Source organism: Cibotium barometz, chromosome 1 (assembly GCF_041138505.1).
Source record: "Cibotium barometz isolate CiBa-2024 chromosome 1, ASM4113850v1, whole genome shotgun sequence".
NCBI lineage: Eukaryota > Viridiplantae > Streptophyta > Polypodiopsida > Cyatheales > Cibotiaceae > Cibotium > Cibotium barometz.
In genome coordinates, this window is record NC_141046.1 from 42506530 (window position 1) to 42794887 (window position 288358).

At 38.9% G+C, this 288358-nt stretch overlaps 1 protein-coding gene and 1 long non-coding RNA gene across 2 annotated transcripts; both read left to right on the forward strand.

Moving 5' to 3' along the window:
- The first annotated feature begins 11598 nt into the window (after positions 1–11598).
- Positions 11599–12536, forward strand: LOC147642022 (uncharacterized). Its single transcript, XM_086823584.1, has 3 exons — positions 11599–11732; positions 11942–12146; positions 12316–12536. The coding sequence occupies exons 1-3, from the start codon at positions 11712–11714 to the stop codon at positions 12393–12395; spliced, it is 306 nt and encodes a 101-aa protein (XP_086679710.1). The 5' UTR covers positions 11599–11711; the 3' UTR covers positions 12396–12536.
- A 6474-nt stretch (positions 12537–19010) lies between these two features.
- Positions 19011–19551, forward strand: LOC147642023 (uncharacterized). The gene is made up of 3 exons (XR_015269728.1): positions 19011–19150; positions 19246–19343; positions 19425–19551. It is a non-coding gene; the product is annotated as an uncharacterized LOC147642023 (long non-coding RNA).
- Positions 19552–288358: the final 268807 nt, after the last annotated feature.

The window sequence follows — 288358 nt, forward strand, 5'->3', positions numbered from 1 at the left end:
ATGGGGTAAGCTGGCTAGCATAAGGGAATCTAAGAAAAAGAAGAAGAGGGATAATGGGACTCCTATGGTTCAGAAGGTGGATATTGATGTAGGAGATGATGTGCCTGTGATTGATGTCATCATTGAGGGGCAAACAATTTCTAATGCATACATTGATGGAGGTGCGTCAATCAATGCCATGAGTGAAAAAACAATAAAAGATGCTGATTTAAAGTTGTCTTCTACTAACTCTCCCTATCGCATCAAACTTGTTGATAATACTAGGGTGAAAACCTTAGGAATTGTCAGGAATTTGGGAGTGGATGTATGTGGTATTTCTGTGCCTACAACTTTTCAGGTCATTCCTACAAAGCCTGATGCTAGGGCTTACCCATTGATATTGGGTAGGCCATGGCTTCGCCAAGTGAAGGCAATTCAAAAGTGGGAGACAGGTGATCTTATTCTACAAGGTGAGAATAAGAAGGTCCACTACAACATCAAGAGTCGTCGCAAGAAAGTGGTAAGAGGTGAACCTTCGACTTCCGAAAGTTCAGAGTCAGAGTCATCCGATGAAGAAGAGACAAGTGGTAGCTCCGAGGATTCCATCTTAGAAGGGGAGGTGGAGGGAGTTGCATTCGGCCTTTCCCTGGGAAGGGATCGAGGGGATACTAAAGACAATGGAGCCTTGGAAGGGGAAGCTTCTTCAACCATGTGCAAGAAAGGAGATGTGGACCTCACTAGTCTTCACCAACAGAATGAACTTCTTCATAGCAGGTACTGAAAGGGAGAATTACTTAAAAATGTTGGATGGATTTCCTAACCTGTTTGCAAACAGCTACTCACAAGTACGCCAAGTTACCCTAGTAGAGCACAAGATTGATCTCAAGCCCCAAAGTAAGCCAGTGGTGCAGTGGCTAAGGCGTTTGGGAGTGGTGCAAGTAGAGGTGCTTAAGAAGGAGGTAACTAATTTGCTTGAAGCTGGATTTATTTTTCCAGTAGAAAATTCAGAGTGGATTTTCCCAGTTGTAGTCACTCCCAAAAAGGGTGGAAAATGGCGTGTGTGTGTGGACTTTCGCCCTTTGAATGCATGCACAAAGAGGGATTATTATCCTCTACCCTTTCAGAATGAGATTTTGGATCAAGTTGCAGGTCATGAATTGTATTTAGTGTGTGATGGATACTCTAGATACTTTCAAATCTGGATTTGTGAAGTAGATCAAAGGAAAACCTCGTTTATCACCCCTTGGGGAGTGTATGCCTATAGGGTGATGCCATTTGGCTTGATCAATGCACCAGTAACTTTTCAACGCTTCATGAGTCAGGTATTTGCACCTTACTTGGGAAAGTTTATAAGGGTCTTTCTGGATGATTTTTGCATTTATTCAAGCCGCATGGATCACTTGGAAAAGTTGAGGTTGGCCTTGCAAAGTATTGATGATGCAAAAGGGTGTCTTAATCCTGGAAAATGTCGCTTGGCACGAAGGAAGGTGGTTCTCTTGGGACATGTTATCTCAGAAGAAGGCATAGAGATGGATCTTGAGAAGGTGCAGACAATTGTGGCCCTCCCACCACCTACCAATGTACGGGAGGTAAGGAGGATTTTGGGTAAAACGAAGTATTACCAACGCTTTGTTGACATGTTCTCTGAAAAGATGTATTCTATAAATCTGTTGACAAAGAAGAATGTTTCTTTCCAATGGGGGCCTGATCAAATTCAATCTTTTTGTTTGCTCAAGGAATGCATGAGTCAAAGTCCAATTGTTCAGCCTCCTAGGTGGGGGGAGGACTTTTATGTGAACCCAAGTGTCTCATCACATTCAGTGGGTGCTATACTCTTGCAAAAGGGAGAGCAAGGGCGTATGCAACCAGTGTATTATGCAAGCCGACAACTCACTGATGCCGAGGAGAGGTATGGTGAAATGGAGAAAGGTGGTTTGTCTCTTGTTTTTGCAGTAAAGAAGTTCAGGTCATACTTGTTACCTTGCCCTTTTTTCTTCCTCACATCTCAACCTTATTTACAATTCTTGGTCCGCAAACCCAATCCTGCAGGAGGATTGTTTGCAAAGTGGATTTGTGAGCTTCAAGAATTCTCTTTCACTTTTATTACAGAAAACACCACTAGGGCCTCTCTTGCAGATTTGCTTACAAGGAAGGAAGAGGAAGAAGGAACAGGAGCAAAGGAAGAAGTATATGAAGATTTGGAAACGCCACCAACTACTTTCACTATGCATTTTGATGGAGCCTTTAGCCCTTCCAGCCAATGTGGGGCTGGGGGGATAGTTTTATTCGATCCAGAAGGAAAAGAGGTATGGGCCAAGGGTAGGGAATTTCCAAAGGCTTTATCAAATAATGTGGCTGAGTACAATGCATTAATTTGGGGATTAGAAGATTGCATAAAAGATGAAATTAAAGAGGTAGAGGTTAAAGGGGATTCACAATTGGTCATCCGACAAATGAAAGGAGAATATAAGGCAAGGAGTCCTAATCTCCAAGAATTGTATAAAAGGGCAATGGAGTTAAAAGAAGCTTTTGGGTTTTGTAAATTTGTGCATGTTAACAGGAAGGATAATCAAAAGGCTGATGAATTGGCTACTAAAACCTTGACTTCTTTCAAAGTAGCTACTCTTGCATTAATGGATACAGGTTGGCCTGAGCTCCAAGATGTTCAATACTATTTAGATACAGGATACTTCCCTCCTGGATTTAATCCTCAACAAAAGCAAAGGCTTACCAGGAAAGCTCATCCTTACACAATTCTAGGGGATGTTCTTTACAAGCAAGGTAAGGATAAGATTCTTAGGAGGGTAGTGAGCCTGGAAGAATCTAAAAGGATTATGGAATTATGTCATGAATGTTCAGGTCACTTTGCCTCAGCCAGCACAACTCAGAGGATCCTTAACACAGGGTATTATTGGCCTCGACTCAGCAAAGATGTCTATGAGTGGTGCAGAAGCTGTGAAGTATGCCAGGCATATGGGCATAAGCAATTGGTTCCCGGACCCTTAAACCCTATCCCAGCATATGGTCTATTTGAAAGGTGGGGATTAGATTTTGTGGGCCCACTTCCTCGTTCTTCACATGGGAAGTATTACATATTGGTGGCCACAGATTATGCAACAAGGTGGGCAGAAGCAAAGGCAATGGTCAATAATAAAGCAGTGGCTGTGGCATCCTTTCTCAGGGAATACATATGTGCCCGATTTGGGTGTCCATTAGAAATCCTTATGGATGGGGGGAGGTCTTTCAGGAATGACTTGATTGAAGCTTTGGTGCAGAAATTAAAAATAAAGCATGCTATGTCAACTCCCTATTATCCCCAATGTAATGGTTTAGTAGAAAAAACTAATGGACTGCTTTGTGGATCTTTGTCTAAGCTAGTGGATACTATGAAGAGAAAGTGGGATGTGCATTTGCCAGAGGTCCTATGGGCCTATAGGACAACTCACAAACTCTCTCTTGGTTTCACACCTTTTCTGTTAGTTTATGGAATGGAGGCTATTTTGCCAATAGAATTGGAAATCACAAGCCTTCACACATCTTTTGCACGCTTGAATAATGAAGAAGAAACACATGCCCAACGCCTAGCACAATTGGAGATCTTGGATGAGAGGCGACTTCAGGCACTTCAAAATTTGGAGATTGCACAACAAAGACGCAAGGCAAGGCATGACACTCTCACGAGGAAGAAGAAGAAGCCAGAACTCAAGCAAGGAAGCTTAGTCATGAGGTATGATGGCCGCGTGGAGAAACGACTAGATAAGAAGCTTCTTCGACGATGGGAAGGCCTCTTCAGGATAAAGCAAAAGTTCAAAAATAACACCTATCTTCTAGAGGATACAAGTGGCCAGGAGGTTCCCGGACGTGCCAATGAGTACCGGCTAAAGATATTCTACCCTCGAGCACCATGGCCAGCAAACCCCCCAGACAAGCATGGAGGATCTGCTGGGGGGGAAAGATGTGACGTGAAAAATTGATATCTTTCATTGTCAATTTTGTGCATATTTTGATGGTTTCTCAATGGTAATAAGGTGGAAGCTTGTCCAAGAAGATTGCGGCGCCCACAATGGAATAACGGCGTGGTGATGCGGCGGCTTGGCGGCTACCCCGATAACGACATTCTATCTTCAAATATAATGGTTTTACTTGATTTAGGATGCACACATTGTAAATGCCACAAGTATGCTTGATAAATACTTTGGTATGGTAGATAGGCTAGTGATGTGAAAAATAAAAGTGGGCCTTCATGCTCACATGGATTTTAATTGTATTATTAATATGGTATTCACCATAAGGCTACAAGTTGGGGAGTGTGGAAGGCATGTGGAGGAGTGTGTGTAGGTGCATAATTGGGAAAGATTCTTCTAGAATGCCTACATGGAAGAGGAGAATTCCACCATGTGTAAGTGGGGTCTCCACCTACATGCCACTTAGGCTTGGCTATTATCTCATCACACTCTCAAAGTCAAAAAGTCTTCAATTTAATAATCAATAGAAGACTTAGCCTAAGAGGACAATTGATGGTGACATCTACCCTTGTGTCACTGAAGGGTTGAAGATTTTTATGTTGTAATTTGTAACAATGGAAGAGAGGGTGATTCTCCACCTATAAAAGGAGCCCTCCTCTCCCTTTCAAATCAAGGAATGAGCCTCCTCAATTGAGCATTTTGTGTCATTGCCATTCTCTTATCTTTCAAACCCCTATTCAAACACTCTCTTTACATGTGAATGTCTCATTTAGCATTAGCTCCTCATGCTTAACCCAATTTTGGACCTCTTTGATGATTCATGATAAGTGGGATAAGGAGTTATTATCTTGGTGGGCTTGTGACTTCTCAAGGTAGTCCTTGCCTTATTGCCGCCCTCCTTTGGAGGTACCAATGGTTTTAGCGGTAATGAGCATGCGGAAAGACTTTGGGGACCATAGGTAAATCTTTACGATTGTCTGCTGTGAGCAATGTTAACCCTTACCCTCTAGCTTGAATCATGAAGGAGATAAAAGGCAAGAGGCTATGTGAAAATTGAGGTTTCATGCAAAGAGAGGGAAGTGCAGTTTTTGTGGTCCAATACCCAATTTTCAACCGGTAATTACTCATCACTCGGGTGTTGGTTTCTTAAATTGATCATATGGCTAGGAAGCTCTTTATATGCTCTTTCCACTCATGTAACTAATTTCTTAATCCCTCACTTCATTGATGATCAGAATTTCTCCCAAAGTTGCTAACTTTTAGGCGAATTTTATAGTCTTGTAGTAAAATGCTCATAACTTTTCGCTTGGTTGTCCGTTTTTGAAAGTTTTTATATGGGCACGAAGCTCTCTTCAAGCTCTACGCATGTATCTAATCCTATCTTGTACAGCCTATATGGATTGAAAACTGCAATTCTCTGTGTATCTCTGTTTTTATAGAATTTTGGCAGTTTTATAGTCTTGTAGTAAAATGCTTGATAACTTTTCGCTTGGTTGCCCGTTTTTGAAAGTTTTTATATAGACATGAAGCTCTTTTCAAGATCTACACATCTATATAATCCTCTCTTGCACAGCCTTTATGGATTTAAAACTGTAATTCCCTGTGTATCTCTGTTTTTATAGACTTTTGGCCATTCTTTCTTCTTAATCATGATTAATTCCTCCTAATCTCTTATCAAAAGGTAAACCCCATGTGTCTTATCCTCTTGTAAGTGATTGTTATATTCATTTTCTTTAATATGTTCTGCCCACATCGTTCAATTCGAACGGATGAACCTTACCAATATTCCCCGTATGTTTCCGTTCACATAATCTTGAGTCGGAAGATTTTCTTCCAACAAAGAATCGCCCTCTTGTTTGGAGCTGCAAGACTGGCAGAAATTCTTGCTTCTCCGGAGCCTTTCATCTTCCCTTTCATGAATTATGATCTCACCTTTGATGTGTATATCTTTATCTTAACCTAGGGAGAGAAAGGGAGGTGAGGAGGCTGTGAGGTTTCATACAAGTGTGTTTTGATTCTAAGAAGTGACCGAAGTCTAAACCCCAACTTCGTGTCACAGTGTGATAGCCCCCGCCACCTGTCCTCACTCCATTGTCATGTAGGAATGCTCCATCATGCCAATGGGAGGTGAAGAGAAAGCTCTAAACCCCTAGATGGAGGGAGAAGAAGAGATCTCTACACAAATGGCTACTCAAGATATGGAAGCGCTAGTAGCAAAGAGGAAGCCTATAATCACACCCTAATCAAGCGTGCAACTATCAATAGCAAGCATGAAAAGAAAAGAACCATATAAAGCAAGAAAGAGGGAGAAGAAGAGACCTCACAAGAATTCTATTACTGAGGGGAATGATTATGTCTATTTCTTATTTACAAATTCACTTATATACAATAACTAGTGTCCACAATACTAGGCCAGCCAAACTTTAAAATTGGTCTAAGGCCACTAGTCTAGTCTAAGCAACTATGTACATGAAGTCATTTATACCTCCCATGTTTTCTTAGGGTAAGTCTTCTTCATAAGTTTCAGCGCCTCCTTACTCACACACATCTCATTCAGCTAGTTAGCTATGTACCACAACTGGTTAACTGGCTTAGTTGGTCTTTACATTACATGGGTTTTCAAAGTGCGAGTAAGTGGCAAAGCATCTTATGGATGCCGAAATTGCAAGTCATGTTGACCAGACGGCCAGATGGCTAGATGGTTAACAATAGAAATCCTTGCTAATCTAGCTGCAACTCCTATTGTACCAAGATCTCTAGCATCAATTGGCCCTCTTATTGCCACTTGTACCAAATGTAGAGTCACACATATTTTCAAAGAGTGTCATGCACTCTAGAATTGCTCTAGATGACACTTTTCTAGGGAACTCACTACTTGCAAAATTCTTTAAGCAGGACTATGGAGCTAATGCTATTCAAAGTTGCAGAATTTGTGAAAGGTTGTGAATGAATTCCAACATTTTACCATGGTACAAAATAAAGATAGAATGCCTCTTACGCCCATTATATCATTGTAGGCATTTGAGAAATAGGAGATAGATTTCATTGGGACTATAAGCCCAATAGCATGAGGAATGCAAAATGGGCGAAAGAAAAAGCTACATGAAAGGTTGACACCAAATCTATTTCCAAGTCCTTGTATGAAAATGTCTTCACACAGTTTGGTTGTCCACTTAACTTGGTAAGTGACCGTAGCACACACTTCATCAATCAAACTATAGATGTCTTGTTCGTTGAATTCATTGTTGTATATTGGAAGTCCACACCTTTACTACCCACAAGACAATGGATAGTTTGAAATCACAAATAAAACACTGTGTACAATCCTAAACAAAGATTGTTGAAGCCAAGAGGAATGATTGGGAGCAAAATCTTCCATTTCCCTCTGGGCTTATCGTATTGCCTATAAAGTGGCCGTTGATAGCACTCACATATGGCCACACATGGAAATCACTTAGTTGCCCCGATCTTGTGTCTACTTAATGATGCAAGAATTACTGGAATCAATGATCAAAGCATGTTGGCCATAGGAATATTTGATCCTAAATATGCCATCTCCCCTACATATCATCAACATCGCCTGCTTCCACCAAATGATCACTTCTTATACCTAAAATTCTAGTCTCAACCTGCCATACCCCCACATCCATTCTCAAGCATATCTAACACCTCACCACCACCCTTGACAAATGAAGAGCATGAGGTATCAATTGAGCCCCATTACTTCACTCAAAGATGGGTACCCAAAATAGTCCTTCAAACCCAAGGCAGGTATAACCTGATCTCACCAAACAATGATTTCATAAAGCCCATTGACACTCCCATCAAATTCACCAACATAGAACCTCTCAACTAGTCATCCCCCAACCACACTCTCACAAGATCCCTCAACTTTCTTGGATACCCACAAAACTTCTTACCTCTCAAGGATTTTATCAAGATAACCACGAAATTCATATTCCCAAACTAAATCACCTCTTACAACTCCCCCAGATCTTCAACCCATAGCTTCTCACTCTACAATTCAAAGAGAATGGAGGATCAAGAATTCAACACAAGTGGTCACTAGTGTAAGTCAATCTAGGGAGGTCGAAAAAGGAAATATACTTTGGGGATCCACAGAAGATCACTTTGACCAAGCTCTGGAAGCAACACGATATCAGGCAACTTGCTCCAACTCTAGAACCAAATGAATCATTCCCACAAGGAACTATCATCGACAAGGGAAAGCAATCCTTTAACCATGCTCTCGATGAATGGGATATGACAACAATCCTTCAATCACAACCTTCCAACTAGCATGCCAAGGCACTTCCTACTTCATCTATCAAGGCATCCCACATGGCAACTAAGGTTTCATCATGGCTATCAAGATGGTGTGCTACCTTTTCTCAAATATGTCTTCTAGAATGTGAGAATCAAATGCACATAGTGTAACGTATCATCATTTACAACCCGTGTACAAAGTGTAATGTAGCATTTCTAACCAAGTGTATATAATATATACTTAGGGGAGCTCAAAAAAGCAAAAATAAATAAATTAAAAAGTAAAAAAAAACAAAAATAAAACCAAAGTGTCATCACATGTTATCGAAAGTAGTTGCAAAAGACCCATCTCTTAAAATCCCTTGTTTTAAATGTCAAATAAAGCAGTCTATTTTGATAGGTTCCTTATAGAGATGATTAAAATCAAACACTTCAACGAGTGAAGCTAATTTGTAGTCCTACCATCTAATTCTGTCATCAAACATCTATCTCAACTAACATTCCAAAATCCTATCCAACAAAGCATCTAGGCCATTAAGGTTTCTCTTCAGCATCAAGTTTGAGCTCAATGTCTCTTAGAAGCTTATTCTTTTCTCTTTGATGATCCCATCTCATCACTCACCACATATGAGCATAGCAACAAACATTAATGCAAGCAGCACTATACCCATTATCTCACATGGTCACAATCCTTTTATCTCATGGACAGCCTCAACATCAAGTTTTCCCTTAAAGTGTAATCAATTTTTCTCCCCAATCATGTGGCTAATGATTCTAAAATATCAAATAGATTCTCTTAGAAAGGGGTGAAAAAACCTCACCACCAGGTGCCCTCCTTGTAAGACCACCCCTCACCACCAAGTGCCCTCCTTGTTGCTGATGAAGACCATCCCTCACCATCAACCAATTCTTGAAGGAAACCTCCACTTTTCGAAACCCTCTGAAAACCTATTCGTCAAATCTCAACGCTCCCAACTCAACCACACAACCCTCTTCATCAAAAACCCCTCACAAAAGTATCCCTTTGTCCTGGTCAACCTCAACAACATTCAACCCATCTTAAATTAACAAAGGTAAATCCATGGTAGAAACCTCAACATCGACAATCACTTTGTCAAAGACCCCACCCTTTCCATCGGCATTGATCAAATGACAAAGTCTACAATGCTATAAAGCATAACATAATCAAAGGGTACAAAGTCTACAATGCTGTAAAGCATAACATAATCAAAGGCTACTATGAATGTGTCAATCCAATTTGGCTACCTCGAATACCTTTATGGCCTCACCCTCTCGATGCCTACAAACTCCTCTTCTCCACAAACCACAAGGTCCCCAATCCTAGCCTTGCAAGATAACATTTTCTCATCAAAGATATGTGCCTCAAGAATAGATCCAAGCACAAGAATTTATGAGGTGAACTCTTCTCTCTAGTCACCCAAACACACTACAATACCTTGCCCTCAGAAAGCTCTTAGAAGGAAGCAACCAAAAAAGCAGTAAAGAGTCAAAGAAATTAGAAGTGTTGGAGAATAAGTCCTTACCCTCATAGGAGATTTCATAATTTGGTCTCAAATGCTCTACACCACAAGCCTCACGTTGAATCATACCTCCTCTGCTTTCTCATCACGATCAAGGTTGTAGCAGGCTACAATGATGCAATGATAACAATCATTTAAGAGAAAATAGAAAATTGAAGATGCATTTCATTGTATTTTATTTGCCAACAAGCTAATGACTTGGCACCATCGTGATCATCGCTACTCTATGAAGATATGACGAAGGGAGCAAGTGTTTCACTTTGTGGGTTGTACCTTCAAAATTTCCCCTTGCCTCTTCCTCACTAACAACTCCTCATCCCCTAACAAGTATGTCTGACTAACTTTTCATAAAGTATGAATGCTAGTGATTGAGTATTAAATCTAGTTTTTTCTTGTACCAATTCCTTCAAAAAAAAAAGAGTGCAAATCTCAAGACAAGGATTGGGAAAAATGATCAAATGTTCAAATCACAAGGCCTAGAAATCAAGAGAATAATCTGTATGGCCATCTAGACTAGATACTACTTGATCACTGGTGCTTCTTTAACCCCTTTTCATCACACTAACATCCCCACCCCATCTTTTCCAGAGGCATAATGGGTCCCACCCATGCAACAACTATCCCTTACACTGGTCTCCACTTCCCGTGCAAGTTATGTTTCATGACATGAGATGGCAGATTATGCTTCACGTCCTGAAATGCAGTGTGTTTCACACCGTGAAATGTTTCACTACACTTTTACAAGATAAGAATTTTCTGTTTCCTTGTGTCAGCAATCATGTTAGGATAAGACGCACTAACTTTAGTAAGGTAATCCCCCAAAATTTTTGGCGCTTATGGGGGGTAGTGTTTCACGTTGTGAAATGCAATGCATTTCACATCCTGAAATACTTTCCTACACTGTAAGAGTATATATACAAGTAACCATCCCGTTTCCAAACCCTAGCTTTTTCCATGACCCTTGCCACACAAAGGACCAATGAATCCTGTCACATAGGCTTTCTCCAAATCAAGCTGAAGCATAATGCAGTTTTGATCCGTCTTCTAGGCCACTTCTCTACCCAGCATGGCAACAAAGATGTTATCTTAGATAGATCTCCCTTTAATAAAACCACATTGTTTTTTTTGGATATTACCTCCTGTAGAATTGGAGAGATCCTCAAAGCAACAACTTTGGCCAGTAGCAATGACATTGCTACTTGATGCATTTAATTTGAAATGTGGTTGTGCATTCTCGTGTCACCCTTTTTTCTATTACTATAAAATACTGCATGCCCTTCCATGATGAAGAGGATGATGTATTTTATGTTTCTTTTAATAAGGGACATGTGACAAAGGACATTTGATGTCAAAAGATGGACTTTCAACTTTTTTTATAATGCAAGTTTTATATTAATGAAAGAGGGAAAAAAAAGAAGAAGAGAAAAATGCAAGGGTTGCCAAAAGACAAGAGAACATCAAACCACCACCTGTACAATGTTTCTAGAGAGGATTACACCTAGTGTGGGGTTTTTCAAGGACTTTCAACTTTGATATATATATATATTTTTTTAAAGGGTGGGGACTGGGGAGTGGATAGAGTGCTCATACTCTGTCACATGTGCCAGTTTAATACTGGCCCGTACCCGGTAACTAAAGGGTTAATATCAAATTGTAGCAAACAAAAACAAAATTTAGTGCGGCTTATGTTTCTTGTAAGGGCCATGTGACAAATGAATGTCCTGTCATGTGTTATGTTTCTTGTAAGGGCCATGTGACAAATGACCTGTCATGTGGCAGAAATTTTATCGTGACTAGTAGTTACTGCAGGCCATAGAACGTAAAGGGTGGCTCCTCGTCGTCACAAGGAAGGCGTGCAATTGGATCGCATTAAGGACAGGAAGGAGAGACATTGGAAGAGTATTTGGAGTCTGCTATAATATTACTATAAAAGGGGGGAGACAACAGTGTTGAGAGTAAAATGGCTGGGAATCCATCTCAGGTATTTTTTGCCCTGCAAACTTCTAATACACAACGTATTAGATAAAATTGAGTTTTGTAGATTACATTCTATTGCTGTAGCCGTAGTTAGATAAATTAGTTTTTCCTTTCTTATTGCCTGTCATATATATATATATATATATATATTTTTAAATCATGAAATTCCAAACTTGATTGATTTAATTTTTCTTTTCTTTTGAGCATGGACAGTTGATGCTGCCGGCTCTCCCCATGATGCTGCTGCTGCTGCTGCTGCTCGCGTCCATCCCCGTCCAGGCCCAGGAGGACGAGGGCACTTGCAAGTGCCTTGCCACCCCGGCCGCGCCTACTTGCGCCAGCGTATTCGACAGCTGCACTGAAGGCTATGCTCCCCAGTGCATCACGCGCCCCGAACGGATTTTCCCCCCTAATTGTGGTTTGTGCCCTAGTATTCATTTACCTGCCCCAACCTTAATTAGTTATAATTTAACGTTTGGTCGATCGTATCAGTAATATGACATGTGAGTACTCTAGCCAAAAAAAAAACAAAAAAAAAACAAAAGAACCTCATGGTTCTGAAAAACTACCTCTGTGTCTTTCTGCAGATTGCAGGTGCCAGCCAAGTGCAGAGGCCACTCTCGGCGACGTCGGTCCTCGCAAATATATTCGTGAGGTTGGGATGTAATCAATCAATCAAAATGCATCTTTTGCATTGACTTTGCAACGTGTGCGATAGCCAGCATGGCCTCCTGTGAGCTTATATAAGAACCTAGTGTTCTAAGGCTTTTTGGGTCATCAATAATAATAATAAGCAACTTTTAAGCAATATCTTGTTTTGATATTTGATTTGTTTGCTGCATCATGTGGCATGTATTTTTGCAACACATATCAATTTTTGCAACACATCACTTTCTGCCGTTTGAGCTCCAATATCATAGAAACCCTCCTCCTTCAGCAGCACCACTCGACTTCAGTTTATACAACGCTATGACTTCAACCTTAACACAACACAACACAAGGAAGCACACAATTAGCTCTAAACTACGCTCAAATACACTATTTTCTTCTAATTATCCTAAAAAATAAGACAAATCAACAATAATTTTCTTCTACTTATTCTCGAAATAAGTTAATTTAACACTTAACTCTAACTTATGCTTCCATTGCTATCACGTTTTTTTTATTTTTAAAATGAGTGTATACATGTGATTTTCCAAAAGGACCTAAAAAGAGAATGTTACTAAAATAATGTAAGCTTCACCAACGAGATTAAGATGTGATAGCGACAAATGAAGGTTACATAATCAGGCTTTGTCTAAATAAGATTAATGCCCATCAACATGATTAAGGTGGTAGTAACTCAAAAAACATTACATACATAACTAGCTTCAATTGTTCACTGGCATAATAATTTACTATCTTCCATTTAGCATGTCAACATATAGTTGGACAATTAGGTCCACCATATGGCAACGGCCACCAATGGGTTTAGATGCACGTGGGAGCTTCTACATCCATAGAGGAAGGCAGAGTGTACATACAAAGGTCTTCGTATAGATGTGGAATGTAATAAATGTTGTACACTACCCCATCACACAACCAAGGGCTAGCTCGTGTGGAGGTCCAGGGTGAGGAGGACATGCAAGTAGAGATAAACACAACTAAACCGTTTCCCTTTGATTATCTTTCATTTTGGGCCTTTGTTATCTTCCATTTTTGTATGAAGTTATTTTCTTCTTTTGTCTTATGTGTCATTCAAACAACATCTATACATTTTGGTATTTTATTCATATGTTTGTTTTTGTATATGTCACAAATGTGAGTGAATGGTATGATATATCACGATAGACTATTAAAATCACTACAAGCCATTGGGGGGTCTAGCGAGGGGGTTTAAATTATCTAGCATTGCTTATACGATGACGAATACGTCGCTTAAGCGACGTCTAAAGTTTTTTTTTAAAAAAAAAACTCGTCGCCTATACGACGATTTGGGAGCCGTCGTTTAAGCGAACATCTAAAACGACTGTTTTAGCGACGTTTGCATATATATGCATCGCTTAAGAGACGGCTAAAAATTTATATCCCCGGCCCAGCCGAGAGAGATTTGTTTATTCGACCTGTGAAAATAGTTATGGCCAGGCAACTTCAAAACCGTCCAAGCTGCTGTGAATAGCATCCCCAAAACCAACAAAAAGCGTGTCATCATCTACATCAAGCAGGTATCCACAGGTGAGTGAATTATATACAATGCATTTTCCTTCTAGTCGACTGGTTTTTCCTTCTAGCCGACTGGTCCTCCTTTTTGCGCTTGTTGCTGCTACCCCTGTCCTCTGGTTTAGCCGACCACCTCAGCCTTGTGTGTAGCCAGCAACCCTTTTCCTTGCAGAGCCGACAACCATCTGACCTTCAGCTTGCTCTCCACGCCTGTCTCCAGTCTACACTGCCTAAAGTGCTCTGTGCCTGGACATGTGGACCCAGCATGTGTACCCATGTGATTATCATGTGATGACTGACATGTGGACAAGACTGGAAGTCTATATATGTAACAATTTGTTCATGGAATGATAACTCAATTTCCCATCTTCTTGACAATATGCTTCTACCATTCCAACCTCCTTGAATCCCCACCATGTTTACAGTTCCTTCAGTCATTAGTAGTTAGTAACTCAATGCTAACACTACTAACTACTGATGCTTCTTAGATACTATTAGTTGCAAGTCCTACTAGATACTAGTACTATGAGACACTGTTAGTACTAGCAATAGTAATTGGATACTACTAACTAGTAGTACTTCTAGATACTGCTATCTACTACTACCACTAGATACTACTAGTATTGGTAACTAGATATTACTAGCTGGAAACAACAACAATGCTACTAACTAGATCTACATACTAAGTGGTAGACCTAGACATAACTAGAGACCAGATTCTAGCCAGTAGATCTATTGTTCTAATGATCCACTATTCTAACTGCTAGAACAATTAGATACTAACTATATACATACTTTTTTTTTTGGCAAAAAGTAGTGTTGACTATATTACTTTGAAGACGAGAATACAAGAAGGCCTTATAGCTGGCGGGCTGCTGTCACAAAATGGATGCAGCCCGAGAGAAACCCAAAAATAGATATACAAGCCTCTCAAGGCGTAATCAGCTATGTGTGGACAAACAGCCACAGCGGGGGCGAATATCGCCACTAAAGACTCTGAGCGGAGTGCTGGAAGAAGAGCTCCTGATGATCCAGTCGCGAAGGAAACGATGTCTCTTTTCCTTCCCTGCCCGATCCCACTGACCCTTGAGCATGTGAATGATCGTGCTGGAAGAAGAGCTCCTGATGATCCAGTCGCGAAGGAAACGATGTCTCTTTTCCTTCCCTGCCCGATCCCACTGACCCTTGAGCATGTGAATGATCGTGCTCTAGGTGTCAGCAAAGATCTGAGTCGCAGATGGTGCCTGGTCTCCTAGAATTTGTGAACATCGGGAGGTCCAAACGTGCCAGCCCACAATGCTCCCAATGATCTCCCAAACTGGGTGCCGGGTCATCGCACCTGCATTTGTCTCTATCAGCTGCCACGAAAAGCTCTCCATGTATGCCCATGTACCCTAGGTAATGAGGAAAACTGGGTCTTGTGGCGAAGACTCGTAGGCCAGGTGATGCCCCACCTCTATGTTGCACCAACAGAAGGCCCCCCCCGGTGATCGGTCCTAGCTCAGGTGCAGCCCATGCTAGGATCCCCATTGCACCGTTCCACACTGGCGACCTATCTGGCACTGCCCGTCCCGTCCCATCTGAAGCAGCCAACTCCCCACCGTTTATGGGCCACCATCCAGAGGAAGTAGGATATCTTCCTTACAGCTAGCCCAAAGGGTCTTCCAAAAAGCGCAAAGAAAAACCTGTGAGACCCACTGAGCATACCATCTGTGTGCCTGGGTGGGTGGCCGACGCTGTAGAGCCCCAAGTACATGCCTGCCAATGCGTGCACTGTAGGAAAAGAAAGGAACTGACCTCTCCCGGAGACCAATGCCACTCCCCTGGATCCCACTCCACCTCTGTGACCCTCCCATATCCAAAGTCTCCAGTACTGGGCCTACTCCACAAGGGGGTCTATATGCCATTCTTTCATGTGCAGCTCTACAACTCGAATGCACTGCCAGGAGAGAAGGGGGTCAATCAGGGCGCCATCCCTCTGAAGACGGCTACCATCTGTGAGGACTGAGAAGAAAAGTATTGAGAGTCGGAGGCCTGACCAGCGACTACCAGTGGAATGCCTCTTGGAGTAAGCTGTCCCAACCACCTCTCGTCGCCCAAAAAATGCTGACTGGTGACCGAGGCAATCATCCATCCTACAGGGATGGTGCCATCTATCTCCGCTCTCCGAGCCTGGGTCCCCCGTGTCGTACCTGCTGTTGCTGCTAGCTTCGTTGTGTCCAGCTGACTGAAGATGTCCCTCCAAACCCTGAGCGAGCGCGCTAGTGCCCAGTTTGCCCATAGGATATGGGATAGCTCTCCAAGCTGCTGTCCTATACCATCTGTCACCAAGCTACTCCAGATCAATGGTTGTCGGTCGATCTCCTCCTGGCAACTAGGGGGTATCTGTGAGAGGCTGTGTTGCAACCTCCTCCTCCAGACTGTGAGGAGACTGCAGAGGAAAGGGGAGCGAGGCTGAGTCAATGGGGCTATCGTGAAGATCCACCTGGTAGAGAGTTGCCAATCTCCTCCTCTCCGGGGGGTGCAGGTGGTGAGACCCTGCTGAAGCAAGAGTTTCCATGTCTGCCCTCCTAGGGTCAGCCCACAGATGACCAGCTTGCCTAGCAGAGCTTGACTCTGAAGCTATGGGTCGATGATGCCGAGACCACCCTCTGCCTGTGGGAGAATAACTCTCTACCAGGATACCTTGGCTCTGGTGGCACTGAAGCCATCTAAGCCGGACCAAACAAAGTTCCGCACAAGTCGCCTCAACTGTGCTACACATGAGCGAGAGAAGCACCAACATGAGGCTACATACCATGCGGTGGCAAGAAGGACCTGATTGACCACGAGGGCTGTGCCTGCAAGAGATAGTCGTGCCGTGCTCCAAAAGGCTAGCTTCCATCGAATGGAAGGTAGGACAAGTAGTAAGAGGGGGCGGATGCGGCCACTGATAATCTTGGCGAGGATTTTGTAGGTTGTGGGGAGGTGGGTGATGGGACGCCACTGTCGGTCTCCCCCTTTGGGGAGGAGACAAATTAGTCCTGACGCGAGGCACTCTTGCATCTGCCTATTGGAAAAGATCTACTAAAAGGCTGCGAGGAGGGCCTGGTGGACTTGCTCCCAGAATGTGGTGAAGAATGCTCTGGACAGCCTGTCCTCACCTGGCATTTTTGCCCATCTATGTCCCTCACTGCCTCCTGCATCTCTATGACTGTGAACGGGGCGAGATACGCTTCCTGCGTAGATACACTTTAGAGCTTCTTCTCGAAGATACTTCTCGTTGTTATTAGGAATATCGCTCGCACTATTATTTTGATACCAATCCTTAATAAAATCAGACATGCCATCGTCGTTATCAAAGATATCATCACGCTCATTAAAGTCCTGAGAATATTGTTTCTTTAGTCTTGCATACGCATTAGGATCACTCCTGCGTAGGATCCTCATGCACTCTATTGACATGTGAGATATGTCATGTGAACGTTGATTTGTGATATTGTCGATGTCATAATCCAGAATCTACATATTTGAAGCCAAAGAAGATTGTATCAATAGCATGCTTCTATATAAAAGAAAAGAGAGATGTGCATGGAATTCAATAATTATCATAGATACAAAATAGTTAGAGACAATAAAAGACGATTATCAAATTAAATTAGAGACAGTAGAGAACGTGGTGCAAATTAAAGTGTAGAATTAGGGTACAAGAGGTCAAAATAACATTGGGAATTGTATACAATGAAGCTCTCAACCCTCATCTGTTAAGGGTGCTCGTGGAGGTCTACGCTATCCATGATTGATCAGCAATTCGTCACGAGCACGTAATGATCTAATAGCATTGACAACTATGTATCTTTCTACATCCCTACTCATATGTCCTGGTTCATGACTATTCTCACACTCCACAAACGTGCAATTGGTTCTTGAACTCATCCCTTGACTACTATTGATTAAACCTGCTATGTTTCCTTGAGAGTAAGGTCTTCCGTCAACAGAGAGTCTTTGTCCTTCTGCATGTGTAATCCCTCTATCAGAAAGAGAGGCTGCATTGAGACATAACCCATAAGTACTCATGCTCTGAATGTAGCGAGTAAGCTGATGCCATGGACCCCATCTATATATAGGTCCACAAAAAGACATAAGGGTGACCTCTGAACGAGGGGGCACATGGAAATCCTATGCAATAAAGAGGCCTCGTCCTGCTCCACTGATGGTAGATGGAGCAATCATGTAGCGATTGTCCCAGAAGCTAAAAACCACTCCATCTAAAGGAAGTGATCCTCTCTGCCATCCTCCGTATCATCTTCGATCATACGTCTATACTAGAGAATGCAAACGAGTAGGCAACGGATGATCTCCACCTGTCTCAGCCTCCAAAGCAAGAGGTAGAGGATGTCGAGAAACCTCGAGCTGACTAACAAATGACTTGTCCAAGTCGTGTGCGAGGGACATGTGCACCACTCATAGTGAAGTCATCCTCGTCATCAAGTGAATACACCTACATATATAATATGGTTGCATTATATATGAGCCTTTGATTTATAAAATAACCAATAATAAAACTAAGGGAGAACAGTCACATACTGGCATAGGTCGATGTTGCTCCTCAGGTGGTGGTGCTCGCTCAAAAGTACCATGAGTCATCTCATGTGAAAAGCACTCCCGTCGTGGCCTCCGATATGTGCCACGACAACGAGCGCACCAGCATATAATAGACTCATCGTAGTAGAAATCAACGTAAATGGGTTCATGTGCAGTATTGGAACTCTGTGCACCCCAACCACCACCAGTAGGAGGTGGCCGTGTACCCTCTGATTGGTCCGAATCTGATTTTCAAGTACCATAAAAACATGAGTCATTTATCAAATGATCGAAGTTAAAAAATCAATAAAAGAAACAAAACATTGAAATCTAACAACTTCTATGGTATATTCTTAGGCTTATTGTAATATGAAAAATAAATAGACGCTACTGTATGGTGGAGACAAACAAGAGGAGGGCTGATATGTGCATGGAGACATGGCAATACTTCCACAAGGAGAGATGCCTACGCATCACTTTTCCTCAGCAGAAGGTGTGTGCCTTTGCTAACGTATATTAGAATTAATATGAACTTTGCTAGATTGATTCTAACTATTCTCTAATCTATGTTATTTTGTTTAATCAAATTTACATACACGGCAACACGAAAGAGACTGCAAGCTGGTCACACATTGACGAGATGGATTTGTGGTCACATTTGTGAGTATAGATCGTTCAAATTTTAACTTTCAAAGGTAATATTATTGAATGAAGAAATCAATAAGTCTTTGGTTCTGTCTTGATGCAAACCAAAGACTATGGTCATGCACCTACCGCGCAGGAGATGGAGTACGCCACATACTACGGCTACCGCGCTTTGCAAGCGACACTTGTTAACAGGCCAAATCCACTTGTGGGTATCACTGTTTTGTTTTGTAGTTTATTTTCATGTTAACTGTAATATGTTCTTATTTGATTTCACTAACTAATGCAGGAGCAATATGGCGAGGACAACATGACAGAGGTGGCTCGACAGGAGGCCGAGGGGTGATGCCGAGAGGCTAAGAGGAGCAGTGGCATGATCGCGGGTGGGGGCACGGGTGGTGGCCCTGGTGATGGTGGTGTTGCGGGTGGGGGCACGGGTGGTGGTAGTGGTGATGGTGATGGTGATCACGAGTCTGATACTAGCGACTCGTATAGTGATGGCTCATGTAGTGATCATACTTAGGGATCTGTTTTGTATATGTGAGGATTGATCACCACACACTCTAGACACATGTACATATATTTGTTGATGATATATATTGACGTATGTTCGTTGCATCACTGAATTTGTCTATTGTCAAACAACGGTAAGTTAATTAGCCTAAGTATCTGCAAGAACGTTATTTATTTATCTTTACGTTAAAAAAAAAACCCTAAACAAGGAAAGAGGCGAGGCCATGTTATAACACATCAAAAGAAGCAAAAGATTGGCAAGCATCAACAATTTCTCAAAAGCTCTTGGAGAGCTAGATAGAGACAAATCAGAATCTTTATCGCAGTTCCAGTGACTGTTTTTCTATGTTAGGCTCTAATATTAACAAGCTTTTGATTTTCATAATTTTTGCAGAGGTCCCACATTCTACGCTACGTATCAACTCAAGCTAACTTTCAAGCTTAAAGATCCGAACCATGAAGTTTCAAAGCACGTGATTTCAAAGTATCAAGCTCAACATAAGCTATTACGATTACAATACCATGTATCATGCACCAATTTATGTACCATATGTACCATGTACCATGTAACATGTACCAATTTATGTACCATGTACCATGTATCATGTACCAATTGCAAGTACGAGGTTTCAACATGATACCAAATCAAGTACCAAGTACCAAGTACCAAATCTAACCATGTACCAATTTATGTACCATGTACCATGTATCATGTACCAATTGCAAGTATGACGTTTCAACATGATACCAAATCAAGTACCAAGTACCAAAGCTAACCCTCTCTCCTTGTTGATACCCACGGGCTTCAAGCTCTACCTACCGACTATCACCTGGCAGCTATAGCTATGGAGTTTAATGGCCCTCCTTATATACAGGAAAGCATGCATGTAGGCCGACCAGCCAGACAGTCGTGTGGAAAGAAAAAATGTGATAGGGAAAAAGTGTGTGCATATGTGGTACAATGGGCAATGCCCACCAGGACTGTAACTCTAACACGAAATAGTACTGCTTGAGTCTAGAAGGGCTTCATGAGAACTAGACGCTATTTGAACAGGCAATAGACTCTGGAGCTCATGGTAGGCTACCTTCAAAATTTCCAAGGGGGTCCCTCCCCTCACAAGCTCCTAATAAAAACGAAGAGAGAGAGTGTGCACTGTGCGTGTGTGTATGATATATATATATATATATATATATATATATATATATATATAATATGTCTATATGTGTGTCGGGGAGAGAGAGTGTGAGTGAAAGGTATATAGAGTCTAATTTTCATTTAATTTAAAGTTTCAATTTCAAAAATTAACAATAAAAGAGAGCTAGATAGTGATGTTTACCATAATTCATGTTCGTTTTACGCACCGGTTTGACTAATCTCCACAAAAACAATGACAGCACCGAGTACAATCACAATTGCAAAAAGGAAGCAAGCGGCAAAGAGAGAGAGCAATACTAGATAGAGCTAGAGAAAGAGAGAGAGAGAGGCGCTAATAAGAACATATAATCCCGTTTTTTATCGGTATAAATTTATCGACTAGCTGTTTTTCCCCGTTGCGTGGGCGTCGCATAAGCGACGCATTGCTTATACGACGAAATTATCATCGCTTATGCGATGATTAAGTAAAATTTTAAAAATAAACGCTTATACGATGCCAATCGTCGCTACAATATTCGCTAACAGAGTCGTATAAATGACATACCACAGCAATGCCAGTAGCGACTCTAAATAGCATCGCTTAAGCGACGAAAAAGAGTCGCTGTACACCCAATGGCTGGTAGTGAATCGTATCATATTTTCTTGAAGTGCTATTTTGAATTGCAAATAACTTCAATTCTGCCAACTTTAAATTGGAACACACGTGCCACTTCAAAAATTTAGAATATATGTATAAGATACCCTCTTAAATTAGCACTCCATTGGCAACCCTTGAGTCAAGGCATTCCAACATGTGTTGAGTAGACTAACTCATAATTGGGAAAAATTGGGCCATCATGGTTTTGGACAGGTAGAAGGTACATATCTTTTATTTTTTCAAGCCGAGGTCTAACATGGCTCTAGGGTGTTTCCCTTAGAATCAAACAAAGAAAATGCTTTTGTCATTAGCTTTGTTGCTCCCATTAGACAAGAATGGTTTTGCTACCCATGGCACATTTCTACTATACGACAAATCTAGACACATCTGCACATGATTTGTTCAAAATAGCCCTCCTTTTCGAGGTTGGGCATAGCACTTGATTACCCCACGACCTTCTCTTCTAAGTCTTAAACCATCTTCATCTTCTCCTTCTACAACATACTCCATGCTTTCACCTCTAGTCCTTTATTTTGAATCATGTTCTCCCTCCTTATAGATTTTTGCTAGCTCCTCTAATCTCTTAATACGTGGATTTCCTTCCCTTCCGTCCTTAAGCCTCAACACTAACATCATTTTATAATTCTCATGATCCTTTCCTCCGCATGCATGTTTTGGGAAAAACTCTCTTGAATCCCCAAGGTGTATCTTTCTCATCTGTAGTAGGATGTTCTCATATGAAGTCATGGGGTTGACCTCTAAAATCAAACTTTTCTCTCAATCTTTATCTATACCATCATGCCAACACTCACACTCACAACGCTGACATTTGACTCACATGTAGATTGTGACTCTCACACATGGATTGTGACTATACACTCAATATGTAGACAACGTCTATTTTTTTCATCCTGACTCTGGTTATTATATTTTCCAGAACTCCAACAAGTGAAGAACTTGAGTTAGATGTTCATTACTTGAAATGACCTCCTTTTATAGAAGAAAGTACATGGGCTTAGGCTCCCCTTGAGGTAGATTTATGGGATAATTTGACTGGATGCTAGGCTTTAATACCTCTACTCACTCCCTATCTCCTTGGTGTGCACAAAGGCACCAACTTTCTCAACACACCCCTTGGTGCCAGGATGTTTTAGACTACTACAAGAAGGTGGTTGAATGCAAGGATTGCAACAACATATGTTGCACTTCATAGGGTGTTTTTTTATTAGGAACTTCTAATCAAGAAATATAGGCAGTTACAAAATGCGTTTTTCTTGGTTTGTGAGTGATCTTGAAATACAACTCTTACAAAAACATCATCCGCCTCATCAATCAACCTTATATCATTATCTTGTTTATCAAGTATAACAATGTGATTATCTATATAGAAATGAAAAAAATTCTCAAATAGATAGTGTCTAAATTTCCAAATAGTAAAACATTATTGCCAATGCCTCTTGCTCGATTGTGGTATAAGCCTTCCCTATTTGTGAAAATTCAAAGCTTGCAAAATACATTGGTAAAGCCATTGCGTCATTTAGTTATTCCAAGATGCTCTTGATGGCTATGCTTGATTGTTATGCCTAATGCATCAACATATGCATGGAAAATGACATTTCACTAAGGTTTCCATATGATCTAGGTGTTGATAACCTTTGCCTTTAGGATTTGGAATGATTCTTATTCCTTAAAGCCCCACTTTAACTTAGCTTCCATTTTTTTGAGCTTCTATAATGGTGTAGAAATCTAACCAAACTCATGGATAAACCTTTTATAGAAGTTGATATATCACACAAAAGATCTTACTTGAGTAGTGTGACTCCTTGTTGGTGAGGTCATATTCATGATCACCTTGATCTTTGCTTAGCAGGGATATGTTGATTCCTTCCTAGGAGATAATATATATAAGAAGTTCTCCCACTTAGGTACATAAAAGACACATTTGAAAGGATTTAGGAAAATTCTCTTTTCCTACACCTTTAAAATATATATCGTAGGTAATCAAGATGCTTCTTTATCTTTGAAAATACTACAAAATCATCTCGAAATGTATCATGAAATTATGCAAGAAGTCAATAAAAACTCTCCATTATACACCCTAAAATGTGGTTAGAGAATTACATAATCCAATTAAATCTACACATGCCATGCTTGGGTACTTTATCTGATATGGTGTCAATTAAGGGAAAAGAAAAAGAGTCATTTAGCACTACTATTATAGAGAGAGATCCACTTTTGTGGCTTTTAGAGACTTTTGTATTAAAATTTATACTCTCTAGAATAAGGATATAGAAATAATCCTTCCAACACCCAATAGGAGTTGAAAAAAATAGCAAGAGTAAAAAAAAGTTGAATATCTCTATCTTTTGATATTCAATGTTAACACTATTCTTATAGAGAAAGCCACTTGTTAACCCCATTTATGGTAGTTAACTAGGCGAATGACTCTGATGGGCCTCACAAACAAAATTTTTATGTAGTTAGAGTATTTACAAGTGCTTAGCATCAGTAATTTATCTATTTAACATCACTTTGTAAATTAGCCTACCCAAGTGGTTCTTTAGCACTTAATGTATATTTATTAATGTTTACACTTAAATGAGCTCACAATGATGAGATGATACGTTTGGGTTCTCAATCTTGCATGCAGTGTGCTTAGTTCTAGCCATCCATTGACTTACACGAGTGAATGAATGTGAAAATGTACTTTTAAAACTGACTTTTACAGGTTTATATAGTTTTTGAAAAAACTTATTGATAAAAAAATATCTCTAGAAATTAAAAAAAAGCTTTGACTTAAAAAAGGATACAATTTTTTTAATATGGAACCCATTTTCGACCGATACACCTACGTGCACCGAACCAGTCACGCATCCCATGCATGGCACTTGATGCTCGCCATGCAATTGCTCACCATACAATTGCTCGTTGTAGATTGACATTTTTTACAACCTTTCGTAGTAATGACACCTGCCCTTTTGGTTTCTGTCAGCGTCGACCTCCCAAACTGCGATAAAACCAATTAAACATCTCATGCAAGGCATTACTTTTTTCCTTACCACCTCCACCATGTCGCGTGTTCTTAAAGTATGTTGCCTTAGCTTGATAATGAGAGCGCTCTATTCCTTGGGTGCTCCAAATTGCCATTGGACCATATTGGTCGAGAAAAAACTGTGCGTGGGTAAATATAATGTGCTGCAACAAAGATCATATCAAAATTTTACTATTTGACAATTAATATCAGTAAATAGATAGAAAGGTAAATACCATATAGTGGGTGATATGTGTTTCTCCCCATGCATCAACCATTTGCTGAGTAAATGTATGTATTGCAGTCTTTAACTTTGTAATCTCCTCAGCAACAAGTGGAGCCTTTTCTAGCAATTGAATCATTTTATCAAGTGACTCCCACAGTCTTGCACGCTTGAGACCAAGCTCTGCATTATTCCCACGATAAGTGGTGCATTCACAAATGGCCTTCCATATGTCATATTTTGTGTGACTATTGTACCCCTCGTAATTTGAGAGAAGGTGTCTAGCTTTGGACCCACCCATGCATATTTTGTTTTGATTATCCTGACCCGGCCCTGACTTTTTAGTATCCTTAGTTAACTTTACAGCACCACCATGAAGCTCCACGCTTGAAAGGACATCGTCTAGCTTACTGATGCATTTGTGTTGCGAAGATGTTCAGGCTCTATATTCCATGCATAATTGATATGTAACTTCAGTAATTTGTCCATTATGCGTAACCTAGCATGAAGCGTGCAAATATGAACACGAGAAAGTGGAATCTCTAATATAGGGCTCCATGAGATATCTTCTTGATCGCGATTAGGCGGACAATTGGTATTACAACTCATAATGCCATTAACCCACTGCATAGGTTTCTTTGGATCTTTGTTTTGCATTGTACTCATTGAAGGTGGTTGTACATTTTTCTTGCCCTTTGCATGAGATTTGGTTGTCTTGGTGGCTGCAACCTTGCCTGAAGCTTTGTCGCATTCAATATACTCTGATTTTGAATGGCATCAATGAATACATGGAAAAAAAGTATTTGCTCCTAGCTTGCATCCTAGCACACTTCAATGTCTTTAAATCCCTTGCCATGTGCCATTCAGCTGTAAATGTTTCTACATCTTCCACATGCAAAGTCTCTCCTTTTGATTGCAATGATATGACGTTTGGGATGCCTGTTCGGGTAAGGTACCATCGCAATGTATCATTCGTCTCCTGTGAAAGCTCAAATGCTGACAACCACCATATATTCACTCCATAGTAATCTTTTCCCTGAGATTGCCTTCCCATGTTGGAATTTGAGGCTTGTGCACTACAGTCAAGAAGATTATCATCCTGTTCTGGATTTCCTTTGATAGCCCTGTTCATAAGTGTTAGGCTGACTCTTTCTAATTTTTGTCCTTTTACAATTTGACACTCATCAAGCTTTAACACAAACACAGCCTGACCTTGGCACTCCTCAATGCTTAGACCATAATAAGAAATCATAGCTCTTTGAAGGGTCCTTAAATTAATAAAGACATTGTTGTACTTGTTGTATTCAAATACCTTAGAAGTACATATAGGCAGAGCATCCTCCACATGACGGTAGCCACCTAACATGTTCGCAATGTCTGAGTTTGCACTTTTTCTTGCCATGGTTACATTGTATGGAGTTGGTAGCATGGGTCGTAGAAGTCCTTTAGCATGATGACCTAGTGTAAACACCCTGTAAATGGCTTCATATCCCTTCCTACTGACACCAGCACTATCACATGCATCCATAATCTGTATGGGGCTTACCATATTTTGCAGCTCTCCATAAATTTTGTTTAGCTATTTTGCATGTGGGATCTTCTAGCAGCTTTGATATTTCTGATAACTTAACAACATGTTTCAATATGCCTGCTCTACATTCCTCAGCACCACCTTCATATCCCATCATATCCCCAGCAATATCTCTACATGGAACCTAAATACAAAATAACATTAATATGTTTCACAAAACAGAATGGCCTGCAAAACAATGGCAAGAATAGAAGTTACCTTGTTGCTCGTACACGTCGTTTTCTTGCTCCACTTAGGGTTGCCAAGGTTTCTAGGGACTGACGCTTTCTCTTTCGTTGTCGAAAGCCTACTGGAAGCTTATTTAGGCTTGCAAGGTGTCGTTGCTTGTTTCATGCATCTTGTTTGGCTGCATTCATCTTGTCCCGTTCAATATCAAAGGCCTACTTAAGCAACAAGTTGTTCTTCTGGAGCTCCTGATTCTGAGTTTTCAAGTTGTTCACCACTTCTTCAAGCCTATCAATGTCCTTCTTGTGTTGCTGCTGCAACTCATGCCATAAGCCTTGAAAATGCACTCTTGAATGCGATTCCTGAGCTGCAATAAAAGAAAGCCTCCTACAATAGCCAAATAGACCATTAGCTCCATCACCTACATACGTATGAAATGTAGTGATATTAACAAATGAGGTGGAGCATTGGTGAGCCGGTCAATAGGGTATATGAATCCATTCGTCCAGAGGTCAATACATTTTTGCCCTTGTGATCGAAGAGTACCCAATGGCACATTGGTCACACCACTTGTTTTTGAGCTACGGGGCAGATGGTAGCATACTCAGCAGCCAAATCTACATGTAACCTGAACTTTGGTGATCTGTTAGATATATCTTCAAGTGGCATTTTCTTTAGGGTTAGGCAATGCTGAAAAGTGCTTCTTGTAGAACACAATGCGAGAACACAATGTGAGAGTGAGGATAGGGTATTCTGAGGAGAGTGCAGTGAAGTTTTGCTGTAAAAAATATTAGAAGATCATAGATGGATAGTGATTAGGTAATAGGAGAAAGGACAAAGAAGACGGCAAGAGGCATAGAAGATGGTAGATTGAGGTTTTGTAGCATAATACAGTAGAGAGAGAGAGAGAGAGAGAGAGAGAGAGAGAGAGAGAGAGAGAGAGAGAGAGATGTAGAATGTAGACAAAAGTAGGGGATATGTATGCTAAAAATGCAAGAATGGAAAGTGGTAAGCTTTGAAGCTATGGAGGTTGACAGAGGGATTTCTGCACTTCAATGTGGGAAAGACATGAGAGAGAGAGAGAGAGAGAGAGAGAGAGAGAGAGAGAGAGAGAGAGAGTAGAAAACGATAAAAAGATGAGGCGTGAAGGATGAGAGAGTGTGAGATATCAGCATTTGGAAGTGCAGAGGTTATGGAAGATTACTAATCAGAGCTGCTTGGCCATGGCATGCCCAAATGTGAGAAAGGGGAAGAGAGAGAGTTTTAGTGAGATGAGGGCATCTTAGAGAGAGAATGTAGAGAAAGAAAGTGGTGGGGGTCCTAAAAGTGGAGGGAAGAGAGGAGGGAAGGCTTTTCAGCCATTTTGAATTTGGTGAAACCAAAAAGTTACCCCCAATTTAGCTCAAGCAAATATATATTTGAAAAAATAGAAATTCAAATAATGATTGCATAAAGATCCCCTTTTCAGGCCTAGTCAAAGTACTTAAAGTTTGCTTAGAGTCCTTAAGCAAAAGTACTTAAAAACATAGTATGGCAGCTTAAAGGGCCCCCATAAACCTCAACCTTCCTCTAATGATTCACCCATCATCAACTAATGGGCCCCAATGTGCTGGATCCACCATGCCCAAACTAGCCCCAATAGTGCCAGGCCCATCTAGTTTTTTTGGAAACCATAGAATTGGATTAGATTTAGGAATGTTAGATTACTTGAATAAATATATGACAAATGTTCCCAAATAAATGTCCAAACTACAAACAATCATAAGGAAAAAAAGATGTGGCATGTTCTTAGAGGACAAAGTCCCAGAAGAATTGAGGAGCTAGCAAGAACCAATATAGGAAGAACTGCACAATCTTGAGGAGAGCATAAGCCAATCAAGTGGAAAACCTACAAAGGCAGCAAGAGAGATCCTAGAGGCCAAGAAAGGGCTAGGACAAGAGGCACATACATACATACATGTATGTATGTACACACACACACACTACATGTATGTGTGTATACATATACACACACACACACACATATACATGTATATAGATATACATATAATTAATTAATTAATTACATACATGTATATAGACATACATGTATGTGTGTGTGTGTGTGTGTGTGTGTGGGTAATTCCAACACTGCTTACACCAAGATTTTGAAGAAGAAAGAGGCAAGATTCATGTAGCCATTGAGCATCAGGATTAAAGTCAGTAATTTTCCATGTTTCAGAAACCCCAACCAATTACCAAGGTAAGACACTAATGGCTCTCATGTTCATGATGGATACTCCTTTTAGTATGTTGCACATGTAAAGCCTATCTTTACTTATAATTACACTTCATCTCTCTCTCTCTCTCTCTCTCTCTCTCTCTCTCTCTCTCTCTCCACCCTCCATCATAGTCGCACATAGCCGCCTCCAACATAGCTTCCGGCTCCACCTCCAGCGCCGCCGCGGGCTCTCAAAGTGCCACCTCCATGCCTCCCTTGCCCCCGTTGCTCCGGCCTCTCCAGGCCCCCGGCTTTGCCGGGGGCCTGGAGAGGCCGGAGAAGTAGGGGCAAGGCATGGATGACCGGGGCCATCTTCTCCACCGCCGCCACCTCCAACATAGCCACCGGCTCCGCCTCCCCAGACCTCCTCCACCTCCACCTTCATAAGCACACTCCCTCACCATCTTCTCCACCGCCGCCCTCCACCTCCGTGTCTGTCATCAACACCCGGGCCATCTTCTCCACCGCCGCCACCTCCAACATAGCCGTCGGCTCCGCCTCCAGCGCCACCTCCTCCACCTCCACCTTCATAAGCACACTCCCTCACCATCTTCTCCACTGCCGCCCTCCACCTCCGTGTCTGTCGACACCCGGGCCATCTTCTCCACCACCGCCACCTCCAACATAGAAGTTGGCTCCGCCTCTAGTGCCACCGCCTTTGCCTCCAGCGTCACCGCGGGCTCTCAAAGTGCCACCTCCATGCCTCCTTGCCCCCGTTGCTTCGGCCTCTCGAAGCCCCTGGCAGAGCCGGGGGATGGTCTGCGCGCCAGACCATCCCCCGGCTCTGCGAGGGGCCTGGAGAGGTCGGAGCAATGGGGGCAAGGGAGGCATGGATGACCGGGGCCATCTTCTCCACCGCCGCCACCTCCAACATAACCGCCGGCTCCGCCTCCACAGTGCCACCTCCTTCACCTCCACCTTCATAAGCACACTCCCTCACCATCTTCTCTACCGCCGCCCTCCACCTCCTCTGTGTCTGTCTCGTCGACACCACCCGGGCCATCTTCTCCACCGCCGCCACCTCCATTATAGCCACCGCCGCTGGCTCTAAATTTAACAAAAAAGAACAGCAGAGAGAAATGAAATGAAAAAGAACATACCTCTTCACAGATGCGTTCGCCTGCTGAGTTGAGAGTATCCACACCCTCCTAACCTCTTTTCCTTCACAACAAAATACAAAAATGAAATGAAATACATGTACCCTAAAATATGTGTATCATATATGTGTGTGTGGCCTAAAATATATATAGCCTAAAGATAGATACATACATACACACACATATATATGGCTAAAAATGTATTATGCTATATGTATTTTATCACACACACACACACACACACACACACACACACACACACACAATTTCAATAACATAAATAATAGAAAAGTTTTAAAAAAGTATGCCACACATATTGAACCATTGAAAAACAATTTCAATAACATAAATAATAGAAAAGTTTTAAAAAAGTATGCCACACATATTGAACCATTGAAAAATGTGTGTGTGTGTGTGTGTGTGTGAGAGAGAGAGAGAGAGAGAGAGAGAGAGAGAGAGAGAGAGAGAATATGTGATGTATAACAAAGAGAAAACTCATGCTCTTTTAAAACTTTTTTTAAACATTTAGGCTCAAAAGAGAGAGAGAATATAGTTTAGGCTATGTATATATGTACATATATATATATTGATGTGCACACATATTAAGCTATATGTATTTTAATAAATGTGTGTGTGTAGATCCTAATAGATATATAGTCTAATATATCTATATATCCTAAAATAGATAAAAGGCTAGTCTCTTTGTAAATACACACACGCACACACTAAAATACATATATCCTAATAGATTCTTAGCCTAAAATATATACAACATAAAATATAAATATAGACATCACTAAAATACATATATCCTAATAGATTCTTAGCCTAAAATATATACAACATAAAATATAAATATAGACATGTGTGTGTGTGTGTGTGTGTGTGTGTGTGTATTTACAAAGAGACTAGCCTTTTATAAAAATAATACTTAGAACCAATAAATGTATACATTTATATATATATATTTTTTATATATTTGTAGATACATATATATTTGTATATTTTTTATTAAAACAAATTTATCGTGACCATTCTCAATCGTGATTGCTCCACCTTGTTTAATCATTTCAACTGCCTTCATTCTCAATCGTGATTGCTCCACCTGTTCCTTCGTTTTTATATTTTCATTTCACATTTTTGTCTCTCTTGTCCTTTTTGCATCTTTGTATTGCCTTCCCTATGGAGCACACTGTCACCTTTGAGTGGAAGCTTGATGGCTGCAGCAAAAAATCTCAAACTTAAATACTTCTCCACCAGACCACGCTTGTCATGGATATCTACAAGGGTTTTTGCCTTCATCACACACCGTGAAAGCTACTAGGACCAATGGAAGCCTACAGGAAATCATCGCTCATTATGATATGGAGGGCAATAAAAACTACCTCGTAGATATCGAAGTAAAACATATATGCTACAATGTAGTCCTCTCTGTGCTGCTGATAGTCTTGATTCTAGTGCTAATGACATTGCCCAAGATGTCCGACATTTGGAGACTTCAGTGGAGAAAGAATTAGGGACACCAAACACCCATGTTCATATCTCGAGCTCCTCCTCTGAGAGTGACTTGAATGGCTCAGCAAACTGCTTTGCAACCAGGTGAAGGCACAAGCAATCCAAAAGGTTCAAAGCACAATATCTCTGAAGATGAATGTATTACTTTCAGAGGGTATACTTTTAGTTCTTCGTAAGAAGGAGCAACCTTCTCTTCTACGTTCATTGTTGGAAAAAGTTACTCGAGTCATCCAAGTCTAGGAGGTGCCAAGACATTATGATGGTGATTCCATCCTAGAGTTTCCACCAACATATGGCAAAATAGGAAATATGGATGGAATGGAGCAAAAATATGATGGTCACCTTTGGACACGTCCAGTAACATCAAACATGTCTGTAAGTTGTACCGTGCGTATTAGCTATTGTGTTGGTACTTTGGAGTGCCATAGGCTCAGCTGTCCTTTTTACTTGAACATTACTTAAACAATAAAAGGTATAACAACACCTTCTTTCATGGACATCTGACAAAAAAGATTGCAGTTGGACTTCTGACAGAGGATGAGAAAACTAAAATAGTTTGTCACTTTTGTCGCAAAACTGCACACTGCGTGCAAGTGTGTAGATGTGTTGTGTATTATGTAATGCCTCATGACACAACTATTACAAGAATGATGCTCCACACTGGGCTGCATGAACATCCAGCTCAGCCAGGAACTTCAAGGTCAATGTTGGAGCGTGTGAAAATGTTTGTTTCTCAAGTGTTGAAAGCCCAGAGAAGTGCAGGCCCTCGAAAAATACAGATGGATATTGTGAAGGATATGTTGTTTTCCTCCATGATGAATCAAAATGATGAGCTACCTACAAGTATTGGGGATCATGAGCTTTGCAATTTTTTGGAGGAGTTGAGTCCTCTTGTGGAAAACCAAAGGTGAGTATTCATTCTGTAACTTAATTATATTTGGATTTATTTTTCTACATTCGGTCCTCTCTTTATTGTGAAATTATGTTTTTTTAGGTTTAGACGCATTGTATCCCAGGAGAAAAGAAAATTGATGCCGGTAGGAGAGGGCTTTGATAGCATCCTTCTTATACAGAGAAGATCTCGCTATTCATTTATACAAGGTAGCCGTTTCCCAGGACAAGGTGGCCCTGATGACAAATGTTATGTCTTTCAGATGTCTTTGCGAGGACCAGCATCAGGCGTGGACTTGGTGAATCGCATGCGGTGTGATAGTGGAGGTGACTTGTCAAAGTCCTGGGTTTTGTTTGATCACACTCATCGAGTTTTTGGTTGGTCAACAATGGCTTGTCATGTTTACAATCTAAGGTGAGACTATGTACTTCAATTTTTTCCTTTCTTTCATTTACCTTGAATGATAGCTGATTGAAAAAAATTATCTCCAAAATCCTATAGTGTTCAAGAGCTGTTGACAATTGCCACATGCAAAATGAAGGAGGAGGATACAAAAAGCCAAGTACTATTTTGGGAAATGCTGAATAGCACAATGGAGCAATGAGGTTATACACCCGCACACTTCTATGGGTTTATGTGGCTGATGAAGCAGGGTCAAATTGGTGTGCAGCTAGGATCGTTTTCAATGGGGGTCCGCACAACATTATGGAGGACAGGGAGCGAACGTGCTTATTCCATTGGAAACAAAGTTTGATGAAGCATGCTAAACAATGCGTGAAGGCAGAAAGTCGACAACACCATATTGACTTGTGTGAAGAATGGAGATTGGCAACTAATAAGGAGTCAGCTTTCTTAAAAAGTAAAGAGATTTGTGAGTGGTGGAAAAATGAACATGTTCATGAGGGAAAACTATCAGTGATGATGGATACGTGGATGAGTTGGATGCATTGGAGTCAATTTTGTGAATTCATGTATGAAACCTCTTGTGTGCAGGTGGTCTTAAGCTCGGTGGATTTAGCACAAACCCCTCGAACAAACTTATCTGAAAGTGTACATGGGAGTTGGCTTGCTGGTGAAGGATACAAGGAAAAGGTTAGCTTGTATGATGCGTGCATTTTAGATATGGCAAACGCTTTACTACAAAGTGCAAAGCAATATGCATATCAGATGGGGAAGCACAAAGGTGAGGGACCAAGCTTGAGCAAGTTGCTGGACAGGGTGGCAGCAAGGTCAAGACCGACACCACCACAAGTGGCTCGCATGGTCCATGAAACAATAGCTAATACTCCTATGTATGAAGAATCAAGGTCGAATCAAGGCCTCTACATGGAGATAAGGAGACTATTCAATGGCGGAAGAGGGTGAGGACAACGAAAGTAAGCCAATGCTCACATTGTCCAGGTTATGTCATGCAAAGCAGACATCGTCAAAACCGGGGAACAACAAGAAGAGTAAGTTTTGGAGATAGATCTAGAACAAACAGTGCAGCAAGTCACGCTTCAAGGGGAGGACCAAAAAGTCCAATGACTGGAGGAAACAAGATGTCGGCGGACATGAAGAGCCTAAACAACATTATGGCACAATGAGCGGAGGACAAATGCATGTAAAGGAAGAGGCCGTTGGATGCACAATGTGGGCCATTAGACGAACCCCATTGAACTCAAAAGTCAAATGTTTGGGAGGTATTGATGGAAGACTTAAGTGCAACTCATACATACAGGGAAGCTCTGTTGGAGTTGTTGCCCCTAGCTTCTACTTAGAGCGACGACATCCTAGTCCAAGATGGCCAAAGGCTCAAATGATGTGGTTTTGTCCTTCAGATGTTTCACACACATGGCATGTAGATCCAAACATAATATATAAGCCATCATACCTAGATATGTGGAAAGTGGATGTTGGGACCAACATAACCAGCCAAGAGGTAGAGAAATTAGTAAAGGCAGGGTTCAGGTTAGATGTTACTCATGAAGAACCTTTTGTGTTAAGGGTGGGAGAAACGTCCACACAAGCAGCGGGCAACAAAGAAAGTGACAAGAGGCCACATGATGCTACACAGAATACAAAGAGATCAACCAAGTGGAGGCATTGGATTTCCAAAGAAGCAGAAAAGAGGATTGGTAGTGCCAAGACCATGACAGCGACAGTCCTTAATGAGAGTGCAATGCAGCCATCCCCCTACTCTATTTTTCATTTGGCATGTGAGAGTGGAGAGGACTATTTTATACACATCAAGGTACAACCTTGGTGTACATTTCCTGATTTCATGCAAAGAGAATCTAGAGGAAAGTCTTACGTTGCATGTAAGCATATCTATTTTGTCTTCTTGCGAGTTTTGGGATTACATAAGAATGAGGATATGGTAATGCATCAACCGACACTATCACCAGAGGAAGTGGGCAATATACTATCACGTCCTCGAAGCAAGGATGTTTGTGCCTATACTTAAGCTTTAATTAGGCCTCTCATGTTTGTGCCTGCTTAAGCTTTAATCAAGCCTCTCATGTTTGTGCCTACTTAAGCTGGAAATGTGAAGTCAATCTTTTTGTAAGAAAATTTGAACCAATATTTTTGTCTTGCTTTGGGATGGAGTATACTGTCACGTACTCTAAAGTCTTATTGTAGGTAGCTTGCGATGCTATGGTAAAGGAGTTGTACCAACCATATATCTTCTTGCAAGGAAATGTGAACTCAATCTTTTTGTAAGAAAATATGAGCCAGGTATACTTGTTTTTACTTGTGTTGGAATAAATATTGGAAGAAAGGTACATAGATAGGTATGTTTGTGCCTATATTTAAGTTTCTTTGACATAAAATGTGTGTTTATATGTAGGAAGGTAGGTAGGTAGGTAGGTATGTAGGTATGCATGCATGTATATGTTTGGGAGTATGCATGTATGTATGTATGTATGTATTGTACAAATGTGTGTATATATGTATGTATGTATGTATGTAGGAAGGTAGGTAGGTAGGTAGGTAGGTAGGTGTGTTTGAGAATATACATGTATATATGTATGTATGTATGTGAATGTATATTTCTCTTTCATAAATTCTTACTATATAAAAGCTCACCAAAATGTATCATTTTTCTTACAAGCTCGCATAAAACTATCTTATCTCCAAAAAGCTCGCCAAATAAAGCTTGCAAAAAAATCAAACCCCATACTAAGGATCTCCACGACAAAAGGTAAGCTCTTCTTTCCTCTTTATTGTGCAACATTCTCCCCACACGACCTTTAAATTTGTGTAAGAATAAGGTGAAAAATTGGCAAAGTTGCCATGGAGGCATGATAATCTTAGCCCTTGTGATAGTTTGAATGTTGCTTCAAGCTCTATTTTCCATTTTCTAGCATTAAAATTGTGAATGAAAAGAAAAGTGAGTAAATAAGGGTGTCTCATCCATGGATTTGTTGATGTTTTTGTCTTTATCATTTGACTTGAGTGGTTTTTTGTGAGAGATTTAAGTTGGTAAGGTTGGATTGCTATTTAGGCTAAGGATTTAGGAGTCATTAGGCTTAATTTTTTCTTTCAAAGAAGTTTTTAACTCTCTACTATAAAGAGTTTGCAAGATTTTTAATTAAGGATTAATTGGGTCGATTACTCATGATTTAGATTGACTAGTTAATTAATTATATTTATCCTTTCATTATTAAGACATTAGATGCATTAATTAGGTATTTTAGCACTTACATTAATTATTTTACTTTATTAAAGAAAAAACTAAAAAAGCGTGTATTGTTGCAAAGAGATCTTATTTTGCTCAGCTCATATCACCTCCTACTATGTTCCAAATCAAAATCTAAAAATACCATAATGATTAGGAGGTCAAGATTGACATATTACTAATCATTAATTTATTATCTTGTAAATTTATCGATTTTTGACTAATTGATTAGTGATTTGTTGCTAACCCTAGTTAGATAAAGTTTTTCCTTACAAGAAGCTTGATTTTTCTATGAATTTACATTAATTTTTGTAAATTTCTTAAGCTATTGCAAGAAAATCCAGGCAAGAGCTACTTGACTAGTTTATCTTGGCATAGTGGTAAAGTAAAGGTAAAACTTTTAGCCTACTCTTTTATTACATATTTTCATCTTGGAGGTTATTCTAATAATTCAAGAAGGCATGAAGCATTGATGCCTGCATGAATGATGTAGATGAGTGTTGCTACGATTTTGGACATTTCACTTTGATGCTTTTTGCTAGTCTTTTGTGTAGATCTAGCTTTCCATACCCAATATGATATCCATATGAAAATAATTTTAAGAATGTTAGCCCAAGCTCTCTTTCACTTTAGAATGAATAAATATGAATTTTCATAACATAAAACAAGCATAAATAAACTAATCCTCATTTTAATTAGATTAAAAATCATAAAAATTCTTAATCTCTATCTCTAGCTTGTTAGGTCTAGAGATTTGGTTAAGAAAATGAGATTAGGGCTAAGATCTATCCTTCCAAGAAGGATTAATCCATCAAGGTGAGTATTCTTACGAAAAGAGAGATTTAGAAATCAAAACATTACTTTTAAGCATAAAAGATTAGCATTAATCCATTTTAATAATATAATTAAAAAAATATGGTTTTAAAGAAGAAACCATAGATTAAAATGCTTCCCAAGCATTAGAGGGGTTGGGAAGAAGATTATCATTTAGAAGAGAGAAAAACACCATTGTTTAGGCTTACCCTTGGTTTTTGGCTTCATTCTTTAGGGAAATGTGAAGCCCTCAAAGAAGAATCTTGGCCACCAAGCAAAAGGGGGTAATCTCCAAGAGAAGAAGGGATTAGTGAAGCCCCAAAGCTTCACAATGGAGAGTCAAGGTAGAGAGATAATAGAAAAATACTAAACTGAAAATTACAGTAGCATAGAGTTACTCCAATATGAAAATACGAAGGACTGGGGGTCTATTTATAGGAGAGGGAGGCCACCAACCATCCAACTAGAATCTAGAGGCTTCCAGCTCTAGTTTGATCCATTTTGGACAAGTTTTAGACTAGTTTGGCTCACTTTTTGATTTGGTTTGAAGGAGGAGAGATGAAAATATCTCAATTTTTTAATTAAAAATGCCCCCTTGATGTAGGCACCTCCTTCATGATCCCTTTTTTCCATTTCGAGGTGTCAAAAATTCTATTTTTTAACTAAAAAATCTCATTTTTTTACTAATAAACCTAGTACTAGTCAACTCTTCATCTTATGTGAGAATTTACTCATTTTTTGGGAGATTTTCTTTTATTCTTTGCCTTTTTCTTATTCCAACACTGAGGACCTCACATAAAAACTAAATGCCCTAATGAAGCATATAAGGATGCCATGATAGTGGTCAATCCTACTCCTTTAGAATAGATCTCCTATCAATATCATAATGATACAATCATAGGCTAAGGATGCTTGAGTAAAAGGGGAAAAAGGTCCTCTCAATTTGGATGCTTCTACTTTAAACAGTGCAAAGCACCAAACGAATGAGCAGAAAAGGAAGGTAGTCATAGTTAGTGAGGGAACAAACAGGATAAGTATTAAACACGGGTTAAGCTCATATTCTTCTATTGTCATAATTGGTGAGGGAATGGACAAGATAAAGATTAAATATGGATCTGACTCATCTTCTTCTAATACCTTCCATCTTAGCTAATGTAGCATTACACTATACTCGTAAATCTTGAAAGTAGCCTAGAAGTAAATCTCAAAGAAGTTGGCTTAGTATCTCAACCCAATTGAAGATAAAAAATGTATTCTTATAGCTCAAGAACTAATAATGAAAGTAGCCTAGAAGTAAATCTAAAGAAGTTGGCTTAGTATCTCAACCCAATTGAGGATAAAAAATGTATTCTTATAGCTCAAGAACTAATAATACCAACCTAGAAACCATTTAGCATAGTTTCTTGAGTTGAGAGAGAGAGAGAGAGCCCTTCTTGTGCCCCCTCCTGCTACCAGAGCCCTCAGCCCCACTTCCCCCCCCATGCCCCCTTCTCCTCCCTCTTCTCCTTCCTTCCTTGCACAAATCCCACCCTTTTTTTTCTGTTCTCTACTATTTTCAGCCCCTCCACCTTCTTTGAGTATTGCTGCAAGAGTGCCATGGACTTTGAGGATAATTTCAAGGGAACACGTTCTCGAGAACTCCATGAGGGAATGTATGAGGCTTCCTTCAAAACAACTAGTACAAGATTTGACGGGAAAAGAAAGGAGTTCACCTCAGGATAAAGTGTTGAATAGCTGACCCCACAACATGAATACAGCAAATGACCCAGCATTGGAGAACTGGCCAAGGCCGAAATTGAGCTGGCCAACCCCATCTTTACCTCAAGTGGGAACTAGTGTGGTGCCCGATTTGTCGAGCTAACTATACTAGCATAGAGTGTCCACATTTGAGACCCCATATCTCTCTCTATTGCACTTATTGCCAAAGATGAGGAAATCATGAAATTCCAAATTGCTACCTCTGGCTCAAGCCTTGCCCAAACCCTAGAAAACCATTGGCCTTGCCATAACCTGCACTGCAACCAAACCATGAAGTGGCCAAAGAGAGGAATTCTTACGGTACCAAAAATTCCCTTACCACCCCCTATACTTCCTCCACAACCCCCATTACCTCTCGAATCACCCCTGTTTGTCAGCCTTGATAGAAATTGTTGAAAAAGGTGATGAGGGGGAAGCTGCCGAAGGGACCACCTTTGAGCCCTTTGAAATCGAATAGTCCACCCTCCTAGATTCTAAGCCACTATGTGATGGAGGGAGACCAGATGTACCTTATATACCTAGCCTCCCTAAGCCCTCGAGGAAGGGACTTGAACACCATGGCTAAGAGTCCACCTATGCAATGTTATCATTGTGCAAGACATCATAGAGTAGCTGAGTGTATGATTAAAAAAGGAATAGCAAGTAACCTTTTGAGTGCTTCCACCTTAAACCTTTCATGCATTGGGTGCGGAATTGACCATACGTAGACGAGGACTATCCGCTAAGAGCAGGCTCAATAGGAAAAGTCCATGAACCCAATCCTAGCATCAACATTAACCTTCTAAGTGTAAGAGATGGCTTCATCCACACGGTCCCTCTTAATCTAGTTATTTTGGTGGATTTTATTGGATGGTTTCCAAGTTTTATATGGACTCATTAGGTTCTACCTAGATCACTTGTGTCTAGGAGTTTTTAATGAGTGCTACACATGTGTTTCACTTTCTTACTTTGGAGTTTTGCTTGAACAACAACACGTTCATACACTCCAGATTAATGAGTTGGCTACCAATTTTAATTCTTCTTTTGGCATGATTAATGACCATTAGATGGCATGCATTGAATTTTATAATCAACTATGGTTTTCATGGATACGAGGTGCTTCTATGCTTCTATCCATGGTTTTATATAAGGATCTTTTGATCTTTTGGATTTGGATAATATTATGTGCTTTGAAGGTAGCATTTGCCTTCGTTTTTACATATAATTTTGGACTATGTTCCTTGTACTCTTGTACATATTCCAACTTAGATACCTAGTTGCTTATGTATCTAGGTGAATTGTTATTTTTCTACCCCAACTTTATTGTGTTTATTGGATAGTTATCATTAGAAAGGTGCCAATAATTCAAATTGTTTTCTAATGATGTACTCCGAAAGAGCTATTCCTTGATGTGATATCAAGTATATAGAGACAGGTTTTAGTATGCGAAAGTATGGGATAAGGCCATTGCATTCCTTTTATGCAAGATTTTGTTCATATTTCCTAGACGGCATACTAGGGAGTTCCAAATTGGTAAGGTATATATGGGTGGTATCATGGTGGTATGGGATGATAGTGATCCCTCACATATGTTATCCTATTGGGGATAATTTGGGCTTAGGATTTTTGCCTTTCTTACATCTCTTGGCATGTTGACCCCAACATTCAAAGACAATCTCATTTTTTGAATTCACTTGAAGTTGTAGTGTAGGCATTCTCTAGATAAACTTATTTTATATATAGCCTGCATGTTTTGATGACTGTAATCTTGTCGTCATTTTCACTTGTTGAAATCTCTTTCTTTAGAGTTCAACAAGTTTATCTTTTTGTGTTCGGACTAGGAGTTTTGGATTCTTTCTTTGTTGGCATTTCTTTCTCTAGTTCCATCCTTTAGGTGATTTCCACCTGATGGTTTACGGATGTACATATGTGACTCATCGAGACATTTATGACTCCCTATGTTGATATGGGTAACTCGGGATGCCGATAATTCCCTGTGCAGATATGGGTACGTCGGTGGGCCGCCGATGGATCCCTGGTTCTTGCCATTAATTCCATGTCTTTCTACTTTATTCCGAATGGTTTACAAGAAATCAGAAACTAATTTGAGCATGAGTTCCTCCCACAGTTTGATCGGCAAACAAACAGAGCGTGTGAATCATATTTTAGAGGATATGCTTAGTGCGTATATCTCTAGAAAACCATTGAGTTGGGAAAAGTATCTTCCAATGATGGAATTTGCCTATAACAGTTCTAAGCATTCGGCTACTGGTTAAAGTCCGTTCATGCTTATGTATGGGTCTTTACTTCCATAAGCTCATGAGAAACCATGGTTAAGATTGCTTTGTAATGCCTAATCTCACTAGTGGATGTTCTCATTAATGTGTGTGGTAAATCTACTCATTGATGTGGATGCTACCAAGTTGAATTACCTTGCAAATCAGTAGTGGATATGGTTGTATGTAAGATTCTTTCACATTAGGGAAACTGGTCATCATAGTTCGCCTTCTGCTATTGTAAATGGTAGACACTGCCGAGTACCTCTGCATAGATGGGGACTTTGGTAAGACCCCCTACTCATCATGGCACACGATGAAATCATCAATTTTAGTGGTATTGGATTCCACACATGGTAGTCAAAAATCATGTATGCACTCATGAAGAAAAATCTGTAGGGGATAATTCAAGGGAGGGACACTCAAGCAAGCCTAGGAACTTTATGGAATGAGAAGAATGAGAGAGCCCTTGGACTCATAGCACTTGCATTGGTGATGAGGTCATTCATCATATCATTGGGATTTAGAAGGCCAAGGATGCATGGGAAGAGTTAAACAGTTGTTTGGTACACAAGTAAAACACTCCAAAGTTCATTTACTCATGCAATTGTATCAACTCAACCTAGGTACTAGCCATGACCTAACAAGCCACATCAACAAGTATGAAAGCATTAAGCAACAGCTTGCCACCATTGGTAAGGTACTTGATGATGATGAATCTAAGGCTATCTTGCTTGCTAGCTATGAAAGGAAAGAAGAGTATGGTAACATAGTTGAAATCTTGTCTATCAACTCTACTCTATCCTTGAATGATGTACAAGCTTCATTGCCTGAACATGAGCAAAAGATGAAGAGCAAGTATGAAAATGGAGCATTTTTGTCAAAGAAATTGGCACTTTATGTTGGTAAAAGGGAATTCAAGCCTAGATACAATCATTGTGGCAAGTTAGGCCACACATTCAACACATGCAAATTCAAAGATAAACCAAAGCTTGAATGTACGGTGTGTGGGAAACTCGGACACATGCACATAGGCAATGATTTGTAAGGGTTTTAAAAAAAATTAAAGTGAAGCTAGTCTTAGCTTTATGTGAAAGCAAGCTATAGATGTTCAAGAAGAACTAAAATCTTCCCTAGCCAAAATTTCTAGAGAAAACACTAGAAAAATTGGATCTAGACTTAGATCGAATGCAAGTGGAGGATGAAAGGGATGTCATAACTAAAGCAGTGAATTTGGAGGTTGTCACTAAAGAAATAGATCGGGTCGTGAGGGCTAAGGTTCACTAATTGGAGGAGCTAAATGCGGTACAAAAAGTTTATCTAACCCTCATGGTGTCCAAGAACATCAAAGAGATCCAAATAAAATACACTCAAGCATACCCACATGTAGCTAACCCTCATGGGGTGGCCAAGAACATCAAAGGGATCCAAATAAAATACACTCAAGCATACCCACATGTAGCTATGAGATCCATTCAAACTTCACAAGAGGGGGGAATATACACTCCCAAGAACATCAAAGGGATCCAAATAAAATACACTCAAGCATACCCACATGTAGCTATGAGATCCGTTCAAACTTCACAAGAGGGAGGAATATACACTAATATAAGTTTATTATATAGGAACTTATAGAAGAGATTCAAAAAGACTTGGTGAAATTATTAGAAGTCACATGGTAGAATCCCAATGAAAACCTGTTAGAAAATTTCAAGAGTGTAAAAGCTACTATCATAGTGAATGATGATACCAACAAAATAGTGAAGGGGAAAGTAAGGAAGACACTGAAGAAGAAGAAGACAGTGCGGAGGATTGTGTTGATGATGATGAGATGATGGTCACGATGGAGAAAAAGGCCTAGGGGAGCTCCTAGCCACAAGGTCAGAACCCACCTGAAGCATCAACATCTTCAAGATCTTATGTATAGGTTGACCACAATCACAGAAAAACCAATCCTACAGAGGGGGCACAAATTTCTGTGATTCTCAGTGATTTGGGGGTAGATTTTCAACCTTGGGCCTTCAATCTCATCAAGGACAACCAAATGGTATCATAAACCACATTGGTAAGCCTAATTGAGCCCTCTAAGATCCTATCTCACTAATCACAATTTTAGTGACTTCATCACTTCATTAATAGTGGATTAATAAAAAGTATAATTATGCTTCAAAATTAAAGATTGTGGGTTGTTCCTTGCTTAAAAGAACCTCCATTTGCACTTTAATCCTCATCTAATCCTTCCCATTGCACTTCATTGCATTTTTACCTCTTGTTCACTAATTTCCAATTAAGCACCATTAGCAAGTCTCATTAACTCTACTCTTCCTAATCAAATTGTTGTTTTTCATCATCAGTTATTTTGAGTCCTTTCATGTTCATTTAAGTCATCAAAAACCCCAAAAACATTTGTATTTAGCATCATAGCTTATTTTTGTACTACATTGCTTGAAATTACAAATCAAAGTCATCGCACTTTGAAATCACTGATTGACAAATCTTGTAAGAGGCATAAACACTACCGAGAGTAGTACTCTGGTAAGACCACCTCAATATGGCAAAAAAAAACATGGCATTTAGCATGGAGAACTTACTTGAGGAAGGGTTTGATCCTTGGGAAAGCATTAATGGGTACATACATGTGCATACACATACAAAACACATCAAAGATGCATTCACATCAAGCCTAGGCATGCCTAAAGCTAAGGTAGCCACATCACAAAACATAGCACGCACATAGCACGCACATACAATGCATCTAGGGCACATACAATGCATCTAGGGCACATAATGAAGATAGCATGAAGTACCGACCATCATCTATAAATGGAAACAAGTATATAATCCACATCAAAGAAGCTGTCAATAAGCCAAGCATCAAGTCAAGAAGCAGCCAACCAAAGAAAGGACGGGACACCAAGCTAGGATGACATCAACAACAACAGACACAAAAAATAAGCATGAAGTCAGCCCCAAGGAGGAGAGATAAAAAGAAAACAAAGCAATCTAAATCTACCACTAACCAAGCCATGTTTTTTGAATTCATCATCCCAACTATTTTGTAAGGCCATCAAATGAGTAGGCCACAGTCATTAAAATCTAGCCTAGGATAGACAAACGCACTCAACCACCTAGTAGTAACATTGTTGCACCTACGAGGAGTGTAAGAAGATTTGTTCTATCACCACATACCACCACCTTAAGTAGCAATGTGGGCACTAAGTGGAGGTGTAGGCAATCACACCTTACTACATAGTAGCAATGATAGCATAGGTCATGGTGATAGTAGAGGAGAGGAGTGGATGGATACAAGAGCACTATACACATTGCAAAACTGATTTACAACTATCAATGCATATCAAGTTACAACTACCATTGCAACTCGTTTACAAAGTCACCATATTATGATCTTAAACTTCCATTTTATATTCCCTGGCAAACTTAAAAGGCCACATCATTACATGACAAACACCTACGACATCATACGATCATTTGTACTTCTCTACAAAGATACCATATGATAGCATTTTTGGCCTCAACTATCATCTTCACCTTTTCCATCTACCCTAACTTGCGAATGAAGGTGGCAACTTCATCTTTATAGGATCCTCCTTTGCCTTTCAATGATGCCGAAGGCTCTCCATATCCTAATGGCTGAAGATGCTTTCACCTCTAGCATATTCCTTTCTGCTGTAAGGTCTACCACTTGGCATGTTTTCAGCTTCTTATAGAGCTCATTTACTACAGAAGTTGTTGTCCATGTCTCCAAAATAGCATCCGATCTAGGTTCCTTTTCTTTGAGGTGCATGAAAGATTGAAGAGCTTTACTTAATATGGTTGCAAACATAGTAGTATTAGAAGGATTACTAAATGAAGCCATAACCATAGAGTTCACATATAAGGGGAGAGTAGTGTGGGATGTGTCTAGAAGAAGAGTGTTGGAACATGGTAATCTCTACTGTTTTTATAACTTCAAAAAAGGAACAAAAATTTACTTTTTCGAGCACTAGAATTCTTATTTTAAGCATTAGAAAAACTACTTTAAGCATAATTGTTATTATTTTAATGTCTCGATCATACACACTCTCTCTCTTTCACTCACTCACTCACTCACTCACTCTCTCTCTCTCTCTCTCTCTCTCTCTCTCTCTCTCTCTCTCGTGTTGTTGAGATCTCACTCCAATTGCATCATCTCTATCAAAAATCTATGCCATGGAAGAAGCAAAAAACAAAGCCATTGCCACAATATGAGTGAACAACAATAATGTCTAAAACCAATATATTTTGGGCATTACAAGCTACTCAAATACATCAGTACAGATGCGCACTCCCCAGTGGAAGAAGGAAGGTGGTATGCGGTAGGGACCTCTACCAAATGGTACAAGTGCAAGTGGAAAAAGAGGCCTTGCACGATCATGCCCTGGTGCCCATGAGGGAATTGAAAATGAACCTTCGGTAAGATGGCTATTCTTTTAGAGAGAGAGAGAGATTTACTTAAAGAAATAATTATAAATAAGCATAAAGATTAACTTTCTCTCATTAAGCATTAAGACTTTAAGGAAAAACTTGATTTGAATCAAAACAATTATTTAGAAAGCTTCTCAAGCTTGAGAAGGATTGAGAAGAAGAAAGTCATTGAGATAAATTAGAAAAAACCATAAAAATTGATTTTACCTCCAAGTTTGGCTTGATTCTCTATTAGCAGTGAAGCCCTCGACCAATGAATTGGTCCACCAAGAGGAGAAGACCAACTCCAAGAGTTGTTGTAGAGAGAGAGAGCTCCAAGCTCCCAAGAGAGAGGAAAATTTAAGGGATAATAGAAAATATGATTATTTTAATATAATACTGGCATAGTATAGCTCTAATATTTTTTTACAAATGACTGAGGGTTTATTTATAGGTGAGGGAGGCCACTAACCAAGTCTAACTAGGTTCTTGAATTTTCTAGGTTCAGTTTAACTCAATTTGGACAAGATTTGGACCAGTTCGGCTCCCTTTTTTATTTGGTTTGATCAAGAAGAGAGGAGAGATAAAAATATCACAGTTTTTTTGAATTAAAAACCCTTCCATACATGTGAAAAAGGTGGATACCTGAAGAGTCCCCCTCTCCTTACCTAGGTGTCAAAAATGCATAATTATTCTAAAATATCTCATTTTTTTAGTAATATCTCATAATGTTTAACTAATAGACCTTGTAGTCAGGCAACTCTTCATTTTATGTGAGCATTTAATCATTTTTGGGTATTTTCTTTTATTCTTTTGGATTTATCTCATCCCAACACTTGGATTAATCCAATTGGCCCATTGGAACCTTAATTAGACCATAATCCAATTTTTTTTGAAAATATAGACCCTTGGATTTATCTCATTCCAACACTTGGATTAATCCAATTGGCCCATTAGAACCTTAATTAGACCATAATCCAAAAATTTCTAAAAATGTAGACCCTTAGGCTGTCCCTTATACAATTTTCAAGTAGTTCAATGCGTGTACTTGGTCAATTGGAACCAGTACACATGACAATGGATCCACATGAAGAAGGCTCTATCGGATGGCAAAATCTATGCATCTCTCACAACAACAAACTCGCCACCAGCCAATATGATGTCAAGCAGCCTACATTTACTGCATTGTAAACAAGCATTAGGTTTCTAATTACTTTTAAAAAAATGTAATGAATCAAGAGAGCTAGAGATCTTACTCTTCATTTGAAACATGTGCTCGAGCAATCTCGGCTAGCTTCGGCGTAGTGAATTTCCTAGTCTTTTCACCCCACCCTTGGTATGAGATCACTTTTTTAAAGAACTCTTTTCCACAGTTAGGGTTGGCAATTTGTGCCAGCTCATGTCCCCTTTTCATGAAAAGTGACTTTGTCTCCTTTAGGGCATCCCTATAGTTCTTGTCGAACATTTTTGCATCCATCATGTATTGTCTACTGCCTCACTTAGGCAAGACACTGATCTTGGCCTCCTGGAATGTGGCATCAAAGTCCAACTACAATGCATTTATATTTATTAAAGAAACATACTTTGAAATGAAAACATTAAGAAATATAATTCGAAATCAAAACATACTATAATGCGCATCCACCTTGAAAACTAATTGTGTGACAAGAGTGCCATGGGAAGCTTTAACCACTTATATTGTTGGGCCCCCGATGAGTAAGCACTTTCTGGGCCCATGCATGATCAGCATCTGTGACAATAACGATTTTTGGATCAGCAAGACCCCATGCTGCATCATAAATATATCATGTGCTGTTGTGTTCGGCACATGAATGGTAGTGACCCTTAAAAATTTGCATGCATTTTAAACAAGGCAAAAGATGACATACACATTGTACAATGCACTTACTTGTTGATCATGTGCAGCACCAACAAGAACTCCACCTCCTCTTCCTTAAGGAGCCTAGACCACTCTACAATTCACCTTGGGAATTGTAAGATTCCTCCCCCAACCCTTTTTTGATGTCTAGTATCTTCCCCTGTAATCAATCTCTCTTCAGAAATATAAAGACCTTGTTTCTAACTGTTTTAACCTAGAGAGAGAGAAAATTATTCTAGAGAGAGAATATTCAGATTATGAATATTTTTGGATAGAAAAATAACTCATCTTATTAAAATAAGTTCCCCTCAAACAGAAATTCAAAAAGGATTTTTCAATGTGCAATTGGAATTAATTGGAAATAGGTATAAAGAACCTTAGTCTAAGGGTCTAGATTTTCAGAAATTTTTAGATTATGGTCCAATTAAGGTTCCTATGGGCCAATAGCATCAATCCATGTGTAGGGAGGAGATAAATCCAAATTGTAAAAGAAGATACCCAAAAATGAGTAAATGCTGACATAAGATGAAGAGTTGAAAATGTACAAGGTTTATTAGTAAAAAACTATGAACAATAAAATTTTGACACATATGTAAGGAAGGAGAGTTCTTTAAAGAAGGTGCATATTTCACATAAGATGAAGAGTTGAAAATGTACAAGGTTTATTAGAAAAAAACTATGAGCAATAAAATTTTGACACATGTAAGGAAGGAGAGTTCTTTAAAGAAGGTGCATATTTCACATAAGATGAAGAGTTGAAAATGTACAAGGTTTATTAGAAAAAAACTATGAGCAATAAAATTTTGACACATATGTAAGGAAGGGGAGTTCTTTAAAGAAGGTGCATATTTCACATAAGATGAAGAGTTGAAAATGTACAAGGTTTATTAGTAAAAAAACTATGAGCAATAAAATTTTGACACTTATGTAAGGAAGGGGAGTTCTTTAAAGGAGGTGCATATTTCACATGCTTGAATGAGTTTTAAACTCAAAAATAATGTGATATTTTTATCTCTCATCTCTCTTGAACCAAACCAAATCAAAATGAAACCAAATCGAATCAAAAAGTAACCAAACTAGGTCTAAATCTAGTCCAAATTCAACCAAACTGACTTGGAAAATTCTAGAATCAGTTTGTTTGGTTAGGAGCTCAATTTTTCCTATAAATAGAAGCCTTCCCTTGTTGAAAAAAATATAGTGTCTTATGCATTGTTACTCTACTCCACCTAAGCCAAGAACTATGAATTCTTTAATAATTCACTAGTTTTTGACACTTCTCTCTTTCTTAAATCCCCATTGGTGGCTCCATCAACATACTAAACCAATTGATTGGTTGGGGGCCTCTACCGTGATCAAAGAATCAAGCAAATTATAAGATAAGTATAGTGAATTTTGATCTTTTTTATAATTTCTCAATGATTCTCTCTTCTCAACCCCTCTCAAGCTTGAGAAGCTTAATTGATATGGTTTTTGAAATGCTATTGAAGTTAATTAACTAATGATAGTAAAGAATTACATAAGATTCTATTTATATTTAATTCTAATAGTTTTTCTCTCTCTCACTTAAGAAATGGTCATACTCATGACCCTTTTCAATCCAAATGAAGCTGTTCATAAGGCTTTTTCTTAATCCAAGATTAAGTTATGCTTGAGGCCAAATTAATGGCTTTTTTCTATACTTTTAGTTTATGTTTATCGATGATTCAATCCATTATGGATTGATGATCCAATTAGAGACCATTCTAATTATTTCCTTAATGATAAACCTTATCCCTTAGAAAAAATTTAGACTTATCAGTCATAGTAGCGGAGCTATGGCAAATTTTTTATAGAAATTACGCAAAAAATAATTTCATTCAAAGCATAAAAAGAGAACTTCCTACCATATTCTAGGAACTATCATCCTAGATTAATTAAAAGAATATTATTATGCATGGAGATATGGATGTTTGCATGTAGATGTAGAGGTATGGATGTGAGTGTGAATGTGGAGGTGGATGTATGCATGGAGATGTGGATGTATGCATGTAGAAATAGATGTGTAGATGAGGATGTAAATGGAGATGTGGATGGATGTATGTAGATGTAGATGTGAATGGAGATGTGGATGTATACATGTAGATGTAGATGTGGATGTGGAGGTGGATGGATGCATGTAGATGTAGATGTATAGATGTAGATGGGAATGGAGATATGGATGTATGCATGTAGATGTATAGATGTATAGATGTGGATGTGAATGTGGAGGTGGATGTATGCATATAGATGTAGATGTATGGAGGTGAATGTGGATGTGGATGTGGATGTATGCATAGAGATGTAGATGTATGCATGTAGATGTGAATGTACGCATATAGATGTGGATGTATGGATGTGAATATACGATATGTGATGTGAGGGAATCTGAAGTGATGAGATGGAAATGATGTGATGGGATGAGTATACATATAAATGGAATATGGAATAAGTAATGTAGATTGATGAGGGATAATGTGGAAAAATGAAAGTTAAAATAGAAATTGTATTGTAAACTGTTTGTAAATGCTGTTTGTAAATGATTGTTTTATGTCAAGAATGCTGGAGGGAGCATTTTGACCGTCTTGTGATTAAGGTCGTGATGGTAAAGTTGCAACTGCTGACGGGGAGTCAATGAAGGACGTCTCGCGTAGCAAGGTCGGCCGAGGTCTTGACCAGCCTCGGTGCGATTAAAATGGTGAGCTTCCGGTACGGTGGATGAGGGGCCAAGGAAGCGGCCTATGAGTGAAGCGCTAGGTCACCTGCGAAGGATCCTAGAGGGTGCTGACCATACGGTGCTCGGGCTCTGGGTCGCCTAGGATACCCACGTGTGCGTCGAGGAAGATATTGGAACAGAGTTGGAGTTGTTTTCTGAAATCGGGCATGGATCTGGTTGATTGACCTTTCTGGTCTTCAATGGATGAGTCCATGGCTCTTTATATGGATCTGTTGGTTGATCTTGCTGATCTTCAACGAGAGTCCATCTTGATAAGTGATTATATTGCCGAGTATTAAGGGCTAGGAACTATCGAAACGGCCCCTGAGCGTTCTAGTTGCCAATGAAGCCATAGATACTCTGATGAAGGAATGATGGGAAATTAAGAATCAATTGGATAAATTGGAAGATTGTGATCAGTGATACTATGGTTTTATTAAAGGATTGTTTTAAACTGGTTGAATCTGTGAAAAAGGTAATTTCATATTGGGTGTGTGAGTGGTGTGACTAGTTTTATTTTGCATGAACATCCGGCTAGGGGGCCTTGGAACTCTTTTCCTTGGTACCCAGGACAAAACCTAACAAAATTCTTAATTGGATCCCATCACTACAGTGGTTGGGCGGTTGGCTAACCCATGGGATTGGATGGGGTTAGGCTGGACTGATGGATCCGTAAATCGAGACTCAAACTTTTGTTTTTACGATAGATAAAATAAATCCCGGACAGTAACTGTTCTATGGATAGGAATCAACGGCTGTGCCTCTTGAATGGGAAAAAAAGCGTTGATCCCAATGATCCAAGTGCAAGTTTCTTCCTTAATCTGACCATGTATCTTATAGATGCAATTGGATCAGCTCGATCAGAAATGTTCTTGACTACGTTAGAGTAAAAAGTTATCCAGGTGGAATCGCCCGTGCTTTCCGGTAAAGGAAGTTTTTCCGAGTTCGGCTTTGGAACAACCAACGGATTAGTCTCTTATCCGGATATCCGTGGGTGAGGCCCCGCGAATGTGGGACCCCTGTCCCGCGCGAGAAGTGCTACTTCCGCTGCCAGTATCCTGAATCCGTTGCTCGGTGGGAACAGGGATCTTACAGTTGGTATCAGAGCATTTGGTTAATAAAGATCAACTGAGAAGACAAATATATCAAAAATTTATCAAGAAACACAAAAAGGTTATAATTGTGTGAGATAATTCATACAATTTGATATTCAAACTGAAACTCGTAATTTGATAATTGGGTCTTCAGATGGAAGTACCGCAATTATATAGAATCCCTGACTTGCTTGAGGCCTAGACATGATAGTATTTACCTTATAATTCCAAGGGCCGTGACTACCCGTATATACCGAGAGTATACTGCAGCTCTTTACTGACAGTATATACGAGTAAATCTAAGACTTGAAATTATAAGCGTTAATGCTATCTAGATGATGATTTCGAATGTGATTGATATGATTTTAATTCTGTTTGGAATTGATTTGGATTCTGATTGAAAATGTTGATTGGAAAATGTTGATTTCTAAAAATTAGTTGAAATATAATGAAACCTCAATGAGGGGGAATGGGACGAGTCCCTGTGTGATGATATTCATAACTAGAATGATGATAATGAATTCAGCAAATCACTATGAGGTTAGTGGGTTGTGCTGTTAGATTGCTACTGTTAATACTTGACCGGTAGATCAAGTTAAGGGATGTCAAATTGAGAACTTGCTTGACTGAAATTTCCGTGAAGGAATGTTCCGAAGGAAACTTTTCGGTCTAATGGACCATTATCATGTTAAAGATATGAATGACATGATCTGAATGAATTATTATTTAATGATGAGTTCTATATAAGGGATATTTATCCCAGTGTTCTGTTGGGTTGACCAGGATATAAGGAACCCCAGAATAAAATTGGATCTTAAGAAAAAGAGCTGTCCTCTACCTTGCGAGATGAGGACATCTCGCACTTTTTAAGTGGGGTAGAATGTAAGATTCCTCCCCAGCCTTCGAGGTATACAGGAGTAAGCATAAAATAATTTCATTCAAAGCATAAAAAGAGGACTTCCTACCATATTCTAGGAACTATCATCCTAGATTAATTAAAAGAATATTATTATGCATGGAGATATGGATGTTTGCATGTAGATGTAGAGGTATGGATGTGAGTGTGAATGTGGAGGTGGATGTATGCATGGAGATGTGGATGTATGCATGTAGAAATAGATGTGTAGATGAGGATGTAAATGGAGATGTGGATGGATGTATGTAGATGTAGATGTATAGATGTAGATGTGAATGGAGATGTGGATGTATACATGTAGATGTAGATGTATAGATGTAGATGTGGATGTGGAGGTGGATGGATGCATGTAGATGTAGATGTATAGATGTAGATGGGAATGGAGATATGGATGTATGCATGTAGATGTAGATGTATAGATGTAGATGTGAATGGAGATGTGGATGTATAGATGTAGATGTAGATGTATAGATGTAGATGTGGATGTGGAGGTGGATGGATGCATGTAGATGTAGATGTATAGATGTAGATGGGAATGGAGATATGGATGTATGCATGTAGATGTAGATGTATAGATGTAGATGTGGATGTGGAGGTGGATGGATGCATGTAGATGTAGATGTATAGATGTAGATGTGAATGGAGATGTGGATGTATGCATATAGATGTAGGTGTATAGATGTAGATGTGGATGTAGAGGTGGATGTATGCATGTAGATGTAGATGTATAGATGTGGATGTGAATGTGGAGGTGGATGTATGCATATAGATGTAGATGTATGGAGGTGAATGTGGATGTGGATGTGGATGTATGCATAGAGATGTAGATGTATGCATGTAGATGTGAATGTACGCATATAGATGTGGATGTATGGATGTGAATATACGATATGTGATGTGAGGGAATCTGAAGTGATGAGATGGAAATGATGTGATGGGATGAGTATACATATAAATGGAATATGGAATAAGTAATGTAGATTGATGAGGGATAATGTGGAAAAATGAAAGTTAAAATAGAAATTGTATTGTAAACTGTTTGTAAATGCTGTTTGTAAATGATTGTTTTATGTCAAGAATGCTGGAGGGAGCATTTTGACCGTCTTGTGATTAAGGTCGTGATGGTAAAGTTGCAACTGCTGACGGGGAGTCAATGAAGGACGTCTCGCGTAGCAAGGTCGGCCGAGGTCTTGACCAGCCTCGGTGCGATTAAAATGGTGAGCTTCCGGTACGGTGGATGAGGGGCCAAGGAAGCGGCCTATGAGTGAAGCGCTAGGTCACCTGCGAAGGATCCTAGAGGGTGCTGACCATACGGTGCTCGGGCTCTGGGTCGCCTAGGATACCCACGCATGCGTCGAGGAAGATATTGGAACAGAGTTGGAGTTGTTTTCTAAAATCGGGCATGGATCTGGTTGATTGACCTTGCTGGTCTTCAATGGATGAGTCCATGGCTCTTTATATGGATCTGTTGGTTGATCTTGCTGATCTTCAACGAGAGTCCATCTTGATAAGTGATTATATTAGCGAGTATTAAGGGCTAGGAACTATCGAAACGGCCCCTGAGCGTTCTAGTTGCCAATGATGCCATAGATACTCTGATGAAGGAATGATGGGAAATTAAGAATCAATTGGATGAATTGGAAGATTGTGATTAGTGATACTATGGTTTTATTAAAGGATTGTTTTAAACTAGTTGAATCTGTGAAAAAGGCAATTTCAGTGGTGTGACTAGTTTTATTTTGCATGATTATTGGGCTAGGGGGCCTTGGTACCCGGGACAAAACCTAACAAAATTCTTAATTGGATCCCATCACTACAGTGGTTGGGCGGTTGGCTAACCCATGGGATTGGATGGGGTTAGGCTGGACTGATGGATCCGTAAATCGAGACTCAAACTTTTGTTTTTACGATAGATAAAATAAATCCCGGACGGTAACTGTTCTATGGATAGGAATCAACGGCTGTGCCTCTTGAATGGGAAAAAAAGCGTTGATCCCAATGATCCAAGTGCAAGTTTCTTCCTTAATCTGACCATGTATCTTATAGATGCAATTGGATCAGCTCGATCATAAATGTTCTTGACTACGTTAGAGTAAAAAGTTATCCAGGTGGAATCGCCCGTGCTTTCCGGTAAAGGAAGTTTTTCCGGGTTCGGCTTTGGAACAACCGACGGATTAGTCTCTTATCCGGATATCCGTGGTGGTGGGTGAGGCCCCGAATGTGGGACCCCTGTCCCACGCGAGAAGTGCTACTTCCGCTGCCAGTATCCTCAATCCGTTGCTCGGTGGGAACAGGGATCTTACAGGAATCCTCTCTTTTTCAACTTGATTGGTATTCTTCACCCATTCTTGCCAAGCTTTGAGTAGATGGTTTCCATCCCAAACAACGAACATCTTCCCAACCATGTGTTTCCATCCTTCGGTCTCCTCTAATATCGTGTCAAATTTACGTGACAATGATAGATCGTGGCCGGCTGCACTTCAATGCTCGAATGGAATGAGGGCTTTTCCTGGGAATCCCTTTGAGACAGTGAATGCCGACATTCTCGATTGGTATTTACTCTCCTCAATGCATCAGTTGCTCGATAGAATCCTCGTTCATGCAGATTGCTGCGTTTGCCAAGGAGGCAACAAAGTGGCACTCTAGGAAGGCAGTTTTGGTTGTCGACCAAGTAGTCCTCCACCCAATTCGTAGAGATGTGTCGATAAACCACTTGGCCAAAATCCTCTTTCACAAACTCCTCTTCTTCTACAATCGTGGCACTATTGGTGGCTATACAATTGTCGATGGTCGTTGAAGAACCAACTTCCATAGTCAACTGCAATCATGAGGTGTTCGTTGCCTTGCTTGATGTAGCCACTTGTAGCCACTTGTGATATGCCCACATCTTGCAAGAGAATAATCTCATCTTGCGATCGAGTGAACCCTTTTGATTGCAAACAAGTGCATGGAGGCATTTTTTCTTGAATATGCATCCATATTACCATGAATAGTTCTTAAATTAGTCTTTTGTCATTAAGATGTGATGCAATTATCTTAAATTAGTATTTAAACTTCATTAATTTTTTATTCCAATTACATGTGATGCACTCTCCTTAAAATTTTAGAAATTGTTATGCTATCCATATGAAGTTTACTTAGAGAAGTTGGATGGTTGAGAACTCTTCCTTTGGCATTGAGGGCAAGTGAGAACCACTATTGCTTGAGGGCGTTCAACCGTTGAGACCACTTCCAACCACTGAGGCATGTTTGTTGAGAGAAAGGACAACTCTTTGTGGGAGAGAGAGAGAGCTCGACTCTTTGTGGGAGAGAGAGAGCTCGGCTCTTTGTGGGAGGGGTTGAGAGAGAGAGAGAGAGAGAGAGAGAGAGAGAGAGAGAGAGAGAGAGAGAGAGAGGGCATCTGTTGAGGGGTTGAGAGAGAGAGGGAGGGCGAGAGAGAGAGAGAGAGAGAGAGAGAGAGAGAGAGAGAGAGAGAGAGAGAGGGCATCTGTTGAGGGATTGAGAGAGAGAGGGAGGGCGACTGTTGAGTGGTTAAGTGAGAGAGAAAGAGGGTGAGGGCGGCCGTTGAGGGTGGGGATTTTGAGCGAGAGAGAGAGAGAGAGAGAGAGAGAGTGAGGGCGGCCGTTGAGGGTGGGGATTTTGAGCGAGAGAGAGAGAGAGAGAGAGAGAGAGAGAGAGAGAGAGAGAGAGAGAGAGAGAGAGAGAGAGAGAGAGAGAGAGAGAGAGAGAGGCTTTTGAGTGAGAGGGTAGCTATTGAGGGCTCTTTTGTGAGCCCTCAACATTGGTTGTGCAACGACTATTAAGCCGTTACATAGCCAACCACGTGGCCACGCAAAGTGGCCTACCAGCCACATGGCCTGTGGCCTTCGTCGTGTGCCACACACGTGGCAAAGGCCACAGGCCTTGTGGTCTTTTCCATGCACGTGACAAAGGCCACGCGACCATCATATGTAATGCCCGCATGCATTACATATGTAATGGCCACGTGGATAGTCCATGTGGACTTGCCAGGTGTAATGCCCAAACAGAGGCATTACATGTGGCAAGGCCATGTGGATGTGGCATGTCCACGTGTAATGCTTGTGCTTGGGAATCACACATGGTTGTGCCATATGAATTGAACACACCATGTGGAATCTTTAGTCCATGTGATGTGGCCACGTGGTTCGCCACACGTAGACTATAGATTTTACGTGGCAATACCATGTGTAATGCTTGACCTTGGGCATTACACATGGCCATGCCACATGGACTAAACAGTCCACGTGGCGTGCCCACATAGAAATGCTAGTCCACATGGCCAGCTATAGGTTCACCACGTGGACTAGACAGACCACGTGGTACGCTATGGTGTGCCCTGTGGCCTGTAAAACACACGTGGCACCTGTTGAGATATCGAGCTCATCCAGTGAGGCGGTGGACACTGATGACCTGCCTGGGGGATAGGCCCCACACTTACACCACTGGCATGGTTGGTGAGATCATGGGTCATATGCGGCCAGTGGGATGACAGGCTGTGTGACTGGCATTCTAGAGACTGGCATAGTTATAACGCCAGCTCATTTAGTTGGGTTCACACTATAGAGAACCCGTCTAGGTATTTGGTTGAGTACCTTTCATATTGTGTGTACTCTTATCTTTGTATATGGTGTGTTGGTGTTGAGTGAAGAAGAAGATTTTTAGCCTCTCACCTTGTGTGTTCTCTATTAGGGTTTTGTGAGTGTGTGTGTGCTTGCAAGAGCTCAAGCTCTCTTCCCCCCTGCATCTTTTCATGGTATCAGAGCCTGGTTCATGCTAAGGGCTGAGCTACAAGCAAGAGAACCACAGGAAGCAGTACGAGGGTAAGAGCTTCAACTACTCTTCCCTATTTGTGTTAGTGAGACTACACCCTTGTCGGGAGCTCTACGGGAGGCACCGGCAACAAACGATCTCTGATTGAGGAGCTTTCTTGGCGGGAGTAAAGCTATAGGGCAACTATACCGTCCTATCAGACTTTATTTTCTAGGACGAAAACGTGTTTCGGGCGTGTCTGGACCTCCGTTTTTCAGAAAGCAAGCGATTTCGAGCACTGCAGGTAAGTCATCGATTCTCTGCAGAGAACTCTGTTTTAAGAACTGCAGGAAGACAGATTGACTGTGCAGACACTGTGGGTGCTGCAAAGAGGTCAACAGTTGCCATTGGGTGTATGTATGCACATGTAAATCACTGGTTGTGACATTTGAGAGTACTACAGTACCGCTGCAGAAAATACAGCAATTTGTGCAGGAAAAACCAGAGTGCTGTTTCTGGTAAAATTGTGTGTTTGGCAAGATGTCAAATGATGGGATAACCTAGATTGTGGCTGAGAAGCTTGATAAGAATAACTTCCATGCTTGGAGGTTCAGGTTGACGAATTTCCTGATGGGAAAGGGCTATTGGGACTACATAGAAGGTGAGCATGAAGAGGCACCGGATATACCGGACATAAACCCCCGATTGCTGCTGATGTGAAAGAGTTTAAAGACTGGAACCAAGGAGCCAGGAAAGTTATGTATTGGCTCTCCATTAGTATACAGGACACCATGATTGGGCACATTCAGGATGCCAAGTCCCCCAAGGAGGCATGGGACACCTTGGTAAAGCTCTATGAAACAAATACCAAGGCACGCAAGATATAGTTGAAGAATGAACTTCATACTGTGGAGAAAAAGAGCATGTCTGTGAATGATTATCCATTGAAGATAAAGGGTATTGTGGTATCCCTTGCATCTATTGGTGTGTCAGTAGATGATGATGATAAGGTGGAGGTCTGTCTACGTGGTCTCGGGCCACAATACAAGGCGTTCAAGACGTCTATTCAGACTCGGGAAAACATTCCCAACTTTACAGATTTGGTGTCTATGCTGATTATAGAAGAGAAGAGCTTGGGTGAAGACCAACAGTCTTCACAAAACAAAAACAGTTCAGAGCAACAGACCTTCTACACAAGTTCAGGAAGAGGAAGAGGTAGAGGAGGCCATGGCATGACAGGCTATAAGCCTATTTCCATGCCATTGGATCAGAATGGCAAGTTGAGTGCAGATTCAGGAGAGATCTTGGAGGATCCTACTATGTACAGGCGCATAGTAGGAAGTTTGATCTACATGACGATCACTAGACCAGATTTGAGCTATGCTATTGGGATGGTAAGTCAGTTTATGCAGGTTCCACGGAAACCGCACTTGGATGCAGTGAGATGCATACTGAGGTATGTGAGGTCTACTTTGCATTGTGGACTATTCTATGAGACTGGGACAGAGATATGTGTACATGGGTACACAAATGCTGATTGGGCTGGTAGTATCTCAGATAGGAGATCTACTAGTGGATTCATGTTTTCTTTGGGGAGTGCTGCTATGACTTGTAGCAGCAAGAAGCAGCCTACAGTTGCTCTATCCAGTACAGAGGCCGAGTACAGAGGAGCTGCTATGGCAGCATGTGAGGTAGCTTGGTTGAGAAAGCTACTTGCAGATTTGGGTCTATAGTGTGGATAGACAAGTTGTCATTTTCTGTGACAACATTAGCAGTATACAGTTGGCCAAGAAACCAGTCTTTCATGCTTGTACGAAGCATATAGAGGTCCACTACCACTTCGTCAGAGAGAAGGTCTTGGCAGGAGACCTCGACCTTGTTTATGTCAGCACAGAGGATCAGGTAGCTGACATCTTCACAAAGCATTGGGTACAGAGAAGCTCCGCAGATTCAGGGCTTCGCTTGGTGTACATGAGATGGAGTTGAGCTCGAGGGGGAGTGTTGAGATATCGAGCTCATCCAGTGAGGCGGTGGACACTGATGACCCGCCTGCTGGGGGATAGGCCCCACACTTACACCACTGGCATGGTTGGTGAGATCATGGGGGATATGCGGCCAGTGGGATGACAGGCTATGTGACAGCCATTCTAGAGACTGGCATAGTTATAGCGCCAGTTCATTTAGTTGGGTTCACACTATAGAGAACCCGTGTATGTATTTGGTTGAGTACCTTTCATATTGTGTGTACTCTTATCTTTGTATATGGTGTGTTGAGTGTTGAGTGAAGAAGAAGATTTTCAGCCTCTCACCTTGTGTGTTCTCTATTAGGGTTTTGTGAGTGTGTGTGTGCTTGCAAGAGCTCAAGCTCTCTTCTCCCCTGCATCTTTTCAGCACCATCTATTTGGCACCACATGTGCTTCACATGGCGCCCACATGGACTACGCCACCGTGCAGTCCACGTAGACGTCACATGTAGTGCGCACTTCACGTGGTGGCACGTGCACTACGCACTACATGTGGCGACGATGTGTAATGCCCACACTCGGGCATCACACGTAGCAGCCACGTGTGATGCCCATTGTGCGCATCACACGTGGTAGCCATGCATGGCATGGCCTCGTGCCATGCGGCCACACCATGCATGTCTATGCCTGCATGCAAGCCATTGGCCCACTCCACCTCCTCCCGCACCCTCCTCAAGCGCCCCCTCCACCCTGAGCCTCTATCAAGAACTTCCTCCTCAAGCACCCCCTCCTCAAGCGCCTCCTCCTCATCTCCTCCTCCCCCACCTTCCTCAAGCGCCTCCTCAGCTCCTCCCAAGTGCCCCCAAGTGCTCTCTCTTCCAAGCATGCAGACGCACCCTCCTCCTATCGTCCTCTCCAAGCCGCCCCTTTCCTATTACTGTAAATATTTTAGGTCGAATTTCTCTTTTTTATCCATCAATGTGTCCCCTCTCCTGTCACTGCAAGTAATCAAGGCATAATTTCTCTTTATTCTCCATCAGCGTCGTGCAGACGCTCACTTCTGTGTTTTTTTACACATCATGACCACACCATTATTAGAGGAGCTTACATGGAGTGTATCATCTTACAAGGATACATGGCACTTGATGAGATGTACAATAATGACAATCAATCCAAACTTATACCAAGCTAGAGAGATTTTGGGGAGTTTATTATTGGAATTGAAGCAAATAATCAAAGAAAAGGAGAATGACCTGGCAATGATAGATATGTTTGAGCTCAAAATATCAAGTGCAAGTGCTTGTTGGAGGACATATAGAGTCAATAACAATGAGAATGAGCAATTAATTAGGAATACAGCCCAATCAATGGTTGCGCATTGTAGAACCTTATGAGTGTGTTTCCTAAGTATTGAGGTTTGTAATAATGTTGGCATTACTTCATAATGAAGGAGAGAGAGGAGAGAAATAGGAGAGAGATATACAGATGCTAATTTCAAAAAAAATAAAAACATTTAAGATATATTTATTTTTTAGTTTTTAAATAATAAAAAATATAATTAAATTATAACAGTCTAATTAAAAATGACCAACGTTAAGGGTGTTAACAAGGATACCGATGCATCAGGCTCATCCAGTGTTGCAAGAGGACAAGGTAAGAGCATTTTAGAATACCCTTTTAGAGTGAAGAAGGGAAACACATTAACAAATATTTTGTTAAATGTTAAAGATGTTACCAGGGCCGTGGAGATTCCTAGACAATAAAATGGTGATATTGCATTTGAGTTCCCACCAACCATGGGAACACGCTTAGGAATGGACTCCATGGAGCATAAGTATGATACCCACTGGTGGTCAAAGCTGCAAACCTCTAACATTTCCTTCCCTGGAGTATGTTGGTGAATGCAAGGATAATCAGTTGACCTTTGATATTTTGGGATAACCTTTGTGATGTCACCTCATTGTAGAGGGTTCTATTGTCCAATGCCTATCTCCTTCAAATACATACTCGCTCTTTCCCAAACAAGTTCAAAAGATGCATTTTTTATTGTGGTGCCAAAATTCGAGGAAAGATATCTTTATTAAAAACATTAAAAAAGAAAAATATAGTTTTTTATTTTGAGTGTTGAACCTCTCCCACTGCTATTAATATAGAGGCAAGCTCCAAAGCAATTTGTTATACACCATTGCCACCAAGCCTTGTTAGTAGAGTAAAACAACCTAAACCCTCCTTCTTTTTGTTTGTGATAGCCTCATCAAATGTTAGCATTGAAGTTGTTGTTGCGCGTATCCAAATGGAGGCCACCAATTTGGAGATCAGGTAGAAGATCATAGATGGTGCACAAGCATGGAAAGGCCTCACATCCTTTCCACTTCCTAGAAATGATGATACTATTTCTCAAGTTAAGGAAAAAGTGGTGGGCTTAATTGCAATTTGGCGAGTCCATGGTTTTATTGATAAATCATCTGAGTGTGTCTTGATAGAGGAAGTATGGAAAGGGTACAAACACCATTTGCTTACTTTGTGCGTACACCCCGGAGAACAAGCGAGGCCCATAGTAGTAAAGATGATGGTTTTTGCATTTCTATATTTGGAGGTGTATGTGAATGAACTTAGTTTTATTTTCAGTTTGAACCAATAACCCTAATGTAGAGGATGTGATGTTGACATGTGTTTATGCGTTCACTCTCGCTGAAGTAATTATGTCATGTTGCTCTCTCCAACTTGCTTCTCCCCTCTCTCCTCATGGAGGGGGGACATGGAATTTCTATAATTGGAAGATTTACGTGAAAAAACTTGGTTTTATTCTCAGTTCAAACCAATAACCTCAGTTGTAGGATGTGTCAAATAATTATTTCATGCTTCTCTCTCCAACTTATTTTGACCCTCTCTACTTGGGGGAGGGGGCATCTTTTTGGAATCTGCTTGCCCGATTCCCAAAAAGTGCTCTCTCAAAAATGCTCGCAAAAAAAACCCCTGATAACACTATGGAGGGTGATGATATTTTATTTTAATCCGTCCATTCAACCACCTTGTAGTAGTCTAAACATCATGGCACCAAGAGGGGTGTTGATAAAGTTGGTGCCATTGTGCACACCAGGGAGATAGGGAGTGAGTAGAGGTACAAAAGCCTAGCATCCAACCAAATTATCCCATAAATATACCTCAAGGGGAGGCCAAGCCCGTGTACTTTCTCCTATAAAAGGAGGCCATTTCAAGAAATGATTATCTAACTCAAGTTCTTCACTTGTTGTGTTCAAGTTCTCAATACTTGTTCTCACACCTAGGTTGAGTTCACCATCCACTTACACACACACTCTTATCATGAGCACACTTAAATATCACTCACCATAGATTAGATCTAATCATGGTTGATTAGTGTATGATTAGCAAGCTTCCATAGCTATAGCTTAGTGTGCACATGATGCCCATCAATTTTATCAACATCCTAGATCACCAATAAAGCTCCTTACCTACTAGCGAAGATGGGTGGGAAAATAACTATCAATTCGTAATCAAAGTTTGCAAACAGTAATGTTGATATCTCTCCACTTCTTTTCGTAATCAAGTCCTTTGTGTTGTACAAACTCCCCTTTCGTTATTGTATTTTCTTATATATGTTTCCTCCCACATAGAAACTAGTAACTTAATCTTCATGATGAAGCCTAATGCATAAACCCATGCACTTCACCATTGAACCCCAAAATTATATTAAATATAAACTGTATATGTTTTCATGTTATATAGGCAACTTTATTTGCCTCCCTTTGAGTGAATTCCATACATAAACATGTTATGGGAATATATTTTAAGCTCTCTTAAATATGTTATTTTACCCTCTGAGATAATTCGGCGATGCTTGGATTCTCTTTGCATCAATCCAAATCATGTTAATATCATGGGTGATGGAATTATAAATATTAATACATTCATTATACATTGACATACGATTGGAGCCTCCAATGTTTGTTACAGTTGGTTTGTATGGAAGGGTGATTCCTAGGTTACTTACACCTGGCAAACATGTGTGGTGTTATGGTTTGTATACTCATAAAATATTTGTTTAACAATTTATTGTTGGTTATTTTATAGGTGAAGAGGATTTAGAAGATTGCGAAGAATTCACACATTACTATTTGTTGGCACACATTTTTGTAAACAAGCTTTGTATATACATGTGCTAGCTTGTGCACATTTTGATTTATTTTGGAAAGCTTTGATTTATCAAGCTTAGACTTGAACTTTAATATTTTGGAAAGCTTAGACTTAGACTTTAAACCTAGCCTCAATTTATGGACACTCTATTTTAAGCATAAGAGAGTGTCGTGCAAGTAAAAGAATCTTTTTGTATTTTTAGAGGCTATGGCATATTTTGGAATGAAGAATTATGTAAATACTCATGTGTATGGAGAGGCCACATACATGAGGGGGGATGATTGCACCCAATGTTTGAGTTGTTATCTTGAGCTAAGTATTTTTATTTGTTATTCATACAAATCTTGAATATGTTGAATTTTTGGTCCTTTGATGATTTATTTTGTTTGAATAATCTTTATTCTTTCAAGTTCCTATTTTCTATTTTTTTTTCTAGAATTAGATCCATGTCAATGGTACTAGGAAGATGGAGGCAAGATTTAAAACCTTAAAAGCTTAATTCAAAGGTTTCAAGCTTAATTCAAAGGTTTCAAGCATTGCAGGCTTTTAACCAAAGGGCAAAGACGAAGAGACAAAGGAAGTGGCAAACCACTCTGTAGGAAACTACCAAACCACCCTTTCTTGAAAAATGGGTTTTCCAAATTTTTAGCCTCTCTATGATCTTATTGTACAGATGAATTCAACTTCTAAAGGAGGTTTGAGCCCAATCATCAGATTGCTTTTGCATGGAAAAATCTACAATGGAAGGTAGATAGTTTTCCACAAATTAATTTTCGTGAAGAAAGTTCTCAAATTATTTTTTGGATTTTTTTAAAAGAAGGATCTTAATCAATTGGAGAAATCTCAATCCATCTTATGAAGTTGCAATCATTTTATTTTCCTTCCTTCTCATTCACAGGTGGTGGTCGAATTAATGGTGGGTTTATTGGTTTTCTTCTTCTTTGCGTTAGAGTCATTAGGCTCAGGAGCTTGAGCAAACTCTGACTTCTTTAAGTTCTCATCTTCCATAAACCCTTTTACAAGTATGACACATGTTAATGATTGTGGTGCTAGCTGTTATATCAAACCCATTAGAAAGAACGTTTCTTACCATTGGGCAGGCTTTCCATGTTCGAAGATCTATGTTAATTTTTGTGTCACCCGTACATAATTAAATTTGATTGGTTTCTTCCCAATCATGCACTAGGTAGGTTTGTCTCATGTAAGGGTGACCAATGATCATATTGTATGATGTATGATGTCCAAAGTCTATCACAACAAAGGTATGAGTAAAACTCATTCCTAATGTTTTGATTATCACATTATTGAGTATTCACATGGGTTTTTAGGTGTTACCATCTACAAATTTGATCATAAATATAGTATCCTCAAGTGATGGTTTACCCCAAGATTCCTAGCAATGCCTCATGATGATGAAGCTGACACTAGCTCCACCATCCAAGATTGTATTCACTTGCTTTTCCTTGTAAACCAAGTGTAGAACAGCATTCAGGTCATCACTTTCAAAATATTACCCAAGTTTATTCATTAGCACTTTAATTATTTTAGGCTTCAAATTAGAATTTGAGGTGTCACCAAAATGTGATTCCTCATCCATGTATTTGGATTTAGTCAACTTTACATCCATTCAATCCTTAAGGTCATCCCATAAATTGGAATTCTCTTCTAGCATCGTTCCTATGGGAGCGTGGACTTGAGTGGATAAGAAAGTTGCTAACCAAGCAACATCTCTTTGTCTATGATCACATTTTCTCACGGGGGGGAACTAGGTCCAATGATTGTGTAAGAGATGTGTAGAGATTCACTCATGGGCGGTAAGTCTTGTATATGTGTGGCCTCTTGTTAGGTTTCCAATTCATCCATGAGTTCTCCCCAAATGATGTTGGAGAAAAGGTCTCTTGTTCAATCAATGGTTCCTCAAAATAATCTTTGAAGCTATCCTCAGCCAAAAGATGAGGATATGCAAGTTTACTCCTTGGTTCTTCCACATGTTCTTGAAGTGTGGATATGTGTTGTTGGAATTGGTTCAGTCTGCCTAGGTGCAACTGGATGTTTGGGGATGGGAGGAGGCTCTTCTAAAGGCTCATATTCCTCAATCTACTCAAGGATAGGCTCAATTTGCACTTGGAACTGTCGCACTAAACCTTGGGATTCTCTTATGCAAGCTTTTTCAACCCATGGATTAGGGTAATCCATAGCTTTTCCCATGGAAGCAGCTGCTGTGAGCTAAGAAAACACTAGAGCCTTGCCAGGAGGAGCCACAAACCCCAACCCCTTAGACCATCCAAGACTAGACCAAATTGAGTTGCGAGCTTTATTTGGCAAGCTTTTTGGAGATAAGATAGTTTTATGCGATCTTGTAAGAAAAATGATACATTTTGGTGAGCTTTTATATAGTAAGTATTTATGAAAGAGAAATAAATACATTCACATACATACATACATATATACATGTATATTCTCAAACATACCTACCTACCTACCTACCTTCCTACATATATACATACATATATACATACATACATATATATACACACATGTGTACAATACATACATACACACATGCATGCATACTCCCAAACATTACATGCATGCATATATACATACCTACATACCTACCTACCTACCTTCCTACATATAAACACACATTTTATGTCAAAGAAACTTAAATATAGGCACAAACATACCTATCTATGTACCTTTCTTCCAATACATACAATTTATGACAAGGATACTTCAATTTTTCATGCATACTCAAAGACCAATATTTATTTCAACACAAGTAAAAACAAGTATACCCGGTTCATATTTTCTTACAAAAATATTGTGTTCACATTTCCTTACAAGAAGATATATGGTTGGTACAACTCCTTTACCATAGCATCGCAAGCTACCTACAATAAGACTTTAGAGTACGTGACAGTATACTCCATCCCAAAGCAAGACAAAAATGTTGGGTTCAAATTGACTTCACATTTCCTTACAAGCTTAAGTAGGCACAAACATGAGAGGCTTGATTAAAGCTTAAGTATAGGCACAAACATCCTTGCTTCGAGGACGTGATACTATATTGCCCACATCCTCTGGGGATAGTGTCGGTTGATGCATTACCATATCCTCATTCTTATATAATCTCAAAACTCGCAAGAAGACAAAATAGATATGCTTACATGCAACGTAAGACTTTCCTCTAGATTCTCTTTGCATGAAATCAGGACATGTACACCAAGGTTGTACCTTGATGTGTATAAAATAGTCCTCTCCACTCTCACATGCCAAATGAAAAATAGAGTAGGGGGACTGCTGCATTACACTCTCATTAAGGACTATCGTTGTCATGGCCTCGGCACTACCAATCCTCTTTTCTGCTTCTTTGGAAATCCAATGCCGCCACTTGGTTGATCTCTTTGTATTCTGTGTAGCATCATGTGGCCTCTTGTCATTTTCTTTGTTGGCCGCTGCTTGTGTGAACGTTTCTCCCACCCCTGACACAAAAGGTTCTTCATGAGTAACATCTAACTTGAACCCTGCCTTTACTAATTTCTCTACCTCTTGGCTGGTTATGTTGGTCCCAACATCCACTTTCCACATATCTAGGTATGATGGCTTGTATATTATGTCTGGATCTACATGCCATGTGTGTGAAACACCTGAAGGACAAAACCACATCATTTGAGCCTTTGGCCCTCCCAGACCAGGATGTTGTCGCTCTGAGTAGAAGCTAGGGGCAACAACTCCAATAGAGCTTCCCTGTATGTATGAGTTACACTTAAGTCTTCCATCGATACCTCCCAAACATTTGACTTTTGAGTTCAATGGGGTTTGTCTAATGGCCCACATTGTGCGTCCAATGGCCTCTTCCTTTACATGCATTTGTCCTCCGCTCATTGTGCCATAATGTTGTTTAGGCTCTTCATGTCCTACATCTTTGTTTCCTCCAATCATTGGACTTTTTGGTCCTCCCCTTGAAGCGTGACTTGCTGCACTGTTTGTTCTAGATCTATCTCCAAAACTTACTCTTCTTGCTGTTCCCTAGATTTGATGATGTCTGCTCTGCATGACATAACCTGGACGATGTGAGCATTGGTCTAATTCCATTGTCCTTACCCTCTTCCATTGAATAGTCTCCTTATCTCCATGTAGAGGCCTTGATTCCTCATACATAGAAGTATTAGCTACTGTTACATGGACCATGCGAGCCACTTGTGGTGGTGTCGGTCTTGACCTTGCTACCACCCTGTCCAGCAACTTGCTCAAGCTTGGTCCCTCACCTTTGTGCTTCCCCATCTGATATGCATATTGCTTTGCGCTTTGTAGTAAAGCGTTTGCCATATTTGAAATGCACACATCATAGAAGCTAACCTTTCCTTATATCCTTCACCAGCAAGCCAACTCCCATGTACACTTTCAGATAAGTTTGTTCGAGGGGTTTGTGCTAAATCCACCGAGCTTAAGACCACCTGCACATGTTTGTGCCTACTTAAGCTGGAAATGTGAAGTCAATCTTTTTGTAAGAAAATTTGAACCAATATTTTTGTCTTGCTTTGGGATGGAGTATACTGTCACGTACTCTAAAGTCTTATTGTAGGTAGCTTGCGACGCTATGGTAAAGGAGTTGTACCAACCATATATCTTCTTGCAAGGAAATGTGAACTCAATCTTTTTGTAAGAAAATATGAGCCAGGTATACTTGCTTTTACTTGTGTTGGAATAAATATTGGAAGAAAGGTACATAGATAGGTATGTTTGTGCCTATATTTAAGTTTCTTTGACATAAAATGTGTGTTTATATGTAGGAAGGTAGGTAGGTAGGTAGGTATGTAGGTATGCATTCATGTATATGTTTGGGAGTATGCATGTATGTATGTATGTATGTATTGTACAAATGTGTGTATATATGTATGTATGTATGTATGTAGGAAGGTAGGTAGGTAGGTAGGTAGGTAGGTGTGTTTGAGAATATACATGTATATATGTATGTATGTATGTGAATGTATTTATTTCTCTTTCATAAATTCTTACTATATAAAAGCTCACCAAAATGTATCATTTTTCTTACAAGCTCGCATAAAACTATCTTATCTCCAAAAAGCTCGCCAAATAAAGCTTGCAAAAAAATCAAACCCCATACTAAGGATCTCCACGACAAAAGGTAAGCTCTTCTTTCCTCTTTATTGTGCAACATTCTCCCCACACGACCTTTAAATTTGTGTAAGAATAAGGTAAAAAATTGGCAAAGTTGCCATGGAGGCATGATAATCTTAGCCCTTATGATAGTTTGAATGTTGCTTCAAGCTCTATTTTCCATTTTCTAGCATTAAAATTGTGAATGAAAAGAAAAGTGAGTAAATAAGGGTGTCTCATCCATGGATTTGGATGATGTTTTTGTGTTTATCATTTGACTTGAGTGGTTTTTTGTGAGAGATTTAAGTTGGTAAGGTTGGATTGCTATTTAGGCTAAGGATTTAGGAGTCATTAGGCTTAATTTTTTCTTTCAAAGAAGTTTTTAACTCTCTACTATAAAGAGTTTGCAAGATTTTTAATTAAGGATTAATTGGGTCGATTACTCATGATTTAGATTGACTAGTTAATTAATTATATTTATCCTTTTATTATTAAGACATTAGATGCATTAATTAGGTATTTTAGCACTTACATTAATTATTTTACTTTATTAAAGAAAAAACTAAAAAAGCGTGTATTGTTGCAAAGAGATCTTATTTTGCTCAGCTCGTATCACCTCCTACTATGTTCCAAATCAAAATCTAAAAATACCATAATGATTAGGAGGTCAAGATTGACATATTACTAATCATTAATTTATTATCTTGTAAATTTATCGATTTTTGACTAATTGATTAGTGATTTGTTGCTAACCCTAGTTAGATAAAGTTTTTCCTTACAAGAAGCTTGATTTTTCTATGAATTTACATTAATTTTTGTAAATTTCTTAAGCTATTGCAAGAAAATCCAGGCAAGAGCTACTTGACTAGTTTATCTTGGCATAGTGGTAAAGTAAAGGTAAAACTTTTAGCCTACTCTTTTATTACATATTTTCATCTTGGAGGTTATTCTAATAATTCAAGAAGGCATGAAGCATTGATGCCTGCATGAATGATGTAGATGAGTGTTGCTACGATTTTGGACATTTCACTTTGATGCTTTTTGCTAGTCTTTTGTGTAGATCTAGCTTTCCATACCCAATATGATTTCCATATGAAAATAATTTTAAGAATGTTAGCCCAAGCTCTCTTTCACTTTAGAATGAATAAATATGAATTTTCATAACATAAAACAAGCATAAATAAACTAATCCTCATTTTAATTAGATTAAAAATCATAAAAATTCTTAATCTCTATCTCTAGCTTGTTAGGTCTAGAGATTTGGTTAAGAAAATGAGATTAGGGCTAAGATCTATCCTTCCAAGAAGGATTAATCCATCAAGGTGAGTATTCTTACGAAAAGAGAGATTTAGAAATCAAAACATTACTTTTAAGCATAAAAGATTAGCATTAATCCATTTTAATAATATAATTAAAAAAATATGGTTTTAAAGAAGAAACCATAGATTAAAATGCTTCCCAAGCATTAGAGGGGTTGGGAAGAAGATTATCATTTAGAAGAGAGAAAAACACCATTGTTTAGGCTTACCCTTGGTTTTTGGCTTCATTCTTTAGGGAAATGTGAAGCCCTCAAAGAAGAATCTTGGCCACCAAGCAAAAGGGGGTAATCTCCAAGAGAAGAAGGGATTAGTGAAGCCCCAAAGCTTTACAATGGAGAGTCAAGGTAGAGAGATAATAGAAAAATACTAAACTGAAAATTACACTAGCATAGAGTTACTCCAATATGAAAATACAAAGGACTGGGGGTCTATTTATAGGAGAGGGAGGCCACCAACCATCCAACTAGAATCTAGAGGCTTCCAGCTCTAGTTTGATCCATTTTGGACAAGTTTTAGACTAGTTTGGCTCACTTTTTGATTTGGTTTGAAGGAGGAGAGAGGGGGGATGAAAATATCTCAATTTTTTAATTAAAAATGCCCCCTTGATGTAGGCACCTCCTTCACGATCCCTTTTTTCCATTTCGAGGTGTCAAAAATTCTATTTTTTTACTAAAAAATCTCATTTTTTTACTAATAAACCTAGTACTAGTCAACTCTTCATCTTATGTGAGAATTTACTCATTTTTTGGGGGATTTTCTTTTATTCTTTGCCTTTTTCTTATTCCAACACTGAGGACCTCACATAAAAACTAAATGCCCTAATGAAGCATATAAGGATGCCATGATAGTGGTCAATCCTACTCCTTTAGAATAGATCTCCTATCAATATCATAATGATACAATCATAGGCTAAGGATGCTTGAGTAAAAGGGGAAAAAGGTCCTCTCAATTTGGATGCTTCTACTTTAAACAGTGCAAAGCACCAAACGAATGAGCAGAAAAGGAAGGTAGTCATAGTTAGTGAGGGAACAAACAGGATAAGTATTAAACACGGGTTAAGCTCATATTCTTCTATTGTCATAATTGGTGAGGGAATGGACAAGATAAAGATTAAATATGGATCTGACTCATCTTCTTCTAATACCTTCCATCTTAGCTAATGTAGCATTACACTATACTCGTAAATCTTGAAAGTAGCCTAGAAGTAAATCTCAAAGAAGTTGGCTTAGTATCTCAACCCAATTGAAGATAAAAAATGTATTCTTATAGCTCAAGAACTAATAATGAAAGTAGCCTAGAAGTAAATCTAAAGAAGTTGGCTTAGTATCTCAACCCAATTGAGGATAAAAAATGTATTCTTATAGCTCAAGAACTAATAATACCAACCTAGAAACCATTTAGCATAGTTTCTTGAGTTGAGAGAGAGAGAGAGAGCCCTTCTTGTGCCCCCTCCTGCTACCAGAGCCCTCAGCCCCACTTCCCCCCCCATGCCCCCTTCTCCTCCCTCTTCTCCTTCCTTCCTTGCACAAATCCCACCCTTTTTTTTCTGTTCTCTACTATTTTCAGCCCCTCCACCTTCTTTGAGTATTGCTGCAAGAGTGCCATGGACTTTGAGGATAATTTCAAGGGAACACGTTCTCGAGAACTCCATGAGGGAATGTATGAGGCTTCCTTCAAAACAACTAGTACAAGATTTGACGGGAAAAGAAAGGAGTTCACCTCAAGATAAAGTGTTGAATAGCTGACCCCACAACATGAATACAGCAAATGACCCAGCATTGGAGAACTGGCCAAGGCCGAAATTGAGCTGGCCAACCCCATCTTTACCTCAAGTGGGAACTAGTGTGGTGCCCGATTTGTCGAGCTAACTATACTAGCATAGAGTGTCCACATTTGAGACCCCATATCTCTCTCTATTGCACTTATTGCCAAAGATGAGGAAATCATGAAATTCCAAATTGCTACCTCTGGCTCAAGCCTTGCCCAAACCCTAGAAAACCATTGGCCTTGCCATAACCTGCACTGCAACCAAACCATGAAGTGGCCAAAGAGAGGAATTCTTACGGTACCAAAAATTCCCTTACCACCCCCTATACTTCCTCCACAACCCCCATTACCTCTCGAATCACCCCTGTTTGTCAGCCTTGATAGAAATTGTTGAAAAAGGTGATGAGGGGGAAGCTGCCGAAGGGACCACCTTTGAGCCCTTTGAAATCGAATAGTCCACCCTCCTAGATTCTAAGCCACTATGTGATGGAGGGAGACCAGATGTACCTTATATACCTAGCCTCCCTAAGCCCTCGAGGAAGGGACTTGAACACCATGGCTAAGAGTCCACCTATGCAATGTTATCATTGTGCAAGACATCATAGAGTAGCTGAGTGTATGATTAAAAAAGGAATAGCAAGTAACCTTTTGAGTGCTTCCACCTTAAACCTTTCATGCATTGGGTGCGGAATCGACCATACGTAGACGAGGACTATCCGCTAAGAGCAGGCTCAATAGGAAAAGTCCATGAACCCAATCCTAGCATCAACATTAACCTTCTAAGTGTAAGAGATGGCTTCATCCACACGGTCCCTCTTAATCTAGTTATTTTGGTGGATTTTATTGGATGGTTTCCAAGTTTTATATGGACTCATCAGGTTCTACCTAGATCACTTGTGTCTAGGAGTTTTTAATGAGTGCTACACATGTGTTTCACTTTCTTACTTTGGAGTTTTGCTTGAACAACAACACGTTCATACACTCCAGATTAATGAGTTGGCTACCAATTTTAATTCTTCTTTTGGCATGATTAATGACCATTAGATGGCATGCATTGAATTTTATAATCAACTATGGTTTTCATGGATACGAGGTGCTTCTATGCTTCTATCCATGGTTTTATATAAGGATCTTTTGATCTTTTGGATTTGGATAATATTATGTGCTTTGAAGGTAGCATTTGCCTTCGTTTTTACATATAATTTTGGACTATGTTCCTTGTACTCTTGTACATATTCCAACTTAGATACCTAGTTGCTTATGTATCTAGGTGAATTGTTATTTTTCTACCCCAACTTTATTGTGTTTATTGGATAGTTATCATTAGAAAGGTGCCAATAATTCAAATTGTTTTCTAATGATGTACTCCGAAAGAGCTATTCCTTGATGTGATATCAAGTATATAGAGACAGGTTTTAGTATGCGAAAGTATGGGATAAGGCCATTGCATTCCTTTTATGCAAGATTTTGTTCATATTTCCTAGACGGCATACTAGGGAGTTCCAAATTGGTAAGGTATATATGGGTGGTATCATGGTGGTATGGGATGATAGTGATCCCTCACATATGTTATCCTATCGGGGATAATTTGGGCTTAGGATTTTTGCCTTTCTTACATCTCTTGGCATGTTGACCCCAACATTCAAAGACAATCTCATTTTTTGAATTCACTTGAAGTTGTAGTGTAGGCATTCTCTAGATAAACTTATTTTATATATAGCCTGCATGTTTTGATGACTGTAATCTTGTCGTCATTTTCACTTGTTGAAATCTCTTTCTTTAGAGTTCAACAAGTTTATCTTTTTGTGTTCGGACTAGGAGTTTTGGATTCTTTCTTTGTTGGCATTTCTTTCTCTAGTTCCATCCTTTAGGTGATTTCCACCTGATGGTTTACGGATGTACATATGTGACTCATCGAGACATTTATGACTCCCTATGTTGATATGGGTAACTCGGGATGCCGATAATTCCCTGTGCAGATGTGGGTACGTCGGTGGGCCGCCGATGGATCCCTGGTTCTTGCCATTAATTCCATGTCTTTCTACTTTATTCCGAATGGTTTACAAGAAATCAGAAACTAATTTGAGCATGAGTTCCTCCCACAGTTTGATCGGCAAACAAACAGAGCGTGTGAATCATATTTTAGAGGATATGCTTAGTGCGTATATCTCTAGAAAACCATTGAGTTGGGAAAAGTATCTTCCAATGATGGAATTTGCCTATAACAGTTCTAAGCATTCGGCTACTGGTTAAAGTCCGTTCATGCTTATGTACGGGTCTTTACTTCCATAAGCTCATGAGAAACCATGGTTAAGATTGCTTTGTAATGCCTAATCTCACTAGTGGATGTTCTCATTAATGTGTGTGGTAAATCTACTCATTGATGTGGATGCTACCAAGTTGAATTACCTTGCAAATCAGTAGTGGATATGGTTGTATGTAAGATTCTTTCACATTAGGGAAACTGGTCATCATAGTTCGCCTTCTGCTATTGTAAATGGTAGACACTGCCGAGTACCTCTGCATAGATGGGGACTTTGGTAAGACCCCCTACTCATCATGGCACACGATGAAATCATCAATTTTAGTGGTATTGGATTCCACACATGGTAGTCAAAAATCATGTATGCACTCATGAAGAAAAATCTGTAGGGGATAATTCAAGGGAGGGACACTCAAGCAAGCCTAGGAACTTTATGGAATGAGAAGAATGAGAGAGCCCTTGGACTCATAGCACTTGCATTGGTGATGAGGTCATTCATCATATCATTGGGATTTAGAAGGCCAAGGATGCATGGGAAGAGTTAAACAGTTGTTTGGTACACAAGTAAAACACTCCAAAGTTCATTTACTCATGCAATTGTATCAACTCAACCTAGGTACTAGCCATGACCTAACAAGCCACATCAACAAGTATGAAAGCATTAAGCAACAGCTTGCCACCATTGGTAAGGTACTTGATGATGATGAATCTAAGGCTATCTTGCTTGCTAGCTATGAAAGGAAAGAAGAGTATGGTAACATAGTTGAAATCTTGTCTATCAACTCTACTCTATCCTTGAATGATGTACAAGCTTCATTGCTTGAACATGAGCAAAAGATGAAGAGCAAGTATGAAAATGGAGCATTTTTGTCAAAGAAATTGGCACTTTATGTTGGTAAAAGGGAATTCAAGCCTAGATACAATCATTGTGGCAAGTTAGGCCACACATTCAACACATGCAAATTCAAAGATAAACCAAAGCTTGAATGTACGGTGTGTGGGAAACTCGGACACATGCACATAGGCAATGATTTGTAAGGGTTTTAAAAAAAATTAAAGTGAAGCTAGTCTTAGCTTTATGTGAAAGCAAGCTATAGATGTTCAAGAAGAACTAAAATCTTCCCTAGCCAAAATTTCTAGAGAAAACACTAGAAAAATTGGATCTAGACTTAGATTGAATGCAAGTGGAGGATGAAAGGGGTCATAACTAAAGCAGTGAATTTGGAGGTTGTCACTAAAGAAATAGATCGGGTCATGAGGGCTAAGGTTCACTAATTGGAGGAGCTAAATGCGGTACAAAAAGTTTATCTAACCCTCATGGTGTCCAAGAACATCAAAGAGATCCAAATAAAATACACTCAAGCATACCCACATGTAGCTAACCCTCATGGGGTGGCCAAGAACATCAAAGGGATCCAAATAAAATACACTCAAGCATACCCACATGTAGCTATGAGATCCATTCAAACTTCACAAGAGGGGGGAATATACACTCCCAAGAACATCAAAGGGATCCAAATAAAATACACTCAAGCATACCCACATGTAGCTATGAGATCCGTTCAAACTTCACAAGAGGGAGGAATATACACTAATATAAGTTTATTATATAGGAACTTATAGAAGAGATTCAAAAAGACTTGGTGAAATTATTAGAAGTCACATGGTAGAATCCCAATGAAAACCTGTTAGAAAATTTCAAGAGTGTAAAAGCTACTATCATAGTGAATGATGATACCAACAAAATAGTGAAGGGGAAAGTAAGGAAGACACTGAAGAAGAAGAAGACAGTGCGGAGGATTGTGTTGATGATGATGAGATGATGGTCACGATGGAGAAAAAGGCCTAGGGGAGCTCCTAGCCACAAGGTCAGAACCCACCTGAAGCATCAACATCTTCAAGATCTTATGTATAGGTTGACCACAATCACAGAAAAACCAATCCTACAGAGGGGGCACAAATTTCTGTGATTCTCAATGATTTGGGGGTAGATTTTCAACCTTGGGCCTTCAATCTCATCAAGGACAACCAAATGGTATCATAAACCACATTGGTAAGCCTAATTGAGCCCTCTAAGATCCTATCTCACTAATCACAATTTTAGTGACTTCATCACTTCATTAATAGTGGATTAATAAAAAGTATAATTATGCTTCAAAATTAAAGATTGTGGGTTGTTCCTTGCTTAAAAGAACCTCCATTTGCACTTTAATCCTCATCTAATCCTTCCCATTGCACTTCATTGCATTTTTACCTCTTGTTCACTAATTTCCAATTAAGCACCATTAGCAAGTCTCATTAACTCTACTCTTCCTAATCAAATTGTTGTTTTTTCATCATCAGTTATTTTGAGTCCTTTCATGTTCATTTAAGTCATCAAAAACCCCAAAAACATTTGTATTTAGCATCATAGCTTATTTTTGTACTACATTGCTTGAAATTACAAATCAAAGTCATCGCACTTTGAAATCACTGATTGACAAATCTTGTAAGAGGCATAAACACTACCGAGAGTAGTACTCTGGTAAGACCACCTCAATATGGCAAAAAAAAACATGGCATTTAGCATGGAGAACTTACTTGAGGAAGGGTTTGATCCTTGGGAAAGCATTAATGGGTACATACATGTGCATACACATACAAAACACATCAAAGATGCATTCACATCAAGCCTAGGCATGCCTAAAGCTAAGGTAGCCACATCACAAAACATAGCACGCACATAGCACGCACATACAATGCATCTAGGGCACATACAATGCATCTAGGGCACATAATGAAGATAGCATGAAGTACCGACCATCATCTATAAATGGAAACAAGTATATAATCCACATCAAAGAAGCTGTCAATAAGCCAAGCATCAAGTCAAGAAGCAGCCAACCAAAGAAAGGACGGGACACCAAGCTAGGATGACATCAACAACAACAGACACAAAAAATAAGCATGAAGTTAGCCCCAAGGAGGAGAGATAAAAAGAAAACAAAGCAATCTAAATCTACCACTAACCAAGCCATGTTTTTTGAATTCATCATCCCAACTATTTTGTAAGGCCATCAAATGAGTAGGCCACAGTCATTAAAATCTAGCCTAGGATAGACAAACGCACTCAACCACCTAGTAGTAGCATTGTTGCACCTACGAGGAGTGTAAGAAGATTTGTTCTATCACCACATACCACCACCTTAAGTAGCAATGTGGGCACTAAGTGGAGGTGTAGGCAATCACACCTTACCACATAGTAGCAATGATAGCACAGGTCATGGTGATAGTAGAGGAGAGGAGTGGATGGATACAAGAGCACTATACACATTGCAAAACTGATTTACAACTATCAATGCATATCAAGTTACAACTACCATTGCAACTCGTTTACAAAGTCACCATATTATGATCTTAAACTTCCATTTTATATTCCCTGGCAAACTTAAAAGGCCACATCATTACATGACAAACACCTACGACATCATACGATCATTTGTACTTCTCTACAAAGATACCATATGATAGCATTTATTGGCCTCAACTATCATCTTCACCTTTTCCATCTACCCTAACTTGCGAATGAAGGTGGCAACTTCAACTCTTATAGGATCCTCCTTTGCCTTTCAATGATGCCGAAGGCTCTCCATATCCCAATGGCTGAAGATGCTTTCACCTCTAGCATATTCCTTTCTGCTGTAAGGTCTACCACTTGGCATGTTTTCAGCTTCTTATAGAGCTCATTTACTACAGAAGTTGTTGTCCATGTCTCCAAAATAGCATCCGATCTGGGTTCCTTTTCTTTGAGGTGCATGAAAGATTGAAGAGCTTTACTTAATATGGTTGCAAACATAGTAGTATTAGAGGGATTACTAAATGAAGCCATAACCATAGAGTTCACATATAAGGGGAGAGTAGTGTGGGATGTGTCTAGAAGAAGAGTGTTGGAACATGGTAATCTCTACTGTTTTTATAACTTCAAAAAAGGAACAAAAATTTACTTTTTAGAGCACTAGAATTCTTATTTTAAGCATTAGAAAAACTACTTTAAGCATAATTGTTATTATTTTAATGTCTCGATCATACACACTCTCTCTCTTTCACTCACTCACTCACTCACTCACTCTCACTCTCTCTCTCTCTCTCTCTCTCTCTCTCTCTCGTGTTGTTGAGATCTCACTCCAATTGCATCATCTCTATCAAAAATCTATGCCATGGAAGAAGCAAAAAACAAAGCCATTGCCACAATATGAGTGAACAACAATAATGTCTAAAACCAATATATTTTGGGCATTACAAGCTACTCAAATACATCAGTACAGATGCGCACTCCCCAGTGGAAGAAGGAAGGTGGTATGCGGTAGGGACCTCTACCAAATGGTACAAGTGCAAGTGGAAAAAGAGGCCTTGCACGATCATGCCCTGGTGCCCATGAGGGAATTGAAAATGAACCTTCGGTAAGATGGCTATTCTTTTAGAGAGAGAGAGAGATTTACTTAAAGAAATAATTATAAATAAGCATAAAGATTAACTTTCTCTCATTAAGCATTAAGACTTTAAGGAAAAACTTGATTTGAATCAAAACAATTATTTAGAAAGCTTCTCAAGCTTGAGAAGGATTGAGAAGAAGAAAGTCATTGAGATAAATTAGAAAAAACCATAAAAATTGATTTTACCTCCAAGTTTGGCTTGATTCTCTATTAGCAGTGAAGCCCCCGACCAATGAATTGGTCCACCAAGAGGAGAAGACCAACTCCAAGAGTTGTTGTAGAGAGAGAGAGCTCCAAGCTCCCAAGAGAGAGAAAAATTTAAGGGATAATAGAAAATATGATTATTTTAATATAATACTGGCATAGTATAGCTCTAATATTTTTTTACAAATGACTGAGGGTTTATTTATAGGTGAGGGAGGCCACTAACCAAGTCTAACTAGGTTCTTGAATTTTCTAGGTTCAGTTTAACTCAATTTGGACAAGATTTGGACCAGTTCGGCTCCCTTTTTTATTTGGTTTGATCAAGAAGAGAGGAGAGATAAAAATATCACAGTTTTTTTGAATTAAAAACCCTTCCATACATGTGAAAAAGGTGGATACCTGAAGAGTCCCCCTCTCCTTACATAGGTGTCAAAAATGCATAATTATTCTAAAATATCTCATTTTTTTAGTAATATCTCATAATGTTTAACTAATAGACCTTGTAGTCAGGCAACTCTTCATTTTATGTGAGCATTTAATCATTTTTGGGTATTTTCTTTTATTCTTTTGGATTTATCTCATCCCAACACTTGGATTAATCCAATTGGCCCATTGGAACCTTAATTAGACCATAATCCAATTTTTTTTGAAAATGTAGACCCTTGGATTTATCTCATTCCAACACTTGGATTAATCCAATTGGCCCATTAGAACCTTAATTAGACCATAATCCAAAAATTTCTGAAAATGTAGACCCTTAGGCTAAGGTCCCTTATACAATTTTCAAGTAGTTCAATGCGTGTACTTGGTCAATTGGAACCAGTACACATGACAATGGATCCACATGAAGAAGGCTCTATCGGATGGCAAAATCTATGCATCTCTCACAACAACAAACTCGCCACCAGCCAATATGATGTCAAGCAGCCTACATTTACTGCATTGTAAACAAGCATTAGGTTTCTAATTACTTTTAAAAAAATGTAATGAATCAAGAGAGCTAGAGATCTTACTCTTCATTTGAAACATGTGCTCGAGCAATCTCGGCTAGCTTCGGCGTAGTGAATTTCCTAGTCTTTTCACCCCACCCTTGGTATGAGATCACTTTTTTAAAGAACTCTTTTCCACAGTTAGGGTTGGCAATTTGTGCCAGCTCATGTCCCCTTTTCATGAAAAGTGACTTTGTCTCCTTTAGGGCATCCCTATAGTTCTTGTCGAACATTTTTGCATCCATCATGTATTGTCTACTGCCTCACTTAGGCTAGACACTGATCTTGGCCTTCTGGAATGTGGCATCAAAGTCCAACTACAATGCATTTATATTTATTAAAGAAACATACTTTGAAATGAAAACATTAAGAAATATAATTCGAAATCAAAACATACTATAATGCGCATCCACCTTGAAAACTAATTGTGTGACAAGAGTGCCATGGGAAGCTTTAACCACTTATATTGTTGGGCCCCCGATGAGTAAGCACTTTCTGGGTCCATGCATGATCAGCATCTGTGACAATAACGATTTTTGGATCAGCAAGACCCCATGCTGCATCATAAATATATCATGTGCCGTTGTGTTCGGCACATGAATGGTAGTGACCCTTAAAAATTTGCATGCATTTTAAACAAGGCAAAAGATGACATACACATTGGACAATGCACTTACTTGTTGATCATGTGCAGCACCAACAAGAACTCCACCTCCTCTTCCTTAAGGAGCCTAGACCACTCTACAATTCACCTTGGGAATTGTAAGATTCCTCCCCCAACCCTTTTTTGATGTCTAGTATCTTCCCCTGTAATCAATCTCTCTTCAGAAATATAAAGACCTTGTTTCTAACTGTTTTAACCTAGAGAGAGAGAAAATTATTCTAGAGAGAGAATATTCAGATTATGAATATTTTTGGATAGAAAAATAACTCATCTTATTAAAATAAGTTCCCCTCAAACAGAAATTCAAAAAGGATTTTTCAATGTACAATTGGAATTAATTGGAAATAGGTATAAAGAACCTTAGTCTAAGGGTCTAGATTTTCAGAAATTTTTAGATTATGGTCCAATTAAGGTTCCTATGGGCCAATAGCATCAATCCATGTGTAGGGAGGAGATAAATCCAAATTGTAAAAGAAGATACCCAAAAATGAGTAAATGCTGACATAAGATGAAGAGTTGAAAATGTACAAGGTTTATTAGTAAAAAACTATGAACAATAAAATTTTGACACATATGTAAGGAAGGAGAGTTCTTTAAAGAAGGTGCATATTTCACATAAGATGAAGAGTTGAAAATGTACAAGGTTTATTAGAAAAAAACTATGAGCAATAAAATTTTGACACATGTAAGGAAGGAGAGTTCTTTAAAGAAGGTGCATATTTCACATAAGATGAAGAGTTGAAAATGTACAAGGTTTATTAGAAAAAAACTATGAGCAATAAAATTTTGACACATATGTAAGGAAGGGGAGTTCTTTAAAGAAGGTGCATATTTCACATAAGATGAAGAGTTGAAAATGTACAAGGTTTATTAGTAAAAAAACTATGAGCAATAAAATTTTGACACTTATGTAAGGAAGGGGAGTTCTTTAAAGGAGGTGCATATTTCACATGCTTGAATGAGTTTTAAACTCAAAAATAATGTGATATTTTTATCTCTCATCTCTCTTGAACCAAACCAAATCAAAATGAAACCAAATCGAATCAAAAAGTAACCAAACTATGTCTAAATCTAGTCCAAATTCAACCAAACTGACTTGGAAAATTCTAGAATCAGTTTGTTTGGTTAGGAGCTCAATTTTTCCTATAAATAGAAGCCTTCCCTTGTTGAAAAAAATATAGTGTCTTATGCATTGTTACTCTACTCCACCTAAGCCAAGAACTATGAATTCTTTAATAATTCACTAGTTTTTGACACTTCTCTCTTTCTTAAATCCCCATTGGTGGCTCCATCAACATACTAAACCAATTGATTGGTTGGGGGCCTCTACCGTGATCAAAGAATCAAGCAAATTATAAGATAAGTATAGTGAATTTTGATCTTTTTTATAATTTCTCAATGATTCTCTCTTCTCAACCCCTCTCAAGCTTGAGAAGCTTAATTGATATGGTTTTTGAAATGCTATTGAAGTTAATTAACTAATGATAGTAAAGAATTACATAAGATTCTATTTATATTGAATTCTAATGGTTTTTCTCTCTCTCACTTAAGAAATGGTCATACTCATGACCCTTTTCAATCCAAATGAAGCTTTTCATAAGGCTTTTTCTTAATCCAAGATTAAGTTATGCTTGAGGCCAAATTAATGGCTTTTTTCTATACTTTTAGTTTATGTTTATCGATGATTCAATCCATTATGGATTGATGATCCAATTAGAGACCATTCTAATTATTTTCTTAATGATAAACCTTATCCCTTAGAAAAAATTGAGACTTATCAGTCATAGTAGCGGAGCTATGGCAAATTTTTTATAGAAATTACGCATAAAATAATTTCATTCAAAGCATAAAAAGAGAACTTCCTACCATATTCTAGGAACTATCATCCTAGATTAATTAAAAGAATATTATTATGCATGGAGATATGGATGTTTGCATGTAGATGTAGAGGTATGGATGTGAGTGTGAATGTGGAGGTGGATGTATGCATGGAGATGTGGATGTATGCATGTAGAAATAGATGTGTAGATGAGGATGTAAATGGAGATGTGGATGGATGTATGTAGATGTAGATGTATAGATGTAGATGTGAATGGAGATGTGGATGTATACATGTAGATGTAGATGTACAGATGTAGATGTGGATGTGGAGGTGGATGGATGCATGTAGATGTAGATGTATAGATGTAGATGGGAATGGAGATATGGATGTATGCATGTAGATGTAGATGTATAGATGTAGATGTGAATGGAGATGTGGATGTATACATGTAGATGTAGATGTATAGATGTAGATGTGGATGTGGAGGTGGATGGATGCATGTAGATGTAGATGTATAGATGTAGATGGGAATGGAGATATGGATGTATGCATGTAGATGTAGATGTATAGATGTAGGTGTGGATGTGGAGGTGGATGGATGCATGTAGATGTAGATGTATAGATGTAGATGTGAATGGAGATGTGGATGTATGCATATAGATGTAGGTGTATAGATGTAGATGTGGATGTAGAGGTGGATGTATGCATGTAGATGTAGATGTATAGATGTGGATGTGAATGTGGAGGTGGATGTATGCATATAGATGTAGATGTATGGAGGTGAATATGGATGTATGCATAGAGATGTAGATGTATGCATGTAGATGTGAATGTACGCATATAGATATGGATGTATGGATGTGAATATACGATATGTGATGTGAGGGAATCTGAAGTGATGAGATGGAAATGATGTGATGGGATGAGTATACATATAAATGGAATATGGAATAAGTAATGTAGATTGATGAGGGATAATGTGGAAAAATGAAAGGTAAAATAGAAATTGTATTGTAAACTGTTTGTAAATGCTGTTTGTAAATGATTGTTTTATGTCAAGAATGCTGGGGGGAGCATTTTGACCGTCTTGTGATTAAGGTCGTGATAGTAAAGTTGCAACTGCTGATGGGGAGTCAATGAAGGACGTCTCGCGTAGCAAGGTCGGCCGAGGTATTGACCAGCCTCGGTGCGATTAAAATGGTGAGCTTCCGGTACGGTGGATGAGGGGCCAAGGAAGCGGCCTATGAGTGAAGCGCTAGGTCACCTGCGAAGGATCCTAGAGGGTGCTGACCATACGGTGCTCGGGCTCTGGGTCGCCTAGGATACCCACGTGTGCGTCGAGGAAGATATTGGAACAGAGTTGGAGTTGTTTTCTGAAATCGGGCATGGATCTGGTTGATTGACCTTGCTGGTCTTCAATGGATGAGTCCATGGCTCTTTATATGGATCTGTTGGTTGATCTTGCTGATCTTCAACGAGAGTCCATCTTGATAAGTGATTATATTGCCGAGTATTAAGGGCTAGGAACTATCGAAACGGCCCCTGAGCGTTCTAGTTGCCAATGATGCCATAGATACTCTGATGAAGGAATGATGGGAAATTAAGAATCAATTGGATAAATTGGAAGATTGTGATCAGTGATACTATGGTTTTATTAAAGGATTGTTTTAAACTGGTTGAATCTGTGAAAAAGGCAATTTCAGTGGTGTGACTAGTTTGATTTTGCATGAACATCCGGCTAGGGGGCCTTGGAACTCTTTTCCTTGGTACCCAGGACAAAACCTAACAAAATTCTTAATTGGATCCCATCACTACAGTGGTTGGGCGGTTGGCTAACCCATGGGATTGGATGGGGTTAGGCTGGACTGATGGATCCGTAAATCGAGACTCAAACTTTTGTTTTTACGATAGATAAAATAAATCCCGGACAGTAACTGTTCTATGGATAGGAATCAACGGCTGTGCCTCTTGAATGGGAAAAAAAGCGTTGATCCCAATGATCCAAGTGCAAGTTTCTTCCTTAATCTGACCATGTATCTTATAGATGCAATTGGATCAGCTCGATCAAAAATGTTCTTGACTACGTTAGAGTAAAAAGTTATCCAGGTGGAATCGCCCGTGCTTTCCGGTAAAGGAAGTTTTTCCGAGTTCGGCTTTGGAACAACCGACGAATTAGTCTCTTATCCGGATATCCGTGGGTGAGGCCCCGCGAATGTGGGACCCCTGTCCCGCGCGAGAAGTGCTACTTCCGCTGCCAGTATCCTGAATCTGTTGCTCGGTGGGAACAGGGATCTTACAGTTGGTATCAGAGCATTTGGTTAATAAAGATCAACTGAGAAGACAAATATATCAAAAATTTATCAAGAAACACAAAAAGGTTATAATTGTGTGAGATAATTCATACAATTTGATATTCAAACTGAAACTCGTAATTTGATAATTGGGTCTTCAGATGGAAGTACCCCAATTATATAGAATCCCTGACTTGCTTGAGGCCTAGACATGATAGTATTTACCTTATAATTCCAAGGGCCGTGACTACCCGTATATACCGAGAGTATACTGCAGCTCTTTACTGACAGTATATACGAGTAAATCTAAGACTTGAAATTATAAGCGTTAATGCTATCTAGATGATGATTTCGAATGTGATTGATAGGATTTTAATTCTGTTTGGAATTGATTTGGATTCTGATTGAAAATGTTGATTGGAAAATGTTGATTTCTAAAAATTAGTTGAAATATAATGAAACCTCAATGAGGGGGAATGGGACGAGTCCCTGTGTGATGATATTCATAACTAGAATGATGATAATGAATTCAGCAAATCACTATGAGGTTAGTGGGTTGTGCTGTTAGATTGCTACTGTTAATACTTGACCGGTAGATCAAGTTAAGGGATGTCAAATTGAGAACTTGCTTGACTGAAATTTTCGTGGAGGAATGTTCCGAAGGAAACTTTTCGGTCTAATGGACCATTATCATGTTAAAGATATGAATGACATGATCTGAATGAATTATTATTTAATGATGAGTTCTATATAAGGGATATTTATCCCAGTGTTCTGTTGGGTTGACCAGGATATAAGAAACCCCAGAATAAAATTGGATCTTAAGAAAAAGAGCTGTCCTCTACCTTGCGAGATGAGGACATCTCGCACTTTTTAAGTGGGGTAGAATGTAAGATTCCTCCCCAGCCTTCGAGGTATACAGGAGTAAGCATAAAATAATTTCATTCAAAGCATAAAAAGAGGACTTCCTACCATATTCTAGGAACTATCATCCTAGATTAATTAAAAGAATATTATTATGCATGGAGATATGGATGTTTGCATGTAGATGTAGAGGTATGGATGTGAGTGTGAATGTGGAGGTGGATGTATGCATGGAGATGTGGATGTATGCATGTAGAAATAGATGTGTAGATGAGGATGTAAATGGAGATGTGGATGGATGTATGTAGATGTAGATGTATAGATGTAGATGTGAATGGAGATGTGGATGTATACATGTAGATGTAGATGTATAGATGTAGATGTGGATGTGGAGGTGGATGGATGCATGTAGATGTAGATGTATAGATGTAGATGGGAATGGAGATATGGATGTATGCATGTAGATGTAGATGTATAGATGTAGATGTGAATGGAGATGTGGATGTATACATGTAGATGTAGATGTATAGATGTAGATGTGGATGTGGAGGTGGATGGATGCATGTAGATGTAGATGTATAGATGTAGATGGGAATGGAGATATGGATGTATGCATGTAGATGTAGATGTATAGATGTAGATGTGGATGTGGAGGTGGATGGATGCATGTAGATGTAGATGTATAGATGTAGATGTGAATGGAGATGTGGATGTATGCATATAGATGTAGGTGTATAGATGTAGATGTGGATGTAGAGGTGGATGTATGCATGTAGATGTAGATGTATAGATGTGGATGTGAATGTGGAGGTGGATGTATGCATATAGATGTAGATGTATGGAGGTGAATGTGGATGTGGATGTGGATGTATGCATAGAGATGTAGATGTATGCATGTAGATGTGAATGTACGCATATAGATGTGGATGTATGGATGTGAATATACGATATGTGATGTGAGGGAATCTGAAGTGATGAGATGGAAATGATGTGATGGGATGAGTATACATATAAATGGAATATGGAATAAGTAATGTAGATTGATGAGGGATAATGTGGAAAAATGAAAGTTAAAATAGAAATTGTATTGTAAACTGTTTGTAAATGCTGTTTGTAAATGATTGTTTTATGTCAAGAATGCTGGGGGGAGCATTTTGACCGTCTTGTGATTAAGGTCGTGATGGTAAAGTTGCAACTGCTGACGGGGAGTCAATGAAGGACGTCTCGCGTAGCAAGGTCGGCCGAGGTATTGACCAGCCTCGGTGCGATTAAAATGGTGAGCTTCCGGTACGGTGGATGAGGGGCCAAGGAAGCGGCCTATGAGTGAAGCACTAGGTCACCTGCGAAGGATCCTAGAGGGTGCTGACCATACGGTGCTCGGGCTCTGGGTCGCCTAGGATACCCACGTGTGCGTCGAGGAAGATATTGGAACAGAGTTGGAGTTGTTTTCTGAAATCGGGCATGGATTTGGTTGATTGACCTTGCTGGTCTTCAATGGATGAGTCCATGGCTCTTTATATGGATCTGTTGGTTGATCTTGCTGATCTTCAACGAGAGTCCATCTTGATAAGTGATTATATTGCCGAGTATTAAGGGCTAGGAACTATCGAAACGGCCCCTGAGCGTTCTAGTTGCCAATGATGCCATAGATACTCTGATGAAGGAATGATGGGAAATTAAGAATCAATTGGATAAATTGGAAGATTGTGATCAGTGATACTATGGTTTTATTAAAGGATTGTTTTAAACTGGTTGAATCTGTGAAAAAGGCAATTTCAGTGGTGTGACTAGTTTTATTTTGCATGAACATTCGGCTAGGGGGCCTTGGTACCCGGGACAAAACCTAACAAAATTCTTAATTGGATCCCATCACTACAGTGGTTGGGCGGTTGGCTAACCCATGGGATTGGATGGGGTTAGGCTGGACTGATGGATCCGTAAATCGAGACTCAAACTTTTGTTTTTACGATAGATAAAATAAATCCCGGACAGTAACTGTTCTATGGATAGGAATCAACGGCTGTGCCTCTTGAATGGGAAAAAAAGCGTTGATCCCAATGATCCAAGTGCAAGTTTCTTCCTTAATCTGACCATGTATCTTATAGATGCAATTGGATCAGCTCGATCAAAAATGTTCTTGACTACGTTAGAGTAAAAAGTTATCCAGGTGGAATCGCCCGTGCTTTCCGGTAAAGGAAGTTTTTCCGAGTTCGGCTTTAGAACAACCGACGGATTAGTCTCTTATCCGGATATCCATGGGTGAGGCCCTGAATGTGGGACCCCTGTCCCGCGCGAGAAGTGCTACTTCCGCTGCCAGTATCCTGATTCGTTGCTCGGTGGGAACAGGGATCTTACAGTTGGTATCAGAGCATTTGGTTAATAAAGATCAACTGAGAAGACAAATATATCAAAAATTTATCAAGAAACACAAAAAGGTTATAATTGTGTGAGATAATTCATACAATTTGATATTCAAACTGAAACTCGTAATTTGATAATTGGGTCTTCAGATGGAAGTACCGCAATTATATAGAATCCCTGACTTGCTTGAGGTCTAAACATGATAGTATTTACCTTATAATTCCAAGGGCCGTGACTACCCGTATATACCGAGAGTATACTGCAGCTCTTTACTGACAGTATATACGAGTAAATCTAAGACTTGAAATTATAAGCGTTAATGCTATCTAGATGATGATTTCGAATGTGATTGATAGGATTTTAATTCTGTTTGGAATTGATTTGGATTCTGATTGAAAATGTTGATTGGAAAATGTTGATTTCTAAAAATTAGTTGAAATATAATGAAACCTCAATGAGGGGGAATGGGACGAGTCCCTGTGTGATGATATTCATAACTAGAATGATGATAATGAATTCAGCAAATCACTATGAGGTTAGTGGGTTGTGCTGTTAGATTGCTACTGTTAATACTTGACCGGTAGATCAAGTTAAGGGATGTCAAATTGAGAACTTGCTTGACTGAAATTTCCGTGGAGGAATGTTCCGAAGGAAACTTTTCGGTCTAATGGACCATTATCATGTTAAAGATATGAATGACATGATCTGAATGAATTATTATTTAATGATGAGTTCTATATAAGGGATATTTATCCCAGTGTTCTGTTGGGTTGACCAGGATATAAGGAACCCCAGAATAAAATTGGATCTTAAGAAAAAGAGCTGTCCTCTACCTTGCGAGATGAGGACATCTCGCACTTTTTAAGTGGGGTAGAATGTAAGATTCCTCCCCAGCCTTCGAGGTATACAGGAGTAAGAATCTCCCTTCTGATCTCATAATTATTCCCTCTCTAAAATAAAAGAATGTTTCTGTTTAAAAAAAGGAAGACCCTTTCCCTAGAATACTTCTCAGGAGTCCCACCTGTTTTAAGGATTTAGAACAATGAGTTCAGAAGTGAGAATCGGTGTTTTGGATACCAAGGTTTTGGCTTTCATTCGAGTACGGCCCAAAAGAAGTTCTTTATCTCTTGGGGAGTATAAGAAGTTATCCCCCAGATATTGTGACCCTTATATCTGAAGTGACTTAGCCTACAAGCTTCTTTTATCTCCTCATCTCAAAATTCTTAATGCCTTCTATAGAAAAATGTGTCAAACACAAATCATGGAAAGACGATAAAACTTCAGTGGCAAGTTACCGTTGGCTTCTAGGTTACGCTAGCTCCTTCCTTTATATAAGTCGTAACTTTTACTTGTCGCTCACAGTAATCTTACTCCCATCAATCTCCTTTCTTTCTTAATCTCCTTCATGGCTTGGCAACAAGAACTAGTTTTATCCATGATGATTTCTCACCTTCAAGACGCAAGAGAGTCTGTGAAGAAAGACTTTATAGAACAGTATGAGCGCTCACTTTTTCCTCACCTAGGAACTTCTGTAGCGCAGACCAAATGGGCGGACCTATCAAAACATAACTAGGGTAACACCCTGGGGTCAGCAGCACTTTCGTAACAATGTCCGCTTGGCCATGGTTATTGAAGCTTTGGGTTTGGGTCCCCGATACTACTGCGTCATGAGATCAAGACATCTTGGGTTTTCTGAGCGGGTCTTCTTACTGGCGTGTTTTCTTCCTCATGAGAAGATATGCCTTTATCCCGTTTTTGGATTGCCTCTCAGAGGTCCTTTTGTTAGATCACCTCATACCACTGAGATAGGTGCGGCAATAACCAGCAGAATCATTCCCATAGATGAGTTACCTTATACTTGTGCAGCTTGTGAGTGCTGCTTTTGTGACCATATGATGGACGGGCTTATGGAAGTGTAAAGAGTTCTTCTATCTTTACTGTATAAGTTCCGAGAATGAATAAAGTTTAAATCTTGTTCTTATCTTGCTTTCTTTAAGACTTTTCTTGGTGGTTAATCTTGATTAAAATTTTCTCTAAGTCTCATATTCCTGCATCTTGCGAAATTATCCCAGTTTGCGAGATGAGGACATCTCGCATTTTTTAAGTGGGGTAGAATGTAAGATTCCTCCCCCAACCCTTTTTTGATGTCTAGTATCTTCCCCTCTGATCAATCTCTCTTCAGAAATATAAAGACCTTGTTTCTAACTGTTTTAGCCTAGAGAGAGAAAATTATTCTAGAGAGAGAATATTCAGATTATGAATATTTTTGGATAGAAAAATAACTCATCTTATTAAAATAAGTTCCCCTCAAACAGAAATTCAAAAAGGATTTTCCAATGTGCAATTGGAATTAATTGGAAATAGGTATAAAGAACCTTAGTCTAAGGGTCTAGATTTTCAGAAATTTTTAGATTATGGTCCAATTAAGGTTCCTATGGGCCAATAGCATCAATCCATGTGTAGGGAGGAGATAAATCCAAATTGTAAAAGAAGATACCCAAAAATGAGTAAATGCTGACATAAGATGAAGAGTTGAAAATGTACAAGGTTTATTAGTAAAAAACTATGAACAATAAAATTTTGACACATATGTAAGGAAGGAGAGTTCTTTAAAGAAGGTGCATATTTCACATAAGATGAAGAGTTGAAAATGTACAAGGTTTATTAGAAAAAAACTATGAGCAATAAAATTTTGACACATGTAAGGAAGGAGAGTTCTTTAAAGAAGGTGCATATTTCACATAAGATGAAGAGTTGAAAATGTACAAGGTTTATTAGAAAAAAACTATGAGCAATAAAATTTTGACACATATGTAAGGAAGGGGAGTTCTTTAAAGAAGGTGCATATTTCACATAAGATGAAGAGTTGAAAATGTACAAGATTTATTAGTAAAAAAACTATGAGCAATAAAATTTTGACACTTATGTAAGGAAGGGGAGTTCTTTAAAGGAGGTGCATATTTCACATGCTTGAATGAGTTTTAAACTCAAAAATAATGTGATATTTTTATCTCTCATCTCTCTCAAAAATAATGTGATATTTTTATCTCTCATCTCTCTTGAACCAAACCAAATCAAAATGAAACCAAATCGAATAAAAAAGTAACCAAACTAGGTACAAATCTAGTCCAAATTCAACCAAACTGACTTGGAAAATTCTAGAATCAGTTTGTTTGGTTAGGAGCTCAATTTTTCCTATAAATAGAAGCCTTCCCTTGTTGAAAAAAATATAGTGTCTTATGCATTGTTACTCTACTCCACCTAAGCCAAGAACTATGAATTCTTTAATAATTCACTAGTTTTTGACACTTCTCTCTTTCTTAAATCCCCATTGGTGGCTCCATCAACATACTAAACCAATTGATTGGTTGGGGGCCTCTACCGTGATCAAAGAATCAAGCAAATTAAAAGATAAGTATAGTGAATTTTGATCTTTTTTATAATTTCTCAATGATTCTCTCTTCTCAACCCCTCTCAAGCTTGAGAAGCTTAATTGATATGGTTTTTGAAATGCTATTGAAGTTAATTAACTAATGATAGTAAAGAATTACATAAGATTCTATTTATATTTAATTCTAATGGTTTTTCTCTCTCTCACTTAAGAAATGGTCATACTCATGACCCTTGTCAATCCAAATGAAGCTTTTCATAAGGATTTTCCTTAATCCAAGATTAAGCTATGCTTGAGGCCAAATTAATGGCTTTTTTCTATACTTTTAGTTTATGTTTATCGATGATTCAATCCATTATGGATTGATGATCCAATTAGAGACCATTCTAATTATTTCCTTAATGATAAACCTTATCCCTTAGAAAAAATTGAGACTTATCAGTCATAGTAGCGGAGCTATGGCAAATTTTTTATAGAAATTACGCATAAAATAATTTCATTCAAAGCATAAAAAGAGGACTTCCTACCATATTCTAGGAACTATCATCCTAGATTAATTAAAAGAATATTATTATGCATGGAGATATGGATGTTTGCATGTAGATGTAGAGGTATGGATGTGAGTGTGAATGTGGAGGTGGATGTATGCATGGAGATGTGGATGTATGCATGTAGAAATAGATGTGTAGATGAGGATGTAAATGGAGATGTGGATGGATGTATGTAGATGTAGATGTATAGATGTAGATGTGAATGGAGTATCCCTCATACAATCCACATTACTTATTCCACATTTCATTTATATGTGTACTCATCCAATCATATCATTTTCCATCTCTTCACTTCAGATTCCTTCACATCACATATCATATATTCACATCCATATCCACATCCATACATCCACATCCACATCCACATCCACATTCACATCCACACATCCACATCTACATGCTTAACTCCATTTTCACATCCTCATTTATACATCCACATCCCATATCCACATTCATACATACACATCCATATCCACATCCATATCCGCATTCATACATACACATCCATATCCACATCCACATGCATACATTCATTATCACGTCCTTATTCATACATCCACATCCACATACATACATACATACATCCACATCCACATCCACATCCACATTCCCATTCACATCTATACATCCATATCTACATGCACATTTCATCCATACATCCACATCTATATCCTCATTCACATCCATACATCCACATTCATGCATCCACATCTACATGCTTATCTCCATTTTCACATCCTCATTTATACATCCACATCCCATATCCACATTCGTACATACACATCCATATCCACATCCACATGCATACATATATCCACATCCACATTCCCATTCACATATATACATCCATATCTACATTCACATTCACATCCATACATCCACATCTATATGCTTATTCACATCCATACATCCACATTCATGCATCCACATCTACATGCATACATCCATACATCTACATCCACATTTACATCCATGCATCCACATCTACATGCTTAACTCCATTTTCACATCCTCATTTATACATCCACATCCCATATCCACATTCATACATACGCATCCATATCCACATCCACATCCACATGCATACATATATCCACATCCACATTCCCATTCACATATATACATCCATATCTACATGCACATTCACATCCATACATCCACATCTATATGCTCATTCACATCCATACATCCACATTCATGCATCCACATCTACATGCATACATCCATACATACACATCCACATTTACATCCATGCATCCACATCTACATCCTCATTCACATCCATACATCCACATTCATACATCCATACATCCACATTCATACATCCACATCCACATCCACATTCACATCCATACATCCACATTCATACATCCACATCCACATCCACATTCACATCCATACATCCACATCTACAAGCTTATCTCCATTTTCACATCCTCATTTATTCATCCACATCCCATATCCACATTCATACATACACATCCATATCCACATCCACATGCATCTTATCATATTTTATCACTTCCCATATCTTTTATGCATACCTCTATGCATGAAATTCAATTATGCTAAAAGTAACACTTTTATAATAAAATGTTCAACTTTTATGCATACCTCTATGCATGAAATCCAACATGATAAAAGTAACACTTTTGATATAAAAAAATTATCCTTTATGCATACTTCTATGCATGAAAATTAAAAAAGATAAAAGTAACACTTTTGATATAAAAAAAATTATCCTTTATGCATGATATTAAAATTCAATTTCTCCATGATTATAATGAAATTCTTTCAATTAATCTAGGATGATAATTCCTAGAATATGGTAGGAAGTCCTCTTTTTATGCTTTGAATGAAATTATTTTATGCATAATTTTTATAAAAATTTTGCCATAGCTCCGCTGCTATGACTGATAAATCTCAATTTTTCTAAGGGATAATGCTTATCATTAAAGAAATAATTAAAATGATCTCTAATTAGATTTTAATCCATAATGGATTGAATCATCAATATACATAAACTAAAAGCATAGAAAAAGCCATTAATTTGATCTCAAACATAGCTTAATCTTGGGTTAAGGAAAAGCTTTATGAAAAGCTTGATTTGGATTGAGAACGGGTCATGAGTATGACCATTTCTTGAGTGAGAGAGAGAATTTACATAAAAATCATTAGAATTTAAACATAAATGAAAATTCACTTCAATAGCATTTATTAAATTATGTAACTCTTCACTACTATTCAAACTTCAATAGTATTTAAGAAAAAACCATACCAATTAAACTTCTCAAGCTTGAGAGGGGTTGAGAAGAGAGAAACATTGAGAAATTATAGAAAGATCAATATTCACTAATTACCTTACAACTTGCTTGATTCTTTGTTCACGGTAGAGGCCCCCAACCAATCAATTGGTTAAGTATGTTGATGGAGCCACTAATGGGGATTGAAGAAAGAGGGAAGCTCCAAAAACTAGTGAATTATTAAATGAATTCACACTTCTTGGCTTAGGTGGAGTAGAGTAACGATGCATAAACACTAACTATTTTTCAACAAGGGGGAGGCTTCTATTTATAGGAAAAATTGAGCTCCTAACCAAACAAACTGATTCTAGAATTTTCTAAATCAGTTTGGTCAATATTTGACCATTTTTAGGTCAGTTAAGCTAACTTTTTGGAACTAGACTTGAATGAGGAGAGAGGAGAGATGAAATATCTCAATTTTTCTGAGTTTTAAACTCATTCAAGCATGTGAAATATGCACCTCCTTTAAAGAACTCCCCTTCCTTACATATGTGTCATAATGGAATCATTTTAATATTGCTCATAGTTTTTTTACTAATAAACCTTGTACATTTTCAACTCTTCATCTTATGTGAAATATGCACCTCCTTTAAAGAATTCCCCTTCCTTACATATGTGTCATAATGGAATCATTTTAATATTGCTCATAGTTTTTTACTAATAAACCTTGTACATTTTCAACTCTTCATCTTATGTGAGCATTTACTCATTTTTGGATACCCAAAATATCTCATATTTTTAATATTGCTCATAGTTTTTTACTAATAAACCTTGTACATTTTCAACTCTTCACCTTATGTGAGCATTTACTCATTTTTGGGTATCTTCTTTTTACAAATTTGGATTTATCTCTTCTCTACACATGGATTGATGCTATTGGCCCATAGGAACCTTAATTGGACCATAGTCTAAAGATTTCTGAAAATCTAGACCCTTAGACTAAGGTTCTTTATACCTATTTCCAATTAATTCCAATTGCACATTGGAAAATTCTTTTTGAATTTCTGTTTCAGGGGAACTCATCTGAATTATAAGAGATATTTTTCTATCCCAAAATATTCAAGATCTAAATATTCTCTCTCTAGAATATTTTTCTCTCTCTAGGCTAAAACAGATAGAAACAAGGTCTTTATATTTCTGAAGAGGGATTGATTACAGGGAAAGATACTAGACATCAAAAAGGGGTTGGGGGAGGAATCTTACATTCTACCCCACTTAAAAAACGCGAGATGTCCTCATCTCGCAACTTGGGATAATTTCGCAAGATTCACGAATATGAGACTTAGAGAAAAATTTTAATCAAGATTAACCACCAAGATAAGTCTTAAAGAGAGCAAGATTCAAAATACGAACAAGATTTAAACTTTATTCATTCTCGGAACTTATACAGTAAAGATAGAGGAACTCTTTACACTTCCATAAGCCCGTCCATCATATGGTCACAAAAGCAGTCCTCACAAGCTGCACAAGTATAAGGTAACTCATCTATGGGAATGATTCTGTGGGTTATTGCTGCGCCTATCTCAGTGGTATGAGGTGTTCTAACAAAAGGACCTCTGAGAGGCAAGCCAAAAACGGGGTAAAGGCATATCTTCTCATGAGGAAGGAAACACGCCAGTAAGAAGACCCGCTCAGAAAACCCAGGATGCCTTGATCTCATGACGCAGTAGTATCGGGAACCCAAACCCAAAGCTTCAATAACCATGGCCAAGCGAACATTGTTACGAAAGTGCTGCTGACCCCAGGGTGTTACCCTAGTTATGTCTTGATAGGTCCGCCATTTTGTCTGCGCTACAGAAGTTCCCAAGTGAGGGAAAAGTGAGCGCTCATACTGCTCTATAAAATCTTTCTTCACAGACTCCCTTGCGTCTTGAAGGTGAGAAATCATCATGGATAAAACTAATTCTTGTTGCCAAGCCATGAAGGAGATTAAGAAAGAAAGAAGATCGATGGAAGTAAGATTACTGTGAACGACAAGTAAAAGTTACGACTAATATAAAGGAAGGAGCTAGCGTAACTTAGAAGCCAACGGTAACTTGCCACTGAAGTTTTACCGTCTTTCCATGATTTGGGTTTGGCACATTTTTCTATAGAAGGCATTCAGAACTTTGAGATGAGGAGATAAAAGAAGTTCGTAAGCTAAATCACCTACTTTCTTTGGTCCACAATATCTGGGAGATAACTTCTTATACTTCCCAAGAGATAAAGAACTTCTTTTGGGCCATACTCGAGACCAAAACCTTGATATCCAAAACATCGATTCTCACTTCTGAACTCGTTGTTCTGAATCCTTAAAACAGGTGGGACTCTTGAGAGAATCTTTCTTTTATTTTAGAGAGAGAATAATTATAAGATCAGAAAGGGAGATTCTTACTCCTGTATACCTCTAAGGCTGGGGGAGGAATCTTACATTCTATCCCACTTAAAAGGTGCAAGATGTCCTCATCTCGCAAGTAGAGGACAACTTTTTTGCTTAAGATCCAATTTATTCTGGGGTTCCTTATATTCCGGTCAACCCAACAGAATATGGGGATAAATATCCCTTATATAGAATTCATCATTAAATAACAATTCATTCAATCATATCATTCATATCTTTAACACGATAATGGTCCATTAGACCGAAAATTTCCTTCTGAACATTCCTCAACGGGAATTTCAGTCAAGCAAGTTCTCAATTTGTCATCCCTTAACTTGATCTACTGATCAAGTGTTAACAGTAACAATTTGACAGCACAACCCACTAATCTCATAGTGATTTGCTGAATTCATTATCATCATTCCAGTTATGAATATCATCACTGGGACTCGTCCCATTCATCCTCATTGTGGTTTTGTTCAGATTTTTATATTTCAACTAATTTCAGAAATCATCATTTTTCAATCGGAATTTTCAATCAGAATCCAATTCAATTCATCAATTCTCAAACAGAATTAAAAATCATATCAACCACATTCGAATTCATCATCTGGATAGCATTAACGCTTATAATTTCAAGTCTTAGATTTACTCGTATATACTGTCAGTAAAGAGCTGCAGTATACTCTCGGTATATACGGGTAGTCGTGGCTCTTGGAATTATAAGGTAAATACCATCATGTCTAGGCCTCAAGCAAGTCAGGGATTCTATATAATTGCGGTACTTCTATCTGAAGACCCAATTACCAAATTACGAATTTCAGTTTGAATATCAAATTGTATGAATTATATCACACAATTACAACCTTTTTGTGTTTCTTGATAAATTTCTGACCTATTTGTCTTCTCAGTTGATCTTTATTAACCAAATGCTCTGATACCAACTGTGAGATCCCTGTTCCCACTGTGCAACAGATTCGGGGTACTAGCAGCGGAAGTAGCACTTCATGCGCGGGGCAGGGACCCACACTCGGGGCCTCGTCCACGGATATCCGGACAAGAGACTAATCCGTCGGTTTTTCCAAAATCGAACCCGAAAAAACTTCCCTTACCCAGAAAGCATGGGCGATTCCACCAGGATAACTCTTTACTCTAACGCAGTCAAGATCATTACAGATCAACTGATCTGACTGCACCTTTAACGGTACTTGGTCAAATCAAGGAAGAAACTTGCACTTGGATCATTGGGATCAACGCTTTTTTCCCCATCAAGAGGCACAGCCGTTGATTCTTATCCATAGACCAATTTCTATCCGGGATTTACTTCATCTATCGTAATAATAGAAATTAAATCTCGATTTACAGATCCATCAGTCCAGCCTAACCCCATCCAATCCCATGGGTTAGCCAACCGCCCAACCACTGTAGTGATGGGATCCAATTTGGAATTTGGTTAGGTTTTGTCCCGGGTACCAAGGAAAAGAGTTCCAAGGCCCCCTAGCCGGAAGTTCATGCAAACATAAAACTAGCCACACCACTTACACACCCAATATGAAAATTGCCTTTTTCTTAGCATCAGCTAACTTTAAAACAATCCTTTAATGAAACCATAGTACCACTGATCACAATCTTCCAATTTATCCAGTTGATTCATAATTTCCCATCATTCCTTCATCAGAGTATCTATGGCATCATTGGCAACTAGAACGCTCACCACCTGTCCACACAGGGGCCGTTTCAATAGTTCCTAACCCATAATACTCAACAATATAATCACTTATCAAGATGGACTCTCGTTGAAGATCAGCAAGATCAACCAACAGATCCATATAAAAGAGCCATGGACTCATCCGTTGAGGACCAGCAAGGTCAGTCAACTAGATCCATGCCCGGTTCCAGAAAACAACTCTTACTCCTTGTTCCAATATCTTCCTCGACGCACGAGTGGGTATCCTGGGCGACCCAGAGCCCGAGCACCGTATGGTCAGCACCCTCTAGGATCCTTCGCAGGTGACCTAGCGCTTCACTCATAGGCCGCTTCCTTGGTCCCTCATCCACCGTACCGGAAGCTCACCATTTTAATCGAACCGAGGCTGGTCAAGACCTCGGCCGACCTTGCTACGCGAGACGTCCTCCATTGACTCTCCGTCAGCAGTTGCAACTTTATCAGTTAGGTCTCCACGACCTTAATCACAAGACGGTCAAAATGCTTTCCCAGCATTCTTGACATAAAACAGCCATTTACAAACAGCATTTACAAACAGTTTACAAATACAATTTCTATATTAACTCTCATTTTTCCACATTATCCCTCATACAATCCACATTACTTATTCCACATTTCATTTATATGTGTACTCATCCAATCATATCATTTTCCATCTCTTCACTTCAGATTCCTTCACATCACATATCATATATTCACATCCATATCCACATCCATACATCCACATCCACATCCACATCCACATTCACATCCACACATCCACATCTACATGCTTAACTCCATTTTCACATCCTCATTTATACATCCACATCCCATATCCACATTCATACATACACATCCATATCCACATCCATATCCGCATTCATACATACACATCCATATCCACATCCACATGCATACATTCATTATCACGTCCTTATTCATACATCCACATCCACATACATACATACATACATCCACATCCACATCCACATTCCCATTCACATCTATACATCCATATCTACATGCACATTTCATCCATACATCCACATCTATATCCTCATTCACATCCATACATCCACATTCATGCATCCACATCTACATGCTTATCTCCATTTTCACATCCTCATTTATACATCCACATCCCATATCCACATTCGTACATACACATCCATATCCACATCCACATGCATACATATATCCACATCCACATTCCCATTCACATATATACATCCATATCTACATGCACATTCACATCCATACATCCACATCTATATGCTCATTCACATCCATACATCCACATTCATGCATCCACATCTACATGCATACATCCATACATCTACATCCACATTTACATCCATGCATCCACATCTACATGCTTAACTCCATTTTCACATCCTCATTTATACATCCACATCCCATATCCACATTCATACATACGCATCCATATCCACATCCACATCCACATGCATACATATATCCACATCCACATTCCCATTCACATATATACATCCATATCTACATGCACATTCACATCCATACATCCACATCTATATGCTCATTCACATCCATACATCCACATTCATGCATCCACATCTACATGCATACATCCATACATACACATCCACATTTACATCCATGCATCCACATCTACATCCTCATTCACATCCATACATCCACATTCATACATCCATACATCCACATTCATACATCCACATCCACATCCACATTCACATCCATACATCCACATTCATACATCCACATCCACATCCACATTCACATCCATACATCCACATCTACAAGCTTATCTCCATTTTCACATCCTCATTTATTCATCCACATCCCATATCCACATTCATACATACACATCCATATCCACATCCACATGCATCTTATCATATTTTATCACTTCCCATATCTTTTATGCATACCTCTATGCATGAAATTCAATTATGCTAAAAGTAACACTTTTATAATAAAATGTTCAACTTTTATGCATACCTCTATGCATGAAATCCAACATGATAAAAGTAACACTTTTGATATAAAAAAATTATCCTTTATGCATACTTCTATGCATGAAAATTAAAAAAGATAAAAGTAACACTTTTGATATAAAAAAAATTATCCTTTATGCATGATATTAAAATTCAATTTCTCCATGATTATAATGAAATTCTTTCAATTAATCTAGGATGATAATTCCTAGAATATGGTAGGAAGTCCTCTTTTTATGCTTTGAATGAAATTATTTTATGCATAATTTTTATAAAAATTTTGCCATAGCTCCGCTGCTATGACTGATAAATCTCAATTTTTCTAAGGGATAATGCTTATCATTAAAGAAATAATTAAAATGATCTCTAATTAGATTTTAATCCATAATGGATTGAATCATCAATATACATAAACTAAAAGCATAGAAAAAGCCATTAATTTGACCTCAAACATAGCTTAATCTTGGGTTAAGGAAAAGCTTTATGAAAAGCTTGATTTGGATTGAGAACGGGTCATGAGTATGACCATTTCTTGAGTGAGAGAGAGAATTTACATAAAAATCATTAGAATTTAAACATAAATGAAAATTCACTTCAATAGCATTTATTAAATTATGTAACTCTTCACTACTATTCAAACTTCAATAGTATTTAAGAAAAAACCATACCAATTAAACTTCTCAAGCTTGAGAGGGGTTGAGAAGAGAGAAACATTGAGAAATTATAGAAAGATCAATATTCACTAATTACCTTACAACTTGCTTGATTCTTTGTTCACGGTAGAGGCCCCCAACCAATCAATTGGTTAAGTATGTTGATGGAGCCACTAATGGGGATTGAAGAAAGAGGGAAGCTCCAAAAACTAGTGAATTATTAAATGAATTCACACTTCTTGGCTTAGGTGGAGTAGAGTAACGATGCATAAACACTAACTATTTTTCAACAAGGGGGAGGCTTCTATTTATAGGAAAAATTGAGCTCCTTACCAAACAAACTGATTCTAGAATTTTCTAAATCAGTTTGGTCAATATTTGACCATTTTTAGGTCAGTTAAGCTAACTTTTTGGAACTAGACTTGAATGAGGAGAGAGGAGAGATGAAATATCTCAATTTTTCTGAGTTTTAAACTCATTCAAGCATGTGAAATATGCACCTCCTTTAAAGAACTCCCCTTCCTTACATATGTGTCATAATGGAATCATTTTAATATTGCTCATAGTTTTTTTACTAATAAACCTTGTACATTTTCAACTCTTCATCTTATGTGAAATATGCACCTCCTTTAAAGAATTCCCCTTCCTTACATATGTGTCATAATGGAATCATTTTAATATTGCTCATAGTTTTTTACTAATAAACCTTGTACATTTTCAACTCTTCATCTTATGTGAGCATTTACTCATTTTTGGATACCCAAAATATCTCATATTTTTAATATTGCTCATAGTTTTTTACTAATAAACCTTGTACATTTTCAACTCTTCACCTTATGTGAGCATTTACTCATTTTTGGGTATCTTCTTTTTACAAATTTGGATTTATCTCTTCTCTACACATGGATTGATGCTATTGGCCCATAGGAACCTTAATTGGACCATAGTCTAAAGATTTCTGAAAATCTAGACCCTTAGACTAAGGTTCTTTATACCTATTTCCAATTAATTCCAATTGCACATTGGAAAATTCTTTTTGAATTTCTGTTTCAGGGGAACTCATCTGAATTATAAGAGATATTTTTCTATCCCAAAATATTCAAAATCTGAATATTCTCTCTCTAGAATATTTTTCTCTCTCTAGGCTAAAACAGATAGAAACAAGGTCTTTATATTTCTGAAGAGGGATTGATTACAGGGAAAGATACTAGACATCAAAAAGGGGTTGGGGGAGGAATCTTACACAGAGAATGAAGTCTATGCAGACTAAAGGAATTGTGAGAGGGCTGCCAAAATTTAAAGTGGAAGGTATGCAGAGAATATGTGAAGCATGCCAATTTGGGAAGCAAACAAAGCATGTGTTTCCACGTAACAGATATGTGAGCAGAAATGCACTAGATGTTGTGCATTCAGATGTATGGGGTCCTACGAAGACCATGTCTATGGGAGGCTGCAGGTATTATGTGACTTTCATTGATGACCACACAAGGAAAGTGTGGTATATTTCATGAAGGAGAAGAGTGAGGTGTTCACTCACTTTCAGAATTTCAGAGTTTTGATTGAAAAGCAAACAGGGAAATATGTAAAGTGCCTAAGGTCAAATGGAGGGGGAGAGTACTTCTCCAATGAGTTCTCTGAATTTTTGAAGAAGAATGGTATTTGGAGACAGTTTACATGCAGATACACTCCGCAGCAAAATGGAGTTGCTGAGCGAAAAAACAGGCACATTGCTGAGATTGCGCGAGCATTGATGGAAGAGAAGAATATGCCGCATAGCTATTGGGCTGAGGCTGTTTCTACAGCAGTATACATCATGAACAGGACTCCAACTGCAGCCATACATGATGTAGCTCCAGAGGAGAGGTTTACTGGGAGAAAACCAAATTTGTCTCATCTGAAAGTCTTTGGATGCATTGCATATGTGCATGTGCCAAATGAGCTGAGAACTAAGCTAGATCCGAAAGCTGAAAAATGTGTGTTTATTGGATATTCCCTTGAGCAAAAGGGATATAGGTGTTATAACCCTGTTACACGTGAGTTAAGGGTAAGTAGGGATGTTGTCTTTGATGAGATGAGCAGCTGGTATGCTGCTGAAAAAGAAGCTATTGGGGCTGATGTCAGTGGAAGTGTGGTTGCACAGAATGCAGGTCAGCAAATCACAGTCCTTGAGTGGACCAGGAGAGTCCTCATCTAGTGGGTCTATTGATAGACCATGGAGTGGCAGGCTGCGTCATAATACCAGTCTTGCAAATGTGATTAGTACATCACGTAAAGGAAAAGAGAAAGTGGTTGAGCCCCTTCGTATGCTTGACATTTCTGCAGGGCATTCTCATGTTGATGGAGAGTCTAGTGGCTCAGATATGAGCCTTGATGAGGAGCTTGGGATCCCAGCTATGAGAACACCTGGTGTAAAGAAAGCTATGGAATCCATGAATAAAAAGCTGCCTGCGAAGATTTGGGAGGGTGAAAAATCCTGTGCAGAGATTTACCTATGATGGTTATGTGGCACATCACTCTGCATATATGGCAAAGGTTGTGCAGGTTGTTGTAGAGCCCACATGCATTGATGAGGCTGTTGGAAATGTGTGTTGGGAGAAAGCTATGGATGAGGAGATGAATGCACTATATGGAAATGAGACTTGGGATTTAGTGCAATTGCCTGAAGGCAAGAAATCCATTGGATGCAAGTGGGTGTATAAAGTAAAACATAACAGTGATGGAAGCATAAACAGGTACAAGGCTAGATTGGTAGCCAAAGGATACGCGCAGACATATGGCATTGATTATGAGGAAACTTTCAGCCCAGTTGCCAAGATGGCAACAGTGAGAGTTGTGATAGCAATGGCTACGTCAAAGCAATGGTCTTTATATCAGATGGATGTAAAGAATGCATTCTTGTATGGGGATTTGCAAGAAGAGGTGTATATGTTGCAGCCACTTGGTTATGAGGATGTCAGTCACCCCGAGCATGTTTGCAGGTTGAAGAAAGCCTTGTATGGCTTAAAGCAAGCACCAAGAGCATGGTCTGACAAGATTTCTGAATATCTTATCACTATTGGCTTTCATGTAGCCAATGCAAATTTCTCACTGTATGTGAGACATGGTGATAGAGGGGTTGTGCTTGTTGTCATCTATGTAGACGACTTGATCATTACGGGGGACCATGATGCAGAGATCTTTGATGTAAAGATCTTGCTTAGACAGAAGTTTGAGATGAAGGATCTGGGGGAGCTCAGATATTTCTTGGGCATTGAGGTGATTAGGTCACCACATGGTATTGGATTACTGCAGAGACAGTATGGCTTGGACATGTTGTCCAAGTATGGTATGACAGGCTGTAAGCCTATTTCCATGCCATTGGATCAGAATGGCAAGTTGAGTGCAGATTCAGGAGAGATCTTGGAGGATCCTACTATGTACAGGCGCATAGTAGGAAGTTTGATCTACATGACGATCACTAGACCAGATTTGAGCTATGCTATTGGGATGGTAAGTCAGTTTATGCAGGTTCCACGGAAACCGCACTTGGATGCAGTGAGACGCATACTGAGGTATGTGAGGTCTACTTTACATTGTGGACTATTCTATGAGACTGGGACAGAGATATGTGTACATGGGTACACAAATGCTGATTGGGCTGGTAGTATCTCAGATAGGAGATCTACTAGTGGATTCATGTTTTCTTTGGGGAGTGCTGCTATGACTTGTAGCAGCAAGAAGCAGCCTACAGTTGCTCTATCCAGTACAGAGGCCGAGTACAGAGGAGCTGCTATGGCAGCATGTGAGGTAGCTTGGTTGAGAAAGCTACTTGCAGATTTGGGTCTATAGTGTGGATAGACAAGTTGTCATTTTCTGTGACAACATTAGCAGTATACAGTTGGCCAGGAAACTAGTCTTTCATGCTTGTACGAAGCATATAGAGGTCCACTACCACTTCGTCAGAGAGAAGGTCTTGGCAGGAGACCTCGACCTTGTTTATGTCAGCACAGAGGATCAGGTAGCTGACATCTTCACCAAAGCATTGGGTACAGAGAAGCTCCGCAGATTCAGGGCTTCGCTTGGTGTACATGAGATGGAGTTGAGCTCGAGGGGGAGTGTTGAGATATCGAGCTCATCCAGTGAGGCGGTGGACACTGATGACCCGCCTGCTGGGGGATAGGCCCCACACTTACACCACTGGCATGGTTGGTGAGATCATGGGGGATATGCGGCCAGTGGGATGACAGGCTATGTGACAGCCATTCTAGAGACTGGCATAGTTATAGCGCCAGTTCATTTAGTTGGGTTCACACTATAGAGAACCCGTGTATGTATTTGGTTGAGTACCTTTCATATTGTGTGTACTCTTATCTTTGTATATGGTGTGTTGAGTGTTGAGTGAAGAAGAAGATTTTCAGCCTCTCACCTTGTGTGTTCTCTATTAGGGTTTTGTGAGTGTGTGTGTGCTTGCAAGAGCTCAAGCTCTCTTCTCCCCTGCATCTTTTCAGCACCATCTATTTGGCACCACATGTGCTTCACATGGCACCCACATGGACTACGCCACCGTGCAGTCCACGTAGACGTCACATGTAGTGCGCACTTCACGTGGTGGCACGTGCACTACGCACTACATGTGGCGACGATGTGTAATGCCCACACTCGGGCATCACACGTAGCAGCCACGTGTGATGCCCATTGTGCGCATCACACGTGGTAGCCATGCATGGCATGGCCTTGTGCCATGCGGCCACACCATGCATGTCTATGCCTGCATGCAAGCCATTGGCCCACTCCACCTCCTCCCGCACCCTCCTCAAGCGCCCCCTCCACTGAGCCTCTATCAAGAACTTCCTCCTCAAGCACCCCCTCCTCAAGCGCCTCCTCCTCATCTCCTCCTCCCCCACCTTCCTCAAGCGCCTCCTCAGCTCCTCCCAAGTGCCCCCAAGTGCTCTCTCTTCCAAGCATGCAGACGCACCCTCCTCCTATCGTCCTCTCCAAGCCGCCCCTTTCCTATTACTGTAAATATTTTAGGTCGAATTTCTCTTTTTTCTCCATCAATGTGTCCCCTCTCCTGTCACTGCAAGTAATCAAGGCATAATTTCTCTTTATTCTCCATCAGCGTCGTGCAGACGCTCACTTCTGTGTTTTTTTACACATCATGACCACACCATTATTAGAGGAGCTTACATGGAGTGTATCATCTTACAAGGATACATGGCACTTGATGAGATGTACAATAATGACAATCAATCCAAACTTATACCAAGCTAGAGAGATTTTGGGGAGTTTATTATTGGAATTGAAGCAAATAATCAAAGAAAAGGAGAATGACCTGGCAATGATAGATATGTTTGAGCTCAAAATATCAAGTGCAAGTGCTTGTTGGAGGACATATAGAGTCAATAACAATGAGAATGAGCAATTAATTAGGAATACAGCCCAATCAATGGTTGCGCATTGTAGAACCTTATGAGTGTGTTTCCTAAGTATTGAGGTTTGTAATAATGTTGGCATTACTTCATAATGAAGGAGAGAGAGGAGAGAAATAGGAGAGAGATATACAGATGCTAATTTCAAAAAAAATAAAAACATTTAAGATATATTTATTTTTTAGTTTTTAAATAATAAAAAATATAATTAAATTATAACAGTCTAATTAAAAATGACCAACGTTAAGGGTGTTAACAAGGATACCGATGCATCAGGCTCATCCAGTGTTGCAAGAGGACAAGGTAAGAGCATTTTAGAATACCCTTTTAGAGTGAAGAAGGGAAACACATTAACAAATATTTTGTTAAATGTTAAAGATGTTACCAGGGCCGTGGAGATTCCTAGACAATAAAATGGTGATATTGCATTTGAGTTCCCACCAACCATGGGAACACGCTTAGGAATGGACTCCATGGAGCATAAGTATGATACCCACTGGTGGTCAAAGCTGCAAACCTCTAACATTTCCTTCCCTGGAGTATGTTGGTGAATGCAAGGATAATCAGTTGACCTTTGATATTTTGGGATAACCTTTGTGATGTCACCTCATTGTAGAGGGTTCTATTGTCCAATGCCTATCTCCTTCAAATACATACTCGCTCTTTCCCAAACAAGTTCAAAAGATGCATTTTTTATTGTGGTGCCAAAATTCGAGGAAAGATATCTTTATTAAAAACATTAAAAAAGAAAAATATAGTTTTTTATTTTGAGTGTTGAGCCTCTCCCACTGCTATTAATATAGAGGCAAGCTCCAAAGCAATTTGTTATACACCATTGCCACCAAGCCTTGTTAGTAGAGTAAAACAACCTAAACCCTCCTTCTTTTTGTTTGTGATAGCCTCATCAAATGTTAGCATTGAAGTTGTTGTTGCGCGTATCCAAATGGAGGCCACCAATTTGGAGATCAGGTAGAAGATCATAGATGGTGCACAAGCATGGAAAGGCCTCACATCCTTTCCACTTCCTAGAAATGATGATACTATTTCTCAAGTTAAGGAAAAAGTGGTGGGCTTAATTGCAATTTGGCGAGTCCATGGTTTTATTGATGAATCATCTGAGTGTGTCTTGATAGAGGAAGTATGGAAAGGGTACAAACACCATTTGCTTACTTTGTGCATACACCCCGGAGAACAAGCGAGGCCCATAGTAGTAAAGATGATGGTTTTTGCATTTCTATATTTGGAAGGTGTACGTGAATGAACTTAGTTTTATTTTCAGTTTGAACCAATAACCCTAATGTAGAGGATGTGATGTTGACATGTGTTTATGCGTTCACTCTCGCTGAAGTAATTATGTCATGTTGCTCTCTCCAACTTGCTTCTCCCCTCTCTCCTCATGGAGGGGGGACATGGAATTTCTATAATTGGAAGATTTACGTGAAAAAACTTGGTTTTATTCTCAGTTCAAACCAATAACCTCAGTTGTAGGATGTGTCAAATAATTATTTCATGCTTCTCTCTCCAACTTATTTTGACCCTCTCTACTTGGGGGAGGGGGCATCTTTTTGGAATCTGCTTGCCCGATTCCCAAAAAGTGCTCTCTCAAAAATGCTCGCAAAAAAAACCCCTGATAGCACTATGGAGGGTGATGATATTTTATTTTAATCCGTCCATTCAACCACCTTGTAGTAGTCTAAACATCATGGCACCAAGAGGGGTGTTGATAAAGTTGGTGCCATTGTGCACACCAGGGAGATAGGGAGTGAGTAGAGGTACAAAAGCCTAGCATCCAACCAAATTATCCCATAAATATACCTCAAGGGGAGGCCAAGCCCGTGTACTTTCTCCTATAAAAGGAGGCCATTTCAAGAAATGATTATCTAACTCAAGTTCTTCACTTGTTGTGTTCAAGTTCTCAATACTTGTTCTCACACCTAGGTTGAGTTCACCATCCACTTACACACACACTCTTATCATGAGCACACTTAAATATCACTCACCATAGATTAGATCTAATCATGGTTGATTAGTGTATGATTAGCAAGCTTCCATAGCTATAGCTTAGTGTGCACATGATGCCCATCAATTTTATCAACATCCTAGATCACCAGTAAAGCTCCTTACCTACTAGCGAAGATGGGTGGGAAAATAACTATCAATTCGTAATCAAAGTTTGCAAACAGTAATGTTGATATCTCTCCACTTCTTTTCGTAATCAAGTCCTTTGTGTTGTACAAACTCCCCTTTCGTTATTGTATTTTCTTATATATGTTTCCTCCCACATAGAAACTAGTAACTTAATCTTCATGATGAAGCCTAATGCATAAACCCATGCACTTCACCATTGAACCCCAAAATTATATTAAATATAAACTGTATATGTTTTCATGTTATATAGGCAACTTTATTTGCCTCCCTTTGAGTGAATTCCATACATAAACATGTTATGGGAATATATTTTAAGCTCTCTTAAATATGTTATTTTACCCTCTGAGATAATTCGGCGATGCTTGGATTCTCTTTGCATCAATCCAAATCATGTTAATATCATGGGTGATGGAATTATAAATATTAATACATTCATTATACATTGACATACGATTGGAGCCTCCAATGTTTGTTACAGTTGGTTTGTATGGAAGGGTGATTCCTAGGTTACTTACACCTGGCAAACATGTGTGGTGTTATGGTTTGTATACTCATAAAATATTTGTTTACCAATTTATTGTTGGTTATTTTATAGGTGAAGAGGATTTAGAAGATTGCGAAGAATTCACACATTACTATTTGTTGGCACACATTTTTGTAAACAAGCTTTGTATATACATGTGCTAGCTTGTGCACATTTTGATTTATTTTGGAAAGCTTTGATTTATCAAGCTTAGACTTGAACTTTAATATTTTGGAAAGCTTAGACTTAGACTTTAAACCTAGCCTCAATTTATGGACACTCTATTTTAAGCATAAGAGAGTGTCGTGCAAGTAAAAGAATCTTTTTGTATTTTTAGAGGCTATGGCATATTTTGGAATGAAGAATTATGTAAATACTCATGTGTATGGAGAGGCCACATACATGAGGGGGGATGATTGCACCCAATGTTTGAGTTGTTATCTTGAGCTAAGTATTTTTATTTGTTATTCATACAAATCTTGAATATGTTGAATTTTTGGTCCTTTGATGATTTATTTTGTTTGAATAATCTTTATTCTTTCAAGTTCCTATTTTCTATTTTTTTTTCTAGAATTAGATCCATGTCAATGGTACTAGGAAGATGGAGGCAAGATTTAAAACCTTAAAAGCTTAATTCAAAGGTTTCAAGCTTAATTCAAAGGTTTCAAGCATTGCAGGCTTTTAACCAAAGGGCAAAGACGAAGAGACAAAGGAAGTGGCAAACCACTCTGTAGGAAACTACCAAACCACCCTTTCTTGAAAAATGGGTTTTCCAAATTTTTAGCCTCTCTATGATCTTATTGTACAGATGAATTCAACTTCTAAAGGAGGTTTGAGCCCAATCATCAGATTGCTTTTGCATAGAAAAATCTACAATGGAAGGTAGATAGTTTTCCACAAATTAATTTTCGTGAAGAAAGTTCTCAAATTATTTTTTGGATTTTTTTAAAAGAAGGATCTTAATCAATTGGAGAAATCTCAATCCATCTTATGAAGTTGCAATCATTTTATTTTCCTTCCTTCTCATTCACAGGTGGTGGTCGAATTAATGGTGGGTTTATTGGTTTTCTTCTTCTTTGCGTTAGAGTCATTAGGCTCAGGAGCTTGAGCAAACTCTGACTTCTTTAAGTCCTCATCTTCCATAAACCCTTTTACAAGTATGACACATGTTAACGATTGTGGTGCTAGCTGTTATATCAAACCCATTAGAAAGAACGTTTCTTACCATTGGGCAGGCTTTCCATGTTCGAAGATCTATGTTAATTTTTGTGTCACCCGTACATAATTAAATTTGATTGGTTTCTTCCCAATCATGCACTAGGTAGGTTTGTCTCATGTAAGGGTGACCAATGATCATATTGTATGATGTATGATGTCCAAAGTCTATCACAACAAAGGTATGAGTAAAACTCATTCCTAATGTTTTGATTATCACATTATTGAGTATTCACATGGGTTTTTAGGTGTTACCATCTACAAATTTGATCATAAATATAGTATCCTCAAGTGATGGTTTACCCCAAGATTCCTAGCAATGCCTCATGATGATGAAGCTGACACTAGCTCCACCATCCAAGATTGTATTCACTTGCTTTTCCTTGTAAACCAAGTGTAGAACAGCATTCAGGTCATCACTTTCAAAATATTACCCAAGTTTATTCATTAGCACTTTAATTATTTTAGGCTTCAAATTAGAATTTGAGGTGTCACCAAAATGTGATTCCTCATCCATGTATTTGGATTTAGTCAACTTTACATCCATTCAATCCTTAAGGTCATCCCATAAATTGGAATTCTCTTCTAGCATCGTTCCTATGGGAGCGTGGACTTGAGTGGATAAGAAAGTTGCTAACCAAGCAACATCTCTTTGTCTATGATCACATTTTCTCACGGGGGGGAACTAGGTCCAATGATTGTGTAAGAGATGTGTAGAGATTCACTCATGGGCGGTAAGTCTTGTATATGTGTGGCCTCTTGTTAGGTTTCCAATTCATCCATGAGTTCTCCCCAAATGATGTTGGAGAAAAGGTCTCTTGTTCAATCAATGGTTCCTCAAAATAATCTTTGAAGCTATCCTCAGCCAAAAGATGAGGATATGCAAGTTTACTCCTTGGTTCTTCCACATGTTCTTGAAGTGTGGATATGTGTTGTTGGAATTGGTTCAGTCTGCCTAGGTGCAACTGGATGTTTGGGGATGGGAGGAGGCTCTTCTAAAGGCTCATATTCCTCAATCTACTCAAGGATAGGCTCAATTTGCACTTGGAATTGTCGCACTAAACCTTGGGATTCTCTTATGCAAGCTTTTTCAACCCATGGATTAGGGTAATCCATAGCTTTTCCCATGGAAGCAGCTGCTGTGAGCTAAGAAAACACTAGAGCCTTGCCAGGAGGAGCCACAAACCCCAACCCCTTAGACCATCCAAGACTAGACCAAATTGAGTTGCGAGCTTTATTTGGCAAGCTTTTTGGAGATAAGATAGTTTTATGCGATCTTGTAAGAAAAATGATACATTTTGGTGAGCTTTTATATAGTAAGTATTTATGAAAGAGAAATAAATACATTCACATACATACATACATATATACATGTATATTCTCAAACATACCTACCTACCTACCTACCTTCCTACATATATACATACATATATACATACATACATATATATACACACATGTGTACAATACATACATACACACATGCATGCATACTCCCAAACATTACATGCATGCATATATACATACCTACATACCTACCTACCTACCTTCCTACATATAAACACACATTTTATGTCAAAGAAACTTAAATATAGGCACAAACATACCTATCTATGTACCTTTCTTCCAATACATACAATTTATGACAAGGATACTTCAATTTTTCATGCATACTCAAAGACCAATATTTATTTCAACACAAGTAAAAACAAGTATACCCGGTTCATATTTTCTTACAAAAATATTGTGTTCACATTTCCTTACAAGAAGATATATGGTTGGTACAACTCCTTTACCATAGCATCGCAAGCTACCTACAATAAGACTTTAGAGTACGTGACAGTATACTCCATCCCAAAGCAAGACAAAAATGTTGGGTTCAAATTGACTTCACATTTCCTTACAAGCTTAAGTAGGCACAAACATGAGAGGCTTGATTAAAGCTTAAGTATAGGCACAAACATCCTTGCTTCGAGGACGTGATACTATATTGCCCACATTCTCTGGGGATAGTGTCGGTTGATGCATTACCATATCCTCATTCTTATATAATCTCAAAACTCGCAAGAAGACAAAATAGATATGCTTACATGCAACGTAAGACTTTCCTCTAGATTCTCTTTGCATGAAATCAGGACATGTACACCAAGGTTGTACCTTGATGTGTATAAAATAGTCCTCTCCACTCTCACATGCCAAATGAAAAATAGAGTAGGGGGACTGCTGCATTACACTCTCATTAAGGACTATCGTTGTCATGGCCTCGGCACTACCAATCCTCTTTTCTGCTTCTTTGGAAATCCAATGCCGCCACTTGGTTGATCTCTTTGTATTCTGTGTAGCATCATGTGGCCTCTTGTCATTTTCTTTGTTGGCCGCTGCTTGTGTGAACGTTTCTCCCACCCCTGACACAAAAGGTTCTTCATGAGTAACATCTAACTTGAACCCTGCCTTTACTAATTTCTCTACCTCTTGGCTGGTTATGTTGGTCCCAACATCCACTTTCCACATATCTAGGTATGATGGCTTGTATATTATGTCTGGATCTACATGCCATGTGTGTGAAACACCTGAAGGACAAAACCACATCATTTGAGCCTTTGGCCCTCCCAGACCAGGATGTTGTCGCTCTGAGTAGAAGCTAGGGGCAACAACTCCAATAGAGCTTCCCTGTATGTATGAGTTACACTTAAGTCTTCCATCAATACCTCCCAAACATTTGACTTTTGAGTTCAATGGGGTTTGTCTAATGGCCCACATTGTGCGTCCAATGGCCTCTTCCTTTACATGCATTTGTCCTCCGCTCATTGTGCCATAATGTTGTTTAGGCTCTTCATGTCCTACATCTTTGTTTCCTCCAATCATTGGACTTTTTGGTCCTCCCCTTGAAGCGTGACTTGCTACACTGTTTGTTCTAGATCTATCTCCAAAACTTACTCTTCTTGCTGTTCCCTAGATTTGATGATGTCTGCTCTCCATGACATAACCTGGACGATGTGAGCATTGGTCTAATTCCATTGTCCTTACCCTCTTCCATTGAATAGTCTCCTTATCTCCATGTAGAGGCCTTGATTCCTCATACATAGAAGTATTAGCTACTGTTACATGGACCATGCGAGCCACTTGTGGTGGTGTCGGTCTTGACCTTGCTGCCACCCTGTCCAGCAACTTGCTCAAGCTTGGTCCCTCACCTTTGTGCTTCCCCATCTGATATGCATATTGCTTTGCGCTTTGTAGTAAAGCGTTTGCCATATTTGAAATGCACACATCATAGAAGCTAACCTTTCCTTATATCCTTCACCAGCAAGCCAACTCCCATGTACACTTTCAGATAAGTTTGTTCGAGGGGTTTGTGCTAAATCCACCGAGCTTAAGACCACCTGCACATGTTTGTGCCTACTTAAGCTGGAAATGTGAAGTCAATCTTTTTGTAAGAAAATTTGAACCAATATTTTTGTCTTGCTTTGGGATGGAGTATACTGTCACGTACTCTAAAGTCTTATTGTAGGTAGCTTGCGACGCTATGGTAAAGGAGTTGTACCAACCATATATCTTCTTGCAAGGAAATGTGAACTCAATCTTTTTGTAAGAAAATATGAGCCAGGTATACTTGCTTTTACTTGTGTTGGAATAAATATTGGAAGAAAGGTACATAGATAGGTATGTTTGTGCCTATATTTAAGTTTCTTTGACATAAAATGTGTGTTTATATGTAGGAAGGTAGGTAGGTAGGTAGGTATGTAGGTATGCATGCATGTATATGTTTGGGAGTATGCATGTATGTATGTATGTATGTATTGTACAAATGTGTGTATATATCTATGTATGTATGTATGTAGGAAGGTAGGTAGGTAGGTAGGTAGGTGTGTTTGAGAATATACATGTATATATGTATGTATGTATGTGAATGTATTTATTTCTCTTTCATAAATTCTTACTATATAAAAGCTCACCAAAATGTATCATTTTTCTTACAAGCTCGCATAAAACTATCTTATCTCCAAAAAGCTCGCCAAATAAAGCTTGCAAAAAAATCAAACCCCATACTAAGGATCTCCACGACAAAAGGTAAGCTCTTCTTTCCTCTTTATTGTGCAACATTCTCCCCACACGACCTTTAAATTTGTGTAAGAATAAGGTAAAAAATTGGCAAAGTTGCCATGGAGGCATGATAATCTTAGCCCTTGTGATAGTTTGAATGTTGCTTCAAGCTCTATTTTCCATTTTCTAGCATTAAAATTGTGAATGAAAAGAAAAGTGAGTAAATAAGGGTGTCTCATCCATGGATTTGGATGATGTTTTTGTGTTTATCATTTGACTTGAGTGGTTTTTTGTGAGAGATTTAAGTTGGTAAGGTTGGATTGCTATTTAGGCTAAGGATTTAGGAGTCATTAGGCTTAATTTTTTCTTTCAAAGAAGTTTTTAACTCTCTACTATAAAGAGTTTGCAAGATTTTTAATTAAGGATTAATTGGGTCGATTACTCATGATTTAGATTGACTAGTTAATTAATTATATTTATCCTTTTATTATTAAGACATTAGATGCATTAATTAGGTATTTTAGCACTTACATTAATTATCTTACTTTATTAAAGAAAAAACTAAAAAAGCGTGTATTGTTGCAAAGAGATCTTATTTTGCTCAGCTCGTATCACCTCCTACTATGTTCCAAATCAAAATCTAAAAATACCATAATGATTAGGAGGTCAAGATTGACATATTACTAATCATTAATTTATTATCTTGTAAATTTATCGATTTTTGACTAATTGATTAGTGATTTGTTGCTAACCCTAGTTAGATAAAGTTTTTCCTTACAAGAAGCTTGATTTTTCTATGAATTTACATTAATTTTTGTAAATTTCTTAAGCTATTGCAAGAAAATCCAGGCAAGAGCTACTTGACTAGTTTATCTTGGCATAGTGGTAAAGTAAAGGTAAAACTTTTAGCCTACTCTTTTATTACATATTTTCATCTTGGAGGTTATTCTAATAATTCAAGAAGGCATGAAGCATTGATGCCTGCATGAATGATGTAGATGAGTGTTGCTACGATTTTGGACATTTCACTTTGATGCTTTTTGCTAGTCTTTTGTGTAGATCTAGCTTTCCATACCCAATATGATTTCCATATGAAAATAATTTTAAGAATGTTAGCCCAAGCTCTCTTTCACTTTAGAATGAATAAATATGAATTTTCATAACATAAAACAAGCATAAATAAACTAATCCTCATTTTAATTAGATTAAAAATCATAAAAATTCTTAATCTCTATCTCTAGCTTGTTAGGTCTAGAGATTTGGTTAAGAAAATGAGATTAGGGCTAAGATCTATCCTTCCAAGAAGGATTAATCCATCAAGGTAAGTATTCTTACGAAAAGAGAGATTTAGAAATCAAAACATTACTTTTAAGCATAAAAGATTAGCATTAATCCATTTTAATAATATAATTAAAAAAATATGGTTTTAAAGAAGAAACCATAGATTAAAATGCTTCCCAAGCATTAGAGGGGTTGGGAAGAAGATTATCATTTAGAAGAGAGAAAAACACCATTGTTTAGGCTTACCCTTGGTTTTTGGCTTCATTCTTTAGGGAAATGTGAAGCCCTCAAAGAAGAATCTTGGCCACCAAGCAAAAGGGGGTAATCTCCAAGAGAAGAAGGGATTAGTGAAGCCCCAAAGCTTTACAATGGAGAGTCAAGGTAGAGAGATAATAGAAAAATACTAAACTGAAAATTACACTAGCATAGAGTTACTCCAATATGAAAATACGAAGGACTGGGGGTCTATTTATAGGAGAGGGAGGCCACCAACCATCCAACTAGAATCTAGAGGCTTCCAGCTCTAGTTTGATCCATTTTGGACAAGTTTTAGACTAGTTTGGCTCACTTTTTGATTTGGTTTGAAGGAGGAGAGAGGAGAGATGAAAATATCTCAATTTTTTAATTAAAAATGCCCCCTTGATGTAGGCACCTCCTTCATGATCCCTTTTTTCCATTTCGAGGTGTCAAAAATTCTATTTTTTTACTAAAAAATCTCATTTTTTTACTAATAAACCTAGTACTAGTCAACTCTTCATCTTATGTGAGAATTTACTCATTTTTTGGGGGATTTTCTTTTATTCTTTGCCTTTTTCTTATTCCAACACTGAGGACCTCACATAAAAACTAAATGCCCTAATGAAGCATATAAGGATGCCATGATAGTGGTCAATCCTACTCCTTTAGAATAGATCTCCTATCAATATCATAATGATACAATCATAGGCTAAGGATGCTTGAGTAAAAGGGGAAAAAGGTCCTCTCAATTTGGATGCTTCTACTTTAAACAGTGCAAAGCACCAAACGAATGAGCAGAAAAGGAAGGTAGTCATAGTTAGTGAGGGAACAAACAGGATAAGTATTAAACACGGGTTAAGCTCATATTCTTCTATTGTCATAATTGGTGAGGGAATGGACAAGATAAAGATTAAATATGGATCTGACTCATCTTCTTCTAATACCTTCCATCTTAGCTAATGTAGCATTACACTATACTCGTAAATCTTGAAAGTAGCCTAGAAGTAAATCTCAAAGAAGTTGGCTTAGTATCTCAACCCAATTGAAGATAAAAAATGTATTCTTATAGCTCAAGAACTAATAATGAAAGTAGCCTAGAAGTAAATCTAAAGAAGTTGGCTTAGTATCTCAACCCAATTGAGGATAAAAAATGTATTCTTATAGCTCAAGAACTAATAATACCAACCTAGAAACCATTTAGCATAGTTTCTTGAGTTGAGAGAGAGAGAGAGAGCCCTTCTTGTGCCCCCTCCTGCTACCAGAGCCCTCAGCCCCACTTCCCCCCCCATGCCCCCTTCTCCTCCCTCTTCTCCTTCCTTCCTTGCACAAATCCCACCCTTTTTTTTCTGTTCTCTACTATTTTCAGCCCCTCCACCTTCTTTGAGTATTGCTGCAAGAGTGCCATGGACTTTGAGGATAATTTCAAGGGAACACGTTCTCGAGAACTCCATGAGGGAATGTATGAGGCTTCCTTCAAAACAACTAGTACAAGATTTGACGGGAAAAGAAAGGAGTTCACCTCAAGATAAAGTGTTGAATAGCTGACCCCACAACATGAATACAGCAAATGACCCAGCATTGGAGAACTGGCCAAGGCCGAAATTGAGCTGGCCAACCCCATCTTTACCTCAAGTGGGAACTAGTGTGGTGCCCGATTTGTCGAGCTAACTATACTAGCATAGAGTGTCCACATTTGAGACCCCATATCTCTCTCTATTGCACTTATTGCCAAAGATGAGGAAATCATGAAATTCCAAATTGCTACCTCTGGCTCAAGCCTTGCCCAAACCCTAGAAAACCATTGGCCTTGCCATAACCTGCACTGCAACCAAACCATGAAGTGGCCAAAGAGAGGAATTCTTACGGTACCAAAAATTCCCTTACCACCCCCTATACTTCCTCCACAACCCCCATTACCTCTCGAATCACCCCTGTTTGTCAGCCTTGATAGAAATTGTTGAAAAAGGTGATGAGGGGGAAGCTGCCGAAGGGACCACCTTTGAGCCCTTTGAAATCGAATAGTCCACCCTCCTAGATTCTAAGCCACTATGTGATGGAGGGAGACCAGATGTACCTTATATACCTAGCCTCCCTAAGCCCTCGAGGAAGGGACTTGAACACCATGGCTAAGAGTCCACCTATGCAATGTTATCATTGTGCAAGACATCATAGAGTAGCTGAGTGTATGATTAAAAAAGGAATAGCAAGTAACCTTTTGAGTGCTTCCACCTTAAACCTTTCATGCATTGGGTGCGGAATTGACCATACGTCGACGAGGACTATCCGCTAAGAGCAGGCTCAATAGGAAAAGTCCATGAACCCAATCCTAGCATCAACATTAACCTTCTAAGTGTAAGAGATGGCTTCATCCACACGGTCCCTCTTAATCTAGTTATTTTGGTGGATTTTATTGGATGGTTTCCAAGTTTTATATGGACTCATCAGGTTCTACCTAGATCACTTGTGTCTAGGAGTTTTTAATGAGTGCTACACATGTGTTTCACTTTCTTACTTTGGAGTTTTGCTTGAACAACAACACGTTCATACACTCCAGATTAATGAGTTGGCTACCAATTTTAATTCTTCTTTTGGCATGATTAATGACCATTAGATGGCATGCATTGAATTTTATAATCAACTATGGTTTTCATGGATACGAGGTGCTTCTATGCTTCTATCCATGGTTTTATATAAGGATCTTTTGATCTTTTGGATTTGGATAATATTATGTGCTTTGAAGGTAGCATTTGCCTTCGTTTTTACATATAATTTTGGACTATGTTCCTTGTACTCTTGTACATATTCCAACTTAGATACCTAGTTGCTTATGTATCTAGGTGAATTGTTATTTTTCTACCCCAACTTTATTGTGTTTATTGGATAGTTATCATTAGAAAGGTGCCAATAATTCAAATTGTTTTCTAATAATGTACTCCGAAAGAGCTATTCCTTGATGTGATATCAAGTATATAGAGACAGGTTTTAGTATGCGAAAGTATGGGATAAGGCCATTGCATTCCTTTTATGCAAGATTTTGTTCATATTTCCTAGACGGCATACTAGGGAGTTCCAAATTGGTAAGGTATATATGGGTGGTATCATGGTGGTATGGGATGATAGTGATCCCTCACATATGTTATCCTATCGGGGATAATTTGGGCTTAGGATTTTTGCCTTTCTTACATCTCTTGGCATGTTGACCCCAACATTCAAAGACAATCTCATTTTTTGAATTCACTTGAAGTTGTAGTGTAGGCATTCTCTAGATAAACTTATTTTATATATAGCCTGCATGTTTTGATGACTGTAATCTTGTCGTCATTTTCACTTGTTGAAATCTCTTTCTTTAGAGTTCAACAAGTTTATCTTTTTGTGTTCGGACTAGGAGTTTTGGATTCTTTCTTTGTTGGCATTTCTTTCTCTAGTTCCATCCTTTAGGTGATTTCCACCTGATGGTTTACGGATGTACATATGTGACTCATCGAGACATTTATGACTCCCTATGTTGATATGGGTAACTCGGGATGCCGATAATTCCCTGTGCAGATGTGGGTACGTCGGTGGGCCGCCGATGGATCCCTGGTTCTTGCCATTAATTCCATGTCTTTCTACTTTATTCCGAATGGTTTACAAGAAATCAGAAACTAATTTGAGCATGAGTTCCTCCCACAGTTTGATCGGCAAACAAACAGAGCGTGTGAATCATATTTTAGAGGATATGCTTAGTGCGTATATCTCTAGAAAACCATTGAGTTGGGAAAAGTATCTTCCAATGATGGAATTTGCCTATAACAGTTCTAAGCATTCGGCTACTGGTTAAAGTCCGTTCATGCTTATGTATGGGTCTTTACTTCCATAAGCTCATGAGAAACCATGGTTAAGATTGCTTTGTAATGCCTAATCTCACTAGTGGATGTTCTCATTAATGTGTGTGGTAAATCTACTCATTGATGTGGATGCTACCAAGTTGAATTACCTTGCAAATCAGTAGTGGATATGGTTGTATGTAAGATTCTTTCACATTAGGGAAACTGGTCATCATAGTTCGCCTTCTGCTATTGTAAATGGTAGACACTGCCGAGTACCTCTGCATAGATGGGGACTTTGGTAAGACCCCCTACTCATCATGGCACACGATGAAATCATCAATTTTAGTGGTATTGGATTCCACACATGGTAGTCAAAAATCATGTATGCACTCATGAAGAAAAATCTGTAGGGGATAATTCAAGGGAGGGACACTCAAGCAAGCCTAGGAACTTTATGGAATGAGAAGAATGAGAGAGCCCTTGGACTCATAGCACTTGCATTGGTGATGAGGTCATTCATCATATCATTGGGATTTAGAAGGCCAAGGATGCATGGGAAGAGTTAAACAGTTGTTTGGTACACAAGTAAAACACTCCAAAGCTCATTTACTCATGCAATTGTATCAACTCAACCTAGGTACTAGCCATGACCTAACAAGCCACATCAACAAGTATGAAAGCATTAAGCAACAGCTTGCCACCATTGGTAAGGTACTTGATGATGATGAATCTAAGGCTATCTTGCTTGCTAGCTATGAAAGGAAAGAAGAGTATGGTAACATAGTTGAAATCTTGTCTATCAACTCTACTCTATCCTTGAATGATGTACAAGCTTCATTGCTTGAACATGAGCAAAAGATGAAGAGCAAGTATGAAAATGGAGCATTTTTGTCAAAGAAATTGGCACTTTATGTTGGTAAAAGGGAATTCAAGCCTAGATACAATCATTGTGGCAAGTTAGGCCACACATTCAACACATGCAAATTCAAAGATAAACTAAAGCTTGAATGTACGGTGTGTGGGAAACTCGGACACATGCACATAGGCAATGATTTGTAAGGGTTTTAAAAAAAATTAAAGTGAAGCTAGTCTTAGCTTTATGTGAAAGCAAGCTATAGATGTTCAAGAAGAACTAAAATCTTCCCTAGCCAAAATTTCTAGAGAAAACACTAGAAAAATTGGATCTAGACTTAGATCGAATGCAAGTGGAGGATGAAAGGGGTCATAACTAAAGCAGTGAATTTGGAGGTTGTCACTAAAGAAATAGATCGGGTCATGAGGGCTAAGGTTCACTAATTGGAGGAGCTAAATGCGGTACAAAAAGTTTATCTAACCCTCATGGTGTCCAAGAACATCAAAGAGATCCAAATAAAATACACTCAAGCATACCCACATGTAGCTAACCCTCATGGGGTGGCCAAGAACATCAAAGGGATCCAAATAAAATACACTCAAGCATACCCACATGTAGCTATGAGATCCATTCAAACTTCACAAGAGGGGGGAATATACACTCCCAAGAACATCAAAGGGATCCAAATAAAATACACTCAAGCATACCCACATGTAGCTATGAGATCCGTTCAAACTTCACAAGAGGGAGGAATATACACTAATATAAGTTTATTATATAGGAACTTATAGAAGAGATTCAAAAAGACTTGGTGAAATTATTAGAAGTCACATGGTAGAATCCTAATGAAAACCTGTTAGAAAATTTCAAGAGTGTAAAAGCTACTATCATAGTGAATGATGATACCAACAAAATAGTGAAGGGGAAAGTAAGGAAGACACTGAAGAAGAAGAAGACAGTGCGGAGGATTGTGTTGATGATGATGAGATGATGGTCACGATGGAGAAAAAGGCCTAGGGGAGCTCCTAGCCACAAGGTCAGAACCCACCTGAAGCATCAACATCTTCAAGATCTTATGTATAGGTTGACCACAATCACAGAAAAACCAATCCTACAGAGGGGGCACAAATTTCTGTGATTCTCAATGATTTGGGGGTAGATTTTCAACCTTGGGCCTTCAATCTCATCAAGGACAACCAAATGGTATCATAAACCACATTGGTAAGCCTAATTGAGCCCTCTAAGATCCTATCTCACTAATCACAATTTTAGTGACTTCATCACTTCATTAATAGTGGATTAATAAAAAGTATAATTATGCTTCAAAATTAAAGATTGTGGGTTGTTCCTTGCTTAAAAGAACCTCCATTTGCACTTTAATCCTCATCTAATCCTTCCCATTGCACTTCATTGCATTTTTACCTCTTGTTCACTAATTTCCAATTAAGCACCATTAGCAAGTCTCATTAACTCTACTCTTCCTAATCAAATTGTTGTTTTTTCATCATCAGTTATTTTGAGTCCTTTCATGTTCATTTAAGTCATCAAAAACCCCAAAAACATTTGTATTTAGCATCATAGCTTATTTTTGTACTACATTGCTTGAAATTACAAATCAAAGTCATCGCACTTTGAAATCACTGATTGACAAATCTTGTAAGAGGCATAAACACTACCGAGAGTAGTACTCTGGTAAGACCACCTCAATATGGCAAAAAAAAACATGGCATTTAGCATGGAGAACTTACTTGAGGAAGGGTTTGATCCTTGGGAAAGCATTAATGGGTACATACATGTGCATACACATACAAAACACATCAAAGATGCATTCACATCAAGCCTAGGCATGCCTAAAGCTAAGGTAGCCACATCACAAAACATAGCACGCACATAGCACGCACATACAATGCATCTAGGGCACATACAATGCATCTAGGGCACATAATGAAGATAGCATGAAGTACCGACCATCATCTATAAATGGAAACAAGTATATAATCCACATCAAAGAAGCTGTCAATAAGCCAAGCATCAAGTCAAGAAGCAGCCAACCAAAGAAAGGACGGGACACCAAGCTAGGATGACATCAACAACAACAGACACAAAAAATAAGCATGAAGTCAGCCCCAAGGAGGAGAGATAAAAAGAAAACAAAGCAATCTAAATCTACCACTAACCAAGCCATGTTTTTTGAATTCATCATCCCAACTATTTTGTAAGGCCATCAAATGAGTAGGCCACAGTCATTAAAATCTAGCCTAGGATAGACAAACGCACTCAACCACCTAGTAGTAGCATTGTTGCACCTACGAGGAGTGTAAGAAGATTTGTTCTATCACCACATACCACCACCTTAAGTAGCAATGTGGGCACTAAGTGGAGGTGTAGGCAATCACACCTTACCACATAGTAGCAATGATAGCACAGGTCATGGTGATAGTAGAGGAGAGGAGTGGATGGATACAAGAGCACTATACACATTGCAAAACTGATTTACAACTATCAATGCATATCAAGTTACAACTACCATTGCAACTCGTTTACAAAGTCACCATATTATGATCTTAAACTTCCATTTTATATTCCCTGGCAAACTTAAAAGGCCACATCATTACATGACAAACACCTACGACATCATACGATCATTTGTACTTCTCTACAAAGATACCATATGATAGCATTTTTGGCCTCAACTATCATCTTCACCTTTTCCATCTACCCTAACTTGCGAATGAAGGTGGCAACTTCAACTCTTATAGGATCCTCCTTTGCCTTTCAATGATGCCGAAGGCTCTCCATATCCCAATGGCTGAAGATGCTTTCACCTCTAGCATATTCCTTTCTGCTGTAAGGTCTACCACTTGGCATGTTTTCAGCTTCTTATAGAGCTCATTTACTACAGAAGTTGTTGTCCATGTCTCCAAAATAGCATCCGATCTGGGTTCCTTTTCTTTGAGGTGCATGAAAGATTGAAGAGCTTTACTTAATATGGTTGCAAACATAGTAGTATTAGAGGGATTACTAAATGAAGCCATAACCATAGAGTTCACATATAAGGGGAGAGTAGTGTGGGATGTGTCTAGAAGAAGAGTGTTGGAACATGGTAATCTCTACTGTTTTTATAACTTCAAAAAAGGAACAAAAATTTACTTTTTAGAGCACTAGAATTCTTATTTTAAGCATTAGAAAAACTACTTTAAGCATAATTGTTATTATTTTAATGTCTCGATCATACACACACTCTCTCTCTTTCACTCACTCACTCACTCACTCACTCTCACTCTCTCTCTCTCTCTCTCTCTCTCTCTCTCTCTCTCTCTCTCGTGTTGTTGAGATCTCACTCCAATTGCATCATCTCTATCAAAAATCTATGCCATGGAAGAAGCAAAAAACAAAGCCATTGCCACAATATGAGTGAACAACAATAATGTCTAAAACCAATATATTTTGGGCATTACAAGCTACTCAAATACATCAGTACAGATGCGCACTCCCCAGTGGAAGAAGGAAGGTGGTATGCGGTAGGGACCTCTACCAAATGGTACAAGTGCAAGTGGAAAAAGAGGCCTTGCACGATCATGCCCTGGTGCCCATGAGGGAATTGAAAATGAACCTTCGGTAAGATGGCTATTCTTTTAGAGAGAGAGAGAGATTTACTTAAAGAAATAATTATAAATAAGCATAAAGATTAACTTTCTCTCATTAAGCATTAAGACTTTAAGGAAAAACTTGATTTGAATCAAAACAATTATTTAGAAAGCTTCTCAAGCTTGAGAAGGATTGAGAAGAAGAAAGTCATTGAGATAAATTAGAAAAAACCATAAAAATTGATTTTACCTCCAAGTTTGGCTTGATTCTCTATTAGCAGTGAAGCCCCCGACCAATGAATTGGTCCACCAAGAGGAGAAGACCAACTCCAAGAGTTGTTGTAGAGAGAGAGAGCTCCAAGCTCCCAAGAGAGAGAAAAATTTAAGGGATAATAGAAAATATGATTATTTTAATATAATACTGGCATAGTATAGCTCTAATATTTTTTTACAAATGACTGAGGGTTTATTTATAGGTGAGGGAGGCCACTAACCAAGTCTAACTAGGTTCTTGAATTTTCTAGGTTCAGTTTAACTCAATTTGGACAAGATTTGGACCAGTTCGGCTCCCTTTTTTATTTGGTTTGATCAAGAAGAGAGGAGAGATAAAAATATCACAGTTTTTTTGAATTAAAAACCCTTCCATACATGTGAAAAAGGTGGATACCTGAAGAGTCCCCCTCTCCTTACATAGGTGTCAAAAATGCATAATTATTCTAAAATATCTCATTTTTTTAGTAATATCTCATAATGTTTAACTAATAGACCTTGTAGTCAGGCAACTCTTCATTTTATGTGAGCATTTAATCATTTTTGGGTATTTTCTTTTATTCTTTTGGATTTATCTCATCCCAACACTTGGATTAATCCAATTGGCCCATTGGAACCTTAATTAGACCATAATCCAATTTTTTTTGAAAATGTAGACCCTTGGATTTATCTCATTCCAACACTTGGATTAATCCAATTGGCCCATTAGAACCTTAATTAGACCATAATCCAAAAATTTCTGAAAATGTAGACCCTTAGGCTAAGGTCCCTTATACAATTTTCAAGTAGTTCAATGCGTGTACTTGGTCAATTGGAACCAGTACACATGACAATGGATCCACATGAAGAAGGCTCTATCGGATGGCAAAATCTATGCATCTCTCACAACAACAAACTCGCCACCAGCCAATATGATGTCAAGCAGCCTACATTTACTGCATTGTAAACAAGCATTACGTTTCTAATTACTTTTAAAAAAATGTAATGAATCAAGAGAGCTAGAGATCTTACTCTTCATTTGAAACATGTGCTCGAGCAATCTCGGCTAGCTTCGGCGTAGTGAATTTCCTAGTCTTTTCACCCCACCCTTGGTATGAGATCACTTTTTTAAAGAACTCTTTTCCACAGTTAGGGTTGGCAATTTGTGCCAGCTCATGTCCCCTTTTCATGAAAAGTGACTTTGTCTCCTTTAGGGCATCCCTATAGTTCTTGTCGAACATTTTTGCATCCATCATGTATTGTCTACTGCCTCACTTAGGCAAGACACTGATCTTGGCCTCCTGGAATGTGGCATCAAAGTCCAACTACAATGCATTTATATTTATTAAAGAAACATACTTTGAAATGAAAACATTAAGAAATATAATTCGAAATCAAAACATACTATAATGCGCATCCACCTTGAAAACTAATTGTGTGACAAGAGTGCCATGGGAAGCTTTAACCACTTATATTGTTGGGCCCCCGATGAGTAAGCACTTTCTGGGCCCATGCATGATCAGCATCTGTGACAATAACGATTTTTGGATCAGCAAGACCCCATGCTGCATCATAAATATATCATGTGCCGTTGTGTTCGGCACATGAATGGTAGTGACCCTTAAAAATTTGCATGCATTTTAAACAAGGCAAAAGATGACATACACATTGTACAATGCACTTACTTGTTGATCATGTGCAGCACCAACAAGAACTCCACCTCCTCTTCCTTAAGGAGCCTAGACCACTCTACAATTCACCTTGGGAATTGTAAGATTCCTCCCCCAACCCTTTTTTGATGTCTAGTATCTTCCCCTGTAATCAATCTCTCTTCAGAAATATAAAGACCTTGTTTCTAACTGTTTTAACCTAGAGAGAGAGAAAATTATTCTAGAGAGAGAATATTCAGATTATGAATATTTTTGGATAGAAAAATAACTCATCTTATTAAAATAAGTTCCCCTCAAACAGAAATTCAAAAAGGATTTTTCAATGTACAATTGGAATTAATTGGAAATAGGTATAAAGAACCTTAGTCTAAGGGTCTAGATTTTCAGAAATTTTTAGATTATGGTCCAATTAAGGTTCCTATGGGCCAATAGCATCAATCCATGTGTAGGGAGGAGATAAATCCAAATTGTAAAAGAAGATACCCAAAAATGAGTAAATGCTGACATAAGATGAAGAGTTGAAAATGTACAAGGTTTATTAGTAAAAAACTATGAACAATAAAATTTTGACACATATGTAAGGAAGGAGAGTTCTTTAAAGAAGGTGCATATTTCACATAAGATGAAGAGTTGAAAATGTACAAGGTTTATTAGAAAAAAACTATGAGCAATAAAATTTTGACACATGTAAGGAAGGAGAGTTCTTTAAAGAAGGTGCATATTTCACATAAGATGAAGAGTTGAAAATGTACAAGGTTTATTAGAAAAAAACTATGAGCAATAAAATTTTGACACATATGTAAGGAAGGGGAGTTCTTTAAAGAAGGTGCATATTTCACATAAGATGAAGAGTTGAAAATGTACAAGGTTTATTAGTAAAAAAACTATGAGCAATAAAATTTTGACACTTATGTAAGGAAGGGGAGTTCTTTAAAGGAGGTGCATATTTCACATGCTTGAATGAGTTTTAAACTCAAAAATAATGTGATATTTTTATCTCTCATCTCTCTTGAACCAAACCAAATCAAAATGAAACCAAATCGAATCAAAAAGTAACCAAACTAGGTCTAAATCTAGTCCAAATTCAACCAAACTGACTTGGAAAATTCTAGGATCAGTTGTTTGGTTAGGAGCTCAATTTTTCCTATAAATAGAAGCCTTCCCTTGTTGAAAAAAATATAGTGTCTTATGCATTGTTACTCTACTCCACCTAAGCCAAGAACTATGAATTCTTTAATAATTCACTAGTTTTTGACACTTCTCTCTTTCTTAAATCCCCATTGGTGGCTCCATCAACATACTAAACCAATTGATTGGTTGGGGGCCTCTACCGTGATCAAAGAATCAAGCAAATTATAAGATAAGTATAGTGAATTTTGATCTTTTTTATAATTTCTCAATGATTCTCTCTTCTCAACCCCTCTCAAGCTTGAGAAGCTTAATTGATATGGTTTTTGAAATGCTATTGAAATTAATTAACTAATGATAGTAAAGAATTACATAAGATTCTATTTATATTTAATTCTAATGGTTTTTCTCTCTCTCACTTAAGAAATGGTCATACTCATGACCCTTTTCAATCCAAATGAAGCTTTTCATAAGGCTTTTTCTTAATCCAAGATTAAGTTATGCTTGAGGCCAAATTAATGGCTTTTTTCTATACTTTTAGTTTATGTTTATCGATGATTCAATCCATTATGGATTGATGATCCAATTAGAGACCATTCTAATTATTTCCTTAATGATAAACCTTATCCCTTAGAAAAAATTGAGACTTATCAGTCATAGTAGCGGAGCTATGGCAAATTTTTTATAGAAATTACGCATAAAATAATTTCATTCAAAGCATAAAAAGAGGACTTCCTACCATATTCTAGGAACTATCATCCTAGATTAATTAAAAGAATATTATTATGCATGGAGATATGGATGTTTGCATGTAGATGTAGAGGTATGGATGTGAGTGTGAATGTGGAGGTGGATGTATGCATGGAGATGTGGATGTATGCATGTAGAAATAGATGTGTAGATGAGGATGTAAATGGAGATGTGGATGGATGTATGTAGATGTAGATGTATAGATGTAGATGTGAATGGAGATGTGGATGTATACATGTAGATGTAGATGTACAGATGTAGATGTGGATGTGGAGGTGGAGGTGGATGGATGCATGTAGATGTAGATGTATAGATGTAGATGGGAATGGAGATATGGATGTATGCATGTAGATGTAGATGTATAGATGTAGATGTGAATGGAGATGTGGATGTATACATGTAGATGTAGATGTATAGATGTAGATGTGGATGTGGAGGTGGATGGATGCATGTAGATGTAGATGTATAGATGTAGATGGGAATGGAGATATGGATGTATGCATGTAGATGTAGATGTATAGATGTAGGTGTGGAGGTGGAGGTGGATGGATGCATGTAGATGTAGATGTATAGATGTAGATGTGAATGGAGATGTGGATGTATGCATATAGATGTAGGTGTATAGATGTAGATGTGGATGTAGAGGTGGATGTATGCATGTAGATGTAGATGTATAGATGTGGATGTAAATGTGGAGGTGGATGTATGCATATAGATGTAGATGTATGGAGGTGAATGTGGATGTATGCATAGAGATGTAGATGTATGCATGTAGATGTGAATGTACGCATATAGATATGGATGTATGGATGTGAATATACGATATGTGATGTGAGGGAATCTGAAGTGATGAGATGGAAATGATGTGATGGGATGAGTATACATATAAATGGAATATGGAATAAGTAATGTAGATTGATGAGGGATAATGTGGAAAAATGAAAGGTAAAATAGAAATTGTATTGTAAACTGTTTGTAAATGCTGTTTGTAAATGATTGTTTTATGTCAAGAATGCTGGGGGGAGCATTTTGACCGTCTTGTGATTAAGGTCGTGATAGTAAAGTTGCAACTGCTGATGGGGAGTCAATGAAGGACATCTCGCGTAGCAAGGTCGGCCGAGGTATTGACCAGCCTCGGTGCGATTAAAATGGTGAGCTTCCGGTACGGTGGATGAGGGACCAAGGAAGCGGCCTATGAGTGAAGCGCTAGGACACCTGCGAAGGATCCTAGAGGGTGCTGACCATACGGTGCTCGGGCTCTGGGTCGCCTAGGATACCCACGTGTGCGTCGAGGAAGATATTGGAACAGAGTTGGAGTTGTTTTCTGAAATCGGGCATGGATCTGGTTGATTGACCTTGCTGGTCTTCAATGGATGAGTCCATGGCTCTTTATATGGATCTGTTGGTTGATCTTGCTGATCTTCAACGAGAGTCCATCTTGATAAGTGATTATATTGCCGAGTATTAAGGGCTAGGAACTATCGAAACGGCCCCTGAGCGTTCTAGTTGCCAATGATGCCATAGATACTCTGATGAAGGAATGATGGGAAATTAAGAATCAATTGGATAAATTGGAAGATTGTGATCAGTGATACTATGGTTTTATTAAAGGATTGTTTTAAACTGGTTGAATCTGTGAAAAAGGTAATTTCATATTGGGTGTGTGAGTGGTGTGACTAGTTTTATTTTGCATGAACATCCGGCTAGGGGGCCTTGGAACTCTTTTCCTTGGTACCCTGGACAAAACCTAACAAAATTCTTAATTGGATCCCATCACTACAGTGGTTGGGCGGTTGGCTAACCCATGGGATTGGATGGGGTTAGGCTGGACTGATGGATCCGTAAATCGAGACTCAAACTTTTGTTTTTACGATAGATAAAATAAATCCCGGACAGTAACTGTTCTATGGATAGGAATCAACGGCTGTGTCTCTTGAATGGGAAAAAAAGCGTTGATCCCAATGATCCAAGTGCAAGTTTCTTCCTTAATCTGACCATGTATCTTATAGATGCAATTGGATCAGCTCGATCAAAAATGTTCTTGACTACGTTAGAGTAAAAAGTTATCCACGTGGAATCGCCCGTGCTTTCCGATAAAGGAAGTTTTTCTGAGTTCGGCTTTGGAACAACCGACGGATTAGTCTCTTATCCGGATATCCGTGGGTGAGGCCCCGCGAATGTGGGACCCCTGTCCCGCGCGAGAAGTGCTACTTCCGCTGCCAGTATCCTGAATCCGTTGCTCGGTGGGAACAGGGATCTTACAGTTGGTATCAGAGCATTTGGTTAATAAAGATGAACTGAGAAGACAAATATATCAAAAATTTATCAAGAAACACAAAAAGGTTATAATTGTGTGAGATAATTCATACAATTTGATATTCAAACTGAAACTCGTAATTTGATAATTGGGTCTTCAGATGGAAGTACCGCAATTATATAGAATCCCTGACTTGCTTGAGGCCTAGACATGATAGTATTTACCTTATAATTCCAAGGGCCGTGACTACCCATATATACCGAGAGTATACTGCAGCTCTTTACTGACAGTATATACGAGTAAATCTAAGACTTGAAATTATAAGCGTTAATGCTATCTAGATGATGATTTCGAATGTGATTGATATGATTTTAATTTTGTTTGGAATTGATTTGGATTCTGATTGAAAATGTTGATTGGAAAATGTTGATTTCTAAAAATTAGTTGAAATATAATGAAACCTCAATGAGGGGGAATGGGACGAGTCCCTGTGTGATGATATTCATAACTAGAATGATGATAATGAATTCAGCAAATCACTATGAGGTTAGTGGGTTGTGCTGTTAGATTGCTACTGTTAATACTTGACCGGTAGATCAAGTTAAGGGATGTCAAATTGAGAACTTGCTTGACTGAAATTTCCGTGGAGGAATGTTCCGAAGGAAACTTTTCGGTCTAATGGACCATTATCATGTTAAAGATATGAATGACATGATCTGAATGAATTATTATTTAATGATGAGTTCTATATAAGGGATATTTATCCCGGTGTTCTGTTGGGTTGACCAGGATATAAGGAACCCCAGAATAAAATTGGATCTTAAGAAAAAGAGCTGTCCTCTACCTTGCGAGATGAGGACATCTCGCACTTTTTAAGTGGGGTAGAATGTAAGATTCCTCCCCAGCCTTCGAGGTATACAGGAGTAAGCATAAAATAATTTCATTCAAAGCATAAAAAGAGGACTTCCTACCATATTCTAGGAACTATCATCCTAGATTAATTAAAAGAATATTATTATGCATGGAGATATGGATGTTTGCATGTAGATGTAGAGGTATGGATGTGAGTGTGAATGTGGAGGTGGATGTATGCATGGAGATGTGGATGTATGCATGTAGAAATAGATGTGTAGATGAGGATGTAAATGGAGATGTGGATGGATGTATGTAGATGTAGATGTATAGATGTAGATGTGAATGGAGATGTGGATGTATACATGTAGATGTAGATGTATAGATGTAGATGTGGATGTGGAGGTGGATGGATGCATGTAGATGTAGATGTATAGATGTAGATGGGAATGGAGATATGGATGTATGCATGTAGATGTAGATGTATAGATGTAGATGTGAATGGAGATGTGGATGTATACATGTAGATGTAGATGTATAGATGTAGATGTGGATGTGGAGGTGGATGGATGCATGTAGATGTAGATGTATAGATGTAGATGGGAATGGAGATATGGATGTATGCATGTAGATGTAGATGTATAGATGTAGATGTGGATGTGGAGGTGGATGGATGCATGTAGATGTAGATGTATAGATGTAGATGTGAATGGAGATGTGGATGTATGCATATAGATGTAGGTGTATAGATGTAGATGTGGATGTAGAGGTGGATGTATGCATGTAGATGTAGATGTATAGATGTGGATGTGAATGTGGAGGTGGATGTATGCATATAGATGTAGATGTATGGAGGTGAATGTGGATGTGGATGTGGATGTATGCATAGAGATGTAGATGTATGCATGTAGATGTGAATGTACGCATATAGATGTGGATGTATGGATGTGAATATACGATATGTGATGTGAGGGAATCTGAAGTGATGAGATGGAAATGATGTGATGGGATGAGTATACATATAAATGGAATATGGAATAAGTAATGTAGATTGATGAGGGATAATGTGGAAAAATGAAAGTTAAAATAGAAATTGTATTGTAAACTGTTTGTAAATGCCGTTTGTAAATGATTGTTCTATGTCAAGAATGCTGGAGGGAGCATTTTGACCGTCTTGTGATTAAGGTCGTGATGGTAAAGTTGCAACTGCTGACGGGGAGTCAATGAAGGACGTCTCGCGTAGCAAGGTCGGCCGAGGTCTTGACCATCCTCGGTGCGATTAAAATGGTGAGCTTCCGGTACGGTGGATGAGGGGCCAAGGAAGCGGCCTATGAGTGAAGCGCTAGGTCACCTGCGAGAAGGATCCTAGAGGGTGCTGACCATACGGTGCTCGGGCTCTGGGTCGCCTAGGATACCCACGTGTGCGTCGAGGAAGATATTGGAACAGAGTTGGAGTTGTTTTCTGAAATCAGGCATGGATTTGGTTGATTGACCTTGCTGGTCTTCAATGGATGAGTCCATGGCTCTTTATATGGATCTGTTGGTTGATCTTGCTGATCTTCAACGAGAGTCCATCTTGATAAGTGATTATATTGCCGAGTATTAAGGGCTAGGAACTATCCAAACGGCCCCTGAGCGTTCTAGTTGCCAATGATGCCATAGATACTCTGATGAAGGAATGATGGGAAATTAAGAATCAATTGGATAAATTGGAAGATTGTGATCAGTGATACTATGGTTTTATTAAAGGATTGTTTTAAACTGGTTGAATCTGTGAAAAAGGCAATTTCAGTGGTGTGACTAGTTTTATTTTGCATGAACATTCGGCTAGGGGGCCTTGGTACCCGGGACAAAACCTAACAAAATTCTTAATTGGATCCCATCACTACAGTGGTTGGGCGGTTGGCTAACCCATGGGATTGGATGGGGTTAGGCTGGACTGATGGATCCGTAAATCGAGACTCAAACTTTTGTTTTTACGATAGATAAAATAAATCCCGGACAGTAACTGTTGTATGGATAGGAATCAACGGCTGTGCCTCTTGAATGGGAAAAAAAGCGTTGATCCCAATGATCCAAGTGCAAGTTTCTTCCTTAATCTGACCATGTATCTTATAGATGCAATTGGATCAGCTCGATCAGAAATGTTCTTGACTACGTTAGAGTAAAAAGTTATCCAGGTGGAATCGCCCGTGCTTTCCGGTAAAGGAAGTTTTTCCGAGTTCGGCTTTAGAACAACCGACGGATTAGTCTCTTATCCGGATATCCGTGGGTGAGGCCCCGAATGTGGGACCCCTGTCCCGCGCGAGAAGTGCTACTTCCGCTGCCAGTATCCTGATCCGTTGCTCGGTGGGAACAGGGATCTTACAGTTGGTATCAGAGCATTTGGTTAATAAAGATCAACTGAGAAGACAAATATATCAAAAATTTATCAAGAAACACAAAAAGGTTATAATTGTGTGAGATAATTCATACAATTTGATATTTAAACTGAAACTCGTAATTTGATAATTGGGTCTTCAGATGGAAGTACCGCAATTATATAGAATCCCTGACTTGCTTGAGGCCTAGACATGATAGTATTTACCTTATAATTCCAAGGGCCGTGACTACCCATATATACCGAGAGTATACTGCAGCTCTTTACTGACAGTATATACGAGTAAATCTAAGACTTGAAATTATAAGCGTTAATGCTATCTAGATGATGATTTCGAATGTGATTGATAGGATTTTAATTCTGTTTGGAATTGATTTGGATTCTGATTGAAAATGTTGATTGGAAAATGTTGATTTCTAAAAATTAGTTGAAATATAATGAAACCTCAATGAGGGGGAATGGGACGAGTCCCTGTGTGATGATATTCATAACTAGAATGATGATAATGAATTCAGCAAATCACTATGAGGTTAGTGGGTTGTGCTGTTAGATTGCTACTGTTAATACTTGACCGGTAGATCAAGTTAAGGGATGTCAAATTGAGAACTTGCTTGACTGAAATTTCCGTGGAGGAATGTTCCGAAGGAAACTTTTCGGTCTAATGGACCATTATCATGTTAAAGATATGAATGACATGATCTGAATGAATTATTATTTAATGATGAGTTCTATATAAGGGATATTTATCCGAGTGTTCTGTTGGGTTGACCAGGATATAAGGAACCCCAGAATAAAATTGGATCTTAAGAAAAAGAGCTGTCCTCTACCTTGCGAGATGAGGACATCTCGCACTTTTTAAGTGGGGTAGAATGTAAGATTCCTCCCCAGCCTTCGAGGTATACATGAGTAAGAATCTCCCTTCTGATCTCATAATTATTCCCTCTCTAAAATAAAAGAATGTTTCTGTTTAAAAAAAGGAAGACCCTTTCCCTAGAATACTTCTCAGGAGTCCCACCTGTTTTAAGGATTTAGAACAATGAGTTCAGAAGTGAGAATCGGTGTTTTGGATACCAAGGTTTTGGCTTTCATTCGAGTACGGCCCAAAAGAAGTTCTTTATCTCTTGGGGAGTATAAGAAGTTATCCCCCAAATATTGTGACCCTTATATCTGAATTCAATGAAAGTAGGTGACTTAGCCTACAAGCTTCTTTTATCTCCTCATCTCAAAATTCTTAATGCCTTCTATAGAAAAATGTGTCAAACACAAATCATGGAAAGACGATAAAACTTCAGTGGCAAGTTACCGTTGGCTTCTAGGTTACGCTAGCTCCTTCCTTTATATAAGTCGTAACTTTTACTTGTCGCTCACAGTAATCTTACTCCCATCAATCTCCTTTCTTTCTTAATCTCCTTCATGGCTTGGCAACAAGAACTAGTTTTATCCATGATGATTTCTCACCTTCAAGACGCAAGAGAGTCTGTGAAGAAAGACTTTATAGAACAGTATGAGCGCTCACTTTTTCCTCACCTAGGAACTTCTGTAGCGCAGACCAAATGGGCGGACCTATCAAAACATAACTAGGGTAACACCCTGGGGTCAGCAGCACTTTTGTAACAATGTCCGCTTGGCCATGGTTATTGAAGCTTTGGGTTTGGGTCCCCGATACTACTGCGTCATGAGATCAAGACATCTTGGGTTTTCTGAGCGGGTCTTCTTACTGGCGTGTTTTCTTCCTCATGAGAAGATATGCCTTTATCCCGTTTTTGGATTGCCTCTCAGAGGTCCTTTTGTTAGATCACCTCATACCACTGAGATAGGTGCGGCAATAACCAGCAGAATCATTCCCATAGATGAGTTACCTTATACTTGTGCAGCTTGTGAGTGCTGCTTTTGTGACCATATGATGGACGGGCTTATGGAAGTGTAAAGAGTTCTTCTATCTTTACTGTATAAGTTCCGAGAATGAATAAAGTTTAAATCTTGTTCTTATCTTGCTTTCTTTAAGACTTTTCTTGGTGGTTAATCTTGATTAAAATTTTCTCTAAGTCTCATATTCGTGCATCTTGCGAAATTATCCCAGTTTGCGAGATGAGGACATCTCGCATTTTTTAAGTGGGGTAGAATGTAAGATTCCTCCCCCAACCCTTTTTTGATGTCTAGTATCTTCCCCTGTGATCAATCTCTCTTCAGAAATATAAAGACCTTGTTTCTAACTGTTTTAGCCTAGAGAGAGAAAATTATTCTAGAGAGAGAATATTCAGATTATGAATATTTTTGGATAGAAAAATAACTCATCTTATTAAAATAAGTTCCCCTCAAACAGAAATTCAAAAAGGATTTTCCAATGTGCAATTGGAATTAATTGGAAATAGGTATAAAGAACCTTAGTCTAAGGGTCTAGATTTTCAGAAATTTTTAGATTATGGTCCAATTAAGGTTCCTATGGGCCAATAGCATCAATCCATGTGTAGGGAGGAGATAAATCCAAATTGTAAAAGAAGATACCCAAAAATGAGTAAATGCTGACATAAGATGAAGAGTTGAAAATGTACAAGGTTTATTAGTAAAAAACTATGAACAATAAAATTTTGACACATATGTAAGGAAGGAGAGTTCTTTAAAGAAGGTGCATATTTCACATAAGATGAAGAGTTGAAAATGTACAAGGTTTATTAGAAAAAAACTATGAGCAATAAAATTTTGACACATGTAAGGAAGGAGAGTTCTTTAAAGAAGGTGCATATTTCACATAAGATGAAGAGTTGAAAATGTACAAGGTTTATTAGAAAAAAACTATGAGCAATAAAATTTTGACACATATGTAAGGAAGGGGAGTTCTTTAAAGAAGGTGCATATTTCACATAAGATGAAGAGTTGAAAATGTACAAGGTTTATTAGTAAAAAAACTATGAGCAATAAAATTTTGACACTTATGTAAGGAAGGGGAGTTCTTTAAAGGAGGTGCATATTTCACATGCTTGAATGAGTTTTAAACTCAAAAATAATGTGATATTTTTATCTCTCATCTCTCTCAAAAATAATGTGATATTTTTATCTCTCATCTCTCTTGAACCAAACCAAATCAAAATGAAACCAAATCGAATCAAAAAGTAACCAAACTAGGTACAAATCTAGTCCAAATTCAACCAAACTGACTTGGAAAATTCTAGAATCAGTTTGTTTGGTTAGGAGCTCAATTTTTCCTATAAATAGAAGCCTTCCCTTGTTGAAAAAAATATAGTGTCTTATGCATTGTTACTCTACTCCACCTAAGCCAAGCACTATGAATTCTTTAATAATTCACTAGTTTTTGACACTTCTCTCTTTCTTAAATCCCCATTGGTGGCTCCATCAACATACTAAACCAATTGATTGGTTGGGGGCCTCTACCGTGATCAAAGAATCAAGCAAATTAAAAGATAAGTATAGTGAATTTTGATCTTTTTTATAATTTCTCAATGATTCTCTCTTCTCAACCCCTCTCAAGCTTGAGAAGCTTAATTGATATGGTTTTTGAAATGCTATTGAAGTTAATTAACTAATGATAGTAAAGAATTACATAAGATTCTATTTATATTTAATTCTAATGGTTTTTCTCTCTCTCACTTAAGAAATGGTCATACTCATGACCCTTGTCAATCCAAATGAAGCTTTTCATAAGGCTTTTCCTTAATCCAAGATTAAGCTATGCTTGAGGCCAAATTAATGGCTTTTTTCTATACTTTTAGTTTATGTTTATCGATGATTCAATCCATTATGGATTGATGATCCAATTAGAGACCATTCTAATTATTTCCTTAATGATAAACCTTATCCCTTAGAAAAAATTGAGACTTATCAGTCATAGTAGCGGAGCTATGGCAAATTTTTTATAGAAATTACGCATAAAATAATTTCATTCAAAGCATAAAAAGAGGACTTCCTACCATATTCTAGGAACTATCATCCTAGATTAATTAAAAGAATATTATTATGCATGGAGATATGGATGTTTGCATGTAGATGTAGAGGTATGGATGTGAGTGTGAATGTGGAGGTGGATGTATGCATGGAGATGTGGATGTATGCATGTAGAAATAGATGTGTAGATGAGGATGTAAATGGAGATGTGGATGGATGTATGTAGATGTAGATGTATAGATGTAGATGTGAATGGAGATGTGGATGTATACATGTAGATGTAGATGTATAGATGTAGATGTGGATGTGGAGGTGGATGGATGCATGTAGATGTAGATGTATAGATGTAGATGGGAATGGAGATATGGATGTATGCATGTAGATGTAGATGTATAGATGTAGATGTGAATGGAGATGTGGATGTATACATGTAGATGTAGATGTATAGATGTAGATGTGGATGTGGAGGTGGATGGATGCATGTAGATGTAGATGTATAGATGTAGATGGGAATGGAGATATGGATGTATGCATGTAGATGTAGATGTATAGATGTAGATGTGGATGTGGAGGTGGATGGATGCATGTAGATGTAGATGTATAGATGTAGATGTGAATGGAGATGTGGATGTATGCATATAGATGTAGGTGTATAGATGTAGATGTGGATGTAGAGGTGGATGTATGCATGTAGATGTAGATGTATAGATGTGGATGTGAATGTGGAGGTGGATGTATGCATATAGATGTAGATGTATGGAGGTGAATGTGGATGTGGATGTGGATGTATGCATAGAGATGTAGATGTATGTATGTAGATGTGAATGTACGCATATAGATGTGGATGTATGGATGTGAATATACGATATGTGATGTGAGGGAATCTGAAGTGATGAGATGGAAATGATGTGATGGGAGGAGTATACATATAAATGGAATATGGAATAAGTAATGTAGATTGATGAGGGATAATGTGGAAAAATGAAAGTTAAAATAGAAATTGTATTGTAAACTGTTTGTAAATGCTGTTTGTAAATGATTGTTTTATGTCAAGAATGCTGGAGGGAGCATTTTGACCGTCTTGTGATTAAGGTCGTGATGGTAAAGTTGCAACTGCTGACGGGGAGTCAATGAAGGACGTCTCGCGTAGCAAGGTCGGCCGAGGTCTTGACCAGCCTCGGTGCGATTAAAATGGTGAGCTTCCGGTACGGTGGATGAGGGGCCAAGGAAGCGGCCTATGAGTGAAGCGCTAGGTCACCTGCGAAGGATCCTAGAGGGTGCTGACCATACGGTGCTCGGGCTCTGGGTCGCCTAGGATACCCACGCATGCGTCGAGGAAGATATTGGAACAGAGTTGGAGTTGTTTTCTAAAATCGGGCATGGATCTGGTTGATTGACCTTGCTGGTCTTCAATGGATGAGTCCATGGCTCTTTATATGGATCTGTTGGTTGATCTTGCTGATCTTCAACGAGAGTCCATCTTGATAAGTGATTATACTACCGAGTATTAAGGGCTAGGAACTATCGAAACGGCCCCTGAGCGTTCTAGTTGCCAATGATGCCATAGATACTCTGATGAAGGAATGATGGGAAATCAAGAATCAATTGGATGAATTGGAAGATTGTGATTAGTGATACTATGGTTTTATTAAAGGATTGTTTTAAACTGGTTGAATCTGTGAAAAAGGCAATTTCAGTGGTGTGACTAGTTTTATTTTGCATGAACATTCGGCTAGGGGGCCTTGGTACCCGGGACAAAACCTAACAAAATTCTTAATTGGATCCCATCACTACAGTGGTTGGGCGGTTGGCTAACCCATGGGATTGGATGGGGTTAGGCTGGACTGATGGATCCATAAATCGAGACTCAAACTTTTGTTTTTACGATAGATAAAATAAATCCCGGACAGTAACTGTTCTATGGATAGGAATCAACGGCTGTGCCTCTTGAATGGGAAAAAAAGTGTTGATCCCAATGATCCAAGTGCAAGTTTCTTCCTTAATCTGACCATGTATCTTATAGATGCAATTGGATCAGCTCGATCAGAAATGTTCTTGACTACGTTAGAGTAAAAAGTTATCCAGGTGGAATCGCTCGTGCTTTTCGGTAAAGGAAGTTTTTTCGGGTTCGGCTTTTGAACAACCAACGGATTAGTCTCTTATCCGGATATCCGTGGTGGGTGAGGCCCCGAATGTGGGACCCCTGTCCCACGCGAGAAGTGCTACTTTCGCTGCCAGTATCCTCAATCCGTTGCTCGGTGGGAACAGGGATCTTACAGGAATCCTCTCTTTTTCAACTTGATTGGTATTCTTCACCCATTCTTGCCAAGCTTTGAGTAGATGGTTTCCATCCCAAACAACGAACATCTTCCCAAACATGTGTTTCCATCCTTCGGTCTCTTCTAATATTGTGTCAAATTTACGTGACAATGATAGATCGTGGCCGGCTGCACTTCAATGCTCGAATGGAATGAGGGCTTTTCCTGGGAATCCCTTTGAGACAGTGAATGCCGACATTCTCGATTGGTATTTACTCTCCTCAATGCATCAGCTGCTCGATAGAATCCTCGTTCATGCAGATTGCTGCGTTTGCCAAGGAGGCAACAAAGTGGCACTCTAGGAAGGCAGTTTTGGTTGTCGACCAAGTAGTCCTCCACCCAATTCATAGAGATGTGTCGATAAACCACTTGGCCAAAATCCTCTTTCACAAACTCCTCTTCTTCTACAATCGTGGCACTATTGGTGGCTATACAATTGTCGGTGGTCGTTGAAGAACCAACTTCCATAGTCAACTGCAATCATGAGGTGTTTGTTGCCTTGCTTGATGTAGCCACTTGTGATATGCCCACATCTTGCAAGAGAATAATCCAATCTTGCGATCGAGTGAACCCTTTTGATTGCAAACGAGTGCATGGAGGCATTTTTTCTTGAATATGCATCCATATTACCATGAATAGTTCTTAAATTAGTCTTTTGTCATTAAGATGTGATGCAATTATCTTAAATTAGTATTTAAACTTCATTAATTTTTTATTCCAATTACATGTGATGCACTCTCCTTAAAATTTTAGAAATTGTTATGCTATCCATATGAAGTTTACTTAGAGAAGTTGGATGGTTGAGAACTCTTCCTTTGGCATTGAGGGCAAGTGAGAACCACTATCGCTTGAGGGCGTTCAACCGTTGAGACCACTTCCAACCACTGAGGCGTGTTTGTTGAGAGAAAGGACAACTCTTTGTGGGAGAGAGAGAGAGCTCGACTCTTTGTGGGAGAGAGAGAGCTCGGCTCTTTGTGGGAGGGGTTGAGAGCGAGAGAGAGAGAGAGAGAGAGAGAGAGAGAGGGCATCTGTTGAGGGGTTGAGAGAGAGAGGGAGGGCGAGAGAGAGAGAGAGAGAGAGAGAGAGAGAGAGAGAGAGAGAGAGAGAGAGAGAGAGAGAGAGAGGGCATCTGTTGAGGGATTGAGAGAGAGAGGGAGGGCGACTGTTGAGTGGTTAAGTGAGAGAGAAAGAGAGTGAGGGCGGCCGTTGAGGGTGGGGATTTTGAGAGAGAGAGAGAGAGAGAGAGAGAGAGAGAGAGAGAGAGGGGCTTTTGAGTGAGAGGGTAGCTGTTGAGGGCTCTTTTGTGAGCCCTCAACATTGGTTGTGCAACGACTATTAAGCCGTTACATAGCCAACCACATGGCCACGGAAAGTGGCCTACCAGCCACATGGCCTGTGGCCTTCGTCGTGTGCCACACACGTGGCAAAGGCCACAGGCCTTGTGGTCTTTTCGCTTGTGCTTGGGAATCACACATGGTTGTGCCATATGAATTGAACACATCATGTGGAATCTTTAGTCCATGTGATGTGGCCATGTGGTTCGCCACACGTAGACTATAGATTTTACGTGGCAATACCATGTGTAATGCTTGACCTTGGGCATTACACATGGCCATGCCACATGGACTAAACAGTCCACGTGGCATGCCCACATAGAAATGCTAGTCCACATGGCCAGCTATAGGTTCACCACGTGGACTAGACAGACCACGTGGTACGCTATGGTGTGCCCTGTGGCCTGTAAAACACACGTGGCACCTGTTGAGATATCGAGCTCATCCAGTGAGGCGGTGGACACTGATGACTTGCCTGGGGGATAGGCCCCACACTTACACCACTGGCATGGTTGGTGAGATCATGGGTGATATGCGGCCAGTGGGATGATAGGCTGTGTGACTGGCATTCTAGAGACTGGCATAGTTATAACGCCAGCTCATTTAGTTGGGTTCACACTATAGAGAACCCGTCTAGGTATTTGGTTGAGTACCTTTCATATTGTGTGTACTCTTATCTTTGTATATGGTGTGTTGGTGTTGAGTGAAGAAGAAGATTTTTAGCCTCTCACCTTGTGTGTTCTCTATTAGGGTTTTGTGAGTGTGTGTGTGCTTGCAAGAGCTCAAGCTCTTGCAAGAGCTCAAGCTCTCTTCCCCCCTGCATCTTTTCATGGTATCTGAGCCTGGTTCATGCTAAGGGCTGAGCTACAAGCAAGAGAACCACAGGAAGCAGTACGAGGGTAAGAGCTTCAACTACTCTTCCCTATTTGTGTTAGTGAGACTACACCCTTGTCGGGAGCTCTACGAGAGGCATCGGCAACAAACGATCTCTGATTGAGGAGCTTTCTTGGCGGGAGTAAAGCTATAGGGCAACTATACTGTCCTATCAGACTTTATTTTCTAGGACGAAAACGTGTTTCGGGCGTGTCTGGACCTCCGTTTTTCAGAAAGCAGGCGATTTCGAGCACTGCAGATAAGTCATCGATTCTCTGCAGAGAACTCTGTTTTAAGAACTGCAGGAAGACAGATTGACTGTGCAGACATTGTGGGTGCTGCAAAGAGGTCAACAGTTGCCATTGGGTGTATGTATGCACATGTAAATCACTGGTTGTGACATTTGAGAGTACTACAGTACCGCTGCAGAAAATACAGCAGTTTGTGCAGGAAAAACCAGAGTGCTGTTTCTGGTAAAATTGTGTGTTTGGCAAGATGTCAAATGATGGGATAACCTAGATTATGGCTGAGAAGCTTGATAAGAATAACTTCCATGCTTGGAGGTTTAGGTTGACGAATTTCCTGATGGGAAAGGGCTATTGGGACTACATAGAAGGTGAGCATGAAGAGGCACCGGATATACCGGACATAAACCCCCGATTGCTGCTGATGTGAAAGAGTTTAAAGACTGGAACCAAGGAGCCAGGAAAGTTATGTATTGGCTCTCCATTAGTATACAGGACACCATGATTGGGCACATTCAGGATGCCAAGTCCCCCAAGGAGGCATGGGACACCTTGGTAAAGCTCTATGAAACAAATACCAAGGCACGCAAGATACAATTGAAGAATGAACTTCATACTGTGGAGAAAAAGAGCATGTCTGTGAATGATTATGCATTGAAGATAAAGGGTATTGTGGAATCCCTTGCATCTATTGGTGTGTCAGTAGATGATGATGATAAGGTGGAGGTCTGTCTACGTGGTCTCGGGCCACAATACAAGGCGTTCAAGACGTCTATTCAGACTCGGGAAAACATTCCCAACTTTACAGATTTGGTGTATATGCTGATTATAGAAGAGAAGAGCTTGGGTGAAGACCAACAGTCTTCACAAAACAAAAACAGTTCAGAGCAACAGACCTTCTACACAAGTTCAGGAAGAGGAAGAGGTAGAGGAGGCCATGGACACGGTCAAGGAGGTGGCCGAACAGGTAATCAGAATTATGGCCAGTAGCAGCAACAACAATAGTCCTAGAATACACAACAACAACAACAACAACACGCAGGTGGAAGAGGCAAATTCAGAGGCAGGGGGAGTCAAAGAGGCCGTGGAAATTGGCAAAGGCAGTATAATGATGCATGTGAATGCTATTATTGTGGAAAGCCTAGACATGTGCAGGCAGAATGTTATAAGAAGCAGGCTGACATGTAAAATGGGAAAGTGCAACAAAACATCCTCAAGTAGAAATAATGAGGATAATGAAAGGTTGTTTGTTATGCAGCATGTCATGAATGCCATGTCTGAAAATGTTGAAGCAGCACAAAAAGATGATGTATGGTATGTGGATTCAGGTGCTTCGAACCACATGACAAGTCATGGGGAGTGGTTCAAGGAGATGAAAAACCCGGAAAGACCAGGTTTTGTGGAAACAGGGGATGACACTGCTCATCCAATTGCCCATGTTGGAGATGTGCCATTGTCTATGCAGGATGGCAAAGTGAAGTACCTTGCAGATGTACTTCACATTCCAAACATAACAAAGAATCTGGTTTCAGTTGGCCAGATGATTGAGCAGGGTTTGCAGGTTCGGTTAACCCTGATGGTTGTTATGTTGTGAAGACTTTAAAGACAAGTGCAGGTTGGTTGCAAAAGGCAACAGAGTGGGCAGAATGTTTACGTTGAATGTAGATATGCCTGAAATGAGTGCTGCGATGTTTGCAAATGGTTCAGGAATTGTTGCAGACACAGACATTTGGCATAAAAGAATTGGACATGTGAATGTGCAGAGTGTGAGATCCCTGTTCCCACTGTGCAACAGATTCGGGGTACTAGCAGCGGAAGTAGCACTTCATGCGCGGGGCAGGGACCCACACTCGGGGCCTCGTCCACGGATATCCGGACAAGAGACTAATCCGTCGGTTTTTCCAAAATCGAACCCGAAAAAACTTCCCTTACCCAGAAAGCATGGGCGATTCCACCAGGATAACTCTTTACTCTAACGCAGTCAAGATCATTACAGATCAACTGATCTGACTGCACCTTTAACGGTACTTGGTCAAATCAAGGAAGAAACTTGCACTTGGATCATTGGGATCAACGCTTTTTTCCCCATCAAGAGGCACAGCCGTTGATTCTTATCCATAGACCAATTTCTATCCGGGATTTACTTCATCTATCGTAATAATAGAAATTAAATCTCGATTTACGGATCCATCAGTCCAGCCTAACCCCATCCAATCCCATGGGTTAGCCAACCGCCCAACCACTGTAGTGATGGGATCCAATTTGGAATTTGGTTAGGTTTTGTCCCGGGTACCAAGGAAAAGAGTTCCAAGGCCCCCTAGCCGGAAGTTCATGCAAACATAAAACTAGCCACACCACTTACACACCCAATATGAAAATTGCCTTTTTCTTAGCATCAACTAACTTTAAAACAATCCTTTAATGAAACCATAGTACCACTGATCACAATCTTCCAATTTATCCAGTTGATTCATAATTTCCCATCATTCCTTCATCAGAGTATCTATGGCATCATTGGCAACTAGAACGCTCACCACCTGTCCACACAGGGGCCGTTTCAATAGTTCCTAACCCATAATACTCAACAATATAATCACTTATCAAGATGGACTCTCGTTGAAGATCAGCAAGATCAACCAACAGATCCATATAAAAGAGCCATGGACTCATCCGTTGAGGACCAGCAAGGTCAGTCAACTAGATCCATGCCCGGTTCCAGAAAACAACTCTTACTCCTTGTTCCAATATCTTCCTCGACGCACGAGTGGGTGTCCTGGGCGACCCAGAGCCCGAGCACCGTATGGTCAGCACCCTCTAGGATCCTTCGCAGGTGACCTAGCGCTTCACTCATAGGCCGCTTCCTTGGTCCCTCATCCACCGTACTGGAAGCTCACCATTTTAATCGAACCGAGGCTGGTCAAGACCTCGGCCGACCTTGCTACGCGAGACGTCCTCCATTGACTCTCCGTCAGCAGTTGCAACTTTATCAGTTAGGTCTCCACGACCTTAATCACAAGACAGTCAAAATGCTTTCCCAGCATTCTTGACATAAAACAGCCATTTACAAACAGCATTTACAAACAGTTTACAAATACAATTTCTATATTAACTCTCATTTTTCCACATTATCCCTCATACAATCCACATTACTTATTCCACATTTCATTTATATGTGTACTCATCCAATCATATCATTTTCCATCTCTTCACTTCAGATTCCTTCACATCACATATCATATATTCACATCCATATCCACATCCATACATCCACATCCACATCCACATCCACATTCACATCCACACATCCACATCTACATGCTTAACTCCATTTTCACATCCTCATTTATACATCCACATCCCATATCCACATTCATACATACACATCCATATCCACATCCATATCCGCATTCATACATACACATCCATATCCACATCCACATGCATACATTCATTATCACGTCCTTATTCATACATCCACATCCACATACATACATACATACATCCACATCCACATCCACATTCCCATTCACATCTATACATCCATATCTACATGCACATTTCATCCATACATCCACATCTATATCCTCATTCACATCCATACATCCACATTCATGCATCCACATCTACATGCTTATCTCCATTTTCACATCCTCATTTATACATCCACATCCCATATCCACATTCGTACATACACATCCATATCCACATCCACATGCATACATATATCCACATCCACATTCCCATTCACATATATACATCCATATCTACATTCACATTCACATCCATACATCCACATCTATATGCTCATTCACATCCATACATCCACATTCATGCATCCACATCTACATGCATACATCCATACATCTACATCCACATTTACATCCATGCATCCACATCTACATGCTTAACTCCATTTTCACATCCTCATTTATACATCCACATCCCATATCCACATTCATACATACGCATCCATATCCACATCCACATCCACATGCATACATATATCCACATCCACATTCCCATTCACATATATACATCCATATCTACATGCACATTCACATCCATACATCCACATCTATATGCTCATTCACATCCATACATCCACATTCATGCATCCACATCTACATGCATACATCCATACATACACATCCACATTTACATCCATGCATCCACATCTACATCCTCATTCACATCCATACATCCACATTCATACATCCATACATCCACATTCATACATCCACATCCACATCCACATTCACATCCATACATCCACATTCATACATCCACATCCACATCCACATTCACATCCATACATCCACATCTACAAGCTTATCTCCATTTTCACATCCTCATTTATTCATCCACATCCCATATCCACATTCATACATACACATCCATATCCACATCCACATGCATCTTATCATATTTTATCACTTCCCATATCTTTTATGCATACCTCTATGCATGAAATTCAATTATGCTAAAAGTAACACTTTTATAATAAAATGTTCAACTTTTATGCATACCTCTATGCATGAAATCCAATATGATAAAAGTAACACTTTTGATATAAAAAAATTATCCTTTATGCATACTTCTATGCATGAAAATTAAAAAAGATAAAAGTAACACTTTTGATATAAAAAAAATTATCCTTTATGCATGATATTAAAATTCAATTTCTCCATGATTATAATGAAATTCTTTCAATTAATCTAGGATGATAATTCCTAGAATATGGTAGGAAGTCCTCTTTTTATGCTTTGAATGAAATTATTTTATGCATAATTTTTATAAAAATTTTGCCATAGCTCCGCTGCTATGACTGATAAATCTCAATTTTTCTAAGGGATAATGCTTATCATTAAAGAAATAATTAAAATGATCTCTAATTAGATTTTAATCCATAATGGATTGAATCATCAATATACATAAACTAAAAGCATAGAAAAAGCCATTAATTTGACCTCAAACATAGCTTAATCTTGGGTTAAGGAAAAGCTTTATGAAAAGCTTGATTTGGATTGAGAACGGGTCATGAGTATGACCATTTCTTGAGTGAGAGAGAGAATTTACATAAAAATCATTAGAATTTAAACATAAATGAAAATTCACTTCAATAGCATTTATTAAATTATGTAACTCTTCACTACTATTCAAACTTCAATAGTATTTAAGAAAAAACCATACCAATTAAACTTCTCAAGCTTGAGAGGGGTTGAGAAGAGAGAAACATTGAGAAATTATAGAAAGATCAATATTCACTAATTACCTTACAACTTGCTTGATTCTTTGTTCATGGTAGAGGCCCCCAACCAATCAATTGGTTAAGTATGTTGATGGAGCCACTAATGGGGATTGAAGAAAGAGGGAAGCTCCAAAAACTAGTGAATTATTAAATGAATTCACACTTCTTGGCTTAGGTGGAGTAGAGTAACGATGCATAAACACTAACTATTTTTCAACAAGGGGGAGGCTTCTATTTATAGGAAAAATTGAGCTCCTAACCAAACAAACTGATTCTAGAATTTTCTAAATCAGTTTGGTCAATATTTGACCATTTTTAGGTCAGTTAAGCTAACTTTTTGGAACTAGACTTGAATGAGGAGAGAGGAGAGATGAAATATCTCAATTTTTCTGAGTTTTAAACTCATTCAAGCATGTGAAATATGCACCTCCTTTAAAGAACTCCCCTTCCTTACATATGTGTCATAATGGAATCATTTTAATATTGCTCATAGTTTTTTTACTAATAAACCTTGTACATTTTCAACTCTTCATCTTATGTGAAATATGCACCTCCTTTAAAGAATTCCCCTTCCTTACATATGTGTCATAATGGAATCATTTTAATATTGCTCATAGTTTTTTACTAATAAACCTTGTACATTTTCAACTCTTCATCTTATGTGAGCATTTACTCATTTTTGGATACCCAAAATATCTCATATTTTTAATATTGCTCATAGTTTTTTACTAATAAACCTTGTACATTTTCAACTCTTCACCTTATGTGAGCATTTACTCGTTTTTGGGTATCTTCTTTTTACAAATTTGGATTTATCTCTTCTCTACACATGGATTGATGCTATTGGCCCATAGGAACCTTAATTGGACCATAGTCTAAAGATTTCTGAAAATCTAGACCCTTAGACTAAGGTTCTTTATACCTATTTCCAATTAATTCCAATTGCACATTGGAAAATTCTTTTTGAATTTCTGTTTCAGGGGAACTCATCTGAATTATAAGAGATATTTTTCTATCCCAAAATATTCAAAATCTGAATATTCTCTCTCTAGAATATTTTTCTCTCTCTAGGCTAAAACAGATAGAAACAAGGTCTTTATATTTCTGAAGAGGGATTGATTACAGGGAAAGATACTAGACATCAAAAAGGGGTTGGGGGAGGAATCTTACATTCTACCCCACTTAAAAAACGCGAGATGTCCTCATCTCGCAACTTGGGATAATTTCGCAAGATTCACGAATATGAGACTTAGAGAAAAATTTTAATCAAGATTAACCACCAAGATAAGTCTTAAAGAGAGCAAGATTCAAAATACGAACAAGATTTAAACTTTATTCATTCTCGGAACTTATACAGTAAAGATAGAGGAACTCTTTACACTTCCATAAGCCCGTCCATCATATGGTCACAAAAGCAGTCCTCACAAGCTGCACAAGTATAAGGTAACTCATCTATGGGAATGATTCTGTGGGTTATTGCTGCGCCTATCTCAGTGGTATGAGGTGTTCTAACAAAAGGACCTCTGAGAGGCAAGCCGAAAACGGGGTAAAGGCATATCTTCTCATGAGGAAGAAAACACGCCAGTAAGAAGACCCGCTCAGAAAACCCAGGATGCCTTGATCTCATGACGCAGTAGTATCGGGGACCCAAACCCAAAGCTTCAATAACCATGGCCAAGCGAACATTGTTACGAAAGTGCTGCTGACCCCAGGGTGTTACTCTAGTTATGTCTTGATAGGTCCGCCATTTTGTCTGCGCTACAGAAGTTCCCAAGTGAGGGAAAAGTGAGCGCTCATACTGCTCTATAAAATCTTTCTTCACAGACTCCCTTGCGTCTTGAAGGTGAGAAATCATCATGGATAAAACTAATTCTTGTTGCCAAGCCATGAAGGAGATTAAGAAAGAAAGAAGATCGATGGAAGTAAGATTACTGTGAACGACAAGTAAAAGTTACGACTTATATAAAGGAAGGAGCTAGCGTAACTTAGAAGCCAACGGTAACTTGCCACTGAAGTTTTACCGTCTTTCCATGATTTGGGTTTGGCACATTTTTCTATAGAAGGCATTCAGAACTTTGAGATGAGGAGATAAAAGAAGTTCGTAAGCTAAATCACCTACTTTCTTTGGTCCACAATATCTGGGAGATAACTTCTTATACTTCCCAAGAGATAAAGAACTTCTTTTGGGCCATACTCGAGACCAAAACCTTGATATCCAAAACATCGATTCTCACTTCTGAACTCGTTGTTCTGAATCCTTAAAACAGGTGGGACTCTTGAGAAGTATTCAGGAAAAAGGTTCTTCCTTTTTTAAATAGAATCTTTCTTTTATTTTAGAGAGAGAATAATTATAAGATCAGAAAGGGAGATTCTTACTCCTGTATACCTCTAAGGCTGGGGGAGGAATCTTACATTCTATCCCACTTAAAAGGTGCAAGATGTCCTCATCTCGCAAGTAGAGGACAACTTTTTTGCTTAAGATCCAATTTATTCTGGGGTTCCTTATATTCCGGTCAACCCAACAGAATATGGGGATAAATATCCCTTATATAGAATTCATCATTAAATAACAATTCATTCAATCATATCATTCATATCTTTAACACGATAATGGTCCATTAGACCGAAAATTTCCTTCTGAACATTCCTCAACGGGAATTTCAGTCAAGCAAGTTCTCAATTTGTCATCCCTTAACTTGATCTACTGATCAAGTGTTAACAGTAACAATTTGACAGCACAACCCACTAATCTCATAGTGATTTACTGAATTCATTATCATCATTCTAGTTATGAATATCATCACTGGGACTCGTCCCATTCATCCTCATTGTGGTTTTGTTCAGATTTTTATATTTCAACTAATTTCAGAAATCATCATTTTTCAATCGGAATTTTCAATCAGAATCCAATTCAATTCATCAATTCTCAAACAGAATTAAAAATCATATCAACCACATTCGAATTCATCATCTGGATAGCATTAACGCTTATAATTTCAAGTCTTAGATTTACTCGTATATACTGTCAGTAAAGAGCTGCAGTATACTCTCGGTATATACGGGTAGTCGTGGCTCTTGGAATTATAAGGTAAATACCATCATGTCTAGGCCTCAAGCAAGTCAGGGATTCTATATAATTGCGGTACTTCTATCTGAAGACCCAATTACCAAATTACGAATTTCAGTTTGAATATCAAATTGTATGAATTATATCACACAATTACAACCTTTTTGTGTTTCTTGATAAATTTCTGACCTATTTGTCTTCTCAGTTGATCTTTATTAACCAAATGCTCTGATACCAACTGTGAGATCCCTGTTCCCACTGTGCAACAGATTCGGGGTACTAGCAGCGGAAGTAGCACTTCATGCGCGGGGCAGGGACCCACACTCGGGGCCTCGTCCACGGATATCCGGACAAGAGACTAATCCGTCGGTTTTTCCAAAATCGAACCCGAAAAAACTTCCCTTACCCAGAAAGCATGGGCGATTCCACCAGGATAACTCTTTACTCTAACGCAGTCAAGATCATTACAGATCAACTGATCTGACTGCACCTTTAACGGTACTTGGTCAAATCAAGGAAGAAACTTGCACTTGGATCATTGGGATCAACGCTTTTTTCCCCATCAAGAGGCACAGCCGTTGATTCTTATCCATAGACCAATTTCTATCCGGGATTTACTTCATCTATCGTAATAATAGAAATTAAATCTCGATTTACGGATCCATCAGTCCAGCCTAACCCCATCCAATCCCATGGGTAGCCAACCGCCCAACCACTGTAGTGATGGGATCCAATTTGGAATTTGGTTAGGTTTTGTCCCGGGTACCAAGGAAAAGAGTTCCAAGGCCCCCTAGCCGGAAGTTCATGCAAACATAAAACTAGCCACACCACTTACACACCCAATATGAAAATTGCCTTTTTCTTAGCATCAGCTAACTTTAAAACAATCCTTTAATGAAACCATAGTACCACTGATCACAATCTTCCAATTTGTCCAGTTGATTCATAATTTCCCATCATTCCTTCATCAGAGTATCTATGGCATCATTGGCAACTAGAACGCTCACCACCTGTCCACACAGGGGCCGTTTCAATAGTTCCTAACCCATAATACTCAACAATATAATCACTTATCAAGATGGACTCTCGTTGAAGATCAGCAAGATCAACCAACATATCCATATAAAAGAGCCATGGACTCATCCGTTGAGGACCAGCAAGGTCAGTCAACTAGATCCATGCCCGGTTCCAGAAAACAACTCTTACTCCTTGTTCCAATATCTTCCTCGACGCACGAGTGGGTATCCTGGGCGACCCAGAGCCCGAGCACCGTATGGTCAGCACCCTCTAGGATCCTTCGCAGGTGACCTAGCGCTTCACTCATAGGCCGCTTCCTTGGTCCCTCATCCACCGTACCGGAAGCTCACCATTTTAATCGAACCGAGGCTGGTCAAGACCTCGGCCGACCTTGCTACGCGAGACGTCCTCCATTGACTCTCCGTCAGCAGTTGCAACTTTATCAGTTAGGTCTCCACGACCTTAATCACAAGACGGTCAAAATGCTTTCCCAGCATTCTTGACATAAAACAGCCATTTACAAACAGCATTTACAAACAGTTTACAAATACAATTTCTATATTAACTCTCATTTTTCCACATTATCCCTCATACAATCCACATTACTTATTCCACATTTCATTTATATGTGTACTCATCCAATCATATCATTTTCCATCTCTTCACTTCAGATTCCTTCACATCACATATCATATATTCACATCCATATCCACATCCATACATCCACATCCACATCCACATCCACATTCACATCCACACATCCACATCTACATGCTTAACTCCATTTTCACATCCTCATTTATACATCCACATCCCATATCCACATTCATACATACACATCCATATCCACATCCATATCCGCATTCATACATACACATCCATATCCACATCCACATGCATACATTCATTATCACGTCCTTATTCATACATCCACATCCACATACATACATACATACATCCACATCCACATCCACATTCCCATTCACATCTATACATCCATATCTACATGCACATTTCATCCATACATCCACATCTATATCCTCATTCACATCCATACATCCACATTCATGCATCCACATCTACATGCTTATCTCCATTTTCACATCCTCATTTATACATCCACATCCCATATCCACATTCGTACATACACATCCATATCCACATCCACATGCATACATATATCCACATCCACATTCCCATTCACATATATACATCCATATCTACATGCACATTCACATCCATACATCCACATCTATATGCTCATTCACATCCATACATCCACATTCATGCATCCACATCTACATGCATACATCCATACATCTACATCCACATTTACATCCATGCATCCACATCTACATGCTTAACTCCATTTTCACATCCTCATTTATACATCCACATCCCATATCCACATTCATACATACGCATCCATATCCACATCCACATCCACATGCATACATATATCCACATCCACATTCCCATTCACATATATACATCCATATCTACATGCACATTCACATCCATACATACACATCCACATTTACATCCATGCATCCACATCTACATCCTCATTCACATCCATACATCCACATTCATACATCCATACATCCACATTCATACATCCACATCCACATCCACATTCACATCCATACATCCACATTCATACATCCACATCCACATCCACATTCACATCCATACATCCACATCTACAAGCTTATCTCCATTTTCACATCCTCATTTATTCATCCACATCCCATATCCACATTCATACATACACATCCATATCCACATCCACATGCATCTTATCATATTTTATCACTTCCCATATCTTTTATGCATACCTCTATGCATGAAATTCAATTATGCTAAAAGTAACACTTTTATAATAAAATGTTCAACTTTTATGCATACCTCTATGCATGAAATCCAATATGATAAAAGTAACACTTTTGATATAAAAAAAATATCCTTTATGCATACTTCTATGCATGAAATTTAAAAAAGATAAAAGTAACACTTTTGATATAAAAAAAATTATCCTTTATGCATGATATTAAAATTCAATTTCTCCATGATTATAATGAAATTCTTTCAATTAATCTAGGATGATAATTCCTAGAATATGGTAGGAAGTCCTCTTTTTATGCTTTGAATGAAATTATTTTATGCATAATTTTTATAAAAATTTTGCCATAGCTCCGCTGCTATGACTGATAAATCTCAATTTTTCTAAGGGATAATGCTTATCATTAAAGAAATAATTAAAATGATCTCTAATTAGATTTTAATCCATAATGGATTGAATCATCAATATACATAAACTAAAAGCATAGAAAAAGCCATTAATTTGACCTCAAACATAGCTTAATCTTGGGTTAAGGAAAAGCTTTATGAAAAGCTTGATTTGGATTGAGAACGGGTCATGAGTATGACCATTTCTTGAGTGAGAGAGAGAATTTACATAAAAATCATTAGAATTTAAACATAAATGAAAATTCACTTCAATAGCATTTATTAAATTATGTAACTCTTCACTACTATTCAAACTTCAATAGTATTTAAGAAAAAACCATACCAATTAAACTTCTCAAGCTTGAGAGGGGTTGAGAAGAGAGAAACATTGAGAAATTATAGAAAGATCAATATTCACTAATTACCTTACAACTTGCTTGATTCTTTGTTCACGGTAGAGGCCCCCAACCAATCAATTGGTTAAGTATGTTGATGGAGCCACTAATGGGGATTGAAGAAAGAGGGAAGCTCCAAAAACTAGTGAATTATTAAATGAATTCACACTTCTTGGCTTAGGTGGAGTAGAGTAACGATGTATAAACACTAACTATTTTTCAACAAGGGGGAGGCTTCTATTTATAGGAAAAATTGAGCTCCTAACCAAACAAACTGATTCTAGAATTTTCTAAATCAGTTTGGTCAATATTTGACCATTTTTAGGTCAGTTAAGCTAACTTTTTGGAACTAGACTTGAATGAGGAGAGAGGAGAGATGAAATATCTCAATTTTTCTGAGTTTTAAACTCATTCAAGCATGTGAAATATGCACCTCCTTTAAAGAACTCCCCTTCCTTACATATGTGTCATAATGGAATCATTTTAATATTGCTCATAGTTTTTTTACTAATAAACCTTGTACATTTTCAACTCTTCATCTTATGTGAAATATGCACCTCCTTTAAAGAATTCCCCTTCCTTACATATGTGTCATAATGGAATCATTTTAATATTGCTCATAGTTTTTTACTAATAAACCTTGTACATTTTCAACTCTTCATCTTATGTGAGCATTTACTCATTTTTGGATACCCAAAATATCTCATATTTTTAATATTGCTCATAGTTTTTTACTAATAAACCTTGTACATTTTCAACTCTTCACCTTATGTGAGCATTTACTCATTTTTGGGTATCTTCTTTTTACAAATTTGGATTTATCTCTTCTCTACACATGGATTGATGCTATTGGCCCATAGGAACCTTAATTGGACCATAGTCTAAAGATTTCTGAAAATCTAGACCCTTAGACTAAGGTTCTTTATACCTATTTCCAATTAATTCCAATTGCACATTGGAAAATTCTTTTTGAATTTCTGTTTCAGGGGAACTCATCTGAATTATAAGAGATATTTTTCTATCCCAAAATATTCAAAATCTGAATATTCTCTCTCTAGAATATGTTTCTCTCTCTAGGCTAAAACAGATAGAAACAAGGTCTTTATATTTCTGAAGAGGGATTGATTACAGGGAAAGATACTAGACATCAAAAAGGGGTTGGGGGAGGAATCTTACACAGAGAATGAAGTCTATGCAGACTAAAGGAATTGTGAGAGGGCTGCCAAAATTTAAAGTGGAAGGTATGCAGAGAATATGTGAAGCATGCCAATTTGGGAAGCAAACAAAGCATGTGTTTCCACGTAACAGATATGTGAGCAGAAATGCACTAGATGTTGTGCATTCAGATGTATGGGGTCCTACGAAGACCATGTCTATGAGAGGCTGCAGGTATTATGTGACTTTCATTGATGACCACACAAGGAAAGTGTGGTATATTTCATGAAGGAGAAGAGTGAGGTGTTCACTCACTTTCAGAATTTCAGAGTTTTGATTGAAAAGCAAACAGGGAAATATGTAAAGTGCCTAAGGTCAAATGGAGGGGGAGAGTACTTCTCCAATGAGTTCTCTGAATTTTTGAAGAAGAATGGTATTTGGAGACAGTTTACATGTAGATACACTCCGCAGCAAAATGGAGTTGCTGAGCGAAAAAACAGGCACATTGCTGAGATTGCACGAGCATTGATGGAAGAGAAGAATATGCCGCATAGCTATTGGGCTGAGGCTGTTTCTACAGCAGTATACATCATGAACAGGACTCCAACTGCAGCCATACATGATGTAGCTCCAGAGGAGAGGTTTACTGGGAGAAAACCAAATTTGTCTCATCTGAAAGTCTTTGGATGCATTGCATATGTGCATGTGCCAGATGAGCTGAGAACTAAGCTAGATCCGAAAGCTGAAAAATGTGTGTTTATTGGATATTCCCTTGAGCAAAAGGGATATAGGTGTTATAACCCTGTTACACGTGAGTTAAGGGTAAGTAGGGATGTTGTCTTTGATGAGATGAGCAGCTGGTATGCTGCTGAAAAAGAAGCTATTGGGGCTGATGTCAGTGGAAGTGTGGTTGCACAGAATGCAGGTCAGCAAATCACAGTCCTTGAGTGGACCAGGAGAGTCCTCATCTAGTGGGTCTATTGATAGACCATGGAGTGGCAGGCTGCGTCATAATACCAGTCTTGCAAATGTGATTAGTACATCACGTAAAGGAAAAGAGAAAGTGGTTGAGCCCCTTTGTATGCCTGACGTTTCTGCAGGGCATTCTCATGTTGATGGAGAGTCTAGTGGCTCAGATATGAGCCTTGATGAGGAGCTTGGGATCCCAGCTATGAGAACACCTGGTGTAAAGAAAGCTATGGAAGCCATGAATAAAAAGCTGCCTGCGAAGATTTGGGAGGGTGAAAAATCCTGTGCAGAGATTTACCTATGATGGTTATGTGGCACATCACTCTGCATATATGGCAAAGGTTGTGCAGGTTGTTGTAGAGCCCACATGCATTGATGAGGCTGTTGGAAATGTGTGTTGGGAGAAAGCTATGGATGAGGAGATGAATGCACTATATGAAAATGAGACTTGGGATTTAGTGCAATTGCCTGAAGGCAAGAAATACAGGAAGCAAGTGGGTGTATAAAGTAAAACATAACAGTGATGGAAGCATAAACAGGTACAAGGCTAGATTGGTAGCCAAAGGATACGCGCAGACATATGGCATTGATTATGAGGAAACTTTCAGCCCAGTTGCCAAGATGGCAACAGTGAGAGTTGTGATAGCAATGGCTACGTCAAAGCAATGGTCTTTATATCAGATGGATGTAAAGAATGCATTCTTGTATGGGGATTTGCAAGAAGAGGTGTATATGTTGCAGCCACTTGGTTATGAGGATGTCAGTCACCCCGAGCATGTTTGCAGGTTGAAGAAAGCCTTGTATGGCTTAAAGCAAGCACCAAGAGCATGGTCTGACAAGATTTCTGAATATCTTATCACTATTGGCTTTCATGTAGCCAATGCAAATTTCTCACTGTATGTGAGACATGGTGATAGAGGGGTTGTGCTTGTTGTCATCTATGTAGACGACTTGATCATTACGGGGGACCATGATGCAGTGATCTTTGATGTAAAGATCTTGCTTAGACAGAAGTTTGAGATGAAGGATCTGGGGGAGCTCAGATATTTCTTGGGCATTGAGGTGATTAGGTCACCACATGGTATTGGATTACTGCAGAGACAGTATGGCTTGGACATGTTGTCCAAGTATGGTATGACAGGCTGTAAGCCTATTTCCATGCCATTGGATCAGAATGGCAAGTTGAGTGCAGATTCAGGAGAGATCTTGGAGGATCCTACTATGTACAGGCGCATAGTAGGAAGTTTGATCTACATGACGATCACTAGACCAGATTTGAGCTATGCTATTGGGATGGTAAGTCAGTTTATGCAGGTTCCACGGAAACCGCACTTGGATGCAGTGAGACGCATACTGAGGTATGTGAGGTCTACTTTGCATTGTGGACTATTCTATGAGACTGGGACAGAGATATGTGTACATGGGTACACAAATGCTGATTGGGCTGGTAGTATCTCAGATAGGAGATCTACTAGTGGATTCATGTTTTCTTTGGGGAGTGCTGCTATGACTTGTAGCAGCAAGAAGCAGCCTACAGTTGCTCTATCCAGTACAGAGGCCGAGTACAGAGGAGCTGCTATGGCAGCATGTGAGGTAGCTTGGTTGAGAAAGCTACTTGCAGATTTGGGTCTATAGTGTGGATAGACAAGTTGTCATTTTCTGTGACAACATAAGCAGTATACAGTTGGCCAGGAAACCAGTCTTTCATGCTTGTACGAAGCATATAGAGGTCCACTACCACTTCGTCAGAGAGAAGGTCTTGGCAGGAGACCTCGACCTTGTTTATGTCAGCACAGAGGATCAGGTAGCTGACATCTTCACCAAAGCATTGGGTACAGAGAAGCTCCGCAGATTCAGGGCTTCGCTTGGTGTACATGAGATGGAGTTGAGCTCGAGGGGGAGTGTTGAGATATCGAGCTCATCCAGTGAGGCGGTGGACACTGATGACCCGCCTGTTGGGGGATAGGCCCCACACTTACACCACTGGCATGGTTGGTGAGATCATGGGGGATATGCGGCCAGTGGGATGACAGGCTATGTGACAGCCATTCTAGAGACTGGCATAGTTATAGCGCCAGTTCATTTAGTTGGGTTCACACTATAGAGAACCCGTGTATGTATTTGGTTGAGTACCTTTCATATTGTGTGTACTCTTATCTTTGTATATGGTGTGTTGAGTGTTGAGTGAAGAAGAAGATTTTCAGCCTCTCACCTTGTGTGTTCTCTATTAGGGTTTTGTGAGTGTGTGTGTGCTTGCAAGAGCTCAAGCTCTCTTCTCCCCTGCATCTTTTCAGCACCATCTATTTGGCACCACATGTGCTTCACATGGCGCCCACATGGACTACGCCACCGTGCAGTCCACGTAGACGTCACATGTAGTGCGCACTTCACGTGGTGGCACGTGCACTACGCACTACATGTGGCGACGATGTGTAATGCCCACACTTGGGCATCACACGTAGCAGCCACGTGTGATGCCCATTGTGCGCATCACACGTGGTAGCCATGCATGGCATGGCCTCGTGCCATGCGGCCACACCATGCATGTCTATGCCTGCATGCAAGCCATTGGCCCACTCCACCTCCTCCCGCACCCTCCTCAAGCGCCCCCTCCACCCTGAGCCTCTATCAAGAACTTCCTCCTCAAGCACCCCCTCCTCAAGTGCCTCCTCCTCATCTCCTCCTCCCCCACCTTCCTCAAGCGCCTCCTCAGCTTCTCCCAAGTGCCCCCTTCACCTCCTCCCAAGTGCTCTCTCTTCCAAGCATGCAGACGCACCCTCCTCCTATCGTCCTCTCCAAGCCGCCCCTTTCCTATTACTGTAAATATTTTAGGTCGAATTTCTCTTTTTTCTCCATCAATGTGTCCCCTCTCCTGTCACTGCAAGTAATCAAGGCATAATTTCTCTTTATTCTCCATCAGCGTCGTGCAGACGCTCACTTCTGTGTTTTTTTACACATCATGACCACACCATTATTAGAGGAGCTTACATGGAGTGTATCATCTTACAAGGATACATGGCACTTGATGAGATGTACAATAATGACAATCAATCCAAACTTATACCAAGCTAGAGAGATTTTGGGGAGTTTATTATTGGAATTGAAGCAAATAATCAAAGAAAAGGAGAATGACCTGGCAATGATAGATATGTTTGAGCTCAAAATATCAAGTGCAAGTGCTTGTTGGAGGACATATAGAGTCAATAACAATGAGAATAAGCAATTAATTAGGAATACAGCCCAATCAATGGTTGCGCATTGTAGAACCTTATGAGTGTGTTTCCTAAGTATTGAGGTTTGTAATAATGTTGGCATTACTTCATAATGAAGGAGAGAGAGGAGAGAAATAGGAGAGAGATATACAGATGCTAATTTCAAAAAAATAAAAACATTTAAGATATATTTATTTTTTAGTTTTTAAATAATAAAAAATATAATTAAATTATAACAGTCTAATTAAAAATGACCAACGTTAAGGGTGTTAACAAGGATATCGATTCATCAGGCTCATCCAGTGTTGCAAGAGGACAAGGTAAGAGCATTTTAGAATACCCTTTTAGAGTGAAGAAGGGAAACACATTAACAAATATTTTGTTAAATGTTAAAGATGTTACCAGGGCCGTGGAGATTCCTAGACAATAAAATGGTGATATTGCATTTGAGTTCCCACCAACCATGGGAACACGCTTAGGAATGGACTCCATGGAGCATAAGTATGATCCCCACTGGTGGTCAAAGCTGCAAACCTCTAACATTTCCTTCCCTGGAGTATGTTGGTGAATGCAAGGATAATCAGTTGACCTTTGATATTTTGGGATAACCTTTGTGATGTCACCTCATTGTAGAGGGTTCTATTGTCCAATGCCTATCTCCTTCAAATACATACTCGCTCTTTCCCAAACAAGTTCAAAAGATGCATTTTTTATTGTGGTGCCAAAATTCGAGGAAAGATATCTTTATTAAAAACATTAAAAAAGAAAAATATAGTTTTTTATTTTGAGTGTTGAACCTCTCCCACTGCTATTAATATAGAGGCAAGCTCCAAAGCAATTTGTTATACACCATTGCCACCAAGCCTTGTTAGTAGAGTAAAACAACCTAAACCCTCCTTCTTTTTGTTTGTGATAGCCTCATCAAATGTTAGCATTGAAGTTGTTGTTGCGCGTATCCAAATGGAGGCCACCAATTTGGAGATCAGGTAGAAGATAATAGATGGTGCACAAGCATGGAAAGGCCTCACATCCTTTCCACTTCCTAGAAATGATGATACTATTTCTCAAGTTAAGGAAAAAGTGGTGGGCTTAATTGCAATTTGGCGAGTCCATGGTTTTATTGATGAATCATCTGAGTGTGTCTTGATAGAGGAAGTATGGAAAGGGTACAAACACCATTCTCTTACTTTGTGCGTACACCCCGGAGAACAAGCGAGGCCCATAGTAGTAAAGATGATGGTTTTTGCATTTTTGTATTTGGAAGGTGTACGTGAATGAACTTAGTTTTATTTTCAGTTTGAACCAATAACCCTAATGTAGAGGATGTGATGTTGACATGTGTTTATGCGTTCACTCTCGCTGAAGTAATTATGTCATGTTGCTCTCTCCAACTTGCTTCTCCCCTCTCTCCTCATGGAGGGGGGACATGGAATTTCTATAATTGGAAGATTTACGTGAAAAAACTTGGTTTTATTCTCAGTTCAAACCAATAATCTCAGTTGTAGGATGTGTCAAATAATTATTTCATGCTTCTCTCTCCAACTTATTTTGACCCTCTCTACTTGGGGGAGGGGGCATCTTTTTGGAATCTGCTTGCCCGATTCCCAAAAAGTGCTCTCTCAAAAATGCTCGCAAAAAAAACCCCTGATAGCACTATGGAGGGTGATGATATTTTATTTTAATCCGTCCATTCAACCACCTTGTAGTAGTTTAAACATCATGGCACCAAGAGGGGTGTTGATAAAGTTGGTGCCATTGTGCACACCAGGGAGATAGGGAGTGAGTAGAGGTACAAAAGCCTAGCATCCAACCAAATTATCCCATAAATATACCTCAAGGGGAGGCCAAGCCCGTGTACTTTCTCCTATAAAAGGAGGCCATTTCAAGAAATGATTATCTAACTCAAGTTCTTCACTTGTTGTGTTCAAGTTCTCAATACTTGTTCTCACACCTAGGTTGAGTTCACCATCCACTTACACACACACTCTTATCATGAGCACACTTACATATCACTCACCATATATTAGATCTAATCATGGTTGATTAGTGTATGATTAGCAAGCTTCCATAGCTATAGCTTAGTGTGCACATGATGCCCATCAATTTTATCAACATCCTAGATCACCAGTAAAGCTCCTTACCTACTAGCGAAGATGGGTGGGAAAATAACTATCAATTCGTAATCAAAGTTTGCAAACAGTAATGTTGATATCTCTCCACTTCTTTTCGTAATCAAGTCCTTTGTGTTGTACAAACTCCCCTTTCGTTATTGTATTTTCTTATATATGTTTCCTCCCACATAGAAACTAGTAACTTAATCTTCATGATGAAGCCTAATGCATAAACCCATGCACTTCACCATTGAACCCCAAAATTATATTAAATATAAACTGTATATGTTTTCATGTTATATAGGCAACTTTATTTGCCTCCCTTTGAGTGAATTCCATACATAAATATGTTATGGGAATATATTTTAAGCTCTCTTAAATATGTTATTTTACCCTCTGAGATAATTCGGCGATGCTTGGATTCTCTTTGCATCAATCCAAATCATGTTAATATCATGGGTGATGGAATTATAAATATTAATACATTCATTATACATTGACATACGATTGGAGCCTCCAATGTTTGTTACAGTTGGTTTGTATGGAAGGGTGATTCCTAGGTTACTTACACCTGGCAAACATGTGTGGTGTTATGGTTTGTATACTCATAAAATATTTGTTTACCAATTTATTGTTGGTTATTTTATAGGTGAAGAGGATTTAGAAGATTGCGAAGAATTCACACATTACTATTTGTTGGCACACATTTTTGTAAACAAGCTTTGTATATACATGTGCTAGCTTGTGCACATTTTGATTTATTTTGGAAAGCTTTGATTTATCAAGCTTAGACTTGAACTTTAATATTTTGGAAAGCTTAGACTTAGACTTTAAACCTAGCCTCAATTTATGGACACTCTATTTTAAGCATAAGAGAGTGTCGTGCAAGTAAAAGAATCTTTTTGTATTTTTAGAGGCTATGGCATATTTTGGAATGAAGAATTATGTAAATACTCATGTGTATGGAGAGGCCACATACATGAGGGGGGATGATTGCACCCAATGTTTGAGTTGTTATCTTGAGCTAAGTATTTTTATTTGTTATTCATACAAATCTTGAATATGTTGAATTTTTGGTCCTTTGATGATTTATTTTGTTTGAATAATCTTTATTCTTTCAAGTTCCTATTTTCTATTTTTTTTTCTAGAATTAGATCCATGTCAATGGTACTAGGAAGATGGAGGCAAGATTTAAAACCTTAAAAGCTTAATTCAAAGGTTTCAAGCTTAATTCAAAGGTTTCAAGCATTGCAGGCTTTTAACCAAAGGGCAAAGACGAAGAGACAAAGGAAGTGGCAAACCACTCTGTAGGAAACTACCAAACCACCCTTTCTTGAAAAATGGGTTTTCCAAATTTTTAGCCTCTCTATGATCTTATTGTACAGATGAATTCAACTTCTAAAGGAGGTTTGAGCCCAATCATCAGATTGCTTTTGCATAGAAAAATCTACAATGGAAGGTAGATAGTTTTCCACAAATTAATTTTTGTGAAGAAAGTTCTCAAATTATTTTTTGGATTTTTTTAAAAGAAGGATCTTAATCAATTGGAGAAATCTCAATCCATCTTATGAAGTTGCAATCATTTTATTTTCCTTCCTTCTCATTCACAGGTGGTGGTCGAATTAATGGTGGGTTTATTGGTTTTCTTCTCCTTTGCGTTAGAGTCATTAGGCTCAGGAGCTTGAGCAAACTCTGACTTCTTTAAGTCCTCATCTTCCATAAACCCTTTTACAAGTATGACACATGTTAACGATTGTGGTGCTAGCTGTTATATCAAACCCATTAGAAAGAACGTTTCTTACCATTGGGCAGGCTTTCCATGTTCGAAGATCTATGTTAATTTTTGTGTCACCCGTACATAATTAAATTTGATTGGTTTCTTCCCAATCATGCACTAGGTAGGTTTGTCTCATGTAAGGGTGACCAATGATCATATTGTATGATGTATGATGTCCAAAGTCTATCACAACAAAGGTATGAGTAAAACTCATTCCTAATGTTTTGATTATCACATTATTGAGTATTCACATGGGTTTTTAGGTGTTACCATCTACAAATTTGATCATAAATATAGTATCCTCAAGTGATGGTTTACCCCAAGATTCCTAGCAATGCCTCATGATGATGAAGCTGACACTAGCTCCACCATCCAAGATTGTATTCACTTGCTTTTCCTTGTAAACCAAGTGTAGAACAGCATTCAGGTCATCACTTTCAAAATATTACCCAAGTTTATTCATTAGCACTTTAATTATTTTAGGCTTCAAATTAGAATTTGAGGTGTCACCAAAATGTGATTCCTCATCCATGTATTTGGATTTAGTCAACTTTACATCCATTCAATCCTTAAGGTCATGCCATAAATTGGAATTCTCTTCTAGCATCGTTCCTATGGGAGCGTGGACTTGAGTGGATAAGAAAGTTGCTAACCAAGCAACATCTCTTTGTCTATGATCACATTTTCTCACGGGGGGGAACTAGGTCCAATGATTGTGTAAGAGATGTGTAGAGATTCACTCATGGGCGGTAAGTCTTGTATATGTGTGGCCTCTTGTTAGGTTTCCAATTCATCCATGAGTTCTCCCCAAATGATGTTGGAGAAAAGGTCTCTTGTTCAATCAATGGTTCCTCAAAATAATCTTTGAAGCTATCCTCAGCCAAAAGATGAGGATATGCAAGTTTACTCCTTGGTTCTTCCACATGTTCTTGAAGTGTGGATATGTGTTGTTGGAATTGGTTCAGTCTGCCTAGGTGCAACTGGATGTTTGGGGATGGGAGGAGGCTCTTCTAAAGGCTCATATTCCTCAATCTACTCAAGGATAGGCTCAATTTGCACTTGGAACTGTCGCACTAAACCTTGGGATTCTCTTATGCAAGCTTTTTCAACCCATGGATTAGGGTAATCCATAGCTTTTCCCATGGAAGTAGCTGCTGTGAGCTAAGAAAACACTAGAGCCTTGCCAGGAGGAGCCACAAACCCCAACCCCTTAGACCATCCAAGACTAGACCAAATTGAGTTGCGAGCTTTATTTGGCAAGCTTTTTGGAGATAAGATAGTTTTATGCGATCTTGTAAGAAAAATGATACATTTTGGTGAGCTTTTATATAGTAAGTATTTATGAAAGAGAAATAAATACATTCACATACATACATACATATATACATGTATATTCTCAAACATACCTACCTACCTACCTACCTTCCTACATATATACATACATACATATATATACACACATGTGTACAATACATACATACACACATGCATGCATACTCCCAAACATTACATGCATGCATATATACATACCTACATACCTACCTACCTACCTTCCTACATATAAACACACATTTTATGTCAAATAAACTTAAATATAGGCACAAACATACCTATCTATGTACCTTTCTTCCAATACATACAATTTATGACAAGGATACTTCAATTTTTCATGCATACTCAAAGACCAATATTTATTTCAACACAAGTAAAAACAAGTATACCCGGTTCATATTTTCTTACAAAAATATTGTGTTCACATTTCCTTACAAGAAGATATATGGTTGGTACAACTCCTTTACCATAGCATCGCAAGCTACCTACAATAAGACTTTAGAGTACGTGACAGTATACTCCATCCCAAAGCAAGACAAAAATGTTGGGTTCAAATTGACTTCACATTTCCTTACAAGCTTAAGTAGGCACAAACATGAGAGGCTTGATTAAAGCTTAAGTATAGGCACAAACATCCTTGCTTCGAGGACGTGATACTATATTGCCCACATCCTCTGGGGATAGTGTCGGTTGATGCATTACCATATCCTCATTCTTATATAATCTCAAAACTCGCAAGAAGACAAAATAGATATGCTTACATGCAACGTAAGACTTTCCTCTAGATTCTCTTTGCATGAAATCAGGACATGTACACCAAGGTTGTACCTTGATGTGTATAAAATAGTCCTCTCCACTCTCACATGCCAAATGAAAAATAGAGTAGGGGGACTGCTGCGTTACACTCTCATTAAGGACTATCGTTGTCATGGCCTCGGCACTACCAATCCTCTTTTCTGCTTCTTTGGAAATCCAATGCCGCCACTTGGTTGATCTCTTTGTATTCTGTGTAGCATCATGTGGCCTCTTGTCATTTTCTTTGTTGGCCGCTGCTTGTGTGAACGTTTCTCCCACCCCTGACACAAAAGGTTCTTCATGAGTAACATCTAACTTGAACCCTGCCTTTACTAATTTCTCTACCTCTTGGCTGGTTATGTTGGTCCCAACATCCACTTTCCACATATCTAGGTATGATGGCTTGTATATTATGTCTGGATCTACATGCCATGTGTGTGAAACATCTGAAGGACAAAACCACATCATTTGAGCCTTTGGCCCTCCCAGACCAGGATGTTGTCGCTGTGAGTAGAAGCTAGGGGCAACAACTCCAATAGAGCTTCCCTGTATGTATGAGTTACACTTAAGTCTTCCATCAATACCTCCCAAACATTTGACTTTTGAGTTCAATGGGGTTTGTCTAATGGCCCACATTGTGCGTCCAATGGCCTCTTCCTTTACATGCATTTGTCCTCCACTCATTGTGCCATAATGTTGTTTAGGCTCTTCATGTCCTACATCTTTGTTTCCTCCAATCATTGGACTTTTTGGTCCTCCCCTTGAAGCGTGACTTGCTGCACTGTTTGTTCTAGATCTATCTCCAAAACTTACTCTTCTTGCTGTTCCCTAGATTTGATGATGTCTGCTCTGCATGACATAACCTGGACGATGTGAGCATTGGTCTAATTCCATTGTCCTTACCCTCTTCCATTGAATAGTCTCCTTATCTCCATGTAGAGGCCTTGATTCCTCATACATAGAAGTATTAGCTACTGTTACATGGACCATGCGAGCCATTTGTGGTGGTGTCGGTCTTGACCTTGCTGCCACCCTGTCCAGCAACTTGCTCAAGCTTGGTCCCTCACCTTTGTGCTTCCCCATCTGATATGCATATTGCTTTGCGCTTTGTAGTAAAGCGTTTGCCATATTTGAAATGCACACATCATAGAAGCTAACCTTTCCTTATATCCTTCACCAGCAAGCCAACTCCCATGTACACTTTCAGATAAGTTTGTTCGAGGGGTTTGTGCTAAATCCACCGAGCTTAAGACCACCTGCACACAAGAGGTTTCATACATGAATTCACAAAATTGACTCCAATGCAAATACATCCATACAACATATCATTTCTCCATAAAATTTCTCACCCTTGACATGAGGTTTCCCCAATGTGCTATTCGTACTTCCCACCAACTCATCTACGTATCCATTACTGATAGTTTTCCCTCATGAACATGTCCATTTCTCCACCACTCATGAATCTCTTTACTTTTTAAGAAAGCTGACTCCTTATTGGTTGCCAATCTCCATTCTTCACACAAGTCAATATGGTGTTGTCGACTTTCTGCCTTCACGCATTGTTTAGCATGCTTCATCAAACTTTATTTCCAATGGAATAAGCACGTTTGCTCCCTGTCCTCCATAATGTTGTGCAGACTCCCAGTGAAAATGGTCCTAATTGCATACCAATTTGACCCTGCTTCATCAGCCATAAAAGTGTGCGAGTGCATAACCGCATTTCTCCATTGTGCTATTCAACATTTCCCAAAATAGTACTTGGCTTTTTGTATCCTCCTCCTTCATTTCGCATGTGGCAATTGTCAACAGCTCTTGAACACTATAGGATTTTAGAGAGAATTTTTTTCAATCAGCTATCATTCATCAAGGTAAATGAAAGAAAGGAAAAAATAGAAGTACGTAGTCTCACCTTGGGTCATAAACATGACAAGCCATTGTTGACCAACCAAAAACTCGATGAGTGTGATCAAACAAAACCGAGGACTTTGCCAAGTCACCTCCACTATCACACCGCATGCAATTCACCAAGTCCATGCTTGATGCTAGTCCTCGCAAAGACATCTTAAAGACATAACATTTATCATCAGGGCCACCTTGTCCTGGGAAACAGCTACCTTGTATAAATGAATAGCGAGATATTCTCTGTATAAGAAGGATGCTATCAAAGCCCTCTCCTACCGGCATCAATTTTCTTTTCTCCTAGGATACAATGCGTCTAAACCTAAAAAACATAATTTCACAATAAAGAGAGGACCGACTATAGAAAAATACATCCAAATATAATTAAATTACAGAATGAATACTCACCTCTGGTTTTCCACAAGAGGACTCAACTCCTCCAAAAAATTACAGAGCTCATGATCCCCAATACTTGTAGATAGCTCATCATTTTGATTCATCATGGAGGAAAATAGCATATCCTTCACAATATCCATCTGTATTTTTCGAGGACCTGCACTTCTCTGGGCTTTCAACACTTGAGAAACAAACATTTTCACGTGCTCCAACATTGACCTTGAAGTTCCTGGCTGAACTGTGGATGTTCATGCAGCCCAGTGTGGAGCATCATTCTTGTAATAGTTGTGTCACAAGGCATTACGTAATACACAACACATCTACACACTTGCACACACAGTGTGCAATTTTACGCGATAAAAGTGAAACTATTTTAGTTTTCTCATCCTCTGTCAGAAGTCCAACTGCAATCTTTTTTGTTAGATGTCCATGAAAGAAGGTGTTGTTATACCTTTTATTGTTCAAGTAAAAAGGACAGCTGAGCCTATGGCACTCCAAAGCACCAACACAATAGCTAATACACACAGTACAACTTACAGACATGTTTGATGTTATTGGACGTGTCCATAGGTGACCATCATATTTTTGCTCCATTCCATCCATATTTCCTATTTTGCCATATGTTGGTGGAAACTCTAGGATGGAATCACCATCATAATGTCTTGGCACCTCCTGGACGACTTGGATGACTCGAGTACTTTTTCCAACAATGAACGTAGAAGAGAAGGTTGCTCCTTCTTACGAAGAACTGAAAGTATACTCTCTGAAGCAATACATTCATCTTCAGAGATATTGTTCTTAGAACCTTTTGGATTGCTTGTGCCTTCACTTGGTTGCAAAATAGTTGTTGTTGCTGAGCCATTCAAGTCACTCTCAGAGGAGGAGCTCGAGATATGAACATGGGTGTTTTGTGTCCCTAATTCTTTCTCCACTGAGGTCTCCAAATGTCGGACATCTTGGGCCATGTCATTAGCACTAGAATCAAGACTATCAGTAGCATAGAGAGGACTACATTGTAGCATATATGTTTTACTTCGAGTAATATCTACAAGGTAGTTTTTATTGCCCTCCATGTCATAATGAGCGATGATTTCCTGTAGGCTTCCATTGGTCTTAGTAGCTTTCACTCCAGAAAGGGCATGTGATGAAGGCAGAAACCCTTGTAGATATCCATGACTGACAAGCATGGTCTAGTGGAGAAGTATTAAAGTTTGAGATTTTTTGCTGCACAGCCATCAAGCTCCCACTCACAAAGGTCACAGTGTGCTCCATAGGGAAGGCAATACGAAGATGCAGAAAGGACAAGAGAGACGAAACAGCTTCAAACAGAGTCATGCAGCTGAGCCCCATCGCACTGCATACAGCCCAGGCCTTCTTTGCGAGGTGGGAACACGGCCTCAACCCAGCGTCCGACCCTCTAGCTGGCATCTCACGCTTTCCTGTGACCATCTGCTTTCCAGCTTAGGAAGGAATACCTTCCTCTTCTCCCTGAGATAGGTGGTGCTATCGGGAGGGTGATGGAATCCCCCCAACGGTCGCTTCGGTTCTTGCACAGACGGTTGGGATTCCGTATGTATTTTTTAAATTATACATTTATTGGTTCTAAGTATTGTATGTATCTTTTTATATTAGTTTTTTATATGTAAGTAACCTTTAAAATGAAAATTATATGTAACTATCTATAGGCCCTATTTAAATAGTAGACGATTATTATTATTGACATCAAGGTTTATAGTTTGAGTTCCTATATTTATCTCCTATATGTATCTACATCTAACCAATAGTATTAATCATCCAAATGGAGACTCTCAACTCAGCTGGTGATCTAACGCATTGTGCTTCCTTGCTTTTTGCATCCCATCTGTGAACTTCGAACAAGTAAGGTACTTCTCTCACTATCTTCTTGTTGTTCTCTTTTCTAAAAATTTGAAGTGTTCACAACGTTCAGGGGGGCTGAGAGGACCTGTTCACATAGCGTTTAGGGGGGCTGAGAGGGCCCGCGGCGGCAGTGGAGGTGGCAGCGGTGGTGGAGATGGCCCGGGCGCTTGGATCACCTCAAGGGGAGGAGGGGCGGTGGCGATGGTGAGGGGGAGGAGGGGCGACGGTCGTGGGAGGCGGAGATGGAGGTGGAGGTGGAGATGGAGATGGAGGTGGAGGCGGTCCAGGCCCCTGCACATCTCCCCCCTTGCCCCCCGTTGCCTGGAATGGCCGGAGCAATGGGGGGCAAGGGGGGAATGTGCAGGATGGGAGGAGCAAGATTCATGACCCCAGAGCCGTGTTGCATCTGTTCCCATAGGCGTTGTGTTTTGAACTGTTTGCAGAGGCCAGCATCTCCAATCCACACTCGTGAAGTTGGCATTGCAGTATGCCTTTGTTTGTAGTTTTTTTGTTTTGTATTGTGTTGCCTCAGATGGCCCGGGCGCTTAGATCACCTCACAGGGGCTAAGAGGGGCGGCGGTGATGGTGAGGGGGAGGAGACAGCGGCAGCGATGGTGAGGGGGAGGAGGCAGCGGTGGTGGAGGCGGAGGTGGAGATGGTGGAGGTGGAGATGGAGGTGGAGGTGGAGGCGGTCCAGGCAGGTGCACATCTCCCCCCTTGCCACAAGTTTCTCCGGCCATCCAGGCACCTGGCAGAGCCGGGGGATGGTCTGCGCTAGACCATCCCCCGGCTCTGCCGGGTGCGTGGAATGGCCGGCTAGCCGCGCAGACCATCCCCCGGCTTTGCCGGGTGCCTGGAATGGCTGGAGAAACTTGTGGCAAGGGGGAAGATGTGCAGGGGCATGGCTCCATCTCCATCTCCACCTCCACCTCACCCTCCACCTCCATCTCTATCCACCTCACCCTCCACCTCCATCTCCGCTTCCCATGGCCGGCGCCTCTCCTCCCCCTAAAAATAGATACATATACCTACATATATACACATATAAATATAAATAGATACATATACCTACATACATATACATATAAATATACATATAAATATACATATAAATAGATACATATACCTACATACATATACATATAAATATACATATATATATACATATACATATATGTATACACATACATATACATGTACACATACATATACATAGATACATATGTTATATATATATATATACATACATACATATATACAAATATACACATATACATACATATATATATATACATACATATACACATATACATACATATATATATACATGCATATAAACCTACATACATATACATATACAAAAAGGTCTGGGGATTTCTACCTTTTTACTAAATTATCTTGATCTATTTCTTGAAGAATTTAAGAATTACCAATCTGAGCTTGAAAGAGAGCCCCCAACTCAAGAAGACTCTAGAATACCTTCCCCACAGCCAACAAACTTGACCCAGTCTCCAGTAGTTGGATCCTCGCGCGTGGCTCCAAAACCATCCACACCACTGTCACGAGTGCCACAATCACACCAAGAGCATACATCTACATCATCTCAAGTGCAACGTGAGAGGCGAACAAAGAGACGTCTTGACATTATGCATGATGTTCAAGAGGGAGACCCCACAAATGAAGATCAAGAGAGAGACCCTCCAGAGCATCTTCAAGAGGGGGAGGTGTCAGGACAACGTGACATCATGGACATGACTAGTAAGAGTACTTTCCATCGCAAATTTATTTTGAGAAGTGTGTGCTTTTGAAATGCATCTCATTTTTTGTCTTGTTTACTTGCAGGTGAGAGATGTTCTTCACACACATTGCTGGTAGATGTCCACACTCTTTCGGAGGGCTCAGATAAGTAAAAAGAATAATTTCACCATATAATTAGTTTTCCAAGTTATATTTACCAAAACCAAACATCATAAATCTTTTATGTAGTGTGGAAGAATTCTTGATGAAGATTCCCAAGGCTCTAGAGGTGCTCCCTTAGATACAGTGGCTCGCCTCGTATGGGCTGACTTTCCTACAGGTTTATAGGTTGTTGATGTAGATACGGATGGGTGTCCCTGATGGAATCAAGTTTCTTCATCATTGATACGTGCCACACTCAGTTTTGTTAGTTAGTTTGTGGCTGATGAGGGTTGGTTTGTGTGTTTGAGTCTAATGGATCAACTTCCTAAAATATATTCCATGGGAAAGAAATTTGGATTGGTCATGCATCGAACAATGTCTGTTCATGTGGAATCAAGTTATTTGTATGAGAATGGAGAATGGGTAAGTCATAATCTCTCAAATATTTCCCTTCATGTATACATGTTATGTAGTATGGATATCCAAACATAATGTTTTCTCGTTATGGTAGGTGGATACATTGGCGCTTAGTATGTTCTATCGAGTAAATTGCCATGTCCCTATTATCATGTCCCTATTATTGATCGTCGCGAGGCTGGGCAAAATGTTTCAAATAAGTTATTCAACGCTCAACAAAATTTCATTTTTGAGAAGAATAAGAAGTATCCATTCCAACACACGATGGTCTTGGAGCGCTACATTTGAGGTGGTGCAGAAAGATCTCCTATGTTCTTTAGGTGAGACAATTTTCATTCTGTTCATTTTCATAGCTACTTTTTAAAAATATTTAGATGCATGTTTATGATTGCATTTCATTGTAGGTGGCTAGTGGAGATCTTCTCAAGGGAAGGAGATGGTGTCTTGGATGTTTTTGTGGGATGTGGAGGCTTGGGACGTGCATGCCAAGAGTTAAAAAGGCACTATATGAGGATAGAGAATGACATGGAGGTAGCCAAAGCATGTCTGGGAGATTTCTCATTAGAGGATAGGTCGAGATGACACGTAGAAGAATGTTATAATTTGTGGATCAAAAGACTTTGGAACTTTAAAGATCGATATATACATTTTTTATATTTCAAAGATTGTGTTTTATATTTAAGTAAGTAAGAAAGTATGTATGTAATGTATGTATATATGTTAGTGCATAGGTAGCTCTTGTATGTATGTATGTATATGTATATGTATGAGGTGTATGAATTTAGGTAGATATATGTATATATATAATTATATCAATAAGTATGATGTGGATCAAAAGACTTTATAATCGAGATTTTCATGGTTTGGAACTTTAAAGATCAGTATATACATTTTTATCTTTAAAGGATTGTTTTTTATATTTAAGTAAGTAAGAAAGTATGTATGTATGTATGTATGTATATATGTTAGTATGTAGGTAGCTCTTGCATGTATGTATGTATGTATATGTATATTTTGTATGTGTATATGTATAAGGTGCATGAATTTAGATAGGTATATGTATATATGTAATTATATCAATAAGTATGATGTGGATCAAAAGACTTTATAATTAATATTTTTATGGACTAGATCTTTAAAAGATTGAAATTTATATTGTTGATCTTTCAAAGCTTGTTATTTATATGTAAGTAAGTTCTTGGTCCTTTGCAAAGCTCGGACTACTTGCTCATTGCTCCAAAATGCTCGGCAAAAAAAGCTCGCAAAAAAAATCCCTCGACCAAATTAGGGTTAAAATGCCCAATCATGCAGCCCAAGGCCAAGAGAAATCACCCACTACGTCCCACCTCCGCGTGAATATGCATTGGAAATGGGAAGGGGGGTTGCCCAATACTTAGCACCAAGCGGCCCAAATAAAAAAAGAACCAAATTGATTCATAGATTTGATGGAACTAGAGATCCTATTTAGTACCTAGAGAAGTTCACTCAAGTTTACGAGGACATGGGGAGAGTCGACAAAGTGATGAAGGTCTTCTCATCTGGTCTATGCCTAGAGGGCAAAGTCGTTCAATGGTTTAGATCATTGAACCCACTTGTTGAAGGTGCTCATCTGGTCTATGCCTCTAGAGGGCAAAGCCGGTCAATGGTTTAGTTCATTGTGTCAAATTCTCACCTAGAGGAGTAAGATGGAGTTCTAACTTATATGAAGAGGACTTCTAACTTTGATTTTTTTTTATGTTTCCTTTAAGAACACTTCATGTCAACAAGATATGCCCTTCCATGATGAAGAGAACTTCTAAGTTTCATGTTTTTTATGTTTCTTTTAAGGGACATGTGACAAAGGGCATTTTTTATCAAGGCTGGACTTTCAACTTTAATGTTTCTTAATGGTGTAGGAGATAGGATAGTGGATAGAGTGTTTGTACTCGATCACAAGTGTGATTTTAATATTTCCACCCTCCTTCCCACTCCCTAATTAAAGGGATGATGTTTAATATCAAATCCTAATATCTAAAATACAAATTTGATGTTTCTTATGTTTCTTATAAGGGTAATTATTAAGAGACTAAGGTTATGTAGAAGGGTGAGAGAAGGGTGTGAGTGTGAATGGACTTGAGGTCCACTTGTTTACCTATTTAAAGGTGAGGCCATGAGGCATTGTGTATGTGAGCAAGGCCTAGTTGTATTCATAAACAACTTAATAAGCAAGAGTTTGTTCTTCTACTTTTTGAGTCTCTCCTCTCCACACACTTGATCTAGCATGAGCACCACGTTTTCTCAACATGGTATCTAGAGCTTAGGTGATTTGGACCACTTGTGGTGTAGAATAGGTCAAATATCTCCATTTTTTCTTATCTTTTCATGTGTGGAGCTCAACCCTCTTCCATTGGAGGCCTTCCAGCAGCCAATAGAGGCAAAATCTCATAGAGATGTCAACATGGGAGATGTTAAGGAGGTCTAGGCGCATCAAAACGTATGGCCAATTTGGTGAATCCTCTCTGCATCGCTGTGGCATTACTGTCTGAGTGACCCGCCTGCTGCAGCACTGGCCGTACAGAAATTCGGTGCCTATGAGCCACCATTTGGGATGGGTCCTTAGGGCTATGGTATCCCATTGAGTGGAGGTGCTACAGCTCTGATTTGAGCTCCAACCACGCAACAACGCACCAGCAATTAGAAGAAAACCAGTCGCCTCTCTCTTTTCCTCTTCAAGCTTCCCTTAAAGCTTCATTTTTGGTGATTTTTTCTTGCTCATATCATCACCTCCTTTGTTCTAATCACTCAAGTGATGAAGTAAATGTTTGTTGCTGAGCTTTCTCTTGTTTTTGAAGAAGTTCCATTCACATGAGGTACCCATAAGCCTCATGCTCTCAAGCTTCAATATCAACATCAACTTTCAAGCTTTCAAAGCTTTCAAAGTGTGCTTTTAAGCACTAATTGTGTTGTTTAACACTAATTAAGCTGTTAATCTAGCAAAGGAAGGTTATTATAAAGTTTTCTTAAACACTAATAGTGTTATTAAACACTAATGGTGAACTAATCACCAATACACTAAAAATGTGCTTTTTAGCACTAATTGTGTTTTATACACACTAATGGTGATATTAATCATCAACCAAAGTGTTGCTTAACACTAAGGTGGTCTTAACCATCAAAGGAGGAGGTCATTTACATTAAGAAGGCTCTTCTTCATCAACATGGAGGCCGGGCACACACCATAAGTGCCACATTCAAGTCTTCATCGTCAACCCGGTTCTTCCAAGGAGAAATGGTGCAACCATGAACCAATTGTCTTCATCTCATAAGCTAAAGAGGTTGAAGAATTCTGGTTTTTTCATCATCAAACTCAGATTTTTGAGTGGTTTTAAAGTTGAACACATGTACACTAAGTGTTCATCTTCAATGTTTATGTGTATTACCCTTGAGGCTCTTGTTTGTAAGAGGCATAGGCATGCCATAAGCTATATGCTCTCGTTTCCCAAGCCCAAGGCATTTCATTCCGCTGCATATTCTGCATTTTCATCGTATAAGATGAATTGTAAGGTTGAGCATAGCATCCCTAAGTGCGCTACCTTATTGGTTGTCATGATTTTAAGCATCTTTTGGCATTTCTTCTGTAAGAGGCATTGGCAACATTATGAGCCATGTCCTCTCCTTCTTGAGCCAAAGATGATAATACTTATTTGTTTGAGTATTTACCTCAACCAATTACTCATTAAGCTTGTAACTTCAAACCCTAAAGGGTATCATTTAACCAACATGCATAAAAGCTATTGTAATTGTGGAGTAGACACTGCCCTTGACCAATCCATAAGGCAAGTGGTAAGACCCTCCCTTTCCCTTCCCTATTTAAATCTACCTCATTACTCATGGAGGAGATATATTATTCAAGGAAGCATAAAGCATGTTGGAGGACCATCTAAAAGCAAACCACTTAAGCAAGGGTGGCAGCCTTGTCATGATCATTGTGTGAGAATGGTCAAGGTGGAAAGCATGTTGGAGGACCATCTAAAAGCAAACCACTTAAGCAAGGGTGGCAGCCTTGTCATGATCATTGTGTGAGAATGGTCAAGGTGGAAAGCATGTGGTGGAAGCAATGGCATGTACATCTAAAGCATGTCATCTACAAGAAGCCAAGCAAACACAAAGAGTGGGGTGCACCATCATTGAGGTGTACATCTTCATCGACAACAAATAAAGACTTAGATGGCAACATTGTATTAGCCTCTAAGGCTTGAGGAACTCTTTTGTAAATACTAGATAACCACACCTATCTTCAAGCCTTGTATGCCTAATGTTATAAAGGCATCTTATGTCCAATACCACCTATTCCATTCTTTCATAGTTGGTATTGAGGGGAGGAGGGTATTAAGAGACTAAGGTTATGTAGAAAGGTGAGAGAAGGTTGTGAGTGTGAATGGACTTGAGGTCCACTTGTTCACCTATTTAAAGGTGAGGCCATGAGGCATTTTGTATGTGAGCAAGGCCTAGTTGTATTCATAAACAACTTAATAAGCAAGAGTTTGTTCTTGTACTTTTTGAGTCTCTCCTCTCCACACACTTGATCTAGCATGAGCACCACGTTTTCTCAACAGTAATGTGGCAAATGATCTTTCATGTGAAGAGTTAGACTTAGATTCCATTAGAAAGATACTCCAACCTTGAAATTGTATTGCTCAAGTGGACACAACATCAATTTTTTTGAAGAATTTTATAAAACCTTATGATGATGGTACATGGTTTCCTATTACTAAAGAAATTTTTTTGAGCTTCTCATGATGGCAGTCATGTTTAGAATGCTACAGTGGCTACTTTTGATTGGTATTCTGAGGTGCAGGACCATATGATGCTAAGGTGGCTCCTTGTGCATTAAACCTTATATTTTAAGTATTTATGTTATGGTTTCATTGTTTGATTTTTGTCATTAATAGAGCCTCAAGTAAAGGAAAACAAATCATCAAACTATTATTAGTCTTAATAAGTCCTAATGTTAAACCTTAATTATTAGAAGCCCTACTACCCTTGAGGCTTGATAGCAATAAATTGACAAAGAAGAACTAGGTAGCACTATATTGAAGAATGGGGTAGCACTGAGTTGTGGTTCAGCATCTCTATAATGACTAGGAGAAGTAAGCATTAGTTTCTCCTCCTACAAAAGACATAAGATTTTGCTCACCATATGAACTACCTCAATAGAAGCATGTAGGCAACATTAATTGGTTTGACAATTTTACAAAAAACCCCATTAAAACTCAAGTTAGAAGTTAAGATACATATTGAAATATCTTCTAGAATCTGTGGAGAGTGTGACTCTTGGTCCTAAGCATCAAGTAGATAATAAACTCTTGATTATTGGAATACTAATTAAAAGTTGGGCATTGGCAATTTTCCCTTGGGCATTTGCGTATTTAAATTTTTCAATATTAATTCTAGACTCTAGTCACCCAATCTAATTGTTAAAATGAATTTCTATTAGATATCTTGGAAACTCTAATTCTTTAAAAATGAAATTTATCCATATGACCACATTTCCTCAAAATGCTCTATCTTTTTGTCATTTAATGAATTTTTAAAAATAGTTTTAGTGATGAAGATGTGTAAAAAAAGACTACTTTATTTTCATACCTTTAAGCTATAACATAATTAGTTTAAAATATAAATTATTAAGTGTAAAAAAAACTTAATAAATAAAGTTAAGATCACCATTATGTTTTCTTTGGGCCAACAAAGTGGAAATCACATTGGATGTACAAAACAAGTAAGTTATTAATATTTTAAGATCATACTATCTACGTATCCAAATGCGAGACATGCTGTATACACTAATTTGTTCACCATAAAAAAAGTCTCAAATTTTTTATTTTTAATCAAACTGTATGTTTAGATGCACCACTAAGGGTTTGATGTTTTATTAGAAGACCTCAATGTGAAAGTTTTTGGTTAACTACATGGGATTAGTTATTTACAATGGAAAACCCACTATTTTTGCCATACAAAAGCTTGGAAGGTGGCCGAAGTTGGTGATCCTTTTCTTACAACCATCAATAGTTGAAATATTTCTCATTGAACTTTGTTTCAAACACTTTTTCTTTAAATAACTTATCTGTGTCCTTCTAATGACGTGAATTCACAATGCTTTTGGGATGGTTTTTCTTCTCCCATGGGAAAAAGTTATTTTCATTATGCATTTAGCTCTTTGTAAACATCCACCACCTATTTTTCCCACCTTTTTTCTTTAGATGTTTTTGCTCTTACATATACTATGCTTAGCTCTTCTTTTTGTATCTTCACCTATTCTTGGATAAGCCAATTTAAATTGAAATTTTCAAAGTGGTAAAAAACTACGTTTATGTCTTCTTACCCTCAATTTTGATATTCCCTTCGTTGTTGACATTGTTACTAGATGCACTTAACTTGAAATGTGGTTGTGCATTCTCGTGCCATGATTTGGTGCTCTTCCAAAAAACGACACTATTTAAACCTAACTAACAAAAAATTGATGATCGTTTTTTTAGGAGACCTTTTGTGGAGGACATATAGAAAAAATGATGTTGTAAGCTCACAATTTTGTTCATAACCAAGTGGAGAATCTCAATATGTTAAGTTAGATAGGTTGGGAGCTTCATCTACTTAACCATATCTAGAACAAACTTTACATAATCATTGGACCCTTTGAGAAAGTTTATACATGATCCAAACAATCAAAGTTTGGATGCTAGAAAAACAAAAGTCTGATATATTCATTAACAAATGGATTACATCAAGGAATCTTCTAAAATTGAAGTAGTAGTGAAAGCCAAATTTTATAACTATCTATGGGTTACTTGTGAAAACCAAGGCTTCTAGGGCTTTTTTTTCCCCTTCACGGTCAAACCTCAACTTCACCTAGCTACACCCAAGTTCACATCAGGTTTAAAAAATGTTTAAAAGAAAATTTCATGAGGCACTTAGATGAACTAACTTACAGGCCGAAAATGATTTAGGAGCTAATGAATAAGTCATTCTTGAGGCTGTCTAATTATATCCTCCATGTTAGGCATTTAAATGTCTTTTAAGGTAGATGACCTCTTCACTTATGTTGGCAAGATGGGAGGTGATGTCGGCAAGCCCCACTACATTGTGCTCTTTTCACTTGAGGGAATCAATCCTTCATGAGTTTGTATGACTAGGAGCTCCAAGAGCATTTATCTAAGGATATCCCTTTTCTTATTTGTATTGCTTCAAGAATGGAGCGGTGTTGTGGAGCTAAAAGCAATTAAGTTCAATATTTGTTTTATCGACAAAATGGAGGCGGTGATTATATGGATAGTTTGCATGTGCTTGCAATTAGTTCAATTCCCTAGGTAGAATATGAGAGGATGGGTGAAAAGTAAACCATTTGGTAAGGTTGAGATGGAACATGGAAGTTGGGTTAATCTAGGAAGTGGAGTGGTTAGTGTGATGCAAAGGGAGACAACTTGTTTTTACAAGATTCTTTAAAGGGTTTTTAAAGAGCAGGTTGGAAAATATAACTAACCATTGAAATTATGAGTTAGGACGAAAAAAATGGAAGTTCTTTACATATTGAGTGTAGAGTCACAATCCACGTGTGAGAGTTGCAATCTACATGTGAGTCAAATGCAAGAGTTGTGAGTGTGAGTGTTTGCATGATTGTATCAATAAAGATTGACAGAGAAGTTTGCCCCATGACTTCATATGAGAACATCCTAATACAAATGATAAGAAAGATACACCTTGGGGATTCAAGAGAGTTTTTCCCAAAACGTGAATGCGGAGGTAAGGATCATGAGAATTATAATTTGATGTTAGTGGGGAGGCTTAAGGATGGAAGGGGAGGAATTCCATGCATTAAGAAGAGGCAACAAAAATCTATAAACGATTCAAAATGAAGGACTAGAAGTGAAAGCATGGAGAATGTTGTAGAAAGAGGAGATGAAAAAGGTTTGAGACTCAGAAGAGGAAGGTCATGGGGTAATCAAGTGCTACGCCCAACCTCAAAAAGGAGGGCTATAATTTCGAACAAATCAAGTGTAGATGTTAGAAATGTGCCATGTGTAGCAAAACCATTCTTGTCTAATAGGAGCAACAAAGCTAATGAAAAAAGCATTTTCTTTGTTTCATTCTAAGGGTAGCACTTTAGCTAATGACAAAAGAATTTTCTTTGTTTGATTCTAAGGGCAATGCTCTTGAGACATGTTAGACCTCCACATGAAAAAAAAAGATATGTACATTCTACTCGTCCAAAACCCTGATGGCCCAATTCTTCCCAATTATGAGTTAGTCATCCTAATGGTAGGATTCTAGTTATTGAGATTCAGATTGGGAATGAAAGGCTATGGGTGGTGAATGTGTATGCGGATCAGAACTATAAGGTAAGGTGTGGAATGTGGGAGTGGATTCCAACCTTGATATTCAGGGCCCTTGTATCCTGATGGGCGACTTTAATATGGTTGAAAGGCAATCAGATAGGTGTGGGGGGAACACTATTATGATGGATCAAGAAAAAAGGAAATGGGAAGAGTTGACGGAAAAATGGGGCTTGCTGATGGGTGGAATGTGGGGGAATGGCGATCAGACACTAGCCACACTTGTTTTAGTCTCCAATAATTTGGCTCATCTTTTAGAATTGACAAGAGTCTTATTTAGCCAACAAGTTGTATGGATCCCTCATACCATGAAGGTTGTAATTGACTCTTGCATTCCCTTATTTGACCACATGCCTTTGAAGTGGGAATGGTATGTGTGAAAGGTTGGGAGGAGGAGGAGAAGCTGAATCAGTTCCCTACTACAAGGAAATTGAGGGTTGTAATTGACTCTTGCATTGCCTTATCTGACCACATGCCTTTAAAGTGGGAATGGTATGTGAAAGATTGGGAGGAGGAGAAAATGAATTAGTTCCCTAAAAGGAAATTGAGGGCTAACATCTGTTGGTCAAGGATGATTTGTCTAGTGTCTACATTGAAGAGGCCATCGGTAGAGGAAGAGCAGTCATGGAGATCCTTTGCCACAAGGATATGTAGGGCATCATCAAAAAAGTGGGGAAACTAAGAGCCAGTGAGAGAAGACATGAAAGAAGAAGATGGAGTGAACAACTAGAGTCTCTTCAAAGAAAAAGGCATGTTGGGAAATTAAATGAGGACGAGGTTAGCCTCTATACGAGATGCCGAGCATGCCTAAGAAGTGAAGATGACAAGCTTGCCAGTGAGAGAGTAAGAGGACAAAGAGGGACAACCTATAGAGCAATAAGAAAAAACCTGATAGATACCTATTCAAGCTAGCAAAAGTGAAAGGGAATAGGGAAGAGGTGGGGCATATTAAGGATGAAAATGGGCAAAATTTGGGGAATATTTACCAGGTAGCCACCCAAGAGATGGGTGGAGTTCCTGGGTTCTACATTAAACCTAAAGGAAGATTACTTTAAAAAAAGGTTCCAAGAAGCTAAGAACAATGTTTTAAGACTGATCAACCAAAGGGTGGATTTAGACAAGGCTAGATGGCTGGAGAGAGAGGTAGAACTAGATGAATGTTAGCTAGCTCTGCTAAATTTTGGGAAAGAGAAGTCCTCTAGTTGGGATGGACTACCTGTGGACTTCTTCATTGCTTTCTAGCCCTCATTGAAGGAGCTGGTGTGGAATATATGCAGACAAGATTTTAATACTGGCTATCTCAACAAAGATCTGAAGGAGGGAGTGGTGAATCCTTTTCCCAAACAGGCTCCATGTAACAGATTTAACCATTGGAGACCCATCACCCTGCTGCTAACTATGATATATAAAATCTTGGCCAAAGCCATTGCTTTGGAGATCTCTCCTGCCCTCCAAGAGATTATATGCAGGAAACAATATGGCTTCATTAAAGGTAGATCTATATATAACATATTTGTTGTCGTGCTATGTTAGGGAGGGATGTGGCTTTAGAAGATAGATCATAAATGCATCTTGCTTCAGCTTGGCTTAGAGAAACCATATGATAGGATCCATTGGTCTTTTGTGGCAAGGGTAATGGAAAGGCTGGGTTTTAGGTTTAAGATGGCTTCCCATATGTATACCCTCACCTTGGGTGGTCACTTTAAATTGCTATTTAATGGAAGACTGGTGGGAGGATTTGAGGTTAGGAGGTATGTGAGATAGCGATGCCCCCTTGCCCCCTTGTTGTTTGTTATTGCCTCTCATCCCCTCATAGTGGCCCTTGAGTATTGTTGAAATTAGAGCAATGTGATGAGCTATGGTGGATCAAACACTAGAATCAACATCATTAACAAAGTGATTGGTAAATAATTAAGACGTAATTAGTAGGTAATTAACAAATAGATTAATGTAGGCATGGATACTCAAAAACCAACAAATTCTCATTAGGGCAATGCCTCAATTTATAGAGTTTACATCCAAGCATCAAATCCCACTGATTTCTCCTTGATTCACTCTACCTCTTTTCCTTGATTCTCTCCACCTCTTCACTTTTCCCAGAATATCTCCACACTTCCTAAATCTTCTCATGCTACCCTTTATTCTCTCCCAATAGATTCTTCTCACCTTTTCACAGGTTCTTTCACATTTACATCTTCTCTTTTACAGCCTCTAACCAAGGGTTTGTTCTCGCACACACCCTATTCACTTGTATATTTCAACACCTCCCCTCAAGTGAATACTCTCTAGCACACCTGGACCCTATACAAAGTTTCCCTCTTACTTGATAGCCCATGACTAGTGCCTCAAGTCCCTAAACTCCATAGTCCTTGACACTCTCTCTCTCTCTCTATGCGTCCAAGGCTACTATAAGTGCCTGCAACCTTGACTAAAGTACTCACACATACATCTACCACGTGGCCTACATCATCGGTGACTCAGAGGTGGTTTTACTTTGTTGGGGCAGGTTACATTGGGTTGTGGGGTCTCTCTCTCTGTCTCTCTCTCTCTCAGAAAAGATGATCCGACTCCACTTCCTTTGGAGGCTCCATGAAGTTTGCTGATGTCGTTCTTTCTCCACTGGGTTCGCTGTAGTAGTCTCTTGCCATGTGTCCTGGCTTTCCACATTTGTGGGCAAGTGAAGGTCCTTCCTCCTACTCTGCCTCTTCCTCATCCTCGTCCTCGAGAGAATCCTTCTTGGCTGAAGAATGCCTTTTCTTCTCCTGCTGTTGAGTCGAGCCATTTCTTCTCTTTACCTCTGCTCTCTTGCTCTAGTAGAGCTGCTTCTATCTCGTGTAGCTTCAATTCAGGTACATTCTTTAGTGTTGCTACAATATTTTCATATTCACCTTTGTCTAGACTCTTCAGAAGCACTGCTAGTGCCTCATCATCTTCTAACTTTTTGCCAATACCTACCAGCTGTTGCTTAATTCTTTTATATTTGTTCAAGTGTGTGATTAAAGGTTCACTTTCCTTCATGTCCAATTTGTAGAATTGCATTAACATATTTTTCTTTGAATTTTTAGCTTGTGTGCCAAAAAGTGTGTGATTAAAGGTTCACTTTCCTTCATGTCCAATTTTTAGAATTGCATTAACATATTTATCTTTGAATTTTTAGCTTGTGTGCCAAATAATTTATTGAGTTCATCCCATGCATCTTTTGCCCATTGTATCCCTGTGATGTGATGAATGATTTCATCATTTAAACTGAGTGCAATTATTCTTGCTTTTCTACTCATTTTTTCCTCTCGTCTCTGGGCATTCATCTCTTCCCTCAACTAAACCCCACCACAGATTTTTCCTCATGAGCAAATACATGGTTTTTGTCTGCCCCATGTGTAAAACTGCTCCCCATTAAATTTGGCTATTTCCTGTGCTGTACTCATGATGATGTGAAGGGGGTCTTACCTCTTGATCCAATTTCAAGATTCAAGGGCAGTGTCTACCCTTTTACAACTCAATCTAGTGTTTAAGAGATGATTACAACAAATTTATCAGCATAAAATCACCAAAAATTACATTAAATCAAGGGTAACCAATTTGTACGGGATGGTTAGAGTACCAAACTAACTCCGAATTGCAATCTGAAGTTATAGGGATCTGTATCAGATATCTAATGGTTAATTTGAACCCTTGATTATACCAAAATATAGTGATTAATATTAATTAATCATTGATTAGTAAATTAATCCTCTATTTTGTGTGCAGAAAACAGAGTATGCGGGGAGTCCAGATCTAGTACCTTAGACTTCAAATAAGCTCAAATGCTTTCAAAGCCATCAATAGCAATGAGTCTAGTAGAGGATTAAGCCAATAAACACAAGATTTGACCAAATATTGAAAGCTTAATCTCTGTTTTACCAAAGTCACCTGCAGATTTGATGAAGAGCTTGGATCTCATTGTAAACTTGATCAAATTGAATTCTGACTTCACCAGCTTGTAGAGCATGCTTGAAAACCCCCGGGGCTAAGAGGAATTAGAGAAATTTGATTTGTGGAAGTAGAACTCTTTGATTTGCTTCAGAAAAAAGATGCCCAAAAATCAGCAAAAATCGTGAGCTTCCGTCAGTTTGACGTTTCGTCTTGATGGGTTGAATCGTGGGGAGATGATGGCTGTTTGTGGCTAGAAGGAATTGGCCTAATATTGAGTGTGCAAGGAGCTAGAGCTCCTCCACCAGCTGGGGTACAAAAGCTAGTTAAAGAAGAGAAAAAAATATAATTTTCTACTAATCCTAATTAGCAAAATAATTAGCAAGATAATAAGCTCACAAAATGATGGATTCTAGGCATAGCTCTGATACCATGTTGAAATTAGAGCAATGTGATGAGCTATGGTGGATCAAACACTAGAATCAACATCATTAACAAAGTGATTAGTAAATAATTAAGATATAATTAGTAAATAATTAAGATGTAATTAGTGGATAATTAATAAATAGATTAATGTAGGCATGGATACTCAAAAACCAGCAAATTCTCATTAGGGCAATGCCTCAATTTATAGAGTTTATATCCAAGCATCAAACCCCACTGATTTCTCCTTGCTCCACCTCTTTTCCTTGATTCTCTCCACCTCTTCACTTTTCCTAGAATATCTCCCAGAATATCTCCACACTTTCTAAATCTTCTCATGCTACCCTTTATTCTCTCCCAGTAGATTATTCTCACCTTTTCACAGGTTCTTTCACATTTACATCTTCAACTTTTACAGCCTCTAACCAAGGGCTTGTTCCCGCACACACCCTATTCACTTGTATATTTCAACAAGTATGCCTATGGAAAAGGGAAGGTGACTGTAAAGCTAAGGAGTGGTGAGCAATTGGTTATTCAATGCTTTGATGATGTCTCACTACTCTTCCTAAGAGAAGAGAATGACAATCTGAGACAAGCATTAGCCATTATAAAGGAATTTATGGAGGCTTCTAGGTCCATATGCAACATTCATAAGTCCAAGCTGACAAAAGATAATGACTTTAACATGGATAGATGGGGGTGTGAGGTAATTAGGAGGGGCCAAATAATTAGACACGTGGGAATTCCTTTTGGGGTGAAGGTGACAAACAAAGAGCTGGCTGATTGGTCCCTAGAGAGATTTACTCAGAAGTTGAAGAAATGAAAGGGGGTGAGGTTTCCCTTTCATTGAGAGGGTGACAATTTGTAATGTTGTTTTAAATACATTGATGGCTGTAATTGACTCTTGCACTCCCTTATCTGGCCACATGCCTTTGAAGTGGAAATGGTATTGTGACATGAAGTTGGGGTTTGGACTTCGGTCACTTCTCAGAATCAAAACACACTTGTATGAAACATCACAGCCTCATCACCTCCCTTTCTCTCCCTAGGTTAAGATAAACATATACACATCAAAGGTGAGATCATAATTCATGGAAGGAAAGATGAGAGGCTCCGGAGAAGTAAGAATTTCTGCCAGTCTTGCAGCTCCAAACAAGAGGGCGATTCTTTGTTGGAAGAAAATCTTCCGACTCAGGATTATCTGAACGAAAACATACGGGGAATATTGGTAAGGTTCATCCGTTCGAATTGGGCGATTTGGACGGAACATATTAAAGAAAATGAATATAGCAATCACTTACAAGAGGATAAGACACATGGGGTTTGCCTTTTGATAAGAGATGAGGAGGAATTAATCATGATTCAGAAGAAATAATGGCCAAAAGTCTATAAAAACAGAGATACATAGGGAATTGCAGTTTTAAATCCATAAAGGTTATGCAAGAGAGGATTATATAGATGCATAGAGCTTGAAGAGAGCTTCACGTCTATATAAAAACTTTAAAAAACGGGCAACCGAGTGAAAAGTTATGAGCATTTTACTACAAGACTATAAAACTGCCAAAATTCTATAAAAATAGAGATACACATAGAATTGCAGTTTTAAATCCATATAGGCTGTGTGAGAGAGGATTAGATATATGCATAGAGCTTGAAGAGATCTTCGCGCCCATATAAAAACTTTCAAAAACGGACAAGCGAGCGAAAAGTTATGAGCATTTTACTACACTATAAAACTGCCAAAATTCGCCTAAAAATTAGCAACTTTGGGAGAAATTATGATCATCAATGAAGCAAGGGATTGAAAATTAGTTACATGAGTGGAAAGAGCATATAAAGAGCTTTCTAGCCATATGATCAATTTAAGAAACCAACACCCGAGTGATGAGTAATTACCCGTTGAAAATTGGGTATTGGACCACAAAAACTGCACTTCCCTCTCTTTGCATGAAACCTCAATTTTCACATAGCCTCTTGCCTTTCATCTCCTTCACGATTCAAGCTAGAGGGTAAGGGTTAACATTGCTCAGCAGACAATCGTAAAGATTTACCTATGGTTCCCAAAGTCTTTTCGCATGCTCATTACCGCTAAAACCATTGGTACCTCCAAAGGAGGGCGGCAATAAGGCAAGGGCTACCTTGAGAAGTCACAGGCCCTCCAAGATAATAACTCCTTATCCCACTTATCATGAATCATCAAAGAGGTCCAAAATTGGGTTAAGCATGAGGAGCTAATGCTAAATGAGACATTCACATGTAAAGAGAGTGTTTGAATAGGGGTTTGAAAGATAAGAGAATGGCAATGACACAAAATGCTCAATTGAGGAGGCTCATTCCTTGATTTGAAAGGGAGAGGAGGGCTCCTTTTATAGGTGGAGAATCACCCTCTCTTCCATTGTTACAAATTACAACATAAAAATCTTCAATCCTTCAGTGACATAAGGGTAGATGTCACCATCAATTGTCCTCTTAGGCTAAGTCTTCTATTGATTATTAAATTGAAAACTTTTTGACTTTGAGAGTGTGATGAGATAATAGCCAAGTCTAAGTGGCATGTAGGTGGAGATCCCACTTACACATGGCGGAATTCTCCTCTTCCATGTAGGCATTCTAGAAGAATCTTTCCCAATTATGCATCTACACACACTCCTCCACATGCCTTCCACACTCCCCAACTTGTAGCCTTATGGTGAATACCATATTAATAATACAATTAAAATCCATGTGAGCATGAAGGCCCACTTTTATTTTCCATATCACTAGCCTATCTACCATACCAAAGTATTTATCAAGCATACTTGTGGCATTTACAATGTGTGCACCCTAAATCAAGTAAAACCATTATATTTGAAGATAGAATGCTGTTATCGGGGTAGCCGCCAAGCCGTCGCATCACCACGTCGTTATTCCATTGTGGGCGCTGCAATCTTCTTGGACAAGCTTCCACCTTATTACCATTGAGAAACCATCAAAATATGCACAAAATTGAAAATGAAAGATATCAATTTTTCATGTCACATCTTTCCCCCCAGCAGATCCTCCATGCTTGCCTTGGGGATCTGCTGGCCATGGTGCTTGAGGGTAAAATATCTTTAGCTGCCGCCGGTACTCATTGGTATATCCGGGAACCTTCTGGCCACTTGCATCGTCTAGAAGATGTGTTATTTTTAAACTTTTGCTTTATCCTGAAGGGGCCTTCCTAGCGTCGAAGAAGCTTCTTATCCAGCCGTTTCTCCACACGGCTATCATACCTCTTTTCCTCCTGGATCAAATAAAACTATCCCCCCAGCTCCACATTGCCAGGAAGGGCTAAAGGCTCCATCAAAATGCATAGTAAAAGAAGTTGGTGGTGTCTCCAAATCTTCATATACTCTTCCTTTGCTCCTATTCCTTCTTCCTCTTCCTTCCTTGTTGTAAGCAAATCTGCAAGAGAGGCCCTAGTGGTGTTTTCTGTAATAAAAGTGAAAGAGAATTCTTGAAGCTCACAAATCCACTTTGCAAACTTCCCTCCTGCAGGATTGGGCTTGCGGACCAAGAATTATAAATAAGGTTGAGATGTGAGAAAGAAAAAAGGGCGAGGTAACAAGTATGACCTGAACTTCTTTACTGCAAAAACAAGAGACAAACCACCTTTCTCCATTTCACCATACCTCTCCTCGGCATCAATGAGTTGTTGGCTTGCATAATACACTGGTTGCATACGTCCTTGCTCTCCCTTTTGCAAGAGTATAGCATCCACTGAATGTGATGAGACACTTAGGTTCACATAAAAGTCCTCCCCCCACCTAGGAGGCTGCACAATTGGACTTTGACTCATGCATTTCTTGAGCAAACAAAAAGATTAAATTTGATCAGGCCCCCATTGGAAAGAAACATTCTTCTTTGTCAACAGATTTATAGGATACATCTTCTCAGAGAACATGTCAACAAAGCGTTGGTAGTACTTTGTTTTACCCAAAATCCTCCGTACCTCCCGTACATTGGTAGGTGGTGGGAGGGCCACAATTGCCTGCACCTTCTCAGGATCCATCTCTATGCCTTCTTTTGAGATAACGTGTCCCAAGAGAACCACCTTCCTTCGTGCCAAGTGGCATTTTCCAGGATTAAGATGCCCTTTTGCATCATCAATACTTTGCAAGGCCAATCTCAACTTTTCCAAGTGATCCATGCGGCTTGAATAAATGCAAAAAACATCCAAAAAGACCCTTATAAACTTTCCCAAGTAAGGTGCAAATACCTGACTCATGAAGCGTTGAAAAGTTGATGGTGCATTGGTCAAGCCAAATGGCATCACCCTATAGGCATACACTCCCCAAGGGGTGATAAATGAGGTTTTCCTTTGATCTTCTTCACAAATCCGGATTTGGAAGTATCCAGAGTATCCATCACACATTGAATACAACTCATGACCTGCAACTTGATCCAAAATCTCATCGTGAAAGGGTAGAGGATAATAATCCCTCTTTGTGCATGCATTGAAAGGGCGAAAGTCCACACACACACGCCATTTTCCACCCCCTTTTTTGGAGTGACTACAACTAGGGAAATCCACTCTGAATTCTCTACTGGAAAAATAAATCCAGCTTCAAGCAAATTAGTTACCTCCTTCACCTCTGCTTGCACTACTCCCAAACGCCTTAGCCGCTGTACCACCACTGGCTTACTTTGGGGCTTGAGATTAATCTTGTGCTCTACTAGAGTAACTTGGCGTACTTGTGAGTAGTTAGCTGTTTGCAAAAAGGTTAGGAAATCCATCCAACTTTTTTAAGTAATTTTCCCTTTCAGTACCTGCTATGGACTCATCAAGCAGAAGCTCATTCTGTTGGTGAAGACTAGTGAGGTCCACCTCTCCTTTCTTGCACATGGTTGAAGAAGCTTCCCCTTCCAAGGCTCCATTGTCTTCAGCATCCCCTCCCAGGGAAAGACCAAATGCAACTCCCTCCACCTCCCCTTCTGAGATGGAATCCTCGGAGCTACCACTTGTCTCTTCTTCATCGGATGACTCTGACTCTGAACTTTTGGAAGTTGAAGGTTCATCTCTTACCACTTTCTTGCGATGACTCTTAATGTTGTAGTGGACCTTCTTATTCTCACCTTGTAGAATAAGATCACCTGTCTCCCACTTTTGAATTGCCTTCACTTGGCGAAGCCATGGCCTACCCAATATCAATGGGTAAGCCCTAGCATCAGGCTTTGTAGGCATGACCTGAAAAGTTATAGGCACAGAAATACCACATACATCCACTCCCAAATTCCTGACAATTCCTAAGGTTTTCACCCTAGTATTATCAGCAAGTTTGATGCGATAGGGAGAGTTGGTAGAAGACAACTTTAAATCAGCATCTTTCATTGTTTTTTCACTCATGACATTGATTGACGCACCTCCATCAATGTATGCATTAGAAATTGTTTGCTCCTCAATGATGACATCAATCATAAGCACATCATCTCTACATCAATATCCACCTTTTGAACCATAGGAGTCCCATTATCCCTCTTCTTCTTTTTCTTAGATTCCCTTGTGCTAGCCAGCTTACCCCATTCCTTTCTGAGCTTGGGAGAGAGTGCCAAAAGCTTCCCAAATGTGATTTGTGCTGTTTTCTCCCTAAGATCGATTAAGAGGTCATAACTAAGAGATCCTTGTCCAAGAGGAAAGTCAGATTATCCAATTTTTCTCCTAGATGACTTCTTCTTCTTCTTCTTCTTATTTTTCTCCTCTTCTTCAGATTTATCTTCTTGTTCTTCTTCTTCCTGACTCCTAGTTTTACGACCCCTTTTTGCCATTAATGGCATCAATGTTTCCTCTTCTTCTTCTGAGCATGTTTCCTCTAAAAGTGCTAAACTTTTATCCTCACTTTTTCTCAACTTTGGACACAGTACGATAGTGTCCCTTCTCTTGACATTCATAGCATGTGACACTACTTCTATCCCTAGGTTTATCCTCAGCTCGTGGAACCCTAGGTGGCCTTGCATTGACTAAGTGTAACTTCAAATCAGCAAATTCTGCCATAAGTTGTGCAATGTTATGATCCAAGGATGGAGCTTGTACCTGAGATGTTGAGGCTATCTCTACTCGTGGTGGGGTTGGCACACTTGGAGAAGATTGGAATGTGGACTCAATATGAAGAGTGGCCTCCTTCTTCAAAGCAATACGAAGAGCCTCTTTAAAATTAGTGGGATCTTTGCTAAGAACTTTTCCATGTAAGCGGGGATCCAAAGCCCTGATAAACTTGCTCATCTTAAGGTACTCCATTGCTAAATAACTCTTTGAATCTTCCATAGAAGGTGAAGAAGAAGAAGCAACAACATGTAAAGCAGCTTGTTGATATTTGATGAATAAGGCTTCATACCTCACTGAAAAGGCAGAAACTGACTCTCCATCCTTTTGGAAAATTTGATCCAATTGCAATAATAAAGCATTTGGCGACTCCATTGTCCCAAATCTCTCCTTCATTGCTTTGGTCAACCTTTCCCAATCATTCTTGGACTCCTTTGGCAAAGCCTCATGCCAAGTTAAGGCTACACCCTCCAAGAAATCTGGGAGTATTTCTACCCTCTCCTTCATAGACCAACCCGTCAAGCGGCATGCTCGGTTAAACTCTCGGAGATAACTCCCCAGGTCTTCTCCTTCCGATCCTTGGAACACCGGAATGTTGAACATCTTGCACCAAAAGATGAGTAGCAACAAGGGAAATTTACTTGTTTCAAAACAACTTTCCTTTAATCATGCGGGACCTTGAGGTTAAAATAGAATAATTCTAAGTAAAACCTGCCCGCTGCCTCCACCAAAAGATGTGACACGAAGTTGGGGTTTGGACTTCGGTCACTTCTCAGAATCAAAACACACTTGTATGAAACATCACAAACTCCTCACCTCCCTTTCTCTCCCTAGGTTTAGATAAAGATATACACATCAAAGGTGAGATCATAATTCATGGAAGGAAAGATGAAAGGCTCCGGAGAAGTAAGAATTTCTGCCAGTCTTGCAGCTCCAAACAAGAGGGCGATTCTTTGTTGGAAGAAAATCTTCCGACTCAGGATTATGTGAACGGAAACATACGGGGAATATTGGTAAGGTTCATCCGTTCGAATTGGGCGATTTAGACAGAATATATTAAAGAAAATGAATATAGCAATCACTTACAAGAGGATAAGACACATGGGGTTTGCCTTTTGATAAGAGATGAGGAGGAATTAATCATGATTAAGAAGAAATAATGGCCAAAAGTCTATAAAAATAGAGATACACAGGAAATTGCAGTTTTAAATCCATAAAGGCTATGCAAGAATGGATTATATAGATGCCTAGAGCTTGAAGAGAGCTTCGCGTCTATATAAAAACTTTAAAAAACGGGCAACCGAGCGAAAAGTTATAAGCATTTTACTACAAGACTATAAAACTACCAAAATTCTATAAAAACAGAGATACACATAGAATTGCAGTTTTAAATCCATATATGCTGTGTGAGACAGGATTAGATATATACATAGAGCTTGAAGAGAGCTTCGCACCCATATAAAAACTTTCAAAAACGGACAACCGAGCGAAAAGTTATGAGCATTTTACTACAAGACTATAAAACTGCCAAAATTCGCCTAAAAATTAGCAACTTTGGGAGAAATTATGATCATCAATGAAGCAAGGGATTAAGAAATTAGTTACATGAGTGGAAAGAGCATATAAAGAGCTTTCTAGCTATATAATCAATTTAAGAAACCAACACCCGAGTGATGAGTAATTACCGGTTGAAAATTGGGTATTGGACCACAAAAACTGCACTTCCCTCTCTTTGCATGAAACCTCAATTTTCACATAGCCTGTTGCCTTTCATCTCCTTCATGATTCAAGCTAGAGGGTAAGGGTTAACATTGCTCAGCGGACAATCGTAAAGATTTACCTATGGTCCCCAAAGTCTTTCCACATGCTCATTACCGCTAAAACCATTGGTACCTCCAAAGGAGGGTGGCAATAAGGCAAGGGCTACCTTGAGAAGTCACAGGCCCTCCAAGATAATAATTCCTTATCCCACTTATCATGAATCATCAAAGAGGTCCAAAATTGGGTTAAGCATGAGGAGCTAATGCTAAATGAGATATTCACATGTAAAGAGAGTGTTTGAATAGGGGTTTGAAAGATAAGAGAATGGCAATGACACAAAATGCTCAATTGAGGAGGCTCATTCCTTGATTTGAAAGGGAGAGGAGGGCTCCTTTTATAGGTGGAGAATCACCCTCTCTTCCATTGTTACAAATTACAACATAAAAATCTTCAACCCTTCAGTGACATAAGGGTAGATGTCACCATCAATTGTCCTCTTAGGCTAAGTCTTCTATTGATTATTAAATTGAAAACTTTTTGACTTTGAGAGTGTGATGAGATAATAGCCAAGTCTAAGTGGTATGTAGGTGGAGATCCCACTTACACATGGCGGAATTCTCCTCTTCCATGTAGGCATTCTAGAAGAATCTTTTCCAACTATGCACCTACACACACTCCTCCACATGCCTTCCACACTCCCCAACTTGTAGCCTTATGGTGAATACCATATTAATAATACAATTAAAATCCATGTGAGCATGAAGGCCCACTTTTATTTTCCACATCACTAGCCTATCTACCATACCAAAGTATTTATCAAGCATACTTGTGGCATTTACAATGTGTGCACCCTCAATCAAGTAAAACCATTATATTTGAAGATAGAATGCTGTTATCGGGGTAGCCGCCAAGCCGTCGCATCACCACGCCGTTATTCTATTGTGGGCACCGCAATCTTCTTGGACAAGCTTCCACCTTATTACCATTGAGAAACCATCAAAATATGCACAAAATTGAAAATGAAAGATATCATTTTTTCATGTCACAGTATGTGAAAGATTGAGAGGAGGAGAAACTGAATCAGTTCCCTACAAGAAAATTCAGGGTTAACAATATGTTGGTCAAGGATGATTTGTTTATTGCCTACACTGAAGAGGCCATTGGTAGAGGAAGAGGGGTCATCGAGATCCTTTGCCACACAATGATATGTAGGGCATCATCAAACGAGTGGGGAAACTGAGAGCCGATGACAGAAGACATGAAAGGAGAAGATGGAGTGAACAACTGGAATCCCTTCAAAGAAAAAGGCAAGTTGGGAAATTAAATGAGGACGAGGTTAGCCTCTATGCCAGATGTCGGGCATGCCTAAGAAGTGAAGATGACAAGCTTGCTAGTGAGAGAGTAAGAGGACAAAGAGGGAGAATATACAGCAATAAGAAAAAACTTGATAGATACACTACAAGACAATGCTGCCATACACGCGTTTCATACACGCGATAAATTACGAACGCGTGTATGGTCGCGCCTGTATTTGAATAGAATCGGACGCGTGTATTTTAGCATTTAAGTTCGCGTGTATATTTGCATTTATCAACGCGTGTATAAACGCGTTTATATACACGCAATAATACACGCATCTATACACGGTAATATTCACGGATTAATACACGCTATTATACACGGATTAATACATGCCACTATACACGGATTAATACACGCATGGCAGAGAAAAACTGAAGAAAAACTGAATTCCTTTACAAAATTAAAAACTATTTTCTTTAAACCATCTCACAGTACATTACAGTATACATCATTACACAATCCCACTACATGCATTTACAACAATGAAATATATTCAAAAATAAATCATGTATATGAGATGATAGAAATGTCATCAATTTAGAACGTACAGTGACGGATTGGTTAGGGTTCGATCTCATCTTCAATAAGATCCATCCTTGCCAAACGATCAACATCAATATCCATTTGATCAATTTGTAAGGCTACGATTAAATTTATTCCACTATCGATATTCTGTACTCCATTGATAATGGTATCGATGTCCTGATCATCCTCATCAACATCACCATCATCCTCAATGGTAGGGTCATTCTCATGATCATGAGAAATGGTATGCTCATCCTCATTATCATGATCATCTCTTATTTCTTGATCATCGATCACAACATCTTCAATGGCATGTTCAACATCATCTTCATTGCGGCTTGTTACATCCTCCATATGCTCCATATCAGTGAATGTATTATACATCACTTTGGAACGTGGTGCAATAGGGATGACGTACCACCATTTGATGTCATGCACCATTGGTAGATAAATAACCTGCTCAAATACACATAGTACAGTAATTAATTAGCATATCAAAAGTCAAGGGGTACGCGAGCTTAGATATATATGTACATGAAACACATTAGTAAAAAAATGCATACCTGCTCACATTGTTGTGGCAATACGAGCCTATCTTTCTTTGTTTGCCAGAACTTTGTAGAATCAATAGTTACATATCCACTTGCATGGCGTTTTATCGTTGCATCAGGCCCTTTTTCCACCACATTCATTTGCCATTTGACATCCAAAACATACACAAAGAAGCGACGAAAGTCAAGCCTAATGGATTATGCCACAATAATCATCCATTTTTCCATTAGCTCCCTCAAAGCTACTAATGACACCGCAATCTTGTGTATTTCTCTTTTCATCAATTCTTTGTGTTCGAAAATGCTTGCCTTCACACCATATAGCATTGAACATAGTGCACTGGACCAAAATAGAAGCAATATTTGTGTAAGCAATGTGAATAAATATTAAAAGCAAATCACTTACAACTAATGCAAAACATTAGTTCTATGTACCTTTGACATGCATCCTCGTGCATACTCCCATTCTTCCGTCGTGATATGCAGCCCCTCGTCGCTCTCTGCTCTCTCCATTTCCTCATGCAACCAATCAACATGGATATCATTCGGAAGTGTTGCTAGATGCTTAGGGTACGCCTTCCGAGAGCCATGTTGCCTCCGAAAGAGAGCTCTTTCTGCTTGCCTTTTTGTCTTTGCATCCTCATATCTTGTAACCCATCTGCTCATCACATCACTATTAAGGATACAAGTGAAATTGAGATCATCAATCAATGTTCTGTCAATTACTTTACTCTGTCCTTTTCCTTGAGGCACAATAGAGGTCATCCTCAAGTCCTCTTCATTGCTCCATAGTCGTGGCAAAGAGTTGTCCACCTGACCAAGAAATTCTGAAATATATACAAGAGACTCTTGTATCAACCAACCCTCGGCCATGCTTCCTTCAGGCCTTGCACTTTGCCTCACAAAGTCTTTTAAGGTCTTCATAAAGCGCTCTAGGAAGAACATCCAGCGTGCATGCACAGTACCACATAAAGCAATTTCGTCCACTAAATGCACAATGAGATGTAGTTGACTTGTGAGAATGGTTCGCGGAAAAGTCTCCTCTACCAAACAAACCACCTCCACTGCCATAACACTCGCATCATCCAACGTGGCTGGATCAATTGCTTTGGAACTAACATATCTGAAAAATAAATAAATAGTACGTTATACCTCATGCACGTTCATTTTGCAAGGTATAATGAAATACATTTTTTCAAACTCTTATTTGCACAATGGTCGATGCTAGTAGGTAGTATGAACTGCGCACATAAGAGCACATGTATGTATGGTTTATGGCATTATAAAATTTAATTTCAACGTACGTACAAGACTTGGAAAACACTTACTTGAAGCATCTTGTGCCAATCGTGGGACTTCAACCCATATAGTTGCTCAACGCCTCTTTTCTTAGTGGTTGTAAAGGCTCCCTTCAATGATCTCATGCATCCAACCAGTGGGAGTACGCAAAGTGGTGATGGCCTGCTTTACCTGCTTCTCCTCTTTCTTTGATATAATCCATGGTGCAGGCGGAAGACGAACGTGCCCACCCACCTCTCGTGGCCAAGCTTGACGCATACGTCCTGCGACCCGCAAGTCCTCACGTACGCTAACATTGTCTCGTTTACCAATAATATGTTCCCAAATACCAGATCCCACATTCTTGAAGATGTGCATGGGATCAAGAAGATGGTTGATCTTAAGATGGGTCCAATATGGCAGCCGAAAAAAAATGGAGTACCTACACAAGGGATTGCTCTATGTGACCTTTAATCCAATTAGAGACTACACAAAACAAGATTGAAAAAACATCACTATACCTGTTCATACCATCTGGAGGAAGAATAGTTGTAGACTCCCAAATACGCTTCCAATCTTTTGTACGAAGTGTTTGTGGAGGAATGTTACTCTTACTAGCAACATATTTAGGATGATCTGAGGGGAGAAATCGATGATGATTATCGAATATAGTCTTACACAAACCGTCAGCATACTCATGTACTAACGAAGGGCCACAAACAGGACATGCATGTTTACCCGATGTTTTCAAACCTGTTAAAATATAAATAAAAGTTAGAATAATAAAGTCAAACCGTCTAATTAATATATATAGCCAATAGTAATAGAGTAGGGAGGTAATTAGAATTCTTACCAGAACAATCGCTGTATCCTGGAAAGTCATGCATTGTCCACATCAACACTGCTTTTAAGTCGAAGTGTTGAGAGGAGGGAGGCCTACTAATGTCCACCACCGCAACACCTCTCCATAGTTCCTCCAACTCATCAATCAATGGTTCAAGATAAACATCCATATGCTTGACTTTATGTTTCCCTGGAATTAGAAGGGATAACATAAGATGTCCCTTCTTGATCGCCATTGATGGTGGAAGGTTGTAATTCACCAACACAACTGGCCACATGCTGTATGCGGTGCTTTTGAAACCAAATGGATTCACTCCATCCATACCCAGGCCAAGTCTCAAGTTTCTGGGCTCTGTTTTAAAGCTGGGCCACTCATCTTCAATATGCTTCCAAGCAGGAGTGTCTGCGGGAATTCTCCACATGCCATCATCCGATCGATGTGAGGAATGCTATGACATGAGCTCTGCTATGGATTTGCACTTGAACATGTGTTTGATGCGAGGAATTATAGGAAAGTGTCGCAAGACTTTACGAGGTACATCAAAACTCTTCATATCTGTTATGTACCTTGCTTCACCACAAGTGGGACAATGTAGAGCCTCCTTATGCGTCCCACGAAAGAGAATGCAATCATTGACGCATGCATGTATTTTATCATAATCCAGTCCTCCAAGAGATGTCACATAGCGCCTCGCTATGTCTCTTGAGGTGGGTAATCTATTTTCCTTTGGAAGCATGTTTGATAATAGCCTGCATCCAATATCATCAATTATAATTAGTCTTAAATCCTAAACCTTAAACCACTAATTCAAATTTATAAGTTAGAATGCTTACTTCAATAATGCGTCAAGACTTGTATTGCTCCATCCATAAACTGTTTGTATATTAAGTAGTTCAAGTGAAGCACGTAAAACAGAGAATGTGCACCCTTCAAACACCGGTGTCGATGAAGCCTTATAAAGATGCTCTTGTTCCATATCATCGTCGTCCATACCTTTGGGATCATCCTTAAAAAGATTTCGCACCATATCATCAAGCACCTCCTCTTCCACAACTTCGTGGGGTGCAGGGCTATTGTCATCCCTTTCCCACTCATCTCTGACAATAGATCCCGAAGCTCCAGCATCATCTCGTCGACACTTTACGTGCTGTCGTCGCGCGTAGGGTACCATGTTAGGGTGTGGTACTGCATCCTGCTTCAATTAGAGTTTATATATTACAACTCTATTAATTTAATTTGGATACCATGAGTCATTTGAATACCATCAATTTACATCTACTCACCTCTAAACCTGTTTGATTCCATTCTCCATACATGGAGATGTGATTCAAGGTAATTCGACGTGCTCGTACAATGCATCCTTGACATCGATTACACATACATTTGATCCGTTGTCCCAACCACACATCGCGATTACGATGATGCATTGTCTCATCTTCCCCAGAACTGCTTGAAGAGGTTGATGACATCCTATGTACAAACCAGAAAACATATAATCATAATATGTTTTTAATGAAAGTATAAAAATCGCGTGTATTGACGCGGCTATTTCCTAAAAATTGCGTGTATTAACGCGGCTACTTCCTAAAAATTGCGTGTATTAACGCGGGTAATTCCTGCAAAACGCGTGTATAAACGCGGCTAAAACATCATACACGCGAATATACACGCGTTTATAAACGCGACGGTATGTTTAAACTAAAAATAGCCCACCTTTCCCAAATATAGATTTTGAACTAACATATCAACACTGCTTTCGTTTTCGCCTCTTCCAACAGTAACGAAACCTAAGTGCAAGGAGGGAGCAGAGAAGGAGCACACACGGGAGAAGGAGGGAGCAGAGAAGGAGCAGAGAGGACTCACTTTTTCAGAGGTGAGTCAGTTTGTCCTGTGCCTTGTCTCTTTCCTCAGATTTGTTTATGCTATTTTCTCTTTGCTTTTTGGGTTTGTCTCCGTCCTTTTGCTTCTGTGCACACGATTGGGTGAATGATTCTGACAGGGGCGACAATGGTCCTTTTATAAGGACACTTTGTCTTTGTCGAGGGTCGGTTCTTTTGAATTTTTTTTTTCACAGGTCGCGTGTAGAAACGCGTGTAAAAGCGCATGTACTCTGTCTGTAGAGTGTGTTCACGCGGATATACACGCGTTTCTAGACGGGTGTATACACGCGTTTTTTGACGGGTATATACACGCGTTTCTGCACGGGTGTATACACGAGACTGCGTTTCAGAATTCATGATTTGCAGGCAACACAACTGACTTGAATGATGTTATTTGTGTGAGTCAAGAGACAGCCCATGATGTACATGAAGATGTTTGTTGCAAGTTCTTTATGGATATTCCAGGTTCTTCATCCGATCCATTTGCGTACAGCAATTGGCTGATGGAGATGCTGAATCATTTTGGGCGCCATCCTGGTCCGGTTGAGCTTACAGAGTATATGTATGCCCATCCCCCTCCTTCCCTGCCTGGTGTCTATACCCCTATCGCGAGTATCCAGGGCACTCCAGTGCTGTCTATTCCTCCGAGTCCGACGAGACGGCATGCAGCTTCTCCTCTTCCACGTCCATCGAGGAGTCATACCTCGTCCCAGACACACTCACGTACACCCTCACAGCCACCATCATGTGCTCCCTCAGAGCCACCGTCACGTCAGGGCTCACAGCCACCGTCACGTAGACAATCCCCCAGTCGTGACTCCACCCGCACAGCAGTAGGAAGAGTGGGAGTGGAGGATGCGGCGGGTGCTTTGGTGGGGGAGGTGGGGGAGGTGGGTGCTTTGGTGGGAGGAGGTGGGGGAGGTAGTAGGGCATGCGATGAGAGAGGAGATAGAGGGAGAAGAGTTAGAGGAGACAGTTCGAAAGAGGAGGAGATGAGAGAGATGGAGAGAGTGGTCTGCTATGATGTGACGGATAGGGGCGGGATAGTGATGGATGCGAGGGGGAGGGAGGTAATGGAGTACATGCGTGGGGTAGTATCAAACTCATATAGAAATTATTTTATTAAATTTAAAGATCAAAATAGCCGATTAGTTGGGGAGGTGATAAGAGGCTGTACATAGTCGGTACCCCAATCCCCCACATGCTACATTCTCGGATGTATGGGGAAGGACGCGAATAAGGGAGATCTTAAGTAATAAAAGATCTCACCTTAAAAAACTCGCGTACGATGACCGGTTAAATGTAGCTGCAGGTGGCTATCCTGCCGAGAAACCTGCCACCACTACGCACAAACGCGAGTGGAAGGAGGCAAAGAAATGAGCAGAGGGTGGCGTGAAGAGCAGGTAGCATGTGGAGGCACGACGGATCCAGATGGAGACCATTGGATCTTCGCATTTCGGATCTGGCGGCGTCGAGTCATGGGAGGCAGAGTTTGTAAGTATCTTGCCACTTTATTTGATTGTTTACTTAATTCATTGATTCTATGATTGTTTTAATCTTACAAATTGTGTTGATGATGATACAGCGACGGGTTACGGGGAGGAAGCCCACAACCCACGATACTGCGTATGCTCGCCGGCATAGCAGACGTGACACGTGGGCCATCTTCAGAGCCGAGGGACGTATTACGGACGCGCAGTTTGAGATGGCCATGAGACCATACGGTCGACAGGTACTTGAAAATTCTAAACGAATGATTTTGGTTTATTGAATTACATATATATATACTTATATACTATATATTACTTGAACAGGCACAAGCTGTTGATGATCCACCGGCCGCCACTGCAGAGGGTGGACGTGAGCACTACTCATCAGACATTCCGACCGATGTGAGCTCATCTGAGCATGGAGGGAGCACCGAGTCATCATCTGGGTCTGAGTAGTACTCAGACTTATAGTATCACATTCCATATTGAGGATGTGATTGTATATATTTTTTTGTAAACTGAAGCCATGGGCTACTTCGAGATATGGACTCCCTTGTATACATGTATGAAATTTTGATAGTAATATTGAATTGATTGATCGATAGTATTACATTCATGTTTGTCTTGAATCGTGTATTGACAATGTATGCATTCATGTCATTCTTGTCTTAATCTCCCTCGTGCATATGTTCTTCGTGGATGGTCTAATGCACAAAAAAAAAAATCCAGAGAGTGCTATTGGGTGCTGGAATGCTGGAACAGTATTCAGGCACCAAATAGCACTCTCTGGATTTTTTTTTTGCTCTCTGTTCGCGTGTATAAACGCGTCAGAACTGCTAAAACTCACGTGTATTTACGCGGATACTCTGTAAAATACACGTGTATTAATGCGTCAAAACTGACAATCACGCGTGTATAAGCGCATCTAAATTAAAGAAACGCGTGTATAGACGCAGGTATAAACGCGTCTGAGACATCTGAACTGAACAGAACGCGGCTATACACCCGTGTATAAGCGCGTCTAAATTAAAAAAAGGCGTGTATAAACGCATGTATCAACGCGTCTGTGAAAAGAACGCGGCTACACACCCGTGTATAAGCGCGTCTGAGAGGTCCTATACACGCGCTTATACACGCATGTCTGTGGCCGCGATGATACACGCGCTGATACACGGGCCCGCTACTTTTTTTCACAAGTCATTTTTAGCGGCTAGGAGCGCGGGTATGAGCCCGATCCCTTGTAGTGATACCTATTCAAGTTAGCAAAAGTGAAAGGGAATAGGAAAGTGGTGGGGCAGATCAAGGATGAAAATGGGCAAAATTTGGGGAATATTGACCAGGTAGCCAAGAGATGGGTGGAGTTCCTAGGTCCTACATTAAACCTAAAGGAAGATTGCTTTAAAAAAAGGTCCCAAGTTGAGAACAATCTTTTAAGATTGATCAACCAAAGGGTGGATATAGACAAGGCTAGATGGCTGGAGAGAGAGGTAGAACTAGATGAATGCTGGCTGGCTCTGCAAAATTTGGGAAAAAGAAGTCCTCTAGTTGGGATGGGCTACTTGTGGACTTCTTCATTACTTTCTAGTCCTCATTGAAGGAGCTGGTGTGGAATATATGCAGACAAGATTTTAATACTGGTAATCTGGACAAAGATCTGAAGGAGGGAGTGGTGAAAACTTCTCCCAAACAGGCTGCATGTAATAGATTTAACCATTGGAGACCCATCACTCTGCTAGCTGTGATATATAAAATCCTAGCCAAAGTCATTGCTTTGAAGATCTCTCCTACCCTCTCCAAGAGATTATATCTAGGAAACAATGCAAGGAATCCGGAATCCTTAAGAGGATCAAGCAAAAAGTGAATGAAAATTTATCTATGTTAGGGAGGGATGCAGCTCAGAAGACAGATCAGAAATGCATCTTGCTTCAGCTTGACTTGGAGAAAGCATATGATAGGATCCATTGATCTTTTGTGGCAAGGGTAATGAAAAGGCTGGGTTTTGGGTTTAAGATGGCTTCCTGTATGTATACCCTCACCTTGGGTGGTCACTTCAAATTTCTATTGATGGAAGACTGGTGGGAGGGTTTGAGGTTAGGAGGTCTGTGAGATAGGGATGCCCTCTTTCCCCCTTGTTATTTGTTATTGCCTCTCATTCCCTCATAGTGGCCCTTGAGTATGCCTGTGGAAAATGGAGGGTGACTTTACTAAAGTTGAAGAGTGGTCAGCAATTGGTTATTCAATGCTTTGATGATGTCTCACTGCTCTTCTTGAGAGTAGAGAATGACAATCTAAGACAATCATTAGCCATTATAAAGGAATTTGTTGAGGCTTCTAGGTCCATATGCAACACTCATAAGTCCAAGATGACTGAAGATAATGCCTTTAACCTGGAAAGATGGGGGTGTGAGGTAATTAGGAGGGGCCAAATAATTAGACATGTGGGAATTCCTTTTGGGGTGGAGGTGACAAACAAACAGTTGGCTGATTGGGCCCTAGAGAGATTTATTCAGAAGTTGAAGAAATGAGAGGGAGTCAAGTTTCCCTTGCATTGACAGGGTGATGATTTGTAATGTTGTTTTAAATGCCTGCATCTATTTCTGTGCCCAATGTTGAATTTTGGTAAATGACATTGGAAGAAGATTATGGGGCTTATAAGGGATTTTCTGTGGACAAATAGGAGGAGCGGAAATTTGGCTTACCTACGACAAGTTGAGTATGACAAAGAATGAAGGAGGCATTGGCATCCTACATTTACCCACTCATGCTATAGAGCAAGGATAAGTCTTTATCTTCTCAAGTGTCCACACCAAAAGGAGACATGGGCCAAATTGATAAGGGAACTAATGGAAGACTCTCATGTTCGGACTCTCATGTTCTTATAAAAGGCAGATGGCTGGGGTTATATTGGAAAGACAAGCTGCTATCTTATGCTTCCCTGAAAATTATAGGCTCCTCGTTTTGTAAATTCCTATGTGGTAGATTGAGGAAGTGTTAGAGTTGGCTTTTGGGATGGTTTCTCTAGAGTTACAGGTAATTCTTTGTTTAGCTTGGGGCTATGGTGGACTCATAAGTTTAATCCCACCCTGGCTCTTATGGACATCATCTTAGCTAAGAAGTTGAACAATAGAGATTTGAGAAGATTGGTTGACTATTGGGACTGGTCACACTGATGGGATGGAAAGAACTAGACCAAATGGAATAAGACTATTTCCAAGGAAGAGGCAACTGGTAAGACCGATGTTAGTTGAAGTTTAGAAAGAATGGGTTTCTATAGCCTTTGATGAGTCCTGCTGGATAAATGACTCAGTTTGTTCTAATGGGGTTAAGTTGGACAAAGGGGAAGCTAAGGTTTTATATTTGGAACTGAGAAGGAGTGAGGTGAATGTAAAGTAGTGCAATAGAATCTGGAAGGTAGGATGGAATGCTATCATCTAGAGGAAGAGGTGGAAGATTATCTAGGAAGCGAACATTCTAGTATTCTTATGAAGGCTATGCATGTGGGCCTTGCCTATAGGACTTAAGCTACTATAAAAAAATTCAATTATGGATGTTGTCTTAGGTGTATAATTTCTCTTGGAAGATGGGAAGAATGCCTTCTGGGAGTGTCGAGCTATTAGAGGGGTATGGGGCAGAATTGGAAAATGGGTCTCAAGTAACATAGGGGTGCAAAGGTATTGGGGGGATTGGGTCCTGGGTAGATTGGCAGCAGGCTGTAGTTTTAGTCTTTAACATAATTAGATTTTGCTCCTTGTGGGAGATTTGGAACTCTAGAAAGAATATAGTTTTTTAGCAAGAGACTAGTGTTGGGGTAGATGTGCTAGAATTAATGTATAAATGTGTTCATATGTGCTAGTTAGTATACTATGTTAATAAATTGAATGATGATGCTTTGGTACAATTCATTCAAACCCTTCAGGTTGGGATTATATGATCTTATCTACAATTTGGCAGACTCTTGTACTACATATCAGTTGTCATCATGTAGGGATATTCAAGGCTTGATGTGAAAGTAAAGCAACCTAAGTTTGGGCCAAAAACAAGGAGGTGGTACCTGAAAAAGAAATAGTATGTCTATACTTTTGTGGCATTCATTGAGAACCCCTTGGGAACCATGCCAGTGGTGAAATTTTGGTCAAGAGGGGAGGTCTTGAATAAACAATCTCCTAAGGGCTGCACTTATGCACTTATGAAGTTATGATTGTTGCTTGTATGTAGCTAGGGTATCACATCTCATGGAGGTAATATTCTTTCTTCTGGGAAGATGAAAGGTGGGATCTCATGTGCAAATTACTCAATACTGAATTGGAAGATCTCTAAATGTTTGGAGTGGGCTGTTGCTTTCAAAATCCGATGTAAGAGATGGGATGTAAGAGGAATTTTTATAAAGCGCTACTTTTGTTAATATTAATATATATAACTATTGTTCCCAAAAAAAAGTCCTCTGGTCTCTTCATCATGGAAGGGCATGACTTGTATTTTATATTATTAAAAAAAGGGTGATACATTTATGTGGCACGAGAATGCACAACCACGTTTCAAATTAAGTGCATCTAGAAACAATGTCAACAATGAAGGGAATATCAAAATTGAGGGTAAGAAGACATATAAATGTAATTTTTTACCACTCTGAAAATTTCAATTTAAATTGGCTTATCCAAGAATAGGTGAAGATACAAAAAGAAGAGCTAAGCATAGTGTATATGTACAAAGTGCATAATGTGTGTGTGTGACAATAAATGGCCGCGTCCAGCTGGCCATAGTGTGTGGACATTAGATAGGGTTAGTTGGTGTGTGAACACAGCACATTTAGTGTGTGGTGTGTAGTTCTCTTCTATTATGCATTGTGTGAGAGTGGATATGGTTTCTCTCTTTGGTTAGGGTTACACTAATCGATTAGGGTTTGCTCTCTTGTGTGTGTGCTCTCTCTTTATCAGTCTTTTATCAGTGTTCACTTGAATAATCCTATAAAAACATATCATAATAATCAAACAGTCTTATGCATAAACTTATTGCATAAAGGCTATTGCATAAGCCTATGCATAGCCTATTGCATAAGGGATTATGCATAAGCTTATGCCTAAGCCTATTGCATAAGGCTTATGCATAAACCTATTGCATAAGCCTATGAAATAAGTCTTATGCATAAGCATATTCATAAGCTTATGTATAGCCTATTGACCTAATATATTAGCAATCATAGCCTATTCCATAAGACCTATGCATAAGCCTATTATATAAGGCTTATGCATAAGCCTATGCATAAAGCTATTGCATAAGGCTTATGCATATCCTATTGCATAAGCCTATACATAAGCCTTATGCATAAACCTATTGCATAAGGAATTATGCATAATTATGCATAGGCTATTGCATAAGCCTATGCATAAGGCCTATGCATAGCCTATTGCATAAGGCTTGTGCATAAACCTATTTCATAAGGCCTATGCATAAACCTATTGCATAAGGGTGTATGCATAGGCTATTGCATAAGCCTATGCATAGCCTATTGCATAAGCTTATTGCATAAGACTTATCCATAAGCCTATGCATAAACCTATTGCATAAGGCTTATACATAGCCTATTTCATAAGCTTATGCATAAGGCTTATGGATAAGCCTATTACATAAGGCTTATGCATAAGCCTATATATAAGGCTTATGCATAGCTTATTGACCTAACCATAATCCCCGTCACCCAAGGGTGCAAAAACACAAAGAGAAGAAGCATAAACAAAGAATGAAAAAAGAGGGCTTACCTCTTTAATGAGAAGCCGTATGAGAGGATTAGCCTAAATCCTTGTTCACTTTAATTCAAAAAGGAAACATAATAAATAAAAACGTTAGTTCTCATTAACACATTAGCCAAGGAGAAGAAGAGGAAAAAGAGGTGAGTACCTTAAACACTACTCCTAATGCAAAATTGTTTGAAATAAATTAGTTTATGTTAAGCCTAAACCCTAGCTCTATACATAGAATACTTAGTAGATAGCTTTTATGGAGAGCTCTCCATAAAAGCTCTCTATTAGAGCTCTATGCATATGCATAGAATGCTTAATAGATAGCTTTGATGGAGAGTTCTCCATCAAAGCTTCTGTATTAGAGCTCTACGCATAGGGCTAGGGTTAGGGCAAGGGAGAGGAAAGAGAGGGGAAGGGACAAGGGAAGGAAAGAGAGGGGAAGGGAAAGAAAAGCTCACATAGAGGCTTTCCATGAAATCTTGGAATAAGGGAAAGCATTGAAGATTTCCATGAAAGCTTGGGAGAAAGCAAGAAAGAGGCACTTACCTTGGAGAGGAAGAGATGATTCATGAAATAGCCTTGAAAGAGAAGGTGTGGTGGGAGGAATAGATGGGTTTCAGGCATAGTTTCTGCATGTGTAAGTTGGAAAACAAGATTTGGGAGATCAACACAAGTGCAAGATAAAGGCTATGATATGTGAGAAAAGGCATTGTTTAGTGCATGAGAGAGAAAGGATTAGTGTGTTAATGAGATGATGTTAGTGCATAAGCAAGTGATCAAAACTTGGATAAGGTAAAAGTGTATTCTTCTTCATTAGATTGTGGCTTTTGATATAGCCAAAGGAATACAAACCATGTGGTTTCAAATGATGGCACCTCATCATCTCTATCATCCACACACATTCATAATATCTCATCTCCACCATCTAGGAGTGGATTCACATGCTCTCTTCACACCCCCCTTAGTAGTACAAGAACTTGTGCATCTTGGCACCACATTTCCAACATCCCCCCTTGGTGCCATCTTGGCCACCTGGGTGAGAGGTACATAACATAGGCATCTAGGCCTAACCAGGCAACTTGGCCTCACACACAACTAGGCATCTTGGCCTTACACAAACTACCATGGCTATGTCATCGGTGCTAGTGGATACAGACAATACAAATAGTACAAGGGGTAGGTGAAATTCCATAGCTTCAAAAAAGTCTTTCAGTGTCCTCCCCTGGATAGGAGGCTTCTACCACATTTGCTTGTTGAGGTTGATTCTTTGACCAACAGCTCCTCTCCATGTGTCCTAGCTTCCCACACATAGTACATTCAAGCTTTGGTTTGTTCTTTAACTTGCATGTGTTAATTTTGTGACCCAACTTTCCCCAATGATTGCATCTAGGCTTAAATTACCTTTTACCAGCATAGAATTCCAAGTCCCTTGATGAGGACATTCCATTTTCATACTTGCTTTTCATCTTTTGCTCATGTTCAAGCAATGAATCTTGTACATCATTTACGGTTAATTTATAGTTGTTAGACAAGATTTTAACTATGTTGGCATACTCTTCTTTCCTTTCACAACTAGCAAGCAAAATAGCTTTAGCTTCATCATCATCAAGTACTTTACCAATGGTAGCAAGTTGTTGTTTGATACTTTTATACTTGTTAATATGGCTTATTAGATAAAGACTATTACTTAGGTTGAGTTGATACAATTGCATGAGCAAGTAAACTTTGGAGTGCTTTTCTTGTGTACCAAGCAGTGTGTTTAGCTCTTCCCATGCCTCCTTGGCCTTCTCAATCCCAGTGATATGATGAATTAAGTGCTATGAATCCCAAGGCTCTCTCATTTTTCTCATTCCATGTGCTTCCTATGCTTGCTTGAGTATCCCTCCCTTGAATTATTCCCCATAGATTTTTTTCATAAGTGCATACATGATCTTTGACTGCCATGTGTGAAATCCCATACCATTAAACTTGACAATTTCATCTTGGGCCATGGTGAATAGGGGGTCTTACCAATGCCCACTTCTATGTGGTGGTACTTTGGCAGTGTCTATCCTTTACAATGATTAGCTCAAAGAGACTTATGACCACTTTACCTTAATGTGGAGGATGCTTACGTACATGCCATATTCATTACTGATTCGCAGAATGCCTCACATTGGTAGCATACACATCAATGATGGGATGCACATTACACATGACGAGATTCACTAGTGAGAGCTAGGCATTACAAGGCAATTTAAAGATGATTTCTCATGAGTACATGGATACAAAGGGATATTTGAGAAAGTCTTCCACCTAACACTTTACAATGACTAAAAAAAAAACTTGTACTTATGTCTGGATTAGCCCTTAAGTATTGTGATTAGGATTTTTAATCGAGCTTCTTCACAATACCTCAAGATTTTGGCTATGGCAGCTGGGGTATCCTCTGGTTTTTCAGTTGGTGTAACCATCTCCTTGCATCATTTGAGAAACCCTCTAGTAAGTCTCTAGAGAACTTTAGGATGACCCTCTCTATAGGAGGAATTAGGGAATCTCCCCGTCTACAACCCGTAGGAGGTGAAATGGTGCAGTGCAGTAAGCATGATACAGCTCCGTTGATTTTGCTAGTTACACTCAATGTCAGCTGGCTTGTTAGGGAACATGTGTGCCTATCAATTGAGAAGATTTTGCATCACAAATATCTGAAAAAGGTGGACTGTAGCTCTGGCTATGACCAAAAGACCAGTAGGTGGTCAAGCTTCCATGGAAGCTTGAAATGGATAAGATTAGGATTATGAGATGATTAGTGGAGGATTATGATAAGGAGCTCAAGGAATGAATGGGGGGATGATGAAGGATGTTTCTAGTATCAGAATGGCTCTGATACCAAGTTGAAAAACAAGATTTGGGAGCTCAACACAAGTGCAAGATGAAGGATTATGAGATGATTAGTGGAGGATTATGATAAGGAGCTCAAGGAATGAATGGGGGGATGATTTGGGGGGATGATGAAGGATGTTTCTAGTATCAGAATGGCTTTGATACCAAGTTGAAAAACAAGATTTGGGAGCTCAACACAAGTGCAAGATGAAGGCTATGGTGGATGATATGTGAGAAAAGGCATTGTTTAGTGCATGAGAGAGAAAGGATTAGTGTGTTAATGATGATGTTAGTGCATAAGCAAGTGATCACAAACTTGGATAAGTCAAAAGTGTACTCTTCTTCATTAGATTGTGGCTCTTGATATAGCCAAAGGAATACAAACCACGTGGTTTCAAATGATGCCACCTCATCATCTCTATCCTCCACACACATTGATAATATCTCATATCCACCATCTAGGAGTGGATTCACATGCAATGTTCACACCCCCCTTAGTACAAGAACTTGTGCATCTTGGCACCACATTTCCAACAGTGTAGCCTTTTTGAAAGTAGGTGGATAACTTGACTCCCATCGGCAGCGATTTAGGCGAGAGTCCTAGTTTTCAGGTTGCTGGTCAGCAGCAAAATTTTGCTGCCAACTTCGCTGCTATGGGCAGAGAAATAACGATGCTATTATTGCTGTGTAGCAGGCAGCGAAGTCATGGAAAATTTTCTATCAACAGTTCTGGATGGTATTGTGTGTTTTGTACTAACTCTAAAGTAGTTTTGGCCAGGTTGAAGATGTTTGACATTGATCATCAAGGATCGGAAGTTGGTTTCGAGGCATGGTTGAGAGAAAAAATTCATTGTGTGTTTGATTGATGCAAGGGCCAATATATACAACAACATTGTATATAACAATTGAGCATGTCTGGACGTATGGTCTTTTTTGCACCATCAACAATGGTGGGAGGATGGTGTGTTTGAAAACCTCAAGGGAAATTCCCTTCATATCAGTGTATTTCCAAGAAAACACATCCTCATACTCTCATATGAGAGTAATCAATTGTGCCTCTTCCTCAGGGTTCAAGTCTTTGGCAATGAATATTGGACTTGCTCCTTCACCTGGGCTAGCCAAGTCAACCTCTTTAACTTCTACAAGACCATCGTATGATGCATTGGGTTCTTCTCCTATAAAGTGTTGAGACTTCTCACAATAACCCGATCTCCAACATTATATGATTTGAAATATTTAGGCACTGGGTGAAGATCCTCATCTTCCTTGGTGTTCTTAAGCTCTTTCAAATTTTCAAGAGCTTCGGCCTCAATGCATGCTCTCTTTGTTCATTCTCCGCCTAACAAAGCGAGTGGATTTTGTGTTTATTAGATCCACATGTTTCTTGTCTTCTTTTTGTGCCACTGTGTCGGTAAAAATGGAGACCTGACGGCTCTACTTTCCATTTCTTTGCAAAAGAGGTGTGTGTCTCTTGATTGCATGAATGTAACCCAACTAATTGGCTAACGTTTCATGGGTCAGACTTGTGCAATATCTTCCCTTTTAGTATTATTTGTACACCTTTTTCTTTGTCCTCCTTTAGAGGATGAGCTTGCCAAAGAGCAATTATCCTCTTCGGATGAAGATTCAATTATTGCAATATTGCCTAGGAAGACAAAACCCAAACCATATACTGATGTGATTATGGATCCATCTTTTCGGTAGAACCATGTACTAAACTTTTGTGGTAGTGTGTCCATGGTTTCTAGGATATGCATCCAATTTTGATAAAACTCTAACTTCTTTAAGTCCTCATCTTCCATAAACCCTTTTACATGTATGACACATGTTAATGATTGTGGTGCTAACTGTTATATCAAACCCATTAGAAAGAACGTTTATTACCATTGGGCATGCTTTCCATGTTCAAAGATCTACGTTAATTTTTGTGTCACCCTTACGTAATTAAATTTGATTGGTTTCTTTCCAATCATGCACTAGGTAGGTTTGTCTCATGTAAGGGTGACCAATGATCATATTGTATGATGTATGATGCATGATGTCCAAAGTCTATCACAACAAAGGTATGAGTAAAACTCATTCCTAATGTTTTGATTATCACATCATTGAGTATTCACATGGATTTTTAGGTGTTACCATCTACAAGTTTGATCATAAATATAGTATCCTCAAGTGATGGTTTACCCTAAGATTCCTAGCAATGCCTCGTGAGATGAAGCTGACACTAGCTCCACCATCCAAGATTGTAATCACTTGCTTTTCCTTGTAAACTACGTGTAGAACATCATTCAAGTCATCACTTTCAAAATATCACCCAAGTTTATTCATTAGCACTTTGATTATTTCAGGCTTCTAATTAGAATTGAGGTGTCACCAAAATGTGATTCCTCATCCATGTATTTGGATTTAGTCACTTGAGCTTTCAACTTTCCATCCATCCAATCCTTAAGGTCATCCCATAAATTGGGATTCTCTTCTAGCATCTTTCCTATGGGAGCTTGGACTTGAGTGGATAAGAAAGTTGCTAACCAAGCAACATCTCTTTGTCTATGATCACATTTTCTCAAGGGGGGAACTAGGTCCAACGATTGTGTAAGGGATGTGTAGAGATTCACTCATAGCCGATCAGTTTTGTATGTGTGTGGCCTCTTGTTAGGTTTCCAATTAATCCATGAGTTCTCCCCAAATGATGTTGGAGAAAAGGACTGTTGTTCAATCAATGGTTCCTCAAAATAATCTTTGAAGCTATCCTTGGCCAAAAGATGAGGATATGCAAGTTTACTCCTTGGTTCTTCCGCATGTTCTTGAAGTGTGGATATGTGTTATTGGAATTGGTTCAGTCTACTTAGGTGCAACTAGATGTTTGGGGATGGGAGGAGGATCTTCTAAAGGCTCATATTCCTCAATCTGCTCAAGGATAGGCTCAATTTGCACTTGGAATCGTCACACTAATCCTTTGGATTCTCTTATGCAAGCTTTTTCAACCCATGGATTAGGGTAATCCATAGATTTTCCCATGGAACCAAGAATTTTTCTAGCCTTTTTATCTTTTTTGTGACTAGGCAAAGTAGGCGATTCTTCTTGCAAAGAGTTAGGTTCTACCTCAAAATCATTGGACCCACTTTGTATTGACACCTTATCATCACCTTTACCTACCATCCTTGCATTGTATTTTTTTGCATTTTTTAAGGATTTTGTTTTTGTGCTAGATGTGGATGCTTTTTTCTCATTAGTCTCAACTTTCTTGGAAGGATATGTAGTCTTGCTAAGGTCAGTAGAAGGTGTGACATTTCTTGCAATAGCTCTACTCTTTTTTTGAAGTCTAGTCAATGCATTCAAAGGGATGGAATGGATCACACCATTAAATCACACTTGACAAATCTTGGCTTGTGGAAGGAACGAGCTTTATTAGAAACCATTTCCATGGTAGGTTCCTTCAAGGGACATTCATTTTGAAAATATGTGTGACTCTACATTTGGTGCAAGTGGCAATAAGAGTTGGGGCTAATGATCTTGGTGCAGCAAGAGTTGTATCTAGATTAGCAAGGAGTGCTACTATTAACCATCCAGCCATCTAGCCGTCTGGTCAACATGACTCACCATTTGGACGTTCGTAAGGTGCTTTGCCACTTACTCGCACTCCGAAAATCCATGTAATGTAAAGACTAGCTATTCATCCAATTAACTAGCTGGTACCTAGCTAACTAGCTGAATGAGATGTGTGTGAGTAAGGTGGCATTGAAACTTATAAAGCGGTATAAATGACTTCATGTACATAGTTTTTTATACTAGACTAGTGGCCTTGGACCAAATTCAAAGTTTGGCCGGCCTAGTGTGGACACTATTCATTGTATATAAGTGAATTTACAACAAGCAATAGACATAATCATTCCCCTTGGCAATAGAATTCATGTGAGCTCTTTTCTTCTCCCTCTTTCTTGATTTCTATGGTTCTTTTCTTTTCATGCTTGCCTATTGATGGTTGCATACCTGCTTAGGGTGTGATTATAGGCTTCCTCTTTGCTCTTCTAGAGCTTCCAAGGGGAATGATGGAGTTTCCACTTGTGTAGAGATCTCTTCTTCTTATCTACGGAGAATTTTGCCGTTCTTTTTGTTTGCGTATGATAAACAGAAATGCTAGAATTAAACCAAAACAAACCGGAGAATTTGCTTAAATGCAACAAACCAAAACAAATGAAATATCAAAATGAGTTAAAGCCCCTTACACTATTGATGATGTCGCAAAAAAACGCTCGATGCTGGATAGCGTAATGCTATCCCGCAACAGACTTTGAAGTCAATACAGCATTCATTGATTACATCCCAAGCTGGCGAGAGGAGTGAGGAGGGATTTATCACGTAAGTTATTGCCGAGGTGGTGTTTGCTGCCAGGGACGAGCAATCTACAAAAAACACACACACACACACAAAATCTAGTTTTTCAGAACAATGAGGAGTTGTTTCAGTTTGCTAGAGTGATTACAGAATGTAAATGTGATTATGTTCCCAAGGTTTGGGGAGGTGCGGGTGGATTTAAACATGGCACCTCCATTTTGGAACTCGGGAGAGCGCAATAATTTAATGAATTTGATATTGATAATTAAGGTGGGTGAGCGTAAATAATTATTAGGGCACAAACCACATAGCTTCTCCACACCCAATGCCTTCCTGAGAAGATGTCAGCTCTACGTGCTCCTTTATGCTAACATATATGAGACCAATGTCTCTTGTCAAAACCTTCTACCTCACAAAATCACAATAAACCATTATATTCTTCATCTTGGCATGATAAACTGCGTTCTTGGCCAATTGTATCCTTCTAAGATTGTCATAATAAATGGCAATATCTTTGCCTATAATCAAACTAATGTTTACAAGTAGCTTGTAGTAGCTTGTGTAACCAAGCTACCTTACATACTGCTATAGCAACGTCCCTATACTTTGTCTCTGTACTACTCAACAAGGAAACTATGGGTTGCTTCTTGCTGCTCCAAGACACACCACCACTCCCAACAAAAATCATAAAACCACTCGTAGATATCCTATCTAAGATTCTACCAGCACAATCAGTATCTGTTTATCCCTACACCTGTATCTCTATCCAAGCCTAATAGAAAAGTCCAGAGAGTAATGTGGACTCCACATACCATAGTATGCGTCTAAACTCATCCAAGTGTGGCTTCCTCACAGCCTATATAAATTGGCTCACTAATCCAATTTAATCTATTTTTATCTGTGTTTGCTTGTCTTCCTAACTCGAGACCTCTACATAAGCTTGCCCTAGGTTATGTGATGGACTAGAGTACAACAATATCGCCATGCCACATCTATACAAAATCCTTTCTATGTCTACCTTCCTCTATGGATGTAAAAGCTCCGACATAACTTTTGTAGATGGTTTATTTTTGGCATTTAAACCCACTAGTGACCATTACCACATGGTGGACCATCCAAGAATATGTTAACATGCCAAATAAAAGACAATACTTATGCTATTAGGCATTCAATGTTTTTAAGTTACTACCACCTTAACCATGTTGATGGGCATTAATCTTTTTTAGACAAATGCCAGTTATGTAGCCGCCTTTTGTCACTACCACCTTAAATGTTAATGTTTTATATTTGCTACCAATTTAATCACTTTGGACATTAATCGACTATAGGAAAAGCCCAATTATATAACCACCTTTTGTCACTAGCATCACCACCACCTTAAAACTGAACATTCTCTTTTCAGGCCCTTTTAGGAAACTTTGGTGAATAATGATATGTACACGTTTTATCTCGACACAAGTAATCTATATTGTTATGCACTAAGAGTATGCACGAGATGTCTACAATATTGAAATGCATGCCACATGATATATAAGCACATAGGAATATTTAGATGTCTACAATATGGCAAAGGATTGCTACAAAAAGCAGAGTGACATTAAAAGTGGGAAGTTGCAGCAAGACAACTATGCATCATCTAGCAAACATGGAAATGATGACAGAAGTGAGCAGATGTTTGTGATGCAGCACATGTTTAGTTCCATAACAGGGGATGTGTTAGAATCTCAAGATACATGGTATGTGGATTCTGGCGCCTCTAACCACATGACTAGTCATGCTAAGTGGTTTAGAGATATACAAAAAATGGAAAAGCAGGTTATGTAGAAACAGGTGATGATACTGCGCATCCCATTGGGCATGTTTGTAAAGTGCCATTGTCTATGTAGGATGATAAAATGAAGTACTTGTTGATGTACTTCATGTTCTGAATATTACAAAGAACCTGGTTTTTGTTGGATAGATGGTTGAGCAAGGTTTACAAGTGAGGCTTAATCCTCAAGGATGTTTTGTGGAAGACTTAAAAAATAAGTGTCGCTTGGTTGCAAAGGGTAACAAAAATGGCAGGATGTTTACATTGGATGTGAACATGCCTCAGATAAAGGCACCCATGTTTGTGCATGGAACATGTGTCATTGCACATATTGATATATGGCAGGATGTTTACTTTGGATGTGAACATACCTCAGATAAAGGCAGCCATATTTGCGCATGGAACATGTGTCATTGCACATATTGATATATGACACAAGCACATTGGTCATGTGAATGTACAATGACTGAAGTCTATGCAAGCCTAAAATATTGTTGCAGGTTTGCCAAAGTTCAAGGTTGATGGTATGTATAAGGTATATGAAGCATGCCAACTTGGTAAGTAGGCCAAACATGCTTTCCCATGTGAAAAGTATGTCAGTGCAAGGCCATTGGATGTCATACATTCAGATCTATGGGGACCAACCAAGACTGCAACAATGGCAGGTTGCAGGTACTATGATACATTCATTGATGACTACACTTACAAAGTATGGGTTTATTTCATGAAGGAGAAAAGTGAGGTATTTGCTCACTTTCAGAGATTTAAAGCCTTGGTCAAGAAGAAAAAAGTCATGCAAATAAAATGCCTAAGATCAGATGGTGGGGGAGAATATTTCTCCAATGAGTTCAATAATTTTCTGAGAAATCAGGGAATCAAGAGGCAATTTACGTGTAGGTACACTCCGCAACAGAATGGTGTTGCAAAAAGAAAAAATAGGTACATTGCAGAAGTGGCACGTGCCTTGATGGATGAAAAGAATATGCCACATTACTATTGGGCAAAAGCAGTAGCAACTGCTATGTACATTATGAACATGACACTCATTGAGTTGTTCATTGTATGACTCTCCTAAACAGAAGTTTACAGGCATAAAACCGAATTTGTCTCACTTGAAACTGTTTGGGTGTATTGCGTATATGTACATCTTTCTGATGAAGTGAGAACAAAGTTGGATCCAAAGACACAGAAATGCATCTTCATTGGTTATGTTTTGGAGCAAAAAGGTTATAGATGCTATAACCCTACCACTCATGAGATGCAAGTAAGTAGAGATATCTTCGATGAGATGAGTAGCTGGTATGCACCAGTATAGTGAAGGCAACAAAAGATACAGATGTAAGAAGTGTTGATGTTGCACCAAATCACAGAACCTGAGTGGACCTGGGGAGTCCTCGAGCAGTGGATCCAATGTTAGCCAATGGTTAGGCAGGTTGAGGAATGATGCACGTACATATGTATCATGGAAAGAGAAGGAAAAGATAGATCAACCTTTTGTACTTGATCTGTCAGCAAGTCACTCATATGTGGATGGTGACTCTAGTGGCTCTAAGTAGAGCCTTGATGATGAGGAGCTTGGCATTCCGTTTGTGGTTACTCCTGGTGTAAGGAGAACCAGGGCTGTTTTGAGGACACCTAGCAGTCATCTAGGTGTACGCAGGTCTATAAGGGTTAGATACCGTGTTGACAAGTTGAGATATGATGGATATACAGCCCATCATTATGCTTATATGGTAAAAGTAATACAGGAGGTTGAGCCCACTTTCTTTGAGTAGGCAATTAAAAATAAGAAATGGGAAGATACCATAGATGTAAGATTCCTACCCAGCTCCTCAAGATGTCCAGTTTCTTCCTTTGTAATCAATCCCTTTTTTAGAATAATAAAAGATCTTGTTTCTACATGTTTTGACCTAGAGAGAGATAATTCAATTTTTAGATATATTTGGATGAAAAAATATCCCTTCTTATTAAAATAAATTCTTCCAAAATAGAAGTTCAAAAAGAAATTCCTAAGGTGCATTAGAAATAAATTATAATGTGCACAAAAGACCTTAGCCTAAGGGTCTAGATTTTTTTGACAATTTTGGATTATGGCTCCTATGGACCAATAGGATTAATCCAAATGTAGGGAGGAGATAAATTTAAGAATAAAAGAAAAACCTCCCAAAAATGAGTAAATACCACATAAGATGAAGAGTGGACTAAGGACCAAAGAAAACAATTAAAAAATTAAATTTTGACACCTTAGAGTGGGGATCTCCCCTCATGAAAGAGGCACCTTTTTCTCATCATTATCCTCAATTTTAAATCAATAAAATGAGATATTTCATCTCTCCTCTCTCCTATTTCAAAACTAGATCCAAAAAGTAAGCTGAACTGACCCAAAATGATCAAAAATGGACCAAATTGATCTCGAAAATTCTAGAATCACGTTGCTTGGTTAGAGGCTCACTTTTTCCTATAAATAGAAGCCTTTCCTCTTTGTATAAGCTTAATGGTGTTTATGCAGTGTTACTTTACTCCTGTCCTAAGCCATCTATATTGAATTTCTTAATAATTCAATTGTTTTTGGTCTAATCCTCTCCAAAGTGAATTGGTGGCCACTTGCTTTAAACAAGAGTAGAACCCTCAATCCCTCAAGCCAAAGGAGAACTTACAAGTAAGCTAATTTTCTTACTTATTTATAATTTTTAAATCTATGATTTTCTTGATTTTTATGTTTTACAATTGATTGAATTAAATTCAAATGTTATGCCTTAATGAAAAGGCCACCCCCCTCTTCTTTACATTCCAACCTTTCTTAATCTTAGAAAGATTAACTAAGAGATTAGTTAAACTCTTCTTATTGTTTACTCTCTTGAATTTTGAAAATTGTGTAGATTAGAGTTCTATGAATCTAATTTGGATTCAATTAAGTCAAATAACGAATGATAAAAATGAGAAATGGTCAGTCAATTAGTCAATTAAGTCAAATAACAAATGATAAAAATAAGAAATGGTCAGTCATACAAAGGAGGTTATGGTAAAATTTTTATGGAAAAGAAAGTTTATTTTTATGTTATTCCAAAAGAGTAATTCCCACCATTTTTGTATCTAAAAAAAATATTCTAATTACTCCATGTACATATTCACCTATAAATATGGATGGATATCACTGATATGAATTATTAAATTTGATTTTTATGCATAGAAAGATGCATAAAGAAATTTTTTTATTATAAAAGTGTTATTCTCATTAAATTTGATTTTTATGCATAGAAAGATGCATAAAGAAAATTTTTTATTATAAAAGTGTTATTCTCATTAAATTTGATTTTTATACATAAAAAGATGAATAAAGAAATTTTTTTTATTATAAAAGTGTTAATCTCACTAAATTTGATTTTTATGCAGAGAAAGATGCATAAAGAAAATTTTTTATTTTAAAATTATTATTCTCATTAAATTTAATTTTTATGCATAAAGAAATTTTTTTATTATAAAAGTGTTATTCTCATTAAATTTGACTTTTATGCATAGAAAGATGCATAAAGGATTTTTTTAATTATAAAAGTATTATTCTCATTAAATTTAATTTTTATGCATAGAAAGATTCATAAAGGAATTTCTTTATTATAAAAGTAGTATTCTCATTAAATTTAATTTTTATGCATAGAAAGATGCATAAAGGATTTTTTTTAAGTGTTATTCCTATTAAATTGATTTTATGCATAAATAGATGCATAAAAGGAGTTTCTTTTGTATAAAAGTGTTATTCCCATTGAAGTTGATTTTTATGCATAAATAGATGCATAAAGTTGATTTTTATGCATAAATAGATGCATAAAGAATTTTTATATCAAAATTAGAATTTCTCTTAAATTCTATGAGTAATTGATAAATAAATAGTTAAATACTCTAAGAGAGAAATTTCTTTCGTTTTATATTCACCTGATTTGTGAAAAGAAAATTCAAGAAATCTATCAAGATCGAATTATTCAGACAAATGATTAATTTATTCCCCGTTGAAATTCATAACTAATTTAGAAATCAATTAAGTGTATATTCAAAGAAAAAAATTCGGTACAAAAGATAGTTCGGGAAAAATCTTATCAGACTTGAACCGTGAATCAGACTATGACCAAGAACAAACTCTTTTGTCAGTTTCGAGGAAAAGAATGGATGTGGATGTCTATGAAAGAATGGATGTGGATGTATATGTGATGAAAATAGATGTGAATGTGTATGGAAAGAATGGATGTGGATGTGTGTGAAAGAATGGATGTAGATGTATGTGAAAGAATGGATGTGGATGTGTATGTGATGATAGATGTGAATGTGTATGTGAAGAATGGATGTGGATGTGTATGTGAAAGAATGTGATATAATGTAAAGAGATGTGATGTGACATGAATATATGTGGATATAAAGTGATGGATATAAATGACTGGATAGATGTGGGTAGTCGTACATGTGAACGATTGGATGGATGTGGATGAATGAGATGAGATGTGTATGAATGAGACATGATGTGGATGTTATGTAATGTGGATGGGATGAATGAGATATGACGTAGATGTGATGTGATGTGATGTGATGTGGATAGAATGTATGTGATGAGATGGTGATGAGAATGAATGTGATGGATATGAATGAATGTGATGTGAAATGGATGTGATGTAAATTGGGATAGATGTGAATGGATGATATGTGATTTGGTGTGATGTAAATCGGGATAGATATGAATGGATGAGATGTGAATGAATGTGATGTAATGAGATGTGGATATGGGTAGATGCGAGTGGATGAGATCTGATGAGGATAAATGAGGAAAGAAGTGATGATATGAAAAATGATGTGATTGGATAAGAATGGGAATACATATGATATGGATGTGGATAAAATAATATGGATTGATGTGGAATAATGTGGAAAGACAAGAGTTCGTTATAGAAACTGTATTTATGACCTGTTTTTAAATGGCTGTTTTATGTTAAGAATGTTGGGAAAGCATTTCGACCGTCTTCTGAATGAGATCGTGGAGACCTATAACTGATAAAGTTACAACAGCTGATGGAGAGTCAACAGAGGACGTCTCGCATAGCAAGGTCGGCCCAGGTCTTGACCAGCCTTGGTTCGATTTAAATGGTGAGCTTCCGGTATAGTGGATGAGGGACCAAGGAAGCGGCTTATGAGTGAAACGCTAGGTGACCTACAAGGGATCCTAGAGGGTGTTGACCATATGGTGCTCAGGCTCTCGGTCGCCGAAGATACCCACATGTGCGTCGGGGATATTGGAACAAGGAGTAAGAGTTGTTTTCTAAATTCGGGCATGAATCTAGTTGATTGACCTTGCTCGTCCTCAATGGATGAGTCCATGGCTCGTTTATATGATGGATCTCTTGGTTGATCTCAACGGAGATTCTATTTTGATTTTTATAAGTGAATATATTGTCGAGTACTATGAGCTAGGAACCATTGAAAAGGCCCCTAAGTGGATAGGTGGTGAGCGTTCTGGTTGCCAATGATGCCATAGGTCCACCGATGAAGGAATGATTGGAAATAAGGATTCAATCGGAGATTTTGGAGGATATGAAACGGGCAATTTCATATTGGGTATGTAAGTGGTGTGACTATCTTGAAGCGCCGGCTAGGGGACCTGGGAAATATTTTCCTTGGTACCCGAGGCAAAACATAATGAAATTTCTAAATGGATCCTATCACTATAGTGGTTGGACGGTTGGCTAACCCATGGGATTGGATGGGATTAGGCTGGATTGATGGATCCCTAAAATGAGACTCAATTCTGTTAAGTTACGATAGTTGAAGTAAATCCCGGATAACCCTTGTTCTATGGAAAAGAATCAACGGCTGTGCCTCTTGTGAGGAAAAAAGCGTTGGACTCTATGATCCAAGTGCAAGTCTCTTCCCTTGATCTGACCATGTGACTTACAAGTTCGGTTGGATCAGTTTGGTTAGTTAAGGCTCTTGACTACGAAAGAATAAATTATCATGGAGGAATCGCTTGTCTGCTGGGCGAGGGATGTTTTTTCGAGTTCCGTTTTGGAAGAATCGAGGGATTAGTCTCTCGTCCGGATATCCGTGGGTGAGGCCCCGAGTGAGAGTCTCTGCCCTACGTAAGAAGTGCTACTTCCACTGCTAACACCCCCGAATTCGTTGCGCAGAGGAGACAGGGATCTTTCAAGTCCTCCCAGTACCCATGATCCCAACACAGTCTAGTGCTTCATCATGGCCACCTGGTGTTCTAATGGAGTCCCAATATCAACATTTCTTACCACATACATCCCCCGTAGGTTGATTTTCAATTCCCGCATGGGCACCACGGCGTGATCATGCAAGGCCTCCTTTTCCACTTGCTTTTTAGACATTATTGTTGTTCACTCATATTATGGCAATGGCTTTGTTTTTTGCTTCTTCCATGGCATAGATTTTTGACAGAGATCATGCAATTGGAGTGATCTCAACAACACGAGAGAGAGAGAGAGAGAGAGAGAGAGAGAGAGAGTGAGTGAGTGAGTGAGTGAGTGAGTGAAAGAGAGAGAGTGTATGATCGAGACATTAAAATAATAACAATTATGCTTAAAGTAGTTTTTCTAATGCTTAAATTAAGAATTCTAGTGCTCGAAAAAGTAAATTTTTGTTCCTTTTTTGAAGTTATAGAAACAGTAGAGATTACCATGTTCCAACACTCTTCTTCTAGACACATCCCACACTACTCTCCCCTTATATCTTCATATTGCAATAGAGTCCTTGTGAACTCTATGGTTATGGCTTCATTTAGTAATCCCTCTAATACTACTATGTTTGCAACCATATTAAGTAAAGCTCTTCAATCTTTCATGCACCTCAAAGAAAAGGAACCCAGATCGGATGCTATTTTGGAGACATGGACAACAACTTCTGAAGTAAATGAGCTCTACAAGAAGCTGAAAACATGCCAAGTGGTAGACCTTGCAGCAGAAAGAAATATGCTAGAGGTGAAAGCAGCTTCAGCCATTGGGATATGGAGAGCCTTCGGCATCATTGAAGAGGCAAAGGAGGATCCTATAAGAGTTAAAGTTGCCACCTTCATTCGCAAGTTAGGGTAGATGGAAAAGGTGAAGATGATAGTTGAGGCCCAAAATGCTTTCGTAAGTTAGGGTAGATGGAAAAGGTGAAGATAATAGTTGAGGCCCAAAATGCTTTCATATGGTATCTTTGTAAAGAAGTACAAATGATCGTATCATGTCGTAGGTGTTTGTCATGTAATGATGTGGCCTTTTAAGTTTACCAGGGAATATAAAATGGAAGTTTAAGATCATAATATGGTGACTTTGTAAACGAGTTGCAATGGTAGTTGTAACTTGATATGCATTGATAGTTGTAAATTAGTTGCAATGTGTATAGTGCTCTTGTATCCATCCACTCCTCTCCTGTACTATCACCATGAGTGGCAATGTGTATAGTGCTCTTGTATCCATCCACTCCTCTCCTCTACTATTACCATGAGTGGCAATGTGCAAGACGATAGAGGGAAGGAAGTGTAGAGAGAGTAAGGCTCGAACTTGAGTTTGAGCCTTTTCTCTCCATGCTAGTGCACCCCAGCCTTAAGGCTCGAACTTTAGATTGAGCCTCTGTTCTCCATGCTAGTGAACCCCAACCTTAAGGCTCGAACTTGAGTTGGAGCCTTTGCTCTCGATGCTAGTGTTGTACACCAGCCTTAAGGCTCGAACTTCAGATTGAACCTCCCCTACATGGAACTTATGTATTAAGGCTCATTCTCTATGCTTAACTTTACATGGAACATGGCCTTAAGGCTCCAACTTGAGTTCGAGCCTTGCCTATCTATGCTAGTGTATACCTAGCATATGAGTGCACAACTTGGATCTAGGCTCCAGCTTAAGTTTGAGCCTCTCCTACATAAAACTTGGCCTAAAGGCTAGAACTTGAGCTTGAGCCTTGTCTCTATATGCTGGTGTACCCCTGTCATATGAGTGCACAACTTGGATCTAGGCTCTATCTTAAGTTCGGGTTTCCCCTATATGTAACTTGGCCTTAAGGCTCTAATATACTAGTGTACCCCTGGCATATGAGTCCACAGTTTGGATCTAGACTCTAGCTTAAGTTCAAGCCTCCCATACATGGAACTTCGCTTTAAGGCTCAAACTTGAGTTTGATCCTTGCCTCTCTATGCTAGCGTACCCCTAGCATATGAGTGCACAACTTGGATCTAGGCTCTAGCTTAAGTCGAGCTTCTGTATGGATTAAGTAAATGCAAGTGAGGCCCCCGCTATTCAAAAAAACTAAGTGAAGCATCAATAATTGTAGCATGCATTAAGTTTCTTAAGTTTGATAGGTTTTGATTTGATATGTAGCATTTAAATCCATTTTTTTCTAAGGTTTTGAAACTTTTTTTGTGCTTCACAAGAATGAAAGCTAGCAGAGCGCCCGCTACCTCGCAGCCACATGGTGCACCAATCTTTACTCTGGATACTCTTGAAACAATAACTCACGCAACCACATGGTGCACCAATCTTTACTCTGGATGCTCTCGAAATAACAACTCAATCTAAAAGTGTCACTCCTAGAATTAAGGTGAATAAAACCTTCGAATTGAGTAACCAAGAAGGAGTAAAATGGTTTTTGGATAGCTACGATGCTAGTGCAAACTTCAAAGGAGTCTTGCATTTGTTTCTATCTCAAGGTGATACATCATATGGAGATATGGGGATTGTGGTAGGCACTAAGGATGATGTGGATGCAAGAGCAAACCCATGCTTCACATGCAATGTATTACCACAAGGAGAAACTATAAAAGCAAATAAGTTTTACTTATTATTGGACACTTTTCACCCAGCAGACATGACTGGCACTAAACTAGGAAACGACAATTCTATTGTAAAGCTAGGATTGAAGATCATTGACTTTTCCAATCAAGAAGACTCAGGGGTGGATAATGTGGAGGACCTGGTGAAAGCGGTGAGGCATGCAAAGAAGGCTTTGGATTCACGAAAAAAGTCCATACCTGAAAAGGAGACAACAACCACTCAAGTTAGGAAAATTGTGGAGAAAAAAGGCAGGGCCATAGTGAAGAGTGCACTTGAAGCATCTAGAAATGCTGGTGCAACTTCTTCAAAACATAAAAAGGAGGGTGACAAAACAAAAGTCCTTGATGTAAGCACAATAGCAGCTGAAGACATGGCAGGCTCTCAAGTACAAAAAGAGAAGCAAGCACTTGCAAAGAAGAGAAAGGCAAAGCACTCTACAAAGGTTCAAGAAATCTCTTCAAAGAGGCAAAGGACAAAACCAGCAAGTGGTTCAAAGGAGATAGATGCGTCCGATGATGAGCTAATGGAGGTTGAGACTCCAAACAAGGGTAGCAAAGCAATGATCTCATTAGAAATAAAGAAGGGATATTATCCCTTTGGTCTAAATGAGGTCTTCAACATTGATGTGATGAAATGTTATCCTGCTCCTTCAAACTATGTGTATAGAAGGTTAAATAAGGATTGGGTTCGTATTTTGATCCAAGACTTTATTGAGGACCCAAAGCAAGAGGAGATACTTGCAATTTTGATACCCTATAATCCTGCTACTACGAAACAACCCCTTGATAAACTGGCAAAAGAAGATATTCAAAAACTTGAATATTGGATTATCTCTGGTCAACACTCCATTAGCGCTGCAAAAAGCTTGCAGGCTCTAAATATGGCTAAAGTGACCCCTCAACTGCGTCAGCAATTTAAGTTCAAGAGATCAAAGATAATTGTAAGTTGCCCGCCCAAGATTTCTCGTGACATTTCCAAGAATGCAAATTTATCTGTTGCAAAGTCAATGCAAAAGGAGCCATTCCTCGAACGATCAACTTCTACAAGCTCAAGCACAATGGCATGCAAACGGTTGTCCTAGTAAACCTTTGCCTGGTGTCAATCAACCCAAGATGGACGAATCTTGGAAGGTACTCTTTTGATTCTTTGCTATATCTTGGTAAATCATAGACATACATTATTTCTTCTTTACTTTTCATAATATCTTTTACGAATCTATAGTTTCAAGTGTAGCAGTAGCATAAGAAAGATGCATGTGAGGCTTCTTCTCAAACTGCATAAACTTAATAGTTTGGTTTGAAATTGAACTTCAGGCCTCACCTCTCTATGATGGTGTAGCACTTGCATATCTAATTATAGCTCGAACTTAAGTTGGAGCCTCACTTGCAAGTGCTAGATTTGCATACGGAGGTGACGCTCAAACCTAAGATCGAGCATCACCATTATATACTAGTTTAGCACTGGCAAGTGAGGCTCAAACTCAAGTTTGAGCATAAGCTCCAAATGATTGAAAACCCATAGATGCATGATTTCTCCTAATATTTTGGGATATCTATAGTAAGGGGACTAACTTCTTACTTTGTAGGCCTTTGTGGAGACCACGGAGTACACACTACATAAGAATTTTGTCGGGGAGTATGAGTATAATCAATTGAGGAGCTAGAGCCAGCCCTTTGTTAGGGACGCTCTCAATCGTTCAAAAAAAATCCTTCACTTCCAAAAAGTGTAGTAACTTTACTGAATCACCTATATAGAGCTTCTATGGGTATTGTATCTCAATAAGAGTCTATTCCTTGGACAATTAGGGAGGTGGGTTTTGATATGACAAAGATTATAGCCTTCTATATTGAAGAGCATATACCATTTCAACTGGCAATCATGGACCTACATGGTACAAAGGAGCAGCTCTCATCAGAATTTTTCTCCAAGTTGGCACTTACTTTGAATACACTAAACTCACAATATGAATATATTCTTGTGTGTTTTGTTGATTTCATTACCATTAGAATGCTTATCGAAGGGATTTCTAGCCAGTCAACAAAGGTGTACTATGAATTTGGCTTGATCCACACACAAAAAGATGATGCCTGGACATCTGGAACAGTTGAGATTGCAACTGTTATTCTTTTCATCAGCAAGGTTGACAAGTTTAAGGCCATTGATAAGGTTCTCACAAAAAATGTATTCATCTCAGGCTCTAGTGGCCAAAATAGAGAATTCATCAACAAAGGCTTTATTGACGGTCTCATCACAGGATTTTGTCCTGAACATAGCTATGTTGTAGAGATATATTGTGGTGGAGTTATGCTAGAGGAGAGCTTGCTAAAGAAGAGACGATGTATTGCTTTATGCAAAGATGATTTGGAAGCGATAGCATTAGAATCAAAGTGCTCTGCTCTTTTAGACAGTCACCCATCCTTGCAAGCGATAGCATTAGAATCAAAGTGCTCTGCTCTTTTAGACGGTCACCCATCCTTGCAAGAGTGGTGTGGTGCAAATGGTGGCACAAAAAAGCAAACACTAGATGATGCAAAAAAAGAGAACCTTCAAAATCTTCACATTGACGACCCACCAAGTAAGTACAGAGGAGGAAGACGAAGGTGATGATATTGACAACAAAAATGACACAGATGATGATAAAGAAGTTCGGGATTCTATAGACTTTGAAGATGCAGGGCAAAGAAATGAAGAGGACCAAGGGAATTGGATGCTCTATTCAATGAGGATGCCGAAGACAATTTTGAAGATATTGGAAGGCATAAAAATGATGATGAAGGTGGGAATGGTGATGATATATTGGATACTGCAAAAGCCATGGAAGCTTCAAATGTTGGGGTCGCTATGGCCGTTGAGAAGATTGGGGATACAGATGTCAACAACGAGGCTTTCCATGCTCATAGCCCATCAAGCTCTCAACCAAAGAAAGGTAGAAAAGTGCATTGATAATGCTTATGAATGTACAACGAATGGTGATCATTGAAAGGAGCTTATTAACAACTCATATTAACATAGGTCTTGTTCAAAGTGTGGATTTGTTGAAATAATTATTAGTCTTTTGATTAATACATTGGCTTTTTTGGATTCACTTTTAACATTTTTCTATTAAAGTGAATATTTCTATTTTCATTATCCTTTATTTCACGCCGTCTGGTACAAATGATGATGCACACTTACTATTAAGAAATTTATCCTACTGTAACAGTGAGGCTCAAAATTAAGTTTGAGCCTAATACAAATGATGACGCACACTTAAGTTTGTAGCGGTGAGGCTCACACTTAAGTTTGAGCTGTACCTCCACTTATGTCCAACCTTGGGGATGTCTTCTAACACAAGGCACAATCTCAAGTTGAGCGATCTTTACTTTGCCCTTGTAAGTGAGGCTCAAAGACCCTTATGTGAAAGTCTTGGCATGTAATATAGTTCCTAATTCATTATGGTACATCACTCAATGTTGATGAGTAATCTAAGTTTGGATACAAAGTATATGTGTAGATATAAAAATGGCTAGTATTATCCTTGGTGTATTATTTAAATCCTAAAAGTAATAGCATTTTATTTTAATCTTATAGATATATACAAAGAAGGGAAAGACGAAGATAACATTGCTCAACTAGAACATCATCATGAAAGCCCTACTAGAGAGATCAACTCTCATGATTCAAATGCTAGAAATAATGAAGACAACATAGTGGAGATAGATCACATCAATGATTCAGCTTTGCAAACATCTTCAAGTCCGTCAAGTGATAAGACTAAAGAGACTAACGACATTCCTGATTTGCAAGTTAATGTTGAGGTTAGTGAGAATAAAGATAAAGTTAATGAAGAGCTTCAAGAGACTTTTGCAACCAAGGAGAGACAAGAAGAGATTGTCGAACAAATTGATGAGGCTACATATGCTACGAATAAAGGAAAAATAGTTGAAATCAAGGACTCTGTAGCGGCAGAGGGTGTTGAAGAAATTGACGAGGCTACATATACTACGAATAAAGAGAGAATAGTTGAAATCAAGGACTCTGCGACGGCAGAGGGTGCCAAGAAAACTAAAAGTAGATATATCCAATCAAGAGGGGGAAAAAGAGAAGTAGAATCCATAAGCAAGAATCTAGCAATGTTGGCATCCAAAGCTGGAGTACCATTACTATCTAAAGACCAGCTAAGCTTGTTAAAAGTGTGTTACAAAAGAAGGATTTTGAGTGATCAACACGCTATTGCTTATGCTACTCGCTTGGGATATGATCGTGGTCATCTCATAAGTGGAGTTGCAGCAAAATCATACATATCAAGGCTACAAAAGGCTTACTTGAGCTTATGGGTAGGATAATGTCTGGTTTCATTAAACATTGAGTGACAGTATAATCAGATTTCAACCTAACCCATACTAGTTGTTGCTGCAGGTCGAAGGAAACCATTTCTGAGGTCTAAACGTGCAGTTTGAAGTATAGGATCTGCACAAATATCAAGACTTGTTGGGTGCAGAATGTATGGAGCCATTTTGTACTAAAAGCCTATAAGATAGACTTAGGCTTTGGCCAAAACAATGTGCTTAGATGGGTTTAATTTTTGGATTGTACGAGTCAAATCTTTACACTATTGTATCAAGCAATCAAATGCCTCCAAACTTACTGTCATTTGATTATCTCTTTTGTCAATATTTGCAATTCGATTGCAATGAAGGTGTGTTTGTTTTTTATTGAAGATATTGCCTTGTCAAGGTGTAAGGCTATGAATATTATAATTTAATTTGGATAGACTCAATTATCTCAACAGTGAAAATATTTTATACATCATATTCAGTAAATTTGATGAAATTTAGCATTGACAATATACTCGCTCTTTTATTTTTTTGATTGAACTTCTGAGGTATTGGAGCGTTTATCTATGAAGGTTTAAGACCATCCATATCATGGATGAATTTATCTTGTTGTTGGCACATAATATATTTATTTAAAATTTTGAATGTCCACTAACCATACATTTTGTTTTCAACAGGATATGTTGAAGCATATAGCTTTGATTTCAAGTGTACAGAAAACTTACTATTGAGGTGGCACCAATCATTGGTGACTCATATACCTAGAAGCAAAAGAGTTCCACCACCCCCAGATACAATAAGGAAACAAAGAAGAGTATTGATACTTGAACTCAATGGTGTTTTACTTAAGACCATTGAGATGCAACATGGTGATGTATGTCCAGACTGGGCCAAACATATGCATCTTGTGGAAGAGAATACAAGTGTTTGGCATTTGATTCGCAAAGATGCATTCACTTTCCTTGATTTTTGTATGCAATGGTTTGAGGTATGGATCTGGAGTACTAATAGACTACAAAGGACTCGACGCATTCTTGAGTTGTGCTTTCCTCGGCACCATCAAAAGTTTAAGGTCGTTAACAGGGCAGGCAGCATGTCAAAAGATCCATCTTCTAATTGGATATCGATTTGTATACCACAAAAACTTGGATATAGCATGGAGAATTTTTCATGACCTAGATGGAAATAACACGTTAATTTTTTATGATACCCTCTACAATGTAATGTGGAATATGCCCAGAACCTACTTGATTTTTTCAAAGATGTGGAATTAAAATATAGAGGAGCTTCAAAGTTTTCTGGAGACAATAATCAGCGCATGGTTACTTGGTTGGATTTATGCAAAGAACAAACGGGAGTATACTTGCAACACTTTAGTAAATGAAGCAGCTTATGATAGAGAAACTTTGTATGTATTGGAGCAATACATGAGAAAACGCTATGTTTGAGATACAATTTATACTCAATTATTATCTTGACAAAGTATCTACGAAGGATTTTTGTCTTCGGATGAATTGTAAACTTGAATGTAACAATCTCATTGAAATTTGATTACTTCTGGTGTTTCTAAACACCACACTCTTTGGAGATCCCTCAATTCTAAGGTTCCTTGGCATTATTATCCCATGTTTTTACTTCAATGTCCCTCAAATTTGAGCATATATATCATGATTTATAATCTTGATATAGTGTCTAAGATGGGTTTTTATCTGTGGATCAATCGTAAACTTAGTACATTGTTACTGTCATTGAGATTTACTTTTTGTTTTGTTGTTTCTAACACCACACCCTTTAGAGATCTCTCATTTCTAAGGTTCCTTTTTAAGTGATATTTAGAATTCTTTTGACAAATTAAATAAAGCCCATGTTTTTACTTCAATGTCTCAAACTGGAGATAGTATTTAACATTATCTTCTTCATATGAAAGGTGTTGTATAATCTCAATTAAGTTTAGTGTCATGTTTCCCTTGTCCTTCCAATATTGTTGCATTGACGTATGTATCTATACAACTACAAACAAATACGCCAAATAGTTGTGTCAAGATATAATCTAATGGCACAAAGAGTGCACCAACAAATAGATGTTAGCTCAAACTACACAAAAATATCGAGTTTCCAACAAATCGTATAAGAAATGGGACTCGAATAATTCCCAAAATTCTTAAATTTATCTTAAGAGAAAGTCTCGGAGTCTCGAAGCAAGGCTTCTTTGTGAATGAGTAGGGGATGTTGGGTCTTGATCCAAGGTAGGTAGTCTATCCACGCACTGAGCCACCAGTTCTCCTATCTCTAAATCAAGGGTAGCGCCCTATTCTAGTATGCTCCTCACTCTCACTGGTGTTGTCAAAGACCAACACCGTTTGGCTCCACATTGTATTGACCAAAGGGTTTGATTGTATGAGCGAGGTAGCGTCAAGAGGATTTACGTCATTGAGAACAGAAGGTTGTCTCGCACCAATTTTCCCAAACTTAAGTGCATGAATGTGAGAAATGGTAGTGTTGGATCTCTGTCTGGATAGCTTCTTTTGTTTTTTTTCAGGAAGTACAGTTGTATGCTGGTGGTGAAGACATAGGCGTACGCTGGAAGGATGGAACAAGCGTACGCTGCCAGAAAGACACGGACGTGGCTACTAGAAGGATATAGGCATTCATTTAGAAAGAGGAAGACACGGGCGTTCGCTTATGAAAGATAAAGGTACGAGCATGTCTTGAGGGAAGCTACGAGCGTACTTTTGTGGATAATGAAGACACGAGCATGCACTTATGAAAGATGAAGGTACAAGCATGTCTTGAGGGAAGGTACGGGTGTATGCTTGTGGGGGCGATGAAGACATGGGCGTGCACTTATGAAAGATGAAGGTACGGGCGTATCTTGAGGAAAGGTACATGTGTGCCCTTATGGATGATGACGACATGAGCATTTCTTGAAGAAGACATGGGTGTGTCTTGAGATGGTATGAGCATGTCCTAAAGAAGACATGGGCGTATGATTGTGAAGGTACAAGCATACTCTTCTTGGGTCAGCTACTTGTGGAGGGTAGACGTGTCATCTGACGACCACCTCTGATATTCACCACCACTTGATAGTATAGCAGTACCCAATTTGTACCCCTTTTAAGTACCCTTTATACCTTGTAAATATAGTTTATTCTCATTTACCTCTCCTCATTTTAATGCAACAAATTTTGAAGGATTTTGTCAGGAGGAAGACACGGGCATGGCAAAGGAAGACATGGTCGTGGCACTGAGAAGGGTATAGATGTACGCTTCTTAGAAGGCAAACAAAATAAAAAATATGTCTCTTCTCCTCCCCTAATTCTTGATGTTTTGGTTCCTTCTCTGATGATTTTTTGTGTTTTTCCTTTTGTGGGTGGCTTGAGCTAGTCTTGAGCTACCCAATGATGCCTAGAATGCCTTAAAAAAACCTAATTATCTAAGATTAATTAAAGCATTAATCTAATTGTGCAAAGTTTGATAAATGTTGAAGAAAGCCAAAATTGGTGAACTTCAAATGCAAAGTTTAGGCACTTACTTTTATGTCTCCCTCATCCGATGAAGACTCCCCATGCTCCATTTCTTCATTGAACTCCATAGTTGAAGTAGATAAAATCAAACAACAAACAAACAACATCCTTGGAGAGTCTCAGAAAGCAAACTATGACTAGAAAACCAACTGCCTGTGCCAAGGCATCTGACTCATGAGAAAATCCACGGTGCCAGCGAGTTAAGAAAACTTGTGCCTTCCTAACAGGAAGTAGACTTCTCTTGAGAACATGAGCAATAAGGGTCAAGGAATTGAACTCGATCCTTAAATAACCATTTCCCATGAGTTGTATATCTGAAATCCTATCCCGGTCACCTACCACGCTAGCTTGTAGGTCTCTAATCCAATTGGGATCTGGTAGCGATATGAGAAGAGGCCTCAGTGGTGGAAATGGATGATGCAAGCATCAAAAATATTCGGGCGAGAAAGCGCACCTGTGTGAAATGCCAGTCGGGGAGGGTGGAGCAGCTTTAGTGCAGTCCTCCCCATAAGGGAAAGGCCAAGTGCAGCAGGAAATAGGAACTTGGAATAAAGGGGGAGGCGGGAGGAGGATTTGGGGGGGGGGGGGCTTGCAGAAAAAGGAGGCATGCAAAAAAAAATTCAAAGAATTAGGAGGGGAAAAGGAAACAAGCGGCTGCGGTGGAGAAGGAGGGCGCTGAAAAATAGGAAAAACCAAGCAAGAAAAGGTGGAGGAAGGAGGATCTATGCGGGGAGAGGCTAAAGAGGGGAAGACGCAGGAGGAATCAAAAGGGCAAGAAGGTGGAGGGGCTGAAAATAGTAGAGAACAGAAAAAAAGGGTGGGATTTGTGCAAGGAAGGAAGGAGAAGAGGGAGGAGAAGGGGGGCTAAGAGGGGGCACAAGAAGGGCTCTCTCTCTCAACTCAAGAAACGATGATAAATGGTTTCTAGGTTGGTATTATTAGTTCTTGAGCTATAAGAATACATTTTTTATCTTCAATCGGGTTGAGATACTACGCCAACTTCTTTGAGATTTACTTTTCTAGGCTACTTTCAAGATTTACGAGTATAGTGTAATGCGTCATTAGCAGGGATTTCATTCACGTGATCACGTTAACCGCGAAGTGGTAATAACACTAGTTAATAACACTCTCACACACTTGTTAATATCATAGATATTCACACAACCGGGAGAAACTTGCTATCCCGGTTTTCCCGGCGGGCTACTAGCTTGGCCCGGCGGGCCACTATTTAGCCCGGCGGGCTGCTTATCTAGCCCGGCGGGCCTTTTTTTGCGCCAAAAATTTCGCCGTTTTGGAGAGACCTATATAAAGGATTTCCCCTCACTTCCAAATGTACTTTACCAACGTACTTGGGTGGCTCACCTCAGGCTAAAAGACACAAGAGGTGAGTATAAATATTCTGGATTTTTGTTTGAAGCTTGTTAATAATATTTTGTATTTTATAAGATTTTGATTGTAAATGGTTTATCGTATTTGTTACGTGGACTAGCAATGTCTCCTCTTGGGTGGTCTACTCGAGTGCCAATTGGTCTGGGTAGGAGCTTTCCTAGAGGAGGGTATAGGTGGTGAGATGTTCGGGACATCATCTCTATCTAGGGATGGATTGCCTCAAATGCATCTCACCAAACGTTTGGTTTCTTTAGGTCGACTAGCAATACCTCCTCTTGGGTGGTCTACTCGAGTGCCATTTGGTCTGGGTAGAAGCTTCTCTAGAGGAGGATATAGGTGGTGAGATGTTCGGGACATCATCTCTATTTAGGGATGGATTGCCTCAAATGCATCTCACCAAACGTTTGATTTCTTTAGGTCGACTAGCAATTACCTCCTCTTGGGTGGTCTACTCGAGTGCCATTTGGTCTGGGTAGGAGCTTCTCTAGAGGAGGATATAGGTGGTGAGATGTTCGGGACATCATCTCTATTTAGGGATGGATTGCCTCAAATGCATCTCACCAAACGTTCGGTTGCATTGGCAAGAAGTGGGTTTTAGACTTTATAATTGCATATTTTGGTTTTACTCAGGCTGTTTTGGATCTCAAATCTTGCATGATTGTTGTTTAGGTGTTACAATGGTTGCTTCTAATTGCGGCACATCAACCCAACGAAGCAACAGACCATTAGAAACTAGTGGAGTTTCCTTGCAACGAGATATGACAGCACAAACTTTGAATGTTGCGTCTCAAAGTGGCAAGAGGAGGAGCGGAGGAAAATCACCGGGACCTGAATGGCAATTTGCTTCCAATCTTTCTAGATTTGTCGAATGGAAGTGTAATTTTTGTGGCTTGGTAAAATCTGGGGGTGCTCCCAGAATAAGGGAGCATTTGCTTGGCACTAACACAAAAAATCCTGGAGGTAAATGCAAGGGTGCAGGAGCTGATGATGCTGCAAAGCGCCTTAGAGCTTTGATAAGTAAACAAGTATCACAAAACAAGAGGCCCAATCTATGTGCAAGAAATCACCAATCGCCGAATTTGGCAGCATCAAGTGGAGGGATCTCCAACCAAGGAGTGACTCCAACACATACTACTTGCCAAAATGACACCCAAGGTCCAGATGTCTCAATACCGATGGATGCATCTCCTGAGTTTCAGGTGGGTATGTTTCGTACCAGACAAACTAATCTAGTTGACAGCTTTCGTGCCACTGCTTTAGAGGATGCTCAACTTGCATTAGCGAAAGTGATCTTCTTTACTGGTTCTTCATTGTCTATGGTCACGAAAGATTCATGGAAGATGGCTTGGAAGAAGATTGGAGAATATGGACCTGGGTATTGTCCACCAACTTATCACCACATGCGAAATCAATTACTTGACAAGTGCTATGACAACACACGGGAAAGCGTTCAAAGACTCATAATTGACACCACAAATCAGTCTGGATGCACAATTGTCAGTGATGGTTGGTCGAATGCCCAAAGACGTCCATTGATAAATGTAATGTTGGTATGTCCTCGTGGGGAATGCTTTATCAAAGCTGTTGATAGCTCCGGGGAAGTTAAATCTGGTCAATTTATCGCCGATATCATTGGTGATGCTATCGACCAAGTTGGGTCTGAAAATGTACTTCAAGTGATTATGGATAATGCAGCTAATTGTCGAGCAGCAGGTCATATGTTGGAATCTCGATTTTCCAATATCTATACATTTGGTTGTAACACTCATAGCCTTAACTTGGTGTTACAAGATTGGTACAAAAATGCTGATACAGAGTGGTTCAAGGAGATTATCGATAGTGCAAGTAAGATTGTCAAATTTGTGCTCAAACGGCAACGTGTTTTAGATATGTATCGTCAACGCATGGAAACTATGCTAAAGTTGCCTTGTGAAACCAGATTTTGCACTAATTTTTATATGCTTCAATCTCTCCTAAGAAATAGGAATGCAGTGATGGAAACCTTTGTGTGTGCTGGCTTCTCTGAGTGGGAGGTTGACCAGTCCGAAAAGGTTAAAGAAAAGGTGAGGTACATGCGATCTTTGATATCGGATCGTAGTTTATGGGAGGAAGCAGCAGATTGTTATCATGTTATGATGCCAGTTATGCTTGCTTTGCGCCAGTTGGATTCTAGATTGCCAAATATCGGGAAGGTTTGGATGGCGTGGTGGTCCATTCAAGAAAGCCTCGCAAACCCAGAGGAGCCCACTAAAACTGTTGTCAAGCATTGGAGTCCTCCATTCACCAGAGCAAGGAGAAATATCTTGGCCAAGTATGTAAGCGCTCGGTGGGTAGGAGCACATAGTCCATTGCATAGTGTTGCATATTGTCTTGACCCAGAATACTGGCATATGGACGTGAATGCCCTAGATGAGGAGGTAATCGATGATTTCTATGATGTTGTGGAGCGATTTTATGAAGGTCCAGATGAGCAAGCAACAGCGGTAATTGAGCTAACCAAGTATAAATTGAAAGAAGGTAGATTTGCCTTGGAGTTTGTGCAAAAGCTTGCTAAGGAACAGCCTGCTTGGAAATGGTGGATGTTGAATGGGGGAAGTGTTCCAACTTTGCGACGCTTAGCTGTGAGAGTGCTTGCGCAATGTGCTTCAAATTCTAGTTCTGAACGTAATTGGAGCAGTTACAAGTATGTGCATTCTATTAGCAGAAATCGTTTATTGAGTGATAGAGCTGAGAAGTTGGTGTATATGTATTGTAATGATAAATTGGTGAAGTCAATTGAGTCAGATGATTACAACGAAGAGATGCCTAAGTGGACATATGACATTACTCAGTATGAGTATGATGCAGAAGAGAATGGAGATGTAGAGCCTAATGTCCCACATACGAGCGATAACTTGTGCTTTATTGAAGAGATAGAAGAAAACTTGCAACCCGATTTTGGTGTTAGTAAAGCCACCCGCAGACGCTCGTCACGTTTGATGTAATCATGTTAGTTGACACACTCCAATGTAATCCGTCTTGCAACAACTGGATATCAAACATGTTGGTGAACATTTTAGAGAGAATGGTTTTTAGTCTTGTCATGTTAAACTCAGAATACGAAATCATGTTAGTTTTGACACACTCCAATGTAATCCGTCTTGCAACAACTGGATATCAAACATGTTGGTGATCAATTTAGAGAGTATGGTTTTTTGTCATGTCATGTTAAACTTAGAATACGAAATCATGTTAGTTTTGACACACTCCAATGTAATCTGTCTTGCAACAACTGGATATCAAACATGTTGGTGAACATTTTAGAGAGAATGGTTTTTAGTCTTGTCATGTTAAACTTAGAATACGAAATCATGTTAGTTTTGACACACTCCAATGTAATCCGTCTTGCAACAACTGGATATCAAACATGTTGGTGAACATTTTAGAGAGAATGGTTTTTAGTCATGTCATGTTAAACTTAGAATACGAAATCATGTTAGTTTTGACACACTCCAATGTAATCCGTCTTGCAACAACTGGATATCAAACATGTTGGTGATCAATTTAGAGAGTATGGTTTTTAGTCATGTCATGTTAAACTTAGAATACGAAATCATGTTAGTTTTGAGACACTCCAAAGTAATCCGTCTTGCAACAACTGGATATCAAACATGTTAGTGTCAATTTAGAGAGTATGGTTTTTAGTCATGTCATGTTAAACTTAGAATACGAAATCATGTTAGTTTTGACACACTCCAAAGTAATCTGTGTGCATGTGTTTGTGTGTGTGCGAGAGAGAGAGAGAGAGAGAGAGAGAGAGAGCATTGGAAATCTTTTGAACAAAGTTGCCGAATCTTGTTAAATTCCAGGGTTGCATTTAAGAGAGAGATAAATTTAAATGCGGCTCTAACTCGTCCATGTGTCGTGCATTGGTCAACCGATCATGGTCGGCACCCAATTTAAAACATATATACAAATTTTTGTGAAATTCTTTGCCGCACAAAGCACACGTAGTACTGTTGACCATGTGTTGCAAAAGACAGGTCAAGTGGTACATGTGCCCACATGGGACAGTGTAGTGGCCAGACCATGAGTGAAAGAAACTATAACAAATAGGGCATGGTCCGCCACTTTCGTGCCCATGTAGAGGTGGTTGCTCCAAACTATTCGGGTGTTCAAATGCCGTCATAGGAGAGTTTGCATGGCCTTGCTCCTCCATTTGCGTTATGCGTCTCTTCAAGAGCTTGTTCTCTCTTAGTATATCTCTAGCGCTTGAACTTTCAGGTGCTTGCCCGCGCTCTGGTGCTGCTTCCGTCTGTTGAGGGCCTTGGGTGCCTCTAATTTGGTTGATTTGAGTTTGAAGCTCATCAACCGTGTGATGAACTTCCATTGAGGCTCCAAGAATGGCCAGTTGCAACTCATCTCGAGGCATAGTGATTGACTCACTCCGAATGTCTTCCACATGTAGATGAGGAGGTCGAGAGCTAAAGTCTACAACTGAATTCTGCACAAATTGTGCATATAGCATTTTAGCAAACCAGAGGGGACAGTCACCGTGATGCATGGGTTGGGCCATGACATCCACAAAAATGCGCTCCGCATGCTCGATAATTAAAGGAACACTACATTGTGTCAGCTTCAAGCGTCCTTTTTTTATGGCATCATTGGAGACGTCAGGCCAGATGCTCTTGACCATCTCTTTGGACACATTCTTGTTTACTTGGGCATACTGTAATCCATGGGCCGGTGCCCATTTGGAGGTGCGTCCGGCAATACGTGCCGCATCATTCACAGTGCCACTGCTCGAGATTTGCTTTAAGCGTTCAAATGCCTTCTTTGCGGCTTCATTATTATCAGCCATCTGAGAAAAAGTATGTACACTTTAAGTTTATAGAATCAATGTTAATTTAGGAATAGCTTTAAAGTTATTTTCAGATGTTAGGTATAAGTTTATAAAATCAATGTTTATTTACTGCAAACTTGTTATTTTCAAATACTCATAGAGTGAGAGAGAGAGAGAGAGAGAGAGAGAGAGAGAGAGAGAGAGAGAGAGAATTGGGATCAAAATAATATTTAACAATTGGGACCACAATAGTGTCAGTCGATTAAAGGCAGGTCATGGAATAGATAGCCAACCAAAACATATCATTTACAAGAGGCTTTATAATAAGTGTGGTGTCATCTCAGATAGTGGACGTAAGCATGCAGCAGGTGACACTTCCAAATTCTTCAATTGCTCCTCAAAATCTGCCATGGTCTTCCTATCTTCCTTTGATGGCGTCATATAGGCAGCCGTCCATTCCTTAATCAAATTTGTGTGGATGGCAGTTTTACCCACCCACGGCACTTTGGTCATTTCTGCAAACTCAGCACAAAATAATGTAAACTTTTCAATCACCCAAGCCAAGCAGAAGACATCTGATGCCTTGCTCCATGGACAAGGGGACCTTACATCTGCGAGCTCAGGGGCTCTCCAGGGGCGTTGATCGTGCTCTGCTTTGTTGGCGATATTTGTGGGTTTGAACTCAATCCCATCCCTCAATGCAAGACCCCAGTCAATGATGCCTACCCGTGGCACCCCTTCTTTGGTGAAATCTATCATTATATTCCAGGGGTGGCAATCATTGTGGATGATCCCTTCAGCATGTGCAAAGGCCATGGTATTCACAAGGGCACAGATAAGCTCGGGAGCATGAAAAATCAAAGACTTGTATCGCTCCATTTCATGAGGAGCCACTTGTTTTTTCTTGTATCTGTTGCCTTTGTCTGCAGCAAGCATGGAACTGAGGGTCCCCTTAGGAGGCGGAACACACTCCATTATATCTCCAAGACTTCCCCCATTAAAGAGGGGGAAGAGCAGTATCCATGGCTCCTTCCTTGTGTGCCCAATGGCGCGCACTATGCCCCTGTGGGTTAGGTCGATTGAAGCCTCCTGAGCAAAAGACTTCAATTGAGCCCTTCGGCTACCAAGGAATTGCTTTGCACAATAAGAAATGCCTTCTGGAAACCAGGAGACACCTTGAATATGGCATTTATGAACAACGCCGTACGATCCAGAGCCCATCTTCTTTTCTGTGATGATGGCCTCTGCAGGCAACCCAATTGTCATGCTGCAGTTAGTATTATGCATTGTGCGCTGCAAGTGGGTGCCTTTAGAGACCTCACGTGCACCAGATGATAAATCTTCTTGTTCATCAGCAGGCCGGTCCAGCTCTTTGCGAGCTCTCTTGCTCAGGATAGCTTGGGTGTCTATGGCCTTTGCACGCTTGGACCTCTCTTTCTCTACCTTCCATTTTGTGTGGAAGTGCTCCAGCTTGGATTCATTTGTTTCCGCTGGTCTGTCGTCACCTAGGTCAACAGCGCATCTAGGCATGTTGCCCACAATGCTAGTAACAAAATGCTTGATGGCTGCTCCATCAGCACCCTCATGGATATTTTTCACTGCGCGGACAACCTCACCTAATATTTGCTCAAATCGATTCCTATCAGACACAATACCCTCGATGTGATTAGGTGACAAGCAACTAATGAGGGTAACGAGTTTGATACGAATTGATTTCTTGATTTCAGGAGTAAGTGCAAGCGTCGCCATCAATCTGCACAATATAACTGACAAATAGTTGCAACATTTATAACCACAAAAAATGCTATTTGTAAGCTAACTAAAGGATTTCTACATCCAACACACTTATGACTCATGTCATGCAAACTAAATAATCACAGTCATCGTCAAAAACAAACACAAAACACAAGTTTACGACTTAACTTGACGTCAGCAGACCTAGTCAGTATACCGACCATCTGCAGATATCGCATTAAGATGAAAACTATGGCACAAGTTAAATGCTTTGACACATCGTCAGCAGACCTAGTCAGTATACCGACCATCTGCAGATGACTATCAAACCAAATAACAAAAACAAACTTCACCACATAGCTTGGTGTCAGCAGACCTAGTCAGTAAACCGACCATCTGCAGATACCGTACTAAGTAGCAAAGCATCACACATGTCAAATGCTACGAGCGCACATCAGCAGACCTAGCCAGTAAACCGGCCATCTGCAGCGGGCTCTCAAAGCATTTAACAAAAACAAAGCCGCATTGTAACTTGGTAACTGCAAACCTAGTCAGTAAACCGACCATTTGCAGATACCGTGCCACAACGAAAACTTCTACATAAGTTAAATATTAAGAGTGCACATCAGCAGACCTAGCCAATCGCTCGGCCATCTGCAGCGGGCCTCTTAACATTTAACGACACATGCACATGCATCACAAACAACCTTAAACTTAAGCGTATGCAAAAAATTAAATGACACCAACACTTTCAACTTAAAAATTACCTCAAATAGATCACACTAGCACCACTGACACCAAGTACAAGGAAGATTCTGTGAACAGTGACCCCCTGGACCACCCTTTTATACCACAATATAGCCCGCCGGGCCGAGAGTCGGGCCCGGCGGGCTTCTGCGCGCCCGGCGGGCCCGGCGGTCCAGGCTTGTAGCCTGGCGGGCCAATTGTGGGTTACCAGGTCATCCCACCCTCTAGGATTTGAGAACTGTGAATTTTGTGAACATTGAGATTTGTGAACAATAGCTGTGATCACAAGAAAAAAGGCTGTGATCACGTGAATATGAAATCCCTGGTCATTAGCTAAGATGGAAGGTATTAGAAGATGAGTCAGATCCATCTTTAATCTTTATCTTGTCCATTCCCTCACCAACTATGACAATAGAAGAAGACGAGCTTAACCCATGTTTAATGTTTATCGTGTCCATTCCCTCACCAACTATGAACGAGCTTAACCCATGTTTAATATTTATCTTGTTTGTTCCCTCACTAACTATGACTACCTTCCTTTTCTGCTTATTCGTTTGGTGCTTTGCACTGTTTAAAGTAGAAGCATCCAAATTGAGAGAACCTTTTTCCCCTTTTACTCAAGCATCCTTAGCCTATGATTGTATCATTATGATATTGATAGGAGATCTATTCTAAAGGAGTAGGATTGACCACTATCATGGCATCCTTATATGCTTGATTAGGGCATTTAGCTTTTATGTGAGGTCCTCTACATGCATAACAAGAGAGAGGAGCTCTCCTAATCAAATAATTTTTGTTTTTATGTTTAGTTGATGCTCTAATATTCATCAAAGAAGTGTATTCTTCTAATACACCCATCGTGTAGTCCGGCCACGTGACAAAGTACTCAATTGTATATGATCCTTCAAAACAGGTGACTCATAAGTGTATTCAGGTATAAAGATCTTTAATCTAGTCCCCTCTTCTTCTCCCACTTGATTGATTGGAGTGAATCTTGATGGGAACAACTAGGATTGTAAGATTCCTCCTTCTAGCTTTTGAGATATAAAGGTGTAACAACCTCCCCTTCAGTCTCTGTAATCATCCCCTATTTCAGAATGCAAGAAAACATTGTTTTTCTTTGTTTTTGGTCTAGAGAGAGAAAATATTCTAGAGAGAGATAATACAGTTTTCCAGTCAAATTATCCCATAAATCTACCTCAAGGGGAGCCTAAGCCCATGTACTTTCTTCTATAAAAGGAGGTCATTTCAAGCAATGAACATCTAACTCAAGCAATGAACATCTAACTCAAGTTCTTCACTTATTGTGTTCGAGTTCTCAATACTTGTACTCACACCTAGCTTGAGTTCACCATCCACACACACACACTCTTATCTTCATGAGCACACTTAAATATCACCCACCATAGATTAGATCTAATCATGGTTGATTAGTGTACGAGTAGTAAGCTTTTATATCCATAGCTTAGTGTACACATGATACCCATGAATTTTATCAACATCTTCCATCTAGAGTCTATCTAGATCACCATCAAAGATCCTTACCTAGAGCATATGGGTGGGCGAATAACTATCAGTTTGTAATCAAAGTTTGCAAGCAATAATGTTCTCTCTCCACTTCTTCTGCAAATCAAGTGCTTTGTGTTGTGAAGATTCCCCTTTCATTATTGTGTTTTCTTACATATTTTTCCTCCCACACAAAAACTAGTAGAACTTAATCTTTTTGATGCAGCATGTGCATGAACTCATGCACTTCACCACCATTAAACCCCAAAATTATATTAAACATAAACTCTATGTGTTTGCATGTTAGATAGTTAACTTTCTTTGCCTCCCTTTGAGTGAATTCCATACATGAATAACAAAGAAACTCCACTACTATTACATTGTATGCTAGCAATGCTATGCCAAACAATGTTATACATAATATGCTAACAATGTTATGCCAAATTAGCTACACCCAATTTCACATCATGATTAAAAAAATGTTTAAAAGAAAATTTCATGAGGCACTTAGATTAACTCCATTACAGGCCTAGAATGATTTGGGAGCCAATGAATAGACCATTCTTGAGGTTGTCTAATTAGATGCTCCATGTTAGGCATCCAAATGTCTTTAAGGGTAGGTGATCTCTTCACTTATGTTGGTAAGATGGGAGGTGATATCGGCAAGCCCCATTGAATTGTGCTCTTTTCACTTGAGGGAATCAAACCTTCATGAGTTTGTATGATGAGGAGCTCCAAGAGCATTTCTCTAAGGATTTCTTATTTGTATTGCTTCAAGAATGGAGCGGTGTGGATGAAGGTGGTGATTATATGGATAGTTTGCATGTGCTTGCAATTAGTTCAATTCCCTGGGTAGAATATGAGAGGAGGGTGAAAAGTAAAGCATTTGTTAAGGTTGAGCTAGAACATGGAAATTAGGTTAATCTAGGAAGTGAAGGAGTGGCCAGTGTGATGCAGAGGGAGACAAGTTATTTTTACAAGATTCTTTAAAGGGTTTTTAAAGAGGGAGCTCGAAAATATAATAACCAGAGTCAGGATGAAAAAATTAGAAGTTGTCTACATATTGAGTGTATAGTCACAATCCATGTGTGAGAGTCACAATCTACATGTGAGTCAAATGTCAGCGTTGTGAGTGTGAGTGTTGGCATGATGGTATAGATAAAGATTGACAGAAAAGTTTGATTTTAAAGGTCAACCCCATGACTTCATATGAGAACATCCTAATACAGATGAGAAAGATACACCGGACGGAAGGGAAGGAAATTCATGTATTAAGAGATTAGAGGAGTTAACAAAAATCTATAAGGAGGGAGAACATGATTCAAAATAAAGGACTAGAGGTGAAAGCATGGAGTATGTTGTAGAAGGAGAAGATGAAGATGGTTTAAGACTTAGAAGAGAAGGTCGTGGGGTAATCAAGTGCTATGCCCAACCTCGAAAAGGAGGGCTATTTCAAACAAATTAAGTGCAAATGTGTCTAGATTTGTCGTATAGTAGAAATGTGCCATGGGTAGCAAAACCATTCTTGTCTAATGGAAGCAACAAAGCTAATGACAAAAGCATTTTCTTTGTTTGATTCTAAGGGAAACACTCTAGAGCCATGTTAGACCTCGCCTTGAAAAAATAAAAGATATGTACCTTCTACCCGTCCCCAGAACCATGATGGCCCAATTTTTCCCAATTATGAGTTAGTCTACTCAACACATGTTGGAATGCCTTGACTCAAGGGTTGCCAATGGAGTGCTAATTTAAGAGGGTATCTTATACATATATTCTAAAGTTTTGAAGTGGCACGTGTGTTCCAATTTAAAGTTGGCAGAATTGAAGTTATTTGCAATTCAAAATAGCACTTCAAGAAAATATGATACAATTTTAATAGTCTATCGTGATATATCATACCATTCACTCACATTTGTGACATATACAAAAACAAACATATGAATAAAATACCAAAATGTATAGATGTTGTTTGAATGACACATAAGACAAAAGAAGAAAATAACTTCATACAAAAATGGAAGATAACAAAGGCCCAAAATGAAAGATAATCAAAGGGAAACGGTTTAGTTGTGTTTATCTCTACTTGCATGTCCTCCTCACCCTGGACCTCCACACGAGCTAGCCCTTGGTTGTGTGATGGGGTAGTGTACAACATTTATTACATTCCACATCTATACGAAGACCTTTGTATGTACACTCTGCCTTCCTCTATGGATGTAGAAGCTCCCACGTGCATCTAAACCCATTGGTGGCCGTTGCCATATGGTGGACCTAATTGTCCAACTATATGTTGACATGCTAAATGGAAGATAGTAAATTATTATGCCAGTGAACAATTGAAGCTAGTTATGTATGTAATGTTTTTTGAGTTACTACCACCTTAATCATGTTGATGGGCATTAATCTTATTTAGACAAAGCCTGATTATGTAACCTTCATTTGTCGCTATCACATCTTAATCTCGTTGGTGAAGCTTACATTATTTTAGTAACATTCTCTTTTTAGGTCCTTTTGGAAAATCACATGTATACACTCATTTTAAAAATAAAAAAAACGTGATAGCAATGGAAGCATAAGTTAGAGTTAAGTGTTAAATTAACTTATTTCGAGAATAAGTAGAAGAAAATTAGTTTAGAGCTAATTGTGTGCTTCCTTGTGTTGTGTTGTGTTAAGGTTGAAGTCATAGCGTTGTATAAACTGAAGTCGAGTGGTGCTGCTGAAGGAGGAGGGTTTCTATGATATTGGAGCTCAAACGGCAGAAAGTGATGTGTTGCAAAAATTGATATGTGTTGCAAAAATACATGCCACATGATGCAGCAAACAAATCAAATATCAAAACAAGATATTGCTTAAAAGTTGCTTATTATTATTATTGATGATGACCCAAAAAGCCTTAGAACACTAGGTTCTTATATAAGCTCACAGGAGGCCGTCGAGCCTCCCTCGGCAATAAAGTTACGTGATAAACCCCTCCTCACTCCTCTCGCCAGCTATCTTGGGATGTAATCAATGAATGCTGTATTGACTTCAAAGTCTGTTGCGGGATAGCATTACGCTATCCAGCATCGAGCGTTTTTTGCGACATCATCAATAGTGTAAGGGGCTTTAACTCATTTTGATATTTCATTTGTTTTGGTTTGTTGCATTTAAGCAAATTCTCCGGTTTGTTTTGGTTTAATTCTAGCATTTCTGTTTATCATACGCAAACAAAAAGAACGGCAAAGTTCTCCGTAGATAAGGCCCCGCCCCCCCCCCCCCCCCCCCCCCCCTAAAAAAAGAAGAAAAAAGATGATACTCAGTATCTAGTAAATTCAACCCATACCATCCGTCTTTAGCTTTCGTAAAAGAACAATATGAGATAATAAATTCAACCCATGGCAGAATTCTCAGTACATGAACAAAACACTATAGCTTTCGTATAAAAGAACATGAAAATGAGATAGTACATTCAACCCATACCCTCCCCTCCATCTTTAGCTTTCACAAAAGAACATGATACTTGACATAGGAAATTTAACCCATACCATCCATCTATAGCTTTCATAAAAGAACATGATAGTAAGATAGTAAATGCCATCTATAGCTTTCGTAAAAGAATATGATAATGAGATAGTAAATGCAACCGATAACATCAATCTTTAGCTTTGACAAAAGCTTTCTTTCTTTAACCCATACCATCCATCTTCAAAGAGAGAGTCAAGAAATGACTGCCTGCAATGCTTGACTAATTTGTGCCGTCTCAGCTTTATTCAGTTTATTAACCAAATGTATAGACAAGTACATATGAACACATTTGTACATCAATCATGTAGCATCCAGCTTTGTATTAACTGATTTTTAAAATAAAATATAGTTTCTGGTATTCCAAATTCTCCAAAGACAACAAAATCTAATTATGTTAAAAATGGGATCAACATACTCCTCACTAGTTCTCCATTCTTAGCAACCAATCGTCCCAATGTCCATGCATACCAGTACAACTATATGCCCATCTACCAATTCTGGACCAAGTGTTTCTGATAGCTGGACAATCCCAAAAAGCATGTTTCCCATCTTCAATCAAGAGTAGTTTTGTATCTCGGACCACTACAACAGAATGAGGGTATAGCAGCGAAAATAGCAACGCTTTTATAACTAGAAGGGTAGGCAAATGTCAGGCTATTTTTGTTGCTAAAAATGCTGCTATTTTCATTGCACGCTGCTCAGCAAGCTGGAGGATAATCTCTTAGTTCTCTTTCTTCTTCTATTTCTTCCAGCGTTACTGGCTTGGAAGTAGATAGCCGATTTGGGAATTTCTCTCTTTGACTTCCCCTATTCTGAGAGGCTGAGATCTTGCATTACTTTGCATCGAAGCTGAGGGTTGGTTATGGAATCTACCTCTGGGATTTCTCTGATTTTGACGAGAAGGACCTCGATTACTCTGGAAGGAAGGAGCTGGCATCTGGAATCTTGGTCCTGGACTTTCTTGTCCTGAAAACCTTGATCCAAAAGGAGTTGGGCAATCCATGCTACGATGATCGTATCCTTGGCAGTTAAAGCATTTAATTCCTTTGTTCAAGGTGGAACTTCTGAGAAGTTGAGTTCCAGGGGATTGTATTCTGAGAAAAAGGCCTTTCTTCCATTCTGGAACATCCCGTATCCTGGGTTTGACTAGGACCAAGAGGCAAGAAGTTGGACTTCTCGTATCCTGGGTTTGACTAGGACCAAGAGGCAGAAAGTTGGAATCACCTTTTGGGATTAGGAATCTTTTGAAAGACGATGGTGTTGGCATCGAGCGACGGGACCTTGACAACAAAGGCCTTGGTGAAATCCTTTGCCATTTGCACTCCTTCAGCCACCATAGAAACTGGTTTAGCATTCTTCACCAAAGTATCCAAGGGTTCGTTCATTCCCCGAATAAACCTGGCCATCAGCTATTCTTCATCTAGCAGTGGCAAGTATTTGAGGAGGAGAGCGAATGCCTAGTGAAATTCCTCCATAGTTCGGCTTCCCTGGGTTAGCTCGAGGAACTCGTTTATCTTTGTCTCCAAGAAGCCTCGAGGACATAATCTCTTTCTGAGGTATGCTTTAAGAGCATCCCACATCTGGCGGTTTGTCTCACAATGGTTTCTCTATGCTACTCTGGCTGTTTCTATGGTCTTCAGCCTGGCAAGAGCCACCTTACTTCTTTCATTTGTAACCAGTGACATCAAAGTACTCTTCTATAGCTTCGATCCACTTTTCTACTGTTTCTCCCAAGTTCTCTCCTTCACCTTTGAAAGGTCTAGGCTGAGATCTATGAAGAGCTTTGTGAACATTTGGGCCGAGCTCTTCCTAATCACGTCGGGGACTAACATTTCTACCATGATGACCTTGATTCTTGATCCCATCAATACGAAAATTCCCTGTTAAGTCCCTTTTTCGAACTTAACCAAGACGCTTAGGTGAAAAGATCACTTCAAATCTGAAAGGAGTTAAACTTTAGATCCAACTGATTATGGGGTTCCTTAAAGTTTGGTCAACCCTCTCAGAATCCTAGGATCAAGATCCCTTCTACAAGAAGAAACATACAGAACTCATCATCAAAAAATAGTTCATTCATATCCTTACTAACACAAAAATGGTCCATCAGACCAGTAATTTTCAATTATCATCTGAATATTCCCCACGTAGATTCACTCGTATATATTGTCAGTATAGAGTTGAAGTTATACCCACGGTATATACAGGTGGTCATGGTCCTTGGTGTTATAAGGCAAATGCCATCATATCTAGGCCTCAAAGAAGTCGGGGATTCCACATAAATGCCGCACTTCCATCTAAAAACCCAATTTCCAATTTCTGAATTCCCATTCTGAATATCAATTTGTACGAGTTTTAACACACAATTATAATCTTTCATTGGTAACTCATAAATTTTTGACATTCTTGCTTCTTGGTTGATCAACTTCAACCAATTTGCTCTAACACCAGCTGTGAGACCCTTGCTCGCTTCGCGCACTAGAATCCGGGGAGCTAGCAGCAGAAGTAGCAACCTCTCGGTCGCAGGATAGAGCTTCCCACTTGGGGCCACGCCCATGAATGTCCGAACAAGAGACTAATCGAATCCGGAAAAAACTTCCCTCGCCCAGAAAGCATAGGCGATTCCTCTAGAAAAAATCTTCTAACGTAGTCAAGGGCCTTAACCAACCTTATTATTTTGACCGAACCTGTGGGGGGGTCACATGGCCGAATCAAAGGAGGAACTTGCACTTGGTTCATAGAGACTAACGCTTTTTTCCCCATCAAAGAGGCACAACCGTTGATTCTTTTATCCTATGACTTACTTCAATTTTTGTAATTTGAACAGAATTGAATTTTATTATAGGAATCCATCAGTCCAACCTAACCCCATCCAATCCCATGGGTTAGCCAACTTCCCAACCACTGTATTGATAGGATCTATTATAAAAATTTGGTTATGTTTTGTCCTAGGTACCAGGGAGGAAAAGAGTTTCTAGGTCCACTAGCCGTCTCTCATGCAAAAATTAAATAGACAGACTACTTACACACCCAATATGAAATTGTCTTTTCTTTGATTCAACTATTTCCAAAATAGATTTGCAATAAAACCACAGCGTTTCCATCCTAATCCTCAGTATTCAATTTCCAAATCCAATTTCCAACTTTTCTACTTTCCAACCATAAAGTCCAATTTCAGTCATTCCTTCCTCCTCAATGTATCTATAGCATCATCGGCAACCAGAATGCTCACCACCTACTCACTCAGGGGCCTTTTTAATAGTTCCTAGCCCATAGTACCTAGGAGTTTAATCACATAAAATCTATATGGACTCTCAGTTTAATAGTTCCTAGCCCATAGTACCTAGGAGTTTAATCACATAAAATCCATATGGACTCTCAGTTGGAGATCAACAAGATCAACCAATAAGATCCATGTAAAAGAGCCATGAACTCATCCGTTAAGGCTAGCAAGGCCAATCAACCAGATCCATGCCCGTGTTTAAAAAACAACTCCAACTCATTTTTCTTTCTCATCGCAGGGGTGGGTATCCTGGGCAACCCAGAGCCCGAGTACCATATGGTCAGTACCCTCTAGGTTCCCCGCAAGTCATCTAGCGCTTCACTCTTATGCCGCTTCCTTGGTCCTCATCCACCGTCCAAAAGCTCACCATTTTTAATTGAACCGTTCCACAATTTAGTCAAAGTGCTTCCTCAGCATTATTGACATCTTTAAAAAATAGATTTCACATACAATTATAGTTCCAACAAAATTTTTATCTTTCCTCATCATTACACATTCTTTCACATCATTCCTCATCATTTCTCATCGTCCCATATCATTTCTCATCATTCCATATTATTTCTCATTATCCCACGTCAATTTATATCCAGTCATTCCATATTATTTCTCATTATCCCACATCAATTTACATCCAATCACATCACTCCCACATCAACTCACATTTGATCACATCATCTCACATCAATTCACATCCCATCACATCATCTCACATCAACTCACATTTAATCACATCATCTCACATCAATTCACATCCCATCACATCATTCCCACATCAACTCACATCCAATCACATCATCTCACATCAATTCACATCTTTCACATCTTTCCATATCAATCCACATCAATTCACATCTATTCACATCTTTTCATATCAATCCACATCAATTCACATCTAATCACATCATCTCACATCAATTCACATCCCATCATGTCATTCCCACATCAACTCAAATCCAACCACATCATCTCACATCAATTCACATCTTTCACATCTTTCCATATCAATTCACATCTATTCACATCTTTCCATATCAATCCACATCTAATCATATCAATCCACATCTATTCACATCTTTTCATATTAATTCACATCTAATCACATCATTCCCACATCAATCCATATCTATTCACATCTTCCCACATCAATCCACATCTAATCACATCAATCCTCATCTATTCATATCTTTTCACATTAATCCACATCTAATCACATCATTCCCACATCAATCCACATCTATTCATATCTTCCCACATCTAATCACATCATTCTCACATCAATCCACATCTATTCACATCTTCCCACATCAATCCACATCTATTCACATTGTTCCCACATCAATCCACATCTATTCACATCTTTCCATATCAATCCACATCTAATCACATCAATCCACATCTATTCACATCCTTCCACATCAATCCACATCTATTCACATCTTCCCACATCAATCCACATCTATTCACATCTTTCAACATCAATCCACATCTATTCAAATCTTTCAACGTCAATCCACATCTAATTACATCATTTTCACATTAATCCATATCTAATCACATCATTTTTACATCAATTCTCATCTATTCACATCTTCCCACATCATTTCATACCTAATCACATCAATCCATATCTAATCACATCATTCCCATGCCAATCCACATCTATTCACATCAATCCACATCTAATTACATCATTACCACATCTAATCATATCAATCTCACATCAATCCACATCTATTCACATGTTTCCACACATCAATTCTCATCTATTCATATCTTTTCACATCAATCTACATCTAATCACATCATTCCCACATCAATCCACATCTAATCACATCATTCCCACATCAATCCACATCTATTCACATCTTCCTACATCAATCCACATCTATTCACATCTTTCCACATCAATCCACATCTAATCACATCATTCCCACATCAATCCTCATCTAATCACATCATTTCACATCATTTCACATCCATTCATATCATTTGACATCCATTCACATCATTTGACATCATTCATATCATTTGACATCATTTCACATCGATTCACATCATTTCACATCCATTCACATCATTTGACATCCATTCACATCCATCCACATCATTTCACGTCCATTCACATCATTTGACATCCATTCACATTATTTCACATCATTTCACGTCCATTCACATCATTTCACATCCATTCACATTACTTTTATCTAAATGAATCATTTTCATAATTCATCTAAAATTTTGTGCATAACCTTCTTTATTCTTTAAGCAAATGAATAATGCTTAAAACTTCACTTTTAGCATAAAGTTTATTTTACATAAATTCATTCTCTAATGATATAAAGTTTTTCATAGCTTCTCACATTTTCTAAGAAATGATAATACTCAAAATTTCACTTTTGATATAAAAGTTATCTATGCTAGCATAAATTTTAATTTTCAATAATAAAGATTTTACCATAACTTTCTCATATTTTCTATGAAATTAGAATGCTTAAATTTCACTTTTAGCATAAAAACTATTTATGCATAAAATTTATTTTTTTAATTATAAAATTTCTACCATAGTTTCTTCACATTTTTTGTGAAATGAGAATGCCCAGAAGTTCACTTTTAATATAAAAATTGATTTTTGTAAATCCTTCATTTTCTAATGATAAAATTTTACTATAGTTTTTTCGCATTTACTATGAAATGAGAATGGTTAAAATTACACTTTTAATAAAAAAATTAGTTTATACATCTTAAACATAAACATAAGCACTTTATTTATTTAAGAAAAGTACCCAATATGACTTTCATATTATAAGAATGTTAGCCCAAGCTCTTTTTCAGTTTAGAATGAATAAACATGAAGTTTCCTAACATAAAACAAGCATAAATGAACTAATCCTCATTTTAATTAGCTTAAAAAATCATAAAAAGCTTAATCTTTATCTCTAGCTTTTTAGGTCTAGAGATTTGGTTAAGAAAATAAGATTCGGACTAAGATCTATTCCTTTAAGAAGGATTAATCTAATAAAGGTGAGTATTCTTACCAAAAGAGAGATTTACAAATCAAAACATTACTTTTAAGCTTAAAAGATTAGCATTAATTTATTTTTAACAACATAATCAATAAAAATATGATTTTAAAATAAAAACCCATAGATTAAAATGCTTCCCAAGCATTAGAGGGGCTGGGAAGAAGATTACCATTTAGAAAAAACACCATTGTTTAGGCTTACCCTTGGTTTTTGGTTTGATTCTTTAGGAAAATGTGAAGCCCTCAAAGAAGAAGCTTGGCCACCAAGTAAAAGAGGGTAATCTCTATGAGAAGAAAAGGATTAATGAAGCTCCAAAGCTTCACAATAATAGGAATATAATAAACTAAAAATTATACTAGCATATAGTTACTCTAATATGAAAATACAAAGGAATAGGGGTCTATTTATAGGTGAGGGAGGCCACCAATCAAGTTCAACTAGAATCTAGAGGCTTCTTGCTCCAGTTTGATCCATTTTGGACAAGTTTAGACTTGTTTGGCTCACTTTTTTGATTTGGTTTGAAGGAGGAGAGATGAAATATATCTCACTTTTTTTAATTAAAAAATACCCTCTTCATGTAATTTCTAGGCACCTCCTTCATGAGCACTTCTCTCCATTATGAGGTGTTGATTTTTTTATTTTTGAACTAAAAAATCTTATTTTTTTTACTAGTAAACCATGTACTAGTCAACTCTTCATCTTATATGAGAATTGACTCATTTTTGGGAGATTTTCTTATATTCTTTGCCTTTTTCTCATCCCAACACTTGGATTAACCTTATTGGCCCTTCTTGACACTCTTTGGACCTTAATAAGATTTTTTTTGAAATTTTATATCCCTAGGCCAAGATGTCCAATTTACATATTCAACTAATTTCTAATGTACATTGGAAAACTCTTTTTAAGATTTTGTTTAAGGGGATCTCTTCCTATTGACTGGGAAAAAATTCTTATCCAAAAATATTTCAAAATTGTATTATAGAATTAGGAGATGATTACAGAGATTGAAGGGGAGATTCCTACACCTTTACATCTCAAAAACTGGAGGAAAGAATCTTACAAGAAAAGTGTTGCATGTGGAGGAACAGGGAACTTTGTCCTAAGCACATCAATGAAATATTGCTTTGAAATCTCATCTTGTGCTTTTCAGTTCATGAACTCCCAGTTTGCAAGTACATGCATGCGGTTCATGACTTGCTTCCCTCGTGCATCCATCACAAGGACACCATCGACATCCACGTTGTATGGTAGGGTGCATGGATTAAATGGTGGAATGGGTCTCTCTTAGGAGCTGGCTCATAAATGAGTAGATGAAGAGCCCCCCTATTGGGGAGACACATCGGGAGACCTAGTTGTGCTTTTGCCAAAGAAAACGTAGCCTGCTCCTCCCTGTTAGCACGTCTACTAGCCCTCCTCAGACTCCCAAATACATTGTCATCGTTGGCGAAGATGGACGTGAGAGAGTGGGGGTCGATCTAGTAGAGGAACCATATTGTGATGAGCCTATACCACTTGGCCCCGCGCCACTCAGACCTGCACCTGTCAAAGGCGTGGTTTGCCCCGACTGGCCAAGTGGGGTAGATTACCCCTGTGGCATCGACTGGTGATTATAAGCTCACCTGCATATAAGATTAAACAATAAGACTTATAGAATACATAAAAGGTTAACTTTGTGTATATGAAAAGGTTTGATGGAACCATACATGTGTCTGAGTAAATTGAGACCAAGCTTGCTACCATATCGTTCATTTATAATAGATAGCATATGTGCCACATCTAGGTCTTGTGATGTGTCGATCGACATTGCCTATACATACATGCATAAGAGTCAATTTCTTGAAGCATAAACAATAAAGGCCTTATGCATAGAGCCTTACGTATAAAGCTCTATGCATAGAGTCTTATGCATAAAGCTTATGCATAAAGCCCTATACATAGAGCCTATGCATAAAAGCTTTATGCATAGAGGTTGCTTTAGCCTATGCAAAGAGATAAACCTAAGCTAAACCTAAAACCGTCACCCAAGGGTGCAACAAAGGAAAAACATGTTGTAAGCAATCAAAAGAAGAAGAAAGCTTACTGCTCTTATGTGAAGCTAAAAGACAAGATTAGTGCAAGAGCTGCAAAACAAAAGAGGTAACAACACAAGATTGTTCTAATAAAATCCATGCTTAAAGCTTAGACAAAAAAAGGCAACATGTGATATTAGAACATTGTTGAGACCTCCTACAATACTAGTTAGACAAATAGGGTGGATAGTGCCCCTATCGGATGATAGCTTCTGAGGACTTTCCACATGCTCCTCACTATTAAAGCCTACGAGGCAACTTCTCTTTTACAAGAGAAGGATAGTGAGAAGATTGAGGGCTCTCCCTCCACTATAACCACTCCTAACTTGACATAAACGACATTTTAGACGGCCTACAATAATGCCCCATATCTCTATGCATAAGCCTAAACCCTAAACTCGGCACACCCAAGGGTGCAAAAAACACGAGGTTGAATTAATAAGAGAGCTTATCTCAGTAATGTCAAGTCAACCAAGAGAAAACAACAACACAAGCTTAGACAAAAAAGGTAACATGTGATATTAGAACATTGTTGAGACCTCCTACAATACTGCTTAGACAACCAGGGGAGAGAGTGTCCCTTTCAAATGATAGCTTCTGAGGAATTTCCACATGCTCTCCACTATTAAAGAGCTAAAGGAAAGTTCTCTTTTCCAAGAGAAGGATAGTGAGAAGATTGAGGGCTCCCCCTCCACTATAACCACCTACTCGTAGTAGATAATCACTCCTAACCACTATAACCACCTACTCGTAGATAATCACTATAACCACTATAACCACCTACTCGTAGATAATCACTATAACCACTATAACCACTATAACCACCTACTCGTAGATAATCACTATAACCTGACATAAATATTATTCTAAATGGCCTACAATAATGCCCCATATCTCTAATGCATAACCCTAAACCCTAAACTAGGCTTGAGGTTGCAATAAACATAATGTTGAATAAATATCAACTGCCGAAGGAGAGGACAAAAAATTGAGACACGTATACAAAACATAACATGAGAAAAAGTGAAGGTGAATACATGTAAGATTCCTCCCCAGCCTCTCAAAATGTCCAGCATCTTCCCTTGTAATCAATCCCCTCTTCAGAAATATAAAAGACCTTGTTTCTAACTATTTTGACTTAGAGAGAGAGAATATTCTAGAGAGAGAATATTCAGATTTTGAATATTTTTAGATAGAAAAATTTCTCATATTATTAAAATGAATTTCCCTGAAACAGCAATTCAAAAAGAACTTTCCAATGTGCAATTGGAATTTATTGGAAATGGGTATAAAGAACCTTAGCCTAAGGGTCTAGATTCTCAGAAATTTTTGGATTATGGTCCAATTAAGGTTCCTATGGGCCAATAGCATCAATCCATGTATAGGGAGGAGATAAATCTAATTTGTAAAAGAAGATACCCAAAAATGAGTAAATGCTCACATAAGATGAAGAGTTGAAGATGTACAAGGTTTATTAGTAAAAAACTATGAGCAATATTAAAAATATGAGATATTTTGGGTATAATGATTCCATTTTGACACATATGTAAGGAAGGGGAGTCCATTAAAGGAGGTGCATATTTCACATGCTTGAATGAGTTTTAAACTCAAAAATAATGTGATATTTTTATCTCTCCTCTCTCTTGAATCAAACCAAATCAAAATAGAACCAAACCGAATAAAAAAGGAACCAAACTAGATCCAAATCTAGTCCAAATTCAACCAAACTGAATCTGGAAAATTCTAGAATTCAGTTAGCTTTGGTTAGAGCTTCTCTCTCCTATAAATAGAACATGAGTCCTTTGAAAAAAATAGAAGAATTTTACTATACTAAAGTTATGTTGAAATAATGCTAATTTCTACTATTCTCTAAAATTCTCTCCAAATTGAAGAAATTGGAGCTCCCCTCTTTCTTCAATCCCCATTGGTGGCTCCATCAACATTCTTAACCAATTGATTGGTTGGGGGCCTCTACCGTGAACAAAGAATCAAGCAATTTGTAAGGTAAATGGTGAATTTTGATCTTTTCTATAATTTCTCAATGTTTCTCTCTTCTCAACCCCTCTCAAGCTTGAGAAGCTTAATTGGAATGGTTTTTGAATGCTATTTCTCAACCCCTCTCAAGCTTGAGAAGCTTAATTGGAATGGTTTTTGAATGCTATTGAAGTTAATTGATGAATGGTAGTGAAGAGTTACATAATTTGATGAATGCTATTGAAGTTAATTGATTAATGATAGTTAAGAATTACATAAATTTTGATTTGTGCTTAATTCAAATGGTTTTTATGTAATTTCTCTCTCTCACTCAAGAAATGGTCATACTCATGATCCAAATAAAGCTTTTCATCATAAAGCTTTTCTTTAATCCAAGATTAATTTACACTTGAGGCCAAATTAATGACTTTTTTCTATGCTTTTAGTTTATGTATTTCATGAATATTGATGATTCAATCCATTATGGATTATTGATCCAATTAGGGATCATTCTAATTATTTCTTAATGATAAGCTTTATCCCTTAGAAAAATTGAGATTTATCAGTCATAGCAGCAGCGGAGCTATGGCAAAATTTTTATAAAAATTATGCATAAAAAAATTTCATTCAAAGCATGAAAAGAGGACTTCCTACCATATTCTAAGAATTATCATTCTAGATTAATTGAAGATATTCATTATAATCATAGAGAAATTGATTTTTTATATTATGCATAATTGATTTTCATGCATAGAGGTATGCATAAAAGATTATTATTTTAACATAAAAGTGTTACTTTTATTATAATTAGATTTCATGCATAGAGGTATGCATAAAAGATTATTATTTTATATAAAAGTGCTTCTTTTATCATATTTAGATTTCATGCATAGAGGTATGCATAAAAGATTATTATTTTAATATAAAAGTGTTTCTTTTATCATATTTGAATTTCATGCATAGAGGTATGCATAAAAGTTGATTATTTTATTATAAAAGTGTGACTTTTATTATATTTGAATTTGATGCATAAAGGTATGCATAAAAGTTGATTATTTTATTATAAAAGTGTGACTTTTATTATATTTGAATTTCATGCATAGAGTTATGTATAAAAGTTGATTATTTTATTATAAAAGTGTGACTTTTATCATATTTGAATTCATGCATAAAGGTATGCATAAAAGTTGATTATTTTATTATAAAAGTGTGACTTTTATCATATTTGAATTCATGCATAAAAGTTGATTATTTTACTATAAAAGTGTGACTTTTATCATATTTAAATTTCATGTATAAAGGTATGCATAAAAATTGATTATTTATTTATAAAAGTGTTACTTTTTTATCATATTTGGATTTCATGCATAGAGGTATGCATAAAAATTGATTATTTTATTATAAAAGTGTGACTTTTATCATATTTGGATTTCATGCAGAGGTATACATAAAAGTTGATTATTTTATTATAAAAGTGTGACTTTTATCATATTTGAAATTCATGCATAGAGGTATGCATAGAAGTTGATTATTTTATTATAAAAGTGGGACTTTTATCATATTTGAATTTCATGCATAGAGGTATGCATAAAAGTTGATTATTTTATTATAAAAGTGTGACTTTTATCATATTTGAATTTCATGCATAGAGGTATGCATAAAAGTTGATTATTTTATTGTAAAAGTGTTACGTTTATCATATTGGATTTCATGTATAGAGGTATGCATAAAAGATATTTTTTTTATACTAAAAGTGTGATTTTTATCATAAATGGATTTTATGGATAACTTAGATGCATAAGAGAAATTCTTTTATTCTAAAAGTGTAATTCCTACCAAATTGAATTTATGCATAAGAAGATGCATAAAAGATTGATTTTTAAATTCAAAGTGTCATTCTCATCTAAATTGAATTTATGCATAGGAAGATGCATAAAAGAATGGAATTTCAATTCAAAAGTGTTATTCTCATCCAAATTGAATTTATGCATAGGAAGATGCATAAAAGATGGATTTTTAATTCAAAAGTGTCAATTCTCATCTAAATTGAGTTTATGCATAGGAAGATGCATAAGAGATGGAATTTTAATTCAAAAGTATTATTTTTATTTAAAATAAATTTATGCATAGGAAGATGCATAAAAGATTGATTTTTTATTTCGAAAATGTTAGTCTCCTTAAATGGAATTTATGCATAAATAAATGTGTAGAGAAATCTTATATCAAATATAAGAATTCTCTTGTATTCTATAAAAAGATATGAAATGTGATAAGATATGATAAGAGGTGTATGAGATGTGATAAGATGCGTATGGGAAGTGATAGGATGTGATAAGAGGTGTATGATATGTGAAAAGATGTGATAAGATGTGTATGAGATGTGATAGGATATGATAAGAGGTGTATGAGATGTGATAGAATGTGTTAAGATGAGTTAGGATGTGTTAAGATGTGTATGGGATGAGGTAGAGAGTGTATTTGATGGGATAAGATGTATATGGGATGTGTTAGGACATGAATGGTGTAATATAGATGTATGTATGTAGACGTGGATGTATGGATGTGAATGTGAATGAAGATGTGGATGTGGATGTATGGATGTAGATACGGATGTGGATGTATGTATGTGAATGTGGATGTTTGAATGAGGATGTGAAAATGGATGTATGCATGTGAATGTGGATGTATGAATGTGAATGTGGATGTGTGGAAGTGGAAATGGAAGTATGGATGTATGAATGTGGATGTGGATGTATGCATGTAGATGCGTATGTATGAATGTGAAATTGAAAGTATGATGTGGACGTACGAACATGGATATGTATGTAGAATAATGAATGTGAAGGTGTATGTGAAATAATGTGTAGTCTATATGAGTGAATGGATGAGAATGAGTACACATTGAATGGAATGTGGAATAAGTAATGTGGTCCGAGAGTGGATAATGTGGAAAGACGAGAGTTCGTTATAGAAACTGTATTTTGTGACTATTTGTAAATGACTGTTTTATGTCAAGAATGCTAGGGAAGCATTTTGACCATCTTGAGGATTAAGGTCATGAAGACCGAACTGATAAAGTTGCAACTGCTGAGACGGAGAGTCAATGGAGGACGTCTCGCGTAGCAAGGTCGATCGAGGTCTTGACCAGCCTCGGTTCGATTTAAATGGTGAGCTTCCAGTACGGTGGATGAGGGATCAAGGAAGCGGCCTATGAGTGAAGCACTAGGTTACCTGTTGTTGCGAAGGATCCTAGAGGGTGCTGACCATACGGTGCTCGGGCTCTGGGGGGTCACCGAAGATACCCACACGTGTGTTGTGGAAGATATTGGAACAAGAAGTAAGAGTTGTTTTCTTAAACTGGGCATGGATCTGATTGATTAACCTTGCTAGTCCTCAACGGATGAGTCCATGGCTCTTTTATATGGATCTGTGGGTTGATCTTGCTGATCTTCCACGGAGATTCCATTCTGTTATATGAATATATTACCGGTTACTATGAGCTAGGAACTATGGAAAAGGTCCCTGAGAGTGAACAGGTGGTGAGCATTCTGGTTGCCAATGATGCCATAAGTACACCGATGAATGAATGACGAGAAATAAGGATTCAACCAGAGACTTTGAGGATTGTCATCAGTGACATAATGGTTTCATTAAAGGATTGTTTGAAAGTTAGTTGATGCTGAGAAAAAGGCAATTTCATATTGGGTGTGTAAGTGGTGTGACTAGTTTTATGTTTGCATGAACTTCCGGCTAGGGGACCTAGGAACTCTTTTCCCTGGTACCTAGTACAAAACCTAACCAAATTTCTAATTGGATCCCATCACTACTACAGTGGTTGGGAGGTTGGTTAACCCATGGGAATGGATGGGGTTAGGCTGGACTGATGGATCCGTAAATCGAGATTTAATTTCTATTATTACGATAGATGAAGTAAATCCCGGATAGTAATTGTTATGGATAGGAATCAACGGTTGTGCCTCTTGATGGGAAAAAAAGCATTGATCCCAATGATCCAAGTGCAAGTTTCTTCCTTGATCTAACCAAGTACCGTTAGAGGTGCAGTCGAATCAGTTTGATCAGTAATGATCTTGACTACGTTAGAGTAAAGAGTTATCCTGGTGGAATCGCCCGTGCTTTCCGGGTAAAGGAAGTTTTTTCAATTTCGGTTTTCGATAAACCGACAGATTAGTCTCTTGTCCGGATATCCGTGGTGGGCGAGGCCCCGAGTGTGAGACCCCTGCCCCGCGCACGATGTCCTACTTCCGCTGCTAGTACCCTGAATCCGTTGCGCGGTGGAGACTGGGATCTTACAGTAAGTCAAAACAGTTAGAAACAAGGTCTTTTATATTTCTGAAGAGGGGATTGATTACAGGGGAAGATGCTGGACATTTTGAGAGGCTGGGGAGGAATATTACATTCTCTCTCACTTGAAAAACGCGAGATGCCCTCATCTCGCAAACTGGGGGTAATTTCGCAAGATGCACAAATATGAGACTGAGAGAAAATTTTTAATTAAGATTAACCACCAAGAAAAGTCTCAAAGAGAGCAAGACTCAAGACAAGAACAAAGATTTCAACTTTATTCATTCTTGGAACATATACAGTAAAGATAGAAGAGCTTTTTACACTTCCATAAGCCCGTCCATCATATGGTCACAAAAGCAGCACTCACAAGCTGCACACGTATAAGGTAATTCATCTATGGGAATAATTCAGCCGATTATTGCCGCACCTACCTCAGTGGTATGAGGTGATCTAACAAAAGGACCTCTGAGAGGCAAGCCAAAAACGGGGTAAAGGCATATCTTCTGATATCCGTGGGGCGAGGCCTCGAGTGTGAGACCCCTACCCGCGCATGATGTGCTACTTCCGCTGCTAGTACCCCGAATCCGTTGCTCGATGGGAACAGGGATCTCACAGTTGGTATCAGAGCACTTGGATAATAAAGATCAACTGAGAAGACAAATATGTCAAAAATTTATCAAGAAACACAAAAAGGTTGTAATTGTGTGATATAAGTCATACAATTTGATATTCAAATTGAAATTCGTAATTTGGAAATTGGGTCTTCAGATGGAAGTACCGTAATTATATAGAATCCCTGACTTGCTTGAGGCCTAGACATGATGGTATTTACCTTATAATTCCAAGGGCCGTGACTACCCGTATATACCAAGAGTATACTACAGCTCTTTACTGACAGTATATACGAGTAAATCTAAGACTTGAAATTATAAGCGTTAATGCTATCCAGAGGATGATTTCGAATGTGGTTGATATGATTTTTAATTCTATTTGAGAATTGATGAATTGATTTGGATTCTGATTGAAAAATGATGATCCCTGAAATTTGGTTGAAATATAATAAGCTGAGCGAAACCTCAATGAGGATGAATGGGACGAGTCCCTGTGATGATATTCATAACTGGAATGATGATAATGATTTCAACAAATCACTATGAGATTAGTGGATTGTGCTGTCAGATTGCTACTATTAATACTTGACCGTTAGATCAAGTTAAGGGATGACAAATTGAGAACTTACTTGACTAAAATTCCCGTGGAGGAATGTTCAGAAGGAAATTTTTTGGTCTAATGGACCATTATCATGTTAAAGATATGAATGATATGATTTGAATGAATTGTTGATGAGTTCTAAGGGATATTTATCCCAGTATTCTGTTGGGTTGACCAGAATATAAGGAACCCCAGAATAAAATTGGATCTTAAGAAAAAGAGTTATCCTCTACCTTGCGAGATGAGGACATCTCGCACTTTTTTAAGTGGGGTAGAATGTAAGATTCCTCCCCAACCTTCGAGGTATATAGGAGTAAAAATCTCCCTTTTGATCTTATAATTATTCCCTCTCAAAAATAAAAGAAAGATTTTGTTATTTTTTTAAAAAAAGATCCTTTTCCTAGAATACTTCTCAGGAGTCCCACCTGTTTTAAGGATTCAGAACAATGAGTTCAGAAGTGAAAATTGGTGTTTTGGATACCACGGTTTTGGTTTTCATTCGAGTACGGCCCAAAAAGAAGTTCTTTATCTCTTGGGGAGTATAAGAAGTTATCCCCCAGATATTGTGAACCTTATCTGAATTCAATGAAAGTAGGTGGCCTACAAGCTTCTTTTATCTCCTCATCTCAAAGTTCTTAATGCCTTATATAGAAAAATGTGCCAAACCCAAATCATGGAAAGACGGTAAAACTTCAGTGGCAAGTTACCGTTGGCTTCTAGGTTACGCTAGCTCCTTCCTTTATATAAGTCGTAACTTTTACTTGTCGCTCACAGTAATCTTACTTCCATCGATCTCCCTTCTTCTTAATCTCCTTCATGGCTTGGCAACAGGAATTAGTTTTATCCATGATGATTTCTCACCTTCAAGATGCAAGCGAGTCTGTGAAGAAAGATTTTATAGAACAGTATGAGCGCTCACTTTTCCCTCACTTGGAAACTTCTGTAGCTCAGACCAAATGGCGGACCTATCAAAACATAACTAGGGTAACACCCTAGGGTCAGCAGCACTTTCGTAACAATGTCCGCTTGGCCATGGTTATTGAAGCTTTGGGTTTGGGTCCCCGATACTACTGCGTCATGAGATCAAGACATCTTGGGTTTTCTGAGCGGGTCTTCTTACTGGCGTGTTTTCTTCCTTATGAGAAGATATGCCTTTACCCCGTTTTTGGTTTACCTCTCAGAGGTCCTTTTGTTAGATCACCTCATACCACTGAGATAGGTGCGGCAATAACCAGCAGAATCATTCCCATAGATGAGTTACCCTATACTTGCGCAGCTTGTGAGTGCTGCTTTTGTGATCATATGATGGACGGGCTTATGGAAGTGTAAAGAGTTCTTCTATCCTTACTGTATAAGTTCCGAGAATGAATAAAGTTTAAATCTTGTTCTTATTTTGAATCTTGCTCTCTTTAAGACTTTTCTTGGTGGTTAACCTTGATTAAAATTTTTCTCTAAGTCTCATATTCGTGCATCTTGCGAAATTATCCCAGTTTGCGAGATGAGGACATCTCGCATTTTTTAAGTGGGGTAGAATGTAAGATTCTTCCCCCAACCCCCTTTTGATGTCTAGTATCTTCCCCTGTAATCAATCCCTCTTTAGAAATATAAAGACCTTGTTTCTAACTGTTTTAACCTAGAGAGAGAAAATATTTTAGAGAGAGAATATTCAGATTATGAATATTTTTGGATAGAAAAATAACTCATCTTATTAAAATAAGTTCCCCTGAAACAGAAATTCAAAAAGAACTTTCCAATGTGCAATCGGAATTAATTGGAAATGGATATAAAGGACCTTAGCCTAAGGGTCTAGATTTTCATAAATTTTTGGATTATGGTCCAATTAAGGTTCCTATGGGCCAATAGCATCAATCCATGTGTAGGGAGGAGATAAATCCAATTTGTAAAAGAAGATACCCAAAAATGAGTAAATGCTCACATAAGATGAAGAGTTGAAAAATGTACAAGGTTTATTAGTAAAAAACTATGAGCAATATTAAAAATATGAGATATTTTGGGTATCCAAAAATGAGTAAATGCTCACATAAGATGAAGAGTTGAGAATGTACAAGGTTTATTAGTAAAAAACTATGAGAAATATTAAAATGATTCCATTATGACACATATGTAAGGAAGGGGAGTTCTTTAAAGGAGGTGCATATTTCACATAAGATGAAGAGTTGAAAATGTACAAGGTTTATTAGTAAAAAACTATGAGCAATATTAAAATGATTCCATTATGACACATATGTAAGGAAGGGGAGTTCTTTAAAGGAGGTGCATATTTCACATAAGATGAAGAGTTGAAAATGTACAAGGTTTATTAGTAAAAAACTATGAGCAATATTAAAAATATGAGATATTTTGGGTATAATGATTCCATTATGACACATATGTAAGGAAGGGGAGTTCTTTAAAGGAGGTTCATATTTCACATGCTTGAATGAGTTTTAAACTTATAAAAATTGAGATATTTCATCTCTCCTCTCTCCTCATTCAAGTCTAGTTCCAAAAAGTTAGCTTAACTGACCTAAAAATGGTCAAAAATTGACCAAACTGATTTGAAAAATTCTAGAATCAGTTTGTTTGGTTAGGAGCTCAATTTTTCCTATAAATAGAAGCCTCCCCCTTGTTGAAAAATATATAGTGTTTATGCATCGTTACTCTACTCCACCTAAGCCAAGAACTGTGAATTCATTTAATAATTCACTAGTTTTTGGAGCTTCCCTCTTTCTTCAATCCCCATTAGTGGCTCCATCAACATACTTAACCAATTGATTGGTTGGGGGCCTCTACCGTGAACAAAGAATCAAGCAATTTGTAAGGTAATTAGTGAATATTGATCTTTTCTATAATTTCTCAATGTTTCTCTCTTCTCAACCCCTCTCAAGCTTGAGAAGCTTAATTGGTATGGTTTTTTTTAATGCTATTGAAGTAAATTGATAATGTTAGTGAAGAGTTACATAATTTAATAAATGCTATTGAAGTTAATTTTCATTTATGTTTAAATTCTAATAGTGAAGAGTTACATAATTTAATAAATGCTATTGAAGTTAATTTCCATTTATGTTTAAATTCTAATAGTTTTTATGTAATTTCTCTCTCTCAATCAAGAAATGGTCATACTCATGACCCATTCTCAATTCAAATCAAGCTTTTCATAAAGCTTTTCCTTAACCCAAGATTAAGCTATGCTTGAGGCCAAATTAATGGCTTTTTTCTATGCTTTTAGTTTATGTATATTGATGATTCAATCCATTATGGATGAATGATCCAATTAGAGATCATTTTAATTATTTTCCTAATGATAAGCTTTATCCCTTAGAAAAATTGAGATTTATCAGTCATAGCAGCGGAGCTATGGCAAAATTTTTATAAAAATTATGCATAAAATAATTTCATTCAAAGCATAAAAAGAGGACTTCCTACCATATTCTAGGAATTATCATCCTAGATTAATTGAAAGATATTCATTGTAATCATAGGGAAATTGATTTTTATATTATGCATAATTGATTTTCATGCATAGAAGTATGCATAAAAGATATTTTTTATATATTAAAAGTGTTACTTTTATCATTTTTAATTTTCATGCATAGAAGTATGCATAAAAGATAACTTTTTTATATTAAAAGTGTTACTTTTATCATTTTTAATTTTCATGCATAGAAGTATGCATAAAGGAAAAATTTTTATATCAAAAGTGTTACTTTTATCATTTTTAATTTTCATGCATAGAAGTATGCATAAAAGATAATTTTTTTATATTAAAAGTGTTACTTTTATCATTTTTAATTTTCATGCATAGAAGTATGCATAAAAGATAATTTTTTTATATTAAAAGTGTTACTTTTATAATTTTTAATTTTCATGCATAGAAGTATGCATAAAGGAAAATTTTTTATATCAAAAGTGTTACTTTTATCATTTTTAATTTTCATGCATAGAAGTATGCATAAAAGATAATTTTTTTATATTAAAAGTGTTACTTTTATCATTTTTAATTTTCATGCATAGAAGTATGCATAAAGAAAATTTTTTTATATCAAAAGTGTTACTTTTATCATTTTTAATTTTCATGCATAGAAGTATGCATAAAGGATAATTTTTTTTATATCAAAAGTGTTACTTTTATCATATTGGATTTCATGCATAGAGGTATGCATAAAAGATGATTATTTTAATGTAAAAGTGTTACTTTTGTCACAATTGAATTTCATGCATAGAGGTATGCATAAAAGTTGATTATTTTATTATAAAAGTGTTACTTTTATCATAATTGGATTTCATGCATGGAGGTATGCATAAAAGATATTCTTTTTATACTAAAAGTGTGATTTTCATCATAAATGGATTTTATGCATAACTTAGATGCATAAGAGAAATTCTTTTATTCTAAAAGTGTAATTCCTACCAAATTGACTTTATGCATAAGATGCATAAAAAAATAAATTGATTTTTAATTCAAAAGTGTCATTCTCATCTAAATTGAATTTATGCATAGGAAGATGCATAAAAGATTGAATTTTCAATTCAAAAGTATCATTCTCATTTAAATTAAATTTATGCATAGGAAGATGCATAAAAGATTGAATTTTAATTCAAAAGTGTCATTTTCATTTAAAATGAATTTATGCATAGGAAGATGCATAAAAGATTGATTTTTCTTCGGAAGTATTAATCTCCTTAAATGGAATTTATGCATAAGTAAATGTGTAAAGAAATCTTATATCAAATATAAGAATTCTCTTGTATTCTATAAATAGATATGAGATGTGATAGGATGTGATAAGAGGTGTATAAGAGGTGATAAGATGAATTAAGATGTGATAAGATATGTATGGGATGAGGTAAGAAGTGTATGTGATAGGATAAGATGTATATGGGCTGTGATAGGGCGAGAATGGATGTGATGTAAAAGATTAGATGTGAAGGCATATGGGGTTACATGAATGGGAATGTGGAAATGCATGTATGTATGTGGATGTGTGGATGTGGAGATGGGAGTATGGATGTATGAATGTGAAAATGGGAGATGGGAGTATGGATGTATGAATGTGAAAATGGATGTATGCATGAAGATGTATATGCATAGATGTGAATGTGGATGTAGATGTGGATGTATAGATGTGAATGGGAATGTGGATGTGGATGTATGTATGTATGTGGATGTAGATGTGAATGTATAGATGTGAATGGGAATGTGGATGTGGATGTATATGAATGTGGATGTAGATGTGGATGTATAGATGTGAATGGAAATGTGGATGTGGATGTATGTATGTATGTGGATGTAGATGTGGATGTATAGATGTGAATGGGAATGTGGATGTGGATGTATGTATGTATGTGGATGTGGATGTATGTATGTATGTGGATGTGGATGTATGAATGAGGACGTGATAATGGATGTATGCATGTAGATGTGGATATATGGATGTGAATATGAATGTGGATGTGGATGTGGATGTATGGATGTGGATATGGATGTGTATGTATGAATGTAGATAAGGGATGTGGATGTATAAATGAGGATGTGAAAATGGAGGTATGCATGTAGATGTGGATGTATGGATGTGAATGTGGATGTGGATGTGGATGTATAAATGAGGATGTGAATGTGGATGTGAATGTGAATGTGGATGTGGATGTGGATGTATGGATGTGGATATGGATGTGTATGTATGAATGTGGATATGGGATGTGGATGTATAAATGAGGATGTGAAAATGGATGTATGCATGTAAATGTGGATGTATGGATGTGAATGTGAATGTGTATGTGAATTAATGTGTCATCGATATGAGGAAATGGATGAGAATGAGTACACATTGAATGGAATGTGGAATAAGTAATGTGGACTAAGGAGGGATAATGTGGAAAGACGAGAGTTCGATTTAGAAACTGTATTTTGTGACTGTTTGTAAATGACTGTTTTATGTCAAGAATGCTGGGGAAGCATTTTGACCATCTTGTGGATTAAGGTCATGACCTAACTGTTAAAGTTGCAACTGCTGACGGAGAGTCAATGGAGGACGTCTCACGTAGCAAGGTCGACCGAGGTCTTGACCAGCCTCGGTTCGATTTAAATGGTGAGCTTCCGGTACGGTGGATGAGGGACCAAGGAAGCGGCCTATGAGTGAAGCGCTAGGTCACCTGCGAAGGATCCTAGAGGGTGCTGACCATACGGTGCTCGGGCTCTGGGTTGCCCAAGATACCCACGCGTGCGTCGAGGAAGATATTGGAACAAGGAGTAAGAGTTGTTTTGTGAAACCGGGCATGGATCTGGTTGATTGACCTTGCTGGTCTTCAATGGATGAGTCCATGGCTCTTTATATGGATCTGTTGGTTGATCTTGCTGATCTTCAACGAGAGTCCATCTTGAATTTTTATAAGTGATTATATTGCCGAGTATTATGGGCTAGGAACTATTGAAAAGGCCCCTGTGTGGACAGGTGGTGAGCGTTCTAGTTGCCAATGACGCCATAGATACTCTGATGAAGGAATGATGGAAAATTATGAATCAACCGGATAAATTGGAAGATTGTGATCAGTGGTACTATGGTTTCATTAAAGGATTGTTTTAAAGTTAGCTGATGCTAAGAGAAAGGCAATTTCATATTGGGTGTGTAAGTGGTGTGACTAGTTTTATGTTTGTATGAACTTCCGGCTAGGGGGCCTTGGAACTCTTTTCCTTGGTACCCGGGACAAAACCTAACCAAATTCCAAATTGGATCCCATCACTATAGTGGTTGGGCGGTTGGCTAACCCATGGGATCGGATGGGGTTAGGCTGGACTGATGGATCCGTAAATCAAGATTTAATTTCTATTATTACGATAGATGAAGTAAATCCTGGATAGAAATTATTCTATGGATAGGAATCAACGGCTGTGCCTCTTGATGGAAAAAAAAGTGTTGATCCCAATGATCCAAGTGCAAGTTTCTTCTTTGATTTGACCAAGTACCGTTAAAGGTGCAGTCAGATCAGTTGATCCGTAATGATCTTGACTACGTTAGAGTAAAGAGTTATCCTGGTGGAATCGCCCATGCTTTCCGGGTAAAGGAAGTTTTTCCGGTTTCGGTTTTGGACAAACCGACGGATTAGTCTCTTGTCCGGATATCCATGGGCGAGGCCTCGAGTGTGAGACCCCTACCCGCGCATGATGTGCTACTTCTGCTGCCAGTATCCTAAATCCGTTGCTCGGTGGGAACAGGGATCTCACAATATCTTTATGAATTGCCTGCATTTGCTGCTCCATGTCGTCAAACTAGTCATCTCGACCCTGATCAATGGGTCGGACCTAGTTAATGGAGTTAAGCAATCTTGTCTGAGACGGATCCTGATTAGATTGGTATGAAGGAATTGGTCTCTAAATTTGGGTTCTAAACTTCCCTGTGCCCTTTTCATGGTAGGAGTCGGGCAGTCTTTTAACTGATGACCAAAACCTTGGCATCCAAAACACCGGTTCTCACTTCTGAACTCATCATTCTGAATCCTTAAAATAGGTGGGCTCCTGAGAAGGTATTCTATGGAAAGTGTCTTTCCTTTTTAAACAAAATCTTTCTTTTATTTTAGAGAGGGATAATTATAAGATCAGAAAGGGAGATTCTTACTCCCGGATATTGGTCACTTGAAAGTCTTTGGATGTGTTGCATTTTATATTTTAGATATTAGGATTTGATATTAAACATCATCCCTTTAATTAGGGAGTGGGAAGGAGGGTGGCAATATTAAAATCACACTTGTGATCGAGTACAAACACTCTATCCACTATCCTATCTCCTCCACCCTTAAGAAACATTAAAGTTGAAAGTCCAGCCCTTGATAAAAAATGTCGTTTGTCACATGTCCCTTTTAAAAGAAACATATAAAACATGAAACTTAGAAGTTCTCTTCATCATGGAAGGACATCTCTTGTTGACATGAAGTGTTCTTAAAGGAAACATAAAAAAAATCAAAGTTACAAGTCCTCTTCATATAAGTTCGAACTCCATCTTACTCTTCTAGGTGAGAATCTGACAATGAACTAAACCATTGACTGGCTTTGCCCTCTAGGCATAGACCAGATGAGCACCTTCATCAAGTGGGTTCAATGATCTAAACCATTGACCGACTTTGCCCTCTAGGCATAGACTAGATGAGAAGACCTTCATCACTTCGTCTACTCTCCCATGGCCTCGTAAACTTAATTAAACTTCTCTAGGTACTGAATAGGATCTCCAGCTCCATCAAATCTGGTCATAAGCTTGGAAAATTGAATCAATTTGGTTCTTCCTTGATCTGGGCCTCTTGGTGCTAAGTTCTGGGCAACCCCCCTTCCCATTTCCAATGCCATCCTCACCATGTCTTCTGCATATTCACGCGGAGGTGGGATGTAGTGGTAGTTTCTCTTGGCCTTGGGCTGCATGATTGGGAGTTTTGACCCCAATTTGGTCTAGTCTTGGATGGTCTAAGGGGTTGGGGTTTGTGGCTCCTCTCCTGGCAAGGCTCTAGTGTTTTCTTGGCTCACACCAGCTAGTAGGCTCCACATGTAGTGCTTGTTTTGATGAAAAATAGGTAGAGGGAGAGGAGACACACATAGGAGCAAACCCTAATGTATATTGCAAACCCTAACCATAGAGGGAAGCCATCTCCCTTCTCACACAATGCATAAAGCCATAATCCATAATACACACTATATGTGTTGTGTCCACACACAACTAACCCTAGCTAATGTCCACACACTATGACCAGTTGGACGCGGTCATTTATGTCTCACACATGTTCCTATACCTAACATGTCAGCACATAGCGTAGCTGGCACAAGCTGACATCGAGCTTGAATCTCAACAGCCCCTCTCAAGCTCAAGATGTACTGCCATAGATGAAGATGTAGATGAGCTTGGGCTATCAAAGCTCTCAACACTCCCCCTCAAGCTCATCCCACGTACTCCCAACATAGTACGGAAGTACTCAAACTTCTCCCTGCTAAGTGGCTTTGTAAAGATATCGGCCACTTGCTCTTCAGTCTTCACATACTGCAAATCCACTGTACCATCCAACACTTTTCTCTCTGACAAAATGATAGTGGACCTCTATGTGTTTGGTCCGGGCATGAAAAACTGGATTCTTGGCCAACTGTATACTACTCATGTTGTCACAATGAATGACAACCTTGACATCAATAGGCTAATCCAAATCATCCAAGAGACTCTTTAACCATGCTCCTTCACATGTAGCAATGGCTGCACCCCTGTATTCAGCCTCTGTACTAGATAAAGCAACAGTAGGTTGCTTCTTGCTACTCCAACTCACCACTACACTTCCAAATGTAAAGGCATAACCACTAGTAGACCTCCTGTCGTCATACGAGCTATCTGCCCAATCTACGTCTATGTAGCCATGTATATCCAAGTCTTTACCATGCTCATAAAAAAGACCATAATGTGCAGTGGTCTTTACATATCATATAATGCGTCTCACTGCATCCAAATGAGGTTTTCTGGGGCTCTGCATAAATTGGCTTACTAGCCCCATAGCATAACTGAGATCCGGGCGTGTGATAGTGATGTAAAAAAGACTGCCACTGAAATCCGAGCGTGTGATAGTCATGTAAAAAAGACTGCCACCACTGAGATCCGAGCGTGTGATAGTCATGTAAAAAAGACTGCCAACCATCTTTCTATACATAGATGGATCATCCAACTCTTCACCAAAATCAGCCCGCAGCTTTACATTTAGCTCCAAAGGTGTACTCATTGGCTTACATCACCCTGTCATCCCATATTTTGCCAACATATCCAATGCATATTGGTGTTGCACTAGCCATGTACCTGCATGGTCTTTGATCACTTCAATCCCAAGAAAATATCTCAATTCGCCCAAGTCTTTCATGTCAAACCACCCACTCAATGCCTTGTTGACATGATTGCCTTCTCCCATACATGCTTCCCAATAGCTTCTGTATAGCATGTAGGTTCCACATGCTTCACCAAAGAGGTCATATATACGTAATGCATAGCAAAATCACGATTTGTCAACCTGTCAACTGGATACCTGATCCTTTGGGATCTACGCAATGCATCCAGATCACTCTGAACACCTATCACTCTAGCATGTGGAGGCACATATCTATCCTGCCTTGCACCAGGTGTGCGTAAAATTGGTATGCCAAGTTCCTCATCCAAACTCTCTGAACTTGACGACTCATAACCTGTAATGCCAATTCCTTCAACCTTCTTTTTTCCTTTATCCACAGAACTACTCCCAGTGCTCACACTCTCATGTCTCAAAAAGCGTCCTGCTGACCATGGACGTATAGTGCTACTCTCAGACTCTTCTGGCCCAGACATAGAAATAGAACTTGCTTGTGGCAATTTCACATGCACATGAGCATCAACGGAATCAATGACACCCTCATCCTTTGCTTTGTACCAACTAGCAAGTTCATCAAACACCACATCTTGTGAGATAACCACTTGCCTATTTTGTGGATTGTAACATTTATCTGCCTTGCGATCCTGTGCATATCCAACAAACACACACTTTTTTGCATTAGGATCCAACTTCCTTCTTCTCTCGTCAGGCACATGTACATAAGCTATGCAACCAAACACTTTGAAGTGTCCAATGTTTGGCCTAAAACCTGTAAGAAAGCAGCATCTCTGGCGTACTTCCATGTATGGCTGGTGTGGGTGTCTTATTAAGTACATACACCGTGGTGGCATGCTTCTGCCCAATAATAGTCTGGCATGCTCTTTTCATTGAGCCTCAACAAAAGGACAAATATCTGGAAGTTCAGAAATAGACAATACATTACTAGCGGTCTTTCCCATCTTTTTCTTTGGATTCACAGCATGTCGCCAATCCTTCTTCAATGTGGGACATAATCCAATCATTTGGGCAAAAGTGATATCTGGCTTCCTCTTAGAAAGGTCTTCCACAAGATCGTATTCACCTTGATCCTTCCCCATCGGATAGTCATAAGTCTTGTACTTTCTCCTCGGCTTCCTGGTTTTCTTCCTTTGATGAGTGATCACCTCTTCCGTTTGCTTGCCTTTCTTAGCACTGGGTTCAGCTCCTTCATTTCGATCTCGCTTGCCCAAAGGCAAAACAGTCACCTCATCATCTTCCAAACCAAGCAGACTCACTAGCTTCCCTTTACCTTTTTCTTCCGCAGTAGCTTTGGAACTGCTACTTGATCCTGGTTGACCTACATCTTTGATTTCCACACTATGATCATTCACTCTATTACTTAATCCAGAGGGCAAAGGATAGATTTCACCACCCATCCTTGGAGGCTTATCGCAATTAGTGCTATAATGCCCCCAATCTCCGCAGTTAAAGCATTGCACATAAGGAGCATTCATACCTCGACCTCGTCCTGGAAACCATGTTGATGGAGCACCACCAGTAGGCTTATCGCAATTAGTGCTATAATGCCCCCAATCTCCGCAGTTAAAGCATTGCACATAAGGAGCATTCATACCTCGACCTCGTCCTCGAAACCATGTTGATGGAGCACCACCAATAGGAGGCATACCACCTGGTCCTTTGCCATTTGGAGCTCATCCCCGACCTCTTGCTGCCATCAAGTTTAAGTTGAGATTCTTCATGAGTTCAGACATCTCATGAATTTCCTCCTTCAGCGTTTCTTCTTTTTTTGGTTCTGTCCTCGGTGGCTCAGCTACCATATGTGGAATAAGCTTTGGAATAGTTGGTATTTTTGACACCTCTATACCCATCTGAGTCAGCTTCTTCATCTTTCTCTATTTTTCTTTGGTAACACGGAGAACATCTTCATATGTGGGAAGTTCCTTGCAGTCCACCTTTACCCGAATGTCAGATCTTAGACCAGTAATAAACCGGTCCTTCTTAATCACACGGGGAGGGATTTCTGGTAACAATGCAGCTTGCCACTTGTTCCACATTACCGTGAAACGACCTAAATAGTCATCAACAGATTGACCAGAATTCTGCAAGGCACACAACTCTCTCCATATTCCATCAGCATCTGTGCAAACAAAATGAACAACCAACGCAGCCTTCACTTCACCATACGTGGGGTTCCTCTGAACACCCTGGTCATCATGAAACTCAGCTCTAAAAGTTTGCAACCAGGAACGAGCCTCTCCTACCAAACAAAAAGATAGAATTTGAAGCAACACATCTGGAGCATTTCAAACAAAATCCTGCTTAAAATTATTAAGAAGATTGTTCAGGACAACAAGTATGATTGGGATATGAAATTGGACTCAGCTTTATGGTCATTTCGAACAGCCTTTAAAGTAACCACTGGAATGACTCCTTTTAGGCTTGTTTATGGGTTAGAAGCAGTAGTACCCATTGGGTTTGTGGTGCCTAGCTTGAGAGTTGCTGCACAAAGTAGACTTCCACTCAGAGAATCTCTAATCTATAGACAGCACAATCTGATTCAGTTGGAGGAAGATAGAGCAATGAGTGCTTATGTTTCAGAGATCATTCAAAAAAGGAGACAAGCTTGGGTGAATAGGAATGTCAAGTTCAAAGTCTTCAAAGTGGGAGATTGGGTCATGCTTTACAATTCCAAGTTAGGGCCACACCCAGGGAAGTTGAGGCTCAGGTACATTGGGCCCTACAGAATTGAAAAAGACTTGGGGCAAGGAACCTTCATGCTTTCAGATGCCTTTGGAACATTGGTACCAAAGGGGGTGAATGGGTTTAGACTTAAGCCATTTGTGGGCACTCCCCCTGTAGAGTATATGTTCAGATCAGGAAGGAGCATAAGATCAGAGAACAGAGGAAATTTCGAGCTTGTGTGTGGATCAGAGTCCGCTTGGATTTTTCAATTTGAACGGTGGGGAATATATTTTGCACGAGTCGACTGTCAATTGGCTTGATTTAACTTTTTGTCCGACATTATTTATGGTAATGGCCGACGTGATGCATGAGAACCACCATCTGCTTTTCAGAGACGTCCATTCCAGAAGCCACATTGTGCTATGTGCTGTGTGCCTCATTATTTTTCTCTTTGTTCTCCTTATTCCCCTGCTCACGTGCCCCATAGTTCTACTACTAGGCCAAACCTTCTTGCTCTGAATACTGTTAGACAGAGGTTGGCCATGGTGAAGGTTAAGCAGACCACATTAGTTCGACGGTCCCTGCGAGAGCATTCAGCACCAAGCAAAGAAGTGGAGCAGTGTTTTAGTTCAGATTCTGAAGAGATGGGACAAGAGGAGGAGACTTCTGCGAAGGATATTTCTACTGCTGTGGGTAGGCTGATGGAGAACTTTGCACCTTTCAAGTACAGCATGGATTTGGAGAATAACGTAAATGTTCAATGGCTTACTTCAATTGGGTTGATCGGGTATGCAAAGTTAGCCTGGGCTGAGTGGCAAGACAATATCTATGCTCCCACACAGTTAGCTCTGCTGAGAAAGACAGAGGGAGTACTCAAAGGAGGTACAAGGGTAACCCCAGCTCTGATTTCTCAGGTATTTGACTTACCTTTTAACCCAAGTTTGGAAGCTTTGAATTTAGTTTCTGATGAGGATATGGAGAGAGAATTTGGGAATCCTGTGGGCTCCAGACATTATTATCATTTGAAGATAGTAGAGGCTGCCAGGAAGCAGCAATTGCGATGGTTTATGGAGCGTGTTCTTTTACTTCAGAAGGTTGACTACATGTCAAAGGAATCTTATACCCCTTTAGCTGTAGCAAAGGCAGGAGTGGATGTGGATTGGGCCACTGTGGTACATCAGAGGATTATGATTGAAGTGGGAGAGAAGGATAAAAGGAGAGCAGTTAGTAAGAGCAGGCTAGGCCCTTTCCTTAAGGCCTTATTTGATTATGACTCTTTTCAAACAGCTATACCTGCAAAGCCTGTGGACCCTAGACTTTCTTCACATACATTGGCTCTGACCTTGAAGAGAAAACTTAGGGATAGACAAGTGATAGAGGAGGAGCAGAAAACAGTAGGGTGTCTCGTGGAGGTTATAGTTTGGAAGAGGCTACAACTTCTGTGTTGCAGTCTGGGATAGATGAAGATGATGAACCATTTTTAGGGGCAAAAGTCTCTGGGATAGGGCCATCTCCGACTCCTTCTTAAACCAAGTTAGGGAAGAAGATACAGTTGATTGAAAAGGAACATGTGGCAAGAGGCAACAAAAGATATGACCTATTGAAGATGCAAGGGATGCCTTCGAAGGTGACTCCGTTGGCAGCAAAATCCGGTTCAGAGCAGTCTTGGACTGTCACTACAGAAAATGTGGGAGATACTCTTGTATTTCTGAGGAAGTTTTGTCTGCAGAGCAGCAAGTTGAGAAGATTAGGGAATATCAAAATAGAGCCTATGCGGAAAAGCAGTTGCAATAGGCTAATGATCAACTTAGACTAATGCTTGCAGAAAAAGCTCAAGAAGTGAAAATGTTACAGAATCAGATCAAAGCTCTGAATGCTGACATGGCTGAGTTGAAAGTTTCTTCAGCCAAGGAGATCTCTGAACAGACTAGTCAGTTGGTTAAGAATAGATTGTCTCTGAAGTTGTTTGAAGAATGGACAACATCTTTGAAGGATAGTGTAGAGTCAGAGATGCAAAGATTTCTTGAAAGACAGATGGAGCTTGAAACAGAGAATAGGATGCTTTTAAATAGATTGGAACCCTTAGAACAAATGAAGGAGAAAATATTAAGTGAGCATGAAGAACTGTCTGTAGGAGGTGTTCTGGTCTTTGAAGCAGATGTGGGGAGAATTAAATCAGAAATGATTCAAAAGGGATCAGTGATATGGAAAGAGATCAGAGAAAGAATTGGGTAGTTTGTTTTCAAGCCATATCAGAACCTCAAAGGAGTTGTGAACACAATGGAGCAAGCGGTGAATTTTTGAAGCACATTGCTCAATTGGAAGCTGAGGTGGTACAGCTTGTAGCTGAAAAGTCCAAATTTCAAAGCAAGGTAGATGAAACAGAGGATATGCTGGAATATAAGACGCCGAGTGGTTTTGCTCTGAAAGGCACAATCGGGCCAGAGGAGTCCCATATGATGGGGATAGAAAGTCCTAGTTCTAATCCTTTTAAGCTTGTTAAGTTGAAATCGTCTGCAGGGAAGCTGAAGAAGATTAGAGCCCTTTTTCAGACATAGGAAGAAGGAGCAAGTGCTGCTGAAGGACAAACATCTGGAGCTGTTCAGAAAAAGAGCTCTGATGAGCATGTGAGTTTGCTGATGGGTATGGATAAAGCTTTACCAGATGATGAAGACCCTGAGGCAGTGATCAACATTGCAAAGGAGGTTCAAATGGACGTGGAAGCTCAGCAGGAGTAGGTCTTAGAGATTCAGACTGACCAACTGGGTTAGGCATAGTGATGCTTGGAATGTTTACCACACAGTGTTTTTCAACACTAGTTTTTTTTTAAAAAAAACAACAGACAAACACTAGGCATTTTCTTTTTAGGGAAATTTCATTTTGTTCTCGACACTCTCTTTATATGATTAGAGGTCTACTGCAGAAATCAGATTTTGCTGATCAGGGATTGATGGGTTCAAGTCAAAGTTTTGGGAAAAATTTAGCCACCAGGCTGTGCCAAGTGTTAAGGCTTTCTTATGTAATTCTTAGACCTTAGTCAAAGGGATTGGGGGTTAGTTACGTGTGGATATACCTTTTGGGATCTGAACTGAGTAGTTATACCCTGACAGTTGCATCTAGGGAATGCACTGATTCTGATCGCTAATGAATGAAGGAGAAGTTCTGCTATGTCTTTGCTCAACGTTTATCATATCTTTCTTGATGTTTGTGCAATCATTATGCTGTCGTGATAAATCAAAGTCTATGCTCTAAATGGTGTTGAGAGAGTACTGTTTGTTAATGCCTTGTATAGAACCTTTTAGAGGCCATGTACACAATATATCAATATAATTTACATGATGAAAAGCCTGATTTACAAAGGTTACATGTTTATGTCCCTATGCACAATAATGTGCTTTTCAATGATTAGGATAACTTGCGTGATCTGATTAGTTGTGACAGAAACCAAAGAATATCTCTCACCGAATGGTTCAAAGCCAATCACTTGTATGCAGATGCAAATAGGTTACTATATGTTGATTTCCCTTGCAAGTGGGTGTGGAATTCGGCTCTTTGCGCTTATGGACTAAAAGAAAAAGGGAAAATATGATTGGACGTATGTATAATGTTAGTCCGAGTGCAAGTGAGCAATATTACTTACGCATGCTACTCACAATGTGCAAAGGGTGTAAATCTTTTGGGGATTTGCGAACAATGAATGGAAATTTATATCCATGTTTTAAGGTTGCATGTGAAGTTAGAGAGATTCTAGAAAGTGACGAGGAGTGGTATATGTGTCTCCAAGAAGCTGCAATTCAAAATACACGATTCCAATTGCGTCAATTGTTTGTCATTATAGTGGTTTTTTGTGATCCTATATACCCTGGAAAGCTTTTGGACAAATTCTGCACTGAACTTTCAGAAGAGTTTTTCCATTCCTTGCAGCAGAGAGGGTGTGTCGATGTTGGTGTTTTTCATTCTATATCAAAGAATCAGGCTTTGTTGCACATGCAAGATCTCTTACAATAGTATGGAAAGCAGCTATCTGATTTTGAAGGGTTTCCTATTCCTGATAGATCAAGTGTTGCCACTGTCAACAATGGTTTGTTGATGGAAGAGATGATGTCTGATTCTGTTCAGCAGACTGATTTGTCTGTTTCCATGGAAAGGAGTCTTAATAGTTGTCAATCAAGTGCATTTGATACTATCCTTAGAGCTATTTCTTTGAACCAAGGTGGTGTTTTTTTCCTTGATGGACCAGGTGGATCAAGCAAAACCTATCTTTACAATGCCTTGCTATCTCGATTTCGTCGAGAGAAACAAGTTGCCTTAACATGTATATTGTCTGCACTGTTACTCTCAAATGGTCATACATCTCACTCACGTTTCAAAATCCCATTGGTGCTCAATGTTTCTAGCACATGTGAAATTAAAGCTAATAGCCCATTGGCTGAGGTGTTGAAGCTTGCAAGGTCAATCATTTGGGAGACGAGGCTCCAATGATGCATCGGTACACATATGAAGCACTGGACAGGACATTGAAAGACATTATGCAAAGTGATACAATGTTTGGTGGAAAAGTTATGCTCTTTGGTCGTGACTTCAGGCAAGTCTTATCGGTTGTTCCAAAGGGATCGTGTGAGGATATTGTTGATGCAACGTTTTTCCGGTCACATATTTGGAGATATGTGAATGTTTTAAAGCTCACCCAAAACATGCAGGTTAGACAGAGTGCTTATAATTATATAAAACATGAATTTGTCAAATGGACATTACAAATTGGAGATGTCTCTATAGGCCAGGCAAACAATGAAGGCAGAGTGGTAATTCCACCACAAATGTTGATCCATGGCAACTCTGTTTTGAGTTTGGTAGGATTGGTATACAAAGATCTTCAGAGAGTGGAGGATTATGCATGCTTCTGCAAAGACCATGCTATTCTTGCACCACAAAATCTAGAGGTTGATGAGATCAATGAACTAGCCTTGAGTGCATTTCTCGGTCTTGAAAGAGAATACCTTAGTGCAGATTCAGTTGTTTCTTTTGAGAATGACGCAATATTGTATCCAATTGAGTACTTGAACAGTTTGAACTTAGGTGGTGGTTACTCTCCTCACTGCTTACTTCTAATTACCCTCCTCACCGCTTACTTTTAATTACCCTCCTCACCGCTTACTTCTAATTACCCTCCTCACCGCTTACTTCTAATTACTCTCCTCACCGCTTACTTTTAATTACCCTCCTCACCGCTTACTTCTAATTACCCTCCTCACCGCTTACTTCTAAAGATTAATGCTCCTATCATGCTGCTCCACAATTTGGACCTCGACGGGGACTTTGTAATGGTACCAGATTGATATGCAACCAATTTAACTCAAAGGTGATAGAAGCAGAAATCATTACAGGTACAAACATTGGAGACAAGTCCTTTATTGCCAGGATAACATTTATACCTACTATGCTTCAATTGCCTTTTGACATGAGGAGACAATTTCTTGTCAGGTTAGCTTTTGGTATGTCAATAAATAAGTCCCAAGGACAAACATTGAGTGTATCGGGACTTTATCTGGCCACACAAGTATTCATACATGGGCAATTGTACGTTGCTATGTCACATGTTAGATCATCCCAATGATGCAGTGAAAGTGTGTATAAAGCATATTGTGGAATATGAAAGCAACACAGAAGGTTTAGATGAAGTCTTCACAACTAATGTTGTCTACAAGGAGGTTTTGCAAATGGCATGCAGAAGAATGTAAATGTAAATGTAAATGGCAGTCTTCAAATGTTAGAGACTACATTTATACATATCTCTGTACAATGAAGTAAGCATTTGAATGGAGAATGTTTGCAAAGATGTGACATGTGCAATCTTTGTTTGCTTCTAGATTGCTTTTATATATAGTGCCATTATTTTATTCCTTGCTTGGCTCAAGCTACTGATCACACACACACACACACACACACACACATATAGAGAGAGATAGAGAGAGAGTGTTATATTTGATATGAGGGGTATACTTCTTAGGATGGATGTGGCAAGGAGATCGTTTTTGTTTGTTTATGGTGATGGACTAGATATTGAAGGTAAGTTTTTTAGACGGTTGCTATAATATAGGTATTATTGTTTTCTAGAACTTGTTTAATATTCATGGGTGGCTGAATTGTAGACTCTCCATTTTGGGAAGGACAAGCAACAACATCTCTAATTATCTAGCTATTAGATAGCACCGGTGTTTTATAGTACATATAGAAACTTCCTTTTTATGTAGCTTTTGTGTTTTAATTGATAAATTTATATTGCTCTACTGATACATTCTTTTTGTAACAGGGAATATTTTTATTTTTTAGAACCCAGATTATTGTTAGGTTTGTATAGTTGAGACACTTACAAACGAGACCTTTGGGCTCCTTGGAATTTACAATCTAAGATTGCGGATCAACTTCATGTAGGTGTTATGTTTCTGGACTATGAAAAGCCTGATAAGTTAACTTCATGTAGGTGTAATGTTTGTGGACTATGAAAAGCCTGATAAGTTAACTTCATGTAGGTGTAATGTTTGTGAACTATGAAAAGCCTGATAAGTTAGATTTTTGGTGCATAGGTAGCACTGGACAATGTAAAATTTTTCAATTTGCTATTTACAAGCCTGTTCAAACATCATTGGCCTCAAATATTGATCCACCAAAGGAGTTTTGTAAGGTTTTATTCTTATCCTTCTTTTTTTCCTCGAGAATTATATCTTCAATAGCTAATGTTTTTATCTTCAATATATTTTGCTAGATGGAGGCGAGGAGTATATGCTTCCAAGGAGAGATAGTCCAGTTGTCTGAAGATTGTTTTAAAGCCATGTTCAGGCGTGTTAAGATTGTCAACATTTTATTGGGTTGAAATGCTAGATGTATATTTATATACCAAGTTTGGTGTTTTAGGAGCTTCTACATGGATATATATGGCAAGCATGATGTGTTTATATAGAAGGTTGTCAAGTTGAGGACTATGAAGTCCATCATGGGCTTCAAATATAAGGCTTATCTCTACTCACCCTCCTAGGACATGCATTTTTGTTAAATATATGTAATTGGCTGGAATTAGGAAGTGCAACACAACATACACAGCCACCGCTTACGCGGGGCTTGAACCCATGCCCTTGGGCCTCTTGGGAAACAATCTCTCTCCATTGTACTAATTGGAGGTCGACAAGGATGAGCCGTCTATTTTATGCATGCAAGATTACTCTTTCCCACCATCAGGGATGGGTCATGCCACTAGTGTACCACATGAGACAAAGCAAGTTCTCTCGTATGAGAGCTAATGCTCTTGCCTACTATAGATTCATCCATCATGATGGCGTCATCCATTCGCATACATCACTCTAGCCGAAGGAGCAAGGTAGGTACCTCCAACTTGTCTCTCAGCTTCTACATGAGTAGGAATACCCATGGCTAGTCCACTTCCTGGTTGAAATATACAAGTGAATAGGGTGTGTGCGAGAACAAGACCTTGGCTAGAGGCTGTAAAAGAGAATCTGTAAATATAAGAGAACCTATAAAAAGGTGAGAAGAATCTACTGGGAGAGAATAAAGGGTAGTATGAGGAGATTTAGGAGGTGTGGAGATATTCTGGGAGAGGTGGAGAGAATCAAGCAAAAGAGGTGGAGAGAATCAAGCAAAAGAGGTGGAGTGAATCAAGGAGAAATCAGTGGGATTAGATGCTTGGATGTAAACTCTATAAATTGAGACATTGGCCTAATGAGAACTTGTTGGTTTTTGATTATCCATGCCTAACTAAGCTATCAGTTAATTGCTCACTAATAATCACATCTTAATTATCATCTAATCTCTTTGTTAATGATGTTGATTCTAGCATTTGATCCACCATAGCTCATCACATTGCTGTAATTTTAACATGGTATCAGAACCTAGCCTAGAATCCATCAAGTTTATGAGCTAATTATCTAACTAATTAGGATTAGTAGATAATTAAGAAATAATCATTTTTAAGTTATTTTCAACTAGCCCTTTGTACCCCTAGCCAATGGAGGGACTTGATCTCCTTCTAGGAGAAACATTAGGGGAAATGCCTCTAGCCCAACATAGCTACTCATCAGTGCTCCAGACAAACGAATCAGCGCAGCAAACTGCCGACGCAATCACGAGATAATTGCATTTTTTCCAGCGCTTGTTTTTCAAAAGAAAATGAAGATCTTGTCTACTTGCAATGGGTCTAATTCCTCTTAGCCCCAGGGGTTTTCAAGGATGCTCTACAAGCTGGTGAGGTCAGAATTTGATTTGATCAAGTCTACAGTGAGATCCAAGCTCTTCATCAAATCTACAATTGACTTTGGTAAAACAGAGATTAAGCATTCAATGTTTGGTCAAATCTTGTGTTTCTTGGCTTAATCCTCTCTACTAGGCTAATTGATATTAATGGCCTTGAAAGGATTTGAGCTCATTTGAACTATAAGCCCTCAGATCTAGGCTCCTCGCATACTCTGTTTTTTGCACACAAAACAGAGGATTAATTTGCTAATTAGTGCTAATCACTATTTTTGGTACAATTGAGGGTTCAAATTAACCATTAGGTATCTGATATACAGATCCCTATAACTTCAGATTGCAATTTAGAGATGGTTTGATGCTCCAACCATTCCATACAAATTGGTTACCCTTGATTTAATGTAATTTTTGGTGATTTTATGTTGATAAATCTGTTGTAATCATCTCCTAAACACCAGATTGAGTTGTAAAAAGGTAAAATCTAGCCACACTTGCTGCTTTATTATCCCTCAAAGCCACTGCTTCTACCCATTTTGTGGCATAATCAGTTGCAACCAAAATGTACCTTGCTCCTGTCCTCTTGGATTTTGGCTTTATTGGCCCAACAAAATCAAGGCCCCACTTTTGAAATGGTTCAAGAGGTAATATTGGAAGATCTTGCATCCGATCCATGGATGTTGGTTGCCCCATTCTTTGACACTGAACACATTCTCTAGCAAATGTATGAGCATCCCTCAACAGTAATGGCCACCAAAGACCTGCTTGCCTAATTTTTTGCCCCATAATCTCTCCTGAAAAATGACCTCCAGCTACTCCAAAGTGAGCTTCTTGTAAAACCACCTTCTTCTCTTCATCCGGAACACATCTGCGAATGATTTGATCAACTCCTCTTCTGTACAAAGCTCCGGCAATTATAAAAAATGGTCTACTTCTTAAGGCAAATTTCTTCCTCTGATCCACTGTCATGTTAAAAGGCAACACCCCATCTGTCCAAAATAGAACCATTTGATCATACCAGTTTTCATATGAATGTCCTTCCACCTGAAACAATTCTGCATCTAGCAATTAATCTGACACTCTTGGTGTCTCCAACACATTTTCCAGCCTACTCAAATAATCCGCCACTGCATGTTGATTTCCTGGAGTATGTACCACTGTGTATAATCGAATTCCTGCAACAAAAGCATCCATCTTGCAAGCCTCCCTTCCAACTTTGGCTTCTTTACCAGAAACAACAGAGCTTGATGGTCAACATGAAAGACAACCTTATTCCCCAACAAATAGTGTCTAAATTTTTCCAATGCAAAAATCATCCCCCTAGCTTCGCGCTCTGTGACAGTGTAATTCCTTTCAGCTGGCTTCAGCATCCTGCTTGCATAGTACACTGGTCTAAACCATCCCTTAACCTTATCTTGCATCAAAACAGCTCCAACTGCTATATCCAATGCATCCACATAAACATGAAAAGGCAACTCCCAATTTGGTGGTTGAAGAATAGGTGATACTACTAACATCTTCTTAATGATCTGAAAAGCTTTTTCCTGAGCTTCACCCCACACAAAATCCACATCCTTCTTCATCAAATGACTCCAAGGTGCACTTACATCTGCCAAATATCTCAGATAACGGTTATGCCATTTAATTTGACCAACAATCCGCATCACTGCCTTCAAATTATCTAGTGCTGCTGCCTTCTGAATTGCACTTATTTTGTCAGCATCAATTGACATCCCATCCTGCGAAATAATGTGACCAAGTAACTTTCCTTTTTGAAATGCAATCGCACACTTGTGTGGATTCAGAGACATTCTAAACATCCTGCACCTTTCAAAACACTTCCTCAAATATTCCAGATGCTTAACCTTTTCTCCAAAGACTGAAAAGACATCCATAAAAATCCGCATGAACTCTGTCAAGTATGGCTCAAATGTTTTAAAAGCGGCTTTTGAAAATGAAGGTGGCCCATTTTTCAGACCAAAACTCATTACTGTGTAAGCAAATGCTCCCCATTTAGTGATAAATGCTGTCTTCTGAATATCCTCATCTGCCATTGGAATTTGATTATACCCAGAAAATTCGTCAAGAAAACTATACATTTCATGCCCTACAACATCATCCAAAATAGAATCAATAAGTGGCAATGGTTGCTGCATTCAGTTTTCTGTAATCCACACACACACACAGATTTTGCTCGACTTCTTTGGCACCACCACAATTGGTGATAACCACTCTACTTTATCTACTGGTATGATGAAACCCACATTCAGAAGTTTATCCAACTCTTGCTTGACTTGTTTGGCATAATTCGGATTCATTCGGTACCTTTGTTGAATAACTGGCACCGCATCCTCCTTGAGATTAATCTAATGTTTGTACACTTGAGGATCCATACCCTTCAAATCAGAATATTCCCAAGCAAACACATCCATAAACTCCTGCAGCAAATTCTTCACATCATCTTTGAACTCGTCATCCAAATTGACACTGACTTGGACAACCTTCAGATTTTCTGCTGATCCTAAGTTTAGATCTTGTAAGTCATCCTCCTTAACTCTGGAAACTTTGTCCATCAATTTGTCATACAAAAACTCTGCTCTAAGAATTGCTTCCTTTGGTGCAATATCTGCACCCTCATCAGCTAAATCCACCTTTTCATCTCCATCATGTTCTGCTGACTTCAACTATGACACCTGTCCAGAACTGCTTTCCGCTAATTGACAAAACACTTCCTCCTGTGTCTTATGGACGACATACTTATCCAGAATCCGTTCCACATCCACTTCAAAAACTGGAACTATTGTTGGGCTAGCTGCCAAAAAACAGTCTTCCTCATCATCCTCAACTTCTTCTGCCAAATTAATCGACTGAGCCATCATTGGCTTCACTGACTTTAACAACTCTTCTCTAGATCCCATTGGTAATATGACAACTTTCTTGCCTTTCTTTAATTTAACCTCATTCTTTTCCCAATCTTGCTTGAGCTTTGCAGTTTTAAACCATGGCCTTCCCAACAACATTGAGTAAGCATTCCCTGCATCTTTCATCTTTAAAACAACAAAATTTGCTGGAAACTGCAATCCTTGTATTGTAAGAGATTGTCTTCTCAACATCCCAAGTGGTTGAACTCTGCTCTAATCTGCCATCCTTACTTGAAATGGCGCTGGCTCCAATTTGACATTCTTCATCTTCAAGAATTCTGATTTTTTGGACAAAATGTTGACTCCAGATCCGCCATCCAATAAGACCTTTGAAAACCGCCGACTGTCAAAATCCAGTGGAACCGTTGGAACAGTGAAATCCACATCTTCAGGACTAATCTGATGACTTCCCACACTCTGGTCCAAAACATCCATTATTTCTGCAACCTTTGACTTTCCCATGGCCGAATAAAGTCGACTAAAAATTGGGACCAACGAAAGCAACTGATCCAATGTAAAATGCATAGGAGTATTCAATAACTCTTGAAACAGTGCTTCAGATTTCTCCCCCTTATTCTCCATCCTTTTCAATGACTTCTTCTTTTTCTTCTAAATGTGTTCATCATCCTGTGCTTCCACAATCCTCTCTGCTACTTCATCACGAACAACTTTTTGCTCCTCCCAATCTAATAGTGACTTCAACCTTGCTTTAGATCGTGTAACCGCCAGCACTTCCAAATCCTGTATGCCACATTGAGAACAATCACATGCAGGCGCACATTCCGCCAACAATTCCTTTACTCCATGTTCTTGAGAAATCTCCACATTCACCAAATTTCTTTGTGGAGGTTTATTTATTTTCGCTTGCTGAACAGGTGGTGCAGGCAACTGAGGTAATGACTGAGTAGGTCTTGGTTGATTCCACCCTTGTTGATTCTATCCTTGCGGATTTGAGTTCTGTTGATTCCAACCTTGCTGATTTCAATTAGCTAGTTGCTGCCAATTTTGCTGTTGAGGCCAGCCTTGTGGTGGCTGGTTCCAATTTCCTCCCCATGGTGGTCTAGAATTTTGCCATCCTCCAAACCTTGATCGTCCTCCTTGATTGAAATTTTCCCTGAATGGTGGTCTCCCTGGTGGTCTCCAATTCAAATATGGCTGCTACTGCCTCTGCCATCCTTGATAATTGAATGGCCTGTGTTGGTCCGATGCTTTCGAAAAAATCCCATGAGCCTGTGTCACATTTTGCTGCATCTTCTGCTATATTCTTTTAGGAACTGCTCCTCTAAAATTTGGATTGTACCTTTTGTCTTATGACCATCCTTGAGACAAATTTCACAATGATCTGTCTTACTTCCTGATTCCTTCTGAATTCCCATCTGCTTTAATTTCTTTTCCACTGACTTACTCTTTGTCTTCTCCTTTGACTTCTTACCTGACTTCCTCTTATGTTTTTAAATTCTTTATCCTCCTCGTCATCTGACTCCGAATCACTATCCGAATCATCATCACTACTTGATCCTGAATCCGTATCCGAAATTTGACTCTGAATTGTCATCTGAATCTTCATCACTTGACTTCTTCTTCCTTTTCCCCTTCGACTTTCTCTTCTTCCTATCCTTAGAATGCCTCTTTCCTGAACTCGAGCGTGTTAACCCAAATCTTTTCTTCGCTCTAGTAGCAGTATCTATTAGTGCATCCATTCCACCCGTAACATCAACACCTGCGACTACATTCTGCAACTCTTTTCTCAATCCTTTCACAAAGTATGCTGCCAACATCTCCTTTGTAGGCCTTTCCTGTATTGTGAGCCTTCGCACATACCGATTAAACTTCTGTGCATAATCTTCCACAAACATCTTCTTTTGCTTCACACCTTTGAGTTTTGTCAGCACATCATTTGCTGTCTTCTCCTTCCGAAACTGATTCAGAAATGCAATCCTTAATGCATCATAATCCACAAAATGTCCTGCAGCAAAATTGCTAAACCATTGCATGGCTTTTCCCTCCAATGTTTCCTCGAACTGGCGCATCTTGGCTTGCACATCATATACTCCGACAAATCCTTTGGCCTGCCATCTGGTCTCTTGAATTGAGCCACATGGCAATCAGGGTCTTCTTTAGACTTCCCTGAAAAGCTCCCGAATTTGATGCGTAAATCTGCTCTAGCCGCTGCGGCCATATTAAGAGGTTGATTTTGGGGTAACCGCCTTGCAGTACTTCTTCCTGCTAAAGGATTGAACTGCAACCTTCTCCTAGGCAATAATGCCCCTTGTATTGCTGCTGTGGCTAATAATTGTGAAAAACTCCCTGATGACTGTGCCACTGCTTCACCTGAATTCGCTAAATCGTGCTCTGTCTCCTCTTCAACCCCATCTGTTGGCATTCCCCTATCGCCACCTTCTTCCGGCAACTCCTGTTCTTGGTCATCTCCCCTAAGTTGCGAACCTAATCGCCTTGCTACTACTGATCTTGTAAAATATGAATGAGATGATTCTGCTGACTCCTCCAGATCGAATTCAAACACCCATCACAATTATCCCATATTTGAAAAAATTCCAACCGTCATCCCCATTAACCGCTTCATCTTCACTTCGACACTCGCCCTCACACAGAAGAAAATGAACCCGTACATGAAAATCCATCACAAGCACCGTGATCGCCAGTGTTTCTTGTAAACTACATTTCATTCAACCCTCTACAAAACACAGACTTTCTAACAAATGAACTGACAAATTTCTCACTCAAACACAATCAGAAGTAACTCACACATGCCAAGTTACTCTGTGAATAAAAAACTCCATTTCATCTTCAGAAATTCATATTACAGAAGTACATCAAAGAGGAAACACTTGACTGACAAATAACTTGACAACACAAACTGCCAAAAAACTTCCAACCACTTAGAAACATCATTCTTCTTCCTTAGCGATTACATCTGTATCGACTACTATGCCAAAAAACTATCTATCCCCAAAAACTACTTCACACGACTTTCTAACTTCCAACCAGATTTTAAAGGACACTTCACACTACATCCGATTATGACAATTTAAAAGACTAAGTAGACAAAAAATATCATCCAATATTCAGCCCTTAAACAATGAATATACATCTTCACATTTTGGTTGAGGCCAAGAAACCTCATGTGTACACAAAGTATACGTGCTTTCATGCAAGATATGGCTTCCTCTTTTCAATCCTTCCCATGAAATCTGGACAAGTGCATGTTGGATGGCCTTTGATATGTATATCATAAACACCAACTTCTATGCCTTCCCTAAAAGTTTGTACAATGAAAACCTCATGTTGTTTAGACTCAATTACCATTTCTTGTGTTACCCTTGCTTTCATTTTGAGAGCTCTTTTAATTCTTGTTTTACTGCTTGCTCTGAGATGTTAGTTTTGTATCTCATGCGTCGCCCCTCTCGAGATGTGACATTTGTTACTGTTGTTTCCTCCTTTTGAATGTCCTGGCTTACTCCTTGTATTGTAGAGGAGGATATCTTTCCTTCCACTTTCTTCATTTGCAAATTGAAACTTGCGAGAAATAATGCATCGGCCTCATATTTTGAGAGTTTGGTACCCTCACCCACAAGCTAAACTGAAGGGACTTTGTGTGGAGGATGATCAATGTTCTTATTAATGGCCCATGTATGCATTACATTTGTGTTGCAAAACCACATCATCTGACTAGTCTTCCCAGCCACATGAGACCTTGTTGAAAAAAACGAGGGAGTAGGTGCCCCCTTTGCACATCCCACAATAGTTCACCCACATTTTCCCATCCTTCCTAAATTCCCCAGACATTTGCTATTTTCTAGAGTCCTCCTAATTGCCAAGAAGGTTTGATGTATTGTTGCTTCCACCACATAGTATATGTGGATTCACTACCTGCACATGTCTCTTCATCTAAAAATGAGTCTTTCTTGGTCTTCCAATTGGTTTTCTATCTCGAATATGCACATTGAACTCTGGCCTATGGCTTGCATCATCCTCCACTTCAATTACTACAAACGATTGCCTCTTACGCCTTGTTGACTCTTGATCACTACTTAAAGGAGTTGGCGCATTGTACATGGGAGTACCTACAATGCTGCTTTTCATAGTCCATATGACCTGTGCTGGACTAGGAGTGGTAGAATTTTCCCTTTCAACAAGCTTCTCAAGATTAGGCCCTGCTCCAATGTGTTTGTTGCCAAGGTTGTAAGAATTCTGTTTTGCTACTTCCATGAAAGAAATCATAGGTACAATCCCTTTTCAACCGCAATAAATCATCATAGCCAAAAGATCCTATTGGAAGATCCTTAGGTGTTTGCAATACTGACCCACAAAACCTGCAATATATAATTGGTTAAATAAGCTAAAACCACATCTTCAATTAATTCTGAATGCATACTTACTTATTAGTCTCAACTAGAGGTCCAAGCTCCTCCAACACATCGTTGAACTCCTTTTCTCCAAGCTACTCTGCATGGCCCCCTTCCTTTACCAATGATGTCAGAACCAATTCTTTGGCTATAAACATTTGCACCCTTCTTGGATCGGCATTCCTATTAACACTAACCACTTTTTCCACCATTTCTCTTGTATTATCTAATAATTTCTTCGATGTTCTTGCCTGCACAGTGTGTGA

What these genes read in the sequence shown, in the direction of transcription:
- LOC147642022 (XM_086823584.1), top strand. Translation starts at nt 11,712, where the DNA reads ATGGCTGGGAATCCATCTCAG. An exon ending in TGGCTGGGAATCCATCTCAG is followed by an intron (nt 11,733 to 11,941) that starts GTATTTTTTGCC and finishes GAGCATGGACAG; the next exon opens with TTGATGCTGCCGGCTCTCCC. An exon ending in GATTTTCCCCCCTAATTGTG is followed by an intron (nt 12,147 to 12,315) that starts GTTTGTGCCCTA and finishes GTCTTTCTGCAG; the next exon opens with ATTGCAGGTGCCAGCCAAGT.